Below are 209,828 nucleotides of genomic sequence, written 5' to 3'. Positions count from 1 at the left end.
ACAACCGTTTTTTGCCTCAGTTCTTAAGTGAGACATCAAAGTGATCACAATTTGCAACCTTCCTTGCCAACTTCCCCATTAACTTTGCTTGTCAGAAGCTGTCTGGGAAGGTTGGAAAATATGATCAGGGGACCTTGGAAGGTCGCAACCGTTGTAAATGTGAGCTTGGTCACCAAGCTTCCAAATTGTGATTGTGTGAACAAGGGGATGCTGCAACGGTTGTGTGATGACTGGTTGTATGTTCCCTTTTTTCAGTGACATAGTAACTTTGAATGGTCACTAAACAAATGTTGAGGACCACCTTTCTATCCGTTATTGTTTTATACATTTAACACTCCTAGAAATTTCTGTGAAATTAGAGTTAATTCCTCTTAGAAGGTGATGGAAAATATTCTTCACAGGGCCACTAGTATCAATCTATTATTGAACTGTTTAATACTTCTACCTGTACCTATTACTCCTCCTGGATGAAAGATTGATAGGAATCCGTCTAAACTCAAAGGAGTCTCCCTAATAAATGCAACTTAAATACACTTTAGCAAATTCTTCAGAAAGAACGAATATATATTATTTTAGGTTACACAAAAATTGCAATGATCATAAAAACAAAAAAACCCAATCTGAAAATGAAAAACATTTCAAATTAATCTGGCTCAAAGAAGATTTGACTACCATTATCAAAAGAAGAAGCCAACAGCAAAATTATCTTCTTTATTGTTAATCCTTTGACAATAACCTACATTCGGATTAGGGTAAGGCAGCCAGACTCTCTTATTTTATTTTTCTTTAGGACATGAGAGGTATATGTATTTCTGAAATGTTTCCACTTTTGTAAAAGGAAAGATCCCGCTGCCATTGCAATCCATCTCACATCAATCTTTTAGGATCTATTTTCTCCAAATGGACTAGTGGCTTTAGCTGCTCCGCAAAACTCCTCATGTCATCGGAAACCATGTCTTGTCCCGCTGGGGCCACAATGCTGAGCTCCACAAGGTAGGAGAGAGACAAAGGCTCAATGTTGTCAGTGTTTCCTGGGATAAGGATGCGGAAGATTTTGTACACCACAATCTTCATAATGCCTTTGCGGAACACGTGCCCCTTGGCTACAAACTCGTGGTCCATGCGGAAGCCCATTTCTACCAGGAAGTCTGTCAGGTTGTCTGAAGTGGCAATATCCACACAATTCCGTACCAAGGCATGGCGATTTTTGTCTCCCATTTCCGGCTGTCCAAGATACCGCAAGTGCCAAGGAGCACCAGGTTTGTCCATGGAGCGTCGTGTGCGGAGAACAAATGGGCTGGCCTGTTGGCCTTTGAGAAGGAAGACCATCTCATGATCTAGAAAAGTCTCAGGTTCCATGTTGTCACAAAGGCCACGGAGCCGATGAAGCAGACTCTCCAGACTTTGATCCAAAACACTACCTGGAGAAAAGGCAACACTGGATTGCTAACTTGTCTTTACTGACACCAGCAAAGTTTGTTCTTGTCCACCAATCTGCCATTTTCTAAAAACTTTGTAGGGCCACAAATAGTACCAGGGTCTCTTTAGAAACTGTACTGAGTAGAAAAAGACACAACCTTTCACAAAAGATACGGCTATAATGATTCTTCTTAATCAGGAAGCCTAATCACAAATTATACTTTGTACATCCCAAACTCATGAGATCTGAATGTAAAGCAGTTGTTGGGTGCCAAATTAAGTATAGGTAATCCTCGACTTACAACCACAACTGAGCCCAGATTTTTGTTGCCAAGTGAGAAATTTGTTAAGTGAGTTTTGCCCCATTTTACAACTTTTCTTGCCACATTTGTTAAGTGAATCACTGCAGTTTTTAAACCAGTAACACAGTTGTTAAGTCAATCTGACATCCCCATTTCCTTTAATGTGAGAAGCTCACAAAAGGTGATTACATGACCCCGGGACACTGCAACCGTCATAAACACAAACCAGTTGTCAAGCATCCAAATGTAAATCATGTGACCATGGGGATGCTGCAATGGTCACAAGTGTAAAAAATGGTCATAAGTCACTTTTTCAGTGCTGTTGTAACTTTGAACAGTCACTAAATGAACTGTTGTAAGTCGAGGACTATTTGTTATTACAGTAGTCAAGTTTAGTTCACAGTTGAGTATATATTGTTGTGCAATGTGCAATGTGTCAAACAGCCCCATGGGTTGCCAGCTCAAAATCTAGGTAATATTTCTTTCTATATTATTAGTAGTACAGTTATAAAAGGAGGTTACTTGAATGATTAAACAACATTATATTATTTTAAGGGACTGACATATATTGTAAAATTAATCAGATATAAAGCAAATCCTTGCCTATAACTCACCTTGAAGCAAGTGTTCCATCATGTTAATGGTACCGCCAGTGACTGGCATCATAGTAACAGGTGGGGCCTCCATTCTATGAAGTTCCCTATAACAGCAGAGAATACAATATATATAACAGAATACAATATATATAACAGTTTCAACATTGTTTCTGCAAACAAAAGGGACGTATTTATCCAAGAAAAAGATAGTTGATATGTCTTTCTCCTTTTATAATTTTTGCACATACATCTCCTACCATCTAATAGTCAGTAAGGAGTCCAAAGTCAATTAGAAGTTGAATGAACATTTGGTTGTGGTGGTATGTTTTTTTAAATGAGGTGTAGAACCACAGATTTAATAACACTGTTGTGGTGCAATACAATCATTTTTTTTGTAAAGAAAAGAGGCAACTCTTGTATAAATAAGCCCATGAAAATGACTAGTTTAGCTTTCAGATGAGAAACAACAGCCTGCTGCAGACTAAAAGGTAATCCAGAAGTGTGGCTAGGTTACTATGCCATGCTAAGTCAAAACATGCCGGCTTCTTTGGGTGATGTGAAACCAGACAGCATTATTATGATTAAATATTAATCATACAACACACAAAAATATATAAGAAAAAAATTCAAGGAGGCAATCGTGCCTATTTTCCCCATTATTCTGTGAAGTGAGTTGGGCACTACAAACTGTAGTTTACAGCTTAGAGTCAGACCATGTATGAATCCTGACAATAAAATGTAATTCAGTCAATTATGGCTAAGGCACAAGACGCATGGTGGACTCCTTCCTGATGCAAATTTAAATCCCACCTGCCTAACAACCCACCGCGAAGTAAAACTCCACCATCACCATCGACACACATCACTTCACCAAAACTTGTCAAAGTCTTCCTGCATTTGCTGTAGGCCCCAGTTTCCCTGGAGGAGGAGGAGAATAAGCACGATTTGGGGTAACGTCTGAACTGTTGCTAGTTTATTTTTTAATTCCTTCCACTTCCTTGACTCCGGACGGCTCATAAGTCAAATCAGCAAAAAAGAAATTCGACTCGATAACATTAAAACAATGAACCAAGGAACATATAATCTCCTTGATCATTATTGTCGTCGTTATCCTGAGACAAGTATCCTGGGGCAGATGCAAACGTTTTGCCTTTTTTCTCCTCTGGAGAAATTTGCCTGTAGCTGCAACTGAGTCCCAGACAGCCCTCCCCAAGTCTCCGCTTAAAGAATAAAGCTCCTGGGTCAGCCAGCACGCACCTGTCCGCCCGGTGGAACAAACCCCTCTCGCTGCACGTGGGAATCCCGCAAACAAGGACGCTTCTAAAGCGGGAGAGTCTCTCCACCTGGACTCCAGCAAAGCGCACGCGTCCACGCCTGCGTGTTCCTCTTTGCCTGTTCTGGGCGGCGCCATCTTCCTTATTGCGTCATTGTACGGAAAGCTGCAGGCCATGACCGGCTTGGGTGAAAGAGAGAAAATAAAATGCTGCTTTACAGTAATGGAGCTCCACTGGGGAAGCCTGGTTTGTCTCTGCGTGACGTTTAATTTTTGCGCCACTCAGAAGACATGGGTATACAAAACAGTCTGAATTCTGCAGTTTCGTTGGTGTCCTTTAGTTCAGATCCAGGCAGGTTGGAGTTTAGGATACTAAATGCTTTTAGATCTTGAATTGAGGTTATTTCGGATCATAAAGTTATGCTTAGGAGGAAGATTAGGGAGAGTAACTTTATTGGTCAAGATAAAAATGTGGGTTTTCTCTTGCTTTTAAAATACTTTGTTCATGAAACAAGATACGGTCTTGGCATATAGTTGAGGTTTGGGCTCTTTACTCTTCAATATTTTTATTAATGATTTGGATGAAGGTGTAGAGGAAATTAGATAACATGCAGTTGCATGGCGCTAATACATTAGAAGACAAAGTGCAATTCAAATTAAATTTGATATGTTAGACAGTGTTTCCCAATTTAGCAACTTCAGGAGATGTGGATTTCAAGTCCCAGAAATCCCCAGTGGAGCTCTGGGAGTTGAAGTTCATGAGTCTTAAAGTTGCCAAGGTTAAAAAACAGGTTTAATATGATATTTAAGAGACAAATGCAAAGTTTTTCATTTTGAAAACAAACCCTAGATACAGGCTGAGGAATATCTGACTGCCAATAGCACTTGACAAAATAAAAATGCTGGAACCTGTCTTTAACTTTTCAATTGCACCTCACAACAGGCACCTGCAACCAAAACAAGAACATATATTTTGATGAAACTTCCATCAAATGCAACTTCAGAAACTTTATGCACACATGCACACAGACACATATATTTAATTGCCAAATTCTCCAAACCCCCCTGCTCTTACTAAGAGAGGAAGAAAATAATAGGTTTATATCATCTCTTAATTTAGAACCACTTTGGTGGTGAAGGTGCTGGACTAGAAACCAGGAGAGTGTGAGTTCTAGTTTCACCTTAGGCATGAAAACTAGCTGGGTGACTTTGGGGCAGTCACTCTCGCAGCACAACCACCTCAGATGGTGTTATGGGGAAAATCTCCATTGTATTATATGTATATGCCATTTCTCTGTTTTCATGCAGTTCCTGGCCCCATTTGATTTGAGGTAGTCTTCACTTACCAACTGTCTCATTTAGTGACCATTTGAAGTTACAATAGTGTAAAAAAAACAGCTTTGTGACCAATCCTTGAATTTACAACTGTCCCAACATCCCGTGGTTACATGATTACCATTCATGTGCTTCCCAATTAGTGCCTGACAAGTGGAGTTAATGTAGAACAGGAGTGTCAAACTGCTGGCCTGTGGCCGAATGCGTCATCAGGAAACCACGCTCACCCATTGCCGGCAATGGCGAAAAAGCTCCGATACGTTGTGCGATGTCATGTGACATCGCGAGTTTGACATGTCTGATGTAGAACATGGAAGTAAAACTGCAAGTTGCAGTCACATGATGCTTCACTTCATGACTGAATAGGAAGTAAAATCGTAATTCACAGTCATCTGGTTTTCCATTAGCGATTATAGTGTTTAGTGAGGGAGTTAAAACTGTGGTAACTAATTGAGGCCTACCTGTGTTAGTGTTATTTGTAGTCTCCAAATATATATACTTGAGTCTTGAGGCACCACTATATTCATGCACACTTTTAATAACCTGGTTTCTGATTAACTAATTTCTGGCCTTACAAAATACTCTGGATTATAAATTAAGCCAATAACCCGGATTCACACAGTCCACTTATCTGAAAAAGAATGAACCAAGATAAAAATTTGGTTCACGTTTATCTCTAGGTAAACAAGCTGCCGCTAAATCTTTCCATAACTAAGTGAGTTGCATAAATCCAGACCTTCAGCATCAGGAATCAGCAGCATTGGGGAAAATCCAAATTCTACAGAAATCCATAAATATCCTTAGGAGGGAAAAACCCAACCCACCTCCTTCTGAGTCAGGAATTTTTCACACTGCCCAAAATTTAGTGGGCACCGGATGCTGACTAAGCATTAGAGTGAAAACAAGAAAATATTATGCAATCGTGTCCTGAAGGCAGGATGAGAATAAGGGGTAGAAGATCATTAGAAATGGTCCAACCTAAAACTAAGGAGAAATTTCCTGACAGCAAGAACAATTAATTAGTGGAACTGCTTGCCTCCAGAAGTTGTGGGTACTCCAACACTGGAGGCCTTTGAGAAGAAATTGGACAGCCATTTGTCCAGAATGGAATAGGACAGTAATAGTAAGGTGACCAACTTCTTTACAATGAAAAGGAGGACACAAATAAATTGAAGAAAAAATATCATAAATAAAAGAAACATTTTATTTATTGCAACAATAATACAGACAACTTGCATGTGCAAAGTTTGCCAGCCGGGTGTTTTGGCGTGCTCAGCAGCAATTCCTATTGGCTTTCGAAAGCCAATAGTGGGAGTAGCACAGCTCATGCAAAAGTTGGGGGAAAAAAATCCATCAAAAAAAGGTGCCGGAATGCCATTCTGAGCATTCTACGAGGGAAAAAAAAGCCCTGCAGATTAGTCTTCAAATACTGAAAAGGAGGACATGAAGGAGGACACTTTTTGAGGGAGGACAGAACTTACAAAAGGAGGATTGTGAGGACGGTTGGTCACCTTAGTAATAGCAATAGCACTTAGACTTATATACCTCTTCATAATGCTTTACATCCCTCTCTAAGCATATTGCTTCGAACAATCTGGGTCCTTATTTTACCAACCTTGGAAGGATGGAAGGCTGAGTCAACCATGAGCCACTGAGAATCAGACTCCTGGCCGTGAGCTGAATTAGCCTGCAATACTGCATTCTAACCACTGCGCCACCACGGCTCAGGATTTCCTGCAATGAGCAGAAAGTTGGACTAGAACAGGGGTCCCCAAATGCAGGCAGCACACAAAACCACGCACCCTCCAGTCCGCGGAAAAACCTCTCTCTATGGAACCAGTCCCTGGTGCCCAAAAGGTTGGGGACCCCTGGACTAGAAGACCTCCAAGGTCCCTTCCAGCCCTATTATTCTACATTCCAGGATTAAGGAAAATGACATTGGCACCAGAACAAAATATTCTGAGTAGAGAACTGGCTGATGAGAGTGCTAAATTAAATCTTTTGTGCTGCAGTTCTCTTTGTGATTCTAACAGGCTATCGGATACACTGATTTATACATTCCTATTTTCAATTTTTAAAGCAACTCTTGGCCTTTGCCCTAGTAAACCACTTCTAGGTTTTGTTCATAGTCCTTCTGTCTCAGACATCGCTTCATCATATGGCTGGCAAGATAGGAAGTTGTTGTATTGCTTTATAGCTAGCAATCTTTGACCATCTCAAAAACAATTACCCACTTTATCATTTAAAGTTGGTGCATGTCTGGACTTGGGACAGGTTGCTCATATGATAACATGAATCTGGTTTTCATGATTAGAATGATTTTGTAATTACTGTGTAGCAGGGATTTTCAAACTTGGCCCTTTTATGACTTGTGGACTTCAACTCCCAGAATTCCTCAGCCAGCGTGCCTGGCAGAGGAATTCTGGGAGTTAAAGTTCACAAGTCATAAAAGGGCCAAGTCTGAAGACCCCTGCTGTATAGAAATAGTTTGAAATGTGAACTGTAAAGCAAAATGATGTGATATTATTTTTGTAATCTACTGCACCAAAGAAAATTGGAAGTCATTGCTTCTTTCTTCTGTCTTTGTCCTTTTCTCTGTGCCTTTTTTTTTCCTTTTCTGACTTTTGCTTCTTGTATGTTTTTATTTTATAATGAAACTTAATTTTTTAAAAAATGCGAACCTGGAAAGTTTTTTTTAATACATGTGCTAGTTCAAATTCAGTTCACAGTGAATACATATCTAGCCAAAGACTGCCCTGAAATATGCAAAGACATATTTTCTATTCGTGCAAATTCTGTCTATAAAGAAATAGACAAATCTTTGAGTCACACAGAATTCTTTATCCAATAGAGATAAAAACTTAACATGCCATGTTGTGTCATCTTCCTTATCGCAGCTTTACTAACACAAAGCCTTGAGAAGCTTATAGCTGGCAATTAAGCAAGCAGCTGAAACAATTTAGTTCTTTCTTTTCCCCATAAAAATACATTGTATTTTCAAGAAGATTTGGCATTAAAGTCATCCTCCTATGCTGAGAAGATAAGTCGTATGTTTTTGTTTCAGATTCCATGTGAGTTTTAATAAGAAGAACATCTTGTAAAAAAACACCTTTGGTTTTATTAACCATTGTCATTAACAAGCAGATTTATATATCTGAGAGCTATTAGGTTAGAATGCAGGTATATACCAGCACAGCCAACCTCTGCACATCAGCCTGGCAGATGCGGAAATGAAAACAATCCAGCGGAATCAGTGTTTTTCAACCTTGGCAAACTTGCTGGGTGGGGAATTCTGGGAGTTGAAATCCACACATCATAAAGTTGCCAAGAAACATTGAGCTAAATACAACAAGTTCAAGCAGTCCTTTGATAGGACTGCTTGAGAGGCCAGCTTGATGGGGTGGTTAAGGTGCTGTCCTAGAAACCAGGAGACTGTGAGTTCTAGTCCCTTAAGCACAAAAGCCATCTGGATAACCCTGGGCCAGTCACTCTCTCTCAACCCAACCCATCTCAAAAGCTAGTTGTGGGGAAAATAGGAGGAGGAAGGAGTATTAGATATGCCTGCTGCCTTGAGCAATAAAGTAATAAAGGTGGGATAAAAATAATAATAAATAAATAAATCTCTTGTGGGTGAAGAGGCAGGTCAGCTGGCTAGAGCAGTATTTTTCAGGCTCAGCAATTATAAGTTGTATGGACTTCAACTCCCAGAATTTCCTAGCCAGTATTGGGATAAAGTACAGCAATCACCACTGTATCTTAGGGCAGCACAGTACCTATGCTGCAATGCAGTTGCAGATATGACAAATAGACAGTACAGTGATCCATGCGCTTTTCTTATAGCATATTTACCAATGGCAAACAATCCTTGTAATTAAGATTCGGTTTTATTCCTCTATTGAATGTGTGCTCTTTCAAACCCAACAAAACCAAGTTATGGCTTAGATTTGCATTATAAATACCCAGTTATTGTTTTGCAGCCTCACCTACTAGCATGTGTAATTTTAGTCCATGCTCTGCAGCAGAGTGTGATCCAAATTTACCATGAGCAACAAAATGAAAGGAGCAAAAGTACATTAGAGTGTTTGTTTATCTGACATGTCAAGCTGTTATCCTTGCATATTCACTCCCTTCTGTTTTGGAAAGTTAATGTCCAAATTCACTTTCGTTCTGCATGATTTCAGATCTTCCAAAATTAGAAAGCACAAACAGCCATTTCGCAGCAATTATATTCTCTTGGCTTACAACACCACTTTGCAAACAGGCCTTGGGGGGGGGAGAATGGGTGATTAACCTATTGATTCAGAAGAGCACACGTCTTCGGCACCCAGGGAAGCATTTGCAGCAGACTAATGGGAGAGCTACATGCTGATCAGAGTGATCATGTGGTCAGTGGGATTGGATTTGAGACTTCCATCACGTACTGGCTGGGTCAGCACTCGCCCTTCTAATATGTGTAAACAATAGCTGTTAACAGGAGAGAAGGCTGCTCTGGTTGAAGTAATCCTTGAAGTAGGGGAGTTTTGCTACTCTTATCTCTTGTATTTGCAACACAAGAGAAGCAATGATTTGTTCAGGGCCATCCAAAGAAGCCTAGGTTCAAATTGCTCCTGGCTTCTGACCTATTGTCAAATGCAACCTAATGTAGCCATAGGAGAATTAGAATGTCCAAAGATTAAACTTTAGCTACTAGAGTCTATTTTGAGGTGTAGAGGTAGGCATGATAATCAACTACTGTTTGCTTGCCTGTTAGATGCAGAAGGAACAAGGACAACTTAACACTCCTTAAGAACATTCCTTGTGTCCTTAATATAGCGAATACAGTTTGCTCCAGGACTGAATCTCAGGCTATATCCTTGGACAAATACAACTTAAATCTCAGACCCATTTCATTTCCCTGTTTCTTTTTTATATCTCCAGATATTTAACTAACTTCTCCCTTGAGTTCTTGAAAACTCAGAGGTGTAACCTTAAATTTATCCAATAAATTTATGATTTATTGTGAATTCATCAATCCATGGCTAGCCCCAAAGATTGGCAAGGACAAATAAATGCAATACTGCAGTCGCATGTCATAAAGAGGCCTACTGCCAAAAAACAGGTGTACGTATTTAGTGTTCCCTGGCTATAACTTCCGAGTGATCAAGTGGGGCTGAAATCCACCCATGGCCTTAATAAAGTAAGAGTGCTGGTTTCAGAGATTGACAAGGCAGGACATGTGCCAGGACTTCAAGATTAGCAGAAGGGCTCATGATGATGAAACATCTTTGCCACACTATTTATACTTTGCAAATAACATCCTAGATGTTCAGCCACAGGTCCAGAGAATTTTCAGTCTGCATATCCACTTGTTTCAGAGGAGGAGCACCTCCAAATTCTGGATCCAACACTAGATGTTCTTATGAAGGAACGCCAAGCTTAGCTTTATTTATATACCCCAAAGATTTTTTCTGTATGTCTGTTTTCCAGCCTGAAGTAGTTCTGAGAAAAGCTCCAATACCGTACTTCCTTGACCAAGACTGCTAAAGGCTTAAGAGCTAGTAGCCTTATACTGACCTTCATATCTGTGTCACAAAGACCTGCTGTAAGATCATCCATGACCTGCAGCAGAAAGCTTCAACTGGAATAAAGGAATCTCAAGGATTATTCCTGATTTATGCAAGAGTTCTTTGCTAGGCAGTGACATTCCTCGAAATCATAATGGAATCCTTGGACCTTATCAAAACACTCCTTGCCTTTTTTTTCTGCGCTGTTCTAACCTTTTTCCATGATTGACTTCATACATGAGTCTCTTAGTCATATCCATTACACATTGAACATGCCATTACGCATTGAACACAGCCCTCAAAAACAGGATTGCCCATATGTGCAACCAAACAGGTTTTCGATTTTCTGATGGGGTTGAGTACTGGTAATTGAAGCTGCCAGAGCTAGATGACATATCACCTGCACTCCACATCCAGAAGCATGGAGTACCAATTAAATATCCTTTAAGCAATATATTCATTCCCCTCAAATGTATATGCAGTAGCAGACCACCACTGGTGTCGGTGAAGAACAGACTTGTGGCATATATAGTGTTATCCATTAACACCAAACTAATGACACCTGTCACCTTCCACCAAATAGTCGGGCTGACCCTATGCAGAGAACCAAAATTTGTTTTGATTTTTATCCTACCTTTATTACTTTATAAGTAACTCAAGGTGGCAAACATTCCTAGTACTGCTTCCTCCTCCTGTTTTCCCCACAACCACCACCCTATGAATTGAGCTGGGCTGAGAGAGACTGACTGGCTGAGTCACCCATCTGACTTTAATGCCTAAGGCTGGACTAGAACTCACAATCTCCTGGTTTCTAGATCTTCTTAACCACTACACCAGTGATGGCCAACCTTTTAGAGACCGAGTGCCCAAACTGCAACCCAAAACACACTTATGCATCGTCGAGTGCCGGGTGGGTGTGGCCCATTGGGTGGCGTGGCTGCAGTGATAATGGCAGACTGGGTGGGACTAAAAAGTTCAATCAATTCCAACTTTGCAAGATCTTTTTTTTCCCGCGAGAAGTTGAAATTGATTGATTGATTGATTGAACCTTTTTTTTTTTTTTGCACATGGTGGCAGAGGCCTAAAACGAAAAGGTTTTATAAAACCCAGCTGAAGGCCTAGGACTGGGGTGACGGCGCGCATGTCCACAGAGAGGGCTCTGAGTGCCGCCTCTGGCACCCTGCCATAGGTTCGCCACCACTGCACTACACCAAACTGACCCACACCGGGGATTTATTTTAGGTGCTCTTAAGGCCAATTGGCAGTTTGTTTTGGGTCGTTCTAGGCAGCTCAATGCCACAAACAACAGTTTCTGAGAAACATTCATATGTGAGCCCACAAGCTATCTATTCTCTTTATCTTCTCAAAAGTTTGCTTTTGAGTGCTGGTGGATTTTAACTAAAAGAGCTGAAATGTTTGTTCAGGGAATTTCAGAAGGCTAAGAGATAAGCTTGGCAAAGATTTTGTTTTCAAGGGCTTTTGCAAGAATTCAACTCCTGCCCAATACTTTGTTGAGATAAATTATACAGTCAGTTATAAGATATGCTGATTGGCAAACATAAGAAGCTGCCTTAGGCCAAGCATCGCTGCAGCTAGCTGTCTATTATCAACAGCAGTGTTTCTCAACCATAGCACTTTCAGATGTGTGAACTCCAATTCCTAGAAATCCCCAGCCAGAAGAAGTCATGGAATGAATCTGGAGCTTCTCCACATGCATTTCTTCTAGCACCTCTCAGATACATCCAGGAGTGTGTTGAAATTATACTCATATTAGCTTAGCAAAATGGGTCACCAATCTGACATGGAGATTTGCATTATCAAATTATAAAAGAATGCAACTTGCTTCATGGGTCCCCAAGGTTGAGATAGATCCTCTACTCCACCTCAAGAAACTGATAAGATCCCTCTTGCTGATTGACAAATGCTACACCTCTATTTTTCACCAACTCCAGACAAAGCACATTGCCAAAAGCTGCCAACCATTTATTTTATAACCACCTTTCTTGCACTGGTTACAATTCATTACTGTTTTGAAAACAAAACAGAAAAAAATGTATTCCATATCTGAGGATACTTTATAGAACATAGAATCATAGGGCTGGAAGGTACCTTGGAGGTCTTCCAGTCCAACACCTTTCCCAAGCAGGAGACCCTATACCAGGGGTAGGCAACCTTGGCTCTTTTATGACTCGTGGACTTCAACTCCCAGAATTCCTGAGCCAGCCATGCTGAGGGGAAAGGGAGAGGTTCCAAACTGAGCCATGCTGGCTCAGGAATTCTGGGAGTTGAAGTCCACGAGTCATGAAAGAGCCAAGGTTGCCTACCCCTGCCCTATACCATTTCACACAAATGGCTGTCCAATCTCTTCTTTAAAATCTCCAGTGATGGAGTATCCACAACTTCTGGTGGCAAACCATTCCACTGATTAATTGGTCTGTCAGGAAATTTCTCCTTCATTCTATCTAGGTATCACTGGGGCAAGGCGAGAAGCATGACTGATGACCCACACAATGCCAAATGTCTTGCTGTGATTAAAAAAAAAAAAGGGGGGGAGAATTCTTAGGTTCTAAATCCAAACTTTTCTTTGTAAAATACTGTCAAGAATGTCACTCAAAACAGATTTTTGGTAAACAAAAAGGCAACTTTATTTCTCCAAAAAACAAACACTTTGAATCAAGAGTCACAGCGCTGATACAGAAAATACATTAAAAAAACAAAAACAACATAACTTAATGTGAAGCAAAGATTGAATTCAGGAGATTTGGGGGCTGCGAGACCTGTAGATTATTGGGTGAAAGTAGGAGAGGAAGAGGGCACCATCTGGGAGGAGGCCTGGAGGATAAGAGGCTACCAAATGGTGGAGGTGTCTGTCAGGGATCCTGAAGCTGGCACCAACGTGAAATGTAGTGGCACACTCAGGTGAAAGCTCCAGACATTATGTTCTCGCTGCCTCACGCACACACAATTGTACCATTTTAAGGCAAGTGGGCCAAACATCCACCAGGAAGAGGCAAAAGAAAGTATCAGTTGGATGCTCAGGGTTACAGACTTTTCATTAAGTCTGAAGTGACAAGGTAAAAGAGGATAGCTCAGCCTTACGATCCTGCAGAAATGGTGATTTTTTTTTCACAGACTCTAAGGCAGTGGTTCTCAACCTGTGGGTCGGGACCCCATTTGGGGTCGAACAACCATTTCACGGGGGTTGCCAAACAAGGCTGTCCGCCATTTTTCCCCCTTTTCTTTGGCCACGCCCCTGGCACCTGGTGATGTATAAGTGGTTGGGGGGTCACCACAACATGGAGAACTGTATTATGGGGTCGCGGCATTAGAAAGGTTGAGAACCACTGCTCTAAGGTATTTTTAGAGTACAACCATTAAATGCACAGGTATCCAAATACAACTGAAGTAGACTCAACCAAACAATATAATAAACGCCCCAAGCACTTTCATCTCAGTCTAAGAAGCTTCAAGTAGTTTGAAATATTTTGACCATCATCTCAGATAAGGTCTGCCAGAAAGTTTGCCAATTTTAAACCAGGGTTCTTGCGAGTTTACAAAAAAATATACCAGGTCAGGGCTGTCCAATTGAGTTGAGACTTGAGTTCAATTCCCAGAATTTCCTAGCCAGCCATATTGGCTGAGGAATTCTGGGATTGAGATCTAGAAATCTTAAAGTTGCCAAAGTTGGACACCCCTGAATTTAGTAAATCCATTATTGACCCTATATTGAACAAGAATTCCTGAAAGGAAGCCTGTGATATGTACCCCAAATGTATTTATTTACTTAATTGGCATTTATTATTTTTACAAATAACTCCAGGCAATGAACATATCCAATACTTCTTCCTCCTCCTTTTCCCCCTGCAACAACAACCCTGCAAGGTGAATTGGGCCAAGAAAGAGTGACTGGCCCAAAGACTTTCATGGCTAAGGCGGGACCAAAACTCACAGTCAACTCACAGTCTCCTGCTTTCTAGCTTGGTGCTTTAACCACTAGGCCAAATTGGCTCTCGAAAAGTCTGAAAAACCTTGTTGGGTGGCATCTGATTAACCTGTTCCACAAATGAATCCTGGGTTTTTCTTTGTCTTGAAACAAAACAAAATGCCTGAAAACATGTTTTGAATTCCCTTGGCTTCAGGAATAACGGTTTCTGGCATCGAGAGTAAACCATCACATTTTGCATTTCTCTCATGGACTATGTCTAGTATCTAGTCTAGGAATCTGGCCAACAGACAAAGTAATGCAGATTGTGTCTCTAGCCAAACAAACTCTGCATCAAGCAGGTACCACACAAAGTTGTGTTGGCTTCTAAGCTCACCTCCCTCTCCAACTAGCTGGGCAACCTTTGGCCAGGCCTTCAATAGTTAAATTTAGCTTTTGTAACCCGAGTTGTTTGCTCCAAACAGAATCTTATATATATTGCAGAAATGCCTGGAAAGGTTCACATTTTCCTGGGAACCCAACTTCATCACAGTTGCTATTTGAAGCTGATTACTGCTGAGCCATAGTTAGAAGGGTGAAAGGAGGGGGCAGATTGTTGCTTGTTTTGCATTGTATGACTTTAGGGCTTAGTACCAGTCTAAAACTCAGATTTTAATCCTAAGATTTCAAAAAGGAAAGGAATTGGAAATAAGGGGTGAGGAACTTGTGGTTCTCTAGATGTCGACTTAGGTCTTCTATAATCTCCAACTTTGAAGCCATAAGGGCTAAAGTGGGTGGGTGTTAGCAACCCATAATACCTAAAGAAGTTTCCATCTCCTGTAATAAGCATGCAGAGTGAGTAAAAAGCCAGAGCTAAGAAATTTTCCAGGATTTAGAAAAAGTTCTCACACCAGACCAAAGTGAAATGTAATACAGAGGAAAAAATTAAAAAGGAGCCAAGGGCCAGGATCTAACTGACATGTAGTTTTCTAGTTGCTGGATTCCTATCAGCTCCTGACATCATGCCCAATGGGTCCATTGGAGTTAGGATAAAAATATCTTAAACCCTCCCATTCCTAGATGCTAACGTTTGAATTGATGGACATTTAATTCCTTCTCAGAGCAAGAAGAGTGAGTAATACAGTAGCAGGAAGCTCAATCATCTTTTTTTTTCATCTTAACGAACAACTTTCCCTTTAAGCGGAACTTATAGCTTTGCCTCCGAAATGAGTTAAATAAAACTATGAACCTCTATAACATTGCTTGAGGCAAAGTAGAGAGTTATAGGAGGGAATGAAAAGACCCATATTTCAAATTCTCCTCATCCTACTCTCTATTTGCCAATAACCTGATGAATATTGTTAGAGCATGAAGTTTAGAAGATCCATTTTGACCCTAACAGAAACCTCCTGCATGATCCATGCTAGCTAGCCATGATCTCTTATACTGTAGTTGAGGGATCATAATTTTGCAATTGAACATTCCAAATGGTTCCTCCCACACCAAGATGCAGTAGAATCCAATCAGTCACATATAGGGAATTGCAGCTCAGCGGAGACTTCACATACTCAGGCTAACCAGCACAAAGCTATGTTCTGAGGACAGTAAGAGGGTTGATGCAAGGTCAATCTCCCATTTGGCTGACAAAACAGACAAAGGTTAGAGTAGTGTTTCTCAATCTTAGCAAATATTGAGATGTGTGGACTTCAATTCCCAGAATTCCACAGTCAGCATCTTAAAGTTGTCAAGGTTGAAAAACACCAGTCTAGTTCAGAGGTCCCCAACCTTTTGGGCACCAGGGACCGGTTCCGTGGACAGAGGGTTTTCCACAGACTGGAGGGTGTGTGGTTTTGTCTGTTGCCTGCATCCCGCAGATGGGGCTTTGCTTGTTTGTGCGGCCCAATTGCTGGCATGCTGCAGCCTGGTACCGGTCCATGGACTGGGGGTTAGAGACCCCTGGACTAGTTCATTTCTCCCCTCGCCTCCTCCAAACAGGGCAGGCTAAGGGAGAAAGGGCTGAGGACAAATAAAGCTCACTCTATTTGGACTGGGGCAGTATTGAGCCACTTTTTAAACATGTTACAATGGAAAGGGGGAGGACATCACCAGCAAATATCAGTGATAGGGGAAAAACAAAATCTGGCCACTCCCCACCTGACCGTGTCCTCAGTGATCAGTTATTGCTAGTTCAGGGGGACGAGACAGTTACTCAAGGCAGTGGTGATTTGGGCTGGCTTATAGGAACAAGGTGTACAATTCTCTGCAAATAAAACAAGAGCACAAGGGAGAAGCTAAGCCAAGCTTCTTTCATGCTAAATTATTTTATTACAGAGGGTAGTTAAAAAAAAAAGATAAAAAAGAAGTTTAAACTGAGTTCTGGCCACCTATAATCTGAAATGATACAAGTCACTTCTTAAATCCAGGGTCTCATTCCATTGCATGAATAGATCAGGTGAAAATCCCAAAGGTGCTTTTTCAAAAAACAATTGGACTATGTTTTTTCCTTGAATTTGAATTTCAAGGAAAAAAGAAAACCCAAGAAAGTCCAGCTGCCTTTTTGAAAAGCACCTTTGGGACAACTGTGACCTGGATGATTTGAGAATCTCCGTAGACATTCAACAATCTCTCTTCCAGCCCGCAGATGACTGTCTCATCAAAAAGGAGATGGGCTTGACAGAAACATTCCCATTTCTACAGCTGTCAATATAAGCTTTCAGAATAGCAGGGAGCAGACTGTAAAGAAGACAAGAGTTTCACAATGTCCAAAGCTCAAACACTTGAGCACAAGGAGATAATGGGATCTAATAGCCAAACAACACAGTTTTACATGAGGAAAAGAACTTCTTAGAAAAGGACAAGAAAAAAAAGAGAACAGAAGCAAAGATCCTAGGGGATTGGGAACAGAGATTCATGTACTTGAAGTTAATTTATTGATCTGGGAAATCAGTCCCACATTACAATAGTCTTCTGTCTTGTTTTGGAGTGGGAAAAGTAGGAAGAGAGAATATTCCAGCCAACTAACAACAAACCCACATTCTTCTTCTAGTTTTACCTCATCTGTAAGCCACCATCCATTCTGCAGCTGAGACATTTCCATATTTGAAAGGAGAACATCTGAAACACAGTGATCTTGGGATCTGAAGCTTAGAAAAAGGAAATGTAGTGTAGTCACCAGTTACTCTAGTGGCCAGCTTGTTTTAAATTCAGCACATCCATTGCTATCCTCACATACACACCCAGAGCACATCTCTGCTCCCTATCCTTAAGAGAGCTTTAGGAGTTACCCGCTTGAAATGTTCAAAGTCCTACATTCAAAAGTTCTGTAGCAAGTTGAGACTAAAGACAAAGAGTAAAGCCGTGTCCATGGCAGAAGGATCTCTTTGGTGATCTTTGCCTCAGCTGGTTCAGGACCATCTTCATTGCAAAAAAACAAAAAAGATGTAGACAGGGCAGAGGATATTCATTGCACAATTCATTGAAATGCTGCCATCTCCAACTTTGGTGCACACCAAGCTGGTCATCAAGGGACATCAGCATGGGATGCAGTGACCTCCTCTAATTTTTGAACAGGAGCTGGCCACCTCAACATCAAACTCTGAAACCTTGGGCCACCATTGGCAAAACCAAGAAATCACAGGTGGCTCCCCAGGTGATGATGATGAAACTGAGGTTGGTTTCCTTCACACATCAAGGGAACAGTTCATGTTGAACTCACCTCTGCCTCACAATGTCGCTTTTGGCAAAGCGACTCAAAAAGTCCACCACCATATAAAACGCTTCCAAAAATAGCCACAGGTAAAAGGTGAGGTAACTTGATTTTTTTCACCAGACATTCCAGAAACAGGTCTTTGGAAGAAAGCTCCCTGGTCCAGGGCAAGGCTGCCTCACTCACGAAGAAGGGAGTCAAGTCCAGTCAGGTCATGTAGCGGGTGATGGCACGCAGAGCATACAATAGGGCTGCCTGCATACGAGCCTCCAAAAGAAGCAGATTGACATGCACCTAAAGGCAAGGAGAGGCATGATAGAAAGCGATGTGAGAGTTGCAACAAGCAGAGAATCCTGGCACCACAACCTGGCATCCCAGAAAACTGCTTAGATCTCAAAATATCAGGCACAAGCAACCAGAATCATTCCACAAATAGGCTGAAATAGATACTTTTTTGTTAATCACTTATATTACAAGAATCTTGCCAAACTGTCCGGGAAATGGCAGATATAGACTTAAAAGGTTTGACCTCCAATGTTTCCTCCCCTGAATCGACTCCAAGCTGGAATATCTCTTTACTCGCCCTAGAGCAGCAGTTCCCAACCTTTTCTATACCCCACGCCCCTAGAGCGTTTCTGATATATTCTCACACCCCTTACAAAAAATTATGCATATACACTATAATTTTGAAACTTCAAACCCAAGTTTTCACCCCCCCTGGAATATCGTCTTGCATCCCCGGTTGGGAACCCCTACCCTAGAGGGACCCCCTCTCCTTCAGCTGGTGAATCCACCACACAGAGGGATCCACTACTTAGATATCAAAGGGATCTATTACCACTTCTTTACTTAGTATGCCCCTTATTTGGTTCTTGTTTTCTTTTCTTTTCAGGATTACAGCCAAGTGTTTTGCAACTCTCAAATGTCCCTAAGGGACAGGTAAGCAAAATTTTTGGCAGTTTAGGATTGCACCCTTAACACCTGAGAGGAACTCAAAGATCACCCTGGGCTGGGTTGATGATGCAACTTAATGGGTGAGGTGCAGATGCTTATTTTCCTGGGTTTGCAGGTGAAGTTTAAAGCCTGTTTTTTGTTGTTGTTGTTGTTCTGCTGTTTTATGTGTACGTTAGGCTTATACATCCGTTGTTATTTGCTTCCTGTCCCAAAAGAGCCAAAAATTGTGAAAGCATAAAATTGTGCTCTTCTGAGAAATTGGGATCTTTTGCTCACAGCCGAGTAGAAATCCAGAATATTGTTGTGGTTGGATAGGAAGAAAGTCACCAAATATAAACACACCCCTCCTGATCCAATCTTCCTTCCTCTCTTCCTTTCTTTCTCCAAAGCAAGGCCTGTTCTGGGCATCCTTCATAAATAAGAACTCTTCTTGCCAAGAGTCAATATGATATCAGTAATGTCCTTAATATAGCTATGAAGAAATGGTGTAATGCAATATTAAGATGTGTGGATTCAACTCCTAGAATGCCCCAGCCAGCCATGAACTCGACACAACTCAAAGTTGCCAAATTTGAAAAACATTGTGTGCTAAACCATAAATTCGGATTACATTCTACAGTGGCTGAGTTCATCTACAGCAGTGGTTCTCAACCTGTGGGTCGGGACCCCATTTGGGGTCGAACCACCATTTCACGGGGGTCGCCAAACAATGCAGTCCGCCATTTTGTCCCCCTTTTCTTTGGCCACACCCCTGGCACCCGGTGATGTATAAGTGGTTGGGGGTTACCACAACATGGGGAACTGTATTATGGGGCCGTGGCATTAGAAAGGTTGAGAACCACTGATCTACAGTCTAAACCAGAATCAAAGAAAACATATTCTCACTTAATGCAACATGCAACACCAATGTTGGTCAATCAAGCATGGAAGCCAAACAACCCATAACCCAGTAGAACTCGCTTTACCTTTTCTGAATGTTTGAAGTGTCTCCAGAAATGGGTGTACATTCTTTTAGTAGCTTTTTCCGGGTAACAGGCCACAGTTTTGATGTAGATCTTCAGGCTACGTTCCAAAAGCTGGTTCACTTCCCTATAATCATAGTCATCATACCTACAAGAGATGACATATGAACTTTACAATTGATCGGCCAGCTGAGATGATCAACTTCCCATAGCCCAGATACCTTTTAGATATGATGGCTATAATGGCAAAACCATTATATCATTGGCCAAGATGCATGGGAAAAAATCCAGCTTGTTGCCTTCTGTGTAGATACCATATATTAGGGAAGGTTAGGTGGGCAGCAGAATCCTAAATCAGCGATCGGGGATTATTTGATGTTGAGTGCAGGTAATCCTCAACTTATAACCATTCATTTAGTGACCATTCAAAATTATAATGGCGTTGAAAAAAGGGACTTCTGACCGGTGGTAGCATTTATGAGCATTGCAGCATCCCTACGGTTATGTGATCAAAATTGGGACAGGTTTCCATGATGGTTGCAACATCCCAGAGTCATGTTGTCAAGGCTGCTAACATCGGATGTTCTTGCTTGACATATATGAAAAAGCAACATGTTTTATTTAACCTGTGTATCACTTCTAGAGTTAAAGTCAGACAATGTTAGAATGGGGGGGGAGTATGTACTTGGGGGATAGTTAGCCATAATAATATTTCAGTACAGTATTTCCAAGGTCAATTGTAACCAGAGGGGTTACGGGAGGGTGCCGAGGCTATGTAGCAATAAAAAGATTCTTTAAGGTAAACAAAGCCTCAAAGTTCTTTGAAAAGCTTCTTCTTTCGGAACCATGACACACGTGACCACCATTTGCAACCTTCCCAGCCAGCTTCTGACAAACAGATTCAATGGGGGAAGCCCGATTTGCTTAATAACCGCATGATTCACTTAACAACTGCAGTGATTCATTTAACAATCATGGCAAAAAAATGTCGTAAAATTGGACACAGCTCGCTGAACAATTTGCCTTGCTTAGTAATGGAAGTTCTGGTTCCAATTGTGGTCATAAAATGAGGACTACCAGTATAGGTAGTCCTCAGCTCATGACCACAACTGAGCCCAACATTTCCATTGCTAAGTGAGTTTTGCCCCATTTTACGATCTTTTTTGCTGCAGCTGTCAAGTGAATCCGGCTGTTAAGTGAATCTAGCCTCCCCATGGACTTTGCCTGTCAGAGGGTTGCCAAAGGGGATCAGATGACTTTGGGACGCTGCAATGGTCATACGTATGAATCAACTGCCAAGTGTCTGAATTTGGATCAGGTGACCATGGGAATGCTACAACGGCTGTAAATGTGAAAAACGGTCATACGTCACTTTTTTCAGCGCTGTTGTAACTTTGAACGGTCACTAAATGAACTGTTGTAAGTCAAGGACCACCTGTATGGTCTTCCTTGGAAATGGCCAAATGAGAGCAGGGCATCGATACAAAGTCAAATCGAAACCAGTAATAATACCACTTATTTACTATATTGTGACCTCCATTTTTCCCTCTGCACTTTCTGAACCATCTGCTTATCTATCATCTTGCACAGGAAGCATAGAAAAATTGCTAGCAGAGGATTTCTGAAAATAATCCAAGGATCTAGTTTAAGGGCTGCAGGTTGCCCATGCCAGTTCTATTTTAAAGATAAAGAAGGTCTTACCAAGGTTTTCAAAATTTTTTTTTGCAGTGCCAGAGTTTGAACTGGAAGCTTTTCCACGCAAAGCAGGTGGTCAGGCGAATTGGCAAGGAGAAACTGTGTCCTTAATCCCAGCAAGCCAACATTTGCATCATCCTTCTTTCTTTAAGGGGTGGGCATGGGGGAAAGGGTTTGGTTTTTCTGTTCGGTATTATTGGGGGAGGGTTTTGTAGTTAATAATGGCATGGTTTTTTTAAATGAAAAAGAAAATTAGATATCTAAGGAACTATATAACCTGTGGCGCAGAGGTATCAATGGAACGGGTGAGGTTGAATTTTTGGTCTGCAGGGCTTCTTAGAAAAACAGACTCATTAAAACTAGCAAAGGTTTGATTTCAGAAGAAAATCATGGTCCCGAATCAGCGATTCCTCATTACATTTTTGTAATGGGCTGATATTGAAACTATAAAAAATGGAAGAGGCGACTATATGAGCTCCACAAGCTGGCCGGTCCTTGTTGTAAAGGACTTCCTCAGTTCACACAAGAAGAAGACAAGTTTTCCCACATGCTTTGAGCATGTGTTACTTCCTACCTCCCATAAATTAGATGATTCAGTCCTTTAGTCACACCGATTGTTGCGGTCCCTGCATAGCCATCCATTCTAAAGTCACCTGGCCAAACCGAACACAACTGTTTTTCCTCAGGCAATTAGTCTGACAGGACAAGGATGCTCAGTCACTTGTTCACCTGCAGCTTTGAATTATACACTGAACTTTGGACTCACAACCTCAATCAGTCTCTTGTACACTCTGCTTGCTCAGTTATTCCCTGCTTAGAAGCAAACCCTTTCCTGCTTTGTACATGCTGGCAAACAATAGCTCAGCCAGGATGGCTGAACCAGCAGGATTAAAAGCCAGAAAGTAACTAGCTATGCAGAGCAGGGGAGAAGAGAAGGGAAGTTGTACAATAAATCCAGACTCCTGTTGCTAGATAACCATGGCTTGCCACTGCAGGCAAAGCAGCTTCACTACTGGTAGTTCTCGACTTGTAACAGTTCGCTTAGCGACTGTTCGAAGTTACAACAGCACTGAAAGAAGTGACTTATGACCATTTTTACACTTACAACCATTGCAGCATCCCCATGGTCATGTGATCAAAACTCAACTGCTTGACAACTGGCTCGTATTTATGACGGTTGCAGCGTCCCTGGATCATGTGATCCCCTTTTGCGACCTTCTGGCAAGCAGTCTATGGGGATGCCAGATTCACTTCAGAACCGTGTCACTAACTTAACAACTGCAGTCATTCACTTAACCATTGTGGCAAGAAAGGTTGTAAAATGAAGCAAAACTCAATTAACAAGTGTCTCGCTTAGCAACAGAAATTTTGGGCTCAATTGTAGGTGTAAGCTGAGAACTATCTGTAGTTGGGTGTTTTCTTCTTTCCAGTGATTAATCATCCAGTTAGAAAAAAAAAGTTGCCAAAAGCAAGGCAGAAGGAAAAAATCTGGACTCAATTTGCTGGATTTACCCAAATCCAGCAAATGTGAAGAATTTCAGGAGGGATTAAAAAATAAAATAAAAGGTGCTCAAGCAACCTACCGAATGCCAAAGACACAGTGGACGTAATTCCAGATAGCCCTCCGGAGCATGGATGTGTCCACCCCACTATGCATAGCTATGGTGTTATAGGTCAGATTGTACACCACTTGGAATTTCTCATCCAACAGTTGTCCCACATCAGGATACAGCCGGTTGATAAGCGAGTAACCATGATCTTCCCACGTATAGTCCTGTAGAAGGTGAAATACAGGTTGGAAGTAAATCTGCACTAAACCAGGGTTAATTTTACAATCAAGGTGACATCTTCTTCAAGCCAATGCCATCCAGGAAGTCACTTCAGCTGGATTCATATCCAAAACTAAACCACAAGCCAGTGCACAAACTATTGTGCTAAGCCATGGTTTATAACCTGGCTCATATCCAGTATTAAACTATGAACAGTAGTTCATAAAGCCAAAGGGTGGATTTACAGAACACATTAAGTCAAACCAAACGATCCACCTTTCGATTAGCGTGTGCCATGGGATTTTTGACATGCTGTTGGGGATGGGGATAAGCATGCATCCAAAGCATCACACATGGTACCTGGGCTCGGAAGGTGGGAGGGGTCTGTTCTCCTCTCCTGGTGAAATCCTTGTAGCCAAACTCTGGATCCTCCACAAAGCAGAGGACATTGGGGGGCAGGGAGTGTTCAACAATGTCTACTGGAGAAAGGAACCATAACAAACACATGTTATCCATGATGTGATGCCATTAACAGCACTTAGCACTAGCATTTAGACTTATATATTGCTTCACACTGCTTTACAGCAGGTGTCCCCAACCCCCGGGCCGTGGACTGGTACTGGGCCGTGGCATGCCAGCATCCGGTCCACAGAAAGAAGCAAAACCCCATCCGTGGGATCTAGGCAGCACACAAAATCACGCACTCTCCGGTTTGTGGAAAAACCTTTCTCCACGGAATCGGTCTCTGGTGCCCAAAAGGTTGGGGACCTCTGCTTTTCAGCCCTCTCTAAGCGGTTTGAAGAGTCAGCAATTTGCCCCCAACAATCTGGGTCTTCATTTTGCTGACCTCGGAAGGATGGAAGGCTGAGTCAACCTTGAGCTGGTCATGATCGAACTGCTGGCAGTCAGCATATCATAATTTGAATTTGTACATACTTGTAATAATAATACTAATAGTAGTAGTAAAGTTAGAAGGGACCTTGGAGGTCATCTAGTCCAACCCCCTGCTCAGGCAGGAAACCCTACACCATTTCGGACAAATGGCTATCCAGTCTCTTCTTAAAAACTTCCAGCAGCAGAATTAGTGGCTCCATTACTGCCATTGAGCCACCACAGCTAATACATCGGAAGGTTTGGTTGGATTTTTGAAGGGTTGGATGAGGCTTGCAGACTGAAAGATTTCAGATCTCCAAGCCATTCTCCACCAGATTGTTTGACTAAAAGTCTGAATGGGTGGAAGTCTCACCTCTCTTCAGAGGTCGCCTTGCCTCACCTGAGGGAGTCACAAGCAGGCTCTCTCTTTTTTCCATCTCAAAGCGGGTCTCCATCTCTTCCTGGGTGACACCTTCCTCCTCAAGCTGGCTCTCCTGCAGAAGTTTCATCCTCTCCATCAGCATTTCAACATCCTCCATAGCATCAGTGCTCTGAAAAAAGTGAGAACAGAGAGGGTCATTTCAGGAATGATCCACGGTAGATGGACCCACAGGCCTTACTTCACTATGCTCTGCCTTGGCCATTTGTTGAACTCTTCTATCACGGATGAAACCCCGGTGGGAATGAGTAGTGGGGGAACCAAGCAAACCGGTTCCAACAATCTATATTCTTGCCTTCTCTACAAGAGTGTAACCATCTTCTCTAAATCTGAGGACAGGCTTTTGGACCTCCCCCTGAAAAAACCACAGAACGGCTTCACCAGGAAATTCTTGCAAGTTTGCCCAACACCTAAGCCAGGGGTAGGCAACCTTGGCTCTTTTATGACTCGTGGACTTCAACTCCCAGAATTCCTGAGCCAGCCATGCTGAGGCGAAAGGGAGAGGTTTCCAAGCTGAGCCATGCTGGCTCAGGAATTCTGGGAGTTGAAGTCCATGAGTCATAAAAGAGCCAAGGTTGCCTACCCCTGACCTAAGCAAAGACCCACCAGGATTTTTAAGAGTTCCCTTTCTCTCTAACAACCAGATAATAGTGAACAACGGAGTTTCTGGGCCTGCTTTTGGCTTGCACCTGGCTCCGAGCTAATCTTGGCTTTGCTAATGTGAAAGACTCCCTTTACTGCAACTCAGCCTAAGTGGGGTTTACATGCTGTGCTAAGCCATAATTTACTGGATTCTACGTGAGTTTTGTGAATTCAAATATTGTGGCTGAATCCAGCCCACAGACAGCAGAAGTCAGGAGATGCCTGTCCATTGGTGGGGCATCTTATTATTTATTGTTTTGGTAGTTTGGGAAAATTTAGGGGAAAAGGGCACAAGTTTGTTCAAATCATTCTGGATTCTTTGGGTGGAAATAAAGTTGAACCTGGATCTCCCCAGTCGTTAATTTCATATCCTCACTACACTATGTTGTCTCTCTTGAGAGTGGTGGTGGGGGAGAGGAGGAGGACGACGACTGTAGTAGAAAAATCAGCAGTACAGGTAGTCCTCGACTTACAACCACAATTGGAACTAGAACTTCTATTGCTAAGCAAGGCAGTTGTTAAGTGATTTGTGCCCGATTTTACGACCTTTTTTGCCATGGTTGTTAAGTGAATCACTGCAGTTATTAACTGAATCATGCAATCATTAAGCGAACTGTCTTTGCTTGTCAGAAGCTGGTTGGGAAGGTCACAAAGGACAATCTTAAGGTCACAAACAACCCACGTATGCTGCACCCATCATAAACCCATGCCAGTTATGAAGCCCCTGAATTTTAATCAGATGACCGTGGGGATGCTGCAATGGTGTAAGTCTGAGAACTGGTAATAGGTCACTAAATGAATGGTTGTAAATCAAAGACCGCCTGTATTGTCCAACTTCCCAGGCAGAGGCACGGGGACTGCATACTTCACAAGATATTGTGTCTCTTGTGTTTACTACCACCCACCCGATTTGGGGGCAGTTTTTCTCCACCTTTAAGAGCTCCCTAAATGCATGTATTTGTTTATTTTAAAAAAGAGGATCCATCTCCCCAAAACGGGCTTACATTAGAACTATTTGTCCCCTCTTCCGAGCTGGGGCTACTGTCGCAGCTGCGGGGCGAAGGTGGCTGGAAGATGTGCCCAGCTTCCTGGTCAAGCTCCAGGTTGATGCCACAGCCAAACACGAAGGAGGCCAGCGAGTGGTAGTGAGTCAGCAGGACCAGGGCCTGGATGAGTTCGGCTAGGGACCAGCTGTTTTCCCCAGTTTTTAGCAGGACCTGGAAAAAACAAATTTAAAGCTCTCTGCCTCCGGGAGAAGACAACAGCCTTCCTCTAAAGCAGGAGTGTCCAACTGTGGGAACTTTAAGGCTTGAGGACTTCAATTCCCAGATTTCCCCAGACAGCATAGAACCCCATATCATTATTGGTCTCATTAGGGAAGATACAAAGCCATCTACAAAAGTGAAACGGATCAAGGAAATTCCCTAAAGGATTTGCTTCAACCAGACTCTAAGGCACACCAAGTACTCAGATGCCTCCTTCCTTGTGCAGCCCTATAATTTAGTTTATTTGGTTTTGTCTTAGTATATTACATGAATCCAGGCTTTATGGACCGTAAATCATAGTTTATGGCTTAGTATGGAAAGAACGAAGCTGCTGTGCATGCTGGACAAACTGGTTTTAAAAAATGATAGGAAAATGAAATGTTTGCTGTCTTTCAACTACCTGAAACAAAAATTGCTTCAAGGTGGTTTGCTCCAACTCCACCAGGTTCGGCACTCACCTCAATGTGTTCCTTGGTGATCAGCCAAGGCCGATGGGCTAGGATCTTGTTGATTTCATTCAGGTTCCTGAGTTTCTGTGGGGCATGCTGCAAACCTCGCAGCCAGGCTGGGTCCCCTCCAACCTGGAGAAACTCTCCTATGTGAAAGCCAACCAGGTAGGAACAATGATGCCTGGCAGCTGCCTGAAATAAAAGGAAAATATTGTAAAAGAACTCCCAAGGGCATCAGAGGCTGGTAGAGGCCTCTTACTGTTCACTTTCCCTTGTGGGCTTTTCTTGTAGAAGGGAGAGATGTATAGGAATCAACTTTATACCAAGACTGACTATTGACCCATCCAGTCTACTGCTACCTACAGCAGCTGCAGGAATAAAAATGAGGGTCTTTTTAAAGTTTTGTTTGCAACTTTAGTCCTAACAGTGTTTCTCCAGCCTGGCAACTTGGATGAGTGGACTTCAACTCCCAGAATTCCCCACCAGGCATGGCATTCATTGTAGGAAAAGAACAGGCACAGTGGGGGGTGGGGTGGAATTAAGTAAACCATCATCCTAGAGTCATTACTTTCCCACAAAGGGTCCAAGTTCAACCCCTCTTGAATTCCATTGATCCTTAGCTGATGCCAATTTAGCACTGAACCTTAGTTGACTAGATCCTTGTGTAAAGGCTTGAGCAATAAATCCTAACTGCAACTTAAAGTATGGTCTTGATTCTTCATGCCTGATATTTATGGAGTAAAAGGTGGCATGGACAGCAATTTCTATACACAATAACCACTGAGTAAAGGAGGATTGGGCTGAGAATATCACTTGCCCAGTTTCCCAAGGAGCTATGTGTCCCTGCCTGCTGGTGCTTTGAATCTAAGTCCCTGCGGTGCTCGCCCACTCACCATGATCGCAATGTAATGGCGCTTGTGATATGGCAGTGGCCCATCCATCCTCAACAAGAGATACTGTGTCTTCCAGAAGCTTGTCAGGTACTCTGGATGTAGTCCCATCACCATGGTAATGTTATCCACTCTGCCCGTTGAAACAAAGGCTTCTATGAAGAGACGTCGCTGGGCGCTCTCTACTCCTTCTTGTAGGATCTATAGTAAGGAGAAGGCGCAAGGAGAAGGGCACGGAGAGAATAATTCAGCTGACCAGAACATTTACCTAAACTGTTAAAACACATCAATATATACAAAGAATGGTCAAGTTTGTAAAAAAAGGCCCTGCAAGATAGAACATCATCGTAATTTCTTGCTGGAGCAGCAGGAAAGGAAAATAGTTTGCTTGTCCAAAGATCCCTTGGGATGAATTTTGCTAGCTCAAATGGGGGAAAGGCAGAAAAGAGTTTGTGTAGTGATTAAGGCACTAGGTCAGGGGTAGGCAACCTTGGCTCTTTTATGACTCGTGGACTTGAACTCCCAGAATTCAGGAATTCTGGGAGTTCAAGTCCACGAGTCATAAAAGAGCCAAGGTTGCCTACCCCTGCACTAGGTATACAAACTGGGAGACTGTGAGTTCTAGTCCTGCCTTAGGCACAAAGCTAGCTAGGTGACCTTGGGCCAGTCTCACACACTCAGGCCTTCTGAAATCTTGTCAAGAAAACCTGTCCATTGTAGGGACTTGTCCGTTACTTTAAACCAGCTTCCAAAGAATAAGTACAACAGAGATTTGCCCAATCAGTAAATAAATTTAATAAAGTAAATAAATTCACAAGAAATATATTCAATTGGGAGTGAATACAAGGCAGAGCAGGCTGCAAGGATTTCTTTTGGATCATTTGCATTCCTTATTCATAATTATCTAACAATAGCAATCGAACTGAAGTTGCAGAAATAAAACACTAGCGGAAGGGGGTGGGGTGAGGAGAAGAAACAGGAGAAAGTTTTTATTTGGAAAGATCTGCAAACTGAAGTTGATTATATCTGCAGCAGTAGCTTTCCATAATCTCTCAGCTATTTACAAAAATCGGGATGCTGGTCCACAGTTCCAGATTAGCCTGACTCTGAAATTGTTCTTCCTTCTTCCTGTTTTCAAAACAAGATATGCTCTCTATCCAGTTCTTTTCAAGCATGAATCCATAGCTGCCCAGAGCCCCTTCAAAGTCATGACTAAGCTGTCGTTGTTTATTGTAAAAGAGAAAAAAAAGTTATTAAATAACCTAAGAGTAATCATATAAAGTGATTGGAACATGGGTGTAATTAATTTAAAATTAAATCCACCTGTTTGGAGCACTCCTCACCTGGCACATTTTACCACTGCTGTTCTAAAGGCAGGGATGGGCAAAGCTCAAGACCAACCTTCTAGTTTGTTTTCTGAAGCTCCAATATCCAAGCCTCTGAAGCCCCGTGCAAAGGACACAGACTCAACATGCTGAACCCAGGAATGTCTTTTTAAGCATCAAGGTTGATTTGCGCAGAAAGACAATGATTAAAGGCTAATTCTGGCCATACACCCCCCTCCCTCCGAGTCTGCTTAATTTCAAGAGACATTATTTCATTACTGCCATGAAAAATAATATGGGCATCAGAAATGCTTGCTGATCTTATACCTGTTGGCTAGAAAGTAGATAGGAGACCAGCTCTTGCCCCATCCTCTTTAAACAACTTATAAGAACAAAGAGAGAACCAAAAAAAGAGAGATCCAATTTGGTCTAGTGGTAAAGGCTAGAAACCAGGGGACTGTGACTTCTAGTCCCACCTTAGGCATAAAAGCCAGCTGGGTGATTTGGGGGAGCAGTCCATCTCTCTCAGCACAACCTACCTTAAAAGGTTGTTATGGTGGGGAAAATAAGAGGAAGGAGGAGTATTTGGCTATAGTCACCCACCACATTGAGTTATTTATAAAATAATAATAATAATAATAATAATAATAACAACAACAACAACAACAACAATAATAGAGGAACAAAAGATCAACTCCTAATAGACAAAATGATCTTGGAAAACTGCAAGAGAAGGAAGACCAACCTGAATGTGGCATGGATTGACTACAAAAAGGCATTTGAGTCTCTGCCACATGATTGGATAATAAAGTGCCTAGAAATAACAGGAGTCAGTAGAAACAGCAGAAAATTTGTGCAAAGATCGATGACACAATGGAAGACACAGTTACAGATCAATGGTGAGAGGCTGGGAGAGGTTAATATCAAGAGAGGAATATTTCAAGGAGATTCATTATCACCATTACTATTTGTTATTGCATTGTTTCCTCTGTCAACAATACTGAATAACTCAGGACATGGCTATCAAACATCAAAAACATCTGCCAGACTATCCCACTTCCTTTATATGGATGATCTGAAGCTGTATGGAAAAACATCATCTGAAATAGAATCGCTGCTCAACACTGTCCGTATATATAGCCAAGATATTGTAATGGAGTTTGGCTTGGACAAATGTGCCACACTTACTATCAAACAAGGAAAAATAATGAAAACTGAAGGAATCAAGATGCCCCACGAAAATAACATTAAGAGTCTGGATGAGGAAGAGTACTACAAATACTTGGGTATCCTTCAAGCTGACAACATCAAGCACACTGAAGTCAAGAAAAAGATTAGAGGTGAATACATCAAGAGAGTGAAGAAGATCTTAAAGTCCAAACTCAATGGAGGAAATACCATAAAGGCAATCAACACCTGGGCAATCCCAGTCATTAGGTACACAGCTGGAATAGTGGACTGGACTCAAGCAGAACTAAAAGCAATGGATAGGCAGACCAGAAAAATAATGACAATGAATCATGCCCTTCATCCACGCAGTGACATTGATAGACTTTATCTACCAAGGCAAATAGGTGGGCGTGGAATGCTACAAGTACATCAGATGGTTGAAGAAGAAAAAATGGCTTTGAAAGAATATCTGAAGAACAATGATGAAGATGCACTGAAATTAATATCAGGAAGGCTTACTAACTACTGGAGAGACCAAACTGGCCTACAAGAAAGACCAAATGAAGAACAGAATAGAGGCATGGGAAGACAAAGCACTACATGGCCAATACATTGAAAAAAATAGCTGGGAAAGCAGATAATAATAAAACCTGGCAATGGCCAAGAGCAGGAAAATTGAAGAAAGAGACCGAGGGACTAATTCTGGCTGCACAAGACCAAGCCTTAAGGACAAATGCATACAAAGTCAAAATTGAGAAGACAGCAACAGACAGTAAGTGCCGCCTATGCAAAGAAGCTGAAGAAACAGTGGACCACTTGGTAAGCTGTTGCAAGAAGATTGCACAGACTGATTACAAGCAGCGGCATGACAAAGTAGCAACAATGGTGCATTGGAAGATCTGCAAAAAATATCATTTGCCTGTAAGCAAAAACTGGTGGGATCATAAAATAGAGAAAGTCATAGAAAATGATAAAATTAAACTGCTCTGGGACTTCAGAATTCAAACAGACAAGCACCTGCAACATAACACCCCAGACTTAACAATTGTCGATAAGAAAGACAAAAAAGTCTGGATAGTGGACGTGGCAGTGCCTGGAGATAGCAGAATAGAAGAGAAAGAACTGGAGAAGATAACAAAATACAAAGACCTACAAATAGAAATAGAAAGACTGTGGCAAAAGCAAGCAAGGGTAGTACCAATAGTCATAGGCTCCTTGGGTGCAATCCCAAAACAACTGGAGCACCACTTGAACACCATTGGCATTGACAAATTCGCTATTAGTCAATTGCAAAAGGCGGCCTTATTAGGAACTGCTTCCATCCTGCGACGATATCTGTAATACCATCAAACATCCACATCTGCCTATCCCAGGTCCTGGGTAGGGACTCGATAGGTAGACAAAATGCCAAATCCAGTCTGTACATCTGGCTGACTGTGCGATGATCAATAATAATAATAATAATAATAAAGACCTTATTTAAAGAAATAACTAAAAGAAAAAGTTAGACATTCCCCATTACTAACACAAATGCTTAGCCCTCTGCTGTTTGCTCAGTTCCAGGCTGCAAAACAAAAATGGGGGAGGGGGGAGCAGGGATGTCCCAAACCCCAGCTGACTACAGCAAAATACTGCCTGCTGAAGTCTTTGGAAGCTCAAACTCTCTGCAACTCGCATTGCCAAACTCTCCGGGAGCACAAGGATCCCCCTTCCAGCTGAGAGCCGTGAATTTAGCAGGAAAAGAGGCAGAGATGCTGGCCCTGGACCAGTGGGGAGGGGAAGGACCAGCTGCAGGCAGAGGGGAAAACCCAGCGGATGAGAAAGGGAAAGAGCCATGGCATCTAGCAAACGGGGGAAAGGAGAGGAGCAGAATAACTAGCCAGCAAGCCGGGAGGAAAGGCAGTCATGGCTGGCTTTCTGATAAGTTGTTTTTGCACACAGGGAGGGAAGGTCATTTGATAAATGCGGAGATGACGACACCCCAGGGCAATGCTATCATCTTTCTCTCAGCACACGAGCCAAAAAATAATGAGGAAGCCAAGGTCTTAGCTGCTGCAATAAGTAAACATCACGTCTGTCCTACGTTGCAAGATGCCCGGCTTACTGGCGAATTAACACCTCCCAACGATGCCCAGCCCACAGCTTTCTCGCAGCCCTGGCCAGGTGTTCACAGAAGGGGGGAAACAAAGCAAACCTTTGCCTTGGCCAAGCACCCTCCGTTTCAAAAGGGAGCTTCTGTTTGCTGGCCTGGACTCAGGGACTTCGGAAGAGGGGCACTCCCCAAAGCACTTCAGCGAGGGAGTGCAAACAGATTTGCAAGGAACTGGACAGAACAGCTAATTCTAAATGCCCAACACCCTAGTTGGGTTTACTCAGTACTCTGTTAACCAGTGCTCCCAGCAATGGACCGGAGAGATACAGAGTCCAGTCCTCACCTGATGGTCACTTTCCTTCGCCTCCTTCCAATTTAAATCCTACACTGGTTTAATCGCTGATTGCTTCTGGCAAAGTGAGTTGTAGTTCAAGAACACTGAGGTCTTTTAACAGATCTGTTAGTCAGAAAAGGTGCTACCAAGCTCCTTCTGATGTTAGCTACCCTAGACTAACAGGGATCTCCTCCTTCAGTGTCAATAAGCCATGACTAAAGTAATATGGCTTAGGGTATTATATGAATCTAGATGTTCTGTTTTGTATCATGCCATAAACTGGAATTTATTCTGCTAATTACACTTACACATGCACAAGTGAGACTGCAGAACAAAAGGCATGCCCGTTCTCCAAGTGGTTCGTAGTCTCCAGGAGAAGGACATAGCTGGACTTTGAACTGCCATGAAATAAACTGCAACATTTTGTTGCAGCTCTTATTGAACGCCAAGCACCTTTTCTGCCCTCTCCTTTTCAGCAAGGGAGAAGCCTCTTTTCCCCAAATGTACCCACCCCACCCCACCCCACCCATCCAATCTCTGCATGGTCAAGCAAAGTTAACATGGCAAAGGTATGCCTTAGAAGAGATTAACCAGGCATCCAGGCTGAGGAGAGGAGGGGAGAGGAGAGGAAGAAAGAGGGAGGGGAAAGGGGGAGAGGAGAGGAAAGAGAGAGGAGGAGAGAGGGGAAGGGAGGGGAGAGAAGAAGTGAGGGAGGAGATAGGGGAAGGGAGAGGAGAAGAGAGGGAGAGGAGAGGCGGAGAGGGGAGAGGAAGAAAGAGGGAGGGGAAGGGGAGAGAGGAGAGGAAAGGGAGAGAGGGGAAGGGAGGGAAGAAGAGAGGGAGGGAGGGGAAGGGAGAGGAGGGGAGAGGAGGGGAGGCAGGGAGGGGAGTGGAGAGGGGAGAGGAAGAAAGAGGGAGGGGAAGGGGAGAGAGGAGAGGAAAGGGAGAGGAGAGAGAGGGGAAGGGAGGGAAGAAGAGAGGGAGGGAGGGGAAGGGAGAGGAGGGGAGGCAGGGAGGGGAGTGGAGATGGGAGAGGAAGAAAGAGGGAGGGGAAGGGGAGAGGAAAGGGAGAGGAGGAGAGAGGGGAAGGGAGGGGAGAGGAGAGGAGGAGAGAGGGGAAGGGAGGGGAGAGGAGGAGAGAGGGAAAGGGAGGGGAGAAGAAGAGAGGGAGGGAGGGAGGGGAAAGGAGAGGAGAGGGGAGAGGAAGAAAGAGGGAGGGGAAGGGGGAGAAGAGAGGAAAGGGAGAGGAGGGGGGAGGGGAAGGGAGAGGAGAGGGAAACTGAGAAGCCACCTTACCTCTTCCACCGGGATGAAAGAACTGGGGCCTCTTCCCAGCTGCTGGGGGATTTTTATCCCTCTATCCTGGGAATAAAAGAAAGGATGTTACAAGACACTCCCATCCTGAACACACCCCTGTTGTCCTCAAGGCTTCAAAGGGGAAGCTCCCCACCCTGCTCTCTCGCCAGGATCAAACAGCAGGATCCGATGGGAGGAGGAAGACAAAACCACAAGGCCAAACAGCAGAGGCGGGGGGGGGGGGCAGAGAAGCACACACCTAGCCCAGAGCAATCTCTGCTGATAAATTGTCCCCTGCCCTCCTTCCCTGATGGAACCACTGCAGGAATTGCCTCAGAGGCTCCTGCACAAAACTGGTTAGTCCAGCGGAAGGATCCACTTAAGATGCAGCCCGGTGCACGGCAGGGCGGGCAGACAGGCCGAGGACCAAACCCTCAAATAACAAGCGCCAATATTACCTATACTGTCACCACCACAGACCAGAATTCCTTGCTACTGGGTAAAACGTCCATGCTGTGCAACAGAGCTCAGATTTGCAACAGCCAGAGATGCTGATCACTTCATTTTATTCCCCACCCCCTGCCCTGGAGAAGCTGGAGATCTTTAACCCAGTTTCCCTTTCTTATTTCACAGAGCTGACGGTGCCAAATGAAAAGAAGAAGAAGAAAAAAATCCTCCAGGCTATTAGACTATCAAGACAGCTGATCCTACCCTTTGCTGGGTGAATTCCATGACTAAGTAAACAGAAAGCAGATGTTTCTTTCTTTGAAACGCCTTCCTCCCTGTTCCACCAGCTCAAGGCTGCCTGGATTTTGCCTTAGGCTATACAGGCCAATAGCTCTGGAATATTGTATCCACGATGTTTATTTATATTTGTATTCCACCTTTATTATTTTTACAAATCAGACAGCAAACATATCCAGCACACCTTCCCCCTTCTATTTTCCCCACAACAGCCCTATGAGGTGGGTTGGGCTGAGAGAGAGGGACTTGGCCCAAAGTCATCCAGCTGGCTTTCACGGCTAAGGCAGGACTTGAACGCACCATGTCTCGCCTTCTAGCTTGGTTGCCATAACTCTCTGGACTAAATTGGCTCCTGCCTGCCAAAATTCTTCTCTGCACGAGTGGGATTTGTATGGTACCCCAAAACAGAAGGCAAGGGCCACTTAAGTCCAGAGCTAGCCCATTTTTGCAGTGATGCAATGTGGACTATTGTCTAATTCTGGCCGGTGCAATTTTCTTCCTGCCATATTTACAGGGAATTCTTACCGTGTACAACATCCTGTAGTTCAGTGTTTCTCCACCGTAGGAACTTTAAGATATGTGGGCTCCGAATCCCAGAATTTCTGATGGAGACATGCTGGCTGGGGAATTCCAGGAGTCAAAGTTCACACATCTTCAGGTTGCCAAGGACGAAAAATACTGGGTTAAAGTAAAGGATGGGAACAACAGATGAATTCTTGGAATTGGAGTCCACACATCTTAAAGTTCCTTGGGTTGAGAAATACTGGTGCAATTCATAGGAGAATGAATTAGCCTACAATTTTAAGCTTGCTCGAGAGATTTGGTTTAAGCAGCCAATCATTTTTTTAAACAAACAAACAAACAAACAAACAGGGCAGAGTCTGAGCAAAGGATGTATTAATGCACTTGCAGAGAAAGCCTCTTCTGAACATGGTGGAGCTGGACCAGAACTGTATGCCCAGTTTTGAAGGTCCTTTGAAACTTAAAATTTCACTACCGATGGTTCACTTGCTTCTTTCTCATTCCCTCCCCCCAGCTGTGAAGAAGAGAGAGGCTGACCCAAACAGCTGAACTGGATCTTCTTGAGGAGTGCCAATGGGAAGGAACCACAATTATCCTTCCCTAGACATGAGAACTTGAGTGAGGCTCTTAGTAGTAGAAATTCATGTGCAAATCTAAGCACCCCCAACATGGAGACCCTTCAAAACTAAGACTACCAGGATCTTAAAACAAAAATCAGCATATTTTCATTTCTTCTATCCTCCCTGCTGGAGACATTTGATATGGCCTCAGTGCTCAAGCAAAAGGGAAAAATTGCAACATACGTATAGATTCCTATATTACTTTTAAGACTACAATTTATATACCCATGCCTTCATCAGATACACTTAGCTGTGAAGTGGAATTTACGGAATAGGTAGGGTTCACCACAGTGTGTAACAGGGCTCTGACAGTGTAAGCTACTGGTACTTCTCTGGATTTTTTTTTCCCCTATGGAAAAATACAGATGGAAACACTTCTGTGCCAATGTAGAATGCTTTCTATTTGCCAGTGAAAATTTACACTGGAGCAACCACCTGTCTGGGTTAGGGATGACTAATTTCTCTGTTTCAAACTTTCATAATCCTAAAAAAGAATTTTTTTCATTAACATTTTACAGCAACCAAATGTGACAGGTGATTAAGCGACTGCTATGATAGAGGCAGTTGAATGTTTAATTGATGCAGCTCAATTGCAAATGGGATGAACAGATAGGCTGTCAGAGAAATAAAACTGAGATATGATTCTGAGTTCAAGTTTGTTTTTTGTTTTTGTTTTAAAAATCAGCCACTCTGATCATACAACTGTTAATTCTGTTTTGTGAATATTATGGTGCTAAAGGGAAATTTCCATTAGAGACTTTTTATAGAGTTCATGCAAATGGCTAAACCAGATTTTTCAAACTGTCATAGGATGAACAAGCTATAATGTCTTGGTATATTCTAAAGCAGGGTTAGGCAACTCCTGGTCTTCCAATATGTGGGACTACCACAATTGATACTCTGGTTTTTCCACACTAAAATCAAAATAAAACAATTAAATCGTAGCTTAGCATAATAGGTAGTCCTTGACTTACAACCATTCATTTAGTGACTGTCTGAAGTTACAGTGGCACTGAAAAAAATGACTTAAAACTGTTACTCACACTTACAACCACTGCAGCATCCCCATGGTAACATGATAAAAATTTGAAAGCTTGGCAACCGGCTTATATTAATGTAGCATCCTGGCCATTTGCGACCTTCCCAGCTGGTTCCAGCAAGCAAAGTCAATGGGGGAAGCCAGATTCTCTTAACAATCATGATTCATTTAACAATTGCAATGATTGACCTAACAGCCAGGGCAAAAAAAAGTTATAAAATTGGACGCAACTCACTTAGCAACCATCTTGCTTGGCAATGGAATTTGTAGCCCCAATTATGGTCGTAAGTGAAGGATTGCCGGTATGTTCAAAGCAGATAACAGGAACTGTTAACTGGTAAAGGTAAAAATGTAAGTGGCCATCACTTGCCTTCCTTTATCCCCTGCAGGGAAGCACATTCTCCAAAGTGAACTTGAGGCAGAACTAACATTTGAACTGGCTCACATCTTCTTAGCCAACACACTAGAACAGGGGTCTTCAAACTTGGCCCTTTTATGACTTGTGGACTTCAACTCCCAGAATTCCTCAGCCAAGCACTCTGGCTGAGGAATTCTGGGAGTTGAAGTCCACAAGTCATAAAAAGGCCAAGTTTGAAGACCCCTGCAGTAGAACCACCCTTCTTTACAGAACTATTTCCCTAAGCATGTCTCTTCAAGAATGAGGGCTTTTTGCGCTCAATAACCGCAGCTTCCAATCTCTTACCACAGAGAAACTTTTACAAAGAAAATTATACTCAGCCAGGATATGTTTAAAGCCGATCAGCTCCAGGGCTTGTTAAGGTTCTTTTGATGTGGCTCCTTAGCAAACACGTTCCTTACCACGGAATCAAGGGATACAATCAACCTTGTGATTTCTTATGCAAACTTTATCCTTTTTTTTTTCCCCTTATAGTTGTTTTTAAAATCTTACAGCACCATAAAGACAGCAGCTTTCACAGCATGTGAGATACTGGTTTAGTGCATTGTGTACAACAAGGCACCCTAGTTTATAAAGATGGTGTATCACTTAGTATACTGTTTCTTAATGCACGGTCCTAGGAGCCCTGGGGTTCCCCCAAAACCCTCTCAGGGGGTCCTTGAAATTAAAATTATTTTCCAACGCTTGTTGAAAAAGAATACAATATTAAAATTCCATCTTATAATTGTGAGAAGCGGTAATAGCAGTGAATACATCAATTTCAACTTCTAATATAGTAAATACTGATAAATATAACTGACACTGTACAAACAAAAGTTTTTTGAGGTCTTCCCTAATTTTTAAAAGTGGGAAGGGGGGGGGGGAGAGAGAGAGAGAGAGAGAAAGAAAGAGAGAGAGAGAGAGAGAGAGAGAGAGAGAGAGAGAGAGAATATTGTGCAGATCCGTGCTCCTGATTTAATCGATTAGAATCATGAACAAATAGAATCATAATTAAGTAGAACTATATACTTCACGTGAATCCAGCCTGCAAGATTTTTAAAATAGTTACACTTCTGGAAACTATCCTAAAAAACTGGCACTCAAAGTGCCACTCAAAGTGCCAAAGGCACAAGCCTACTTGGAAACCAAAATCTCATAGAGATACACCTGTTTGGGCAGAATCCATGTCAAATACACCTTGTGTGAAATTGTTTGCCTTTAAGTAATGCTGAAAGTGTAAGAAAAGCTGTCTTGGATTTGAGGGATGGAGCAGGACTCATTTTTTCTCCTCTTCTCATGAAGCAAAGATCTCCACATTTTACCTACTCAGGGTTCACTAAGGAGATAAAAGCACACTGAGTCAACAGTTCATAGAAATGTTGACTCCTGGGTCTGAAAAAAAAAATGGAGACAAGCCAGAAACCCACAGCCGGAAGCCCAAGCAAGATTTTCTGGAAGACCAGCTTTTACTAGTCTTCTCTGCTCCCCCCCACCAACCCTCCTCCCCCAGCCCCACTCTGCCCCTCCCAGCAGCACACATATCTGAAGTGAGCAAGTGTGACTTAGTGGAAAATAAAGCCTTCAGAACTGCTGACTCTGCAGACATCTTTTCCAGCCAGCCAGCTAGAGTGGGCGAGTGCACACGTGATCCACGAGAGGGATAAAAGGAAAACAGCAGGGCAACAGCCAAGCAGCTGGCACAGGTTGCCAAATTGCTAGTTCAAGAGTATCCTTCTGTCACCAGGTGCTACGCCAAAGTGTGACTATATTTTAAAAAAGTATTAATATGGGGAGAGGTTGTTTCAAAAGATAAATCACCACGGGGGGGGGGTTTACTTCATATCATATCACATTACAGAATTAACAGAGTGGGAAGGGACCTTGGATGTCTTCTAGTCCAACCCTCTGCTCAAGTAGAATACCCTATATTATTTCAGACAAATGGCTGCCCAATCTCCTCCTGTGATGGAGTACCCACAACATTACACTGCATCGCATATTATATCAATGTAATACAGGTAGTCTTCGACTTACAATGAGTCAAAGTTAAATCAGACTTTAAAAAGTGACTTACATCTAGGCTGTGCACTTATGAAAGATGTTGAGACTCTAGAAAGAGTGCAGAGAAGAGCAACAAAGATGATCAGGGGACTGGAGGCTAAAACTTACAAGGAATGGTTGCTGGAATTGGGTTTGTCTAATTCAGGGGTAGGCAACCTTGGCTCTTTTATGACTTGTGGACTTCAACTCCCAGAATTCCTGAGCCAGCCATGCTGAGAGGAAAGGGAGAGGTTTTTAAGTTGAGCCATGCTGGCTCATGAATTCTGGGAGTTGAAGTCCACGAGTCATAAAAGAGCCAAGGTTGCCTACCCCTGGTCTAGTTTAACGAAGAGAAGGAGGAGGGGTGACATGATAGCATCTTCCAATATTTGAGGGGCTTCCCCAAAGAAGAGGGAGTCAAGCTATTCTCCAAAGCATCTGAAGGCAGGACAAGAAGCAACGGATGGAAATTAACCAAAGAGGGAAGCCAGCTAGAACTAAGGAGAAATTTTTTGACAGTGAGAACAATTAGTCAGTGGAACAACCTGCCTCCAGAAACTGTGAATGCTCCAATACTGGGAGTTTTTAAGAATCCGGCAGCCATTTGTCTGAAATGGTATAGGGTTTCCTGCCTGAGCAGGGGGCTGGACTACTAGATGACCTCCAAGGCCCCTTCTTCCATCATCATCATCATCATCATCATTACCGTCAGTCACAGCATTTCCACGGTCATGTGATCGAACTTCATGCCCTTGACAAAAGGCCCACATTTATGACAGTTACAGCATTCCTGGGTCATGTGATCCTCTTTGCAACCTCCCAGCTGGTTTCTTACAAGCAAAGTCAATGGGGGAAGCCAGATTTGTTTAATGACCGTGCGATGCACTTAACAAATGCAGGGGTTTGCTTAACAACCATGTGAAAAAGTTGTAAAATTGGGTGTGCCACTGCCTTGCTTAGCAACAAAAATTCTACTCCCAATTGTGGGGCTTACAATTGTGTAAATCAAGGACTACCTGTACAAGCATTAAGAGTGTATTTTAGCCAAGAGCAGCTAATATTAGAATCCTGAATACTTAATCAGCATTATTTTAATATTTGGCAAACTTCCTTCTCCAAATAGATTTAGATGCAACTACACCACACCTTAATTTCAATCTTAGCTGCAGATCGCTGCCCCCACTCCTTTACGTTTTAAGTATGATTAATTCACACCACAAAGATGTTGTTTTATGCTTGATGTTTTATTGCCAGTTAACAGTTGATTTCACACGTCACTTGAGGCTAGAATCTGCCTGCTAAATTTGCTAAAACAAGATTTGCAGTACCTAAGGCAAAAATCAAAGGAGATCCCAGTCCAACACCCATATTCCAAATTTCTGATCTCTACTACACTAGCTTTATGAGAATGGTTTCACAATATAGGCATATAAGCAGTTTCAAACATATTTCAGCTCCAATCAGTAAGATTTAGTTTATGAATGAAAGCAAATATACGTGTCCCAGGATAATATTATTGCAGGATCCAATCTGGGTCAGTCCCCAAGACCAGAGGTTTAGTCTTCCGAGCTGGAGCCCATCCTCAGGGAACCTCTGTCTCACCAGGAGAAATTGTGTGAGAGAAGTTTCCTGAGGATGAGCTTCAGCACAAGTCTGAAAGCTTGGAAGCTCTGGTCCTGGTTACCGACCCAGACTGGACCATGCAAGAATTATTTCTTCTCTCCCAATCCACAAAAGGTGTGGTGATATGACTAGTGTCCCTCATAGTTCCAGATCTTAACTAAGTTATCCCTCATGAAGCCAAATCATTCCCCATCTTGAGCTAGATGTCAACCTTGCGATATCAGTTGCTAACCTCTTATATTGTGCTTGATCCCACTGGATAGGGACAGGGAGACACTGGTTTCCTGCATGATAATCATAAGCCCTCCATTCATCCCTTTTCTTCAAGGATGGACAAGATCTAAAGATACCAGATACTATCGCATACATTACAGCAACTTGAGAAGGTAGCCTTCCTCAGTTTGGTGTACTGATCGCAACCCCATCATCCTCATCTCAGCATATAAGTCAATTTTCTAGAGAGCACCTGATTGGAGAATATGGACAAATGCAGAATTAATTGACTCCTAATTACTGATATTCAAGCCAGCTCAAGGTAAGCAGGTAGAGGCTGCTTCTCATGACTTTTGGAAAACAACTGCTTCTAAGTCAATCTCTTCCCATCCTGCTAATTGCTTTTCAGATTCTTCCTCTAGTCTTTATGAGTCCTGAATCTGCCCATGCAGATTGCTTCCCATCCCTATGATGCAATCTCTTTCAATTGAGAGCCAAAAAAAAGTTGAAATGCATCCAATCTAGCTCTAGAATAATTCCGCTTCCCACCAGATGATTCTCCTGATAGAACACAATGCCTTAGTTGGTAGAAATCCTGGAACCAAAGTAAAACCTTCTTACAGATCCAACATCCCTCACTCCAGAGCTAAAGACTCATAAGTATTTCTCAAAGTGCTCTAAAACCAGGGATCTCTGGTTTACTGTATATCTCCCAAACAACCAAGATCCAAATCTGATTTACACAGAAAGAGAGAAGGCTAAAAAAACCCCTCAAATAACCATGAGTGGGAGGCTCACAAATGTCAGTCAACACAAAACATGCATTAACAGGCTAAGCCAGAATTCTTGAGAAAAAAGTCCTCCCCATAACTGCCACAGGCTAGCACTACCGTGAAGCTCAGGGACAGCGGGGTAATATCCAAGTTTTTCCTCTGGAATTCTCTAGTTGTTGTCTTGGTGTTTGAGAGCAGCTTTAAATGCTACACAGCCTGCCCTGGATTGCCTCTACTGGAGATATATTCCACCATTATGGTTGGAATAAGATTCTGCCTTTAGCCCAGCTGGAATCTGTTCATTGAAAGGGAAGACATATCATTCTGTTCTTCAATATATCATGAAAGACCTTGGCGATCTAGCCTGTTCTTTGCTGAAGATGGGTGCAAATTTGTATACAAATAATCCTTGACTTATGACCCATCATTTAGCGATCGTTTGAGGTTATGACAGACTTACCTGGGGGCACTTACGACTCAGTTCCGAAGTCCCAGTGCCCCCCTCCTTATGACCACATTTTGGACACTCGGCAACTGGTCCACATTTATGGCGATTTGCAGCGTTCTGCAGTCATGTGACCATGTTTTACGGCATTTTTTGCCAAAATAGCCGCATTTATTTCCGGTTTTCAGCAAAACTGGTCCGTAGTGAATAATTGTTCCACTTAACAACCCTGGTGGCCACTTAATGACCACCACAAAATAGGTCATACAATCCGATTGGTCAGTTGGGTAACCTACTCTATGACTTCAAGACTTACAACCCTAAAGGGTAGGCTCCATTATGGTAGCTCAAAGACTACCTATTATCCCACAGAGTTGATCATCATTAAGCTTGCTCTGAGGTTTTCAAGAAGAGACTGGACTGCTATTTGTCCAGAATGGTATAGTGTCTCCTGCTCGAGCAGAGGGGCTGGACTAGGAGACCTCCAAGGTCCCTTCCAATTGTATTATTCTACGTTCTAAATATTATTTCTGTCTTAATTTATACCAAGGCTGGATTCACAGCTTATGTTATATAACAAGTGAACAACCCCACTGAGATTGACACCAAAGTTTATCAGTTATCAATGGAAGCTTAATTAACAAGCTATGGTTAAACAAATCATGATTTACTACAAGGAATGTATCGAGCTCACATGCTGCTTGAAAGTAGCACATCCAACTGAACTAATCCCCTTCAATGTAGAAATTGTCTGGCAAAATGCCCAAGGTTTATGAAAATACACCTATAGAATAATTAAGGCTTAATAAAACTAATCTACCATCACAACCACTTCCTCCAGCCCTAATGTCTATCCAGTAATAGAGAAGAATTATTTCAGAGACATCTAATCTGCCATCTGGCAATCTCCCGTCTCAATTTGCAAATTTAATTCACCCTTCCCCCCTCCCCCCCAAGCTGGTATCAGGTACCCAAATGACCAGGTAAGTATCAAGATGCTGACTAAATGGGGTGACGATGCCACTTGCACTTAGTCGGAACTTGGCATCCACATTCCTGATAAGCAAGTCAGGAGAGGTTAAGCAAATTACAACCAGGCTGCAAAACAAGGTTATTATATCGTCACCAACTCTGAAGGCCGAAGTTTGCCCAACCTATTGGAGACAATGCAAGCAAATCAAATAATGATGAATCAGCTATTTAGATCTACATTTTCATTACTGAAACTTCTGAAGAAAGAAAGAAAGAAAGAAAGAAAGAAAGAAAGAAAGAAAGAAAGAAAGAAAGAAAGATCCTAGATTGATGACTAATGCTAAAGGCTGATATGAAATCTCTCACCATGTAAACATACAGCTCATCAAAATGACAGACATTAATTCACATAGAGCCATCATCACATCTATTTTAATTGTATCAAAACTGGAGCCAACAATTCTGGACTGCAGTAATCTGGACCATGATTAGAGGTCAGTAAAAAGATACAGAAAAAAGGCTACCATCTAATAACTGTCTGGATTTTTGCGGTTTAATCAGGGGCAAAATCACCCTCTTAGCTAGGTTGAACACCCTTTGCCTCTTGATCGAGGTTCTGGTAATTATGTTTATTATTTTAACTAAAATGTTATGCAGTCTGAAAATCTGAAAACTTCTGGCTTAGGAATTCATTGTTATTAACAAGTTTACTCAGTGTTGAACACTGACACAGAATCAAGCTTTTTTTCCATTTATTTTGGGTTCAAATCTCTTTCTAAACCACTTCTCAACCCTAACAACTTTAAGATATGTTGGCTTTAACTCCCAGAATTCTGGCTGGAGAATTTTTGAAATTGAACTCCCCACATTTGAAAGTTGCCAAGATTGAGTAACACTGGCGCAGAGGAAGGTTTAATGTTTTTTTATGTTTTATATTTTCCAGTTTCTGATGTGTTTTGAGCTTTCCCTCTTTGACTCAAGTCTGATTATTCAAACATCCTCATAGGACTTCTAGCATTTTAACTTCATTTATTTTGTAAGCTAAAAGAACCAAAGTGAGACTATTTCATGATTTAATAGCTGGCTTTCAAAATAATAATCATAATGGAAAATCACAAAATGCAAAGTTCTGCAAACAGAAATACAATGACTGTGGCAAAAGAAAGCAAAGGTAATATCAACAGGGATAGGGGCCTTAAGAGCAATCCCAAAATAACTGGACCACCATTTGAATACCACTGACATTGACAAAATCCCCATCGGTCTTGGAACAGCTTACCTCCTGCCATAAAACCTTAAGCACCATCAAACAACATCTGCCCATCCCAGGTCCTTGGGAAGGACTCGGCAGATGGATTTAAAAAATGCCAAACCCAGACTAAACATCTACCTCACTGTGGGACCAATCCCTCTGGGATTTATAAACCAGGTGTGAACTAACCCAATTATGAAATAGGTAACAAACCATAAGCGAACCAACCATTCTATAAACCAGGGGTAGGCAACCTTGGCTCTTTTATGACTCGTGGACTTCAACTCCCAACTATGCTGGCTCAGGAATTCTGGGAGTTGAAGTCCACCAGTCATAAAAGAGCCAAGGTTGCCTACCCCTGGTATAAACCTTGCTTTTGGGGTTTGTTCAGATTTTGGTTTGGAGCGGTGCATAAAAAGCACAAGCAGCATAGATGGCCTGTCAATCTTGCTCTTGAGAGGGTTAAGGCAGCTTTAAAGAGCAAAATGTGTCCCTCGAAGATGCTTAAACTCCACCCCCAATGAAGAGCCAAATCTGGTGGAGACCCTGAGCTGATGGAAGTTACATATCTCTGTTTTACAACAATGTGGTTTATGTCTTTCCATGGTGTGTGAACCAGAGTAAGATGGAGTACATAATTACATCATTTGGATGATCACATCATTAAGGGACATGAAATCACTGGTTCCACATTGTCCTACTGGAGATGTCCATCATTTTTGACTAGTTTTGCCCATCTGGCATGGAGATTACCATGCTGGAGACCACTTTCCCTCCATAGGGCTATGTCACCCTTTATAAAAATCAAGATTTCAACAGCATTATCAAGAAGAATGGGAGGCAAGGGAAAGATAACAATGTGCTTTTGAAACACTGAATCTCCAATTCTATATTGAAGGATCTAAGAAATCCATTTTTTGTATGTTTTGAAAGAATAGATCCAGTAGCATGCAAGCTAACAAAGCCCCTTTATATTATCAGCTGGAGGACAAACTATTTTGAGAAGCTTCTTCTCATTTGAGTTGGCCTTGCCATCTCTTTTAATCTTTCTTCTTCGTTTTGCTGTCATGTGATTGTATTTTTGTACTGGATATGTTCTATATGGTATTTTTTTCCTGTTTAAGCCATCAAGAATTGTTTTGATTGCAGTGGCACAAAAATCTGTTTAATAAATACATACATACATACAGTACTGTAGAGCCAGTTTGGTGTAGCAGTTAAGGCATCAGGCTAGTAACTGGGAGACAGCGAGTTCTAGCCCCACCTTAGGCATAAAGCCAACTGGGTGACTTTGGGCCACTAACTCTTTCTTAGCCTTAGGATGACAAACAACTTGTGAAATCTTGCAGGAGCTTGTCCAGGCAGTTTCCAGGAGTGAAGATTGATTCAAAAGCACCCTCTCCCCCAAATACATACATACATTGGTAAATCTGTTTGGAGCGCGTAATGGATAAAGGCAACTACAATAATCTAAGACATACCTTGCTACAACATCTCCTCCACCCACCAACCCACAGCCAAACATTGCCAAAAATGTCTTCTTATTCTACCTTCTGGAACTACACATCTCTGGGGTGTGCAATATATAGTAATCTCATAGAGATTTTTGCTTTCTCTGATTAATTCTGCATTTGCCCTACTATCCAGGCCAACAGCAGGAGAAGAAATCTTATGGCATCTTTTCAAACCAACAAATTTTATTAAAAGGTATAAGTTTTTGTGAGCTGCACCTTATATAACTTTTAATAAAATCTGAAAAGGTGCTTCTAATTTTTAGCTAACGAAGTAACTAACATGGCTGTCCTCCTACAATGTTTCCAGACCAGGCAATCAACTCCACTCCTGATTCAACAACCAGGATTTGAAAGTAACCTTAATGACGCACAAGAGCCAATGCAAGAATGTTCAAGTTGGATATAAATTTAAAAGAAAAGAAGAATCTCTCAATTCAATGGAAAGACATCTAAAAAAAAAAAATTGGCAAAGCCAGTGCAAACTGAATAATGTATTCATGCTCAGCTAGATGTTTGACTATGATTGAACAACTGATTGCTGAGTTTGTTACACAAAGTAAGCCATAAACCAGTAATCGATCTCAAACAACATGCTAGTACAAAATATGAGCAAATCATGTGATGACTTAATGTAATTTGTAAAGCTAACTTCTAAGCAACACGCAAATAAATAGCACTAAAATTATCTAAAACTGCATCTTGTTCAATGTAACAATGTCAGTCTACTGCAGGGATAGGCAACCTTGGCTCTTTTATGACTCGTGGACTTTAACTCCCAGAATTCCTGAGCCAGCCATGCTGGCTCAGGAATTCTGGGAGTTGAAGTCCACGAGTCATAAAAGAGCCAAGGTTGCCTACCCTTGGTCTACTGTATGCCAAACCTGGTACATTCACATGACAGCGTTTCCATCAATTAGCTAAAATATGCATGCAAACCCAGATTCTGTAATAAACTTACAATTCACTGTATTGTAGAAAGCCAGAAAATTGAGTTAAAATTCAATAGAACTTGGTTGCTCGTATAACCAGGCTGTATACAAGGAGTTTTCCTATACCTACAGTTTTTTTTTTTAAAAAAATAACCCTTGGTTTCCCAAAAACTATTGATCTCCATCAAAACTAGTTAGTGAGATTAATAATCAAGGATGCTGGGGGAATACAAATATCCCAGAATTCATTACTTAAGGCCACAATTGAGCCTCAAATTTCCGTTGCTAAGTGAGAAAGTAGTGAATTTTGCCCCATTTCTTCCTTGCCAGAGTTATTAAGTGAATCACTGCAGTTGTTAAGTTAGTAACAAAGTTGTTAAGTGAATCTGGCTTCCCCATTGACTTTGTTTGACAGAAGGTCGCAAAAGGGGATCACATGACCCTGGGACACTGCAACCGTCATAAATACGAGTCAGTTGCCAAGCGTCTGAATTTGCAACCTGGGGATTCTGCAACGGTCATAAGTATGAAAAATGGACATGTCACTTTTTTCAGCACCATTGTCATTTCGAACAGTCACTAAATGAACTGTTGTAAGTCGAGGACTACTCATACAACAGAGATATGGGCAATTCTTAACTTACAACCATTTGTTTACTGACCAAGGTTACAATGACTTTGAAAACAGTGGCTCCGATGGCTGCACCATCCCCTTAGTCATGTGATCAAAATTGTATGTATGTATTTACAACGGTTGCACCATCCCAGAGTCAGGTGACTGTCATCTGTGACCTTCCCAGACAGCTTCTGACAAGTGAAGAAGCTGGATTCTATTAACAATTGCGTGATCCACTAACAATTGTGATAAAAAAAGGGTTGTAAAATTGGGCCGACTCATTTAACCACCTTGTTTAGCAATGAAAATTCTGATGTCAATTTTGGTCATACATGAAGGACTTCCTCTTTAGCAGTAGATGATTTACAGTATCTAACGCAGGGGTTCTCAGCCTTGGCAATTTTAAGACTTGGGGACTTCAACTCCCAGAATTCCTCAGCCAGCAAAGTTGAGGATCCCTGATTTAACAGGTCATGAAAGATGCTCGGGTGTTTCATAGCAACCTGCGCATTTTCTGAGCTTAATCTGATACAGCAAACCTCATCATGCTACTCCAGTGACCTGACCACAGATCATGCTTAATAACCATTCACCGAATTGTAAGGAGTTGAAAGAGCTGTGCAAACCATGGCTTGTTAGGTTTAGACAATCCTGCTGTAGAATGAATGCTGCTATTGCTGTTCATTCCTTGGCTTTTCTCCAGAACCTATTGTAATCTCATTTGAAGAAGAAGTTGAAGAAAACTGGTATAAAGCAAGGTTTATGGTTTTAGTAATTTTGTGAGCTGCTCAGAGATTTAGTGCTGTGTGAGCTGTTGGGCAGTTGTAAGTTAAAAACTTAAGAATTGTGCTCTAAGATGGGTGGCCATACAAATCTTTTAAATCAATCAATCTACCTACCTACCAACCTACCCACCTACCTATCTATCTCCCAAGGGACTCTATCTTATCTTCTGAAGACTTTTCCCTTTTCATCCAAAAGACTCATTTTGCCATTCTATTTCCTTCAAATCCTCTTCAAAAATCCTGGTTTGTTTTTTTTGCAAAGCCTTAATTCCAAATGCCTTCCTGTGGCCTGGCACACGCATACGCTAATACATGTCTTACTCAAACAAACAAGCACAGGCTGTTCCCCTGTTTACTGTTACCCATACTTCCTTCCCTTTCTTCTGTTATTTCCCTAGGTTGCATTTTACCTCCTCAGGCTGAGTAATCCGTGCCTGTGTGTGTGTGTATGTGTGTGTGTGTGTGTGTGTACACGCATGAACTTTGTGTTGCTCCTACATGCATGTATTTGCATAAGCCAAAAAGCATACCCCCCCACACACCCCTATAGATTCAGTTTCTGTCTCCAAATAACATACAAAGTCATGATCTGGTGGAGTCAGGCCACAAATGCCTGGACTCTCCTAAAAATTAAGCCCTAAACTATGATTTGCAAATTGTGACCGCTCGGTTCATATAAGAGTCCATATCCAGTCACAAACAACCATCAACCCAGCTACAAAGCGATATCCTTTTGAAACTCTGTCTCCAGATTATGCAGAATTACAGTTTCCAACTTTCCTGTTCCTCACAAGCGTCTGCTTTGGAGAGTGACGTTACAGGCACTGACACAAGCTATGCAAATTTAGTAATTTGCATCGTATATCGTTGGATATGAGATGGATGGCAAATAAATTTCATAATAAATAAGATGACATCATGACATACATGATACCAATCACACTATTTACTTACTCAGTTTGTATGGTCGCCAGTCTCAAAATTATGACTCTGAGCAGTGAATATTCAAAGAAAATATAAAAACATTGAAAAAAAAAACCACACTGAGAAAAACAGAAAAACAACATGCATAGAAATAGCAGTCAGGGTAAAAACACCCATCTATCCCAAGTCAACATAACCACACCTCCCAATCTCCAGGCCTGCTAATACAACTGCATCTGTCCTGACGCAACTGCTGAAAAAAAAAAAAAAAACCCACCAGTATGTGTGTATGATTTTAACTCTTGTATTTGTTGGCTGGGGTCACACAGCACACACTTTGCCAAATCATCGATCAACTCAGCAACTGCATGCACAAATGTAAAGTTTCATTAGAGATAATCTTGGTTGATTGTATTACCCATGATAGCATATAGTATAACACAGAATAACTAGTTGATTTATGCTTCTATGCCCAGGAAAGCCAGAAAATGGCTTAACAAACCAGACTAATTATTTTGTGTGAACCCATGATTCTGTCAAGCCAGATAGAAAAAGATAGGAAAGAAGTGAAATTATTCAGGGAGAACAGCCAAAATTTGGGGCTAAAGCTATTTATATAATCTTCCTACCTTGGCACACAAAGAGAAGCAACAAAAACAACTATGTATTCAATTCAATCAAAGGGAGGCAGTTTTGTGTATTTGTTAAAAGTGCTGGACCAAAACGGTAAGTTTCTGGATCTCACTGAGTAAGTTTGGATCACTCATGTTTTCTTCAAACAGTCTCTCTCCTGATTGCTACTGTTGTAACAAACTCAACACTGCACTGTCTGAAGCTATCAAAGGAAAAGCAAGCTGTCCATTTAATACAGGTGGTCCTCGACTTACAACAGTTCATTTAGTGACCATTCAAAGTTACAATGGCACTGAAAAAAGTGACACATGACAATTTTTCATAGTTACAAGCTTTGAAGCATCCCCGTGGTCATGTGATCAAAATTCAGACACTTGGCAATTGATTCATACCTATGACGGTTGCTGTGTCCTAAGGTCATGTGATCAACTTTTGTGACCTTCTGACAAGCAAAGTCCATGGGAAAGCGAGATTCACGTAACAACCAGGTTACTAACTTATCAGCGGCAGAGATTCACTTAACAACTGTGGCAAAGGTCGTAAAATGGGGCAAAACTCACTGTCTCACTTAACAACAGAAATTTTGGGCTCAGTTGTGGTTGTACGTCAAGGACTACCTGTATATAAATACTGTGTAGAGCAACAGGGGAGGGGGAGATATGAAATTAAGAGCCCCCAGTCTGTGACTACAGCTGTGTGGGGATGGGGAGAGCTTCCCAGAAGCTTCTCCATCCCTTTGGAGCCTGAAAAAGGGGGATGGAGAATGCCCAGGGCTCCCTTCCTAGGGGCCTAATGGGTCAAGCCACAATCCTTGGGGTGTGCCGCTCAGTTGCACAAGTACCAAAGAAGAGTCAACCACACTTCTCAGCTCTTACACAGGAGGGGACTGAGACCAAGCAAAGCCCCTTGGTAATTGGCACAAAAAATTCTGAATATTTCCTTCTTTACTATTACTGTTACTATTGGCTCATAAGCGTACACTTAATTTGGGGAGGGGCTGCCTGCTACTCTTTAATATTCTTTTTTTCAAACTTGCTGAGAAAAGAGCCACGCTGTTAAATCTGGGCCTTGGGAGGGGAGGTGTTACAAATATCCAAAGAGTAACAGATTATTGTCCAAGTCAATATAAAGATACCAGGCCTAACAGTGGGTCAGACCCTCTTTCCTTACTTCCACAAAGGGCTGCTTGGATGCACAAGTTTACGATATGACATTTCGTTAACATTTCATCCTACTTCTGCAGTAAAGTATAAAACATAAGGACAAAAATACTTTTTTTTAAAAAAAGGACAAGATATCCAATGTTCTTAAAGCCAGTTGCATATTTCATAATTGAATGGACAAGTGGCTTCCTTTAAAAGCACTGATTGAAGGACCTCAATTAAGTTACCTGGTTGTATCATCGCTTGAAAGCTTCGCTCTGAAACTTAGCTGACACAGCAGTTTAAATGAATACCTACCATCTTAGGAGCTGTTTAAACACCCCCTTGATCTACTCGCTGGATTTCTCCTTTATTTATTTAATTTACATGCCACCCGTCTCACTACTGAAGTGATTCTGGGCAGCTTACAAAAAGATGAAAAAAAATAAAATAAAATTGAAACCCAATGAACAAGGATTAAATAAAATCCAACATCTGGGTTTCCACAATCCTATCAAACTGTAAACTCATCACTGGGCCTGGGTTCGCACATAACACATTTAAACAATGAGCAACTAACCAAAGTGAAGACTCACTACACTCGGTGCGGAGTTCTAAAGCAGGATTCGTGTGAACAAAGCCATTTCGGGGAGCGTGCCTTACACAAGCCAAGCAAATTGGCCGCCCAAGGGCAGAGGCGCAGCGCGGCGTCGGAAAAAGCTCGCCGGGGCTGGTCTTCTCTCGTGTTTATAAACGCTGTATGTAGAGAGAGCGCGCGCGCACACACACCCCTCGGTCCGCGTGTCGGACATGCCCGAGCTTGTAGGACCAGCGATCGCCCACTTACACCCACCCAAAGAGGAACTTCTGGCGTCCTTCAGCAGCTACGCGCTAAAACCATTCGCTACGCCGCTCGGTCTCTGATCACCCCACATCGACCGACCCAGATCCAGCTTCCCGCAGGCAAAAGAGCCGATTTTGATTCGGAATCGGGGTGGTGGGGGGAGGGCGACGGGCTTTCATTTGGTGGGGAAGATGGATAAGCGACGGGGGGGAGGGGTTTGTGGCGCAGAACTGGAAGAAGAAAGATTCTAGTCCCGAAGAAAGTGCAATTTAAGAAGCCCCAACATTCGTGGAGGGAAAATAGGAGCCGGGGCGAGCGGGTTTCTCATCCCCCCCAGGAGACCCGGGCGGCTGGCGAAACCTTTGCCAGCCAACCGCTCATCACGGCTTAATTCTTTGCCACCCGGAGCAATGGAAGGAAGAGCTTCTCTAGCCGTGGGGGGTCCGCTCCCAGCGAGTTGGATCACTGCAGCGCCCGCCTGCTTGTATTCCCAGCCTTTTCCCCCACCCCCTTTTCTCACCCCCCCTTCCCCGCAGCTCTTTTTTCCTACTCTCCATTCTCCGGCTGATGCAACGACATTCTGATACATGTTCTTCAAAAGGACACCGGCGCTACCAGCCCTTTACGCAATTCTGCAGCAGGAGCAGCAACAACTGGAGCGCACGCCCCCGCCCTCGCCCATTCCCCCGAAAATGGCAAAGAAGGCGGCCGGGGGGGGGGGCAGAGAGAGAGAGAGAGAGAGAGAGGGAGGGAGATCCGGATCGCAGCCGGAGACTACAGAAGCAAAAGCGAGAAGGCGCGGGGCGCATCTTCATTCTCTTACTTTACCTTCTTGCGCCTCAAACTTTCGCAGTCTTCGCAGGGCAAATAGCCTTCGACTCCGGCGGGCTCGCAACTCTCCGAGTCGGCGACGATCATGGTGTCGTTTAACGCGATCGGGGCAGGCAACGGGAGAGAGAGAGAGAGAGAGAACCGGCGGGCGGGCGGAGGGCTGCCTCTCGTCCCTTCTCTTCTCTTCCCCAAACAGGGGGGCCGCTCCGGCGTAATTAGCTCCCTCGGGGTGGGGAGGAGGACGAGCGTCAAAGCCGAGAGAACGTCCGAAAGTTGCCGCGTTCTAGAACGTCCAGGTGCATCGGGATTCTAGAACGCTCAGACGGCTGCCGGCGGGCCGGAGTCAAACTCTCTCGTCGGAAGGCGCCCGCTAAAGCGGCATCCCGGCCAGCGGGGAAAGAACTCAACTGTACGCGTCTCGCCAGCCGCTTCTTTCATACTGTCGAGAAGCGACAGGGAGGCGCTAAGGTCGTTCCGAGGAAGCGTCGGCACCCGCCCTGCAGCCAATCACGTCGGAGTAGGCGGAGTTCTCTCTAGTTAGGGATCACCCCTCCGACCGTCTGCACCAATGGGGGAAAAGGCAGCCCGCCTGGGCTCGTGGGAAATGTAGTTCCCATCCTGATCGTTTATCTCTTTAAGGACTGGCTCCCTCTCGAGCGCGCGTTCACATGTACCCTGAATGCTGGTGCGGAGGGAATGGGGTGTTTGTTTGCTTCTGCGGGGCAGGTCCGCTGAAAGTTAGTCCTCGCTTAGTCTCTTTGGCCTAGTGAGCTATTCTACCGAAATAAAAGAAGCGGATCCTCCATGTAATTTAAGAAGGCTTTGCTTATGGTTATTTTTTTTTTAAATCCTGAAAAAATAACGGGAGAGAAGGGAATTCATAGTCACAGCCTGGAAGACTGATGGATTTAGAATGTAATAAGTTAAAATGTTGGATAGGAACATTTTTAACCTGGAGTTCAGTGGAAGACTTTAGACTTGGTGCTTGCATGTTATTTTCTTGCATGTTACCTAGTTAGGGTAATGAAACGTCTGCAAGAAAACCAAGCTCAGAGAGCACCAAGGACCCCTCATTTCAACCTGAGCTACAAATATACTCCTTTATCGGGACTTTAGATCAATTATTGTTTCTTAGTCAACCTACCTCACCTGGTTGTTGTGGAGATAAAAGTAATAGACCTACTGATGCAAATTGCCTGGAGCTCTCCATAGAACTGGTGGTGATGGTGTTGGAAATAAATCCAATGAATAAATAAAATACAGTCCAACTTTTGTACTATTGCTATTCAAAGGATCTAACACTCTGATTATAAATTCAGCACATAATTTCTAATACCACCAAAATGTCTTTGTCAAGCGGTGAATGCTCCAACACTGGAAGTTTTTAAGAAGAGACTGGACAGCCATTTGTCCAAAATGGTGTAGGGTTTCCTGCCTGAGCAGGGGGTTCGACTCGATGACCTCCAAGGTCCCTTCCAACTTTATTATTATTATTATTATTATTATTATTATGAGTGACATCTACATGGGTTCATTGTGTATTAAGCATACTGAATCTCATTTAACTGGCAAAATGTATCAAAAAGAAAAGATGTGGCACCCTCATGATTAATTCTGCAAGCAGTCTTGCATACTTAAACTACCAAGGGGGAATGTGCTGGACAAACTCCTCAAAGATCAAGGAAAACAGTTATGTGGAGCAAATCAAGCTGGTTCCCCACCAGATACCAGAGTCACTCTAATTTATTTTTTTAAAAATCTAGAGTACTCTTAAAATCTTAATGGAAAATAATATGTGGAATTATTCAATATGCAGGTCCATTTAGCACAATGAACTTACACTTTAATATGCATATCTTGGATTGCAACTGTAATTTGGGGTAATACTTTCAAGAGTGCAAGCTTTCAGGTTTGTAAATGAAACATAATTCAGAAACAAGACTAATTATATTCAGTAAGACTTTCATTCTGCCTTTGAAAGGATACTGTAGTATGAAACCAAAATGTTTGCAAATGTATGCAGAGTTAACAAAATAACAGAGAGCCAGTTTGGTCTAGTGCAGAGGTCCCCAACCTCCGGTCCATGGACCAGTACCGGGCCACGTCATGCCAGCAACCGGGCCACACAAACAAGCAAAGCCCCATCCACAGGATGCAGGCAGCACCAAAACCACGCACTCTCCAGTCTGCGGAAAAAACTTTCTCCATGTAACTGGTCCCTGGTGCCCAAAAGGTTGGGGACCTCAGGTCTAGTGGTTAAGGTCCCAGGCTAGAAATCAGGAGATTGTGAGTTCTAGTCCTGCTTAACTCATGAAAAATAGTTGGGTACATTTGGGCCAGTCCCTCTCTCTCTCAGCCTGGTCCACCTCAAGCGTTGTTGTTGCGGGGAAAATAGGAATGTTAGGTATGTTTGCCACCTTGAGTTACTTCTAAAATAATAAAAGCAGGATTTTAAAAGATCAAACATGTCTAGGATTGTGCTATTACTCCAATAAACCCGAAGAGATAAGGCAAGATTATCATAAATACACAAGGAAGAATCTCACTGCGCAATGTATTTGTTTCTGGGGCAGAAAAACAAAAAGATTTCATGCAGTGATCCAAGTTATTGACACATGCAAGAAGAATCTGGCATCTGTACATCATCTGTGCCAAGTTTAAAATCTGGTCAACAGATATTAAAATGTCATTTGAAGCAAAAGGCATGTAAAGAGAACAAGGCTTAAATGTGAGATGCCATTAAGTTACCTTTTTAAAAATAAAATAACGTTACTTGCCTAATGAGAGTACAAACTTACCTGTGTTTAAAAACAAGACTTGCTAACATTGATAGGATTTATTTGCAATAAACACATATGGTTGCATTATATGCTGGCCTAAGTTTGTAATAAAGCTTATAGTATATTATATTAAGGAATTTAATTGGGGAGAAAAATACACCTTCAAGGTGTCGGTTATAAGATTTAAATGCAGAATAAAATAAAAAATGTTTATTATGACTATATTCAGATAATATGCCAACTCATGGTTAATCTAAACATAGTTTGCTCAATAAATAGTCTGGATTTGCACAACAATAGATTAATCACACAGACTGGGTGCTTGATAGGGTTGAGCTTTGTTTGGCAATTTGTGGTTTGAGGCATTGTGTGAACAGTCTTATTCTTAATACGGAATCAGCCTAAACCACAAAAATTACGATTATGGGAAAAGGCTAATATTTACTCCAGAAAAGTCCACACAAACCCATAAATGTGGTTTTTACTTTTTGCTTTGATGACATTGTTTCACAAATCAATTTAACAATTGTAGGTAAAGTGGACTAATCTGTCCCTGTTATGCATGCTTTGGTGACCTTCAGCTAGACTCCATCATATAAATACCCTGGAACAATAAGTGGACATTACTGGTTTAATATCAAGGGCCAATTTGGATTGGGTACTCACTTGGTCTACATTGGCTGCTAACTTGCTCTGAATTAAAAAAAGCTACTTTATATTTTAAAACCATAGTGTTTGAAGAGCTGTCTTCATCCTATAATAAACCTATATCACATACTGGGATCTTTCTGTGACATGCTACCCTTGAAAATATAGCTGGCAGTGAGGAATCAGGGCCTTTTTAACAGTTGTCATATTGTGAAAATCCTATGTGGTCTACTCAAAGCAAGCCATTCAGTGATTTCTCTCCGTTCTCTCTTTTAATGGAGCGCCAGTATCCTTCCTTCCTTGTATTTTAATTGTCAGGGAGGGAGTTCACACTACCCACTGTCTGTCTTTTAAAAATATTTTTTTCTTTATTTTACAGCCATTGGGTTGTACCTGCTTTTATTATGTAAACTATTTTGAAGGACTCCAATGGCAAACATTGCTTGATAGGTGAGATAAAAATAAACCTAAATGTGCAAGCCTTAAATTGTACAGCTTGATCTTAAGTAGAGGTATGCAAGACTGCATCCTGCTGAACTTGGGGTGGTTTGTAATGCTTTCAGCTAAGCCGAGTAGGATAGGCTCCTAATTACAATAAATGCATATTGGAACTGCAGTTTTATTCGGCCAAGGTGCAATTCAGTAGAATCTTATTTAGCAAGCAGTATTTCCTAATTTATTTAGCAAGCAGTATTTCTCAAGTATTTTTCTAACTCTCAAGCTTCCTCCTTCTGTTATATATTCAAGATGGACAGTATTTAATATTTATTTGTTATACATATGTAGGGGTGTGAGTCTATACATATGTTGTACATAATATGTTTAGGTGTGTGTCATGTATGTGTTTCACTTTGAGAGCGGGCAACTAAATTTCATTTTTGATGTGTGCCATTGTGCCCACAGTAAAAAAATGACAATAAAGGTTATCTTATCTTAAGCTACTTATTTCTGAGTAAGCATGCAAAGGAACTGAATTGAACTGAATTGTAATAGCCTGAACCATAGCTCTCTCTTTGCTACTGCTATCACTTTACACATGGACTTCATAATCTTCCCATATTGCTTTGCTATGACTCAACTGTGAATAGAGATGTTTTGTGAGTGACAAACAAAATAGATGTCTCTTCTTCCGTTCAGTTCCTGAGATATGCTAAGGAAACAAACATAGACAGATCATATGTGTATATGTTGGGACAGTCTTGTCTGTGGAATGTGCAAAACAAGTGCAGTGGGGCAAAATCCATAAAGGGATGAAGGATATGAAGAGAGAGGTCAAAGATTCTTTTCTTTGAATAATATTTGTTCTTGGGGAGTGCTAATTCCAACTCATAAAGTTTGTCTTCAAGATAAAGAATGCTTAAAAACCCACATTTCTAGCAATCCCAGGAAACAAGTAATCACCTTATAAGCAAATTTTGTTCTTGGCATCTATCATTGTTTATGAATCACAGTTTGGTTTTAAAAAGGTTCTTCAAGGAGAGGATCAATTTCATGGTCTTCAGTTCCATATCTTATGAATAAAATTGAAGATAAGGGAAGACCAACAAGGGGTGGAATGAATTCATATTGATATTATAATCATTCTAAGGTCCTGTTGGAATAGACAAATTTTAGACAGGTTGCCTGAAATGAAATTAAGATAAAATTTGGTTAACCTTTTTATGTAGAGAATACCACAGTGGTGCTGAATGTCATAGAAAAGGCCCAGGAGATTAAATGGTCACGGGGGGGGGGGAGATCCTATATTTATTTTATTTCTATCTGGTCCTAAAAACTTCTGGGTGAGTAATAAGATAATAAAGATAAATATAAATATAAGATAAAACACACAGTACAAAAAATAAGGAAAATGTAAAAGATGTAACAAGGCATCAGTAACAATGAAGAGCCAAAAGCACACTCAGTCAAGATGGTCTTAACTCTTTTTGGTGATATTTAGGCAGGACTATCCAAGAGGAGAGGGCCCGACAAGGCTAGTTGTGGGTCCATACTCCATGAACCTCACAAGGAGGAGACCTTTTAAAAATCTTTTGTAAGTAAGTGGCTGAGTCCTAGCAGTAAATGGTATATCTTGGAGCTGCATTTTATTGATTTGGAAATTTATTGGTAGCCAATTTAGCAATTTAGCATCTCAAGAATTGAGATTACAGGTGCTCCTGGATTTATGACTCAATTGAGCCCAAAATTTCTGTTGCTAAATAAGACAGTTGTTAAGTGAGTTTTGCCTTATTTTACGACCTTTTTGCCACTGTTGTTAAGTAAATCACTACAGTTAAGTTAGTAATATGTTTGTTAAGTGAATTTGGCTTCCCCATTGACTTTGCTTGTCAGAAAATCACAAAATAGGATCACGTGACCTCGGGACACTGAAACCGTCATAAATATGAGTCAGTTGTCAAGCATCTGAATTTGATCACATGACCACGGGGATACTGCAATGGTTGTAAATGTGAAAAATAGTCATAAGTTAATTTTTTTTAAATTACATATCTTTGAACGGTCACTAAATGAACTGCTATAAGTCGAGGATTACCTGTATGCTCTGCTAGTGTGGCACTAAATATTTCTTCCTAATATTTCAGAACTGAATTTCTTTATGAGAGTGCCACATTTTGCACTACTGTATTATGAAGCTAATCCACAAATTCTGGATTTAGCACTGGTTAAAAACTATGTTTCACTGGTTAAACATCACTTTAACATTTGCTGGTTTTCCTCTTTTAACTCCCCACTTTTTAACTTTCTAAATCTAATGAGGTTCAGTCAGTTTAAATATATTGTTATCAATGGCAAACTTGGATTAAGGTCCCCCCCCAAATATAACTGGATTGGCAAGATTAAACAAAATGTAATCATCTGCTTTTATTAGCTAGTGACTCATCAGATTGAAACCCTCCTGAAGGAAAGAGATGTTTGGATATTTACAGATAGATTAAAAGGTAATTGTGAGCTGCTAAAACAAATTTAATTCCAAGAAGGTACAGATAAATATAATTGGGCATTTCTAATAAGATTAAGAAATCAATCATCATTTTTTAAAAGGCAGAAAGAAGCCGTAACTGAGAAGCTATGTTTAATTTTTACCATCTGTACTCAAGAAGGATGGGTTTAAATGAAAAGAAGTGCAATGCGGGAAGAACCCAATTTAAGACTGATCCTTTCTCATCCCACCTCTTTAGTAATTAATAGAAGACATTGGAACATTTTGGGTGGGGAGAGTGGGGCACCCAACCCCACTGGAGGATGGGATGGTCAACCTGACCTTTGCCAAACTGGGGTTGATGATCCTAGTTCAGTGATGGCGAACCTTTTAGAGACCGAGTGCCCAAACTGCAACCCAAAACCCACTTATGCATCCATCGTCGAGTGCCGGGTAGGTGTGGCCCATTGGGTGGGCGTGGCTGCAGTGGTAACGGCAGACTGGGTGGGACTAAAAAGTTCAATCAATCAATTCCAACTTTGCAAGATCTTTTTTTCCCCCGCGAGAAGTTGAAATTGACTGATTGATTGAACCTTTTTTTTTTTTTTTGCAAATGGTGGCAAAGGCGAAAAGGTTTTATAAAACCCAGCTGAAGGCTTAGGACTGGGGTGACGGCGCGTGTGCCCAGAGAGGACTCTGAGTGCCGCCTCTGGCACCCGTACCATAGGTTCACCACCACTGTCCTAGTTAATACTTGGATAGGGGGAGTTGGGGGCTATCCACAAAAACAGGGCTGTAAGTTAGACTAGATTAGAAAGATGAGAATGCATTCTGAACATAGTGGCAAAATAAATTCATATCATTGCTAGGTGGCTGGCGTGAACACAAGAGCTGGGCTCAACCTGAAGGCACCATTACATTTCTATGGCAGATGGCAGGGTTTGTTTTCAAACATGTCTTTTGTAGGAGCAAAGAATTTCAGTGAAATTCGCAGAAGTGGAAACCAATATGTGTGCATTTCCCTAACAACATGGTTCTGTTTGTGACTGTGTGTGTCTGTGTGTAAATGTCTTCTCCTTCATTGGACAATTCTCTCCCTGGCAGATTGCTGCTTCCTTGTATCCCTTTGATCCAAAGAAAGATACCAGGAGCAAAATACTCCAGGAGGGGGGCTTTTGAAACTGGAATATGAAGGGAGGAAGGGGACTCTCAAGTGCTGGAAAGAAAGGCAAGAGCAAACGAGCAACAACAGCCTTCTCCCTGTCCCCTCTCATAACGAAATTCACTTCTGAAACATTAGGGAGAAATCTTCAAGCATCTGAGGATGTTAGAAAAACAGAAGCCTCATTGAGGAATTGCAAAATGTGTTTTCGTATGACATTGTGCAGGAGAAATATGTGAAAAGACAGTAAAGGAGAGTGAGGAGGAAGAGGATTGAAAGTTTAAGTATAGGCAGAGGAGAAGAAAGATAAAGAGATTAAAAAACAAACAAACCAAAAACTGGCCTTCAAATAAATTTATGATGGGCTCAAAAAAAAAAAAAAAAAAAAAAAAAAAAAAAAAGAGAGAGAAAAGCAGTGCAGGCAATGTTTGTGAAATAAGAAGTGAACATAGGACTGTAGTTGTGTGATAGTCTGTTGTCAGAATACCGCAAAGTCAGCTCCCCATATTTCAGTGGGACAAGATTCCAATATGTAGGGCTTTCACTTACAGGCTGCAACGACCAAGATGGCATCAAATAAAACTAATTCTTTGGTAATATATTTGCTATTTCTTGAGAGTCCCAAGGAATTTTCCCAGAAGCAATAAGTTACATACATCTCTGCAAGCAGTGCAAAACTTTTTTGTCTTTTTCCAAAATAAGGGTGAATGTAACTGTTACATATTCATTCCAGGAAATCATGATTAGAAGAAACAATAAAACCCCCACTAAGCTTGGCTTTTGCTTTTCCCAGCTATTTTGACAGTGGTATGTCTGAGCTGCCAAATCCCAGATGACCACTAGATGGCTACAAAGAATGAGAATTTGCTTTGCTGCCTTTGGTGCCACCTAAAGGTTCTGTGGATTGTTGCTGCTTTGATACCGTTAACCCTATTTTAGCTTGCTCTTCATTTCAGCAGGATTTTTAATTGGGGCAACAACCTGATAACAAGTTCTGCTTTGTGATTTTAAGAGCTCCATGCAGCACAGTCCTAAAGCAGAAGCTGCAATTAGTATTCCAAAACCTTTTTTCTTTTTTGCTTTGCCCAGCAACAGCCTTTCTCTATATGAACCAAGCCAGTCTGCCAATTAGAGCTACATGTCTCTGTATATTGCCTTCCTGCTTTGCAGCAGAGCCAATGAGTGAGCAGTTGGGAGCAGAGGAAGGGCAGAGAAAGACCCAATGTCTATAGAGAAAGGTGATTCTTCCTCCAATCTGGGCAAATCACACTGCAAAAGCCCTCTCTCCCTCCCTCTCACACACATCTACCTAAGAACTATTTTTAACCACAGTTCACCATTGCTCAACAGTGTCTCAATAAGGATTTACCAATATAGCTGGGAAAAGAACTTGTTGAACCAGTTGCTGTTGTTGTGAACTGTCTCAGGGAGATTGTTGTGGAGCAAGGTTGAACTGCTGGGGGGTGGCGGAGAGAGGGAAATTAGGTCTTCTGACACCAGATAGATTGTGGACTAGGTATTTATCCTGACTGTGCAGCTTTAGTGAGGTTTCTAGTTGAACCTTTAATCCTTTTGATTGGATACAAGCACATGGATGCATACGAACACACAGGTGGCAAGGGATAGCCAACCTTGGATGATCTTAAAAAAGTGAAGCAGGATTGGAACAGATTTCAACTTGGATGCAAGTCAACAAAAATTCCAAGTCTAGAAGTTGAAAAATATATCAAAAGGAACCATGGAAAATCAGTTCCATATGATTGTAGAGGAAACTACATGGACATACCGAAAAGTTAGTATTTATTTATTTATGAGACTTATATACTGCTTTAAGTGCAAGCACTCTCTAAGCGGTGTACACCAGTAAGCAATGTATATATATATTTACATTGCCCCCAACAATCTGGGTCCTCATTTTACCTACCCCGGAAGGATGGAAGGCTGAGTCAACCTTGAGCCGGTGAGATTTGAACCGCTGACCTGCTGAACACAGTCAGCTAAAGTGGCCTGCAGTACTGCACTCTAACTGCTGCGCCACCTCGGCTCTTAGGCGTCAAGTTCAACTTGACAGATTTCATCTGATATGTAGTACACACAGTGTGTATGTATACACATACATATATAAATATACAGATATATAGAGATTGCAAACACCTTGGAAGAACCGAACAAGGGTTTATCAAGGTAATTATCAGAGACCATTTGAGAGTGGAAACTCTTAATCCCAAGCTCTCCAGAAGCTGAAGCAGATGCCAACACAATGGCTAATTAATGTGCATTATGCTTAACCATAGTTTCTTTGGTTTTGACGTTGAGCAGTGTGAAAGCCCAGCTATTTCTCACTATTTTCCCAACCTCTCCATAATCGCTCACACTAGCTCTTTTGTTTGGTAAACCACGGGTTACGGTTTAGCTTCATATAGGAATCAAGAAAGAGGAACAGTAACTTTATAAGGCAGTCTTTCTGGAACAGACGTGTGCCGTATAATGTTCAGCTCCCATAATCTTCAGCCAGCCTGTTCAAGTCACAACAGCTTCCTCTAGGTTAGTATCCTCCAAGACAGCTTGACAGGTCCCATCATGCAGTTAGTAACCCATAGATCATGCTCACTAGAGATACTCTGATGTTCAAGACTCTACATTGGGGGAGTCTGTTTAACAAACCATTTTCAGAAACCGATTCAAAATGAAACAGTTGACTATATATTGATGAGCACATCAATTTGTTTGCACAATTTGTTGGTAGTACATTACCATACATATTTCTTTTAAAGGAAAGTGTAGTTTATTAAATTTCAGCTGCCCAGCTGCACAAAAACTTAATGTTGTTGTCACTTCACAGTTCCTCCACCACAGTCTGCATATGTGAATCAAGTTTAAAAAGAGACATAACTTCACAGAAGAACTGGCCCATTATAAATATCAGTTTCTTAGAAGTTAAATGCCCCATACCTAAAATGGAAAGGAATGATCTGATTTCCACATCCGTCCTGCTCATTCAAGTAAACAGGCATCCGATATAGGTCTTTCTGTCTAGTCCTGGCCTCTGCTTCCAGGGTCAGACTGGTCTGTACAATGGACATGGAACTGCAGGAGACTGGTCCTAAGGATCCGGTATCAAAAAACAGCAACAAAAAACCTCCCCAGCAACACACACACACGCGCACACACACACATACACACACATACTAGCTAGCTTTTGGCTGGGAAGTTTGGGAGTTGAAGTCCACAATCTTAAAAGATGCCAGTATCTATTTTTTGACTGTTCATCCTCTAGGGCAAACATGTCAAACACAAGGCCCGGGGGCTGGATGTGGCCTGCGAAGCCATCCTGGAAACAGTGAGGGAACGGCCCCCGCTGCCTTGGTCCTGGCCCAGGCCGTCCGGGAGCCAATGTACAATTTTGTGGTGGCCATCTATGCTGAAACGCATTCAGTCTTAGCTCCACAAGGCCGTCTGGAACCAGCAAGGAACCAGCCCCTGCCGCATCAGTCCCACCCCCTGGGTGCATGCTGGGGAAGTGTCACCCTTTGTGAGGAATGAAGAAATCCACCATTGTCTGGAAATGGCCAGCAAATGGCCCTTGCCTACGTCACATACCCGGCTTGATGAGCTCTGCCCTGGTCCCACCCCTTTCTGCCAGAGACCCTCAGATCTGTCCCACTCCTGCCAAGGCCCCCACAGGCTCCCTTGACACGAATGATGTAGAGCTGGCCACGCCCATCCAGTAGGCCACCCCCACTCCATCCACACCACCCAGTAGGCCGCACCCACCCTGGCCACACATCCCCCCCCCCCCGAGGGCAACCACAATGCTGATGCAGCCCTCAATGAAATTGAGTTTGACACCCCTGCTCTAGGGATATTTCATTTTTGGAAATTCTGTAGGTGGAGCTAAATTTTGAAGAATAGAAGTTCCTTTTATTACACTCTCTTGCAGTTTTTTTAAATCACAGCAACTTGGGTTGTTGAACCTTAAAGGACGAGTATAAATAATGACATAAAATGAGCAAATAAAATTTTTAAAAAAATGTTAGAAGGGGAATAACTGAAGCGTTAAATACCAACTGTCCTGCCAAATAAAGGTAGTTGAAATACACACAATTGTGTCATTTGATGATAACAGGGATTGGTGGTTCATACAGCTACCTTACTTAGGGAACACAGTGGCTGAATTCACAAGATGCTTTTGATTTTCTTACTCAAACTTTTCATGTTTTTGTAGTTACTGTCCAAATAGACAGGGTTTGCACAACACACTTAGCCACAAATAAATCTAACCAAGCTTAGCTTCTGCAAAACAGCTGCTAGATCTATAACTCAGCTTTAAGTAGCTGAACAGATTGCATGGACTCAGCCATGAAATAGTTGCTATTTTCTGCTCTACATAGATACACTACAGGAAAAGTTTCCAAGTCTGGCTCTGGAGAGACTCATCTAAAATAAATGATGGGGGAAAATAAACTTTTTTTCTTTTTGCAATTGTCTTCATCAATTTCCTTATCAATTCATTATGTTCTGCACTGTGAATTTTTGGCTCAGTCATGCAAACAGAGAAACTGGAACAGACCATTTTGTATCTTAAAAATATATGAGAGGTTTCCTTTGAAAAAATACTTCTACAATGAGTGCTGGCAATGAATACATGTGGCATATGACCAATGTCTAACAAAGTGTATACCTATAGATTTTATTCTATATAATCCTGCTGTGAATGATCCAAGAACATCTGTTTTTTATCATTTCAATTCCAATCTCCAGGCTGTCTCTCACTTGAAGCAAGAACCAGAGAGTGGACATTGGCTAAGTACCTTTTGGCCTCAAGAAATCTCTGAGAGAGAACCAAAGAAAAAAGGAGGCACAACTTTTAGATAGTTTGCTACTTTGGAACCATTTTTTAAAATTCAAGCTAGAATACAAGGTTAACATCAGTTCAGATCTGCAAATGAAAACTCCAGAGCGGTGTTTTAGGATTTAATACATTTTGTTATTTTCTGTTCTCTTTAACCCGCGTATGCCCAGTTTGCTTATTACAATCCTACCCATGAGCATCACACCCATCTCTTTGAAAGGACAATGTTTGGACTCATCAGTGGGATAAGCTTCTTATGCAGATCCAACATGAGAGCTTCTGAAGAAAGTTTATTTTTCAGACTATTTTAAGAAAGACCCAGAGGGATGGGGAATAGAAGTCAGTAACCTGGTGTCCACTGCTTCTTCTTGGATCTTTCCTTTGCTCTCAGAGGCTGACCGGCTTCACAGAGCTTGAAAAGCCCAGTTAAGACCTCGGAATTAGGCAGAATGTCACACTCTAGAATTTTTCTTTTCTTTTCATGAACCTGTAATCCCTTGCATTGGGGTGGAGTCAGGGTAACAGAATGGAGCTGAGTGTTTACTGGCCGGATGCCCTTCCCGATGCTCACGCAGAGCTCACAGCAGATAGCTAGCTAGCTCACTCTAGAATTAAGGCTCACTATATTCTTTTAATTATTACCCCCATATACTTTTTAATCTTCTGGAGGATTCTCACACTTACCATTTCTTTGTAACAGGACAAGCCAACTACCAGACAGTGCACTTGGAAGCTATACAGCAGACAGCTATTAACATGCATGCCATCCTTTTTCAATGAGATCACGGCCCTAATCCTGCTATAGCATGGGACAGACTGCAAAGCTAAGCAATTAACAAAAACCCAGCTCTTGCTGGCTAATGCAACCCATCGTGTCACTGGAGGAGAGAGTCAGGGAGCTGCCAGCTGTGTGACAGGTGAAGAGGTGTATACATTAGGTCAGGCATGGTGGGAACTGTAGTTTTACTGGTTCAGAATTATGGAGATGAAGGAAGATAACCAAGAATGGATTCCCCCCCCCCCACTAAATAAGTAGTAGTAGTCCTTTGATCTAATTCCTGGGCTCTGAAGATGTTAAGTAGAGTAGCAATTACTATCAATAGATTATATACAGATTTTTGGTAAATAAATAAAAGTCCCAAATAAATTTGGTTGAAGCTGACTACTTTGTTGAATCTTAGTATAAAACAATTAGCACAGAATAGCAGGGTAAAAAAAAAATTCCATGTTAATTAACATTAAGCAAGCATAAAATGGGCTTTAAAAAGTTACTGGATTTCATGTTAATTCATGTGAGTTTAAATAGGCATAGTTTTTCAAACAACTGGCACCAGGTAAAGAAGCTTTAATGATTAATTATTCTCTTCTGCTCAAGATTAAAAGAGGATTTAAGTCAGGGCAATGTCTTCCACTCTCATTATTTGGTACAATAGCGGAAAATGTCTTTTCCTCTAAAATTCTATGTTATTCCAAGCATACCAATTTATTGCCTACTTGATTTCATAATTGGCAAGTTATTTTTTCCTTCAATCATATACAGTGATAAACAAGCAAAGATTAGGTTGACCACAGAATATTAAGAAAAACATGAGAGAGGCTTAGATATATCCAATTTGGAATATTACTTTGATGCTATGGAGTTAAAATGAAAAATGATTACATATTAGAATAATAATTAAAGGATAAATACATCTCCCTCTTGATTTAATTAAAGCGATACTGTTTCACCTGAAAACAAAGGCATTAATTATCTACTATCTCAAAATCCTCAAATATTATTTAAGAAGTCTGGAAAGGTAGAATCTATTAATAGTGCCTGATATTTTATTATTCTCCAATTATTCTCTTCTCAACTATGAAGATAAATCTACTCAGCACAAGGAATGGGGATTTTATAGAGCTGAAGATTATGCTGTTTCTTTGAATATATTTTGCAAATGGATTGGTCACAAGTTTTAAACTGGCTATGAATAAGCCAAGTTCAGTCATTCATATACAAGCTTTCTAAATCTCATCAATTAAGACCATTAATATTTGAACAATGATGTACATCATTTAATGCCAAAAGAACTTTATCAGTGATAAATAATTTGTTAAAAGTAATATATTCTCTTGAAAGTCTTTAAAAAAAACCCTCTGAGACATTGATCTGAGGTCCAATGAAGCTTGCTCAAACTCTTTGCAATATGGAATCCTTTTAAATCTATTTCAGCAAGTCATCAAAAAGTGAGGAAAAAAAATTGATCACGGAAATAATCCATAAATGGCACAATATTCCATTTAAATGTATTGATTTTTGGACTGTGTTAGTGAAAAAATTATAATTTTAGTAACAACAAAATGGAAACAGCCTGAAGCAACTATGAAAACCAGTAAGCATCCAACATTTCACTATGAATTCTGATTTTGGTTTTTTATCCATATTTCCGTAAGCATATAAATATAAGAAATGATTAAACTTCTATTACTTCTTTTGTTTTCACAAAATACTAGAAAGCTAAACTCCATCTTTCAGAGGTATTTAAATATCATAAATTGTTCTTGCTAAAAAAGTAACCAAACAAGTTACACTGAAGGATACATATATTCAAAAGTCGTCGTTTGTTAGCTGTATTAACCATTGCCATTATCTGTAAAATATTCTGAACTATTGGAAATAATTAAAGTGTTGGCATTTCTCCTTAAAATCATGCTCTAAGATCCTATTTTTCTATTTAATTCTATTTTTAAATTTTTATCTTTATTCATGAGAATAGAGCTCCTTAATTCTAAGACATCAATCATTTGCACTAACTTCCCATGGAAAGATTTCAGAGAGCTATTTTTTTTTTTAGAAACAAAAAGCAAAAACAAACAAAACAAACCCAAACCACCAAAACACTTCTCATAAACCTTACCTGCCCTTTCCTGCATTTAGGATGCACCGTATATGCCACTGCACTTGGTATCACAAGGAACAGGTATAAACAAGTAAGAATGTCCCCAAGTGGAGACACCTGGTAATTACCTGAGTGCTACAATGTAGCATTCTTGGCAACAATACAGAAGAGAGTTCTCTGCTTCAGGGATGTATTTTAGCTTCTCAGTCTAGTCTAGACACCTGGGATTTTGGGATGGTCTCCATCTCCCATCAAATTATATCTCTGCCTAGGTTTTCTGACCTCAACCAAAGTAGTCTCTGTGCAATCAATCACCTGCTTGACTAAGAACAAATAACTGTTACTACTAACCTATAATCAATCTACGAATATATAATTTCCTTTTGACGGATCCCAGAGTCCGCCATATCACACATTTTTCTTCATCATTGAGTTGGCGAAGGTGGGGACATCTACTTATCTGTGATGGACCTCCTGAAGGAGTAAGGCAATGAGGGTATGGATTTCCCTAAGGCACTGTCATTTATGTCCTCCTAGCCACTTAATTCATGCAACATCACTCCGAGCTTGGGGATGGGGTGGTAAGATGCTGATCAGGAAATGTCATCTTCATAAGCCAAACTGAGAGACTTTTCAACCGTAGTGCAGGTAGAAAGCAATTCAGTCTATTAAAATCGCAAGAAGCTTTTGCCATTTTAAAGCAATAAAACCGTTACAGAGAAAGAGAAAGAAGATTTAAGAAGACACACTGAACAATAAATCCTAATTATGAAAAAATAATGTTTAATTTGCTACAGATAGTGAATTCCACCCTAGCACCGAAGCTCTTTGTGCTTCATGAGGACAGCAATGCTAAACCAAGCCCAAGTTCAGAGAGAAAGAAAATAAAGCTTATTTTGGCTGAATCAACCCAGAAAGGCATACACAAAATATCCAAACAAAAAGCTGCTGTAAGATTCCCCCTTCCCCCAGATGCATATTTTAGCATGTCTTTTGTACAAATCAACAATACATTTCAGAAAGAACATCACGGTAAAGCACCCACTTTAATGCATGATTGAACTGTCACAATGAAGGGAAAAAAACAACACCTAGATTGTTCCAGAAATATCACTATCTCTTAATTGGGAGGTGGGGGGGGGAGGGGGAGATTGCTAGAAAACAATCTACTTAAATATCTATGAATCAATTCTTTCTAAAAATATATTAGGTATAAAAACTAGGTTCTATTTAGTATGCTCTTTCTTAGGCAATGGGTTCTTACCAAAAAGAGCAAAAGATTAAAAAAATAAACAACCTGCAGTGCAGTATCAATTTCTGCACACTTCCACATTCAAGGTTGTCTTCCTTTTTTCTTAAAGATAATCACCAGAAACTCAACAGCAGCAGCAGGTTTCTTCTCTTATATAAAAAAAGGTGATTTTCTCATCTCAAATTGCTGAGTGAGGATTTCTTTGCAATGATTTTCTTCACACACACCCCTTCTCTCTCCCCCCCCCCAGTTTAGCCTGGAGCAAATTGAAAACAAACTAGTTTCTCATTGCTTTTGGAAACTTACCATTTCCCAGGAAGTTCACGAGGGCCAGAGTTGAAAAAGTCACTGAATTCTTTTCATCTCTATGTTCACAGGCATTAGAGTGCTCTCCCAGCACTTAAAGCCATCTCATTTTCTTGCAAGCCACATAAAACCTGACTGGAGGGTGTCTTTTTCTTTTAGATCAAGATTCCAGAAAATCTTTGTCCTCTAGTTTCAGCATTTCCCCCCAATTCCCTTTATCCTGTTGCCAAGGAAGTCAGAATGGTTGTTTTGTTTTTATTAAGAAAAGCTGCATAGTTGTATACTTGTTACTAATTGAATTCATCACCCATTCACTTTTCATGTACCTGAAAAGTAGTTTTAGCCTACTTCTGATTCCTGATATCACTCTCAACATATCAATGACAAAAAGCTGTTTAGCCAGCCTAAAAAAGTGCTACCTAAAGAAACATAAAAACATGAGCAAAACATTAATTCATAACCTCTGGTCCTCCATATGAGTATATATTCAACTATTTTGCCAAAAAACTCTTGAATTTTTAGAAGCTCAAGAATTGCTGGTTGAAACTTGATTCTCAATTTACAAACCTGAGAGAAAAGGTCTCAAGCTGTCCTCAACAACTGAGGGAAAATAAGCAGAATTTTCATTTTAAAATGCTTTAGAAATTCTTTTAAAACAGGCTCTGGCCACTTTAGGTCTCCTGTGAAGTAGAAAAGCAGAATCCTGAAGAAGGTCCGATCAGCAAGCAGCCCTCTTGCTTCATCAATCCCAAGGCAGTGATGGTAAAAATGGTCGGAGAGAAATGGCTAAATTAAAAAGGGCTTGTTCATGAGTCTGGAAGACAGGAGGACCAAGCCTCCCAATCATTCTCATCACTGTCCTGTGACAGGAGGAGGAGATTTTATAAACCAGCACTGGCACACTCTGTGGAATAGCCAATCTCGAAGGATTTTGTCATGTCCGTACGAGTAGCAATCCAGGTGTGGTTCTTGAACCATGGGAGACATCTTGGGGCAAGAGATCTCCTGAGTTTAAGGGGAAGTTATTGCTCCTGATTTCTCAGATTTTTTGCCCTTGGATAAAGCTGCAGCTTGTTTCAGGAGCTCTCGGTTCTTGGCCTGCAGGGAGAGAGAGAGGTGTGAATAAAATGTACATTTCAGTATGCTAAATCGTGGAGTAAACCAAAATGGCTGGATCTGCACACTGCTAATCCGTGGTTTCTTTAACATTGCTATGGTCCCTTGAATCAAATCTGGTTCCTGATGAATGAAAGCAAATATATATGTCCCAGGATAATGTTGCAGGATCCAATCTGGATCCAGAGATTTAGTCTTCTGAGTTTTTGAACTCATGCTAGATCCCATCCTCGGGGAACCTCTCATTCTGGTGAGAGAAAGGTTTTCTGAGGATGGACTCCAGCAAAAGTCCAAAGCTCAGAAGATTAAACCTCTGGTCCTGGTGATTGACCCAAATTGGATCCTGATTCCTGGTGACTGCAGGGAGAAGTCCATGCTGGCTGGGGAATTCTGGGAGTTGAAGTCCACACCCTTGAGCTGCAGAGACTGGAAACATTTTCATAACATGGCATATAATAAACCACAATGGTTGGGTTCACGCAAGCCAAAACTGAGGGGGGGAAAAGACAACACATTTTGGCACAGCACTATGTAGCAATCAAGTCTAATGAATTTTGTGAACACTCGTAAAAAGGCCAAATGAAATCAAGGTTACCTGCAACTGTTCTGTAACTTCTTTGTGAGTTTTTTCCATCTGGTTCATTTTCACCCGCATTTGGGATTCCTGGTACTGCAAGTCAGCCTTCAGTTCTGTTATCTGCAAACCAGAACAAACAAAATAGGGCTGCTGAGGTGCATTTGCACTGAAGTGATCTGATATAATGCTTCATCCCCCACCTCCAGGGGAACAGACTGTCAGTTCCGGGCTGAAGAATGACAGGAGGTGGTTTTATTAACCTCCTAATATATTTTGCTGGAAAACTGAAACAGGTACTGTACTTAGCTACGCGGGTTCCCTTCTGACATCTTTCATGCTGGTAGAACACAAGCCATTTCCTTGTCTCTTTTACTACTACCACCCTATTGAGAACAATGGACTTAAGCTTTTAGAATAGAATAGAATAGAATAGAATAGAATAATCTTTATTATCATTGTGTAACTCACAACGAAATTAAGTGCTGTCCTCAGTGCACACCATACACAAGTAAAAGCCACAAATAAGAACATACGTTAAATACACACATCCTTCACATTCTATTCACCATTGCACTGCCCCTAATATTGCACTTCAATGTTGCACTATACCAGTGGTGGCGAACCTATGGCATGGGTGCCAGAGGCGGCACTCGGAGCCCTCTCTGTGGGCATGTGCGCCGTCACCCCAGTCCTAGGCCTTCAGCGGGGTTTTATAAAACCTTTTCGCTTTAGGCCTCTGCTGCCATGTGCAAAAAAAAAAAAAAAGTTCAATCAATTTCAACTTCTTGCAGGAAAAAAAAAGATCTTTGCAAAGTTGGAACTGATTGATTGAACTTTTTAGTCCCACCCAGTCTGCCGTTACCACTGCAGCCACACCCACCCAATGGGCCACACCCACCCAGCATCCGACGATGCATAAGTGGGTTTTGGGTTGTAGTTTGGGCACTTGGTTTTTAAAAGGTTTGCCATCACTGCACTATACAGTGGTATTTAATATGGTTACAGCTCTGGGATAAAAACTATTTTTCAACCTATTTGTCTTTGTTTTTATTATCCTGTACCGTCTGCCAGATGGTAATAGTTCAAAAAAAGAATGTCCAGGATGAGTCTTTAAGAATATTTTGAGCTTTCCTAAGACAATGGGAACTGTACAGTTCATCCGGGGGAGGGGGGGTGGGCAGCCAATAATCCTCTGGGCAATGGTAATGACCCTCTGGGGTGCTTTCCTATCTGCTACTGTGCAGCAAGCAAACCACACACAAATGCAATAGGTTGGAATGCTCTCTATGGAGCAACAATAGAAGGTCACCAGCAGTTTTTCATTCAGTTGTTGTTTCCTGAAAAGTCTCAAGAAATAGGTTCTCCTTTATGATAACACCCAGAAATCTAAAGCTGGCCACCTGCTCCACACAATCTCCAAAAGAAATAATTATAAACCTAATACGTGATGACAGAAGAGTAAAAAAGGTGGAATTTGGATTGGTTTGCCTCCCAAAGGTACCTTACTTCCATTTCCCTAATCTATATTTTGGAGTGAGAGAGAAAAAATAAGTCGTTTTGTTATCATTTTCAGAGAGCTGAATACTGCCTCCGTCCTTGGGTGGTGCATCCGTGAAATATGTGCATATACATGGGAGTTCACAGTATTTGAGCATGCACAAAAAAAGTTAACAAGTAACAAGAGATAAAGAAATGGCTACATTGATGTTGCATGTGTATTTTGTTATAATAAATAATTTTTCAAATAAATAAAATATTCCAGCACTGGAGTCACATCCTACTAAATATCCAGTGAAATAATGGCACTATTTTTTTTTTTAAAAGGAGAGGGAGAGGGAGAGGGAGAAGAGAACCTCAGAAAAATCATATATTATCTTCTATTGGACACTGGTGACTATCAGCAGTATTTGTTACTTTGGGTTACTGTCCAAAAGAAGAACATTGCTTTTTTTTTTTTTTTTTGCCAAACCATGCAGATATGTCTTTCAGCCAGAATATGTGTCATTTTTGAGTGCTGCATCTCCCATGACTCTAAACCCCTTTATGGATTATTGGTGCCTGGTAATCTGTAGGACCATATATCCTAGCTCAAGTCAGCCTGATACTTCATGCTGGGACAAGCAGCTGGTTGTCCCCATTTTGGGAGGGTTTTTTGGGGGGTGGATGCAGGAACAGCCCAGAAGTGTTGTTTTTCTGTGATGGGGCAGGACCTCTGGAATCATCAGCCACTGGAGATTCGTCTATCTCCAACATTATCTTCCAGAAAAAGCTGAAGATACAACTTTTCTGAGAAGCTTTTAGGGCTTGAAGCTATGCATTATGTTTGGGGTTTGTGATTGCAATGTGAGAGAGAGACAGACAGACCGGGAATTTTTGTGGTATATTATATGTCCTAAATATTCCTATTTATTTTTGAATGTTATTAACAATTTCTTCATCTTTCCCATACTATGGAGGACCATCTCATTTTGCCATGTTCAAAATGAGATAGTTTTGGTCATCTTTTGCAACCTGAAATTTCAAAGGTTTCTATTTCTCTGATTGTCATTTTGATCCCTGTCCATATTTTTACCCCATAGAAGAGAACTGACAAAATACAAACCAGTCCTTTACTTATCTACCAATAAGTTCCAGCTTTAAACCTCAAACAAGATTACTTATCTTGCCTGCTCAATCATATTCTTTTTTCCATGCCGTGATCTCATCAATCATTCCAATCAGCTAATTCAAAGTGATGATTTAAGAGGAAACAGGGAAAAGATAAAATTAACTTCCAATGAAGCTAGACTCCAGGTAGATTTATGGACAAGCCCCGTATTGTTTTCTTGGCAACAATGTAGAACAGTTTAAAAGATACAATAGTAATAAAAATGATAGAAGAAAGGAAACAAAGACATCAAAGGAGAGTTCCCCTCCCAGAAACGTGCCCTCCTAGGTTTCAAGCCTGGCACCAACCATGATTCTAGGGCCAGGTGAGGGTGTGGCTGTTGTCACTGGCCCCAAGAGATTGCGGGATGTGAGACCTTCTTTGTCAGGTTGGCCCATAGGGATCAGTGGGGATTGCTGCTCACTTACTTTCCTCCCTGCACTGTAGCAGCATCCCTGCCTGTGTTCCTGGACTGTGACTGGGCAAGCAGTGGAGTTCCCCAGGTTTATGGTTCTGGGACTTGAATCTGCCTTCTCTGGGCCTGGGATCTGAGGTAGTGCAGGAGTTCATGGCCACTATAGACCTCCAACACCTCTGTTGAGCAAGCTGCACTGGTTCCAAATTTTATTCTGGGTGGAATTCAAGGTGTTGGCTATTACTTTTAAACCCTACATGGCAGAGAGCCAGGTAATCTGCAGGACTGCCTCTCTCTAAGGCATTGGTTCTCAACCTATGGGTCGCGACCCCATTTGGGGTCGATCGACCATTTCTCGGGGGTCGCCAAACAAGGTGATCCGCCATTTTTCCCCCTCAGGGGGTGCCGGCACGTTTGTGTGACGGGGGTCGCCGTCACATAAACGTTGAGAACCACTGCTCTAAGGACATTCACCTGTCTTATCAGGTCAAATAGGATGGGCAGGCTTCTATTCCCTTCCCTTAAATGTTGCCATCTTACGGGGTTTAGGAAGTGTGATTTTTCTCTGATAGTCCCTGTCCTAAAGAACACCTTTCTCCTGAATTTTGGCAGCCCCCCCCCCCACTCCTAGTCATCCAAGTGTGGAACAGTGTGAGACTGATGAGAGGACGTAGTGATGGAATGCATGTGAAAATTTAACTTTGGTGCTGGATTTTTAATGTTTATCATTTTAATGATAGATAGATAGATAGATAGATAGATAGATAGATAGATAGATAGATAGATAGATAGATAGATAGATAGACAGACAGACAGACGGATAAGTTGACATTGTTTTAATTGCTGGTTGGGAAGGAGGCTGTATGTTTTAAAAAATACTCAGAAAAAGAAATGGATTATTTTTCTTTGCTTTTCTCAGATCAATGAGTATGAAGTTATACTCAACAGAGCCAATATTTCATAGATCACTTTCAAATGCAAACTCTGAAAAGACAGTATGGGTTCACTCCCACAGCAGTTCTGGGCTTACAGCAGTGTTTCTCGGCCTTTGCAACTTTAAGATGTCTGGACTTCAGCTATATTTGCTAAAGTTGAGAAACACTGGCTTAGAGTCTCATTAAGGTGTTAGATCCTGACCCCTCCTCTTCAAGCAATACTGGGTGAACAATGCAGTGAGCAATATAGGAGAGTCTGCTTTGAAACAAAGCATCCCATCAAGGAGCTTCAAGGTGTTACCTTTTTTTCTTTCTCTAGGATCATCTGATCCTTCTGGTGCAGCATTTTCTTCAAAGTGGCGACTTCTTCCTTCAGCTGGGCTATGATGACGAAATGATCGGTGCCAGGGGAATCCAAGGCAAGGTCTGGAGAAAAACTGTAGGAGATCATTGGAGTGACTTCACTGTGCTCATTACTACATCCCAATAGCCACTGCAGAGGATCCACGGACAAGAGACGGTTGGGCACATAAATCTATAAGCTTGGAAAACAACTCTGGTTGCCATCCCTCACTGGATTTTAATGCATTTCATAGGGCATAACTTCCATACTTCTTATTCAATTGCCTCAGGTAGCCTTATTAAAACAACAACACCACAAATGAGTTGTGCTGGTCATGCCCATGTATGGTATCTGGTACAACCTTTTATTTCAACATCTACTTTGAAAGTAGAGAATTCTCTTCTTAGCCATTGCTTCTGCAAAGCAAAACTGTGTTTTGCATTTCTGTAACATGAGGTTATACTTCAGTAACACACAGTGAGCTGCTGCAGCCCTAACAGTCTAACAACATAATCCTGAAACTTGATGACTTTCACAAGACTTCATAAACAGGCATACTAAAAGATGCAGTACAGTTTCTGATAAGGATTAAAAGTGGTTCAATCATCTTCAGAGAGCAAGGACAGTATTACAGCAGAGATCAGAACCTGGAGGCACCAAATTCTCTCCAGACAAAGAAGGGAATGTGAAATAACCCTGGACAGATGCTCCTATAAGTTAACTGTAAAACTGAAAGTTTTTGCAGTTTGCTTGCGAGTTGAGTAGTTGGGAGGTATGGGATTCCATCTATGTTCACAGCTATGGTACAGCCAATATGGACAAAAAAACAGTCAACCTGCATTTCTTAATCAAATTTTGATGTATTTATTGTACAGTCTGAGAGAGATTCCCTTTTACAACACATAAGAATTATCTTGGTAAGTATTTGATTTTTGGCAGACAGCTTAACAAGAGATGATATAAATAACTTTAAACTGGATGAAGGGGAAAGTTATTTGCAAAAGATTAATTTTTCTACGAAACTGATTGCCAAAATCCTATCTGGATTAAACAATTGACTCAGACCTTTTCTGGGAATGCTTCTTGCTTTGCACTAAAAGACTCCCAATAACTGATTGAATTTACAAAACAATCTATGAAGATAATTTGAATAGACTGAGTTCTAGATGGTAACCTTGGAGATGCAAATATGACGTGTGTCTACAATTACAGCTTTAAAAAAGAGTGAATGAAATTTGTGTTGATCTTCTCCTCTGTTTAGCATTTTCATTTTTAAGTAAGAATATAGAAGAACAGGCAGAGCTGGGGGTGGAATTAAACAAGTCATTAGCTTAGAATCATTACCTTCTCACAAATGGTCTAGTCCAACCTCTCTTGAATTCTGTTGACCCTTATCTGGCACCCAATTTAGTACTGAACTTCAGTTGATTAGATTATTCTTATGTATAGGATTGAGTAATACATCTTCTGAACTGCAATTTAACCTATGGTCCTAATTCTTTGTGCTTAACATATGGGCTGCAAGATTAGAGTAGAAGAGTTTCCTTGGAACAGCTGGTCAAGAAAGATAATAAAACAATTTAAATTTACTTCAGAAAATGCTAAATTGGCTCAGTCACTTGAATTCAGATTAATAGCCCCTGAAAAAAAATGGACGAAAGGCTCGATAAGATGGAAAATTCTATAAAACAAATGTCTGAAGATATAAACAAGTTAACTTGGCTATGATTTCTAAAGCTGAGATGTTACCAAAGACTTTTTCTGATCATAATCCTGTGAGTTTGGTTGATAAAAGGATATCTACCTTTCAGATGGAAATTAAAAAGAAGCTATTACAAAAAGAGTAGAAGATTGCAGGTAGAAAGTTTTTATAAATAACTGAAATAAAGTTATTAATTTAAGAATGATTTGGGATACAAGAAAACTTTCATCACAAATTATTTTACTAATCTTAAAAAGATCCAAGAGAAAACAGGCTATTTTGGATGTGATAAAAAGAAAAGAGAATTTGCCAGAAACGTTAAGCACTGCACATAAAATCAAACTTTTAAAGCAACAATTATCAATGTTAACAGCAAGAGAAATGAAAATAAAAATGAGCTATACAAAGCAAAAGAATTTTGAATTGGCAAATAAACCAAGGAAATGGCTAGCATGTAAACTAAGAAAAGAGAAAGAAAAGGAAATGATTTTGAAACTTGAAGAAAGAGATACTATATTAATGGACAATGCAGTTATATAGAAAACATTTCCTCACTATTATTCTAATTTGTGTAAATGACATGATATTTCTTTGGAAAATAGATGAATACTTGGAAAACAAAGATTTAGCAAGGCTTACAGAGAAGCAAAAACAGGTTATGTTCCCATAAAAATAAGTTTCTGAAGTCATAAAAAAGATTAATCCAGGAAAAGTAGTTGGACCAGATGGATTATCAGATTCCTATTGCAAATCCTCCGAGGATGAACTTTTACCACCCCTCCAAAACATAAATTCTATTTTACAGGGAGGAAAGATGCCAAAGACGTGGAAAGAGGCTAATGTAGCATTAATCCCTAAAGAGGGGCACGATCTAACTCTAATAAGTAATTATAGACCACTGTCATTATGAATAAAGATTTCGCGGGTGTTTGTATGTAGGTCTTTGGTTGTTCGGGTTTTCTCCCGCGTAAAATTGGAAGTGTCTTGGCGACGTTTCGATGAAGTCCCATTTGTCATCTTCAGGCTGGTGCTTTCAGCTTCGTGCTTCGAGGAGCAGTGTGTGGTCTTAGCTGTTTCTTCCTTTTAACTGCCAGTGGGGGTATGAACTGATTGGGTGGGAGCTTGGCTGTGTTCTGATTGGGTGGAGGTGTGTTCTGATTGGTTAGGGGCATGGCTGTGCTCTGATTGGCTGGGGGGTTGGCTGTGCTCTGATTGGCTGGGGGAGTGTTCTGTTTGGTTGTGCTCAGGTTAGTCTGAGATGCAGGGCGGTTTAAGATTTTGGGCTGCCTTGCTATTTTTTTGGCTTCGCGTGCGTGGTCGTGCCTCATCTTCATGGAGGGTGTCAGTTTGCTTCATGTATGGACTGGAGGGGTTTAAAGTGGCTAATGATGCAGCTGTGGTCTGGCTTCTGGTTTGTGGTTGTGCCTCATCATCGGTGTGGCTTTGGGTTTGCTTTTTGCGTGGATGTGTGATGGTGACATCCTGTGTGGTTTTTATGAGTGTGGATCTGGTATCATTTTTTGTGTTAGGGAGTCGTTTGTCAATAAGGGCGGGTTTCCAAATGGCTGGTAGGCGGGAGGTATCATCTTGCTTGTTCATGCTGTGTGGGCGTTTTTCTATTTCGATGGCTTCTCTGATTATTCTGTTATTAAAATGTTCACTTTTGGCAATGGTTCTGGTATTTTTAAAGTCAATTTCATGTCCTGTGGCTTTAAGGTGTTGGACCAGGGAAGATGTTGGTTCCTCTTTTTTGACTGAGTTCTTATGTTCTTCAATGCGTGCACTTATTCTTCTGTTGGTTTGTCCGATGTATGTGTTGGGACAAGCAGTGCATGGGATTTCATATATTCCTTGATTTTCTAAGTCAATTTTATCTTTGGGGTTTCTAAGGATGGTGGATATTTTTCTGTTTGTGCAGAATGCTGTTTTGATGTTGTGTTTATGGAGGATCTTACTGATTCTGTCTGTGGTGCCTTTTATGTATGGGAGGAGGGCTTTGCCGTTTTCTTGTTCTTTGTCTTGGATTTTAGTGGGGGTTTCTTTTTGGATTAGGTTTGTAATCTTATTTCTTTGGAATCCATTGGATGTTAGTACATTGGTGAGAGTGTGTAGTTCGGTTTTTAGGTGTTGTTCGTCAGCTAAGTGTTTTGTTCTGGAGATGAGTGTCTTGGCTACGGAGTTGATCTGTGCTGGGTGGTGGTGTGAGAGAGCGTGCAGATAGCGGTTTGTGTGTGTTTTCTTCTGGTAGATGGTATGTCCTAGGGAGCCATTGGATTTCTTGTAGACTAAGACATCCAGGAAGGGAAGTTGGTTGTTAGCTTCTGTTTCCATGGTGACTGTATTTTGGGGTGTAGGCTGTTGAGGTGTGTGAGGAAGTTGTCCAGTTTTTCTTTCCCATGTGGCCAGATTATGAAGGTGTCGTCTACGTATCTGAGCCAGAGTTTGGGTTTGTGATCCAATTTTTCTAGAGCTTGGGTTTCAAAGTGTTCCATGTAGAGGTTTGCAATGACAGGTGAGAGGGGTGATCCCATGGGTGCTCCTTCTGTTTGTTTGTATTTTTATCCATTATAGATGAAGTATGTGTTGGATAGGCAGTGGTTGGTCAGATCTAAGATGTGTTTGGGGGGGTTATATTTGTTTTGGATAGCTGTCAAGGCTTCTTTGATACACTTGGGTGAAGAGGGATATACCATCGAAGCTCACAAGTAGGTCGCTGGGCTGTAAGTTTTGTTTCTTTATGATCTCTATAAACTGGAATGAGTTTTTTACGTGTGAGGTGATGGATTCTGCATAGGGCTATAGTTGTTTGGCGAGAAATTTGGCTAGGTTTTGTAGAGGTGAGCCTATGGAGCTGACTATAGGTCTGAGTGGGGTTCCTTCTTTGTGTATCTTGGGGAGACCATAGAGCTGTGCCAATCAGAGCATAGCCACGCCCCTAACCAATCAGAACACACCTCCACCCAATCAGAACACAGCCAAGCTCCCACCCAATCAGTTCATACCGCCACTGGCAGTTAAAAGGAAGAAACAGCTAAGACCACACACTGCTCCTCGAAGCACAAAGCTGAAAGCACCAGCCTGAAGATGACGAATGGGACTTTGTCGAAATGTCGCCAAGACACTTCCAATTTTACGCGGGAGAAAACCCGAACAACCAAAGACCTACATACAAACACCCGCGAAAACCTCAGAAAACAAATATCGAACCTCTACGGGGAGGAAATCCACCATCTGATCAGGACCTATGAAAAACTTGAAGTCCAAAGAGCTTCCATTTTATGCGACCTCGCATTCCTATGCAACTGCCGAGATCAAAATCTAATCCCCACATGTTTCCAACTGAAATTCCACTCCAACTCTGCAGCCACCAAACAGATCCTGAAAAGAACAGAATTGGCCCTAATCAGAAATGAACTTCACACAAAAAGATTCCTCCTAGACCGAATTAACAAAGATCTCCTCACACTCCACCTCAAACTCAGCAACAAGATCCACCCTGCACTTTGGGACAAATCCAAACAACTCGCCGTCTGGAGAGCCGAAACACAGACCACCCTCAAGACAGATACACACACCAACAAACTCCGAAGACTACAAGAACGCCAGAAACAAACCCCTCCTCTCTCACAGCCACACATGAAACAAACAATGCATAACATCTCAGATAGGATCCTCACCAAAGCCGAAACTGATGTCCTTTCCAAAGGACTCAACTTTGCAGTCGTTCCCAAACACATCCCCACTGAAACCATTATATGTGGAGTTGAAACCAGCCTGACCAAAATCAACCCCAACGACGCCAACAGAATCAGACTCGAAATCACCAATATCCTCTGCACCAGCAAGCCACCCAAAAACAACTTACCCAAAGAGGAACAGACAGCACTACGTAACCTGAAAGAAGACACAAGCATAATAATCCTACCAGCAGACAAGGGCAATGCCATGGTGGTTATGAACACATCTGACTACCAAACCAAATTAACCAACCTACTCCAAGACTCCACATACAAACCCCTAAATACAGATCCCACCACCTACCTGGAAAAAACCACCAGATCCAAAATAAAAGCCTCCCCCATTAGCGAAGAGATCCAGCAAAGAATCATTCCCAGAGAGAAATCATCCAGATGCCCCAAACTCTATGGTCTCCCCAAGATACACAAAGAAGGAACCCCACTCAGACCTATAGTCAGCTCCATAGGCTCACCTCTACAAAACCTAGCCAAATTTCTCGCCAAACAACTACAGCCCTATGCAGAATCCATCACCTCACACGTAAAAAACTCATTCCAGTTTATAGAGATCATAAAGAAACAAAACTTACAGCCCAGCGACCTACTTGTGAGCTTCGATGGTATATCCCTCTTCACCCAAGTGTATCAAAGAAGCCTTGACAGCTATCCAAAACAAATATAACCCCCCCAAACACATCTTAGATCTGACCAACCACTGCCTATCCAACACATACTTCATCTATAATGGACAAAAATACAAACAAACAGAAGGAGCACCCATGGGATCACCCCTCTCACCTGTCATTGCAAACCTCTACATGGAACACTTTGAAACCCAAGCTCTAGAAAAATGGATCACAAACCCAAACTCTGGCTCAGATACGTAGACGACACCTTCATAATCTGGCCACATGGGAAAGAAAAACTGGACAACTTCCTCACACACCTCAACAGCCTACACCCCAAAATACAGTTCACCATGGAAACAGAAGCTAACAACCAACTTCCCTTCCTGGATGTCTTAGTCTACAAGAAATCCAATGGCTCCCTAGGACACACCATCTACCAGAAGAAAACACACACAAACCGCTATCTGCACGCTCTCTCACACCACCACCCAGCACAGATCAACTCTGTAGCCAAGACACTCATCTCCAGAACAAAACGCTTAGCTGACGAACAACACCTAAAAACCGAACTACACACTCTCACCAATGTACTAACATCCAATGGATTCCAAAGAAATAAGATTACAAACCTAATCCAAAAAGAAACCCCCACTAAAATCCAAGACAAAGAACAAGAAAACGGCAAAGCCCTCCTCCCATACATAAAAGGCACCACAGACAGAATCAGTAAGATCCTCCATAAACACAACATCAAAACAGCATTCTGCACAAACAGAAAAATATCCACCATCCTTAGAAACCCCAAAGATAAAATTGAATTAGAAAATCAAGGAGTATACGAAATCCCATGCACCACTTGTCCCACCACATACATCGGACAAACCAACAGAAGAATAAGTGCACGCATTGAAGAACATAAGAACTCAGTCAAAAAAGAGGAACCAACATCTTCCCTGGTCCAACACCTTAAAGCCACAGGACATGAAATTGACTTTAAAAATACCAGAACCATTGCCAAAAGTGAACATTTTAATAACAGAATAATCAGAGAAGCCATTGAGATAGAAAAACGCCCACACAGCATGAACAAGCAAGATGATACCTCCCGCCTACCAGCCATTTGGAAACCCGCCCTTATTGACAAACGACTCCCTAACACAAAAAATGATACCAGACCCACACTCATAAAAACCACACAGGATGTCACCATCACACATCCACGCAAAAAGCAAACCCAAAGCCACACCGATGATGAGGCACGACCACAAACCAGAAGCCAGACCACAGCTGCATCATTAGCCACTTTAAACCCCTCCAATCCATACATGAAGCAAACTGACACCCTCCATGAAGATGAGGCACGACCACGAACGCGAAGCCAAAAAATAGCAAGGCAGCCCAAAATCTTAAACCCCCCTGCATCTCAGACTAACCTGAGCACAACCAAACAGAACACTCCCCCAGCCAATCAGAGCACAGCCAACCCCCCAGCCAATCAGAGCACAGCCATGCCCCTAACCAATCAGAACACACCTCCACCCAATCAGAACACAGCCAAGCTCCCACCCAATCAGTTCATACCCCCACTGGCAGTTAAAAGGAAGAAACAGCTAAGACCACACACTGCTCCTCGAAGCACGAAGCTGAAAGCACCAGCCTGAAGATGACGAATGGGACTTCATCGAAACGTCGCCAAGACACTTCCAATTTTACGCGGGAGAAAACCCAAACAACCAAAGACCTACATATATACATATATACACATACACATACACATACACATACACATACACATACACATACACATACATATATATATATATATATATATATATATATATATATATATATATATGTATATATATATAATTATTTTCCAATCACAATCTTTAATGCTTCGTGAACAGTGTGTTGTCTGGATTCATATATTCAAAACAATCAATAACAATTTCTACAATTACTCAATATGTTAGTTGGTAATATATTTCTTGATCCTCTCTTCTTCCAATAATATATAATATATAAGTAGTATAATATTTCTAGAATATATGAAATGTTAAAACATTGAGATAGTGTATTTAAATGAAAAGTTTGGATATTTAAAGGTAATGAATTTTGAGAAAAGTATGACTGATAAGAGTGGTCTGAATATTGAGGGGAAACTAAGCTTTAATAAAAAGTATGAACAGGACATATAATGACTAAGATGATTTTTATAAATATAATAGAAACATAAGCTGATTAGAAAATATGTTATATGTTGAAGTTATCATATGCATAAATAAAAAAAATTGTTTATATTCAACTTGGTATGTACTGAAAATATTAAGAACTATATCTGTTTAATGTAGTCAAAATAATTTCTTTATATAATTCTTTTTGTCACTTCTTTGTATGCATTTTTCTCTTTTTTCTGCATTTTGCCTTCTTTTTTTCTTTACTTTTTTATCTTAAATATTAGTTTTTATGTCTGTTGTTTAAAATTCTAATAAAATAGTTATAAAAAATAAACAGTGAGATTATCTGAAAAATAATGAAACTCATTTTAGTAATGTTTTTCTTTCCTAAGAACAAATATTTAACTTTCCAAAATTTCTGATTCTTTTCATCAGTTGGAGGACTCTGCCTGTACGCATAGTAATAGTCCTGTGCCACATCACCAAATAGATCAGGCACTTTCTATTTTGAATTTTTCTGCATTAATTAATTGTAGACTCCAGAATTCCTGTGAGACAAGGATAACTCTAAACCTATATCAGCCTCCTTCAGCCTAGTACCTTCATTAGAAATGTGAGTTTCCAGAGAAATTTGAATCAGAAAATTTTCCAGAGAATGATTCAAGTATGATTCAAATTAGGATATAGGTAGTCCTCGATTTACAACATTTTATTTAGTGGCTGTTTGAAGTTACAATAGCACTGAAAAAAGTGACTTATAGCCATTTTTTACACTTGCGATCTTTGTAGCATCCCTATCATCATGTGATCAAAATTCAGATGTTTGGCACTGGTTCATATTTATGACCGTTGTTGTGTCCCAAGGTCATGTGATCACCTTCTGACAAGCAAAATCAATAGGGAAGCCAGATTCACTTAACAACCGTTACTAATTTAACAACTACAGTGATTCAGTTAACAAATGTGACAAGAAAAGTCATAAAAAGGGGCAAAACTCATTTAACAAATTTCTCACTTAGCAACATAGATTTTGGGCTCAATTGTTGTTGTAAGTCAAGGATTAGCTTTATTTATCTCCTTTTTTACCCATAGTCTGTACAAGTATTGACCACATTATTAGATTAAAAATAAACATGCCCTTGTTTTATGAGATTTGAACATTACATATTTGTAGAAAATGCTTTGATGTACGGATAAAAATATTTTTACTGGAATGCTGAAAATTCTACCAGGCAATAAGCAATAGAACAATACACAAATGCAATATAGTTCTAGTTTTTTTGTTTTTGTTTTAGAACAGTGACCTGAAAAGCAATTCTGAGCCTGTCATCTTTATCTGAAGCAGAAAATGTCCTTACACTCAGAAGTAAACATAGCAGGATTACAGCTAGGTAATATAAACTGTAGTTACAAGTATATAGCCCTTGCTTGTTGGCCATTTCAGACTTACACATAAAACCCCTAAAAATTACTGCTCACTGGGATATTACAAGAAGCTAGCAAAGGAGGAAGACAGAACTATACTTACATAGCCCAAGGAAATTCAAAACGGCTATGATGAAGGGATTGCAACAGTCAATGTGGTTTCTCTGCCAGGCAGCAAAGAAACATAGAACAGCCATTTTCTTGCTACCCTGGTTCCTTTTGTTAATGCCTTATTGTCTATAGATATCAGAGAATTGCAAGTAATCCTCAACTTACAACCATCCATTTAGTGATTGTTCAATGTTACAATGGCACTGAAAAAAAAGACTGAGTGTTCCTCGCACTTATGATAATTGCTTCATCCCCACAGTCACATGATCAAAACTCAGGCACTAGGCAACTGGCATGTATTTATGACGGCTGCAGCATCCTGGGACATGGGATTGCTACCAGCTGCCTTCCAACAAGCAATGTCAATGGGGGAAGTAGGATTCACTTAATGAGTGCTTGATTCACTTAACTGCAGTGATTCCCTTAAAAAACATGGCAAAAAGGGTTGTAAAATTGGATGTGACTCCCTTAACAACCACTCTGCTTAGCAACAGTAATTCTAGTCCCAATTGTGGTGTAAGTCAAGGACTACCTGTATTTAAAAACAAGGTGGGACTCTTTTGCTTACAGTAAATGAAGGCCTAGCCACCTTCCAAATTTGCCCATCTGATGCAATTTCCTACTGTATTTACCTCAATATCAGAGACAGAACCGGGACAGAAATCTTGCACACCTGGGTGCAAGAATAGTTGCAGTCAGATTACTGCCGACTCAACTTTGCTTGACTGCAAGCCAGTACAGGTATCCTTGACTTATAACTGTTCACTTAGTGGCTGTTCAAAGTTACAATGGCACTGAAAAAAGTGACTTATGACTGTTTTTCACTGTTACGAACTTTGCAGCGTTCCCATAGTCATGTGATCAAAATTCAAGTGCTTGACAACTGGTTCATGTTTTTTTACCATTGCTGTGTCCCAAGGTCATGTGATCACCTTCTGCGATCTTCTGACAAGCAAAGTCAATGGGGAAGCCAGATTCATTTAACCACTGGGTTACTAACTTATCAACTGCAATGATTCACTTAACAGCTGAGACAAAAAAGTCATAAAATGGGGCAAAACTCACTTAACAAATGTCTCATTTAACAACAAAAAATTGTGTTCGTGAGTCAAGGACTACCTGTAATTTCTTTCTCGCAGTTTATGCCTGCCCCCCAGTGGCTATGTGTGAACACTGCAAGAACTTCTAATTAAATTTATTTATGAATATATTAGATTTTTATCCTGCCTTTATTATTTTATGTAACTCAAGCCAGTGAACATACATAATATTCCTCCCTCCTCTTATTTTCCCCATAACAACAACCCTGTGAGGTGAGAGAGTGACTGGCCAAAAATCACCCAGCCAGCTTTCCTGCTTAGAATTAGAACTCAAGAATCTTCTGCTTTCTAGCCTGATGCTTTAACTACTAGGCTAAACCGGTTCTCATTTCCAAAACTCCCCAAAAAGTATTCTAGAAGTTGTAGGGATATTAATAAGGTTGAAAAATTCAGATGCTGCAAAACATTAAGAGATGCCTCTATAATTTAATAGAGGTTTAAAATACTTTCATTTTAGATAATTTGGATTATCAGTTGGTACCCAGAAACTATATTTGCTTAAATAAACTGAAGAATATTAGGGGTTAGCTGCAATCTGATTATATCATCAACTAGCAACTACATAGATTTTCTCCAAGATGATCTATCCCTAATTTATTTTTTCATATCCCCCAACATGCACTCACTGCCTCTGTAACTGAGTCCATCTACCTTGCTCTTCTTCTCTTTCTTTCCATTTTTCCTAGCATTACAGCTTTCTCTAGAGTAAGGGTGTCAAACTTGGGGTGGGCACGGTTTTGCCATAATGCATCTGGGCCTGTGGGCCAGCAGTTTGACACCCCTGCTTTAGAGAGCTGGTCTTCATATAATGGGTCCAAAGTAGGATAATTTGAGCCTGATCATTTGTGCCTAAATGCAAATCTGTAAACTTGCAATTGAATATGGTACAGCATTAGGCCAAAGAGTGTCTTAGAAAGCCCTTCATTCAATTCTTGCATTGAAATATCTATTTTGGGGAGCCACAGGGAAAGTTTCCCCAATCAGGCATTTTTCAGATATGTTGTGACTATAACACCAAAGCCTCCTCAGGCAGATTTCAGGCCTGATAAAGAAGAATTCCATAGAGAGCAGCTTTGCTTCCTCAGCCTTCATCCTTGCTCTGCAATTTATGGATAACAATACTAGACTACTTGGCAGGTTTTAATTTAACAATTACAGATAGTCCTTCCTGACTTCCTCAGTAAGTTATGATAGTGTTAAAAAGTAGTTTTGGGAGTAATCCTTTCATTTACAACCACTGCAACATCCCCTGGTCAGATGATAGTCATTTGTGTGCTCTGCAACCGGCTTGCAACAAGCAGAGTTAATAGAGAAGGAGAAAATAAAATCGTAAGTTGTGGTCATGTAGTGTTTCGCTTAACCTAAGTGAGTAAGTCTTTCATGGCCATATGATGTTCTGCTTAGCAAGCGTGATGTTTAGCAATGGAATAACTGCTCCTAATTGTGGACATTAAATGAGAACTACCTGTGCTGATTTGATAGAAATGAAATAATTTGAATATTTGAACTACAATATTCAGAGTAAAATAAACATTACATCAATATGCACAGTTGTTACATAAATAGTAGATGAAGAAGATGAACAATGGGGAGAACTCACTGCATTATTTTTTTCTGCATCATAGGTCTATTAAAAACCGTATCTTTAAATTGTTCGCAAGCTAATGAAAGCCTTCATATGTAGAGGCAAAGAGCAGCTCTGCAGGAGACATATGAGTGAAACTGTGGCATTAATTGGGGGGGGGTTTGAGGTGGGGGAAGGATAAACAGATGTCTTTATCTTCCTTTTAATCTCTAAACACCAGAACGGGTACCTTTCTTTCCTTTCTTATTTAAGCAAAGACAAATCCAATATCCTTTTAAGTAGCTTACCTGTCCCCATTGGCTGATATGGCATCAAACTTGGGTTTTTTCTTTGGGAGTTCATTCTGAATAGAAGATGTAGATAAGGTTTTGTGGCTGCAAAAAGAGCACAGAGGAAAAATTAACCACAGCATGGAAAGGGGCGTTGACTTACCTGAACGCCTTTTCTCAGCACGGAGATGGATAATCCACGCAGTGGGTTGAGACTGTATTCCTGGCCAATCAGATCAGTCAGCCAAAGTTGCCACGCCCCGTCTTGGACCATGATCCTTTAGTCTTGACTCGAGCGCAGCCATTGACTGACAGTAAGACGTTTTGGCTCCACTAAATATACCCTATTATTCTAGTCTATAAGGGTGGGTGTGGATTATCCATCTCCGTGCTGAGAAAAGGCGTTCAGGTAAGTCAACGCCCCTTCTCCAGCACTGGAGATGGATAATCCACGCAGTGGGACATACCAAAGCCTATTGTCCCTTGGGTTGGGGAATAGACTGGTCCCGTGTGCAACTTTGGTCTAGCACCTGCTGGAGAACCCTCCTACCGAAGGAGGCCTCTGCAGAGGAGTACCTGTCGATTTTGTAATGACGAATGAATGGAGAGGGCGAGGCCCAAGTGGCTGCCCTGCATACCTCTTCAATAGAAGCCTGCATGGCCCATGCTGCTGAGGTGGCAGCACTCCTTGTGGAATGGGCTGTGATATGCTTGGGGACTTGCAAGGACTCCGCCTGGTATGCCCCCGTGATGCATGCCCTAATCCACCTACCGATGGTAGAGGACGAGACCTTCCGGCCCCTAGTAGCAGGGTGGAAGGATATGAAAAGCGCTTCCGAGCGTCGGAATTCCGCTGTGCGTGAAATGTAATGTCTTAGTGCCCTGCGTACGTCCAAGGTGTGCCATTGTTGTTCCAGGGGATGAGCTGGGTTTGGACAGAAGTCTGGTAGGACTATTTCCTGTGATCTGTGAAAAAGGGAGTTGACCTTTGGAATGAATGAAGGGTCTATTCTTAGGACTACCTTGTCCCTGTGAAAATGGCACAGGTCCTTCCTCATTGAGAGAGAAGCTAACTCGGATATCCGCCGAGCTGACGTGATGGCTACCAAGAATGCTACCTTATGGGTCAGATAGCGAAAGTCACATGTTTTGAGTGGTTCGAAGGGCGCTCTGGTAAGAGCTTGTAGTACTCGTGGTAGTTCCCACGATGGATACCTGTGCACGGTTGGCGGTCTGATGTTTGCAGCCCCCTTGAGGAAGGATCGTATTAAGGGATGCTTGCCCAAGGATTCACCGGGGCTGGCAGAAAGTATAGTTGAGAGGGCGGCGATTTGCCTGCGCAGTGTGTTTGGCGAGAGGTCCCTCTCTAGGCCATCTAGTAAAAATTCTAGGATCTTGGGAATTGTGATCCCTTCGAGTAACAATTCCTGTTTAGAGCACCATGATTGGAAGCTTCTCCATGTGGCCTCGTAGATACGGTTCGTGGAGGGGCGCCTTGATGCCTGTATGACCCTAATTACACCCTGTGAGCAAGCCCCCTTGGCTAAAATTGACCGTTCAAGAGCCAGACGGCTAGTTGTAGCCATTGTGGCTCTGGGTGGGAGATCTCCCCCTGCTTGAGGGAGATCCTCTCCGGAGGAATCCGCCATGGATTCGTGCGGGAGAGACTCCTCAAGTCTGCGAACCAAGGTCTCCTTGGCCAATAAGGGGCCACAAGGATTACCTCGGCCCTTTCCCGCAGAATCTTGCGTACTACCGCCGGAAGGAGAGGTAAGGGTGGAAACGCGTACAGGAGCCCCCTTGGCCATGGGCTCCGTAACGCGTCCGTCTGCTCTGCTCCCTTGGATGGGAATCGGGAGAAGAAGCGAGTTAGGTGGGCATTGGAAGGAGAGGCAAAAAGGTCCACCTGGGGAAGCCCGAAGCGGTGACAGACCTCCCTGAAGATCCTCGGGTGTAGTTGCCACTCCGAGTGATCTATTGTTGATCTGCTCAACAGATCTGCTTGGATGTTTGCCTCCCCCGATATGTGGTCGGCCTTTATGGAGGCCAGATTTTGTTCCGCCCAGGCCCCCAGTAGGAGGGCCTCGGCCGAGAGCGAGCGAGAGTGTGTGCCCCCCTGACGGTTTATGTGGGCCTTGGCTGTCACGTTGTCCGTCAGGACCAGTACGTGCCTGCCTTTTATGCTGCTGTGAAAATGCCTTAACACTAGGTGAATAGCCCGCAGCTCGAGCTAGTTTATGTTGTGTCGGAGATCCACCGCTGACCAGCGGCCCTGTGTCCACTTGGTCCCCAAGTGGCCTCCCCAGCCGAATAAGCTCGCATCTGTTGTGACTACTACTCTGTCTGGTTCCCTGAAGGGGGACCCCCTGAGGAGAGCTGGAGATAGCCACCACCTGAGGGAGTGTCGTGCTCTCAGAGGTATGCCTACCCTCTTCCGGGATGCACTGATTTGTTGTCTCTGAAACGGGAGCATGAACCATTGCAGTTCTCTTGAGTGCAGCCTTGCCCAAGGAACTATTGCTATGGTCGATATCATCTTCCCTAGCAGCTGGGAGAGGCAGACCAGCGTCACTGACTGACCGCGGCTTACCTGTTTTACGGCTTTCTTTATGCTGCTGAGGCGTTCCTGTGATAGGTACACCTTGCATTCCTTTGTGTCTATGACCGCTCCCAGGTGGAGTATTCTCGTAGTTGGGGTTAGATGGCTCTTTGGAAAGTTCACCGAGAAGCCGTGGTCCTGCAGCATTTTTATCACTAACTTTAGGTCCGCCCGAGACTGCTGGGCGGACGATGACTGGATTAGAATATCGTCCAGGTAGCACTGGACTCTGACTGGTACGTTTCTTAGTTGTGCTGCCAGAACCGCCAGAATCTTGGTGAACACCCTGGGCGCTGATGACAGGCCGAATGGAAGTGCCCTGTATTGAAAATGGTGCCCCCTGTAGGCAAACCGTAGAAAGCGGCGGTGAGCCAGAGAGATAGGGATGTGCAAGTATGCCTCCGTGAGGTCGATCGATGCCAGAAAATCCCCTTTCCTTACGCTTCCAAGGATGGAGCGTAGTGTCTGCATTTTGAATTTGCGGTATTTTATGTAGAAATTTAGCCTTTTCAAATCCAAAACGGCTCTCCAACCCCCTGAGGGTTTTGGGACCACGAAGAGGATAGAATAAAACCCCTGGTCTCTCTGGTTCATAGGCACCGGCTCTACGGCCCGTATGTTTAGAAGGTGCTGAACGGCCTCGTTCATGAGCCTTCTCTTTGTTGGGTTTGTGGGACAGGGGCACGGGCGGAAGCGGTTTGGGGGCTTTGAGAGAAATTCTAGAGATAGACCATGACGTATGGTGTTCCTGACCCATATGTCCGTGGTGGTCTCTTCCCACTGGGGAGCAAACCCTGCTAGTCTGCCCCCTATGGGAAGGTCTGGGCGGGAGTCATCTGGTACGGCGGAAGGGGCGGTTGTTCCCCCGAAAGGGCCGTCTTCCCTGTGTTTGCCTATGTCTTGTGTTCTGTCTGTCCCCCTGTCTTTCCCTATCCTGTCTAGCTTGGAAGGGTTGGGAATTTTGAAAGTAGTTGACCCTGGCTTCCGTACGAAAGGATTGTTTCCTTCCCCAGGAGCCGGGTCTCTTGTCCTGCCTTTTAAGCATGTGTTTAAGGACCTTGCGCTTGTCCTTGTTCTCTGTCAGGTATGGCGTTAGTGCCTCACCAAACAGCTTTGCCCCTTGGTACGGAGCCGAAGCCAATTTCCACTTGGATTTGGTATCCGCCTGCCAGTTCTTTAGCCAGAGGATGCGCCTGCTCGTGTTGTTTGCCGCCATTGCCTTGGCTGAAAACTTGGTCGCTAAAAGTGTTGCGTCCGACGCATATTCCGTGGCCGCTACCATTTTGCTGAGTTCCTGGTGAGTGCGTATATCCTCCATGGGAACCCGGCCCTGTAACTCACGGAGCCAACAAAGTGTGGCTCTGGAGAAAAAGGACGCAGAGGTAGACGCCCTGGTAGCCCAAGCTATTGCCTGGTGCGTTCTCCTGTAGTTGGACTCACTCTTTCGGTCCTCGGCTTTAAGAGCCTCAGCAAAATCTCCTGATATGGCCGTGTCCGATATCAGGGGACCTATGGGTTCGTCCACCACCGGCACCTCCAATGTTCCCTCTAGCTCCCTTGCTACGTTAAATAGCTTCCTCTCCGCATTGCTAGGAAGCGGTAGGGAGGTTGGCGCTGCCCACTGTTTCCTTATTGTGTTTAGGAACATGGTCGGGCATGGTATGCGGTGTTGAGTGGTTACCTTTTCGGCGAACGTCGGCTCAGCCTCCGTGTCAACTGTGACAGGCTCCGCTGGTGTCCCATGCCCCAGATGGGCTGTGGCCTCAGCCTTGCGCAGAATAGTAACAAAAAGAGAAGGGTTAAACAGGCCGCTGAAGGACGGCCCTTGAGGTGAGGTGTCCTCCTCCTCCTCAGACATTTGAATCCCTTGTGACGTACCTGGCTGGTCCAGGTAAGCTTCCTCAGAGACCGACGAGTCTGAGATGGAGGAGAGGTCCTGATGGTCCTCCGTTTCCTCCCGATGCCTCGTTCTAAGTCCTAGAGGCTTGGCTTTTGAAGTTTGAGCCCTGGCCTCAAATGCACGGTCCACTGCCTGTGCTATTAGGGTAGCTAGCAGATCCCCTGTCAATGCAGGAGGAGTGACCATTGCCTGCGACCCTGCAGGTGCTGTGGTTAGCATGGTCCTCGGGGTTTCCTGTAACCTCCGTGGGGAGGGGGATCGGGAGAGCGATGAGAATTCGCCTATCCCACCCTCTGTTTGGGACTGTGATGAGTTCCCTAATGACCAAATGGCCCGTGGGGATGAAGGGAGACCCAGCGGTAGATCAGGACCTATTCCCCCATTCTGCCTATTTTCAATTCTGGCCCTTTTCTGGGCTCTGTCGAACTCTTTTTCTAGGGCTTGGTGTCTTCTGATTGCCTGTTTGTCAGCCTTCTTTGATGACTTCCTTGCAGCCTTTCTAGGGGCTGCAGAGGATTCCGAATCCTCTGAAGCAGGTGCTCCAGAGGATGAAGGCGGGGCTCCAGTGGAGGGAATGATTGCTTCCTCCATTCTCCACTAACGCTGGGCCGCGATAGGGGGGACCCAGGTAGTAGGAGAGCTCCAACTTTGAGTAAGGACAGGCGCACTACTGGGGGCGTCTGGAACTCAGGAGCAGACTCTGCAAAATTGTCAGAGTTAGTCACTGTGCACGGATAAGAACAGGCACGCTAATGGGAATGCCTGGAACCCGGCTTGACTATGGTGGGTAAGGACAGGCACGCGACTGGGGATGCCTGGAACCCACCACTAAATCCAGAGGCGTACGGGCCACTAATGGGGGACCCGAAGTCTGGGAGGAGCCAAAGGCAACTAAACACAGTTAGTTATGAAAGGTTCTTATTTACTTTAGGTAGAAGACACCAAGTCCTGGAACCAGTAGCTATGTGTCTGATTTGAATGTCTCTGAATGAATAATAGATGCTTTAGTACCCCAGTACTGCTTGCCTATTAATTCACTCCAGCGGCTGAACCTAGCTTTCTTAAGGAACTTTAACTCCCCTGTTTGGACAAAAAATATGGCCGCCGCTGCCAGGAAACTACTGCGCATGTGTTAACAAGGCTGCCTATGCCACGTGCGGTTGTAACAAAGAGCTGCGCGTGCTTCCAGCTGTGCAGACAATGGCGCCTCGTTTAAAAAATCCTGAGCAGCCTGGAGTGAAAAGACTGCTCCTTCGCACGCCAGCTGTTTCCCTTAATCAATCTCCCTCCCAGCATGCGTCCCCTTTGTCCTCCGCTTCCCTCGCTAACTGCTTGCCTTTCTGTCTTTTTTTTTTTTTGTTTGTTTTAAACGCGAGGGGTTGCCCGAGCCTCCCCGTTTGTTTAAGGCGGCTGCCGGCTGCTGGAAGGTGGCTGGGGTTGGTTAGGGAGGGGAGTTAGGGATTTCCCCCTTTTAAGTGGGGGTGGTTTCCCCTGTAGGAATCTGACTTCCTGAGTTTTACAATTTAGCAAGGAAATTTTTGAGTGGTCAATTAAATTGAATTAAATTATCTCTAATTAACTTTTAAACTAAGCAATTTCAGCTACTAGAAAAAATCCCCCCTAATGGAAAGGAACTATACCTGCCCAGGAGCCAAAAGTTGTAGATGTCTCGCATGGCCAGATCAGTCAAGACTAAAGGATCATGGTCCAAGACGGGGCGTGGCAACTTTGGCTGACTGATCTGATTGGCCAGGAATACAGTCTCAACCCACTGCGTGGATTATCCATCTCCAGTGCTGGAGAACTGGCCAATTCTAAACCACAATTTTAGAATTTTCAGCCATTGCCAATAAAGGAGAATGTTTGTAGCTCAGCGTTGAACTGTGGGGTCCTTGGTGCTCTAGGAACTTGGCTGTTTTCTTGTAGACATTTCATTACCCAAACTAGGTAACCTCATCAATGCTAGGGGGAAGCTGGCAGGAGGTCACAAATGGTGATCATGTGATGTCATATCTAACTAAAACACAGTATTCGCTTATACAAACTGTCACAATTGTCAAAAGTCGGCACCATCATATTATGTTGTACTTTACAACCATGTCATTTAGCAATGGAGTTTGCAGTACCAATTACCATTGTTAAATGAAGACTAGCTATACTTAAGCAAACCTTGGCTTAGCATATGGCAACAAGATTATTGAATCAAATAAACTCTGAACAGCTAGAAAACTGGGTGCAAAGCAAAGATACCTATTATAGTGGCTTCCACAGTTAAGTCGATCATATTGCTCCTTTTCCAGCAAGCTTGTCCGAGAGGAGTTTAAATGCTTACGCTGTTCTTTGGTTTTCTGCAGCACTCGCTTATAGGAGAGTGTGCAAAGCCAGCAGAGTAACTTCCCATCTACCTGAAAAGAAAAAGAAAATAACAGAGAAATAGGATTTTATTAATGGATTTGGTTAATAGATTAATGTGCAGATAGGAACCAAGCTGCATATTATAGTATCATGTTGTATAGAATGTTGCTTACAGCTTAGAAATGTGCATCAAAAGATCATTTCAGAGAAAACATGAATGCAAACTTTAATGTGGTTTAGTAGCAACTGAAAAATGTTGACAAAATAAGGATGGAAGATGTATGTGAACCCAAAAGGAATTAAAAACAGGCTCACCCATTTCTTCCAATAAAAATCAAACCATTTGGAAACCCAGTGAATTAAAAAAAAATCTGCTGTTTAATACAGACCAACCCTTCAATTCCTTCCTAATGAAAATGCTATTTATTCAATTCACACTTGATTGGGAAGAAAAGTCAATGCTTAACTTACACAGGGTCCCCCCCCCCAAAACCTATACAATTCATGGTTTCAGTGCTGTCCTAATGGCTAAGATGCAGCTAGAAAAAATGGCTAACACCAAAGTCAGCTGCTGCCTGGATCCTGGTAGGTACAATAAATGACTATGTGGTTCAAGTCTACAGATAATAAAGAATCTTTTCTGTACAGGTAGTCCTTGACCTATGACCACAACTGAGCCCAAAATTTATCTTGCTAAGTGAAACATCTGAATTTTGCCCCATTCTACGACCTTTTTTTGCCACAGTTGTTAAGTGAATCACTGCAGTTAATTACACGGTTGTTAAGTGAATCTAGCTTCCCCATTGACTTTGCTTGTCAGGTCACAAAAGGTGATCACATGACCCAGGACACAGCAACTGTCATAAATATGAGTCAGTTGCCAACCATCTGAATTTGGATCATGTGACCGTGGGGATGCTGCAATGGTCATATGTGTGAAAAACAGTCATAAGTTACTTTTTTCAGTGCTGTTGTAATTTTGAACGGTCATTAAATGAAATGTAAGTCGAGGACTACCTGTACTGGACATACATAGATACTCACTTTTTTCCTATCATCCTTCCTGTCGAAGGCACACTGTTGCTTACACTGTTCGCATGAATGGGGCAGCCCATATTTCTTCTCTGAGTTCGTACACCGCTGGCACTTGTTGCCAATAAATGCTGCAATTATATTGCAGTACTGGCATGGCTTTGGCTTAAATAATAAAGATGAAACAGCAAGGGGATTAGCATCACTTTGGAATATATAAGCAATCATCTCCCATCTGCTTAAATGCTCCTAACAACGCATTTCAAGCTTTTTTCAATGAAATATTTGAGAAAAAGTGGTGGTGGGGGGGGGAGAGAAAACTGATAATGCCACAAGTATTTAACTTCCTCTATAATTGCTACTCTTCTTTGATGAACCATGGAAAATAATCCTCTTACAAACTGAAACAGTATCACACAGCTTAATTTTTTTTAGTCTTATTTTCCGCTAAATTGTTTTAAACTTACAAAGCAAGAATGCATGTTTTAAGATCTCTAGGCAATTGAAATGTAATAAATGTACTTAAGAATGTAACTTTAACTAACACTCAATTGCCTTAAGCTGGTTACATGAAGACATTCTTTGTGACAACTTCATTGTTTATCAGGCACTAGGCCAGTGATGGAAAACATGTATCAGCGGCCAATAATTCTGAGCATTTATCACTACACGCTACATGAGCTATAGTGGTTTACCAGAAATCACTAAGTGTTCTATTATCACCGTCTTTCTCAATTTCAGCAATTTTAAGATATGTAGAGTTCAACTCCCAGGATTCCACAGCCAGCATTCTGCTTAGGAGAATCCTGGGAGTTGAAGTCCGTACATCTTAAAGTAGCTGAGGTTGATTATCAGACTATTACCCCATCTCAGCTAATCCTTTAATTGTTGGGAGTTGGGCAGCATACAAATTTAATAGTTATTTATAATAATACTCATTTCTATGAATTACTGTCTTTTTCTGCTATTGTTTTATTACTACTTCTATTTATGATGATTTTATATTATCAGTAGCCGCTAAAGGGAGAAAAGATTGTTGATACATACCGTCCCATAAAGTTTCACATTCTGAGCACACTTCTTGCATATTGTATTGGTTTTACTAGCAAAAGAAAAAACAAGAGTATAAAAAAATGAAATCAGATAATGTGGCTTGGGGCCATGCAGCTATTCAGATTCAGTCTCCAAAGGATGTTTTAAGACATACAGGAGTGCAAGTTGCTGAATTGCTTCAAAGCCTCCATTTACAGATAGTCCTTGACTTACAACCCATTCATTTAGTGACCTCTTGGAGTTACAGCAGGACTGAAATGAAAAAAATGACAACCAGTGCTCTGCTTATGTCTACTGCAGCATCTCCAAGGTCACATGATCACTATTTGGGCACTTGGCAAACGGCACATATTTACGAAGGTTACAGTGTCCTGGGTTCAAGTGATTGAGACTTGTCACCTTTCCAGTCATCCTCCTCCAAGCAAAGTTAATGTTGGAAGAGGATTTGCTTAACAACCTCCTAATTCACTTAACAGGCAAGTTATAATATCAAGCGTGACTTACTTAACACCCATCTTGCTTAGCAATGGAAATTCTGATCCCAATTGTGGTTATAAGTCAAGAACTAGCTATCTTTACAAATTACTGTAACCTTGCTGACTGCCATTTTAATTCCCTTCTAGCCAAAAACTGGGATCCAAGTCAGAATAGCAATTTGGCATGTTGAATGTGCAGAACTGCCATAAAAACCCATCTGACTTCATTGTGGATATAGCAGTACACATGGTAATCCCAATCCTGCAGTTACTGCCAATACAAGTAGCACACTTGCATAAAGTTAGAGCTGGCACTAACAATATCCCAGGGAGTTACTAGTGGAAGTAATGATTTGTTCTATATGTTACAGCTGCAATGGAGAAGAAAGGATTTTGATTTTATTTTTTCGTTAACAGTTTTTTCATAACAGCTAGTGCAAAGTATCTGTTCTCCTGTCTGGCTGAACATCAACAAGTCATTAACAAGCATTTTGAACTATTTACTGGTATTCAAAATACGTTGGAAATAAAAGAACAGAACACTGTGAAAAGTTTTTGTGTAGACAACATCAGTCATTCTATGTTGCTATTTCTTAATAATTTATCATATGCAACATTTACCTCTCCTGCTGGAATTCAGTTCTACAGTAGGTACATTTAACAATTGGATGCGCAATTCGACATTCCTGAAGAAGAAAGGATGTGTTAAAAGACTTGAAATGCATACAAACTCCCAGAGAAAAGCATCAGCAGAACCAAGGGAACTTTACTGTAAACAGCATACGTAATGTCCCAGACATGTAAAAGCAATGGATTGCTTGAATTCAATTTTTATTAAGAGTAATAAAAGTGAAATTTATGGTTCTTATACAGCTGCTCTTGATCATAATCAATACCTTAGAAGAAACCATTGATATTTAATATAAATTTCACTAGGTATCATGTAGCACAGAAAGCTGCATCTAAACAAGAGTACAACACACAAGCATATCACTATAGCAACATAATGTAATAATATCCAATGCAATTTAATGGTTCACTTAAAAACCTAACTCTTGTTTTGCCCAGAAAGATTCTGAAATAGTAATCTTCCCTCTAATCAACATTATTTTTCTCCATCCTTAAATTGCCCTCCTGGAGCCTTTTCTCCTCCAGTTTAATTTAGTCCAGAATAACAGACATTATTGTTTTTCTTAACTCTTATCTAACTGGTTTCAAACTCTGCAGATACTTATCTACAATATTAATTTTATTGCCTAGGTCTTATTACTGTATAGACTTTATTGTACACCAGTTTCAAACTGGAACAATTTAGTAAAAGAATGGTATATAAGAGGTAATAACTTACAATGACTATACCCCAAATCTAATTTAACAAGCACTATTCAGAATTTATGTTGCTAGACACACAACTTAATTAAATCAGTAGCTAATGAACAATAAATGCCTGAAGAAGGAATAGCTAAAACTGTTAAATGGTTATAGGGTTAAAACCTAATGCATCTATCTATTCAATTCCAAATTACTTTTCCAAGGTACATTCCTCATCATCCATGGGCCAAAGAATAAATTTTCCTTAGAAATAAGTAGTTGAAATCAGTGGAATTTACTCCCAGGTAAATACAGACTTTTGAATTCTGAGATCCATTTTGTCATTAGTAAGTTATATTGCTATTTAGCACAATTAAGGTTTTTTTTTTAAATCTATCTTCCTGATTATTATATGGGCACAATGATGATTGGATGGCTCTAGAGAACTGAGGCACTGGCCTTAGTTTCATGGCACACATCTTCTCCTTTTCAATACATTTCCTCCTGGGAAATATGAAACCCGGAGAACCAGTACAGCACAGTAGTCATATGAAGCTGATTTCATATATTATTAAATCATGCTTTCATTAACCAGGATTTGTTGAATCAACTATAATTAGCTAGATGTGTACACTACAAATTTACAAACCATTATAACTGGTTGACAAGAAATGTTAAACTTAAGATAAATCACAGTACAGTTCCATACAGTTTTCCTAAACCTGGTGCCCTCTAGATATGCTGGATTTCAGCTCTCCAAAATGTAGACAGCATGTACAAGGGAAGGGCAGTGGTGGTGAAGGCTGATGTGAGGCAAGTCACATTATCCAACCATAGAGGCTTAGACTGCAGTCTCCACTCACTGGTGGTGTTTACACAACACACCGAACCAGGTCACACTAACCAGTTCAGATGGAGAGTTGTATTAATCTATGTCAGAGGTGTCAAACTGCGCCCACCCCAAGTCCAGCAAGGGGAAAAAAAGTTGTGACACGTTACATGTCACAGCGAGTTTGACACCCCTGGTCTACGTGGTGAAAAATATATCAGAAGGAATCAGTAGCACTTTTTCCGATTTAAACATTTTATGTAAAGGTAAAAGCTTTCATGAGTCGCAGCCTTCATCAAATGCAGCTCCCAAAAACTTCTGCCTTTTAATAAAATCTGTTACTGTATCAGAAAAGATATTACCAAACTCCTGATTTTCAGGTCAGACACAATACTCTGATACAACGTATTAAACTTGATTAATGTTATTGATTTTTCAGCATTTAGTATTCTGTGCAAACCAAACTCGGATTAAATCAACAACAAGATTAAATGCATTGCTGTAAACATCACTACTCTGAATTTCGGAGCTGAAACTGAAATAATCATATTCCTGTTGTGTGGATGAAATGGGGCAAACCTCAATTGAATTCTTCTGATTGACTATGTTTTAATGCAATTGGCTGAGGGCGAATCAAAATTTGTCTGATTTCTTGAGCAGGCAGGATATACATACATACATATGCCCTTACGTAAGTATTTTGTCCTTCCTTCAGCAATCCCAATTATTATATTTTTCTCCTGCCTTTGCGGAAGAGACAGGAGAGGATGCCGGCCTAGAAACCAGGAGACCATGAGTTCTAGTCCTGAAATGAAAGCTAGCTGGCAGACTTTGGGCCAGACCCTTTGAGCTCAGCCTACCTCACAGGACTGTTGTTGTGGAAAATACAGTAGGTGTCAGGCATGTTCGCTGCCTTGAGGTTATATATATATATATATATATATATATATATATATATATATATATATATAAGGTGGGATAGTAAACTCAAGATGGCGACATACCCGATACTCCTGATCCTAGTTTGCCCAGAACAACCCTGAGAGGGGAGCTGGGTTGAGAGAGAGGAACTGGCCTAAAATCACCTCTTCGGAGACCTATTTTTGCCCAAGTACCGCAACAACAATCCTGTGAAGGAGGCCACAGCGCTGTTTTGTTTCAAAATTCAGGGCGGCCATGGGCAGCACAACCCCTCATGAGCCCTCAGCCTCACTCCGGAGGCAGTAAGGACGTATTCCGGGGGGGGGGGAATCGAAGCTAGATTCAAATTCATAGCTTCCGCTTACAAACCGACGCCACTTCCCGTCACCCGGCTCACCCTTCGGCTTCTCCCGATCCCACACCCGGCCCTGACCTTACAGAGCTGCTGCCCTTGACTGAGCGCCTCGAAGGTGAACCGCTGGTGGCACTTGGTACAAGCGTAAAGCGCCGCCATTCCGCCGCCCGCCCCGACAAGAGTAGCCTTCACCCAACCCGAGGTAGTGTTCCTTTCCTCCTCTCGACTTCATTGGCGAGCGTCGACGCCCTTCAGCAAGTGGGAGGCGGGCGCTTTGGCCCTATCTTGAGGCCTATTGGGTCTCCGCGGACGTCAATCAGAAGGGGGAGGCGGGGCGGCTTTGTTTGTTTGGGGAAGCGGCAAGAGAGAAGCGGGGCTGCGTTCAGACGTCACCAGAGGGCGCCATCCGAGGTGGACGTAGTTAAGCCGCGCGACGTTTTATTAACCATAGAGAGCAAGGAAGAAGTGAGGCTAGATTGCCTCTAGCCTGGTTCTAAGGCGAGGTGCCAGAAGAACAGGGGAATTTCTGCCTCGAAAGGACCAAATTGTGTGTTGCATCGAAAGAGGCAGCGCGGACTGGGCCGTGTCCACGGTTCGGCTGGGCTGTCAGCCGAATATGTACCGTCATCTCTCCGGGGGGGTGGTGGACACCAAGTCTTGGCTAGCAAATGGGCGTGCCTTTCTTTTGACTCTAATTCTCATCTCGGACTGACCAAAATGGGGACACCGTGCGGCAGCGGCAGCAGCAGCAGCAGCGTCACCTTCCCCCCCCCCCTACTTCTTGTTCCCTCCGTGTTTAGGGCGTGCAGAAAGTGAGGCTTAGAATCGTAGTCATGGAAGGGTCCTTAGAGATCCTCCGAATTGAGCCTCATAATCACAGAGGATGCCAACACTCGGTTTCTGCATCCTCTCCTGTAAGAGAAATGCTTTCGTGGATGCAGCTACTAAAGAAAGTTTGACCTATGTGTAATATAATTTTAGAGACTACCGGTATGCTTTTCACTCAGAGGGCCAATTTGGTGTAGTAGTTAAGGTGCTAGGCTAGAAATCGATCAAACTACACTGTTTATATTCAATATTCCTAATTTTCTGAGTTGTACAACATATTTGCTAAACAGGTAGTTGGTTTTGTCCCTTAACATATCATTTGAACATAGTCACTTATTGCAAAACAAATTCAATCATAAAACTCCAGATGTTAAGGTCAAATGTTTTGATCTTATGCTGTAAGCTACATACTTCTTAAGAAATAGAAAATAGAAGAGAGATCAGCTGTATAAATCAAGTTTTTTATTGATTGGCTTCTGATATTACACTATAATTTATTTAGCCACAGTTTATAAATCTGACATAATTGGCTAAGTTTGCAATATGCTAAACACCATAAGCCATGCTTTAGAAATCACAGTGGCAAGACTAATGTAACATCAGGAACACCAGTTAGTCCAAGTAATAGCACTCGTGGTTGTTTTCATTAAAATGCAGAAGTACCAAGAAAAAGCTTCTGCATGCTAGAACTGACTGAGAATTATCAGCTTTTTGCATAACAGCCATGTACTTTAATAATCTTACTCAGGAATCATCAGCAATATAAATAACTTGATTCCATCTACATATATTTGTTACATGACATCTATTATGTTCTCGGAAATGGAATTTATGATGATGTATTATGTTTTTCCTCCCATTTTCTGTCCCAGTGATCTAAATGATTGTGGTTGTACACAAGTGTGTTAATGGTTTTATTATCCACTGTACAGTGGTCTCAATATTTGTGTTACCTAGGAGAATGGTAGGTTAAGATAAGTGCACACAGACACATGTTCAGACTTCCAGTGCTGTAGCATTTTGCAGCTTAAGTGGCAACTCAGCTGAGAGATCTGTAAAATGAGGACCTTTTGCTATGGAATTTTCTAATACAATACAACCAGATGTCTTTTGCTGAACATGCTGTTAGGCCAGGATTGGATAGGTAGCACTAGACGTCACTCCACAGTTGTTCTCCTTCATGGACATGAGGATGTAGCCATCGTTGCCCCAATATGTAGACCAAGAGTTCTTGATGAGCCAGTAGGGTTCTCCCTGGAGGTCTCCATAGCCTACAGCTAGGACAGCATGATCTAACTGCATGGTTGTATTTCCTAGAAGAAAAAGTGTAAGAATTAACTCGTCATCTCCTTCCACAACTCACATATATGAAGAAACTGGACAGGTTTAAAGATATTTTTTATTCCCCCCTCCCCAGAGAGATAGATTCTCATTCTCTCTCTTGTTGCTCTTCTGCTATAAGCTGCAAGTCCCTAATTCAGCACAAAATACTCCAGCCTCCTTCCATTACCTTGCTCCTTTCAGAAAAATACTGGTTTGGTTAGAACACAGGGATTCAGTTTGAGCAAATTTCGTATCTTAATGAAATACAAGTCTTCACTATCAGTTCTGAATTAATATGTTCCAGTGGGGTAAGTGATACTGAAATGTTCAATCTTGTGGAGAGGAAGGAAACATAATGATTACTCCAACATGACTTTCCCATATTTTGGAAGTCCCTAGTGTAATACTCATGAAATCTTCTTATGAGACCCATGCAATCTTTTTGAAAGGTTCTAAAACTGAAATGGGGAAAGAGAAGTTAACTGAAATGGACCAGTTTGACCTGGTGGTTAAGGCTCTAGGCTTGAAGAAGTTAGACTCATTTTGTCTGTTGGTAACTATCCCTATGAGAGCCCCTTTCTAAACAGAAGACAGCTCTTCTTCAGAGCAGTCACTCACATAGCATGCTTATGAGATACTCACAAAATTCTCCATGGGCCTACCACAGGGGTCTTCAAATTTGGCAGCTTTTAAGACTTGTGGACTTCAACTCCCAGAATTCCTCAGCAAGCCCTAGCTGGCTGAAGAATTCTGGGAGTTGAAGTCCATAAGTCTTAAAGTTGTCAAGTGTGAAGACTCCTGGCCTACCAGCATGGAAGAAATTGAGCATCCCTGTCATTGAGAAAAGAGAACAAACCTGACAGTTCAGTGAGTTGCTGCAATAGATTTCCTACATCCAAATCCCCACTTGGGAAAAAGACCGTGAACCAAGAAGTGAAAAAAAAAAAAAACTCACCACAGTTAGGCTCATAATAGATGCCACTGGAGTAGAAGGCAAAGGACTTGTGGGAGGCATCAATGTTCACTGCGATGGGGCCATGCTTGTACAGAGCAGCTTTAAGGTCAGTGATGTTTTGGGAGATAATAGCAATGTAGCCAGCGATTGGTGCTATCAGCTCCGATTGGTTGTAGTGGCAGTAGCCATTCTGGGGGGGGGGAGGGAGAGAGACAATGTACCCTCATTTTCACAGAAGTTAACAACTATCTCAGCCACTAATGTGCAGCTTGGTTATCAACCCAGAAAGCCACCAGATCAGATCGTTTATCCATCTAGCTCAGGCCTTCCCAAACTCTTTAGCTCATCTACCCCAGGTTTCAGATTGTTCCTCAACTCCCAAGCATTTATTATATGAAAATAACTTGATAGACACTACTTTATTACTACTATGAATAACATCATCAACATCATCCCTTTGGATGGTCCCATTGATGGTTGATATTGGCCACTTTGGGGAACCTTGATTTAGCCCTATATCGTCAACACTGACTATCAGCAACTCTTCAAAATTTCAACTATCTCAACCTAGATACAGCAAAAATTAAAATCTAAACCCTTTGTGCATACAAAGCAATATTCTACAGTATCTCTAAATTATTGCTTTTCTGATAACTTTCAAAGATACTTATCTGTGAGGAATAATATAAGCACAAGTACTTGGTATACATAAACATCACATTCCCCTCCTTGTTTTCAGACCACAATTTGTGTAAATTGAACTAGGTGCCCTTGAACAAAATTGAGTGTTTTGTGCAAAATTAAGGAAAGAGATGATTTGGCAGGATCTGGCTAGAGTCCACATCTTAAGAATCATGGATGGGTTTCGTATTTTGAGAAAGACGTTCTTATGAATATAACATTGTGCCTAGAAAGCAAAGTGATCTAAATCAATTTAGTCCTGACGTGAGCTCCATAACTGCATATATTGGGCATACTTTGCATCCTTGTTCTGCTTGTGAAAGACCCAAAGCATCTAGCAGATCACTGCAGGAAACAGGATAACAAAATATAGGTAGTCCTCAACTTACAAACATTCATTTAGTGACCATTCAAAGTTATAACCACACTGAAAACCATCGGTTTTACGATCGTTGCAGCATCCCCATGATCAAAATTTGTGCACTTGGCAACTGGCATGTATTTATGACCGTTGCTGGGTCCCAGGGTCACGTGATTTACAATTTGTAACCTTCCCAGCTGTCTTCTGACAAGCAAAGACAATAGGGGAAGCCAGATTCGTTTAATGAGCACACGATCCACTTAGCAACTGCAGAGATTTGCTTAACTGTGGCAAAAAGATCATAAAATGGGGCAAAACCCATTTAACAACTGCCTTAGCAATTGATATTTTGGGCTCAATTGTGCTCATAAGTCGAGGACTACCTGTAGAGTGTGATCAAATGAACATTAGGTTTCTACATATAGCAGCTATTCTCTAGCACAGCAACCACAGTACTGACTTTGGCAATGAAAATTTAAATTAAATATAAGCAGTGGGGTTAAGTTCTTGCCCAACCCTAATGCTAATAAAATCATTTTTTTTTAATCCAGGGAGAGAGAGTTGCACAAATTCATTATTATCTTCGGGTCTTTGAGGTAGCAGAAAGTTTGAAAACCTTTCTTTGATGGTTTCAACAGCATGAAGCAGGGGCATATGCAGAAGAGGTTAAAAAAACAGAAGATGGTGACTACAGTCATGCAATTTGAAGCTTCAACCCTTTTTTTTACACTTGCCACAATACACAATAAAAGGGGCCAGGGCTTCAATCTCACAATTATGATTACCATGTTGGCTTTTTAAAGTTCATATGAGAATGACTATAGTTTCAACAATCTAGTTCAGATTCCCCAAAATTTGAGAAAGAGGGAAACAGTGGACATACTTTCACCTCTTTGAAGACTACATTGGTGTAAGTATAAAAAGAAAACCATGATACTGAGAGTTGAACTCAGATTTTCTGATACAGACCTACAGTCTAAGCCAGGAGTCTTCAAATTTGGCCCTTTTATGACTTGTGGATTTCAACTCCCAGAATTCCTCAGCTAATGTGCCTGGCTGAGGAATTCTGGGAGTTGAAGTCCACAAGTCATAAAAGGGCCAAGTTTGAAGACCCCCGATCTAAGCCAAAAGGGGGAAAACATAAAACTGGATAAATTAGTCTTCCCTAGCATGATATCCTCAAATGGGTTCCGACTACATGTTTAATTGAAGTCCCAAGACTTTAACTAGAACTGTAGTCTGAACAGATCTTAGAGGCACCAGGAGAGCCCCAGGAGGTCATCAGTAAAACTACCCTAGATTTACCTGACCCATATATGGCCCATAGGCCTCAGCACTGGCAATCCCTCCATGCTTCATAATCCATTCAAATGCATGTGGTTCCTGGCCCCCATCACAAGCATGGTTTCCAAAGCCCCAGGAGCAGTCGATCAAGACTTGTTGAGATAATGGGGTGAGCACTCCTGTCTGCATGGAAAGAACAGAAGAGAACCTCTTTGGATAGAAACCAACCACACCATAGCCATGGCCCTACTTCCATCCTCAAATCCCACCTCCTACTATTTCCAGTCTCAAGTCCCACCATGAAGTCTACCAATGATCATCTTCATGGCAATCAATCTCCAAAGGCTGAGAATATGGCTGCAGTGGTAGCTAGGATAGTCTGGGAGATGAGGTGAGACTTTCTACCAATGGAAGGGGTGGATGGCCCAGAGGCTCTACAGAGTGCAGTGTCTTGGGATGAAAGAGGAACTGTAGGTTCCTCTTCTACTGCAGGGCTTAGAATAAGTCCCCTTGGTCTTAGCCTTATTCCTCAAAGCAGGCAACCAGCTAAATGAAGAATGCGATTTGCTAACTTGTGGCTTAGTATGTTCAGTGAATCCACCAATTATGGCCTCCAGTAAACCATGATTCAGCTAAGCATTTTGGGTAAATATAATCTATTTGTGAGATAGGCCTGGTTACACTTTATGATCCACCTACCGTTGTTATGTAACTGGCAGAGCCATAATTTAGAAATAGGAAGACTTGGTCTTAACTGCAGGCCAGTATCCGTTGTTTTTTTTTTTTTTATTATTATTATTATTATTGTTGTTGTTGTTGTTGTTGTTGTTGTTGTAGTAGTAGTAGTAGTAGTAGTGGTAGTAGCAGCAGTAGTAGTAGTAGTAGTAATTACTATCTTTTAAAGCAGTGGTTCTCAACCTTTCTAATGCCGCGACCCCATAATACAGTTCCCCATGTTGTGGTGACCCCAAACCACTTATACATCACCGGGTGCCAGGGGCCTGGCCAAAGAAAAGGGGGAAAAATGGCAGACAGCCTTGTTTGGCGACCCCCGTGAAATGGTCGTTCGACCCCAAATGGGTCCCGACCCACAGGTTGAGAACCACTGTTTTAAAGTATAGGATAGGGTTTATGGTCCCCAAAGAATAACTAGCATTATAGTAGAGATTTATTTTATTATTTTTATTTATTTATATCCTGTCTTTATTATTGTTTATAAATAACTCAAGGCAGCAAACATCCCCAATATGCTTTCTTCCTCCTACATTCCCTGCAACCACCGACCCCATGAGGTGAGTTGGGCTGAGAGAGAGTGATGGGCCCAAAGTCACCTATCTGGCTTTCATGTCTAAAGTGGGACTAGAACTCACAGTTTCCTGATTTCCAGCTTGGTGTCTTAACCAGACTAGACCAAACAGTGATCACTGTCAACAATCAGCCACTGGGGTCTCACCTTGAGGAAGAGGGCCCCTTCCAGAGCTCCTGTTGTGGCAAAGCTCCAGCAGGATCCGCACACTGCCTGATCTTTAACGGGTGTCACTGCCCCTTTATTGAGAAGGAGAAGGAAGATTGTCACAATAACAATTAAGAAAACATCAGCATTCTGTGTAACATCATATGCAAAAAGCATAGATTAAAGGAAATTTTTCTGGGCTGAAACTTAAACAAAAGTGTGGATTTTAATGGGCTGAAACCCAAAATAAGGATTTGGACAGAATCATTGTGGTCTGTGGAGAATCTGAATTCTTTTTCTCTGATAGAAGCAGGACTTCATTTTCAGAGGATAAAATCTGATGTCACAAATCCTCCCCCCCCCCCCGACCTGCAGTTTCTAAGACACTTTCTTCGGACATTCAAGGGAACCTGCAAGGACAGAAACACAGTCGCTTTGTTCCTGTGAAGCCTAAGTTGAGCAAAAACCAGTAAGGTGTCACAATTACCATAAAGCCTCCAGTCTAAGCTCTCCGGCAAGGTGAGACCACTGTAGCTGTCAGATGGGAAAGCCCACCCTTTCCTGGGTTCATCAGTCTGTAGCCTCCCCCTCATCACAGCCATCTCTTCTGGTGTTTGATCTGCTAAATGGTTCACTGCCAGTTTGAAGGAGAGGTTGGCTCGATTCTTGGAGTGGATATACCTGGAAGAACATGTAGAAAGAGAAGAAGATGCATTTTCACTTGAAGAAAAAAAGGGGTAGACCGTTGTCTGGACTGGACATATTTAATCTCACTAGTGTTCTTATTTCTGCCAAAAACCTGCAGAATCTATTTAATTGGGGATGGATAGTGGTGTGAACAGATAGTCCTGTAGTGGTTCTCCTATTTTTCTCTGATGCAGACAAAACCATAGCGAAACTGGCTTGTATAGCTGGCATAATATGCATTTATCCTGCCCTGTGCATTGAATTTTAAAGGGATTGCCTTCCACTGTGTCCTCTGGGCTTTCTTTTCATACATTTTAAAGAAAAACTCTGAGTTTCATTGAATTGATGCTAGAAGATATTGCATTGGAATCATCCATTTTCACTCTGAGTAGAAGACCGAAGCATTAAATTGGCACACAAATTAATAGAATAGTAACTAAATATTTAAATGTGAATGAAGTGCTGGAATTCAAGAGCCAAATACCAGAGTTTGTACCCCATCAATCCCGTTTGCCAGATAAAGGAGGTGATACACTACATTTCTTTTTCCGGCATAAGATGAAGAAATATATGAGCGGCCATATAAATCTTCTAAATAAATAAATAAATAGGCTGAGTTCATTCATCAGAGTAAAGTGTATTGTGGTTTATTTGGGGCTTAGAATGTAATTACTTAACATGTTATTTTCTTAACATGTAATTGTTGAATAAGCAACATAAATGTCCTCAAAGTATTAAATTTGGATCTTGACTAGTAAAAGGTTGATCCCTCATCCTTTATTGTAGAATCTGCTTCGTGGTCAAGCAGCAGAACCTGGAAAATTGTGGAATTCTAGCTTTCTTGCTCTACATCTCTACTGGTTCCTTTACCTCATATTGTGGATGAAGTTGTGTCGCCGGTGCTCTATCTCTTTTTTGTTCTTGTAGGTTTTTCTGAATTTTTTCTTGTAGTGATGAAACAGATGTTCATGGTGTTGGCTGACTTCTCCAGTTCTCCCAACAAATTCCTGCATTGGATTGGCCAAGATCCTGTGTTCTGGTCCCACTTTTGGCCAGTGTGCACACTTGATGCCTATGAGAAGGAAATCAGAAATCAGAAAAACTTGTCTTCCTGAATTCTCTGTTGCCTACTTAAATGCCCTTTAGAGAAGACCAATATTAACAACAGGTCATTTCAAGATATTATACTTAGTAGAATATTGTGATTTCATTTTGACATTGCCATAATCTGGTCATCGAGAAGGTAGTGGTAAGTGGTAAGACCTGGAACATGAATCACAGGCACTTGGCACAGACTTGTGAATCTTCACCTTGGATGTCAATTTAAGAGGTCAAGTTGGAAGGCCATTTATTATGTGGGTTCAGCCTAATTACTTTTCCTGTGACACCCCTAACAAATTCTTTCCCAAGCTGAGTGGTTTTCAAATGTGTTGTCAACTCCTAGAATTCTGAGCAATGGCCAGAACTGCTCAGACTGACTAGGAAATTCTGAGACTACACCTCTAGAGAACATTAGCTTGGGGAAGACTGCAAAACCTACACATTTCTAAGCTATTGGTTTATGAAGATGCCATTCATCTCCAGGGTTCTCTTCTTCATGTGATCCTGAAGTTTTTGCCTTTGAGAAAAGAAGAGCATTATCTCTATTAATATACCTACAAATATTTTAATTAATGGGATGTTATAAGGAAGGTGGAATATTTCCCCTGGGTTACATGTTTTAAATTCCTACAATACTTTTAATTATTTAATAAATTTACTAAAATACAGACTAACTTGGGCTAAAGGGAGATGGTTTTAAAAACAAACATCGGAAAGGTAGCAAATAGCATTCCTTTGGGTAAGACATTATTACAGCTACAATACAGGTCGCTTGTAAGTAGACTCCATCAGCCTTTTCTAATTTAGTACCCTCCAGACATGTTGGATTTCATCTTCCAGAACTCCCATTCATCTGGAGACAGCTGGGTTGGGGACAATTGACTAGACTGGAAGAATTCAACCAATGCATTAGATCAGAGGAAGGGTCTGTGTACTGACAATATTCCAGAAAATGTTTTCATCCATACTTACCAGGAGGGAGATTGAAGATGCTTGATGAGAAACTGTGAGAGTAGCTGATGTAATCTATCTCATACTTGTCATAGTGAGAGCCCAGCAGGGTGTTGTAGCCTTTCATTTCATAATGGACTGGCAAAGGCCCACGGGAACCATCTGCCACCCACAACTTATAGGTGTTCTTCTTTTTACCCCAATAGGATACACTCTCCAAGACTGTGCAATATTGTCCATTGTAATGCTCATGCCTCACAGGCTAGAGTGTAAAAGCAAAGAATAGAGGGAAGGTTTACCCATACATTAATGGAAAGGTCAGTGGCAAATATTACGCATTGGTATTCAGCAAAAGTGTCTAAAGTGGATCTCATCTATACACTGGGTGTGGCTTTGTAGGGCAAGATCTTCAGTGCAACTATGGACAAGTAAACAGAAATAGTTGCACTGACTCCAGTCTGGCAAAGTCCAAAGTCAGTGGGTATAGACAATGCTTTATTTCAATATTAAACCCTTTTAAGACATTGCCAATTAAATGAAATCCCAGATAACACATGCACATATCCCAGCCAGGCTTATTAGAAATGTCACAATACACCCACCTCTCCCATTTGGGGAAGTGCCTCATTTAAGAGGCACTGTTTTCACTGTTCATTGACAAACTACATGGGAGCCAACCTGTGCAGGTGGACACTGAGCTGGTGGGACATAAAAGCAAATCAAGAGATCTACTCCATGATTTTCAGTATGTATCTTAATTACACCGGTAGTTAACATAATTCAGGTTTGATGCAATACATGAAAAATTGAGTAAGATGAGGAGATGGCAAAAAACCCTCACCTGGAAGTTTGTTAAGTTAGGAAACACACTTTGAGGTCTAACAGGATTCTCAGATGTTCCATTGATCTGAAAACATTCCTTAATATTGACTTCTGTTTCAGTGGTTTCTGGGGTTACCTTGAAGTTGGCTCCAAAAGGTTTGACATAACCTAACTGGTAAGTGATAACTTGGCCTGGAAAAAAAGGAAAAGCAGAATTACACTAAATATTTGATTGCCTCTGACAGAAGAGCCCCTTCTTATTTCATTAGGATAATGGTTGCTGGCTCTGGTGCCTTCTAGGTGTTCTGCGACCACAACTCCCAACATTTCCAGCAGAAGACTTTTGGCTGTCAGAGTGAGTTAGTGTAGGCAGTGCATTTAAATGATCTCTAGCATGTAACCCTAGTCCTTCTCTTTGTTAGACTAGACATATCCAGTTCCTGCAAGAAGTCCAGTCTGTATGGACATCAGCCTGACCTTTCATCTATTCTTCCTCCCTGAAGGGCTATCTATATTCATGGTGAAAATGTCAGATAGGTTTTCACTGGGTGATCCCACCACTTTGCTGTCAAACATGGATTACCATCATAATACTGAATCCGACTTTTTCCTCCAGTTTTGTTGAACCAGGCTTCAAAGGGCTCTTCTATTTCAGCATAAGGCAGTTTAAGTATCCCTAAAAAAGGGACAAAATCAAAAAACAAGCAACGACAAAAATATTAACTGTGATCCCTTTATTCTGAACAGTTCCACCACTAGATCTTTGCAGAGCACTTCTTTGTGAATCGTGTAATGCAGAGGTTTCCAACCTTTGCAGCTCGGCTGCCTGGCTGGGGGAAGAGAGGGGGGAACTGGGCCATGCGAGCAGTGGGTCAGCACATGTGTGTACATAGCCCTTGCGTGATTGGTGGGCTGGAGTGTACGCATGCAGTTCAACTTGCACGAGTGATGGGCCGGTGTGCACCTGCAGAAGTGCCTGTCAACTAGCCCCTTGGGCAGCCACTTGCGTGGCCAAATTTCAAGTAGGTGGTGGTCTGATAGCGGGCCGCAGCCCTGGGGTTCAGGCCCCCTGGTGTATTGGTCTCACATTACCTGTGACATGATAGACATCCCCTAACATGGGAAGCATCTGCAATTGTTTGTATAACTGTACACAGTTCACCACTGAAATGCAAAAATAGATAGATTGATATAATCAAATTTAATAGTGTAATATAATAGTACATCTGTCAACAGTAGTAACAAATAGAAAATCAATAGAGTGTTAAAAGTTTAAATAAGCTTTCAAAATTGGATTGTTATCCACAAACGCTGAAGTGGCAATCAATATATTGCTTTTTGTTTGTTGTCACAAACTGCTCTGATGATTGGTTTAAGAAAATTCAGAGAGCTACCTCCCTGGAAATTGAAGGATCAGATAATAATATCCTGTGAGGATACCTTTAAAAACATCAAACAACATCTGCCTAGCCTAGGTCATTTGGAAGAACTCAATAGATGGATAAAAATGCCAAATCCAGTCTAAACATCTGGCTGACTGTGTGACCAACCATACAGTAGCAAATAAACATTAAGATCAACTTACCAAGGAAACTGGTTGCCCATGTTAGCAAGATCAGCTTTTCCATTCCTGTCCCAGGCCAGGCACTCTACTGCTCAGATGTGCAGTAAGCCGGTGTCTTATAAAGTCAGCACTGCTCAGCTAACCAATGGATAAATTCAGACCTCCCAAATGGGTGGGATTAGAAATGCAATGGATTGCAAGAATTGGATGGAAAAGTCTCTGATCTGATTTGCCATATGCTGGATGGCAAGAAAATATCCAAAAATATATTAAGATAGTTAGCTGATTGTGAATTTATTCTTGGAAGTCAGTACTGGGAAAATGAGCTAAGTAGGCAAGTAGCCTGTAACATCTCTACTAATTGCATAAAAACTGGAATTATTATTCCCAAACTGTTCTCTATTCTGGCTATTCTGCCAACATCCATCCATCCATCTTTTTAACACTCTTCAGATAAATAAATATTTATATGTAACCCTTTTCCCTTCCAGTCCATGCCATGACATAAAAAACAGCAGAAATGAACAAGTTCAACATAATTATAAACAAGAAAGGAAGGAAGGAAGGACTATAAAGAAAGATGCAGCTTTCACTACCATTTTATTTCTAAAAAATATATCTAGATATTCTTAGAGACTTAGCTATATAAATAAAATTATTCTTAGAAAATAAGCAGTGGATGGCTATAGTATTATATTTTGGAAATGTGCCACTCTACCCTCCTCTTACCCCACCTGTCAAAGGAAAGCTAGGGTATTACGGAGAACTGTGCTAAAGCAAGGAAGAAAAATCCCTGAATTTATGAAAGTTGGAGTGTGATATTGTGATTTGAAGCTCCTCTTGAATTAGGGTCGAGTCATTCAGAAGACGGATGAAGACGGTCAACAGCCAGCTGCACAAGGCCAAATCTTTACATTTTTGCTAGCTCCAGCATTGTTTTTCTGTGTTGAAAGGTCACAGATAAAGCTGTGTTCTTCCAACTGTATCATCTGCCTTGCTTGGAAGCAGTGCAAGAAAAATAAAGTGTTTAAGATTTTGGCCCATGTTATCTTCTCTAATTTCTCTTCCTCCTGCAAATCTAGCTGGTTTACATCCCAAGGTTGGATCCAATCTGCACTTATGTCAATGTGTTCTTTTGGAAGTCAAAACTCATCTAGCGATGATGCTGGCTCTTTCGAGACAGATTCTGTACGAACGTGTTAATAAAAATGCCGTCTTGGCTTTCCTTTGGCCTATGTTACTTAAAGTTTTAAGAGGCAAGTTAGTCTGTAAAGAAGAAATGCACTGAGCAATCACAAATATAAAATTATAGCACTTAATCCTATAGCCTTCAAACATATGAAAACTAAATACACAAATCTAAATCAACAATTAAAAAATAGTGGCAGATTTGGGAATTAAAATATTGTCTGAAAAGAAATTATAGACCAATCATCCATAAAACAATTATTTTATTCTTATAAATAAATCCCACCCGTACTGGGATTGGCCCATGCCACTTGTGTCAGCAGGGGTGGCATGCTGTGGGTCCCATCAGCCCGATTATTCCGGCTGGCGGGGTCCAGGAAAAGGGACTTTTCTGCTGTTTCTCTTGCCCTCTGGAACATCTTGCCCCCCCCACCTCCGTTATGAGGTTGGCACCAACCCTCCTATCCTTTTATAAGGGCCTAAAGACCTGGCACTGCCAGTGGGCCTGGGGCCCCAGGGGGAGAACGCACAGTGGAGCTGGTTGATTGAATAACAACAGATCCCACCTCCCTCCACTCTGTTCCGACCCCCCTCCCCACATATCCTTAGATTTTAAGCTTTGTTTGTAATTTATTTAGGTCTTAATGTAGGTATATTTTTTATGACTGTAAGCCACCAGAGTTATCTTCTGGTAAGATAGGCCAATAAATTTCCCAAACAAACAAAGAAAGAAAGAAAGAAGGAAAGAAACAAACAAATAAATAATAGAGAAATCCTATCCAAGTCTACTCCAAAATAAGCTCAGGTGAATTTAAAATGGCCTCTTTCCAAATTGTGTTTCTTAAATAATAATTTTATGAAAAGTTTTAATTACAATGGTGAAAGATAATAAAAAACTAAAGAGAAAAAGCGAGAGTCAAATGTCCAAGAAAGCAAAAGAAAAAAGAGAAAAATCCTAAGAAAGCAACTTTCCACCTTCATTACGACAAGTATAAATAATTTCATAATCTCTTCATCTTCTCTTAATTAACAGATATAAAACTCTTCATCTAATAACTTCATCTCTTAATTATAGACAAATCCAGTAAATAATGTCTTCTCCAGTTCAGGCTTCCAAATTTGTTCAGTAAATCCTGTATTTATGAAGGTCATGATCTAGCTTCAAGTATCACATTAAGAATTCAATCTGTTTTGTTATTGCTAACAAACCATGGCTAAAAGCAATTTGTGAGTTAGATTTCAGAACACAATTGATATTTAAATTGATATTTTCAATATACTGGAAATAATAAACATAACTAATTTTCTATAACTTGCCTGAGGTGGGATATTTACACTGTCATCAAGACTCATCCATTTTCCTAATTACATCTAAATATAATGCAAGTAGTCCTCAACTTATGATAATTGCGATCAGAATTTCTGTTGCTAAGCAATGGGATTAAGTGAGTCACACCCAATTTTATAACCTTTTTGCCATGAATGTTAAGCAAATCACTGCAGTTGTTAAGTGATTTGTGCAGTTGTTAAGGGAATCTGACTTCTCCCCTTGACTTTGCTTGTAGAAGTCAGCTGGGAAAGTCACCTGGCCCCAGGATGCTGAACCATCATGAATACGTGCAAGTTGCTAAGCGTCCAGATGTTGATCATATGACCCTGGGGATGCTGCAAAGGATGTAAGTGCAAGGATCAGTCGTAAGTCACTTTTTTCAGTGCTGTTGTAACTTTGAATGGTTGTTAAATGAATGATTGCAAGTTGAGAATTACATAATAATAATAATAATAATAATAATAATAATAAAGTTGGAAGGGACCTTGGAGGTCATCTAGTCCAACCCCCTGCTCAGGCAGGAAATCCTATACCATTTCAGACAAATGGCTGTCCAGTCTCTTCTTAAAAACTTCCACTGCTGGAGCATTCACTGCTTCTGGAGGCAGGTTGTTCCACTGGTTGATTATTCTAACTGTCAGGAAGTTTCTCCTTAGTTCTAGGTTGCTTCTCTCCTTGATTAGTTTCCATCCATTGCTTCTTGTCCTGCCTTCAGGCGCTTTGGAGAATAGCTTGACTCCCTCTTCTCTGTGGCAGCCCCTGAGATACTGGAACACTGCTATCATGCCCCCCCTCGTCCTTCTCTTCATTAAACTAGACATACCCAGTTCCAGCAGCCGTTCCTTATATGCTTTGGCCTCCAGTCCCCTAATCATCTTTGTTGCTCTTCCCTGTACTCTGTCTAGAGTCTCAACATCTTTTTTACATCGTGGTGACCAAAACTGGATGCAGTATTCCAAGTGTGGCCTTACCAAGGCATTGTAGAGTGGTATTAACACTTCATGTGATCTTGATTCTATCCCTCTGTTAATGCAGCCCAGCACTGTGTTGGCCTTTTTGGCAGCTGCAGCACATTTATAAATATATCTTAACCTGAATCCGAGTGTTCTTATCAGTTTGAATCCATCATGTCATAAAGATGATGTTAGAAGGAGTGCAGAGAAGAGCAACAAAGAAGATCAGGGGGCCCGAGGCTAAAACATAAACAAACAAACAAACAAACAAACAAACAAACATGGTGAGCAAAACTGGATGCAGTATTCCAAGTGTGGCCTTACCAAGGCATTATAAAGTGGTATTAATACGTCACGTGGTCTTGATTCTATTTCTCTGTTAATGCAGCCTAGCACTGTGTGGGCTTTTTTGGCATATAAGGAACGGTTGCTGGAACTGAGTATGTCTAGTTTAATGAAGAGAAGGATGAGGGGGGACATGATTGCAGTTTTCCAATATCTCAGGGGTTGCCACAAAGAAGAGGGAGTCAAGCTATTTTCCAAGGCGCCTGAAGACAGTACAAGAAGCAACGGATGGAAACTAATCAAGGAGAGAAGCAACCTAGAAATAAGAAGAAATTTCCTGAAAGTTAGTACAATTAATCAGTGGAACAACCTGCCTCCAGAAGCGGTGAATGCTCCAACACTGGAAGTTTTTACGAAGAGACTGGACAACCATTTGTCTGAAATGGTTTAGGGTTTCCTGCCTGAGCAGGGGGTTGGACTAGATGGCCTCCAAGGTCCTATTCTATTCTATTCTATTCTATTCTATTCTATTCTATTCTATTCTATTCTAGTTGAAAAGACATCTATGCTGTTTTTAAAATAGCCTTCCCAATTTTGTGCCTTCCAGATATTTTGGGACCACAGTGCCTACAGTTTCTGGCAATAGGGATTCTGGAAGTTGTAGGCCTGTTCATCTGAAAGGTACTAGATTGGGACAGATTGTTTGAAAGTTGTATGGCTATCGTTGATTTCATACCATCAACAGTTTTACCTGGTCAAAGCTTTGTGAAATAATCTATTTTAGACTATGTGTGGATGTGAGAGCCAATTCAGGGTAGTGGTGAGGGCACCAGGCTAGAAACCGGGAGACAGTGAGTTCTAATCCCATCTTAGGAACAAAACCAGCTGCATGACATTAGGCCAGTCACTTTCTCTCAGCCCTAGGAAGGAGGCAATGGCAAACCACTTCCCAAAAAAAAGAAAATTCTGCCAAGAAAACTGCAGAGACTTGTCCAGGCAGTCACCAAGAATAATCATAATAAAAAAACTGACCTGAAGAGATCTAAAGTAAAGAAAGAACACAAACACCTATTTGAATTAGGTAATGAGCAACATCGATGCAGCTGTAATTCTAAGGATCTTAGGCTTTAATGTTCTTTTGGTAATGTGCTTTTCATGATGGATTCCCAGCCAGTCCCTGGAAAGGGTAGGTTTTTTGGCAATTTTTGAGAAATATTTAGCTCATGTCCTAGCCCAGGTTTCTGAAAAGCAGCAAGTGCACAGGTACAACCACCCCCTGAAAAGTAAACAGTACAATGTTAAAAAGAATTTATGAATTGCGAGATCAGATGCTGGAAGAAAGAGAAATTAGGCCAGAAGTGAAGTTATCATCAGTCCAAACCATGGTCAATTGTACCAGCTGTCTTATAGCCATAACATCAGCATTCCTGCATTTTTCTGTGGAACAACTGAACAGAATGAAGGATAAAGGCAGATTACAACTTCCATACAAGGTCTATATTTTCCAGTTTTTGCAGACTTGCCAGAAGTGCTTCCTCTCTCATAAAGAGCAGTGCTTGAATCCAGTAGGTTAATTGTTTTAATTTTGTTGAAAGAAAAAAAATCATCAGGTTCAGTCCAAGCTGGGAATAAATAAAATGGAGGCTGTTTGGAAGGAAGGTTCTGTTTACTGAAGAACAGAACCAACGGCATGTGGTTCTGGATAGCTGACAAAATGGAATTGGGATAGGTGGGCTTTTATACCTTCTTTGGGCTTTGTATTTGAGGTTCTTCCTATTCTTGTGGCTTTGTATTTGAAGTTGTTCCTGTTCCTATGCAATGAACTTTGACCTGAGCTTGAGTGTGCCCTTTTAGTATTCCAATGGTAGTGGGTTAATCCTATTATGTCCTAAAGATCATGTTCTTGTCCTTGGGAGTCTTTGTCTTTCTAATTCCATCAGCTCAAACTTTCTCAGGGGCTGTGGCTGAAGGCATTTTGCTTATGAATAGGTGGCCCCAAATCTGCCATTTTTAAAAGCTGGCCTCTGCCTGGGGTAAGGAGACCAGGGGCTGGTTTCTGCCTATAATTTTTCTATTATTTCTTTGGGGCAATATAATATTCTGCCTTTTTTAATTTCCCCCAAAATATTTCCTTATCTAGGAGGGTGGGTGGGTGCTGACTTCCAACAATTTGAAAATGTTTTCTTTGATGGATTAGCATTGCACTATGTTATCGTGCATTTCTAAAGAGACTACAGTGGAGAGATAGAGTACAGTAGTTGGGTTCAAATATGTTAACAACTGGTTCTCTGTGTGGATGCCGCTTCCGGAAGTCCGTTCTGGGCCTGGGCAACAAAAAATTACCAGTGCTGCCAAAGTGGTGTGAACTGGCTGAATCCCACCACTGGTAGAGTGCCTTTTAAGATCTAGTCATGAACTTCTCCTTGTCCTTTAGTCTTTTCTTTGAGCTACACAACTGACAACTTGCTAAGTTCTTCTCGAGCCATGCTCTCCTGCTGTTTTCCAATTGGTTGCATAGCTATGTGGCTGACTTATTAAAATTTTACGAAGGGCAAAGTCTTCAGGGTGACTTCATTAAAACGTAAAACAACAGGAGACCAATTTCACTGTAAAATAAGTTCCTCAAAAATAATCATTGAATCAGTTCAGATTATAATTTGGCATAATAGAGACAAAGAGGAACGAGCATCTTTTTCCTATTCCTACAGTCAGGAATTAGAATAAAACGTATTTAGTTTTAAATTGGCAAATGTCTAATATATTATCAACTGCAAACTGGGGACAACGGCTTAATATTAGTCTGGTTCACGTATTATGCCCCTTCCCTATGAGTTTTCTGAAAGATTTTTTTTCTGAGTCCTCACTGACTCTTATTACTCTCTGCCAAATATTGGATATAGAGAGCCAGACTGTTGTGGTGGTTAAGGCACCAGGCTAGAAACCCAGAGACCGTGATTTCTGGTCTTGCCTCAGGCCTCCAGCCAGTTGGGTGACCTTGGTCCAGTCGGTCTCTCTCAGCTCTTGGAAACAGGGCAAACTTTAGAAGGGGCAGGTTTCTTTATCTCACTTTGATTTCTGTGTTCTGCAGTAGGGTGGGTGTCTACATTTTTGTGGCTTCTAGGCTACCAAAAAGCAACTTGCTATGTCATGCCTGTGAACTTTCTGTTGTAAACAAGTTCCTGAAAATGGGATTAAGGACCTGGAGAGCTGAGATTTATTGCCTCAGTAAAACCTCTGGGAGGGAAACCTCCGAAGGGAAAGGCCAATTGCTGAGAACAGAGTGATAATACCCTGTTGGTCCAGAGGTTTATTTCCACCATGTTAATCTATTAAATCTTTTAAACATGGGGGTGGAATTACTGAAAAAATTGGTGAGGTGCTCCATCTACTACACTTCATTTCTATTAAGTTCAGTTGGGTCAATGGAAGTCCTAAACTAGTGCCTGGGACCAATAATGGGTGGAGAATGGACCAGACCAGACCACACCCCTCCCCTTCTCCTCTCCCTCTCCCTCTCGTCTTCCCTCCCCTTTTCTCCCTCTTTCTCTCCCTCTCTCCTTCTCCCTCTTTCTCTCCTCTCCTCTCCAACAAAAAGGAGATTCTCCAGGGAGGTGGATTTTGTCTATTCATGCTATTCTGAACAAGCTGGCATTCCTCCCTAAAGAAATAGTTTGTGTTCACACCACTCTCTTAAGTCACTTACAAATTTAGCAGATGTATTTTTACAACTTGCTGATTTTGATTTAACAAAGAGCTATGTGGTCATGCCAAATTCAGTTTGGTCTTTCATTAATATATAAGAACTGCAGCTTCTCCTGACTTGTCTATCTCTGGCTACATTTAAGGTAGACCTTAAAGACTATTTGGAAGATTTGATCAATTCAAAAATCAGGCCACATGTTTTTCAAGCTCAAGCGTAAGTCCTCAGCTTATAACCACAATGGAGTCCAACATTTCTGTTGCTAAGTGAGGCAGCTGTTAAGGGAATGTTGCCCCATTTTACAATCTTTTCTGCCACAGTTGTTAAGTGAATCACTGCAGTTGTTAAATGAATCTGGCTTCCCCATTGACTTTGCTTGTCAGAAGGTCGCAAAAGGGAATCACATGACCCCGGGACGCTGCACAAATATCACAAATATGATCCATATTTGATCACGTGACCATGGGGATGCTGCAATGATCTTAGGTGTAGGAAATGATCATGTCATTTTTTTCAGTGGCATTGTAACTTCATTCATTAAACGAATGGTTGTAAGTCAAGGACTACCTGTAAAGAGCTTAGGACAGGGCTCTTCAAACTTGGTAACTTTAAGACTTGTGGACTTCAACTCCCAGAATTCCTCAGCCAGCCCTCAATCAGTTGAAGTCCACAAGTCTTAAAGTTGCCAAGTTTGAAGAGCCCTGGCGTAGGACTTCTCTCTGGTCTAGAATTTTGCGTAGGCATTTCATGTCAGTCTGTATTTGGAATAGAATCACCTTTAAAGAATCTCTTCCAAGCTTCCCAACTATCCCAAGTAAAGCAGACCATTCTTACTAGTGGAGCCATTCATTTTACCCACCTCACACCAACATTAGCCTTTTTATTGTACCAAATACAGCAGGGCTCTCGAAACTGGGCAACTTTAAGACTTATGGACTTCAATTCACAGAATTCCTCAGCCAGTATTTCAGAGAACCCGTAAATACAAGTATTCTTTTTGCTTTAAAACATATTATTGGCCTTCTTTGCATAATATATTCCCACTATGAAAAAGCCATTATTAACCGTGATTCTGCTAGATGGTTGGATGTCTAAAAACAGTTGTAGGATGACTGCATTCATCCATTCAGCTTGTTTCAATCATGGTCTAATGAATTAGCCATAATTTATTTCTGTTTAATCAGCCACAAGAGTTGAGTTCACCAATCACATTATTCCATAAGCAACAATATACCAACCCCAGTGGCTGGGTTCGTGCTAACTGTAAGCTAGCCACACAGGCTAGGTTTATACATTGTCTGGCTGAAATGGAACCAGCAGATTGATGGTCCAGTATGTTATGCAAACAGAGTTATTTTTGCAAATTAATATATTTCAGTGTATTCTTGTAAATTGACTTGAGAGTTCTGCTGAAGGGCAGCATGTAGGAACAAACATTTCCAAGTAAAGAAGTCCTTGTGCTATATTCTGGAACTTCATTCAAAAGTTTATCAGTTCCCCAAAAAAGAAAAAAAAAAAATCTCCAACATAGCAAGAAATAGATTTTGACCCTGGTATTAGCCCAAGTACTTTTTTATTGGTTCCAACAGGAGATATATGACCCCCTCCCTTTCCATCCTCTATTTTAAAAAAGTATAAAAAGTATAAGTCTAGTAGGTCTATCAGCAAATTCTGATAGCAACTTAGATAGTGAGATGGGAAGTGCCCAAATTAGATAGATACATAGATGATAGATAGAAATAGAGATAATAGATAGAAATAGAGATAATAGATAGATAGATAGATAGATAGATAGATAGATAGATAGATAATAGATAGAAATTGAGATGATAAATAGATAGATAATAGATAGAAATAGAGATGATAGATAGATAGATAGAGAGAGAGATAGATAGAGAGAGAGATAGATAGAGAGAGAGAGAGAGAAGCCTCATTCAATTAAGTAGGGACCGCTTTTGTATAGGTCTGCTTCTATATATATAGGACTTCCTTGACTTATGACTGGTCACTTAGTGTCAATGTTATGATACACCTACCTGGGGAACATGTATGACCTGGATTTGAAGGTCCAATGATTTCCCCCTCCACAGTTCCATGGCTACATTTTGTGTGCTTTGCAACCAGGTTGCATCTATGGCTGTTTGCAGTGTCCTTCAATCACATGACCCGGTATTGCCAAAAACTGGCATATACTTCTGGTTTTTTGCAAAATCGATCCATAGTGAACCATGGGTTTGCCTAATGACTGTGGCGTTCACTTAACCATTGCATTTGCTTCACAACAGCTGCAAAAAAGGACATAAAATTATGACTTACGACCACAATGGGCAGGCTCTCTTATAGTCATAACTCAAGGACTGCCGGTATAACATTTCTTTACCCAACGTTCTTGTCTTCTAAAACTTGAAATCTCAAATTTCTCCACAGTAGCTCTATCAAACTTTGGGAGGGCACCCAGATTGGAGAGCAGATACTTTGGTCTTTTCTGTCCATCAAAACAGGTTTGGAGTTCTTAAAGAAGAAGACAGAGACAACTTAAGCACATTTGCTTTTGTTGCATTGTGTCTCTTGAGTTTATTTTTTACTTCAGCATCTGTGTGCTTGGGAAGTCATCTGCAACCATTTATAAATACTCACATCCCACATCTCACCCAGAATGTGTTACACTGAATCTGATTCCCTAGGTAATGTGTTAAGATACATCAATGTTCCATATGGCAATATTCCTGCCTTGAGAAAATCTTGAAGAATGGACCTATGGCTGTGAGCACCAATGCCTCCCCCAGATCATCTGCACTTTCTGCTCATGGCATCTATTATAATCCGGAAGGCAATGAGTCATTAGACTACCCAATGACAATTTATGTGACAATGAAAGACCTTTCTGCAAGCTTTCGATTTCCCCATTTCCCACCTCTATCGTCTATAGTGTGGAAATTTGGCAACAGCACATAGACTTATATGCTGCTTCACAGTGCTTTACAGCCCTCTCTAAGCGGTTTACAGAGTCATCGTATTGCTCTCAACAATTTGGGTCTTCATTTTACTGACCTTGGTAGAATGGAAGGCTGAGTCCACCTTGAGCCCCATCAAGATCAAACTCCAGGCTGTGGGCAGAGTTAGACTACGATACTGCGTTCTAACCACTGTGTCACCATGGCTCTATGATAAATGTTTCCCCCAACTCTTTTCATTTGCATCCCACAAACGACTGTCTGACACAATTGCAATTATTAAAGACAGTCCCTAAAGTTTCTAGAAATTTCAGATAAGCTTTAAATTCAAACAACAACGCTAGTACAGAGAAGAGCAACAAAGATGATTAGGAGACTGGATGCTAAAACATATAAGAACGGTTGCTAGAATTGAGTATGTCTAGTTTAATGAAGAGAAGGACGAGGGGGGACATGATAGCAGTGTTCCAATATCTCAGGGGCTGCCCCAAAGAAGAGGGAGTCAAGCTATTCTCCAAAGTGCCTGAAGGCAGAACAAGAAGCAATGGATGGAAACTAACCAAAGAGAGAAGCAACCTAGAACTAAGGAGAAACTTCCAGACAGTTAGAACAATTAACCAGTGGAACAACCTGTCTCCAGAAGCGGTGAATGCCCCAACTCTGGAAGTTTTTAAGAAGAGACTGGACAGCCATTTGTCTGAAATGGTTTATGTTGCTATGGTCCCGGGCTGTTGAAAGCTGCCCGGGACCAGACTAAGCGGCACCAACCAGTTTAGGGTTTCCTGCCTGAGCAGGGGGTTGGACTAGATGACCTCTAAGGTCACTTCCAACATTATTGTCATTGTCATTGTCGTCGTTTTTGTTGTTTTTATTGTTATCTTTTTTTTTAATCATAGGTGGAAGTCCTGAGAAAATTCCAGATTCCTTGAAAATTGAGAAAGAGAGTTAAAATAGCAAGCAGAACCTGCATTTTGGCAACACCAAAAAGCATCACAACCTTAGAAAACATACTTCCTAGCTAGATACGTTCTAAGACTAAGTGAAGTGTGGTAATAGCAATCACCTCTTTTTGGATAATAGCAAAGCAAGGGCATCCTAAGCCCTAATACCACTTACTGAAAAGAAAAATATCTGTGTGTCAACAATTTTCTGGAATCAGCTGAAGCTTTACAAAGTCTAGCAGGGCTCACTGACCTAGTAGCGCCACTTCTGCTTAATGGAATACTGCCTGTTCCTTAAAAGATTCTGGACAGTTAAGAAGCCTCAAACATCATGGCTGCAGAACTGTGAAGTTTGTATAATGTACAAAGAATAGTAAGACTACATTCTCCAGACATAGAGAAAAGGCTAAGAGCCCCTTTTAAATGGGCGAATAAGGACTACAATATTCAGAGTCCTTTTCAAGACATTGTTGGGTTCCTGACTAGCAACCCAAGGCAGTAAAAGAATGAATTGGAAGACTTCTGTGTATGCCTCTAGAATTTATACTTTATGATGTTCCTTCTTATTATTCCCTTAGACTTTATATAGTCTAAAGATGGGCAGAGATAGCTTCTTGGATGCTCATGGAAATGTGGATTAGAGATACCTACAGGTAATTTGGTATAGGATCGTTTAGCGATATATGAATGATTAGAGCCCTTTGAAAAATACCTTCAAGAACATGGACATAACCACATGTAGGCATTTAAGTATCCTTAATATACATAATATACCCTCAGCTATAAATCAAGGTTAGCAAATCTCAAGTTGCTAAATTAAAGCAAACAAACCTTGGTATGTTTTAACATGGAGCACACAATGTGCTAAGGTAATGACTGAGGACATACAAGATACTGAATCACAAAGTACCCAGGCCTTGTTAGCCTATACCAGCATGCAGGATTTGATTGATTTTAGCTTAATCATTCTAGGTAATAATGATGCTTTTTTGGTGTTGTGTGAGCCCAGCTGTAGCAGTATAATATGTTGTGTGAACACAACCATAAACATAACCTGAATTGATAGTAGTATATGCAAGTATAATAACTAAATAATACTTTAATACAGTAGTTGATACAAATTGTATCTACAGCATACTGTACCCCATTTCAGTTTAGCAGGCAGCCAGTAATTATTTTAGATCACTCAGGTTTAGACCCAGTTCCCACAACCACCCAGAATCCTATGCTTGCTAAACCAAGATCATCTTCACTCACCTAGAAGCTTTCTACTTTATTTTCCTCAAGTACTGTACATTTCCCGTCTGTTCTTCACATTTCAAAAACGGTGTCATTTTTTTGTCATGTAAAGATTCACTCCTGCAGAAGTCATTCATTATGATACTCTTGTAGATAAAGTTCAGTAACCCCAACAAATTATAATTCCCAGGCTTGGATTGGGGAAAAGCAGCTTTGATCGCCATGACTGATTAAAAATTAAACGCTTGAAATGAAATTTTTTTTAACATAAAACTTTAATTTCCTTCATGTTTCCTACTTCAGAAGTAGCCCATATGCCTTTTAGTCAAATCTACATCACCTGGTTCTGTTTTTTTTTGTATCAATTTCATTTGCAAAGAAAAGGATTTAGTACAGCTGTAGACATTTAATTGCTGGCTTAGCGGCAGCAGAGTTTTGCAACAGCTTGGCCACCAGATGGCGACAGCAGACCATCAATCTCTCTTTGAACAAATTTTGCCATCCATCCATCCAATGTAGAGAGAGAAAACAGACAAACTGCTGTCTGTAGATTGCACTCCAGTTAAATGCTTGTATGTCGTTGGCAGTTCCCCCTCACAAACATGTCTTTCATTTCAGTCTATAGCAGCCTATTGGATGTTCTTAACAGAAAATTTAAAAAAAAAGCTGTGCTGGCTGTAGGTTATGGTACCTGCCAAAGGGAGACAGCAGCTGATCAAGAATTCTGCTCCCAGTATTGGAGCAAACACCGCCACATCCTTATATCAACCAAGGAAAAATTTTGTAGGATGAGCAATGCTGGCAATTACCCCATTCTAGGATAAGGCAATAAACAGAGCAGAAAAGAAGGGTCTCTCAGCCAGCCTTTGTGCTATTAATAGCAGCTCATGTGAACTGAAAACAGCGGCTGAGGAAATATCATCACCACCTCATGTTTACATATTGCTTGGCTGTGAAAGGCAGAGCTGCGGAGACAGGGTAAAGCGTTGGACTCAATAGATCTTACCGCTAGGAAGAAAAAAAAGTCTATACATATCAACCATGTTTATAGGTTTGGTTTTTCCCAAAGTTGCTCTGTAGCCTTTTGGGTTTCCCACTTCTCTCGTCTTCCCATGATGTCATTTTCACAGAGATATGTTGCAGACTCCGTGGGTCAAAGAATTCTGACTGGCAGGGTGTAATAGGAAGAGAGCCTTCTCTGCTTTGACCCCAGGATAACAGAGTTGGAAGAGGCCTTGCAGGTCTTCTAGTCCAACCCATTGCTCAAGCAGGAAATTCTATACTATTTCAGACAAATCATTGTCCAATCTTTTCTTAAAGACCTCCAGTTTTGGAGCACCCACAATTTTTGGAAGCAAGTCGTTCAACCTTAATTGTTCTAATTGTCAGGAAATTCTAGGTCAGTGATGGCGAACCTTTTGTAGACCGAGTGCCCAAACTGCAACCCAAAACCCACTTATGTATCATTGGGTGCCGGATGGGTGTGGCCCATTGGCTGGGTGTGGCCCATTGGGTGGGTGTGGCTGCGGCGGTAATGGCAGACTGGGTGGGACTAAAAAGTTCAATCAATCAATTCCAACTCTGCAAGATCTTTTTTTTTCCTGTGAGAAGTTGAAATTGACTGATTGATTGAACCTTTTTTTTTTTTGTACACAGAGGCAGAGGCCTAAAGTGAAAAGGTTTTATAAAACTCAGCTGAAGGCCTAGGACTGGGGCGATGGCATGCGTGCCCACAGAGAGGGCTCTGAGTGCCGCCTCTGGCACCCGTGCCATAGGTTTGCCACCACTGTTCTAGGTGTTGTTCCAGGTTGCTTGTTCTAGGTTGGTTCTCTCCTTAGTTAGTTTCCATCCATTGTTTCTTGTCCTGCCTTCAGTTGCTTTGGAGAATAGCTTGACTCCCTCTTCTGACTCCCTCAGGGCAGCCCCTGAGATATTGGAACACTGCTATCATGTCCCCCCTCGTCCTTCTCTTCATTGGACTAGAGTACATACCCAATTCCTGAAACTTTTCTTCATATGTTTTAGCCTCCAGTCCCCTAATCATCCTTGTTGCTCTTCTCTGCACTCTTTCTAAAGTCTCAAATATCCTTCCCCCAGAGGTGAAGTGGGACCCTACTTTCTGGGCCTTCCTAAAAGGGGACAAAACATGTCTCCATGGCCTTAAGTGAAGTCTCAAAGGATATGGAATCCTGGGGTGGGTTGATGCCATCAGAGCCCCCCCCTCCACTTTTACCAACCAATTTTAACAGGGTTAAACTGCCTTCTTACCTTTTTGTCTGTTTGAAATTGCTAGACTATTATAATTAAATAATAGTAATAATCCTAAATTAATGTTAGTATTTTAATTTTAACTTTATAGACTACCGATGTTGTACTGTACACTGCCCAGAGTCCCTCCCTGAGGGAGATGGGCGTTTTACAAATGCAGAATATAAATAATATAAATAATATAAGAGCCGAGGTGGCGCAGCAGTTAGAGTGCAATACTGCAGGCCACTTTAGCTGACTGTGTTCAGCAGGTCAGCGGTTCAAATCTCACCGGCTCAAGGTTGACTCAGCCTTCCATCCTTCCGGGGTAGGTAAAATGAGGACCCAGATTGTTGGGGGCAATGTAAATATAATATATATATATATATATATATATATATATATATATATATATATATGTTTTCTGAGGTTTTCGTGGGTATTTGTATGTAGGTCTTTGGTTGTTCGGGTTTTCTCCTGCGTAAAATTGGAAGTAAACGTCGCCAAGACACTTCCAATTTTACGCAGGAGAAAACCCGAACAACCAAAGACCTACATATATATATATATATATATATATATATATATATATATATATATATATATATACACACACATTGCTTACTGGTGTACACTGCTTAGAGAGTGCTCGCACTTAAAGCAGTATATAAATCTCATAAATAAATAAATAAATAAATAAATAAATAAATAAATAAATAAATAAGCACCAGGAAAATATTTCTTTTAGTAACATTATAACATTATTGATACAGGTAGAATGCATCCTCAGGCACTTCTTGTTATGGTTTCAGGGAGTGAGGGAGAAGTCGTGTGTCTTTTTACAGCACTCCCTTTTTTGTCTTCTCCTCCCATTATTAAATACATTAGGTACCTGGCTAAGGTGAGATTAATGAAGCATAAGGAACCATCAAGAATTTCAAATGGGTTTCGTTCTCATTAAGGCTGACTTCAAGTATTAGTCTACCGGAATGAATAGGTTATCAGCAATCTTACGTGCTAGTGCCACCTCCAGCCTGGTACTTCCACATGCCTTCAGCCCACTAGTGATGTTGATTGAAAAAAAAAGTGTTTTTGTGTATCACGCTTGGAGAAGACCAGGTTGGGCAAGGTGTGTGTTTGTGATATGAGTTTTTTAAGAAGAGATTGGACAACCATTTGTCTGACATGATATAGGGCAGTGGTGGCGAACCTATGGCATGCGTGCCAGAGGCGACACTCAGAGCCCTCTCTGTGGGCACATGCACCGTCGTCCCAGCTCCACCTCATCCCACAGCCCTGTCCTCACCAGCAACCCTGCTGGAGAGAGTCGCCCTGGGCATGGCCCACGCGAAGCAGCGCACCAAGGACATGGTAGCTGGGCAGCAGGGACAAGACTCCGCCCTTGCACCCCATCGCACGCAGATGATGCTGTGGGGCACGGGCGGAGGTCGTGGCCACCATGGCGCTGCTGTGCTGCCTGGGTGATATGTGGCAGTCTGTGGAGGTGGTGGGTGGCCCAGCGGGCAGGGCAGAACAGGGATGGGGGAGCGGCTTTTGGGCACTCAGTCTCTAAGACAGTGGTTCTCAACCTGTGGGCCGGGACCCCATTTGGGGTTGAATGACCATTTCACGGGGGTAGCCAAACAACACAGTCTGCCATTTTTCCCCCTTTTCCTTAGCTGTGCCACTCCCTTTTATTCTATTGGCTTTTGAAAGCCAATAGAATAGACTCTCTTGAACAGAGTCTAATTCTATTGGCTTTCAAAAGCCAATAGGAATTGTCCAGGCTGTCTCTGCCCTGCTGAGCCCGCCAAAAGTCCCATTCTGCAAACGGTGCTGCACCAGTTGAGTAGTCCTCGACTTATGACCGGTTGAGTAGTCCTCGACTTATGACTGGTTGGGGGTCGCTGCATTAAAAAGGTTGAGAACCACTGCTCTAAAAGGTTCGCCATCACAGGTATAGGGTTTCCTGCCTGAGCAAGGGGTTGGACTAGATGACCTCCAAGGTACCTTCCAACTTATTATTATTATTGTTGTTGTTGTTGTTTCTGATAATTCAGAATAAAACATTAGGGAAACAAAGGAACCACAGAAGAAAACGCTTGACTCAGGATGTGAATTTGAATGGTCCAAAGAAGGTTAAAGTCGATGTTCTGCACTTTAGGATCTAATGCAGGCCCGCGGGCTGGATGCGTCACGCCAAAACCTCACCCACCCCATTGCTGGCAATGGGGAAAAAGTCCTGATACATCGCGCAACATCACGTGACATCGCGAGTTTGACATGCCTGATCTAATGATTTCAGTTTCTTAAATCTGTCCACAAATTTCATGGAACCTGAGTTGTGGAACAAATCTCCCAAGTCCAAATTAAAGAATAATACCCAGTGATAAGCCTGACTGTAATAGCATCTGGTTAGAAGAAGGAAGTCTTCAAAACTAATCAAGAAGAGAACCAATACAGAATTAAGGAGAAATTTCCTGACACTTATAACAATTAATCAATGGAACAATTTACCTCAAAAAGTTGTGATGCTCCAACACTGGAGGCTTTTAAGAAGAGACTGGACAATGATTTGTTTGAAATGGTGTGGGGTCTCCTCCAAGGTCCCTTCCAATTCTGTTATTCTGTTCTGTCATTCAGTCCAGTTTTCAGACCTGCTGAAAGGAATGTTTGGTTCAAACATCACATTAAACCCTGACACAGCCTGGTTAGTTTTGCTTTAATACCATGTGTAAACTCAACACTGTGAGGGTTAATTTAGAAGTGAATCGAGAAAATACAATAATCTATGGTTAAACAAATAAAGGCATAACAGAATGCACAAAAGCCAAATACTATGAATAAATGGAACAAAATAAATCCATCAAGACTACAGGTAATCCTCCAGTTATGACCACAACTGAGTGCAAAATTTATGTTGCTAAGTGAAACATTTGTTAAATGAGTTTGCCCCATTTTACAACTTTTCTTGCCACAGTTATTAAGTGACTCACCACAGTTATCAAATTAGTAACATGATTGTTAAGTGAATCGGGCTCCCCCGTTGTCTTTGCTTGTCAGAAGGTCGCAAAAACTGATCACATGACCCCGGGACACAACAACCGTCATAAATACGAACCAGTTGCCAAGCATCTGAATTTTGATCATGTGACCAGGGGGATGCTACAATATTGTAAGTGTGGAAATTGGTCATAAGTCAGTATGGTTATAACTTTGAACAATCACTAAATGAACCGTTGTAAGTCAAGAACGACCTGTATAGGAAAATTCAACAAATGTTGGTCCTCTTGGTTGGAAATGAAGTATAGCTGAGTAAGCAAGTTAGGAACGATGGGAGTGGTCATGCAATATCTGGAGGCTGGGAAAGAATCATTTCAGTGGTGAGACTGATTTGTTCAGGAGGAAACCAAATGTTCAGTCCTCCCACAAACAAAGGTGATTATAGACCGAAGCTCCACTATCTTCTCCATCAACCCAAAAAACGAGTCATGGGCTTGTTTTGTGGGAGGGAAACTCCATGCTATGCATTTTGTAGAAAAACCTCCTCCTTCCTAACACTGATTTGCTGATACACTGATACGTTTTCCTCCTGGCTAAGGTAACGCCAATGTGCAGTGATTCGACTTTGGGACAAAGAAAAGGGACTACAATCTTGCAGCTGTGTCTAGGGAGCTTCTCAGTCATCCAGGTCATGGTTGTCCCAAAGATGCTTTTCCAAAAGGCAACTGGACTTTCTTTATTTTTCCTCGAAGACGTTTCGCTTCTCATCCAAGAAGCTTGAAACTGAAGAAGCTTCTTGGATGAGAAGCAAAATGTCTTCAGGGAAAAAATAAGGAAGTCCAGTTGCCTTTTGGAAAAGCATCTTTGGGACAACCTTGGTCTTCTGAACCTACCTCCTTCCTTCCTTCCTTCCTTCCATCCATCCATCCATCCATCCATCCATCCATCCCACATGCTGCTCAATTCCTGAGTGGCTTCAAGATGGGACATAAATAAGATAGAAATAATTAAAAGGTTTTTTTTAAAAAAGGGCAAACTCCAAACCTCAACTTCCTAACCATTGACATATCAAGAAAAGAGCAAAAATCACCGGCGGCAGGATGGGGTTTGCCATATCGCCAATCCCCAAAGATTTTGATTGCTTTCCTGAACACCAATACAGATGATGTTAATCTGAGATGCAGTGATTTGTTCAAAGGAGAAGAGCAGGTGAAGAGAGAACATAGCTTTGTGGTCTTTAAGGAGGGCAATCTCTCACTCAAAACTTCCATGAAAGTTCTTATTGTCACCTACAGTGTGTAGAAACAAAAACATCTTCCTTATTGTCAAAAAGTGCAATTTTGGTTTTCCAGCTCAAGGGCCACCCTCTCAGTGGCATGCTAGATCCTTCAATTAAGGTAGCAGAGTTAGGGATCTGGGTTGGGTCTAGGGCAAAAGCTTAATTAGATTTCAGTTACAATTGCACTGTAATGACAGCTGAATTAATAAAACAATTAATGTGATCACTCCCTGTGCTGTGTAATAATCTCTGTCACATTAAAAAAAATTGGTGATATTAAAATTATGATTAGCAGCTGTTTCTGGAAGGGTTGTAGGAGACACACCCAAAGATGGCAGGGGACACTTTGCAGTTGATTCCCAGAATGGAAGCTCTGTTTGTCAGGACTGGGAACATAAAACAGGCTGAGCATAAAAATGCAGTCACCACCCACATGAATGCTTCTGGGGCCTTATGCAATCTTCTCGGGGTTCCAATCCAGCTTCCCTTGAAGAAACAGAAGAAAGAGGTAATTTTTGCATGCAAAGGTTTTTATTATTCTTCATGGTGCAGGACCTTAAATCAGTGATGGCGAACCTATGATATGCATGTCAAAGGTGACATGCAGTAACATGCCAACATTCACCCACCCACGCCAACAACTATTCTCCAATGTTCATCCTGTTCTGGTATGATTTTCAGAGGCTGCAGGGTCCACGTGAGAATGGGGTGTGCTCTTGAGCATCCTCTGGACTGGAAGCAGCCATTTTGGGAAACAGCTGTGGCACCAGAGCTGAAATCAAGGCCCAGACCTCCATTTGAGGCTCTCCACAGTTATGAACGATGAGATAATTTTTAATATTACGCCTGTTTTCATGAACTGAAACTGATTCTAATGTGCTTTCTGACTGGACAACCATTGATGATGTCAGATCTGCTACAATTTAAAGCTCTAAACAGAAATGATTCTTAGCTCCATTTGTTGAGGAAGGTATACTGGTAGTTTTATTAGAAGTCAAGTGCCTTGCAGTAGTGGATAGCCAGAACTGAGAATCACGCACCAGAATCCCCAAGTTCAACTTTTCCCTCCCTTAGCTGCCTCTCATCCCTTGCCCCCGCCAAGTTCAAGCAAGATCTTCTGAGAATGGTCACTTCAAACATAGGTCGGTATGCATCTCTCAACCAGGTGACCTTGAAGCAACATCTTGGTGAGAGGCAGAAGTTACTTTCATTTCCCCCCAAGCATTCCCCCCTCCCATCCCCCCTTCCCATAGTCCATGGCAGACTGTCACTCCATGGTATCGAAGCATAAACGAGTGTGAGGTGGCAGCTGACAGATGACATGATCTGCTCCTGTAGTAATGTGGAATGGCTAATAGAGGTGAAGTTGCACTTGAAATGCAGATAATGAAGCTCTTCAAAGACCCTCTGATTCCTCGAATGCCGCATTCTGTGTTGAATTCTGGCATTTTATCATTTATTTTTTTAGATTTATGTGCTGCCCATCCTGCACAGAAATGATTATTATGGAATACTTTCATTAAATATGTGTAATTGAGCAGAAACTTTGTTGGAAAACCATATGGGCAGGACAACGAAAGAAATTCCAGCAGAGAATCATCCACCCAGCTTTGAGAAAAATCTTGGGAGCTTCCGTAAAGTATGTATCACACCAGATGAAAAGATAAAGAATCAAGTTTAGCAGCATCATGGTTTCCTAACTAAGGGATGCACCAATAAACTTGCCTTTGAAAGAATCCAGCTGAAACTTTAAGGTTCAGGCCTAACAATTTCAAATAATGGTGATTGTGTCTCTGAGCATGTTCAAGGAGATTTTCTTTCCCCACTAAGTGGAGATCCCTAACCCCCCACGCCATGCAAAGACTGGATTGGTAGGGAGGATACAGAAAATGAAGACAGACTGATATGGTAGCACTTTGGTAGCACCATTTACCATAAGGGGTCTATGAAAACTCACCATGGCCAGCTCGCCATGGCCAGCTCACCACGACCAGCTCGCCACAGCCAACTTCCTATGGCCAAGTCTCCGTGGCCAACTCAGGACAAGAGTCATACTAATATCGAAGAAATAGTGGTATAGAATCATTTAAAGAAAAGATGTCAAAGGAGGGACAAAATGAAATGTGAATGACAAAACATTAAAATGTTTTTTAAATAATTTTAAATAATTAAATTGAATTGTTGAATTGTTCTGCAGAGAGTTGTCCCTTGGCCATGGTGAATTGGCTGTGGTGAGTTGGCCATAGCGAGTTGCAGTGAGTTGTCCCGTTCTGCTTCTAGAAGTGGTGGGTCACATAACTAAGTCAATGCTCGTTACTGAAGTTAATACTGTAAAGGTTGTTATTGTTATTGTTAATTGCGAAGTCATGTCCGACCCATCGCGACCCCATGGACAACGTTCCTCCAGGTCTTCCTGTCCTCTACCATCTTCTGGACTCCATTTAAGTTCACACCTACTGCTTCAGTGACTCCATCCAGCCATCTCATTCTCTGTCGTCCCTTTCTTCTATTGCCCTCAATCTTTCCCAGCTTTAGGCCCTTCTCCAGTGAGTCCTTCCTTCTCATTAGGTGGCCAAAGTATTTGAGTTTCAACTTCAGGATCTGGTCTTCTAAAGAGCAGTCGGGGTTGATCTCTTCTAGGACTGACCGGTTTGAACGCCTTACAGTCCAAGGGACTCGCAGGAGTCTTCTCCAGCACCATAGTTCAAAGGTAGCAATCTTGTAAACCAGAGGTTCTCAACTTTTTCTTCACCACGGATCCCCTTTAAATACCTTTTCTGGCTGTGGATCCCCAAGACTTAACTCAAGATTTAAATCATAACATTTCTTCAAGCCTTCATGGACCCTCCATGGTGACATCATGGCCCCTTGAGTCTGCAGACCACAGGCTGAGAACTACTGTTGTAAACAGTACTCTAAATGTAATTGTCTAGATAAGGCCTATGGGTAATATGAAAATCCGAAGCTGCAATTGGACTTTTTCTTTCTTTCTTTCTTTCTTTCTTTCTTTCTTTCTTTCTTTCTTCCTTCCTTCCTTCCTTCCTTCCTTCCTTCCTTCCTTCCTTCCTTCCTTCCTTCCTTCTTTCCTTCCTTCCTTCCTTCCTTCCTTCCTTCCTTCCTTTCTCTTTCTTTCTTTCTTTCTTTCTTTCTTTCTTTCTTTCTTTCTTTCTTTCTTTCTTTCTTTCTTTCTCTTGCTTGCCTGCTTGTCTGCCTGCCTGCCTACCTATCTACCTGGATTGCAGTGGTCTCAACTCTTGGTATTTTGGCAAATGGCAACATGTGTTCCTTTTACCAATTTTTTAAATTACCTTAATTATATTTATTTTAATTTCTGATTGGGATCATTGCTTTGACTTCATAGTTATGTTTTATAGTCTGTATTTTTAAAATTGTTGTGAAAGCGTCTGTGTTTTAAAAAGAAAGTAGCCAGGGTATAAACAAATGATGTGTGAACCCAGCTTTTGTTATGTTAAATGTGACGGAGCCGTGTCTCTGGAGATTATTATATATGATATTTTTGGAGATTTGATGTTTCCGAAGCAACATGCCCAAGGCAAAATATTTCCAAAGCAATTTATGTCAATCCAATCTCTGGAGTTTCCTTCTTGAAACTATTCAGATGCTACAGCTGTTAAGGAAAGCACTCCCCTCCCCACTCCCTGTGGGAAGATCCCCGAGGTGGCTTGGTGCCTGGAATGGCACAACATGGTAAAATTCACTTCTTGGTTACAAAGATGACTGCAGTTTCTGTCTATTCAGCCTCCTCCAGATGTCTTAGGTGGGACAAGAAGTCTGAGAACTGAGGTCCTACCACATCTGGAGAGTAGCAGAGGTAATGATATTAGAAATGACTTTGAGAGACAGGAGAGAAACTTGCAGATGGGACTACAAGCATGTAAAAGATATCTCAGCCCGCAGAAGGAGAGAGGGCATGGGAAACATTTTAGAAGGGACTCTCCTTAGTTTTCTGGAGAGTAAAGGGAAAGGAAGGGAGAAATACCTGTTAATCAATTCTGTTCATGCAGGGGTCTCCAACTACTACTGGTCCATGGCCTGTTGGGAACCGGGCCACACAAGTGGTGGGCAAGTGCACAAAGTGTTGGTTGCGTGCATGAAGCCATCCTTTCTCCCCAGTTGCTGCCGCCGCTGCTTTTACCAATCCGTGGAGCCAGAAAGATTGGGGATCACTGTGTTAATGCGACCTTACATTAAAGATAGAGCTAGTACACCTGGTTGTGCTTCTTGTTTGAACTATCTTGCAGGACTAACACATGTTGTGGAAGGCTGGTGTACAGCATGTGTTTCTCCATGAAAAAGATACTAGGGGCCTGGATTGCAGAAAAGGACAGCCAAACATTTTTATTTAATAAGTTTTTATGCTGCCCATCTCTCCTATAAGCTAACTCTGGGTGAAGTTTTTCTTACATTCTTTCCAGTATCAGCCATCTGTAGTCTAGATTCCCAGGAGTTCTTAGAATGTATGTCTTTAAGGGTACAAATAGTTGCTTTAGTTTGGCAAAATTTCTGTCTACAGGCAGAAAGGAAACTTCTTAGAAGAAACTCTGCATGTCTTTCTTGGTCTTTGAGATGGCATATACTAAGAAGCTTTACATGCCTTGAACACATAGCAAAATTGACAAGAATTTGTCTATCTTGATTAAATCAGTCTAAGCTGGTAACAGCAGAGTAGCTCCTGTGAAGGTGACATGTTCATGGTTGGCTCAAGTCACAGATGATTAAATCTTCTTACACCAACTCCGTGTCTCACCTTTTTCTGAACCTGGCCTTTTGATTAGCGATTAATCCTCCTTTGATTGCTATGCAGCTATACCAGACATGTCAATTACAAGGCCCGGGGGCTAGATGTGGCCCACGAAGTGGTTTCATGTGGCCCGCGAAGACATCCTGGAAACAGTGAGGGAACGGCCCCCGCTGCCTTGGCCCTGGTCCAGGCCAGCCGGGAGGGAGCCAATTTACAATTTGGTGGTGGGCATCTATGCTGAAACGCATTCAGTCTTAGCTCACAAGGCTGCCTGGAAACAGTGAGGAACCAGCCCCTGCCGTGTCGCCCCCCCAGGTGCATGCTGGGGAGGTATCACCCTTTGTGAGGAATGAAGAAATGCACCATCGCCTGGAAGTGGCCAGCAAATGGCCTTGGCGTACTTCACATATCTGGCTTGATGAGCTCTGGGGGAGGGGTTTTGGCAGGCAGCTGGGTGCTCTCCTCACAGAGCCAAGAGGCTGAGCTGGGCAGTGTGAATCTGATGAGAAGTGCAATGCTGCCCCCAGCCTGCCCAGTTTTAGCAGGCAGCAAGGTGCAAAGCTGGCGAGCTTCGCACCGCCCGGCTCAACCTCTTGGCATTGTGAGGAGAATGCCCCGCTGCCTGCTGAGACCAGGCAGGCTGGAGGTTGGGCGTCATCACACAAGTAACGTTGACTCTCACGCTGCTCATGGCATCCCCACCCCCAGAGTCCACCAAGCCAGGTATGTGAAGTAGGTGAGGGCCAACTGCTGGCCACTTCCAGGCGATGGTGCATTTCTTCATCCCTCATGAAGGGTGACACCTCCCCAGCTGCGTTTCTTGCCTGTTTTTCTCCCTCCCTCATCTCAAATATTTTCCCACCACTCTGTACTTAGGAAGAAAGGAAGAAAGGAAGGAAAGGAGAGGGAGTGTCTGAGGGAACTCCTGCCTTAGTCCTGCCCTGCTGCCCTTTCACCATCCCCTTGCCCCCTCCTCCTGGCCTATCCTGGGGGTCTCCCATTCTATTGCTAAGAAAGCTTTGGATACAAAACCGGGTCTCTCCCATGGAGAGGGAATGGGCCTCCCTCTAACTTTGCCCTCATACCCATCATGAGTAACTTGGGTAAGGAGAGCAAGCACAGCAGCAGCAGCCTTGAGGAGGAGGTAAGTGCAGCTGGGTGCCCCCTTGGGGAAGTGGGGCTGGGCTTGGTGCCGTGGGTGCTCGAGGGCCAAGCTGGGCGTTTGACTTCTGTTGCCCAGGGTTCCGGGCAGCCCGCACCACCATCCAGCCCCCCGCATGGCCTGAAAGGAACAGTGAGGCTCCTCCAGTGGACCATGCCTTGACAATTGCCCTGGTCCCACCCCCTTCTGCCAGACACCCTCAGATCTGTCCCACTCCTGCCCAGGCCCCCACAGGCACCCTTGACGCAAAGGATGTAGAGCTGGCCATGCCCACCCAGTAGGCCACGCCACTCCATCCACGCCCACCCAGTAGGCCGCACCCACCCTGGCCACACCCACCCAGCCCCCCAAGGGCAACCGCAATGCTGATGCGGCCCTTAATAAAATTGAGTTTGACACCCCTGAGCTATACCATTACGAAAGGCCTGGAATATGAGCATAGGTAGTTTCAACAATTGTGTCTTTGGAGAGTCTGCTCCAAATTACAGGATTTAGTTCACCCTGTGCCTTCCTCCCCGGCAAGTTTCTGAAGACTGCTGATGGAGAAATAATAATAATACCAATACTACTACTACTACTACTACTACTACTACTACTACTACTAATAATAATAATAATGAGTTGGAAGGGACCTTGGAGGTCTTGCTCAGGCAGGAAACCCTATACCATTTCAGACAAATGGCTGTCCAGTCTCTTCTTAAAAACTTCCAGTGTTAGAGCATTCACAACTTCTGGAGGCAGGTTGTTCGCTGATTAATTGTACTAACTTTCAGGAAAGTTCTAGGTTGTTTCTCTCTTTGGTTTATTTCCATCCGTTGCTTCTTATCCTGCCTTCAGCTGCTTTGGAGAATAGATTGATTCCCTCTTCTTTGTGGCAACCCCTGAGATACTAGAACACTGCTATTATGTCACCCCTAGTTCTTCTTTTCATTAATTTGTTTTAGTTTTTGTTTTTTTTAAAAAAACCTAGAATAGCAGTGTTCTTCCAAGTGACAGTCACATTTTGATCCGCTTGCTAGAAATCACACTAAATGTTTACATGGATATAAACTTGATTGTATTTAAACACATACTTAATGAAAATTGTATGAAATTAGTTCAATTATAGTAATAACCTTTTATTTCCATATTTTATTTCCCCCTTCTGCTCAAAATTACAATTTAGCAGCAATTTTTAGAGAATTCTGCAGGCCTAAAGCTTTGAGGAATAAATGCAGTTTAGGGACTTTAGGCTATGCCATAAAAAACTGATAGGCTAAAAAAATGGTAGCATTTCTCTGTCAGTAATTGATCTCGACAATAGACCTGTTAGCCAGTTAGTTAGTTAGTCAGTAGGCAGACCTGGTATTACTTGCAGATTCAAGGATATCCAAGGATGTAGGCTAGCTGGAAGAAGTAAATGGGAACTCCCTATATACACCATCGCTAAGGAAACAACCTGGAATCATCCATGTTCAATCAAGATGAAATTGACTGGAGGAAGTCTTTACCTATAAATGTAGAATCCACAATGAATTTTCCTTCTTCATATTTTTGGGAGAAAGCTTGAGGAAGATTTGGAGATGTCTAAACTATTGGAAAACAGAGCCGAAATCCTGCTTACATTTTAGTTGGGTGCTGCCAAGGAGAACGGATGTGGCCATTTTGTTTATTTGGGGCAGCCCTTCCCAGCTTTTCAAGGCAAAACATCCTTTGCGAAATGGCCTGTGTTCTTGAAAAACTCATCAACGGTAGCAACTCAGTTGTTCTAAAAAATATGTACCTCTTGACTGGAAGATAAGTCATGGCAATGGGACTCCCTTTTCTTTTTGGTTTGAAACTCTTCACTGCTTTTCCAAGTAGCTTCTTCAGTCTGAGCAAGTTGGTTAGGGGAACTGTATATATGCTTAATTAGAGGATCCCCCTAACCAACTTGCTCAGGCTAATGAAGCTACTTGGAAAAGCAGTAACAAGTTTCAAACCAAAAAGAAAAGGAGTCCCTTTGCCATGACTCAACTTCCAGACAACTCTATCTGCATGACCGAGAATTTTTATTGACATGTATCTCTTGAGTTTCTTTCAGTTTTATGATTTAAGATTAAGTTTAGGAGATAAGAAGAAGATGGTCCTGCTTCAATAAAAGAAGAAAGAAAGGACTGGATTTGCATTTTCTTTGAAATTGATTGAAGGAATCAGCCAAGTTGTGCTCCCATTAAGACATAATTGGGAAAACAGCGTCAGTAGTAACACCACAGTTGTTGTCTTTCATGGACATGAGGATGTAACCGTCATTGCCCCAGTATGTAGACCAAGAGTTCTTGATGAGCCAATAAAGCTCTCCTTGAAGGACACCATAACCAACAGCCAGGACAGCATGATCTAGCTCGCCCCTCTTGTTTTCTAAAAAAGATGAAAATAAAAAGAATTAACTCAGAACAAAATGCGGTTTTTATATGTGTGATTAGGCAAAAGAATGCACCAGCACCATTGGGACTAAGTAGTGACCCAGGCTGGGAATTTTAAATCCTAGATTTACGTAATTTGTGAAGATTAAATGGTCATGTTTATTATTGCAGTGATGAAAATGCAAATTGTGGGCTTCACAACTACATTAATCAACAATGCAATTTCTCTGCTTCTCTCTGTCTTTACTGCTGCTCCATGATTCACAGCTATATCTGTTAGGGATGTGAATTATAATTAGCAATTGAGAATTTGGGAAACCTCAGTATTCTGACCATTGGCATCAAATAACGCCCATCAGCATTTTTTCTGCAACTGAAAATTTGCAAACACACACAAAACATCTACATACCCTCCTCCTCCCAAAAAACTTTACACGCTTCTAAAAGTTTCATATACACAATCACAAATGCCTTTTTTTTAAAAAAAAGAGTTTATATTGGGAAATTTTACATTGAAATTATCTTATTGAAGAAATATCCCTATAACATTTCAGACAAGTCGTTGTCCAATCTCTTCTTAAAGACATCTAATAATGGAGCACCCACAACTTCTGAAGGCAAGCTGTTCCACTGGTTAATTGTTCTGACTGTTAAGAAATTCCTCCTTAATTCTAGGTTGCTTCACTCCTTGATGAACTTCCATCCATAGCTTCTTGTCCTACCCTCAGATGCTTTGCAGAATAGCTTGACTCCCTCTTCTTTGTGGGCAGCCCCTGAGATATTGGAAGACTGCTATCATGTCACCCCTAGTCCTTCTTTTCATTAAAGTAGACAATTCCTGCAACTGTTCTTCATATGCTTTAGCTTCCAGTCCGCTAATCATGTTTGTTGATCTTCTCTGTACTCTTTCTAGAGAATCTCAATATCTTTTTTATATCATAGGGTAGTATCAATCTGAACCTATTCTGGATTGGTGAAGTAGGAATGGAGAAGACTCCATTGGTTGAACCTGCATTTGTTATTTCTTAAGCTCTTTGGAACATCTATAATTAGAGTTTTGAGAATGAATGGGATCATCATTTGCATATTGAAAAACAGGACTGCATCAGCTGGAGATTAATAGTCATAACTATGTTGCACACATAGCCAAGCCAATCTTTAGCACAGGCACATGGATCATTGTGTAGGTAGTCCTGCAGAACAATTCTCCCTTCTCAACTACCCTTGCTCAAGTTAATCCAACTTGGTAGTCTTCAAAACTGGTATCCCTTTCTCTGTTTTCTTCCTTCAGAGTGGAAGCCAAGGATCTGGCTGAAATATTGTCAAGCTCCCGGGAGCTTGACATACACACGGGGATGGGGGAGAAGCGGACGGCAGCCTACCAACCCCGGCAACCACGGTGTGACAGCTGGTGCCCGGCCTCAGCCGGAATACATGGTGGCCCCGCCTCTTCGCGCAGCCGCACAGACAAGCATGGACGCCAATCGGGATACGGGCCGGGAAGGTCCCGGCGAGCAGCTGGCGGCGGCAAGTCCGGCGTTCCCCGCGTTACAGCTGACGATGGTACACCCGGAAGTCCCCGCGGGGCCGGTGGAACGGACGGCCGTCGGAAAGACACCGTGGACCGGAGGCCTCCTGCAGCTACCGGGGACCCTGGCGGGGCTAGCAGGGGGGGGTTACTTACCTGGAAGGGGGGCTGGTAGACAGGGAAAGCGTGACGACGGGAGGACGGCACGCGGGCCGGACACACGGGCCAAGGAGCGCAGGGGTGGGGCTCCGTCGGCAACAGGGAGAGCACAGGGACAGGGCGGGGCATTTATTCATGTCAAGCGGATGTTGGCTTGGACTTGGGGGCGGGAACACAGGGTGTGGCATGTAGATATAAGGCGCTGGGAGGAAACCACTCCCAGTGCTGACTTTGTTTCATCTTGACAATAAAGTGATCGGTGAGTTCAGTGTGTACCGGCGTTCCTGTTGTTCTTCCTCACGGACGGCGTCGGATATACTTGACAAATATGACATATGTAGATTTCTCCTAAGGGCATAATTTGGGCCCAGTTCAGTATGAACTGTTCTTGGAATGTAATTTCCAAATTGCATCTTGATTTATCAGTTCCACATTAATGTGGTAAGCTAAGGGTATTTCCATACAGCATTTTTGCTCCATCAATGTATTTCAGTCAACTGTGTAATTATGTCATTTTTGGTTTCTTAAACTTGCTATAATCTATAATAAAAGTACATTTAAAAAAAAACAGAAGGAAACTGGCTCAGATGCTTAAGGAAGGAGACATTGTGAAGATCAGGACGAACAACCCATGGAACAAGAGCTCCGAAACTTACTGCATTTGGGCTCATAGTAGACCCCATTAGAATAGAAAGAGAAAGTCCTGTGGGCGGCATCAATGCTGACAGAGACAGGACCGTGCTTGTAAATGGCAGCCTTCAGAGCAGTGGCATTCCCAGAAGTGACATTGACGTAACTTGAGAGCTTGCCAACGAGGTGAGTCTCGTTGCTGTGACAGTAGCCATTCTGGTAGAAAGAGAACACACCCCACAGTCAGGATTCCATTTGCTGTAGCATCAATCCCCTTGGCTTAGGGGCCACCCCTGCGAGCCCTCTACAAGTAGATGCTGTGGTTATTATTAAAAGCATTAATAAATCACAACTTTATCATAGTCATTTACAGCCTCATTTTCCCATCTCCAAAGGAGTCATTCAAAGCAGTACAGCTAGTCTTCAACTTCTAACGGTTCGTTGAGTGACTGTTCAAAATTACAACAGCACTGGAAAAGTGATTTATGACCATGGACGTAAGCCGAGGACTACCTGTATATAAATGCATAACTTAGAACACTCAGCATGTGAGTGGCCATAAGTCAAGAACTATCTGTATCCTAAGATTTCCACCTAGTTGATCGTATGCCTCCCTTTACTATCCCCAAACTGCAGTTGTTCCAAACTCTGTGTTGCGGTTCTGCTTTTAGTTAATTCCAACCTCAACAGTTAATCCCAACAGATCTAGAAACAACTAGTTGCCAATTGGCTTCTCTTTCAGAGCAAGTCTTAAGCCACACTGATCTTTCTCAGTAAGCAGAGTGTCAAGGTAATTATAATTTAGTAGTTGACCGGCAGAAGTGATGTATAGAGAATGAGTCAGCAGAGTATTTTAGGGCTAGTGTCCCTTTAAGGGACTGTGTATGAGAATGACAGTTAGAATCTCTCGCTCACTTGAATCATTTGAATATAACTCACTACCTTGTATTCTGTATGCTCCCTGAATGTTGTTGTTTCATGTTGTATATTAAACCACAGTTCTTTTGATAAACCACTGTCAGATATTTGTGCTCCTGTGTTGTCACAAGAATAAAACAAGAAAAAGGCTGCAATAATTTATATTTTAAACAACACAGAGGTCTTCTGGATGCCCCTCTGACAGATGGGTTTCTGTCACTCACTTGTCCTTTGTAGGGCCCATATGACTCGGTGGTGGCAATGCCGCCATGTTTCAGGATCCATTCAAATGCTTGCCACTCCTCACCACCATCACAAGCATAATTTCCAAAACCCCAGGAGCAGTCGATGAGAATTTGTTGAGACAAAGGGATGAGGTTGCCAGTCTGGGGAATAGAATAAAAATAGCAATAGCACTTAGACTTATATACTGCTTCACAGTGCATTACAGCTCTCTCTAAGCGGTTTACAGAATCAGCAATTTGCCCCCAACAATCTGGGTCCTCATTTTACCGACCTTGAAAGGATGGAAGGCTGAGTCGACCTTGAGCCAATGAGAATCGAACTGCTGGCAGTCGGCAGAATTAGCCTGCAATACTGCATTCTAACCACTACACCACTAGGGCTCAAAAATACTTTGTTCAGGCTTGGTTGCATTTCCTGGCAAGGGAGCAAAGCTACCAATTGCAGTTCCTAATGGCATCAGAAAAATCACAGTGAAGGGTGTGCGTGTATATACAGTTTTTTTTTTTTATAGAAAGCAGTTGCATCCTTTTTTACAGCTTAGCAGACATGCAGGTAGACTTACAACAATTCATATAGTGATTGTCTGAAGTTACAACGGCACTGAAAATAGTGGTTTATGACCGTTTTTCACACTTATGACTGTTGCAGCACCATGATCAAAATTCTGACACTTGGCGACTGGCTCATATTTATGACATTTACTGTGTCCTGGGGTCATGTGATCCCCTTTTGCGACCTTCTGACAAGCAAAGTCAATGGGAAAGCCAGATTCACTTAACAACTGTGTTACTAACTTAAGAACTGCAGTCATTCATTTAACAACTGTGGCAAGATAGGTTGTAAAATGGGGCAAAACTCACTTAACAACTGTCTTGCTTAGATACATATAGAAATGTTGGGCTCAATTGTGGTCCTACGTCGAGAACTACCTATATTGTTGTGCTTTGCAGAACAACAGTCCTTCTTTCTATTAAGGAGGGTTGTTCTACTCTCATCCTTTGGAACTCTGAACAACACAAAGTTCTATGGCAGGGGGGGTCCCCAACCTTGGCAACTTTAAGACTTGTAGACTTCAACTCCCAGAATTCCTCAGCCAGCCAAGCTGGCTGAGGAATTCTGAGAGTTGAAGTCCACAAATCTTAAAGTTGCCAAGGTTGGGGACCTCTGTTCAATGGAATGTGAAAGACAAACTAAGGATAAAACCTGATTGAATTATCATAAATATCAGAAGCACCATTCTAGAGTCTTTCACCCCCACAAATTAGAGCGCTGATTTCTTTCTAGCCTTTCTAGCTGAATGTGGGTTCAGCTCAGGAATTTGTTTTCTCTATAGGAACAGTTTTAATCTCTCCAGTTTTGTTCTGTTTCATTGCTAGAGCTGCTGTATTTTTTTTTAAAGAAAAAAAATGTCAATGGTATAATTTAGAAGATTACAGTTGGAGTGACTTTTGAATAGCAACTTTTGAACATTACTCCGTATGTGGGTTTTCTTTTAAACAAAAAACAGGCCCAAAAGCCTTACTGAGCAATCACCAGTGCTTTGATTGGCATGTCTAAGGATCTTTAGAAAGTGTTTCTAAGAGGCTATATGCTAGGGCTGTGTAGTGCATCCAAACTGAAGAAATATTTTGGAACAAGTAGGAGCACGAACACAGCAACTGAGCCCGGAGCTCTGCATTGTCTTATGATGTCTTTCTCTTGTGCAAAATAACCAACAGAATAGAAATATACTTCATCTTTGGTAGATTTATTGGCTGTACAGATAGTCCTTGACCTACGAACACAACTGAGCACAAAATTTCTGTTGCTAAGTGAGACATTTGTTAAGTGAATTTTGTCCCATATTACAACCTTTCTTGCCATAGTTGTTAAGTGAATTGCTGTAGTTGTTACGTTATTAACACAGTTTGTTAAGTGAATCTGGCTTCCCCATTGACTTTGCTTGTCAAAAGGTCACAAAAGGGGATCATGTGATGCCAGGACCCTACAACCGTCATAAATATGAGCGAGTTACCAAGCATCTGAATTTTGATCATATGACCATGGGGATGCTGCAACGCTTGTTAAGTGTGAAAAACGGTCATAAGTCACTTTTTCCAGTGTTGTAACTTTGAACGGTCAGTAAATAAACTGTGGTAAGTCAAGGACTACCTGTATTCACATAATGTTCTCTATAAAATATGTTTGATAAGCCCTAGTGGCTAAGGCAAAATTAAAGCAACCATATTATGTCTTAATGAGTTCTATGAACCAAGTCATTGGATTGGACTGTAACAGGATGAGCAACTATGGGCCTTTTACCACCTGTGGACTTCAATTCCTAGAATTCCTGAGCCAGCCCGGAATTCTGGGAGTTAAAATCCATAGGTTATTGAGGACCTGAACCTGTTCAGCCCTGGACTATAATGTTGATTCTTTGTTTTGGCTGACCATATTATGGGGATAGAGCCACTCTCAAAATGCTAATCTTAGTTTATGCTGTACAACCATCCTACAACATCATTCTAATTTGTAATTAAATGCATTATTCAAAACAATTAAATTAGGAAGAGGAACGAATTAATTTCTATTTGCTTATGTAAAAACTAATGGTCGAAAAAAAAACATTTATACTTGTTAAAACAAACTATTTAAAGATGTTAGTTGAAAGAGTTTGGCAACCTTAGCCATATCCCTATGTAGATTTTTTTGGTGGATATTACTTCCCTCTCTGGCAAACGTATTGATATAAATCATCCATTATTCTATTTCCATATTTAGCCTAGTTACTTATGTTATTTTTCTTTGGTTACTGATGTAATGTTTGTTCTGTAACTTCCACTAGTGATATTAACCTGTTGGAAACAAGACCAGGATAGTGATATCTGCATCTATATCTGTATCAATCAATCTCCATCAATATCAGAACAGAGAGCCAGTTTGGTATGGTGCTTAAGGTGCTGGCCTAGAAACCAGGAGAATGTGAGTTCTAGTCCCACTTTAGGCATGAAAGATGGCTGAATGACTGGGCCAATCCCTCTATTTCAGCCCAGCCCACCCCAAAGGGTTGTTGTTGTGGGTGAAAACAGGAAGGGAAAGAAGTATTAGATATGTTCACCACCTTGAGTTACTTATAAAGAGGGGATTCCCCCGTGCCATCACTCTGCCGAACACTTAATTCTTATAGCACTGTCTCATTTATCATCTTCTCATCTTTCCTACTATCTTCTCCTATTGGTTTCTTATGATTTATCAATTTTTGTTTGTAACACGATTAATGATTGTAACTATGATTTATGACCTATGACCTATTACTTGCTGTTTATATCTGCATTGTGAGCTTATGCACCGGAGACAAATTCCCTGTGTGTCCAATCACGCTTGGCCAATAAAGAATTCTATTCTATAAAAATCAGATATAGACAGACAGATAGACAGACAAATAGTGGTTCTTCGACAGCCTACATGAGAATTAGGCAAAGCATTGGAGATGCAAAATTTTCCAGGCTTGAAACATTCTGCTGCAATTCTCCCTTCCAAACAATTAACATGAACATATTTTGGAACAGGGTCTTTTGAATTTTACACACTCCTACTAACCGACATCTTCCAAAATGTAAGGAATGAAGCAGTTCCTACCTTAAGGAAGAGAGCTCCTTCAAGGGATCCCGTACTAGAAAAGCTCCAGCAGGAACCACACACAGCCTGGTCTTTGACAGGAGTCACTGCCCCTGGAAAGAGCAAAGAGAAAATTTTTGCACACTTGCCTTGCCATCCTTCTGCATACCTCCTGTTATGCTATTTATCTTCAAATGCTGCCAAACAAGATCAGAATCCCATAATTTTTTCTTTTGCAATAGGAAAAATCCAAAGGATATTTAGAACAAGGTTTAACTTTTATCCATCCATCCCAAAACAATCAAGTTTTTAATTTTTATCTTTTGCATTTTCTACCTATGCCATTTAGTATTTGTACCTAGATCAACTTTTTTGTCACATCAGGCAAGGACAAAGTCTATTTCTCCATTAGTGATTTTCAAAATCTTCTAGTATTCCTCTACTATCACTGGTGATATAAAGTCTATTCTCATTACTGTTCTTTTGGTACAGTAACAGTTGGATGATTCTAGAAGATGCAATGTCTGGGTGAAAAAGTGGTCCAAGTGAGCAATCAGCAAAAACATCCTATTATTAATTGCAACAAAAGGGAATAGAAGGAAAATTAGAACACTATTATATTGTGGTTTGCAAATAAATGATAAAAACTGTGTTGGAAAAGGAAGGGAATCAATCCTCTCCCTGTTTGAATAAAAACTATTAAAAAATCTAAAAATAAAACAAAAAAGTCAGGAAACTGATTTATTACTAACACCAACCTACATTCTTGTTGGTTTCCATCTGACAATGAAGTACAAAGCCAAACCTTGAAGTTGGTATAAATCATTCTTAATGGCTGGGTGATGTTGGAACGAGGCCACGATGGCTTAACAAGTCGCCTTGTGACGAGATGGGTGGCAAACAAATTTTAAACTAACAAACATACAAATAAATAATAAAGGTTTAAAGCTGCCTATTTTTCACCTCAGGTGAATTCAATGGCAATTCGAGAAACAGAAGGTTGACTAGAGGTACAGATGTAGAGGTAATCTCAATTTACAAGCATTTATTTAGTGACCGTTTGAAGTTTCAATAGCACTGAAAAATGTGACTATGAGCACTTTTCACACTTATGACTGTTGCAGCATCCCCGTGGTTACATGATCAAAATTCAGACATTTGACAGCTGACTCATATTTATGACAGTTGCAGTATCCCAGGGTCACCTTTTGTGACCGTCTGACAAGCAAAGTTAATGGGCAAGCCAGATTCATTTAAGAACCATGTTATTTACTTAACAACTGCAGTGATTCACAATTATGGCAAGAAAGGTCGTAAGATGGGTCAAAACTCACTTAACAACTATTTTGGTTAGCAACAGAAATTTTGGGCTCAGTTGTGGCCATAAGTTGAGGACTGCCTGCATTGAAGATGGGGCAGCATGGCTGAGGAAGAGAAAAAAATTAGACAATGTGTCATGGCTGATGGGAGATTTAGAAGTTTCCCAACTCCAAAATGAGTCTGGATGACTTAAACTTAAAATAGAAAAGTAATAAAAAAGTGTCAAAGGTTCAGACAAGCTATACAAAACCAACCATCTATGGTTCCACCAAGGCCTGGAAGATGTACCTCCTCTGTGCTGCTGAATGACTGTCACAAAGATGACAGTTTACTAACCATGCTCATCCCAGACTACCAATACATACCATAGAGTCTCCAGTCCAAACTTTCTGGCAGGATGAGGCCTGTGTAAATCTCCTCAGGAAAGGGCAGCCCCTTGTTGGGTGTCGTGCTCTTGAGCTTCCCCCTCATCACAGCCATCTCTTCCAGGGTGAGATCTGCCAAGTGATTCAGGGCCAGCTTAAATGGAAGGTTGGCTCGATTCTTGGAATGGACGAACCTGGGAAAGGAGGAGGAAGAGGAAGAGCTAAGCCAGGTACTGGATATCATCTAACTTTCTGACCCTTAAAGGCCCAAGGTGGGAGGGGAGAGTCAGCAAGTAATGGACACCCACCTAAAATCTATCCTTTTTTTCCTTTTGTTTGGAAATTGTACTTTCTTTACTTTCTTGATGACAAAGAAACAATTAAAATTTAAGATATGGCCCACATTTTTTACCTTCACAAAATGGTGGACGTGGCATCTGGCTTCTTCTAGAAGCCACTTCACCACTCTCTGAGTGGTTTCACAGAGTCAGCATATTGCCGCCAACAATCTGGGTCCTCCTTTTACTGACCTGGGAAGGGTGGAAGGCTGAACCAACTTTGAGCCAGTGGGAATTGAACTGCTGGCAGTGGAATGTAGAGTTAGCTTGCAACACTGCATTCTAACCACTGTGCTACCACAGCTGTTAAGTATGAATGCTCCCTTTTGTACCTTCTAATCACCCTAATGGTCACTGGCCCCACGATTTTGGGACTCTCAACTATCCAGGCTTGACCTCTGGATGAGTTTTTCAATCTTCACTTTTGGTAGTTTATGAGAACTTTTGGCACCAGTTCTAAGCCTTGTTTGATTGCTGCTTGTTTTGACAAGTGTTGTTTTATAATGTTCTTGATTATGCATTTTAATCTCAGATGTAAACTAATTTCACCACTGATACTACAGGATAACATCAGAATGGTTTACATGCTAATGCTTCCAGGGAAGCACAGAATTAAAACTTGGCTGGTGAGATGAGAAAAGAAGCTTTCACCTTGCCACCCATGTCTTTGTACAAATGACAATGAAAGCCTTTGAACTTGTGTTAAAATAATACGGCAGAGCTAAAGTCAAAATATTAAGGAATAGTAAAGAGGAAAGAGTGCAACTAATTATTTGTAAAATCTATCTTGGCCACCACAATGTAAAAAAAGATGTTGAGACTCTAGAAACTGTACAGAGAAGAACAACAAAGATGATTAGGGGACTGGAGACTAAAACATATAAGGAACGGTTGCTGGAATTGGGTATGTCTAGTTTAATAGAGAAAGATGAGGGGGGACATGATAGCAGAGTTCTAGTATCTCAGGGGCTGTCACAAAGAAGAGGGAGTCAAGCTATTCTCCAAAGCCCCTGAAGGCAGGACAAGAAGCAACAGATGGAAACTAACCAAGGAGAGAAGCAACCTAGAACTAAGGAGAAACTTCCTGACAGTTAGAACTGGACGTTTTTAAGAAGACACTGGACAGCCGTTTGTCTGAAATGGTATAGGGTTTCCTGCCTGAGCAGGGGGTTGGACTAGATGACCTCCAAAGTCCCTTCCAACATCATCATCATCATCAACTTCATCATCATCATCATTATTTTTCAAGCCTTTCCTGCAATAATGAGCACATTTACTGATTACAGAGAAAGCTCTTCTGAGACAGCAAATGTTTTTCATCAGAATACAGAATAACAGAATTGGAAGGGACCTTGGAGGTCTTCAAATCCAACCCCCTGCTCCAGCAAGAGAGCCTATACCATTTCAGACAAATGACTGTCCAGTATCTTCTTAAAAACCTCCAGTGTTGGAGCACCCACAACCTCTGGATGCAAGTCATTCCACTGATTAATTGTTCTAGATGTCAGGAAATACTTCCTTGGTTCTAGGTTGCTTCTCTCTTTGGTTAGTTTTCATCCGCTGCTTCTTGTCCTGCCTTCAGGTGCTCTGGAGAATAGCTTGACCCCCTCTTCTTTGTGGCAGCCCCTCAGATATTGGAAGACTTTTATCATGTCACCCGCAGTCCTCCTTTTCATCAAACTAGTTCTTTTCTCCTCTCTCCTGTCCTTCTACCAACCCCCCTCCTTCCCTCTGCCTCTTCTTCTGAGGCTTTGCACCTCATGTTGTGGGTGAAGGTGTGCTTCCGATGGTCCATCTCCTGCTCAGTGTCATAGCTCTTTCCAAAGCGTTTTCTGTAATGGTGGAACAGGCTGTGGGCACGATCCTCCTGTCCACCAACAAAATCAGCCATGGGGTTGGCCATGATGTGGTGCTCAGTGGAATCTCCTGGCAGCTCATCACACAATTGTGTTTCTAGGAGGAAGCACAATGCACATGTGGGTTTCGCAATACCCATGGAGCACTGAAATGCAACAGTCCATTTCACAAATCCAGAGAAATATTCTGAAACCAGGGAATCTGAAGACTTCTGAGGGTTAGGTTCTCCTATGGGTAGCTCTCGACTTTCAGCCATTCGTTTAATAACCGTCTGAAGTTATAACGGTATTGAAAAAAATGACTTACAGTCTTTCCTTGCACTTAGCAACTGTTGCAGCATCCCTATGGTCACAAGATCAAAATTTGGGCACTTGGCAACCAGCATGTTTCCTGCCTGAGCAGGGGGTTGGACTATATGACCTCTGAGGTCATTTCCAATGTTGTTGTTGTTGTTGTTGTTGTTATTATTATTATTATTATTATTATGTGTTTATGATAGTTGCAGTATCCCAGGGTCATTGGATTGTCATCTGTGATCTTCCCAGCCAACGTCTGATAAGCAAAGTCAATGAGGAAAGACAGATTCGCTTAATGACTGCATGATTCACTCAACAACTGCAGCGATTCACTTAGCAAACATGGCAAAAAAAATAATAATCAGGCAGGAATCAATCACCTTGTTTAGCAATAGAAATTCTGGCCCCAATTGCAGTTGTAAGTTCGGGACTTCCTGTATAAGGCAGAGAGAGGGAGAATCTTCCTAACTGGCGAATAGAGAGCCAGGGAGAAAGGATCAACAGCAGGAGAAGAGAATCTTGGCAACTTAAAAGATAGGAAGAATTCGACTCCCAGACTTCCCCAACCAGCACTCCTCTCTCTCTCAGCCCAACCTATCTCGCAGAGCAGTTGTTATAGGGAAAAGAGGAGGCAAGAGTATTAAGGTATGTTCACTGTCTTGAGTTATATATAAAAAAGTGCGATAAAATTCAAATACTATGGAGAGCATGAGGCTTTAAGCCATGCTGGTCTCTTTTGCAGGAATAAATTTTTCCTAGCTTACATGATCCAAGTTGCCAAACATCAAATCACAATGGAAAACAGAGAAGGGAAGGGCACATATCCACAGACCAGAAAGTCATTAAAAGATCATATAAGTTTCCAAGTGCCTTAAGCAAGGCCTATGGAGAGGGTGGAGATTGTATCTGAAGCTCTGTAATACAAGCCATAAATATCTGCCCAAATTAACATCGTATATAATATCTCTGCAAGCTCCCTGATAGGGTGGAATGGAAGAAGGAGGAGGAAGAGGAGGAGGAGGATAAAGGCAGATGGTGTCGTTTTTTTCAGCATCCAGCTAAGCCAACATTTTTAGATGAAATGTTGGGAGTCCCTTTCTCTGCAAGAAAACAAAAGGTCATTTGCAGGGCATTCTCTAATCTGCTTTTTGATTTGGGTGGCTGAAGTCAGTTTTGGCCTGTACTGCCAGGAATGGGAGCTGCTGGAGATGAAAAATGGCACTTGGAAAGCAATACAATTGTTCAGGTTTGCAAGATCAAAGGGGCACAGAAAGAAATAAGGAAACTGTTATCCCAGCTGAGAAAACTGTTAACTGTTTGCTGTTATTGCTATGCTGTTCCTTTCTCATAGTATACAGGTAGTCCAAACTGACGACGCCAACTGAGATCCGAATTCCTGTTGCTAAGCAGGACAGTTGTTAAGTGAATCTCGACTGATTTTACAACTTTTTTCGCCGCGGTTGTTAAGTGAATCACTGCAATTGTTAAATGAATCCTGTGTTCATTAAGCAAATCCGGTTTCCCTCATTGACTTCGCTCGTCAGAAATTGGTTGGGAAGATCACAGATGGGGATCACGTGACTCTGGGATGCTTCAATTTATTTATTTATTTATTTATGAGACTTATATACCACTTTAAGTGCAAGCACTCTCTAAGCGGTGTACACCAGTAAGCAATGTATATATATATTTACATTGCCCCCAACAATCTGGGTCCTCATTTTACCTACCCCGGAAGGATGGAAGGCTGAGTCAACCTTGAGCCGGTGAGATTTGAACTGCTGACCTGCTGAACACAGTCAGCTAAAGTGGCCTGCAGTACTGCACTCTAACTGCTGCGCCACCTCAGCTCAATTGTTGTAAATACATGCTGGTTGTCAAGTGCCCAAATTTTGATCACAGGACCCTGGGGACGTTGCAATGGTTATAAGCATGAGGATGGATTGTAAGTTGAGAACTATCTGTATTTACAGGTAGTCCTCGACGTACGACCACAAACGAGCCCAAAATTTCTGTGGCTGAGTGAGAAATTTGTTAAGTGAGTTTTGTCCCATTTTATTACCTTTCTCGCCACAGTTGTTAAGCGAATCAGTGCAGTTGTTAAATTAGTGACAGGGTTGTTAAGTTAACCTGGTTTCCCCATTGACTTTGCTTGTGAGAAGGTTGCAAAAGGTGATCACATGACCCCGGGACACTGCAACGCTCATAAATATGAGTCAGTTGCCAAATGTCTGAATTTTGATCACGGGGATGCTGCAATGGTCATAAGCGTGAAAATCGGTCACGAATCACTTTTTCAGTGCCATTGTAACTTCGAACAGTCACTAAAGGAACTTTTGCAAGTCGAGGATATACAACACATTCCAATCATTCAATTATATAAAATGGAAAAGGCCATTCAGGAGAGATGTCAGCTGGTCAAGAGACAGATCCTAAGAAGCCCCCTCTGTAGGGATCCCATAGTCCAGGGGTAGGCAATCTTGGCTCTTTTATGACTCGTGGACTTCAATTCCCAGAATTCCTGAGCCATCATGGGGGAACTATGGCCCCTTTATGACTGGTGGACTTCAACTCCCAGAATTCCTGAGCCATCCTTGCTGAGGGGAAAGGGAGAGGTTTCCAAGCTGAGCCATGCTGGCTGAAGCTTTCTGGGAGTTGAAGTCCAAGAGTCATAAAAGAGCCAAGGTTGCCTACCCCTGCCATAGTCGGACCTTCTGAATGAGAGTATCCCTCATGTAAAATAGCCTGACCCCATATATATGGATCACCATTTCTCTGATGAAACCATTTTTGCAGCCAAGTGGGACAGAATATTTTTTGGGGGGATAAATTTGGGATCTGTCCCTGTTGGGTTCGTCAATATGATTCACATTGTTTTGTCTTTGTTCTGTTGGTTTTTAATCCTTATTTTTGCTCTGGGCTGTTCACAGTTGGTTTCCAGTGGAGTGGCACAAAAATGACAGGGATGAATAAAGAAACAAATAACCAAACAGGTTAAAGAGACGATTGAGCTATTGGAGGAACAGTATCCTGGCCACCGCAGAAACTGACCAAATAAGGAAGCCCATAAAGTTGGAAAAAATGCATGTCACTTGCATATAGGTAGTCCTCAACTTACAACAGTTCATTTAGTGACTGTTTAAAGTTACAACACAATGAAAAGAGTGACTTATGACTATTTTTCACACTGATGACCGTTGCAGCATCTCCGTGGTCATGTGATAAAAATTCACAGGCTTGGCAACTGACTCATATTTATGACCGTTGCAGTGTCCCGGGGTCATGTGATCACCTTTTGCGACCTTCTGACAAGCAAAGTCAATGGGGAAGCCAGGTTCACTTAACAACCATGTCACTAAATTAACAACAGCAATGGTTCGCTTAACAACTGTGGTGAGAAAGGTCATAAAATGGAGCAAAATTCACTTAGCAACTGTCTCACTTAGCAACATAAATCTTGGGCTCAGTTATGGTCGTAAGTCGAGGACTGCCTACATTTAATACTTCACATGGCTCCTATGTTCTGTCAGACCCATAAAAAATAAGAAGCCAGGCTACCTAATGCCAGGTTAGACTACAGATGGCTTTAGTATGATGGAACTATAGAATCAGAGCTGGAACGGGCTTAGAGATCATCTAGTCTAGTCTAATCCCCTGTGCAATGCAGGATCCATTATAGGATTTTATGCAGATGACTATCAAGATTCTGCTTGAAGACTTCAAACATAGTTGACTAAGCCATAATAGTGGGCGTAATCAGACAATACAAACTGTAAGAGCTTGTCTTAAACCTCACATAAAAGCAGACGTAACATATTATAGCTTTGCTCATGAACAAAGCCTATCCTCTGTCAGTTGCTCAAGGTAGACCAAACAAGGAAAACAATGCCATGTAGGTTAATGCTACTTTTATTGTAAGGCTCTAGTAACAGAACTTTGCACATCTGAATGTGTTTCATCTTTTATCTTCATGTGAACTAGAGAAGGGCTTATGCATGTGCTCCATCACTGGAGGCTTTTAAGAAGAGACTGCACATGCATAAGCCCTTCTCTAGTCCAGTGGTTCTTAACCTGGGCAATATTGCCCCCCAGGGGGCGATTTCATTTTTCAGGGGGGCGATGGAACGAAAAGGGGGCGATATGGGGACGATGGAGCGAGAAGTTTTGGGGACACTTTTGAGACTTTTTCGTACAGTGAATCGGTGTATATCTGTCGTACAAAAACATCAGATCGAATTGAACTGTGTTTTTAAATGTTCCTCCAGCTAGCTTCAGTACAGAATGCCGTACAAATGTGAAGACGCATCGCTTATCTTCATGCACGTTGCGCAGCAGCCTTTATTCATACAGTGGTGCGCCATTGGCCAGAATATGGGAGATATGGGAAAAAGACTGGAAATAAATTATTTGCATCGATATGTCCTGATGACAATTTTAAAGAAAACAAAAAAAGTGTTTGCATAAATGGAAGAATTATTTCCTATGTTGTGATTGAGAGGTTATGTTGGAGGAGGGGGGCGATGACAACTTCCTCATTGGCTCAAGGGGGCGATTCATTCAAAAAGGTTAAGAACCACTGCTCTAGTTCACGTGAAGATAAAAGATGAAACCCATTCAGGGTTTTGGGTTGCAGTTTGGGCACTTGGTCTCTAAAAGGTTTGCCATCACTGGTATAGGGTCTCCTGTTTGAGCAGGGGGTTGGTCTAGAAGACCTCCAAGATCCCTTCCAACTCTGTCATGTTACATTTTTGTCCTGGATTTGGATCCCTTTTATTGACAGCTACCTTGGTAGCTACTCTTCCGTCTATTCATCAATGCCATTCCCTCTACACCAGGGGTTCCCAACCGGGGGTGCTCACACCTTCTGGGGGTGCAAGACACTGTTCCAGGGGTGTGAAAACTTGGGTTTTCAAAATTATAGTGTATATGTATAATTCGTTGCCTATATTTCAAACTTTTGTAAAGGGTGCGAGAATATATCAGAAGCGCTCTAGGGATACGGGATATAGAAAAGGTTGGGAGCCGCTGCTCTACACTTTTGTTCTCAATCTTTATAGATTATTCTGAGTAGTAAAACCGCCTGATTGCTATCCAATCCAACATGGAGATTTAACTTGAGAATTTACCTCTTAGCTTCAGTTTTTCTTGCTCAAAAGAGAGTCTGCTTGGGCATGACATATGGTTCTGATCCCTGCTGAGTTGTGAAGTTTACAATGATGGCCACCCTCCCTGAACACAATGGGCAAAAGTTTGAGGGCCATCTCCCCAAATATTTTTCAATACAGGCAGGAGATAAATCCTTCTGACTTACCATTTGATTTCAGGACAAAGATGGAAGCTGGGAAGCTATTGGAGAAGTCGCTGTAATCAATTTCATACTTGTCGTAGTGGGATCCCAGCAAGTTGTTGTAACCTTTCATCTCGTAATGTACTGGGGTGACTCCACAGCTGGCATTGGTCACCCACATCGTATAAATATTCTTCTTGTTGCCCCAGTGGGTTGTGCTCTGCCAAACGGCGGTGTATATGTTTTTGTAGTATTCTTCTCTTACAAACTGGAGGAACAGCAGAGAGAAGCCATTGAAAAAGGCACATAGGAAATTGCATTGTACCAATAAAGGAGAATATTTGTAACTCAGGGTGAAATGAAGGGTTCTTGGTGCTCTATGAATTTGGTTGTTTTCTTGCAGACTTTTCATTACCCAAACTAGCACTGATGAACATCATCAGTGCTAGTTTGGGTAATGAAACATCTGCAAGAAAACAACCAAACTCAGAGAGCACCAAGGATCCTTCAAACTGCATTGTTCCAGTCAGGCTTTTTGATTGTGATTGCATACTACACAAAGCCTGGTTCTTGTAACTATGTACTGAAAAACAAAACCCACAATTGGTTAAAGTCAGTCAAGATACTGCATCGGAATTCATGGCTTGCAAACCACAGTATAGCCAGGCTCAAACATCGCAATAAACTAAAGCTACATGATTGCTTAGGATAATATATGATCCCAGCCTTGAATCAACCCCAGGGGGGTAAAAAGTCCCAGTATCCCCTTTGGTGCCCTCAGATTCATCCAGAGCTCAATGTTTCACTGTTCTCCTGCTTTGTTAGAGTTTGGAGAATGGCTTTAAGAAACAATGGGAATCATCTTTGCAGAAGTTTGGGGAACTTATTTTATATTTTAAATCCTCTGGCTTCTCCTTTGTCTTCATCTTCTTTTGGAGTGTAGCCTTGGCGTGTTATAGAGAAGCCTGGGTGGTCTTTCAGCCAACAGGAGTCACACACTAGTTGTCTTTTTCAATTGGCAGTTCAATTTTCTGGAAGAAGAATTTCTCATGGCTGATTTAATCCATACAGAAGTAATGATTGCTAGTGATATCAGGTGTTGAATTTGGCACCTCTATGAAGAAAGCAGGGGCTCTCCTGTTGAATTATCTTTCCTTCCCCTGACTGGCATAGCTTTCGTTTGTAAGTGGAATGGAGGTTATCAATGTTATCCCAAGTGCTTTTTCACCTAAAGGAAAACCACGTGATAGCAGGTCGCAAGGAACCCACAACACTCTTTGGACATGTTAAAGAATCGCTCTTTTTCCTGTGGGCTCTTGGTTTTCCTACTTCCAGCCAAATAGCCCACATCCCAAGTGGTTAAGAAATCCAGCTTCTAAGGCAGTTCTATATGCAGTTAAAGACACTGAGCTTGTCAGCTGGAAAGCTGAAAAGCTGACAGCCCAGGTTTGATAACTGGACCCTGCAGCATGGTGTGAGCTCCCATCTCTTGCCTCAGCTCCTGTCAATCTAGCACAGGGGTCTTCACACTCGGCCCTTTTATGACTTGTGGACTTCAACTTCCAGAATTCCTCAGCCAGCATGCCTGGCTGAGGAATTCTAGGAGTTGAAGTCCACAAATCATAAAAGGGCCAAGTTTGAAGACCCCTGTTCTAGCAGTTCGAAAGCATGCAAATGTGAGTAGATAAATAGGTACCACTTTAGTGGGAAGGTAGCAGCATTCTATGCACTGTGGTGTATAATCATGCTGGCCACATGACCACAGAACGGTCTTCAGATAATGCTGGTTTTCTCAGTTAAGAAATGGAGATGAGCACCATCTCCTAGAGTCAGACATGACTGGACAGGGGAAACCTTTGCCTTTATCAGAAAGACAGGCTTCCATAATTCAGGGGTCTTTGAAGGCAAGGTGGATTTTGAGTCCTGCATTAGCAAATTAGCAAAACAACACTGCAACGTTTCTCGCCCACATCTGTAGCATCATGCTCTTCCAGACAGTGATTTCGCATAGGTCAAATAACAGCTTGCCATCAGATGTGTGTGACAAATGCCACTTTGAGCAGCCATCGCAGAAAGAGATTTCATTACTGTCAAGACAACAGCATCTGGGTGAAACTTGCTTTGCAATTTTATTAGAAACTTGGCACGATAGCAGCGGCTTTGCTGCAGAAGGAAGTGGCTGACTCACTGAGGCAAAGGGCTGGCTGAGCTGGCTGAGGTGGCTGAGGTCCATGTGCTATTTTCAATTGGAACAGCTTTTTCAGGCCTATCGAAAAAGAGGAGGGCTGGGATATTAGTGTTTCCCATGGTCTGTCGAAAGAACTGGGGTGCGCCGAAAGTACAGTGATTCTTGGAGCCATCAAAGATGGACTGGTCTCCAAAGGTAGGTGAGCTGGGGAGAGACTACAGCTCAATAGTAGAAGGTCTGCTTTGCATGGAGAAGACCTCCAATATCAGAAAAAATATTTTCTGAAACTACACATTCCAACCAATGGCTGAAATGTTTTTTTTTATTTCCTAAATAAAATATTTCCTAAATGAACCACAATTTAACCAAGTCCAGGCTACATTATAACGATGATTCACAAATCACATTGACTATGTCTACACAGCACACTAGCAAATCATAAAACCCACATTACAATTTTGGTGCTACATCAATCCAACTAATGTGGCTTGTTCAGTCTGGCCCAATAAGTTGAGACAACCTGGCCATTAGGGCCTGTAAACCATAGATTATAGCTTAGTGAAATGTACGAGCAAGTAATGTCTTATTCAACAAGCCATGTTGACTATCATTGTTTTGCATGATGGGTGAATCTAGCACTTGGTCAGGTGCTGCAAATACTTGCCAAATAAGATACAGAAAGCTATAATTTAAATATCTCATGGTCCACCCAAAATGCCAGAGGGAAACTTGCAATGTGAACGGTATTTTTCCCAAGTTCAGTCTTAAAGAAATGTGTTGGGCAGAGAAAGGGTGAAATTATTCAGATTTTTTAAAAAAATAGTGCAAGCAGAGACAAAAGATTTCATAAGAATGAGTTTCCTTGCAAAAATAGACAAAAATAGAAACATAGAATGCTTGATTCACTGTGGACACCACAAACTGACAAATTCTCCTATTTCCACCCACCCCTGAACAAGTGGAGAATACTTTGCATTGCCAAAATTCTTCACAATTTTTTCTGGTTTTGACCAACTCTACCCTGCAATTCACATTTCGTCATAAGCAACTGAGGTTAAGAGAAGCTGGTTATGCTTAGACATAAGGTATGTTCTTATGTCTTTGAAGATTGGTTTGGTTTGGCTACCATGATTAAAAACAGACCACAGCTTAGCCTGATGCTGGAACTCAACAATAATGAGAGTTGCTTGGTTTCTTCTTCCTATATTGTGGGAGCCCCAACCATTGTGATTTGTATACTCTAGTTATGGCTTTCTAAGTGTCGCCATGCTTGAAAAGCCATAACTAGAGCCTACAATCACAATGGTTGGGCTCCCACAACATAGGAAGGATGGAGAACATGGAGAGCACTTGCCTATAAAGCCACCAGGTATCAGACACAACTGAATGGTTAATACAACCTAAAGTTATGGCTTAGTATGTGATAACCCAGATATAGGTAGTCCTTGACTTATGACCACAATTGAGCCCAGAATTTATGTTGCTAAGTGAGAAGTTTGTTAAGTGAGTTTTGTCCCATTTTATGACTTTCCTTGCACCATTTGTTAAGTGAATCACTGCAGTTGTTGAATTAGTAACATGGTTGTTAAGTGAATCTGGCTTCCCCATTGACTTTGCTTGTCACAAGATCGCAAAAGCTGATCACATGATCTCAGGACCCTGGGACACGGCAACCGTCATAAATATGAACCAATTGTCAAGCTTCCAAATGTAAATCACATGACCATGGGGATGCTGCAACGGTCATAAGCGTGAAAATTGGTCAGAAGTAGGGAGTCCTTGACTTACCTAGTTTAGTAACCTTTCAAAATTACAATGGCATTGAAAAAGTGCCATTGTAACTTTGAAGGGTCACTAAATGAACTGTGATAAGGAGTATCTATACTGTTGCCCACTTCACAAACCCTGAGATAACAGCGGTGTGAAGGTAGGCAGTGTCTTTTCCCAAAGATCAGCCAGCCAACTTTCTGGATCCAAGTATTGGATTCCTATTTCTTCTCCAGCTGCTGAGCATCGTTAACTCACCTTGAAATCTTTCATGCTGGGAAAGACCCCTTGTGGCTTCACTTGACTTTCTTTGGTGCCATTTATCAGGAAGCACTTCTGAATATTGACCACCTTTTCTGTGGTTGCTGGTGTAATCTTGAACAAGGCACCATAGGGCTCTAAACATCCAAGCTGCAGTGTCACCACCTGGCCTGCAAAACATGACAGCGTGAGCAATGGTAAACACAAATGAAGAAGGAAAGAAATGTGGCTAAGCCACAAAGCACACACTTTGCGTATGCACTAAGGACCTCTGGCTTTCCTAAGTAAAGAGATTGTGTAGTAAGAAGCAATCTGTTGAAACTGCTTCCTAGGAACCCATATAGTTGTGCAGAGCTCCCAATTCAAAGGGCAAAATATAATTTGGAGCAGATCCATGCATGTTCCAAACCACAATTTCCCTTCAAGTCCAGATTTCTCTACACCCCCAATCCCCAAGGCAAACAAGAATGCAACAGAGCAGCCAGGCAATTTTTCCTTTCACTTCTCATTCAATTGGATAAAAGAAAGAAAAAACAGTTGTTGGAACTGGGTATGTCTAGTCTAATGAAAAGAAGGACTAGGGGGACATAGTAGCAGTGTTCCAATATCTAAGGGGTTCCCACAAAGAAGAGGGGGTAAATTCTCAAAAGCGCTTGAAGGCAGGACAAGAAGCAATGGATGGAAACTAATCAAGAAGAGAAGCAACCTAGAACTAAGGAGAAATTTCCTGACAGTTAAGACAATTAATCAGTGGAATGACTTTCCTCCAGAAGTGGTGAATGCTCCAAAACTGGAAGTTTTTAAAAAGAGATTGGACAGCCATTTGTCTGAAATTGTATAGGGTCTCCTGCTTGAGCAGCAGGTTGGACTAGAAGACTACCAAGGTCCCTTCCAACTCTGTTTTTCTGTTAATTTGTGTTGAAGAAGAAGAGAATTTGGAGAAGTTTTTCCCCGGTGGAATGTGGTTTCTTGCACTCATTTAGCAATGAGGCAGATTTGTCAGTCAAAGTTGTCTCTGGTGACCTGCAGTCTCTTGGGCTCCCCACATTTCCAATCACAGGAAAAGAATTGAAGAGGAAAGTCTCCCACAGGACTTTTCAGAGTGGTGTTACTGTCACCATTGGAAGGAAGTTCTGTCCTTGAGACATTACGGCAAAATTCTCCTTTCCCTGGGGAAATTCAGAGAAGCCACCCCAGAATTTCTTTGCAGAGAAAATCTGGTGGCTCATTCTTTTTTAAAAAAAATATATAGTTTTTTTTTAAATTGATATGGTAAAAGTATTTTAAAAATTAAAAGGAAAACAGAGAAAAAAAAAGAAATGTCCTTTGTGTTCAACAAGCAAGCTGATACAGATTTTGAGAGGGGGCAAATGTGGACCGTAAAGACATGGATGATCTTGGAAGGAGTGGGAGAATTTTTCTCATGGTTTTCAAGGAGTAGGATGCTGGTATCCTGATAAACTTACTCTGCATATTTTTTGTAAGGTCAGTCTCCCCTCCCAACTGAAAAATGCAAATCAGTTCCTTAATATACTATTTGCAGGAGGTGAATGAGGGGAAGGCAGATTTTCAGCCAGTACAAGGAAATTCCTGGGGTATGTAGAGGATTATGCCTAAATTTCTTTCTTCCATACAAATGAATTCATTAGATCTTCTGCTGCCTAACTGGGAGCACTTCTTCATACAGAGATAAAATAGAAGCCCATTAGAGAGACGCCCATATCTGAAACATCTTCTCCGGTGGAGTTTCCTGGCAGTCTTTATGAGTTGGGGAACTGTCCTTATAGTCATCTAGCTTAGTTGTTTCCCTATGCTCTGTTGTCTTCCTATGGTGATGTCCTGAACTGTGGTTGGTGGGATGGTTATCTCAAATGTTTGATAGTGAATGCAGCTCACATGTATATGTGGGTGGGAAGCCACCATAGTTTGGAGAAACCATCACAATCGACTAGGTTCACATAACATAAAAAGCCACAAGCCATGTTTTAAGTCTGAAAGGTAAAGTTCACCCACCACCCAAAGCCCAAACCACATGCAATTTGTGAACCAGATCTTGGCAGTGGCACTCCATCAATTTAAATTAGAGACTTTTACGATGGAGTTCCAAAGCTGCTTTTTTCAAGAGGCAACTGGATTTTCTTGCTTTTCTTTGAAGATGTTTCGCTTCTCATTCAAGAAGTTTCTTCAGCTCTCTTGGATGAGAAGCGAAATGTCTTCAAAGAAAAACAAAAAAAGTTCAGTTGTCTCTTGAAAAAGCACCTTTGGGACAACCTGGATGACTGAGAATCTGCATAGACTTTTACAATGTAATGGTCAAGGACTAAAGACTTTTACAATGTAATGGTCAAGGACTAAACCCTGAACTTGCTACGTTCAAAACACATGTACTCTTTTCACTAAGCTACAGTAGCTCAGATTCATTCAATGAGGTCTTCACTGGGCTGGAGTTTTCCTGCTAATTCATTGTTAATCACAGAACTGTGGAGTTGGAACAAACCGTGGGAAAGGTTCTTTGGATAATCAAAAGCCAAGGACGTGCTGAACCAGGAAGAATCTGTTTGAACAGACTGTAAGCTTCTCGGCAGGTTGGTCCAGCAAACAACCTTTCTAGCAATCATGATGAATTTTTGCTTGATGAATTGTATGTCCATCTGAACATACATGTGCATGGAAATGTAACACCACGCTAGAGTGGATTATAACAATGATCTACCAAAGATCAGCAGAAAGTCAAAGTACATCTGATGGATAAAAGTACTTTACCGTGCATCACGATGTCTGTGATCAAAAGCTGACTGAGAGCACCTCAACCACTCCTTTAACCGTTTTCTAAATTGTAGCAATATTTCATGACAAGACTGATGAAAATTGGCTAGCCAGAGTCCAACACTTTCAGGTTATAAATTAGGAGAAAAAAGAAGTGCTTTGGTATATGTGTGTGAAGCGTGTAAGGGTGTGCATATAGTGTGTAAGAGCTCCTCTAATCAATAGTTGTTTCATTGGTTGCTTTTTTGCTTGCTGCTTTGCTCACTGTCTTCTCCACCTTGAGAAATCTTTCTGGAACCAAGAAGCTACAAGACAACTTTGCTGACTATCTGTTTAATAATTTAGATAGCCTTTCTGCTTACATTAGCTGGGAAAATCATGTTGATCAGCACGGTGTACCTCTAATTAGCTGTGCTAAGATTGAGAAATCTAAAGAGACCACAGTATTCAAGCCCTGATCCAGTAAAACAATGAAATTGCCATAACGTATGCTGCTGCCTTCTGTAGTTGTCTCCTGGGGACAGAGATCCTAAGAGGAACAATGCTCCTCCTTCTATGTCCCCCCCCCCAAGAGGGACCAGCCCAATCCTCTGCCATGTGCAAGAAAACCAATGTTATTCCATATATTGCATTTGTTTTTGTGTCACCCCTATTCTTGAGACAAGGTCCTTGGTGCTCTCTGAGTTTGATTGTTTTCTTGCAGGAATTTCATTACCCAGCTAGGTAATATCATCAGTGCGAGAAGCAAGCAGGATTTGCTCTCTGTTTTGTTTTGTACTTTTGCCAGATCCTAGGGAATTGGAGGCAGGTGGTCATTTTATCCTCTCTTAGCCTTTCCTAAAATTAACTTTGAATGTGAAATTTTATATCTATTGTTTTGATAGTAGTTGTTTTATTCCACACAGAGTTGCTTCTGGGAGGCAGGCAGCTATACTACTTTGATTAACAAATAGTAAATCTTCAGAGTTGGGTCAACATATCCTGGTTTGCTATTGACCTGTTTGACCCCTTTGGGGGATTTTCTTTCCCCCAAACTAAATCTTCTGGTTCTTCTCTTTTTATTTAGTGAGGGCACCAGTTTCTTACCATTATAATATTCAATGCGACTCTTGTTCCCAGTTAGGTTATACCAGGCTTCGAACGGCTCTTCGATTTCAGCGTAAGGGAGATGGATGATTCCTGCAGGACACAAGGAGTGACTTGGATCAATCAAACATTTGCTATAGAAAAGGGTTATTTAGGGTTATTGATGTTGGAGATGACTAGGCTGAGCCCGAGGGTGGGGTCAAATGCAGATCAGTTTGGAATCTCTACATCAGTGGTTCTCAACCTGTGGGTCGGGACCCCATTTGGGGTCGAACAACCATTTCACGGGGGTCGCCAAACAACGCAGTCTGCCATTTTTTCCCCCCTTTTCCTTAGCTGTGCTACTCCCTTTTATTCTATTGGCTTTTGAAAGCCAATAGAATAGACTCTCTTGAATAGAGTCTAATTCTATTGGCTTTCAAAAGCCAATAGGAATTGTCCAGGCTGTCTCTGCCCTGCTGAGCCCGCCAAAAGTCCCATTCTGCAAATGGTGCTGCACCAGTTGAGTAGTCCTCGACTTACGACCGGTTGAGTAGTCCTCGACTTACGACCGGTTGGGGGTCGTGGCATTAAAAAGGTTGAGAACCACTGCTCTACATCCTCGTCATTTAACAACTGTAAAGATTTGCTTAACAACCATGGCAAAAAGGTCATAACATTGGGTGAGAGTCACTTCACAAGCACCTTGCTTAGCAACAGAAATTCTGGTCCCAATTGTTATCATAAATTGAGGACTACCTATATACAATAACAGATTAAAATTCTCCAAGCACTTCATATATCTCAGTTTAAGGGTCCTGGGAATTAAGTTCAGCACATGCAGACAATGCCAGTTGGCGACAGTGATCTGCATTAATGTCATAACCATTACACTCATTCTTTCAAGTTGCCTTGTATAGAATTGGTATCATACTGGCCAATCAGGGACCTACGTCATTCTAAAAATCAACTCTAGCTTGCCCAAAGCCACCAAGATAAACGTTTGATGGAAGAAGTATTTCAGAATGAATGAACAAACCTCTAAAAATAATTTGGAGCAAAAGAGGAGAACATCCAAAATGTTGATACAAATCCCACACATTTTCAACAATCTTTGCATTTTTAAAAAACTTTTATTATATTATAAGCTGCCCAGAGTTGCTGTATTACTGAGATGGGCAGCATAGAAAATACATAACATACATACATACATACATACATACATACATACATACATACATACATACATACCATACTCTGAAAGAGTGCAGAGAAGAGTAACAAAGATGATTAGGGGACTGGAGGCTAAAACATATGAAGAACAGTTGCAGGAATTGGGGATGTCTAGCTTAATGAAAAGAAGGACTAGGGGTGACATGATAGCTGTGTTCCAGTCTCTAAGGGGCTGCCATGTATTCTCCAAAGCACCTGAAGGTGGGACAGAAGCAGTGGATGGAAGCTAAGCAAGGAGAGAACCAACCTAGAACTAAGGAGGAATTTCTTGACTGTGAGAACAATTAATCCGTAGAACAATTCGACTCCAGAAGTTGTGGGTGCTCCAACACTGGAGGTTTTCAAGAAGAGATTGGACAACTATTTGTCTGAAATGATGTAGGATTTCCTGTCTGAGCAGAGGGTTGGACTAGAACTTCAAGGTCCCTTCTAACTCTGTTATTTAGCTAGCTAGCTAGATTCCATCTTTATGTAAGAATTGTTGGGTCTATTTATGTAAAAGACCAACAAAAATCCCTTTTTTCAAACTTTGTTTCTAATGTTTTCTTAACATTAACAAGCTATTTAGCTGAAAAACAAAGAAAGCAATATTTTCCATCCCAAAGGAAAAACACGAACATCACAAAGGTCTGTTCAATTTTAATCTCCCGGAGCAACTTTTCCAATTAGTCAGTGACAAAATGAGAGATATTGCATTGATAACTATTAATTTGCATGCCATTTTCTTGGAAATAGGGCACGTCTGGGGTTTGGGTTTGATTTTCTTAAAAAAATGTGTTTGGTGATCTCTCAGGCTCCACCATGGTTATACTAGGCTAGGTGGGAATTCCATCACCGTTGTTTGGGCAACTGCCTTGTTCACATATATTATGAAGTAAATATAAATTGCAGGTTTAAGTTTTACTTTAAAGAAAAACAAGCTGATTGTGTGATTAATGAGATCTATCTTTACAGTTAATGTTATGCTTTTATGATGTTAAGCCGAACATGTTCTCTCTCCTCTTATGACGATCCTGTTCTTCTTTCTTTCTACAAAATTCAAGCAAACTCTTAAAACGTGAGGAGAGTACAGAACAGCCCTCTGTTGGCATTTAGAAAAGGAAAGGGATTAACTTTTATTAAATAACTTAAAACAGGTTGCAAAGAGATTCCCTTAATATTAGAATTGATCCAAAAGCTGTCAGTCCTATCTTTCTCTGTCCCTAAATATGCACTCATAAATCTGTCAATTTGACAGATGAAGGCTTGACTGGGAGGACAATGAGTCTCCCTTGATCCAGCCTTCCACTCATACCTCCTAAATACCTCTATCCTCAATTCTCCTTACCTCCAGAATACAATCTCAGAGGCAATTCCCTGTGCTCCCATTGACTGACAGTTCTAATAACCAGTCATCACATACGCACTAGAAGTCTTTTGCTGATTAGGGAGGTATATAAATCAATCAATCTCCTATGTGCCATAACTGACTCAGAGCAGTTGTGAGGTTGGTGTATCACATGTCTTTTTTTTTTTTTTTTTTTTTGATCTTCAGGGGTTTCCAACGCCCCCCCCCCCCAAAAAAAAAACCCTGGAAACCCAGGAAAACAAATGCCTATTTAAAATATTTTGGATCAGAAATCAATCATGACTTCCAACTGGTCCTCATATTTATTGACTGTTGCAGCAGCCCTATGGTCACATTATCAAAATTCGGGTGCTTGGCAACTAGCCTGTATTTATGAAGGCTGAAGCATCCCAAACTCATGTCATTACCATCTGCAACTTTCCCAGCTGGCTTGTGACAAGTAAAGTCAATGGGGGAAGCTTGCTCTGCATGGCCAGAAGATTCACTTAAGAATCATGGCAAAAAAGTTATAAAATCAGGTGCGAGTCACTTAATAACTATCTTACTTAGCAATGGAAATTCTGATTCCAATTGTGGCCATAAGTTCAGCATTACCTGTACTAAGCCCAAATTGAGTTTTAAAAATTAAATCTACTCTTTCCTCCTTTGGCATAGAATACCCAAAGTGCTGTATAGAACAGGCAAGATTGGACAAAAATTCCAGGACGAAGTAAAAGAAATCACATCATAAAAGCTTCCTCTGCTTGCTCCCAAGGAAAATGCAACGTTTTAAAGCTGGGTAATTGCTTTTTGTCCATATATGGTTTTTCAGCCTGGAGTGAAGTTATACAACTGGGATTTGCCAGGCAGCTATTAACATCCGTGAACCCATGTGTATGTGTGCCAAAGCAAAAAAGGCACTTTGCACAACTTCAAAAGGACTGTCCCTCCTGTGGAGGGAAGGGATGTATCTGGTAGCAAAGCTTCCAAAGCAGGCATGTCAAAATTGCAACGTCACGTGACATTGCATGACGTATCGTGACTTTTTCCCCATTGCCGGTGATGGGGTGGGTGCGATTTTGGCATGATGCATCTGGCCCGCGGGCCAGCAGTTTGACATGCCTGTTCCAAAGGCTGTTCTGATATACATTAATGATTCTCAGCCTTTTATTCAGCAAATTTTAAGATCCTGTCACCAGATAAAATCATTCATGGAAAGATATACCAGGTTCAATAAATCTGGATGCCTCTAGATTTCTCCTAAGATTTGCAAAAACCTACACAGGTAAACTAAAAAGGGAAGAAGCTTAAAGCAAGGCACTCCCCGGAGAAAACTCTGCCCAGGTAGGTTAGCAGGATTCTGACAAGCTCCCCACCCTTTTTATTTGGCTAAGGGGAAGATGCCAATTATAGTCTAGATTTCGCTTCCTGTCAAATCTTTGCTGGTGCAAACTTGCATTTTCAACGAACCCACAGTAATAAAAAGAGCCTAAATTGGGTAGTTCACAAAAATGGTTGCAAAATGTAATGCAACATTGCACAATTGAGAAAAGTGCGTGGAAGAAAAGGCAGTATGAAGTGTGTACACATCACAGCTTAGATGGCCAATTATTTTCTCTTGGCATGCAGTAAAACCTGAACCCTGAAACACCGGCCTATTCTAGCTCTTCACTGGGGGATTTTCACATTACAGTAACTCCAAATATTGGTAATTATTGGTTTAGCATATTGAGAGAACCTAATTGTTATGTCCCGAGCCTTGCAAACGGCTCGGGCGTTTGCAGGCAGTCCCGGGCAGGTGCAAAGCTGCCCGGGACCAGACAGGCTGTCGCCAGCGCCATGCGCATGCGCGGGTGCTGGCGCGGGAAAAGTAACACAATTACCCAGGAGTTGCCTATATAAGAGGCTGCGAGCGTTTGGGAACCATGAAGCCATCTACTTGTAAGCTGAACGCAGAATAAAGAAAACTGAGAACGCCAACTGCTTCTCGTGTCTGCTTTGCGCCAAGGACTCAACACTGGCGACGAAGGTGGGATTGCCTTACACCGCCTGAAAAGGAAGAAGTGTAAGCTTACCCAAGTGAGTCCTGAGCGGCGGAACGGTGTCGACTCGGCAGCTACCCGCCAATCCAGTGCGCATTCGGGGGTAGGCTGGCTGATAGACCCGTCTCCTGAAGATGGTGAAAATCGGAAGGCTTTCGGAGTTCGACGTCTCACATCCAGAGCGGTGGGAGTCATACGTAGCCAGGGTGGAGAACTACTTCAAGGCAAACCAAGTGAGGGAAGAGAGCTTGAAGGCTGCCACCCTGCTTTGTGTTTGCGGTCAAGACGCCTTCGACATCGCAGAAAACCTTGCAGCACCTGTTCCAGTAGAGTCTGTCAGCTACGCAGATCTGAAGAAGCTACTGAAGGAGCACTTCCACCCCAAGATGTCCGTCATCGCATGGCGCCACACCTTCGAGCAGAGTGATCAACGGCCCGGTGAGTCGGCCAAAGAATTCATCGCCGCATTACGGAAGGCCGCCAAGCACTGCGAGTTCAAAGACCTCGAAGAACGACTGAGGGACCGATTCGTGTGCGGGTTAAGGCATCGAGATCTACAACAGAGACTTTTCGCTAAAGAAGAATTGTCCTACCAAGATGCCTTAAGGGAAGTCACCGCAGAAGAAGCAGCAGGCGGCACTGTCAAGAACATGTGGCCGATCAGAAACAGTCCAGAGGTTGCATCCGTGCACCAGGAAGACGTCCAAAGAAACTCCGAGGAGGATCCGGACGAGGAAGTCGACCGTCTCCACCCCACGAAGGAAGAAAATCAGAAGGGAAGCTCTTCAGCTCCGCTCAAGTGCATCGGCTGTGGAGGTCGCCACAGGAGAACCGACTGCAAGTTCCGCTCCGCTACCTGCCGGGCATGCGGCAAACAAGGACACATTGCAGCTGTGTGTCTGGGCCGACGAAAGGTACAACCTCAGGAAGAACTGCGCCTGAAAGGTACCAGATTCCCCAGCCAGAATAGGGTAGGGTTATGCGCTTCGCGAAGAAGCATCCTTAGGACAGGCACACACAAGCCCATTAAGAAAAAGCTGTCACTCAAGGTGAAGCTACAAGGGGTTCCATTATCTATGGAACTAGACACAGGGTCTGCCCTTTCAATATCTCCTTGCATACATTTAGGAAGATTTGTTCCGGTAGTGGAACTCAGGCCAAGTTAAGGCCTTCTGACATTGTGTTAACAGATTTTCAAAATTCAAGAGTGTGTGTTAAGGGGGAGGCCACCCTTAACGTGCAATACAAGAGTTTTGAAGGTCCACTAGACTTATTAGTAGTAGGGGGTGAACGAACGAGTCTCATAGGACTCGATTGGTTTGAGGCCCTGGGGATATACGTCACAGGACTCAACAGTTTACAAACACTCGACCTACAGGAAGTCTGCAAAGAATTTGCAGATGTTTTCAGCCCCCAGCTGGGCACATTCAAAGGACCCCCTGTGTCCTTAAAGCTAGACCCCACTGTCACTCCCATTAGAATTAAAGCAAGAAGGGTCCCTTTTGCTTTAAAGAGTAAAATTGACACTGAGTTAGACAAACTGATCCAACAGGGAATTCTAGAACCTGTTGATTCCAGTCCTTGGGAGACCCCCATTGTCACGCCTCTAAAGGCAAATGGGGACATTCGCATTTGTGCTGATTACAAATGCACTCTCAATAAGGCATTGCAGCAACATGCCTATCCTGTTCCTGTGGTCAGTCACATTCTGGCCTCTCTCAAGGGGGGGCGAGTTTTTGCAAAGCTTGACCTTGCTCAAGCATATCAACAGCTGCCTGTTGATGATGATGCTGCCATAGCTCAGACCATTGTGACCCACAGAGGAGCCTTCAAGGTAAAAAGGCTACAGTTTGGAGTGAATGTCGCTCCTGGGATTTTCCAAAGCGTAATGGAAAACACACTACGAGGTATACCAGGGGTTTGCCCCTACTTTGATGATGTCTTGATTGCAGGAGACTCCACACACATTCTAGCAGAAAGGCTTAGGGCTGTTCTGTTAAGATTCAGGAATCAGGCCTCAAGCTCAAAAAAGACAAATGCAAGATTGGGGTGCCTTCTACTGAATTTCTGGGGTTCAAAATTGATGCTGCTGGGATTCACCCTGCTGAATCCAAACTAACTGCTATTTTAGAAGCCCCCAGGCCTAAGTACAAGGCAGAACTTCAGGCCTTCCTAGGCCTCCTGAATTTCTACAATTCTTTTCTTCCACATAAAGCTAGTGTAGCTGAGCCTCTTCACAGGCTACTAGACAAACAAGCTGTGTGGCTGTGGTCACAAGCACATGAGGCTTGCTTTAAAGAAGTCAAGGCCTTGCTCACTTCTAACAGTGTTCTTGCACATTTCAACGAGTCTCTTCCTGTGTGCATCGCTTGTGATGCGTCCCCCTACGGGGTTGGAGCTGTCCTGAGTCACCTCAGGTCTGATGGAACTCAGGTTCCTGTTGCATACTACTCCAGAACATTGTCTTCTGCTGAGCGCAACTACGCTCAGATAGACAGGGAGGCTCTGGCTGTTGTTGCTGGAATTAAAAAATTCCATGACTTTCTATATGGCAGGCACTTCACGGTCTTCACTGACCATAAGCCTCTGCTGGGACTGTTTACCACACGTAAGCAGACTCCCCAAATCATTTCCCCTAGAATGCTTAGGTGGTCTATTTTTTTGTCTGCATATGATTTTTCTTTACTCCACAAGCCTGGAAAGAAATGGGCCATGCTGATGGCCTCAGTAGATTGCCTCTGCCAGTAGTAGAAGCTGACCCTGCGCCAGCTGTCAACATTCTATCAATCCAAGCCTTGCCTGAGCTCCCTCTTAGTGCCAGGGATGTTGCCGCTGAAACAGGTACAGATCACACACTTTCACGTGTCCGTTCCTGGGTTTTGTCTGGTTGGCCTGAGCACTGCCCTAGTCCTGAGTTTCAGAGTTTCTGGTCCAAAAGGAACGAGCTGTCCCTTTCTCAGGGTTGTCTGCTTTGGGGAAACAGAGTTGTCATTCCCACCTCAATGAGGACTAGGGTCTTAGAATCCCTCCACGAGGGTCATCCTGGCATTGTTCGTATGAAGGCTCTTGCGCGCAGCCACTTGTGGTGGCCTGGTTTAGATAAAGATATTGAGGCTAAGGTGCATGCATGCCACCTGTGCCAACGATCTCGCCCAGAGATGCCCCAAGCTCCCGTGCATAGATGGGAGGAAACACAGTCCCCATGGTCTAGGGTGCACATTGACTACGCTGGACCCTTTCAGGGCCAGTTCTTCTTGGTCCTTGTTGACAGCCATTCGAAATGGCTTGAGGTTGTACCTGTCTCATCCACCACCACTGCAAAGACTATTCAGGTACTGAGGGGGATTTTTGCTGCACACGGGCTGCCAGATGTCATTGTGTCCGACAACGGCCCTCAATTCACTTCCTCCGAATTCCAAGCTTTCTTACAGGCAAACATGATTCGTCATGCCACGTCTGCACCCTTCCACCCGTCCACCAACGGTATGGCTGAACGTATGGTGCGCATCACAAAGGACGCATTGAAAAGACTCACCTACGGGGACTGGCATCACAGGTTGGCTGACTTTCTCCTTTCTTATCGCACCACACCGTCCACTTCTACAGGGAGAAGCCCAGCTGAACTTCGTTGGGGGCGTCAACTTACTACTAAACTTGACCGGTTGCATCCGGACAGACTGCCTTCATCTACCTCACATCCTAGGGCACCTAGACAACTACTTGTGGGTGCCCCGGTTTGGGCTCGCAATTACGGGCCTGGTCATACATGGGTCCCCGCTTCTATTTCCAGGGTCACAGGTCCTCTCTCCTACGAGGTAGCCCTGGACAACGGTCGTGTCCTGCGTCGGCACATCGACCAACTCCGCCCTAGGCGGGACCTTTCAGATGAGACTCCTGGGTCTTTTCCAGGGGGGGAGGGGGACCCTTTGGAGCAAAGGGAAGGGCACGAGCTGCTGCCCATCTCCACTGATGGAGCCACAAACGGCCCATTCCAGGGTTCCGCGAGAGCTCCGAACAAGAATTCTATGAGCCTACCCAACTACCAGGCATCCACGCCTACTCCAGCCAGGGAGTCACCCCGGGGGCATACTCACTTTCCACACATATCACACAGCACTCCAGTCACGGAGGATACCCGGGGTCATCCCAACAAATCATTTCCCGCAAGAGAGCTGGCACACAATCCCCAAAGTTGGCCTGACCTTACCCCAAATCCTAAAGGGGGTCAAACATACAGGGAGGTGGTCGAGGAACCAAGTCCCGACTACAACACCTCTAGCCCAAATCAGGGAGTAACTGAGTTTTGGGAAGGTACAGAAACCCACACAAGCCCGGACACAGAACGGGTTTCAGGGAATGGACAGCCTCCTGACAGGTCTTGGACGGACCTAGGAGGTTCAACAGAGACGCCCAGCAGTGGCTATCACTTCAAGGGGCCCGAGGGTCTACAGCTAGGCAGGTCAACCAGGTCACAAAGTGACAGAAGCCCTGGCCTGACGAGCCCGGTGGGCGAGCAAGCAGGCCAGGCATCGGGGCACAGTCCTTGGAAGGCACCAAGGCAAAATAAGGAGAACAGGCTCACATCTCCCTCCAGTCAGGAACTCATGCTAGTAACCCAGAGCTGAGAAGGTCACAGAGAGCAAAGAAATCTCCTAAGTACCTAGAGGATTATATAACATTGCTGGCAAGACAAAAGCCAGCAAACAATGGGAGCACTGGGGAACGGAACATTGTATAGAGTAAATGATTATATGTTGGTAATAGTTTTAGCCCGGGAGAAAGGGGTGTTATGTCCCGAGCCTTGCAAACGGCTCAGGTGTTTGCAGGCAGTCCCGGGCAGGTGCAAAGCTGCCCGGGACCAGACAGGCTGTCGCCAGCGCCATGCGCATGCGCGGGTGCTGGCGCGGGAAAAGTAACACAATTACCCGGGAGTTGCCTATATAAGAGGCTGCGAGCGTTTGGGAACCATGAAGCCATCTACTTGTAAGCTGAACGCAGAATAAAGAAAACTGAGAACTCCAACTGCTTCTCGTGTCTGCTTTGCGCCAAGGACTCAACACTAATCACTATTATTTATGAACACAGCTTAGGATGTGGTATGAAGTCAGTAAACCAGTTAAAGAAACCATGACTTAATGCATCATGTGAACTTGATTGCATCTATTATGACAGTTTGATCTTTAACAAATTACTTGTTCTCAGGGAAGACATAAAGCCGTTATCTTTAGAACAGGAATGGACAACCCTCCAGATGTTGTGGAATTATAATTGCAATTGTCTTTAACCAATGATTGTGATAGCTAGGGCTGATGAGATCTGGCATTCAAGAACATCTTAAAGATCACAGATTCTTTTCTTGAAGCAAAGAAGACTAAATAAGAGAATTATATGATATGCCCTCAGAAAGTCAACAGGTGTAATCACCAATATCCAAAGTGTAATGTTCCAAAGGGGGGGGGGGGGCGTCCAGCCTTGGGAACGTTTAAGACTTATGAACTTCAAGTCCCAGAAGCCAGCTGGAAGTTGAAGTCTACAAGTCTTAAAGTTGCCAAGCTGGACACCCCAGTCCAAAAGATATTTGCACATTCCCAGCTGTGTCTGGAGAGATGCCCAGAACATTAACTTCATGATGATAGGTATCTACTGTGGTTTATAAAGCAGAGGTTCAAAATCAGATCCAGCCCCGTATTCTATTTAAAAGGAATTGCAAGGGAAAATGACAAATATGGTTTGAAAATTGGGTGGTTGAGTTACCCAGGTCAGATTTTTTAGTCAATATCAAGGAAAACGATTAAGAAGTGTTAGTCAATGGCTTCCCAAAAGGCACCCTGGATGGAACTTACCTTTGACGTGGTAGAGAGCTCCAAAATCTGGGGTGGTGTTAGAATAATTGCACGCATTTCCTGAAAGAAGAGAAAATAAAGGTGAATGTACATGTTGAATTCCATTATGCTGCCATCAGATTTTCTGCAGAAACAAAGGAACAAAGAATGGGAAAGCTAGAAGAGGAGGCTAGCATTGCAGTTTTGCAATCATTGGGTTCACATATGATGTTAAGCCATATCGTGGTCTGCTTGTTTTTCAGTATAGTGCATTGTACCAATCAAGCTTACTAAATTAAAATGCATGGTTCAATATGTTGCACAAATTTGGCCAATTGTCAGGGTTGTTTAGCACAATGTATAGGTCAGTGGTGGCAAACCTATGGCATGGGTGCCAGAGGCGGCACTCAGAGACCTCTCTGTGGGCACACGCGCCGTCGCCCCAGTCCTAGGCCTTCAGCTGGGTTTTATAAAACCTTTTTAATTTAGGCCCCTGCCGCTGTGTGCAAAAAAAAAAAATAAAAAGTTCGATCAGTCAATTTCAACTTCTCGCGGGAAAAAAAAAGATCTTGCAGAGTTGGAATTGATTGATTGAACTTTTTAGTCCTACCCAGTCTGCTGTTACCACTGCAGCCACACCCACCCAATGGGCCACACCCACCCGGCACCCAACGATGCATAAGTGGGTTTTGGATTGCAGTTTGGGCACTCAGTCTCTAAAAGATTTGCCATCACTGGTATAGGTCATCTGTGACTTACAACTGGACGCTTAGTAACCACCATTAGTAAATCAAGGGGCATGGTATCATTAGTAAATCAAAGAGACATGGTTTAATATGTTGCACAAATGTGGCCAAATCACAATCCTGTCAGGATTATGTTTAGCACAATGTACAGGTAATCTTTGACTTACGACTGAATGCTTAGCGACCAGTTGAAATTATGACAGACCCATCTTGAAGCTAGGATTTGAAATTCTGATGGCTACCCCCCCCCCCGTCACATGACTGAACACAAGCACATTTGTGTCCTACATTCAAGGGGTGTTTTGGGATGGTTTTGCCAAAAACTGGCATTTACATCTGTTTTTTGTCAAAATTGTGCCCAGAGCAAATCATTCATTCATTTACTATCTATGGCATTTGCTTAACAACCACCACAAAAAAAGTTGCAAAATCATCCTGTTTATGACCATCACAACTTATAACTGGGGTGGACATAAGTTGAGAACCACCTGTATGAATCCCAGCTGTAAACCTCTTGCTATTTGCTTCTGTGAAAGTGCAATTAAGTGACAATAAGAAAATCAATACCATCCTGCTTTTAGTTCTTCTTTGTAATTATGTCACCTTGGAACAAGTTAGAAACAAACACGCCTTCCAGCCTAAGTCCTCCTATCTGCAATAGAGGGGACCATAATACAGATTTATAAGCCATGGTTGCTATGTTTATTACAGTGAAACAATACATGCCAAGGGCTTCCACTTTTCAAAGTGGATGCATCTCACCCTGGTAGACATCCACATATCAAGCAATGACAAAAAATGTATGGTACTAAAAATGGCTGGCAGAGTTGCCCCAAATTTACTTAGCTTTGCTTCATTGCTAATAACAAAAATAATAATTCATGTTGGCACACCATTCTTTCACACCTCTACAGTTTATTGCAGTTATATTTTAGATCAGCTTCCCCAACCTAGTGCCCCTCATTAGAGCCCCTCTATGAGAAACTGCATTAAGAAGTTTGATAGAAAAAGAAAGGAAGGAAGGAAGGAAGGAAGGAAGGAAGGAAGGAAGGAAGGAAGGAAGGAAGGAAGAAATTCATGTATATAAATCACACAATAATGTTACAGGTTTACAATCTTGTGGGGCCGCATTACTACCTATCCAGGGCTGCATGCGGCCCATTGGCCACGGACTGGCCATGCTTGATCTAGAAGATGCCAAGTTTGGAAATCCTGATTTAGATGTGAGCACATGCCAAACCGATATCCTGACTATCTTCAGATTACCTACTCCACTCTAAATAGAATTTGCCAATATCCAAAATGCATGCAAATAAGGCATATTAGACTAGAGGACTTCCAAAGTCCACTTGAACTCTTCAATTCTAAGTGTCTCCTGCCAAGCTTTGGACCTCAAGCAAGGAAGTGAACACCTTTTGCGACTTTCTGACAAGCAAAGTCAATGGGGAAGCCTGAGTCACTTAACAACCGTGTTACTAACTAACAACTGCAGTGATTCACTTATCAGCTTGCTGTGGTAAGAAAGGTCATAAGACAGAGAAAAACTCATTTAACAACTGTCTTGCTTAGCTATGGAAATTTTGGACTCAGTTGTGATCATAAGTCAAGGACTACCTGTATTTGAGACATGAAAGACTAAAAAATAAAAAGAGGAAAAGCAAAGCAAAGCAAACAAAAGGAAAACTGAGCCCAAATCCAAAACTGGGTTCAGGTAGCATGTAAAACCCAAGTTAACAATAACATGGTCCCTGTACTATCATTAACATTTTATGTCAAAGCATATTATAGCTTCAAGAGACAACTCAGCTCAGACAATATGGTGGGTCAATGGCTGGATTCTTACAACAAACCAAACCACAAATTATCCTCAAGCTCATTATAGCTTAGTCCAAATACTGTGTGAAACTTGACAATGTAGATTGAGTTGAGTTGAGTACTCTCCTTTTGACTGAGACTTCAAAGCGTATCAGTTTGTGTAAGATTCATCCCTGTTATTAAGCAACTTCACTTGGAAAAATACAACCCTGGCCAAATCACAAAAACAAGACAACACAACCAGAAAATGGAGTTGATCCTTTCTTTAAAGTCAGCATTTTCCATGACCACCGCAGAATTGAGCAAGGCTACTTGATGAAGAAGAGATAAATTGCTACCATCTAGGAAGACAAGCCTTACAGCATCCATTTCCATCCTTGTTTGCTTTCTTGTCCTCTCTGTATAAAGTAGTTGGGCACAGAACGGGAGAAGCGGGTACAAATGAAATATTCTTGATTACTACTGATTCCCAGGCAAGGCTGAGCAGTTGAGATATTCACATGTTCCATTAGGAGTAAGTTCTGGCGTTTCAAGGCAATGTGCTCTTCCTTCATTTTTTACCCCAAGACAGCACTTTTCCTGGTAATTCAAATATACATTTTCCTCTTTCTTCCCTTTATTGTCTTCTCACTTTTGGACTTTCTGTTCCAACACTGGAGCAAAGAAGTTGTGATGGAGGATCTACAGATAGATATCTAAGTTTCTTGATTCTCAATTGTTGAAGGATTTGAGAGCAACATTGACAGCAATAACTAACTAACCAACCAATCAACCAACCAACCAAGCTGTGGCTCAAGCTAAAAACTACCTCTACCCATCTCAGTGCTTCTCACTCATAAAGCCTGGGATTAGGTTTATTCAGTGTGGAATTGGAAGTTTTCATATTGTCACATATGAACAATCTGATGCAACATTAGGCCTTTACTAAAACAAGGAACAGATGGCAAATATCTAGTACCTAAACTTTTTTTTTTTTGCTTCCATCCCTTTACAAAGATTGGGGAGAAAAAGAAATTATTATAAGCAGAACCTGAGTTGATTATTCAGCAGTTGTTAAGAGTTTTTCATAATGGCTTCTTGGATTTTCTAAAATGTATCACTTTTCCAAAGCTTCCAGATTCTTGAGTATAAGTTTATTTGTTTCTGCTAAGCATGTCAAAAAGTCTAAAAGTATTTGTGCAGTTATGGGTTGCCACTGTCATTTGTTCCCTAATACTTCAATCTATTTCATTTCCAGCTATTAGTCTACATTCATCCCTAGTTAGTAATTTTTTTGCACTTAACGAACAATGATGCTCTCACAGCCAGACTTAAGGAATTAAACAGATGCTATGGCAACCATGATGGACTGAAATACTGAGACAGAACACCCCCACCCTCTTCTTTGTGCAACCTCCAGGGAATTTTGCTCAACACCTTGGACTCTTTGCTATGGATTTTTTAAAAATAAGTCAAGATATTAACAGGAACAAGAGGAGTTAAAATGCGATAGCAGTGTTCCAATATCTCAGGGACTGCCACAAAGAAGAGGGGGTCAAACTATTTTCCAGACCACATGAAGGCAAGACAAGAAGCAATGGATGGAAATTAATCAAGGAGAGAAGCAACCTAGAAATAAGGAGAAATTACCTAACAGTTAGAACAATTAATCAGTGGAATGGCTTGCCTTCAGAATTTGTGGGTGCTTCAACAATGGAGGTGTTTGAGAAGAGTCTGGGCATCTGTTTGTCTGAAATGGTATAGGGTTTTCTGCTTGAGCATGGGATTGGACTAGAACAGTGGTTCTCAACCTGTGGGTCGGGACCCCATTTGGGGTCGAATGACCATTTCACGGGGGTCGCCAAACCATGCTGTCCGCCATTTTTTTCCCTTTTCCTTAGCTGTCCTACTCCCTCTTATTGGTGGCCACACCCACTTAGGGGTCACCACAACATGGGGAACTGTATTATGGGGTCACGGCATTAGAAAGGTTGAGAATCACTGGGCTAGAAGATCTCCAAGGTCCCTTCCAATTCTGTTATTCTTTTTATTAAAAAAAAACTTCCTGGAATATGTCAAGGTCACCTCAGTGAAAATTGTGCAGCATTATCTCATTTGGTTGACTATTGTCTTTCATGATATACTCTCAAATGTACAACATTAAGAAGAACGGAAAAAAAAGTCTTGTTTTACCACTGAGCAATAAAAAATCCCCAGGGTGTTTTCCTCTCACACATGTAAAAACACATATATACACTCCATTTGACTTTAAATTCCCCCTTTCCCTTTGCTTTGTTATGTCGTTCCAGCTCTATGAAGATCAAAAGATTCTTCACTGACAATTAAAAAAAAATAGGCATCACACCGAACAACTGTTTTGCAAGGGGCCATTATCCGTAGGCAATTATCTCTCTCCCAGACTCCTATATTTCTCTATAACCTCTCTTTTTACTTGTTCCCCTATCACCATACACACTTGCCAAAACCGTAGCAGGACGGAAAAAGAAATTCCTTCTAGGTGAGCAAGACTGAGCTAACAGTGAATCAACCAGATCAGATCAGCTGTTCATTTTCACCTGCATGTATTTAAATTCTCTATCTATGCAACCAAGTGTCAACAACCTTTGTTTTTCTTATGCTGGCTCTGTCTGTGCAAAGATCTCACCCAATGTTAATAAGTACACATTTCCTCATCTTATATAAGAGGCTTTATAATAGCACTCAGCTCTTAACAACTAGGGCAGCGTACATTCAAGCTACACTAAAAGGCTAAAACTAAAACAAATTTAAAAGATAATATTAAACGTAATCTCTCAGAAATAAGAATCCAACAGAAATCAACAGTTTGAGACTCTTTACTTAACACCAGCATAGGAAATCTAGTTTTGGGAGAAAGTTTCATAAAAGAGCACCATAACTGAATATATCCTCTTTTCAACTGGTATAGGGCCCTGGTGGTGGAGTGGGTAGAATGCAGTACTGCAGGCAAACTGTGCTCACAGTCTGGAGCTCAATCCTGATGGGGCTCGAGGCCTTCCTTCCTTCCAAGGCTGGTAAAATGAGGACCAAGATTGTTGGGGGCAATATGCAGACATTTGTAAACCACTCAGAGAGTGTTGTAAAGCTGTATGGAGCGGTATATAAATCTAAGTGCTATTGCTATCTATTTCCAACTATAGGGCACCCATAGATGTACACACACACACACACACCTGCAGAAATGTTACTAAAGGGGTGGGTTGATCTGGAAAAATAATATTTAAAATATATAGATTCTAAGTTTGAAAGGAATTAGTGGTTAAGCACCAGCACTTAGCTTAGGCACTGAAGAGAAGCCAGCAATGCACTTTAAATAATAATGATATGCATTCTGGGTTACTGTTAGGCAGTTGGTCTTCCCTGACAGATACGCATGTTGTTTTGTTGGCAGCAATACAAAGTGGTTTGCCATTGCTTTTTCTCCAGGAGAGTTTTTTTTTCCCAATTTCCTAGTCTACTCCAGTCTAAACCACATTACAAATATTCAACTTTAAATGGATCAACATTTAACCCAACCATGTGATGATGGCCATACTCACAGAACCCACATTTTTTTCAACCCAGCTATTCTTGCTCAAAGCAAAAAATAAAAAATAAAGAGTCTCATTCTGTGTTCTCGCTGGCTTTCTTTTTCTTCAGAGCAATTGAGTTTTCCAACATTGCTAAATACATTGTATTTCATAACTATGGACAATTAATTTTACTTGTGCAACTTGCTAGGAGATAAAGCAAAGGTTTCCCTACCAGCTGTGGCACCAGGGACCGGTTCTGTGGAGAAAGGTTTTTCTCCGGACCGGAGAGTGTGTGGGACTTTGCTTGTTTGGGCGAACTGGTTGCTGGCAGGCCATGGCCCAGTACCAGTCCACGGGCCGGGGTTGGGGACCCCTGCTCTAGGGCACAGTGCTCATCTACATTTCTTGGCCAAGGGAGCCAGCATTGTCCAAAGACAATTTCTGTGGTTGTGTAGCCAGCATGGCTGTATGCCAAAAGCACACAGAACACTGTTACCTTCCCACCAAAGGGGTACCTATTAATCTACTTGCATTGCCATGCTTTTGAACTGCTAGGTGGGTAGGACCTGGAGCGAGTAACGGGAGCTCACCTCATCGCACAGCACTCAGGTCTTGAACCCAGGCTGTCAGCTCTCCATCCGACAAGCTCAGCGTCATTAACTGCTGAGCTATCACATCCCTTATTATTATAACAACAGGAGCTACCTATTATTTATAATAAGCAGAGAAATGGTTGAGAATTGAATGGAGGTCATTATGAAATGGATCAAATGAGTCCCTAATAAGATCTGATTCCAAAATCATTTAAGAATGGGCAAAACATCAGTGATAGAACGGAAGGGATCTGCTCCCAGTCTCTGTTTCTTCCAAGCTCCTGGACTTTACAGATCAAGGATAACTATCCCAGTCTCAAATGTTAAAAGGTGTTTCATACTTTGTAGGTTCTATAGCATAAGGCAAGATGCAGCTGCAGTTTCAGTCAAGTACTGTGTTTAATTCCGTTTTCCAACACAAATCTTAAATTGCTTCCTCAGAATTGAGTATCACCTAATTCAGTGCGATTTAGCTCAGGTGAAAGTAATCTAGTGATAGAAGCAGGAAAAGCATATGAAACATGCCTCCATGATCACTGGAAACTCTGCAAACCTTAGATGTTTAAGCTCTGGAAATTTAATTTTTAATCTGACAGTAAGAGCATGCTATTAAATTTGTGGAAAGGCATCATCTTTTCTTAATTTTAATTCTAGCAGAAAGCAATTCCATGTCATTGTTGTCCTTGCCTCACTTCCTTGGTACAGGCTCCATTTTGGTTTTTAGAGTATAATGCTAGAGACCTTGCCCAATGCATTGATGATGTTACCTAGTGTGGGTAATGAAACATCTGCAATAAAACAACCAAGAGAGCACCAAGAACCCCTCACACAGTCCTCTTCCTGAACCAGGTTGTGCATCCATGCCATAGACACCTTGGGAAGGACAAGCATGGACGTCCACCAGCCAGCCAGAAGACAGAGGCAAGATGAATGCCATGTTCCAGAATTCCCTAAAACTGGTCAGAAAAATACAAATTTCTCTCCCCCCTATAAGGAGTCAAGATCATACACATCTGTCACCTTCTTAAAGGCAATTTGAACAGAAGTGCTCTCTACAGCATAGCCAACCATATTAGAACAAGTTCCTACTAACCAATTTAAAAATGTAAGCTTGTCATAGGTTTGTATTGGGACAATTGAGTTCTAGGAATAGGCATCCAAAACATCTGGGGCTATCAGGACTGTGATTCATTCAATTCATGTCAGTGTTTAAACTCAAAGTCCATTTCAGTCCAAGACCGGCATAGAACAACAACCTGTTTAAAGGAGAGGAAGGCTTGATATGAAATCAGCTAAAAGGATAGACTATTATTACCATGAGTGTTCTCAATCATATGAATTGTGTTTATATGAGTTTTATGGTGCTGAACTTGTGGGGTTTTTTTTCCTTTTCTCAGAATTGGTTCCAATGATTAGAATTTCACCAGGTCTTCTCTGATGCTTTTTGTTGGACCAATTTTTAGAGAAGAGAATCTTTGGAATTGTACCTTTGCAAAAACAAAAATCCTGAGCACTTATTGGCACTTCCTGAATTTCAGTTTCCACAATGCCTTGGAGATGGCTCAGTAGCTTAAAACTATCATGTACAGATGCCCACAACCTTGGAATGGCAAAAAAAAAAAATAAAAAAAATGCACAATTGTCCAGGATTGATTGGCACGTCTTTGTCCTCCCACAGATTCTTGCTTCTAGTTCCCAGCAAAACTGGATGAACGACTGCGAGAGTTGCAGTTTGTGGTTGTTAATTAAATTAACTTGAAAGAACCAGACTGGCATGGAGGGTTACTCTGGCTGGGCCAGTCTGTCAAGCCAAAATAGGAACAAGAAAGGGTGCTTTTAGAGTTCCAGCTAAGTCTGTAATCAACTTCACAGAGTATCAGCATTTTCAAGCATTTAAATTAAATACTTCAGTGGCCACCATAAGCCAGCAATGTGAGGTTTTTTTTATAATTGGTTGGGAAGTGCTACTCATCTTTGTATTTAAAGGCCAACCTGGTGGCCAAAAATGATCAGAAATTCTGCGCATATTTATGGAACAGGTGAACAGATTGTTGCAGAAAACACTTCCTGTTATTCCCCTTTCATTTGGAGAAAGAATGCCGTGTTCATCTATGGTAATATTTCTCAACCTTGGCAGCTTTTAGACAGGTGGACTCCAACTCCCAGAATTCCCCAGCCAGCAAGGGGAATTAAAAGACAGGTTCCATTTCTTTTTCTTTAAAAGCAACCTCTCCTCTGGCAGGCTTACATAGCAGTAGTACAGCCAAGTGACTGAACACCAACAACAGTTCAAAAAGTATGTAGGTTTGCCTGTTTAATAACATAACGGGAAACTATCAAAAAATTCCAGGGCTGTAAATTTAATAGGAAAGTTGGAAAAAAAACCCAGAAAGAAGCCAGTGTCAGGTCCCTTTTATTCTGTTGCCAGGGGAAACTGTACAATCTTGCTGACAAAATCACTAGGAGTCAAGCTCAACTTGGATGTGGTTTCATCAATTTAACCCAAGTGGGCTTATTAAAGATGGTTGCTATATCGGTTTTTTAACAGCAGAGGTCCTCCCTCCCCATAGCTTAGTAAAACCGAGCTAAACTACCTCCTAACATTAGGGCTACAACAAAAATCTCTGATCAGCTATAAAGCATCAGAAAGTGGCAGATTCCAGATATTAGCAGCGTTATATAGCCGTCTTAAGCAACAAGACATTTAATAGAGAGTGAGGACTGATTATGCTAATGTGCTGCCATTTGCTACACCTTAAGTCTGCCTTCCTTAATTGAGCACATGCTTGCTAATAACCCAATAATTAAGCAAATTTTGATGGAGGAACAGCTCCACGCATTAAAAGAAACCAGAGGGGAAACAGAGACTTGTTTTATGCAGTGATTGCACAATGGTTTACTACCTATGGCTCTGTGGGGGTTGGATTTGGGGAAACGTTTATCAGGAACTAACTGGGAACCACAGTGACTATGTCCCCGTCAATCAGATCAGGCTCAAAGCTAGATTGCCACATTGGACAACGTCCAAGTTCACAGTTTGCATTAGCACAAAATGGAGTAGTTTAGCTTTTGGTTAGTACTAAGATAGATGGTCGATGGGATAATTACGCTTGGATCCTCAGGTGAGGCTTGTTAACCATGGTTTATTAAATAAACTACAGTTTGCAGTTGGGTCTGCAAATACATTAAGCCGTAAACTATGGTTGACAAACCACTACAGCTGCCTAGTTCACTCAAACTTGTCTAATGGCCACCCACAAAATGTGAACTTTTGGTCAATAATTATAATAATCCCAAACAAAGGAAAGCCAATTCCTGAATTCCAACAATACTCGAAGTCATAATTTGGTTTTTTTATTTTGTCTGTTGGTGAACTCAGCTATTGGAGTTTATTCAATTAGCTACAGAAAAGCAAACCATGACTTAATGCAATGTGTGAATCTAATCCATGAAACCAACTTAGGTGCATTTGCTGTCTAATGTAAACAGCTGCATAGAGTCTTTCCGGGTCAAATCCTTTAACACTGCCTTTCCCAACTTGGTGATCTCAGGTTGATTGAAACACCATCTCCTGTCATAGCCAGCCAAGGTTGGTCAATACATCTGAAGACTGGCAAGTGGAAAGAAATAGTTTGAACTTTCTTAATATCACAAATACTGGTCGGTATCTGGGCAATTGCTCAGCAAGACTGTTGGGACTGCCTTAAAATGCACACACACCGTTAACAGCTAAAATTCTCATTACATTTATCCATTTGTCTTTTTGTAATCTCAAGTTAGCTCAAAAGGTAGATTATGTCACAATAATTTTTGAATCAAGGTACCTAACATCAGCTAATTTAAAGAATGCGTAAAAAAAATCCAGGACACTTGACTCTACGGAATTGAAATTTCCACAATGTTCAGACCAGTTTTATTCACAAAACTGTGGCTGTTGTAGTATCCCCATAGTCATGTGATTGTGATTTCCAATGATCCCTGCCAACTTCCCATAAAGAAAGTCAATGGGGAAGCCATTAGGAAGTCAGAAGTCAGTCCCACTTTTTTGCTCACCCAGTTCCTACTACAGTCATGTTTTGCTGGGACTTTACATAAAGCGTAAAGCCAAACCAGGGAGAATGTGCTGATCTATCTGGAGAAACTAGTATTCTGGCATGGTCAGCTGTACATCGCTTTAAGCCGGGGGAAAAGAAATGAAAATGTTAAAAGTATTTTCGAAGGATGGCAGATCAGCCAGGAATGCCATCTTCAAAAGTGTTCTTCATTAAATGAAGAGAAGCTATATTTCTCTCGCTATGCATCTTGCATTTTTAATTAATCTTGCTATGCATCTTGCATTATTTTTTAAAAGCAAAGTAACAAATCAAATGACAAAAGAAGAGCCTAAAAATGCTTTTGGTTTGGATAAATTCCTGAGCTGGCCCCAAACTTAGCAAAAGACTGGAGAGAAATTGATTCCTGGGGTAAAAGAAGGGTGTTTCTGATATTTATAATAATTAAATCTGATATCATCCTTAGTTGGGCTGGAATAAAGAATATTAATCGAATACCTATTTTAAGGGATATTTTTGTTTTTCCTTAGCCAAGAAGTATGCTCAGTGACGCTCTGGGTTCATGCATTATGCTAGATCGCAGTTAGACTATTGAAAACCAAGAAAGTCCTGCTTGCTTCATAGTTGTCCTAATCATAGATCTATAGTAGTCTTATTTAGTGACCACAATTGGGAACAGCAACTGGATTAAGCAAAGCAGCTGCTAAGTGAAATCACAACTGTGCTTATGCTCTTCCTTCAGCTTTCCTTTGCTTTACAAACCTGTGACGATCATAAATGGGAAGATTGGTTGCAAAGTTACTTTTTCAACACTACTGGAAATGTAGCCACTAGCCAAGGCAGTTACTAAGCCAGAACTTCCTGTATTATCCATTGCAACAGGTGGGAGTAAAATAGATATAGTTCTTTCTCCTACTGCTAGGAAATATTACATCTTTTGGAGTTTAACTTGCTGTGCAAGGCAGTTTAATCTTTAGGGAAAAAAAGCTGACAATACTACCCAATACAACTCAAGAATCTTTAACAATGAAACTGTCACCTTTTGAGAGATCTAGATTCAATCATAAGATGTACCCAGTGGTGGGATTCAAATATGTGAACAACCGGTTCTCTGTGTGGATGCTGCTTCCCTAAGTCCGTTCTGGGCCTGGGCTACTGGTTCTGCCGAACTGGTGCAAACTGGCTGAATCCTACTACTGGATGTACAACTTCCTCTATGACAGTTTCTGGTACTTTAAAACTACTTGAGGTTTATACCCGAATTGCAAGGCACTATGTATATGTCATAGTTGATCTATTACATGTAAACAAAGCCAGATACATGCATGCTAGATCATCACAAAGCTGCAAATTACAATAGGCATGGGACTTTTTGTACCTATGGAGAAGCATACAGCTAATTTGTAAAAGCTCTACCTGAATAATCATGTATTTATTGATTGCTGGAATGATTTATTCTTGTCTACCCCAACCCTGAAGAAGAGTTTTCTTTGCAGGACACCCTGAACTGTGACTTAACCCCATGGTCTGTCATGGCCAGCTCTGACTCTGAGGTGTCTGAGAAGGGGGTGACTTCGGAGGACCCTGTGGAAGAGCAGCCTGCCCCAGAGAGCATCAGGGAAACACCTCAGCCTGATCGGACAGCACAGCCTGTGGACCAGCTGGAAGCAGCAGAATATGAGGGATTTGATCCAGGAGCTCCTCCCAGTCCTACGGGGCTAAGTGAAGAACAGATCTTCAGGCTCCTTGCCAGTCAAGGGGGTTCCCACCAGTGACTCCTTGCACTTGGTGGGGTCTCTTTTATCGTCACCACAGACAAACCATCCATTACAGATAAGAACTCTCTGTCTGTTATGCCCTAAACTCTTTCCTGTGAAAACTCTGTGCTTTTGAAGCTGGATTGGCTGGCAAACTATGCCAACTCTATGATCTCTGGAATGTGCACCAATGGGATCTTGCTTGTAAGTATCCAAGTGATCTGGGACAGTTTGAGGTTGTGTGCACATCTGCCTACACACCCTGCCTGCCGCTGCTATAATTTCTTAACATCAAGTAAAGCCTTGAATTGTACTCCTTTGTGTGTGTCAGACCTGGGACAGGACAGAGTCTGATTCACACAACATAACTAGACATGGGTAGTTCAAACAGATTGTATGAACACAGTTCCAACCCTATAAGAGGCGTTGTCAGAGACTTCTTTGCCATTTCTTGTAATCTTCTATGTACTTTTGCAAAGTTTGTGGTTTCCACCCTCAAACTGCGAATACTCTTTTCTTGTGTTTGGGTAGTTCTCTTTTTGGTTATTAATGCCATGGCAGTTCTCACATTTTGCAGAGTGATGTAGCAATTTGTCTACCCCACCTCTCCAACTGAAGGAGAGGAGCCCAGCTACGCAGAAAGCAGCAAAGCAAATGCATTGAATTTTCCACCCACAAATATCAGTATTAAAGCAAAGAATGTTTTACCTACAGAAGCTGTTCATTAAAAAAAAAAAAATCACCCTTCCTCAACCAAACACTCACCGAAACCAAAAGTCCAGGCACATAAGTGAAGTAAAAAGACCAGCCTCCCCATCGTGACTCTCTTCTTTCTAACTTTTCCTAGCATGTAGTACACCTTCCCTTTTAAATGAATGCAGCCGGCGAATAGGAGCCTCACCACCTCTCCAGGGTGGTGCTTCAGCTTAGATTTCAAAAGTGTGGGAGTTGTTTGGGGCAGGAAGAGATGGTTGGCCAAACAAGGGTGTGGAAAGAAGAAAAGCTGATTGTAAAAGTCTGCTCAGAATTTAGGGGAAATGACCATATCTTGCATTGGCTTAGATTCATATCCTTTAATTGAGTTATTGAATGATCCTACTTTCTGGATTCAGACACTACATTGAGCTCCAGATTAACCAAACAGGCTGGATTTCCATCTTAAGGTCACCAAAAAGACAACAAGCTTAATCAAACTTTGCATGTTATATGAATGTAGTTCCTAAGTTTCTGGTTATGTATGTTGGGCAAAGTCAGCCATACTCCAACATTCACTGCCTGAATTTGGGTAAAAAGAACAACAGCCTTGGCAATTCCAGGGTCCAAAGTTGAGATGAATCCTTCTGCTGCCTTCTAGCCCTTGTGGCCAGGGAGACTTTCTGTAACTTGAAGACTTGGAGTAGTCGTTTCTTCTTTCTTGGATAAGTTCAGGCAGAGACTGGAAAGGGATGCTGTAATTCTGATACCTATATTGACTATCAATTCAATGGCCTAAATAACTTCTTATAATTTTATTTTAATGTTCCAATGTCACTTGATCGTGGACAACTAGTGGACAATCACTTAAATATGAGCCAGCCGTGTGCTGCAGCTGCCAAAAAGGGCAACACAGTGCTAGGCTGCATTAACAGAGGGATAGAATCAAGATCCCGTGAAGTATTAATACCACTTTACAATGCCTTGATAAGGCCACACTTGGAATACTGCATCCAGTTTTAGTCACCACGATGTAAAAAAGATGTTGAGACTCTAGAAAGAGTACAGAGAAGAGCAACAAAGATGATTAGGGGACTGGAGGCTAAAACATATAAGGAGCGGTTGCTGGAATTGGGTGTGTCTAGTCTAATGAAGAGAAGGACGAGGGGGGACATGGTAGCAGTGTTCCAATATTTGAGGGGCTGCCACAAAGAAGAGTCAAGCTATTCTCCAAAGCACCTGAAGGCAGGACAAGAAACAATGGACGGAAACTAACCAAGGAGAGAAGCAACCTAGAACTAAGGAGAAATTTCCTGACAGTTAGAACAATTAATCAGTGGAACAACCTGCCTCCAAAAGCTGTGAATGCTCCAACACTGGAAGTTTTAAAGAAGAGACTGGACAGCCATTTGTCCGAAATAGTATAGGGTTTCCTGCCTGAGCAGGGGGTTGGACTAGATGACTTCCAAGGTCTCTTCCAACTTTATTATTATTATTATTAATAATAATAATCATCATCGCACTGTCAGCGATGATGGACTTGGCATTTTTGTCTACCTATCGATCCTCACCAAGGACCTGGGATAGGCAGATGTGGATGTTTGATGGTATTACAGATATGGTCGCAGGATGGAAGCAGTTCCTAGTAAGGCCGCCTTTTGCAATTGACTAATGGCGAGTTATTATTATTATTATTATTATTATTATTATTATTATTATTATTAACCAACTGGACCATGTTTTAATTGAGTGTTCCAATTATTCCTGATTCACACAATTATGAACCACAATCCAGTGGTTCAAATCCAGAGGCTCCTTTATGGGTGAATGCAATAATAATAATAATAATAATTATTATTATTATTATTTTATGAATAATAAATTAATCAAACTAGCTGATTCTACCTCATTCTCAGGTAAAATTAGTTAGTTTGTGGTTCAGACAAGCAAAACCTCAGGGTAGGTCCATACATCATGATAAACCAAAATGTGATTTGCTTGGAGATTTTGCACATTCAGTGTGGTTTATTAATACATTTAAATAGCAATTTTGCTGGATGAAACCTGTATGCAGCAACATACAAATATTCCAGAAACTTCCTTGTTTGGGAGAAAACCAGATAAAAACCTGAGAAGCCTGTTGAGCTGAGCATCCTCACACAAGCCATTAATTTCAATTGCCCTGTAGGAATAAATCAAAAAGAGAAGGAAAGGAAGCCACCACCCCAAACTTGTTTCATTTGCAATTTATTCTCCCTGCTACATGCAAGACCGTTAACACCAATTGCCTTACAGGGAGGATGCAGGATGTTAGCTTGTTTTTAAATAATATTTCATTATATTTTGATTTAATAGCGTTTCTATTGCTTGTACACAGTTCCGAGAGGCTTCTTCTTTTGAGAGGCAAGGTATGAATAATGGAAACAATTTCTCCAATTTCTCCACACTCTTAGTTCTGAGCTTGCTAAATAATCTGAAATCTGATTTCTAAAAAATGTTATATTCATTTGAGGGGAAAACAATGTAGATGAACATCACTGCCAACTGTTCGCCCAACCTCTAGAATTGCATCTTTTGAAATTATTTTGAAGTGTCAATTTTTAGTGAATAGTATTTACAAAACAGAAAATCTTTCAGTGGTAGAAAAAAAGGAAACCAACCACAGTCCCTTTTAAGCTTTTTTCTTCAGACTGAGCTGAGCTGCTAAAAGCTAAAAAGCTGAACTGGACTTTACATGTTTTAATCAGTGGACAAGCTTATTTATAAAAAAAAAATTTCACAGTTTCCTATCTTGTTTGTTAAATCTGGAAATTCTAACATGCTATTTGGGTGTGGGAATTTCTTCCTGTGCATACAAAAATCCAGGTGTGTCTACAGGGAACTGGTGAGTAGAACAGCTCTTTATAATTCCTCTCTAGACAAGGAGAAGACTTGAGATCACCAAAAAGTTCTCCAGACAGCTGATTCTCACGAGGAATCTGCAAGATATCAGTAAGTTCAGAGCTCTGGGGGATGAGGTCTTTAAAGATTGGGTTGCACAGGGGTCTTTAAACTTGGCCCTTTTATGACTTGTGGACTTCAACTACCAGAATTCCTAAGCCAGGCACACTGGCTGAGGAATTCTGGGAGTTGAAGTCCACAAGTCATAAAAAGGCCAAGTTTGAAGACCCCTGGGTCTTATATTTCCTTTTCTAATCACTTTCAAAAATGTTTTTTAACTTAAACATTAATGTGTAATAAACAAACCCTAATATTTATTAACCCCTTTCAGCTATTTGGAATCTTCGAATTGAAAGGTTTAACAGCACTGGATGAGTTTCCTTCAATTCTTAGTGAAATAAGTTTTAAATACAACTTTAAGGACTTTTTTTCTCTTTTTGAAATAAACAGCAAAAGGATGATTGGAACTTTGATTCTGGAAAGTTACAAATGGACTAAAGATCCAGATAGATTGGAAAGAAGATTTCTGAATAGTAAGAATCCTTCATGTGGGAAAATCCTTTTGTTTTGAATTCAGTTTAAATAAAATTGATTGCTGAGACTTTGAAGGTTGGACACTAAAGGCAATCAGAAGGAACTAAGTATTAAATTCAAAATGGAGCAAAAAACTTTAACATTGGATATATTGAAGGATATTTTTGAATAACAGACCTAGAAGTTTATTTTAAGAATGTCTGCCTCTGTAGATGGACTATGTTTAAAAGAATTTGTGTAAGAGGAACAAGTTTCGCCACACAAGACTGAGACTGATTTGGAAATAGATTTAAAAGTGACAAGCTACAAAAACAATATGCAAAAAGATGCTACACTGGACATAAAAATGAAACTGGCTGATCTCTTAAAAGAGATGTACAAACAACAAACCAGAAGAGGGATTTGGATAATTTTACTATAGTATATTGGATTTGTAAAAGAGACTTTTATAAACAAGGACTCCCAACAGGCTGGAGTCCATATGCCTTAAAGTTGCTAAGGTTGAGAAATATTGCTCCACAAGCAAATTACCAAAGCTGAGAAACACATATCTTAGTATCAGCAACATCACAATTTCCACCCCTGTTCCCATGCAATGAAATGAAAACCAATGAAATGAAATGCAGAGAATCTGAAAAGAATACAGAATAACAGACTTGGAAGTCTTCTAGAATCTAGTCCAATCCCTGCTGAAGGAGGAGATCCTATACCAGTGATGGCAAACCTTTTAGAGACCGAGTGCCCAATCTGCAACCCAAAACCCACTTATGTATCGCCGGGTGCCAGGTGGGTGTGGCCCACTCGGCGGGCGCAGTTACAGTGGGCTTGGCAAACTGGGTGGGCATGGCTACTGGATGGGTGTGGCTGCAGTAGTCATGGCAGATTGGGTGGGCATGGCCACCTTGATGTTGCTTATGGGGAAGGACACCTGTGGGAGCCGGGCAGGGTTGGGGGAGATTCAGGGGATCTCTGGCGGGTAGGATGGTGGGCTCCCTAATGGCGGCTCCAGGCTGGCTGGCCTTAGGCCAGTGATGGTGAACTTTTAGAGACCATGTGTGCTGGGGGGATGGCGCGTGCCCACAGAGAGGGCTCCACGTGCTGCATCTGGCACATGTGCCATAGGTTCGCCATCACTGTCCTATACCATTCCAGACAATCTCTTCTTAAAAGCCTCCAGTGAAAAATAGTCAAATCTCAAATGGTGCTCCAGGGAGACTCCTGGATAAATTCTTAGCAACATCCCAGTTCTTAATTATCAGAAAGACTGTCTCTACAATGTTATTGGATCGTGACTTCCTAAGGAGCACCTTCTGCTCACACTATAGTAGGCAAATGGGAGAACAGCAGAAACTGAAACACATGTCTCAAAATAGCTAAGTGCGCAATCTGAATATGTTGTCACAGGACATTAAAAGCCACAGTGGGCGAGAAGAAGAAAATGCACAAGTTTTAAAAATATAATTTTCATTGATATTTTAACAAGATTTTAAAAAATACAAATGTTAGAAAAGAAACCAAGGAAGGAGGAATTGTGAATAAAAAAGAAAAAGATTATAAAGAAGCAGCTTCTGATCTTTTTGACAGCGGTTATAAATGCATTTATATTTTACCTTTTTTTGTTAAGGTTACATCATAATTTCTTTCTTTCCATAAGCTCCCCTTTCTACTTTTCAAACTTATAAATTACAAGTTTGTTTCCCTCTTTTTTCAGCAAAGCATCCATAAGGGATTTCTTGTCACTGATAAATGTAGTTGTTATGTCCCGAGCCTTGCAAACGGCTCGGGCGTTTGCAGGCAGTCCCGGGCAGGTGCAAAGCTGCCCGGGACCAGACAGGCTGTCGCCAGCGCCGTGCGCATGCGCGGGTGCTGGCGCGGGAAAAGTAACACAATTACCCGGGAGTTGCCTATATAAGAGGCTACGAGGCGTTTGGGCGTGCCAGAAGCCATCTACCTGTAAGCTGAACGCTGAATAAAGGAAACTGAGAACTCCAGCTGCTTCTCGTGTCTGCTTTCCCGCCACGGACTCAACACTGGCGACGAGGATGGGATGCCTTGCACTACCTAGAAAGGAAGAAGTGTAAGCTTACCCAAGGAGTCCTGAGCGGCGGAAAGGAACGGCGTCGACTCGGCAGCTGCCCGCCAATCCGGTGCGCATTCGGGGGTAGGCTGGCTGATAGACCCGTCTCCTGAAGATCTGAAGATGGCGAAAATCGGAAGGCTTTCGGAATTCGACGTCTCACATCCAGAGCGGTGGGAGTCCTACGTATCCAGGATGGAGAATTACTTCAAGGCAAACCAAGTGAGGGAAGAGAGCTTGAAGGCTGCCACCCTGCTTCGCGTTTGCGGTCAAGACGCCTTCAAAATCGCAGAAAACCTTGCAGCACCTGCTCCAGTAGAGTCTGTAAGCTACACAGATCTGAAGAAGCTGCTGAAGGAGCACTTCCACCCCAAGGTGTCCGTCATCGCATGGCGCCACACCTTCGAGCAGAGGGATCAACGGCCCGGTGAGTCAGCCAAAGAATACATCGCCGCATTACGGAAGGCCGCCAAGCACTGCGAGTTCAAGGACCTCGAAGAACGACTGAGGGACCGATTTGTGTGCGGGTTAAGGCATCGAGAGCTACAACAGAGACTTTTCGCTAAGGAAGAATTATCCTTCCAAGATGCCTTAAGGGAAGTCACCGCAGAAGAAGCAGCAGGCGGCGCTGTCAAGAACATGCGGCCGATCAGAAACAGTCCAGAGGGTGCATCCGTGCAGCAGGAAGACGTCCAACGGAACTCCGAGGAGGATCCGGACGAGGAAGTCGACCGTCTACACCCCGCGAAGGAAGAAAATCAGAAGGGAAGCTCTCCAGCTCCGCTCAAGTGCATCGGCTGTGGAGGTCGCCACAGGAGAACCAACTGCAAGTTCCGCTCCGCTACCTGCCGGGCATGCGGCAAACAAGGACACATTGCAGCTGTGTGTCTGGGCCGACGAAAGGTACAACCTCAGGAAGAACTGCGCCTGAAAGGTACCAGATTCCCCAGCCAGAATAGGGTAGGGTTTTGCGCTTCGCGAAGAAGCATCTTTAGGACAGGCACACACAAGCCCATTAAGAAAAAGTTGTCACTCAAGGTGAAGCTACAAGGGGTTCCATTATCTATGGAACTAGACACAGGGTCTGCCCTTTCCATCATTTCCTTGCATACATTTAGGAAGATTTGTTCCAGTAGTGGGACTAAGGCCAAGTTAAGGCCTTCTGATATTGTATTAACAGATTTTCAAAAGTCAAGAGTGTGTGTTAAGGGGGAGGCCACCCTTAACGTGCAATACAAGAGTTTTGAAGGTCCACTAGACTTATTAGTAGTAGGGGGTGAACGAACGAGTCTCATAGGACTCGATTGGTTTGAGGCCCTGGGGATACACGTCACAGGACTCAACAGTCTACAAACACTCGACCTACAGGAAGTCTGCAAAGAATTTGCAGATGTTTTCAGCCCCCAGCTGGGCACATTCAAAGGACCACCTGTGTCCTTAAAGCTAGACCCCACTGTCACTCCCATTAGAATTAAAGCAAGAAGAGTCCCTTTTGCTTTAAAAAGTAAGATTGACACTGAATTAGACAAACTAATCCAACAGGGAATCCTAGAACCTGTTGATTCCAGTCCTTGGGAGACCCCCATTGTCACGCCTCTGAAGGCAAATGGGGACATTCGCATTTGTGCTGATTACAAATGCACACTCAATAAGGCATTGCAGCAACATGCCTATCCTGTTCCTGTGGTCAGTCACATCCTGGCCTCTCTCAAGGGGGGGCGTGTTTTTGCAAAGCTTGACCTAGCTCAAGCATATCAACAGCTGCCTGTTGATGATGATGCTGCCATAGCTCAGACCATTGTGACCCACAGAGGAGCCTTCAAGGTAAAAAGGCTACAGTTTGGAGTGAATGTCGCTCCTGGGATTTTCCAAAGCGTAATGGAAAACACACTACGAGGTATACCAGGGGTTTGCCCCTACTTTGATGATGTCTTGATTGCAGGAGACTCCATACACATTCTAGCAGAAAGGCTTAGGGCTGTCCTGTTAAGATTCAGGGAATCAGGCCTCAAGCTCAAAAAAGACAAATGCAAGATTGGGGTGCCTTCTACTGAATTTCTGGGGTTCAAAATTGATGCTGCTGGGATTCACCCTGCTGAATCCAAACTAACAGCTATTTTAGAAGCACCTAGGCCTAAGTCCAAGGCCGAACTTCAGGCCTTCCTAGGCCTCCTGAATTTCTACAATTCTTTTCTTCCACATAAAGCTAGTGTAGCTGAGCCTCTTCACAGGCTACTAGACAAACAAGCTGTGTGGCAGTGGTCACAAGCACATGAGGCTTGCTTTAAAGAAGTCAAGGCCTTGCTCACTTCTAACAGTGTTCTTGCACATTTCAACGAGTCTCTTCCTGTGTGCATCGCTTGTGATGCGTCCCCCTACGGGGTTGGAGCTGTCCTGAGCCACCTCAGGTCTGATGGAACTCAGGTTCCTGTTGCATACTACTCCAGAACATTGTCTTCTGCTGAGCGCAACTACGCTCAGATAGACAGGGAGGCTCTGGCCGTTGTTGCTGGAATTAAAAAATTCCACGACTTTCTATATGGCAGGCATTTCACGGTCTTCACTGACCATAAGCCTCTGCTGGGACTGTTTACCACACGTAAGCAGACTCCCCACATCATTTCCCCTAGAATGCTTAGGTGGTCTATTTTTTTTGTCTGCATATGATTTTTCCTTACTCCACAAGCCTGGGAAAGACATGGGCCATGCTGATGGCCTCAGTAGGCTGCCTTTGCCAGTAGTAGAAGCTGACCCCGCGCCAGCTGTCAACATTCTATCAATCCAAGCCTTGCCCGAGCTCCCTCTTAGTGCCAGGGATGTTGCCGCTGAAACAGGTACAGGTCACACACTTTCACGTGTCCGTTTCTGGGTTTTGTCTGGTTGGCCTGAGCACTGCCCTAGTCCTGAGTTTCAGAGTTTCTGGTCCAAAAGGAACGAGCTGTCCCTTTCTCAGGGTTGTCTGCTTTGGGGAAACAGAGTTGTCATTCCCACCTCAATGAGGACTAGGGTCTTAGAATCCCTCCACGAGGGTCATCCTGTCATTGTTCGTATGAAGGCTCTTGCGCGCAGCCACTTGTGGTGGCCTGGTTTAGATAAAGATATTGAGGCTAAGGTGCATGCATGCCACCTGTGCCAACGATCTCGCCCAGAGATGCCCCAAGCTCCCGTGCATAGATGGGAGGAAACACAGTCCCCCTGGTCTAGGGTGCACATTGACTACGCTGGGCCCTTTCAGGGCCAGTTCTTCTTGGTCCTTGTTGACAGCCATTCAAAATGGCTTGAGGTTGTGCCTGTCTCATCCACCACCACTGCAAAGACTATTCAGGTACTGAGGGGGATTTTTGCTGCAAACGGGCTGCCAGATGTCATTGTGTCCGACAACGGCCCTCAATTCACCTCCTCCGAATTCCAAGCTTTCTTACAGGCAAACCTGATTCGTCATGCCACGTCTGCGCCTTTTCACCCGTCCACCAACGGTAGGGCTGAACGCATGGTGCGCATCGCAAAGGACGCCTTGAAGAGACTCACCTACGGGGACTGGCATCACAGGTTGGCTGACTTTCTCCTTTCTTATCGCACCACACCGTCCACTTCTACAGGGAGACGCCCAGCTGAACTTCGCTGGGGGCGTCAACTTACTACTAAACTTGACCGGTTGCATCCGGACAGACTGCCTTCATCTACCTCACATCCTAGGGCACCTAGACAACTACTTGTGGGTGCCCCGGTTTGGGCTCGCAATTACGGGCCTGGTCATACATGGGTCCCCGCTTCTAGTTCCAGGGTCACAGGTCCTCTCTCCTACGAGGTAGCCCTGGACAACGGTCGTGTCCTGCGTCGGCACATCGACCAACTCCGCCCTCGGCAGGACTTTTCAGATGAGACTCCTGGGTCTTTTCCAGGGGGGGAGGGGGACCCTTTGGAGCAAAGGGAAGGGCACGAGCTGCTGCCCATCTCCACTGATGGAGCTACAAACGGCCCATCCCAGGGTTCCGCGAGAGCTCCGAACAAGAATTCTACGAGCCTACCTAATTACCAGGCATCCACGCCTACTCCAGCCAGGGAGTCACCCCGGGGGCATACTCACTTTCCATACACATCACACAGCACTCCAGTCACGGAGGAAACCCGGGAGCATCCCAACAAATCATTCCCTGCAAGAGAGCTGGCACACAATCCCCAAGGTTGGCCTGACCTTACCCCAAATCCTACAGAGGATCAAACATACAGGGTGGGGGTCGAGGAACCAAGTCCCGACTACAACACCTCTAGCCCAAATCAGGGAGTAACTGAGTTTTGGGAAAGTATAGAAACCCACACACGCCCGGACACAGAACGGGGTTCAGGGAATGGACAGCCTCCTGACAGATCTTGGACTGACCTAGGAGGTTCTACAGAGACGCCCAGCAGTGGCTATCACTTCAAGGGACCCGAGGGTCTACAGCTAGGTAGGTCAACCAGGTCGCATAGTAACAGAAGCCCTGGCCTGACGAGCCCGGTGGGCAAGCAAGCAGGCCAGGCATCGGGGCACAGTCCTTGGAAGGCACCAAGGCAAAATAAGGAGAACAAGCTCACATCTCCCTTCAGTCAGGGAACTTCTGCTAGTAACCCAGAGCTGAGAAGGTCACAGAGGGCAAAGAAATCTCCTAAGTACCTAGAGGATTACATAACATTGCTGGCCAGGCAAAGGCCAGTGAACAGTGGGAGCACTGGGGAGCAGAACGTTGTATAGAATAAATGCTGTATGTTGGTAGTAGTTTTAGCCCGGGGGAAACGGGTGTTATGTCCCGAGCCTTGCAAATGGCTTGGGCGTTTGCAGGCAGTCCCTGGCAGGTGCAAAGCTGCCCGGGACCAGACAGGCTGTCGCCAGCGCCGTGCGCATGCGCGGGTGCTGGCGCGGGAAAAGTAACACAATTACCCGGGAGTTGCCTATATACGAGGCTACGAGGCGTTTGGGCGTGCCAGAAGCCATCTACCTGTAAGCTGAACGCTGAATAAAGGAAACTGAGAACTCCAGCTGCTTCTCGTGTCTGCTTTCCCGCCACGGACTCAACAGTAGTTGTTGATCTTTCTCTAATAAAAAAACCCTAATTTTGGCATCTCTGCTGGTTCTGCCATCTTCATGCCTCCATTGTGTGCACTTCAGAATCTTTCCATGTTTACATATATAATAGTTTGCTCATGTACAGGTATCCTCACACTTACACATCACAGGATCCCCATGGTCATGTGATCAAAATTCTGTCACTTGACAACTAGCATATATTTATGACAATTGCAGAATCCCAGAGTCCTGTGATCCCCTTCCCAGCTGGCTTCCAATAAGCACAGTCAATTGGGGAAACCAAATTCTTTTAATGACTGCACGATTCCCTTAATGACTGCAGTGATTTGCTTAACAACCATGGCAAAAAAAGATACTGTAGTAAAATTGGGTGTGACTCATTTAACAACCACTTTGTTTAGCAACAGAAATTCTGGTCCCAATTGTAATGATATATCGAGGACTACCTGTATAAAAATAATCAAAATTCACCCACTGTTTATACTATGCAAGAGAATCAAGTGTCTCTGTATTCTAAACTCTGAACTGTCATTCTGTGTTCTGTAGATCCTGCCACGGGCAGGAGGTTAGACTAGAAGACCTCCAAGGTCCCTTCCAACCCTATCATTCTATGTTCTTCTAGGCCAGTGGTTCTCAACCTTTTTAATGCCGCGACCCCCAACCAGTCGTAAGTCAAAGACTACCCAACCGGTCGTAAGTCGAGGACTACCCAATCGGTCGTAAGTCAAGGACTTTCCCTGCCTGGGAGCGCCGCGCATGCGTGGTGCCGCCCCCTGCGCCGGCTGAGGCGTAGCTGGCAAACGGCAGAGACGGCGTAGGCCAACCACTGGCTGGGCCACCAGCTGGCCTAACCCAAGGGAGGTAAGGCACCCGCTGGGCCCCACGCGTGCCAGCAACCCTCCCTGCGCCCGCCGGCCTCCCACCTCCCACCCCTGGCCCTCTTTTACTTACATTTTTAGTAGTTGCTCAGCAGGGAGGGGTGGAAAGTTCCAGACAGCTCGCCTTCGCTGCAGACAACTTGCAGCACCGTTTGCAGAATGGGACTTTTGGTGGGCTCAACAGGGCAGAGACAGCCTGGACAATTCCTATTGGCTTTTGAAAGCCAATAGAATTAGACTCTATTGAAGAGAGTCTATTCTATTGGCTTTCAAAAGCCAATAGAATAAAAGGGAGTAGCACAGCTAAGGAAAAGGGGAGAAAAATGGCAGACTGCGTTGTTTGGTGACCCCTGTGAAATGGTCATTCGACCCCAAATGGGGTTGCGACCTACAGGTTGAGAACCGCTGTTCTAGGCCATGATGGATGAGAAACCTGGGGCTAGTATTAACATTTGAAGAGCATCAAGTTGAGGAAGCTGCGCTAGATGTTGTTGCAGCAAGATGGGATGGAATCGGGGGGGGGGGAGGTGTCTACCACAAAACAAGCTAAGTTATGATGACTCTACCCCAGAGGGACATCATTTTGCATTTTGTGATAGGGTAGAACTTGCATAGTGATATCACTATGCAAATGTAAATGCCATGAAAGCACATCTTGTTCATTGCTTGCCGACAAAAAACAGCCCAGGTGGCTTGTTTTCTACCAGAAATAGCTAATTTCTGGCTGAGAGCAGACCAGCTATAGCTAGCCTTTTTTAAGGCTAGCTATAGCTGGAACCTTTTTTTAGTGGTTCCTTTTGTCGCATGGAATAATTAGCCTCCCCCAACACCCCTTATGTATTGATTGTTTTGCTGCCCCCTGCTAGGTTTTTTTTAAAAATGTTCTAGGAATCTAATTATGTCAAATGCTTCCCAGGTTGTCGTACAGATGCTTAAAAATATCGACGTTCTATGCAAGCAGCATATCCAAGATGAAGAAATGTAACTGGAAGCTTCAGCACAACGTGCCTGCTATGATCTTGCATTAATGACAACTTTGAGAAAATTAACAGCTTTCATAGCAATGTCAAAGTTGTCACCTGGGTGGACAGCTAAAAGCTAATCTTAATACTGCACAGAATTCTCCCTAACAAATTTACAAAAAATAAAATCTGTTAGCATATCTGCCTTCATACAGTACGCTACAACTTAAATGGAGAAAATATAACCAGTTGTTATGATTGTATAGCATGACATGTCCAAAGATTTTGTATTTTGCTTTCCGGTCTGATATGGAATATTCTGGACAGTATATGGCCCCCTCAGCCTAGAATTGCATTGCCAAAATTCAGCAACCAAATGGCTGATTTGAGGGCAAGAAAATTTTTGTCATTTTTAATAAGGGTGGAGATATAAATGAGAAGAGCTTGGGATGCAAGCAAAAAAAAATTTTTTTTTAACTTTTAAAAAAAGCTTTAAAATGACAGGCTACAAATGACATGAAAAAAGATGTTATGCTGAACATGTAAAAGAAACTGGCTGATGTTTTCATAATTAAAAGAAATGTACAAATAACAAACTAAGAGAGTGACCTGGGCAATTTTCCTGTATTGGATTTAGAGGCATGCTAAAGCTTTGAAGAATTTGGTGACATGGGACACAGAAAAAACAAAAAAGAAATCAAGTTCTAGGACAGTGATGGCGAACCTTTTAGAGACCAAGTACCCAAACTGCAACCCAAAACTCACTTATGTATCATCAGGTGCCGAGTGGGCGTGGCCCATCGGGTGGGTGTGGCCCATTGAGTGGGCGTGGCCCATTGGGTGGGCATGGCTGCGGTGGTAAAGGCAGATTGGGTGGGACCAAAAAGTTCAATCAATCAATTCCAACTTTGCAAGATCTTTTTTTTCTCGTGAGAAGTTGAAATTGACTGAACCTTTTTTTTTTTTTTTTTTGCACATGGCAGCGGAGGCCTAAAACAAAAAGGTTTTATAAAACCCAGCTAAAGGCCTAAGATTGGGGCGATGGCATGCGTGCCCACAGACAGGGCTCTGAGTGCCACCTATGGCACACATGCCATAGGTTCGCCACCACGGTTCTAGGACATTATTTGAAGATACTAAAGATTCAAGATTGCTAGAAGTAAAAGGAATAAAAATAAAGTTGGTTAATTTGATCAAGGCTAAAATAGAAATATTATTACCTCTGGTAACTTTTAATGGTAACTTTTTGTTGATCAGAACTGAACAGAGAGGCTTTAAGGATTTGTTTATAGTTAAGAGAAGAGACATTTATTGTATCTTATTTTAGTTTATATTAGTTTTTTAAATTATAATCTTTAATATAATTACTGTTAAAAAAAAGGATTGCCATGATACGCTGACCCACAAACTCCCCTCTTACTGGGTGTTTATGGGAACCTGATCTATGTGTTTCAGGGATTCAATATTCCTAGGCTTCCATTTTCTAATAGAGGATCTTTAAAACAAACTTTCAGGGCTGTAAGGAGTATAGCAGTGATGGTGAACCTTTTAGAGATCGAGTGCCCAAACTGCAACCCAAAACTCACTTATGTATCGTCGGGTGCCAACTGGGCGTGGCCCATTGGGTGGGCATGGCTGCAGTAGTAATGGCAGATTGGGTGGGACTAAAAAGTTCAATCAATCAATTCCATCTTTGCGAGATCCTTTTTTTTCCTGCAAGAAGTTGAAATTGATTGTTTGACCTTTTATTTTTTTTGCACACAGCGGCGGAGGCCTAAAGCGAAAAGGTTTTATAAAACTCAGCTGAAGCCTAGGACTGGGGTGACAGCGTGTGTGCCCACAGAGAGGGCTCTGCGTGCCATCTGTGGCATGCGTGCCATAGGTTCGCCACCACGGGAGTATAGCATTGAACCTTGACATGATCAGACTCTTATACTTGGGTAGGCTTAAAAATAATGGGATACCATCTGCAGCAAGGGAGCAGATGCAGTGTGGGTCATAATATTATAAAGCTGTTCAGGCTTTCTGACATTTTTCAGTTTCAGAAACTGAGAAAAGGTGGACAGATGAGTTTCCCTCCCACCAGACAGAAGTCCAAGGTGTTCAGTACTTGCTGTGCCAACTATTCCCAAATGCCATCTCTCCATTAATACATTCAACTGGCTTGTTACAATACAAATGGGGCAAGAAAGGAAAGTTTTACACTGAGTTTCCACCCTCCCCCGACAGTCTAATGTTCTCTTCTGAGGCTTCACATGGCACCAGTGGCATCAGTGGCTCCAGGACTCCTTCCTTCTGCAGCTCTCACAGGCATCTGGGGGAATGGTAGGACTTGGGAAGACGTTCCACTCAGATTGCATGGTGGCTTTTTAGTGGATGGCTGGATTCAAAACCTAATTCCATGGCTCAAATGGATGGAGGCAGCATCTGGGTCTGTGTGTTCTGCTTCCAAAGGTTTGGGGGGGATTGTCATTATGCAGGGCTGAAAGATACAAGAAAAAGGTCTCCCCCCCTTTCTGGGTGGACTCTCCCAGGAGAGGCAGACAAAAGGTATGGAGAACAAAGGGCAAGAAAAGAATTGGAAGGGGGGTAGCTTGCATCAATATTGCAGTGGTCAAAGAAACAAGCAGACAAAATGAGGACATCCCAGATTGAGGACAAGAAAAACTTGGATTCTGGTAAGATAACATACATGAAATGTTCACTTTTGAACTTGAACATTTGCAGCTGGGCAGCTTGAGAATGCTGAAAGCTCTAAATAATTTTAAAAGCCTAATATTTTAAAGTATGCAATTTTCCAGAGGCAGGAGAACATTTATTCTAAAATAGACCACATTGTTTTAGAGATTGAGAAATGCTTATATGTTTCAGGAAAGCTTCATAGTAGTTTCACGAATTAGTGATAGGATAAGCAAAGTAACTTAAGAAAATTATTTCCCCACACATGCAAACTTGAGCTTCAAAAGGCTCTTGTAGCTAGACACACATTTTTCAGGAAAAGGATAGACAGATAAAGCCCATTTAGAACACAAACTCATTTATAACACATTGCAGAATGATTTTCCAGAGCTTGGGGCAGGAACCCAGCAGGCAGGACACCCCCTTGTCACCTCAAAGAGAAAATATCTTGGCAAATATAGGAAAAACCCAATACAAACTAGTCTGACTCAGTGGCAGCCTGAGGCTAAATAAACAAACACTTAACACACTCTGGCTATAAGGAATACAGAACTGGCTAACAGCAATTAGGATTGACAGATTAGAATAGAAACACCAAAAAGTACACAACAATAAAATAATTAACACTGGATCCCTCCTGGAACAAAAATTTAACACCTTTTAGACAGAATTAAGAAGGAAATTAACCCAGCAACAGACACTGACCAACCTATCAGAAAAGACAAATTTAAACTCACCAATCAGGAATGACAATTTTGGAAACCACGAAAGGGTATAAGAACTCAACTAAGGTATGTAGGAAGCACATGGCAATAGTAATGGGGGACTTTAATTACTCTGACATCAACTGGGAGACAAACTCTGCACCAAGTGGAAGATCAAACAGATTCCTGACAAACCTTGCAGACAACTTTGTTTCCCAAAAGTAGAGAAGGAAACTAGGGGATTAGCCATATTGGATCTAATTCTCACAAACAAAGACAAAATTATAGAAGGTGTTGAAGCCACAGGAACCTTGGGGGGGGGGGGTGATCATGCAATATTGGAAGCACAAGCAATAGAACACAGTTAAACTAGAGTCTTAGACTTCAAGAGAGCTAATTTCAATAAACTTAGAGAGGGCTTGGGAGGGATTCTATGGATGAGAATTCTCAAGGGGAAACAACTCAAGAAACTTGGGAATTTATTTATTTTTTTTTAAAAAAAAACATAACCCAGTCTAGCACAATACCAACGAAGAAGAAGAAGAATAGCTCTCACAAGAAACCAGCACGGCTGCATAAAGAACTCTCTGATAAATTGAAAGATAAGAGGGACAAGTATAAAAGTGGAAAGAGGGGCACATAACTAAAGCAGAATATTAGCAAATAGTCTGAGCCTGCAAAGATGAGGTGAAGAAAGCTAAGGCTCAAAATGAACTAAGGCTTGTGACCAAAGTCAAAAATAATAAAAAAGTGAACAGTCCAACTTATCAAAAACAGTACCATAAAAAATAGATTAGAAACACAAGTTAAGATAGGCAAGAAAATGGTAAGTGAGCGCCTATCCAGCCTACAAGAGTTCAAATCACCAGGACCAGATGGATTATACCCCAAGATTCTCAAGAAATTGGCAGATGTGATCTCAGAACCACTGAACTATGTTTTTCAAAGATCCGGGAGCACTAGGGAACTACCAGAGGACTGGAAAAGAGCTGATGTAGTTCCCCTCTTCAAAAAAGAAAAAAGGATTGATCCAGAAAACTACTGACCCATCAGTCTGACCTCAATACCTGGGAAGATTCTGGAAAAGATAATCAGCAAGCATCTAGAGGCAAACAAAGTCATTACTAAAAGCCAACATGGGTTTGTTAAACAGATCATGCTAGACAAATCTTACTGCATTCTTTGACCCAGTTAGAAAATTAGTGGACTAGAGGAATGCTGTGGATATAATTTTCTTGGACTTCAGTAAGGCATTTGATAAAGTTCGTATAGGGTTTCCTGCCTGATCAGGGGGTTGGACTAGATGACCTCCAAGGTCCCTTCCAACTTTATTATATATTATTAAATGCAAGAGTGAAACCTTTCTAGCAGATGAACTTAAAACATTCCCTCCTGCTAACTTTGGGCTGTTCTTAAGAGTACACAGAGAGAAAGAGTAAAACAAACAAACAAACAAACAAACACATTTTTCTTCACTCTGTTTGTTGGCCAGACAAAGTGAGGTATTTCCTTTTTTGTGGCTTATTTTAAGCAAACTTTCTAGTAGAATTTAAAATTCTTTTCTCTTTGGATTTGAAATAGTTAATAGTCACATTTACCTCACACACAAAGACTTTGACAAATATATACAGTGGGGCAAAAAAGTATTTAGTCAGCCACCAATTGTGCAAGTTCTCCCACTTAAAAAGATGAGAGAGGCCTGTAATTGTCATCATAGGTAGACCTCAACTATGAGAGACAAAATGAGAAAACAAATCCAGACAATCAGATTGTCTGATTTGGAAAGAATTTATTTGCAAATTATGGTGGAAAATAAGTATTTTTATTGGGCAACACGGACTTTCAACTCCCTCCAAAGGTTTTCTATGGGGTTGAGATCTGGAGACTGGTTAGGCCACTCCAGGACCTTGAAATGCTTCTTACGAAGCCACTCCTTCGTTGCCACTCCTTCGTTGTTTGGGATCATTGTCATGCTGAAAGACCCAGCCACGTTTCATCTTCAATGCCCTTGCTGATGGAAGGAGGTTTGCATTCAAAATCTCACGATACATGGCCCCGTTCATTCTTTCCTATACACGGATCAGTCATCCTGGTCCCTTTGCAGAGAAACAGCCCCAAAGCATGATGCTTCACAGTAGGTATGGTGTTCTTTGGATGCAACTCAGCATTCTCTCTCCTCCAAACACGACGAGTTGTGTTTCTACCAAACAGTTCTACTCTGGTTTCATCTGACCATAGGACATTCTCCCAATCCTCTTCTGGATCATCCAAATGCTTTCTAGCAAACTTCAGATGGGCCCGGAAATGTACTGGCTTAAGCAGGGGGACACGTCTGGCACTGCAGGATCTGAGTGCCTGGCGGTGTAGTGTGTTACTTATGGTTGCCTTTGTTACGTTGGTCCCAGCTCTCTGAAGGGCATTCACTAAGTCCCCCCGTGTGATTCTGGGATTTTTGCTCACCATTCTTGTGATGTTGACCCCACGGGGTGAGATCTTGCATGGAGCCCCAGATAGAGGGAGATTATCAGTGGTCTTGTATGTCTTCCATTTTCCAATTATTGCTCCCACAGTTGATTTCTTCACACCAAGCTGCTTGCCTATTGCAGATTCAGTCTTCCCAGCCTGGTGCAGGTCTACAATTTTGTTTCTGGTGTCCTTCGACTGCTCTTTGGTCTTCACCATAGTGGAATTTGGAGTGTGACTGTTTGAGGTTATGGACAGGTGTCTTTTATACTGATAACAAATTCAAACAGGTGCCATTAATACAGGTAATGAGTGGAGGACAGAGGAGCCTCTTAAAGAAGAAGTTACAGGTCTGTGAGAGCCAGAAATTTTGCTTGTTTGTAGGTGACCAAATACTTATTTTCCACCATAATTTGCAAATAAATTCTTTCTAAATCAGACAATGTGATTGTCTGGATTTGTTTTCTCATTTTGTCTCTCATAGTTGAGGTCTACCTATGATGACAATTACAGGCCTCTCTCATCTTTTTAAGTGGGAGAACTTGCACAATTGGTGGCTGACTAAATACTTTATTGCCCCACTGTATACAAAAAGACAAGGAAAACAGAAAAGGGAACAGAAGTCTTAGGTTTACACATTCTAGTCATTCCCACCATAAATTTCAGATAACTCAAGTTAGGGAAGGCACATGTTTTAAACATACCATGTGGTTGCATAGAGAAGAGAGAGAAAGAAAGAGAATCACTATTTCTTATTTTCCCTTAAAGTACCTTTATTTAGCCAAATTGGTTTCCCAGCAAAGCCCTAAGCAAAGTCTATTTTTTTCATATAGTTTCATATAGTTTCTTTACTTATCTCTGATTCCCGTCCCAGGCCTCAAGCAAGCTTTACACTGGGGAGCCTATCTCGACCCTTGAACTAGAACACCCCATGATTCCCTTATTCCTGATGCAGGGGTTCACTTTGGTTCTATCGGGTCTGGCGCACTGAAGCCTCCTTGTGAGACTTCCGCTTTCCACCAGTTTTGGGTCAAAAAGGGACCCATGGAGGACTCTGGATCCCTCACAGAGTACGTGGCGCTCCTTTAGGGATCTACCACCATGGTTTCAAACCAAAAAATGAGTCTGTCAAGGACACTTCTGCTCCCCTGCAAAAGGTACGGGACACTCTTACCGGCTTTACCTTCACTTTTCACCACCACTATTTGCAGACTTCAAATATCTGGGACGACCTCTGCTTGCTTTCCAGAGGTAAGGGACAGTCCTTGCCCGGGGCTTAATTTCCTAACTTTGCTTTGCTTTGATTTGCTTACAGGGCCTTACCAGCTAGTTGCCCAAATCCTATTCTCTCATTCACTCATTCCATTTCATTTTCACACAGCCTCTCCCTTTTCCTTAACAAAATGTTCTGTGCTCTGACCAAACCCCCATGCTTTCCAGGTTCTGCCAATTAAACAGATCCTTTCTGCAGCTAGGAAAGACCAGAAGGAGCAAAATCCAACTGTGATTGGGAAAAAAAGGGTCTTCTCACTCTCACACACAGACATACACACATTTTCTTTGTTCCCCTGGGCTTTAAACTTAAAATTTAGAGGTACTCACCTTCACCTTCTTTCCAAAGCAGCCCTTGAGCTCAAACCCCAAAACCTCCCTTTACTATCCTGGCTCCACATGGGCAGGGCCTGGGAAACCCATCCACAGACACAAGGGGTCTGCTGCCAGCAAGATGGGGCTTACCAGTCTCAGTCCATTGGAGAGGTTAGCTTGGAGTCCCATCTCTGGGGTGCCAAATTGTGGGAAGTAAAGTCTTCATCCTGGTTCATCCAAGCCAGAAATAAATAAGCAACATGACGACTGCTTTGGGAAGATGGTTACAGTTTATTGAAGAAGCAGAAAGATGGTTCTTGCAGGAAAGAGCAGAGGAGAGAAGAGCTGAGCACATGGGCAAGGGGTTTTTATACCCCCTCTAGCCTTTTGTTTGGAATAGTTTCCTGTTCCTGTGGCATGAACTTTGAGGCTATTTCTAAATGTTTTTCTAGGCCTTGATATCTGTGGTTTAATCCTATTATCATATCCTGCTTCCCTAGTGATGAGGCTAATGACTACTAGAGTTTGGGTAGGGTATGCAGATTTTCTCTTTGTCTTCTTGAGTGCTCTGGCTCCAACTTTCTGATAGTTTTACATCTGCATTTGTATAGGGCTGGCTCCTGCTTGGGGCAAAGAGATTTGAGGCCAGGATTGGTTTCTGGTTTTAAAAATCCTTTTAAGGAAAAATATATTTTTCTGCCCTTTTAATATTTCCTTCTTTGGGCTAACTTCCCTCAGAATTAAAGGCTGATTTAAGTCGATAAGGTAGCTGCTACATGCTGAGCCGTCATTGATTTG

General features: G+C 42.0%; 5 protein-coding genes and 1 long non-coding RNA gene across 10 annotated transcripts; 1 reads left to right on the top strand and 5 right to left on the bottom strand.

Moving 5' to 3' along the window:
• Positions 1–697: 697 nt before the first annotated feature.
• MED18 (mediator complex subunit 18) lies at positions 698–3,801 on the bottom strand. Its single transcript, XM_039334276.1, has 3 exons — positions 3,575–3,801; positions 2,336–2,421; positions 698–1,421 (listed from the first exon to the last, which is right to left on the bottom strand). The coding sequence occupies exons 2-3, from the start codon at positions 2,406–2,408 to the stop codon at positions 868–870; spliced, it is 627 nt and encodes a 208-aa protein (XP_039190210.1). The 5' UTR covers positions 2,409–2,421; positions 3,575–3,801; the 3' UTR covers positions 698–867.
• A 12,411-nt stretch (positions 3,802–16,212) lies between these two features.
• Positions 16,213–70,037, bottom strand: SESN2 (sestrin 2). Of its 4 annotated transcripts, none has more exons than XM_039334274.1 (10): positions 69,908–70,037; positions 34,251–34,316; positions 28,038–28,235; positions 27,154–27,336; positions 26,435–26,647; positions 24,750–24,900; positions 23,837–23,955; positions 23,291–23,481; positions 20,016–20,160; positions 16,213–18,390 (listed from the first exon to the last, which is right to left on the bottom strand). In XM_039334274.1, exons 1-10 carry the CDS (start codon positions 69,908–69,910, stop codon positions 18,304–18,306), a joined length of 1,356 nt encoding a protein of 451 aa, XP_039190208.1. In that variant the 5' UTR covers positions 69,911–70,037; the 3' UTR covers positions 16,213–18,303. The 4 variants fall into 4 exon arrangements, with proteins under 4 accessions (XP_039190208.1, XP_039190206.1, XP_039190205.1 ...); XM_039334272.1 differs by lacking the exon at positions 69,908–70,037 and adding an exon at positions 53,106–53,933 and having other exon boundaries at positions 23,837–23,952; XM_039334271.1 differs by lacking the exon at positions 69,908–70,037 and adding an exon at positions 53,106–53,898.
• Positions 69,110–101,714, bottom strand: FAM76A (family with sequence similarity 76 member A). The gene is made up of 9 exons (XM_039334275.1): positions 101,585–101,714; positions 98,712–98,776; positions 97,609–97,663; positions 96,574–96,726; positions 95,425–95,579; positions 88,694–88,780; positions 75,899–76,034; positions 71,619–71,720; positions 69,110–71,005 (listed from the first exon to the last, which is right to left on the bottom strand). Exons 1-9 carry the CDS (start codon positions 101,663–101,665, stop codon positions 70,919–70,921), a joined length of 921 nt encoding a protein of 306 aa, XP_039190209.1. The 5' UTR covers positions 101,666–101,714; the 3' UTR covers positions 69,110–70,918.
• Positions 101,569–142,621, top strand: LOC120304113. The gene is made up of 3 exons (XR_005555626.1): positions 101,569–101,708; positions 116,270–116,380; positions 142,235–142,621. It is a non-coding gene; the product is annotated as an uncharacterized LOC120304113 (long non-coding RNA).
• LOC120304110 (digestive cysteine proteinase 2-like) lies at positions 101,736–113,108 on the bottom strand. The gene is made up of 10 exons (XM_039334269.1): positions 113,045–113,108; positions 112,536–112,628; positions 111,972–112,144; positions 111,152–111,392; positions 109,949–110,150; positions 108,879–109,072; positions 108,392–108,483; positions 106,960–107,121; positions 104,613–104,802; positions 101,736–103,647 (listed from the first exon to the last, which is right to left on the bottom strand). Exons 1-10 carry the CDS (start codon positions 113,079–113,081, stop codon positions 103,460–103,462), a joined length of 1,572 nt encoding a protein of 523 aa, XP_039190203.1. The 5' UTR covers positions 113,082–113,108; the 3' UTR covers positions 101,736–103,459.
• LOC120304109 (digestive cysteine proteinase 2-like) lies at positions 139,657–189,309 on the bottom strand. 2 transcript variants are annotated; one of them, XM_039334268.1, is made up of 11 exons: positions 189,214–189,309; positions 175,977–176,036; positions 165,553–165,645; positions 161,698–161,870; positions 157,509–157,752; positions 151,802–151,997; positions 149,707–149,900; positions 148,043–148,134; positions 144,403–144,564; positions 143,287–143,476; positions 139,657–140,938 (listed from the first exon to the last, which is right to left on the bottom strand). In XM_039334268.1, the coding sequence occupies exons 1-11, from the start codon at positions 189,296–189,298 to the stop codon at positions 140,751–140,753; spliced, it is 1,677 nt and encodes a 558-aa protein (XP_039190202.1). In that variant the 5' UTR covers positions 189,299–189,309; the 3' UTR covers positions 139,657–140,750. The 2 variants fall into 2 exon arrangements, 1 of the variants encoding a protein (XP_039190202.1); XR_005555625.1 differs by lacking the exons at positions 143,287–143,476; positions 144,403–144,564; positions 148,043–148,134; ... (5 more) ...; positions 175,977–176,036; positions 189,214–189,309 and adding an exon at positions 142,628–143,276 and having other exon boundaries at positions 140,801–140,938.
• Between the last annotated feature and the right edge of the window lie 20,519 nt (positions 189,310–209,828).

This window comes from Crotalus tigris, unplaced genomic scaffold (assembly GCF_016545835.1).
Source record: "Crotalus tigris isolate CLP2741 ecotype Arizona unplaced genomic scaffold, ASM1654583v1 scf7180000017628.32516253702:7417878, whole genome shotgun sequence".
NCBI classification, from domain to species: domain Eukaryota; kingdom Metazoa; phylum Chordata; class Lepidosauria; order Squamata; family Viperidae; genus Crotalus; species Crotalus tigris.
The sequence above is the reverse complement of the archived record's forward strand: the minus strand, read 5'-3'. Positions and strand labels throughout refer to the sequence as shown.

Excerpts from the sequence above, each read along its gene's own strand:
- MED18 (XM_039334276.1), bottom strand. The coding sequence starts at position 2,408 with ATGGAGGCCCCACCTGTTACTATGATGCCAGTCACTGGCGGTACCATT. Across the intron at positions 1,422-2,335 it reads GATGGAACACTTGCTTCAAG|GTAGTGTTTTGGATCAAAGT; the intron begins GTGAGTTATAGG and ends CCTTTTCTCCAG.
- SESN2 (XM_039334271.1), bottom strand. The coding sequence starts at position 53,195 with ATGATCGTCGCCGACTCGGAGAGTTGCGAGCCCGCCGGAGTCGAAGGC. Across the intron at positions 34,317-53,105 it reads AAAGTTTGAGGCGCAAGAAG|GATAGAGGGATAAAAATCCC; the intron begins GTAAAGTAAGAG and ends TTTTATTCCCAG. Across the intron at positions 24,901-26,434 it reads AGGGGACAAATAGTTCTAAT|AGCACTGATGCTATGGAGGA; the intron begins GTAAGCCCGTTT and ends CACTTTTTTCAG.
- FAM76A (XM_039334275.1), bottom strand. The coding sequence starts at position 101,665 with ATGGCGGCGCTTTACGCTTGTACCAAGTGCCACCAGCGGTTCACCTTC. Across the intron at positions 96,727-97,608 it reads ATGTGAAACTTTATGGGACG|CCAAAGCCATGCCAGTACTG; the intron begins GTATGTATCAAC and ends TTATTATTTAAG. Across the intron at positions 71,006-71,618 it reads AAGTTACAGAACAGTTGCAG|GCCAAGAACCGAGAGCTCCT; the intron begins GTAACCTTGATT and ends CTCTCCCTGCAG.
- LOC120304110 (XM_039334269.1), bottom strand. The coding sequence starts at position 113,081 with ATGCTTCCCATGTTAGGGGATGTCTATCATGTCACAG. Across the intron at positions 111,393-111,971 it reads CTAACTTAACAAACTTCCAG|CCTGTGAGGCATGAGCATTA; the intron begins GTGAGGGTTTTT and ends TTTACACTCTAG. Across the intron at positions 110,151-111,151 it reads CATCTTCAATCTCCCTCCTG|GCATCAAGTGTGCACACTGG; the intron begins GTAAGTATGGAT and ends TCCTTCTCATAG.
- LOC120304109 (XM_039334268.1), bottom strand. The coding sequence starts at position 189,298 with ATGCTAGGAAAAGTTAGAAAGAAGAGAGTCACGATGGGGAGGCTGGTC. Across the intron at positions 144,565-148,042 it reads AAGGAGCTCTCTTCCTTAAG|ACTGGCAACCTCATCCCTTT; the intron begins GTAGGAACTGCT and ends TCTATTCCCCAG. Across the intron at positions 140,939-143,286 it reads CTACTATGAGCCCAAATGCA|AAAACAAGAGGGGCGAGCTA; the intron begins GTAAGTTTCGGA and ends CATCTTTTTTAG.